Genomic DNA, 282629 nt, shown 5'->3' on the forward strand with positions numbered 1-282629 from the left:
CTAAAATATCTTACTTTAGAAATAAATAACAGTCATTGTTATTTTAATTTGTAATTATACATTCCTTCGTAGTTTTATTTATGCTAATGCAATAAATATGCTAGTATATATACTACTAAATATTGTTCATTTCATTATTGTTAAGTGATGGTTCATTTTTGTTGTAAAAAATGTATAGGCCTATATACAGCCGCTCTGGAGAAAACAGTGATACCATCGTCCAGCTCAGTTCAGTTCTCATATAATGGTGTCAATGCAGGCAGATCAGTAATATTGTTGAATATTAAGTGTCCCCGACTAAGTAAGCCAAAAGACAAAGGCGACAAAGGTGACAGTGGCATGGAACCAAAACTCAATCAGGTGACAGAATGGAGAAAATAAACTTTCAAGATTATTTTGGCAAGTAAGAATCAAACAATTAACAAAAACAGAATTTATGTTCACATTAGATGCATCTATACCGACATCCACAGCCAAATGTCGACCTGTCAACAAAACCAGCAGCATGTCACGTGAGAACGGCAGCGCTCAGACAATGCATTCCAACAAGACGTAACGTCAAAGACACACAGCTGGAGAGAGCTATACCTCTGTGGTCAATCTAAGACAGGCTACTCTAGAGGGGGTGTCCATGAAAAAGACCCTTCTCTACTGTAATCAGCTCTCTCACACCTCAAATGAATCTGCTCCTGATCCTGTTTACTCTTTGTGTGTTTGCTTGTTTGTTGGTTTGTTTGTTTGCTATAATGCCTGTCGATGCCTTGCATTGTGAAGGCAGACAGCAGCTAGACGACGCTCCACATGGACCACCCTTGGAGTTGGCTGAGGAATGCTGATGCTAGACTGAATTATACTTAGATCATGGTAGTTTATATGCATTTATGCTTGATCAGAAGCAGAGTTCTGGAATGGAAAGAAACTTATGTTTATCAGCAGATAATATTAATTGCATACACTGAGTAACTCACAGATCCCATACTTAAAGATAATCTGACAGACATATTTTATTGATTGCAATAGAGCAGGTTATTTCACTGATGTTTAATATTTGGGCCATAGTTATTTCTGATATCTGATGACAAAGTTTATTAAACAGAATACAATGAAAACAGCACAATTTGACGACAGACAGGTGTACTTTATTGACTCCTGAGAGGAAATTCAGGAATTAAGAAATAATTAAATAATTAAGCAATCAATTAATATTTAAAGCTGCAGTCTGTAACTTTTTTGTGTTCATAATGTACAAAATGTATATAATTAGCGAGTACCCTGAATCATTACAGTACACCTATAATAAGTGTTTATATTGGGACTATTTTACAATGTTCTTCTGCAAGACGCATTCAGTTCTGTTTATTAACCTCTCGAGCACCAATAGTTTCGGACCAAGCGGCAAGCTTCCGGTCCCTAGATTGAAGCCAACACGGAAGTGACTTAAACTGCAATTCATCGATTGGCCAATAGAGACAGGCTCCAAAAAAGAGTCAATCCCATAGACCCCCCATGTTAAAATGGCAACTTTTAGCTTTACAGAAAAAATGTGTTTACAGCCTGGTATAACTAATGATCTTTGCTACGGAAGTGAATCAATCAATCAAAACTAACTCTAGCTGGACAATAACTTTATTCTAGAGCTGCTGTAAAGCCAAAACATTCTCTGTTATTGTAATTTCCTATTATCACTGTAAAGCTGCTTTGAAACAATCTATATTGTTAAAAGCGCTTTATAAATAAAGGGGACTTGACTTGACTTGACTTGACTTGGAACAAAAAGTGATTTTGGTCTATATAGCTAATTTTGCCCTTCATGACAACTGTGAGGAGGGGTGATTTTTTTATAACTCCTCCGTTTACATTATATTAATATAATTTCTGCATTAATTTAGGGCGTGGCCACTTGAGTGACAGGTGGATTGCCGCTGCTGTCACTACTAGTCGCTTGTCTGCTGTCTGTTAGCGTCACGTCACCTCAGCTAATCCAGCCTCTTTGCCCATTTTCAGTTATCCGCCCACTTTGGGCTTCAAAAATGCTCTTCAGAAGTTCAGAAACCTACGGGTCATGTCACGAACACAACGTCCATTGTTATATACAGTCTATGTTTCGGACTGCAGCTTTAAGCAATTAAGCAATAATTAAACTATTGTTAATTAATAATTTAGTAACATAAAATGTACCACTGTGGCTGCGTCCGAAATCGCATGCTCTCTTGAGTATAGACACTTATTTTGAATAAGAACTTACTTTGCGACTGCTAAAAGAGTATGTTCTATATAATATGAGTGTGTGTAGTAGGCTATGTAATCTGGACGTACTATATTCACCATGTTGTCATTATCATGTGACTTACGTCGCATCACTGCCATTCACAAACCCTCTCCCGTGCGGCCTCATGGGATAGCAAAGTGTCAATTGTATGCACACTTCAGAATCTCAGCAGAAGTAGGTCGGTGAATTCAGACAGACTTATTTTGTCACATACTGTTTTTTCTTTCTATATAGTAGGGAATTATACAATTTCGGATGCAGCTGGTTTTAACATAGGGTGAGTTGTAACACCATCAGTTAAGCTTATGAGAAATGAGTTACAGGGGTGAAAGAACTATCATACAGTACATAACCACCTCCATCAACGATCATTAGTTATTAACTTAGGGACCACTACAACACCACAACACCGTTCTAACAGAAAACCCTTAAGTTCTCTCTGCGCAAACTTTAAAAACACGAACCTGTGAGAATGCTGATGGCGTGCACATGTGTATTATGTGTTTAGTCTATAGGTTTGCGCGTTTGAATATATATGTGCGCAGGCGTGTAGTCCTTCCCTACAAATCAACCCTCAACATACTACTTGTCTGGCCTTAAAATTTAGAATACAGAATTTTTATCACTTCCGCTTAGCCACGCGAACCAGAATTATCCCAACAACATTTTATCTGTACAGAGGTAAAGGGAAGGGAAGGAGGCCTTCACAGGGGAGAGACTAGTTGACACTTCAGGACTGCGTTGTCGTCGCGCCCAGGCGCAGGTCCTTCATCAGATCTGGATACGGCCTGGATCCGGCGGACTGCGGTAAACCTTGGGATAAACAGAGAGACTAATATTAGCGTAGACGCCATTCTTCTTATGATGTAACGAGTACATCAAGATTTATGAGAAGTGTTCCCCGTTCCGACTGACCTAATCTATGCAGCCTAACATTGAATTATAGAAGTTTATAATGTGTTATGTGAATGCTAGGTCAAAGAGATGTGTCTTTAGTCTAGCTTTGAACTGACAGAGTGTGTCTGCTTCCCGGGCAACGGTAGGAAGACTGTTCCAGAGTTTTGGTGCTAAATAGGAAAAGGATCTACCGCCAGCAGTCGATTTTGATATTCTAGGTATTATCAACTGGCCGGAATTTTGAGATCGCAATAGACGTGAAGGACTATAATACGTTAAGAGCTCGCTCAAGTACTGCGGAGATAAACCATTTAGTGCTTTGTAAGTAATCAGCAATATTTTAAAATTTATATGATGTTCAATAGGGAGCCAGTGCAGTTTTGACAGAACTGGGCTAATATGGTCATACTTCCTGGTTCTGGTAAGAACTCGAGCTGCTGCGTTTTGAACTAGCTGTAATTTGTTTATTAAGCGTGCAGGGCAACCACCCAGTAGAGCATTACAATAATCTAGCCTTGATGTCATAAACGCATTAATTAATTGTTCCACATTTGTCATTGAGAGCATATGACATAATTTAGATATATTTTTAAGATGGAAAAATGCGGTTTTACAGATAGTAGACACGTGACTTTCAAATGAAAGATTGGTATCAAAGAGCACACCCAGGTTCCTAACCGACGACGAAGACTTAACAGAGCAGCCATCGAGTGTTAGACAGTATTCTAGATTATTACGTGAGGAAGTTTTTTGTCCAATAATTAAAATCTTTGGTTTTTTCAGAGTTAAGTAGTAGGAAATTACTAGTCATGCAATTTTTTATATTAGCTATGCATTCCGTTAATTTTGTGAATTGGTAAGTTTCGTCAGGGCGTGAAGAAATATAGAGCTGAGTATCATCAGCATAACAGTGAAAACTAATGCCATGCTTCCTAATGATATCTCCTAAGGGTAGCATGTACAGAGTGAACAGCAACGGTCCTAGTACTGAGCCTTGTGGTACGCCATACTGAACTTTTTGATTGATAAGACATCTCTTAATTTACTGCTACAAACTGATAACGGTCAGATAAGTATGATTTAAACCATGCTAATGCAATTCCACTAATGCCAACATAATTTTCGAGTCTATTTAAAAGAATGTTGTGGTCAATAGTGTCAAATGCAGCACTAAGATCGAGTAACACTAATAGAGAGATACAACCACGATCGGATGATAAGAGCAAATCATTTGTGACTCTAATGAGTGCTGTCTCAGTACTATGGTGCGGTCTAAATCCTGACTGGAAATCCTCGCAGATATCATTTCTTTCTAAAAAGGAACATAATTGTGAGGATAATGCCTTCTCTAGTATCTTTGACAGAAAAGGTAGATTCGAGATCGGCCTGTAATTGACTAATTCTGTAGGATCAAGTAGTGTTTTTTTAACAAGCGGTTTAATCATAGCCAGCTTAAAGGTTTTTGGTACGTACCCTAATGACAAAGATGAATTAATGATATTAAGAAGAGGATCTATGACCTCTGGAAGCATCTCTTTCAGTAGCTTAGTCGGTATAGGGTCTAACATACATGTTGTCGATTTAGATGATTTAACGAGTTTAGAAAATTCTTCCTCTCCTATAGCAATGAATGAATGGAATTTCATTGCTATTGGATAGTGATAATAAATGTTGAAATTAATTGTTATTTTATGTGTTTTAAAGCTGTTATGTTTGACATTTAAAAGAGTTTCCGCTATGCTGAAGTTTACCATTGTGTTGAAGAGTAGAGTTTGTTAGGTTAAAGGACAAGTTTGGTATTTTACACTTAAAGTCCTCTTTACAGATCGTTTCTGATGAAATAGAACGATTAAGATTAAATTTTGGACAAATGCTGCTGTCCCGAGAATTTTAGGTTTCTTTCGCTTCCCCCCCCCCACCAGTAGACTGGTTGTATAGGTGCACTGAAACAGTCCTTCCTAAAACACATTAAACTTTCGTTTACAAAGACGTGAAACTCAACGAGTGGTCAGGGGTGTTCACTGGTATGCTCACACAAAAATCGCTGCAAAAGATGCTTTCCAACAGGTGTTTTACCATTCGTTGTAAAACTGTGGACCTATTTTTCCAAACGTCTCACTCCCGTACATTCTTCCGTTGAGAGCTTGAATAATAGACACTCCAGCCCAGTTGGTGGCGATAATGCACCTTTGCAAGCAAACCACTGGCATTTCATTGTTTGCGATCCGCCGTAAAAAAAACATGAAGTAGAAGAAGAAAACAATCCCATTTCCATTTCTGGCGGCGGAGTAATACCCATAGACAGTATGGTAATACCGTACATCACAGCACATCCAATGCAAGTCAATGGAGTTGGACAAAAACTACGATAAAACCTGTTGGAAAGCATCTTTTGCAGCGATTTTTGTGTGAGCATACCAGTGAACACCCCTGACCACTCGGTGAGTTTCATGTCTTTGTAAACGAAAGTTTAATGCGTTTTAGGAAGGACTGTTCCAGTGCACCTATACAACCAGTCTACTGGTGGGGGGGAAAGCGAAAGAAACCTAAAATTCTCGGGACAGCAGCATGTGTCCAAATTTTAATCTTAACCGTTCTATTTCATCAGAAACGACCTGTAAACAGGGCTTTAAGTGTAAAATACCGAACTTGTCCTTTAAGTTGTGGGTGGCTACATGATGGTATACATTCATCATACGAGCAATGACAGATAATATCTTGTTCATTATATTTGCATGTTAAGTAAGTTACACTGAGCTTGTTTTATGCTAGCTGCTAATTTTAACTCATTTTTTCATTTAAGCTGAATTGGGTTCAGGGCACTCATGGGGCATCGTCACTTATTAATGACGCAAAGAAAACAATTTTAATACAGAAATAATATCCAACAAAAATGTTTTTACATGTTAGTATTATCATATGACATCCCCTCCAGCCAATAAAATTAAAATCTTTGTGCCATATACTTGATATTTTTGGCAACAAGAAAGTGAATGAGACATTAGCACACATGCTGTTAGGTCACATGCTGTCAAGGCACCACAGGTGAGTTCATTTTAGAGTAAAATATATCATTGTATATCCAAGTTTCTAAAGTTTTTGGTCATTTTTCATGCACACTTTGAAAAATCAACAACTCAAAGACCAAAACATCTGTGCATCATGCATAAATGACAAAGTCCTTTTAGGGGATACATATTTTCTGTACCTTTTCCAGAGAGTCCACTTCTTGGCAACCTAAAAAAAAGGGCAAAGGTCAGATGTAGAAAAAACAAATTTGGAACATGATTTTAGCCTTAAACTAGCTGTGCATTTTCTAGACCCATAGAGGGTTAAGATTATTTAAAACTTTTTTTAATAATCTACTTACAAATTTGTGTTTATGCTATTGTCAGTTGAACATGATTTCATTAGAAGTTCAGAATGCAAACTGCTGTGTTAAATATTTTTTGAGTCAAACATTTGTTTTTAGAGTGTATTGTGCAATAATTTGATTTGTGATCATCTTAATGAATATTAAATGAAAGAAACTGCACTAGACAGAACTAATCTAAATCAGCAGGTTATCTTGTTTTAATTTGACCAAAAAATCTGACTGTTCAACCTAAAATTTTGCACTCCAGGAATTCCTCAATTAAAGTGTCTTTGATCATGGGAACTATTTGAACATATAGTGTTGTTTTTTGGGTTCTTTTACATCACTAGCCCTAATGTACATTTGTGGGTCATATACATGTCCTGTATGCTTACTATGGTGCACAATGTACCTAAACTTGCATTACTCTGGTAAGCTTTTAATTTTCCATCTGCTATGTAAGAAAAAGTTACCTAAATGTTAAAAACAGTGTTCATGTTCATATTTGTATGTAATTTGCAAGTATAGCAAGTTGTCATTTAGCTGATGTTCTAAAGTTCATGACATTATTCCTAGTCCGCATGATGCAGATAGAGGTTAGATGCAGATTAAGCACGGATCACTCCAATGATAGTCTTCTTTTTTTTCATGACAACTCAGCCTTCCAAACAACATTAGCTTTTTCACATTGAGGGTTATGCCTAATATTTATTTTACTTGTTTATGGGCATCTGCATTAATAATCTTAAATGAAACCGGAGCCAAAAATCAGACAGAGGGAGAAGGTATAGAATTGCAACAATACAAAGTCCGGATTCGCTAATGATAGGCATATACACCACAAAGACGCACTGCCCACAAAAAGATTTCTCTGAATTCTATGAGCAGAATGCCCTCTAGTGGCGAGAAAATGAAATGAGGTCTGCCCAACCCTTCCAAAAGAATAGATGATGGTTAGGTTGCAGAAAAACGAGTTTGGTTGTATTCCTCTGGGGTTAAACTATATCCATATATTTTGTAATCATTAGCTTTATCAACCGCATAAATTATAGATATGATATATATGGTGCATTGCATCACTTTCAAATGATCAAATTACAGTAAAACGTTTTTTTTTAAGAGTTCATGCACACATGATCACGAATAATTAAAAAATTATATAATTTTATTATATGTTATAATATATATGTAATCATTTTAAAAGATTACTACAAGATCTCAACTCTACATTTCCATAAGAATCATTGCACATATGCTAACATAACCAGCACACATATGCCTTCATGTGATGCCATTAATCAAGATGAATGGGCTGTGATTTAACCAGCACACATATGCAAATGTGTTATCATGTTGTCTTATAATTGACTGAATGAGCTTTTAATCCCTCAATGGTATCTATAACAAATGTGTCTAGAAAGATCTTAGGTAATGCAGATGAGAATGAATAAGACCTCCAGGCTCCCCTTTAACTCTGCTTCCCCTTCTGGAGCAGCATCTGGAGTTCATTAACCCATATTTACACAATATGTGCATTTAAGCACGTTTTGATCTCTACGTTTTCCCTCAATCTTTCCAGCATTTAATGGACTGCCAAGCCTTACATCTAGACTGAGGCTGAATCTACAGCAATAAATCTTTCCCCACGACCGCAAATGCAGAGCTCTGCTTCTCAGTGCTTCATGGTTTGTGTGGCATTGGATGGGTGTACTTTTCCTAAAGGACTGGTCAAAGCAGCGCTGTCTGGGGCCGTGCCAAGCCCTGTGGCTGGAGTCTGCATGGTAAAGATGGTATATTCCGGGCTTTATGGAAAGTGAGACCACATGTGTGTGTGTTCCTGTGCAGTAAAAATGAAGTGAACATTCAAACATTCATGATGACTGTGAGCAGGTTGGGATGAATGATGATGATATAACCAGGGGTATCGATGGGCCTTTTTAAATGGCGAAACTGCTGTGCATGTTGTGATTTTATCTTTAAAAAAATGGTACAAAAGCTGTCCCTGTGGCAGTACCCTTTCGAAAGGTACATGTTTATACCTTAAATACCCCCTAAGCACATATTAGTACCTTAAAGGTATCCTACATGTGTACCTAAAGTTTACATATTAGTACCTCAATGGTGTATTATTAGGCTACCTTTTAAAAGGGTTTGGCCCCTGTGACAGATTTTGTACCTTTTTTTTTAAGGATCATCACCAAACTATCTCTCTGACCTTCTGAGTGCAAATACACCTGTTAGATGTCTGAGGTCATCTGAGCAGAAATTATTGACTGACTTCAGATCTAGGCTAAAGTTGAGGGGTCACAGTGCCTTTTTCATTGCTGAGCCAAAACTGTGGAATAGTCTTCCGGTTTCCTCTGAGTAATTTCAAAACATCTTTTGGGAAGGCTAATATCTGCTCAAAGAGTCCAAGTTAGAACCTCTCATAAGTGTTTTGATTTTTCCTCTTTGCATTCCATTGTGTTTTAATTTATATGCACTTTCCAATGTTTTGATGTCTATTTTAGTTTAACTGTAGCTACAGCACAGCGGTCAACTACTATTACTTTATACTAGGGCTGTCAAACGATTAATCGCGAATAAATAAATAAGTGCACAAAATAAAAGTTTGTGTTTACATTATTTATGTCTGTGTACGGAGTATAATTATTTTCTATATATAAATACACACACATGCATATATATATTTAAGAAAATGTGTTATTTATATATAAAATATTTATATATAATATAAATTATATATAATATAAATATATATACACAGTATATACATGCAAATATTTCTTAAATATATACATGCATGTGTGTGTATTTATATATAGAAAATAATTATACACCGTACACACACATGTATTATGTAAAAACAAACTTTTATTTTGGATGCGATTAATCGCGATTAATCGTTTGACAGCCCTACTTTATACATACCATTTGTTCCCTTTCGAATGGGAACTCACACTGCATCCTCTAGAGGACACTATGGGGGAATGCCTCAGGCATGACCGGTGTCTTAAAGGGGTTATCGGATGCCCATTTTCCACAAGTTGGTATGATTTTTTTGGGGTCTTCATGTAAAGTTTGTAACATACTTTGGTTAAAATTCCTCAATGGTTGTGTAAAACAACACCCTTTTTACACCCGTTTTGGTGCATTTCTCTTTAAATGATAATGAGCAACTGCTTACCCCACCCCTCTCTTCCATGGGGGTGTTGACACAAGACACATAAAGTGCTGCCTTGGCGGACAGTATACAAATGGCTGAGGACGGAAATATGTTAATACGGGACAGTCCGTCAGTGGTACTGGGCGGAGCATGAGCAATTTGACACAGGCCCGGACTGGCCATCGGGAGCACCGGGGGAATTCCCGGTGGCCTGGCGACTATTTTGGCCTGCTGCCAGCCAGCGTTTTATTTTATTTTATTTTTTTAATTATTATTATTTTTTATATACTACTACATTTACCAGTGATCATTTTCGAATTTGTCATTCAATAAAATTATTATTATAAAATAAAATCATGAATCTGTTAGTCTTGACTGGCAAGGCTACGATTCGACTTTAAGCCTCAGCCAAACGGTTAAACAGAAAATGCGAGCATCACCCGATGATGGAGAGAAAACAGCCAGGTGGAGCAGAGAGGGAAAGGACAACGAAAAAGAAAGCACTCAGAGAACAAGCATCAAAATGTTGCAAAATTAATGACCTGTTCAGGGCTTCAAGTGCAGGTCAGTTTCATCTGTAAATACTGTACTTTTTTCTTCGTTAACTTAGTATTGAAACGCTATAGCAAATGTAAGCGGTATAGCGCCCCTATTACTATCGTCATTCAAAATACTGTAAGGAGATTAATATTATTTAGTGGAAAGTTACACTAGTAATTTAGCAGACAAATATGAACATTTATGTGGTACTGGGAGCAGGGAGACAGGAGTGATAGTGCAGACATCAACAAAAAATAATGCAATAACATTTTATTAGACAATTTAGAAAATTGTCTGCCCATTTTTTTTTAATCAAATGAAGGTGGAGGAGACAGTCAACCTAGCTCTAGCTGTGGTGCAATGATCACACATTCAGCCAGGGAGTGAGATGTCATGTAGAAGCAAAATAAGATTATTATTAATTTTTTTTAATTTTTTTTTACATATTGTATGAAATATAGTGTTGCTAAATGTTGGAAATTTAAGTAATTTTAAGATAAAAACAACATTTTGTCATAAATATAATACTTAGATTTTTTACTAAAATAAATGTAGATTCTGGGCAAACAAATTGTAATAAGGTGGTTGTTTTACACCAAGGTGGAGACAGTTCTGTTTGTAACATGAGGCCAGAACAAGTGACAGGTGAAGAAGAGACAGGTACAAGAAAAACACACACACTTTATACATACATACATAACACTAGTACTCCACTTTATTTAGTGTATGAGGCTGATGATATGGGTGGAAGGGAGAGACAGAGAGATATTAGGGTAAATGAAAAGAAGGAAAAGGGAAGTGAGGATACCGTTCAAGAGAAAGCCTTTAATTATTTTACACGGCCCCAGCCTAAGGATTTAGACCAATAAATGTAATTTAGGAAAAAACAGGGTTGTCCGTGTTTCTAAATTTTATTTGGGTGCATAGGATGGCCTGGATGAGTGTAGGATTTCCCGGCCTGAAATTGTGTCCCAGTCCGGCCCTGATTTGACATCATATTGCTCAGAAAATCCGAACGGCTTGATAATTTAGTGTTTAGTGTTTAGACTTTTTGAGGATTAAAAAAAAGGAGTGAATGTTTTTTTTCCATTGTATGGTGGTTGTGTCCACACACTGCAAAGACACATTTATATGCAAACACCATATAAAAGTGAATTTTGCATGACCCCTTTAAGCACTTCTCTAAACATGACAATTGCATTGACCGGTAACAGCCTATGGCGTCATTACCGGTGTGACTGTGAGTATAAAAAGGCGCCTGAGGAACACGTTGTCCTCTTCTTTGTCTTCAGGGATTTGCGTTTGTTGTGACAGATTTCAGTTTGTAGCAGTAAATAAAGAGATCACAAGTTCAGTATAGAGTACCACAGGGCTCAGTACTAGGACCGTTGATGTTCACTCTGTACATGCTACCCTTGGGAGATATAATTAGGAAGCATTGGATTAGCTTTTTCTTTGTGCCATTACAAAACTTACCAATTCACAAACTTAACGGAATAAAAAAGTGGATGACTAGTAATTTCCTACTACTTAATTCTGAAAAAAACAGAGATTCTAATTATTGGACCAAAAACCTCTGTATGTAATAACCTAGAACAGGGGTTCCCAAACTTTTTAGCCCACGACCCCCATGATAAATGCGCTGCTGCCCCGCGAATGCCTCTGCCTCTGGCTCAGCACCAGCCAACGCGTCAGAGCACATTTGAATTTCATGTCATGCACTGACCGTTCTAATCACATCGGTGTGATCGTACGCTCCAGGGACCAGCCTAGACTGATCACGTGTGATCACGTGTGATCGTACATGCGAAAGGGTTAAATTAATTGCAACAAAAATATATAGGGCCTATATATTTTTTCCACTTTTTTTTATAGAAATCATCTCCTGGGTGTGCTCTTTGATACCAATCTTTCATTTGAAAGTGCACCAGTTTCACCTTCGGAGTTGTTCGGCACATCCGTTGAGGCGGTGGTCGGAAAATTTAAGGAGGGAAGGTGCCTTAGCATCTTTTAAACATTCATACCACGCAGTCCATGCACAAACCAGTGTGGAGACCTGGCCCCTCTCAGTTTGCGGATCAGAGACAGGGCCAGAAAGCAGGTGTGGCTACCCGTGGCTCTCCTCCTCCAAGGAGTAGGTCACAAAGGAGGCGCGAGTCGAGGAAGAAAATACGAGAGCTCATCCAGTGGATCACTTCCCGCGGTCAGCACTCCGGAGCTGGTAGGGGTAAATAACATCCACCCTCCTTCACTGTTCGAAGACTATAACATCTCTTTCATCCTCCTGCCCCCCTCCCCCTGTTGGTGTGACAGTGTTTTAGCTAGGTGGGGTGAGAGATGAAAGATTGTCTCTGACATAGAGTGTAGTTAGGCCTCCTCTCGGTTTAGAGAGACGTTTTTGCTGAGGCTTCCACTTTTTGAGCTCTGTTTAGCGAGTGTGGTTGAGCACAGTAGGCCTTCCCTCGCTCTTGAGGGTCGTTAAGCAGAGTACTTTGCTCCCAAGAGCTCTGTTCGACGGTTATATCAAGTTGATTGGCTCTGTGAGCCTCATTGATAAGCTGTTCTCCCTCACTTTAGAGGGTAGTTAGGCAGAGTATTCCGCTCCCTAGAGTTCTGTACACTTACAGTAACAAGTTGTTAGGCTCTCTGCGAGCCTCCTTGATGTATAGATCCTGGAGAGCCTTCTCTGGGCAAAATGAAAATGAGTAGAGGCTCTACATTCCAGGACTGTTGTCTCTAGGTTCTGGTGTGAAGTGCCATTGTCTCTAAAAATGCAATCCCTTCTCATTGGGGTCCTCTATGAGAATGCTAAATCTAGAGATTCTGCTTAGGCAGACAGGTCATAGGCTTTTTCTGCCAAGATAGTGGAACTAGTGCTTATGTCACAAAGGCATGCAATCCCCTCAGCATGGTGGAGTGGGTATTTGTTCACCATAGTGTCCTCTTGGATGCAGTGCAAGTTCCCATTCAAAAGGGAATGTCTCAGGTTACGCATGTAAACATGGTTCAATGAGAAGGGGAATGAGACACTGCGTCCTCTAGAGGACACGATGGGGAATAGCTCAGACATGATCGATGTCTGAAGCACGTGTCTAAATGCAAGTATCTGGGATGCCTGCTATGTCTCCTTCAAACAAAATGGATGACTTGTTTCTCAGGCACCCTTTTGTACTTAAAGTCGCACCAGTAATGACGTCATAGGCTGTCGCTGGCCAGGGCAATTGTCACATTTAGATACATGCTTCAGACATCGGTCATGCCGGAGCCATTCCCATAGTGTCCTCTAGAGGATGCAGTGTCTCATTCCCCTTCTCAGGGAACCATAGTTCCCTTTCGAAAGGGAACTCTACACTACGTCAGAATGACGCTATGGGGAACGCCTCAGGCGTGACAGGTGTCTGAAATCAAATATCATCTCACAGCAATCATGCTGACCGGCGACAGCCCGTGAATCATTAGCGTGAATGATTAACGTGCAACCTGCAAGTATAAAAGGGCGCCTTGCAAACATGACAAACATCTTTTCGTCTTCAGGGACTGTTTTTGTCTGTAATTAAAAACGTCTACTCCAGCAAGGAAATGAAACGCACGTCCAAGGCAAGTCCTAAGAAATTTGTCAAATGTGTTGACCCGTGCCCAAGATATTTGTCGCCGGGTGACACTCACGAGATGTGCGTGTACTGTCTGGGTGAAGAGCACGCACGGGATGCTCTCGAGGGAGCATCCTGTGCAAACTGTGAGTGTTTTCCTATGAGAACGCTCCGCTCTCGTCTGGCTCTCTTCTCGAGGGGAGAGAGTTCAGCATCTGGTCCTCGCGGATCGGGTCCCGCTCGTGCCGAGGCAGAGCGGCGACGCGCTTCATGGGGCTCCCAGATGGAGCTCGCTGACAGTCTCGAGAGGGTTGTTCACCTCTCGGACGAGTCATCGGCTGACGAGAGTGAGCTGCAGGTGGATGACGGAGAAGATTCTCCTACTGATACTGCAGCGAGTGCTCTTCAGGCTGGGCAAGAGATGGCTGAGGAGGATGAATCAGATCCTCAACCTCGTCAGCCATCCTGCCCCATGTACGCTGAGTTGGTGGAAGTTATGGAGCGCGCCACTGACAAGCTTCAGTTGCCATGGCGGCGCGCTCAGGGAGAGATCGCTCGCGGCCGGTTAGACGATCGATTTCTCCCTGAACATAGACCACCAGCTCAACGGAGCCTCCCATTCCTTCCGGATCTTCATTCTGAGATCGAGAGGGCATGGGAGAAACCATACTCGGCCCGTATTCATCGACATCAGCGGGGTAATTTCGCTGATGTTGAGGGGATCGGGGAGTATGGTTATGTGTCGATGCCGCCCATTGACGAGACGTTTGCGAACTATCTCGTATCTGGGTGGGCGTCGACACTAAAAGCTCCGACTCTGCCATCCAAGCCTCTTAAAGTCACGGCTCGCTTGAATGGCAGAGCGTACATGGCAGCAGGTCAGGCTGGTGCTGCCCTTCACACCATGGCAGTGCTCCAAGCCTACCAAGCTGATCTGCTGCGGGATCTCGACCAGGGGACGCTGTCCCCTGAGGCGGTCGCTGAGTTGCGCCGGACCACAGATTTGTCTCTCCGGGCCACTAAACAGACTGCTGCCGCGATCGGCCGGTCGATGGCGGCGATGGTGGCCACGGAGAGGCATCTGTGGCTCAACTTGGCTGATATCGGGGAGAAGGAAAAGGCCCTTCTCCTTGATTCACCAGTTTCGCCCACTAAACTTTTCGGCACCTCCGTTGAGGCGGTGGTTGGAAAGTTTAGGGAGGCGAAGGCGCGCTCAGCCGCATTTAAAACTTGTATACTGCTGAGATCCGGGCCCCGGCCCAGGCAGGCGGGAGGACCTGGTCTGTCTTGGTCCGAGGACCATAGACAGGGCCAGAGGTCTAGTGTTGCCTCTCGTGCGCCCCCTCCAGGGAGGAGTAGGACGCAGAGAAGGCGAGCCTCCCGCAAGAAGAGGGACTTAAGGGAGGTCATTCAGCGCAAGCGGAGCAGCGCTCAGCGGAAGTAAGGGTATGACCTCCCTGGAGGGCTTTTTCTACCGGCCCTCTCCCTCTTCTTTACTCCCCAGGCGTTTGCGTTACACCAGTCCTGGGGTTGGGCCTATGATGAGAACTATGTTCTGATGGCCCGCCGTAGCAACTGGTTGATGTGAGTGCCTCTTTTAGGCATGTAAAAGTGGTGGACCCCAGGTTCGTTGAGACCTTTCTGGTGAAGTCTTCACTCCGCACGCCGCAGGTGAACTTTTTTGGTTTTTGGAGAATTTGTGTGTATAACTAACACTTATTTGTATCTCTCTACAGAAGCCTTGTTCCCTGTATAGACCTAGGGGTCATTCTTAGAATAAAAAGGTAAAGTATGGAGACTTCAGGGCCCTGAAGCCTCCCCAGTCGGTGGCTGGAACGATCTAACGAGAAGCTCAAGGAAAATTGGCTTCCGTTTTGAGTATGTGATGGCCTTCCGGTCATAACATTTTTTATGCGTGGTGGGCCGCCGCTCATTTCTGTTTAGCCTCAGGGCTATTAGCCACCCAGGGGTAGAGTAGTTGGTCTTCCTAAAAAAAAAAAAAAAGGCTTTTTTGTTTTAGGTTTAGACTGACGCTGGCGCTTTAGATAGATCTTATGTCTTACCTATCGGTTTGTGACATTGATATCCTGAGTACTTCGCTTCCCTGAGCTCTGTAAGGTGTCAGTAGGTTGAGTGTTTCACAGCCTCTCAATCAAGTTGGCTTTGGCTCCTCTGAGCCCTCAGGTAGATCTATGCTTATGGGTCGGCCCTAACCCGGGCCGCCTCTGTAGCTGGCCTAGGCTATGTTTGGGATGTTGGAGGCGTTCTGCTAAGTATAGCTGCCGCATTCATTATGTGTTAGGCTTCCTCCCCTAGATTTCAGCCTCCTCCCTTAAATGGGAGTTGTTGGCCAAGGCCCGCCCCTTTCACTGCATTCAGGGGTGATAGAGTAATGCAGGGTGGTAGTTGAGGTATGATCCTTCAGGCGGGTCAGGCTGTCTTTCGCTCTGCGATGTGATAGTTTGCCAGACCCTGCCGAACAGAGCTACTTGTTTTTAGGCCTCTAGAGCTGGCTCCACTCAGCCCGTTGAGCTGAACCGCTCGAACGATGGGTGAAAGTTGGTTGGCTTGCAAGCAAGCCCCGCTTCCCCAGGCTGGGCACAGGACAAATCCCTGTCACCCTTTGGAGCCACTTGCAGGCCCGCTCCCTGTCTAACATTTCAGGGGCATATGGTGTTACTCCCCCACTAAACGCGGGGTAGTTTTGAGTAATCCATTCTCAGCTCTGTATTATCTACCTCACACCACGATGGCTCCGGTTGAGCAGGGAGTTCTAACTACATTTCATTCCGGTATTTGAACTCCGCTCCCTTGAAGCCAGGGCATTGCCATGAGCTGACGCCCATGCATTTATTAGGTAGGCCCTTGAAATGGGGCCTCCACTAGGCAGAGTGGCGTATGTTGTACTCCCCTGCTATGAGGGTATTGCTTTTTGCTGAGTACACTGCCTTTGGCAATGTGATTAGGTGCCAGGATGCTGTAAGCGCTGTAGTAACAGTTTTCTGCCTTGAAGGCTGCACAGTTAGGTAGTAGGCCCCAGCAGGCCTCCTTGACCGGGTAGCCCCTAAGATAGGGCTCCTAGGCCAGCTCACCTTCGTTGGTTGGCCCTGGTAGTTCGGGCAGAAGACTCACTACCGAGTAGTAGGTCTTAACAGGCCTCCTCGAAGGTGGGTCACAACATTGTGGAGCATACACTAGGTCAAAACTTTAGGAAAGTTTTTTATTAGTATGGTTCCAGCAGTGTTCATTAAAGTAGCAGAAAGACTCGCTATCAGCTAGTAGGCTCGACCGGGCCTCCCTGTTAGGCGAGTCCCCAGCAGCAGTACACATCCAGCTGATTAGACCGTTTCAGGAAGTAGGCCTCTTCAGGCCTCCCTGAAGATGGGCTCCCACATTTTTTGTGGGGATCAGGTAGTAGGCTTTACTAGGCCTCCCTGAGGGCTGAATCCCTCATACTGTGGTACTAAGTGGCCCTGAGGTTGAACTATCAGGTAGTAGGCCTCATAAGGCCTCCCTGAAGGCAAAGCCCCATAGACAGTCAACTGGACTGCCAGTCTGGCCCACTGTCAGCTGTGGTTTTCAGGTAGTAGGCCTCTCCAGGCCTCCCTGAAAGTAAGCTCCTTCATGTCATGGTTCTCTGGTAGTAGGCCTCACCAGGCTTCCCTGGAGTTGAGTTCCATCATACTTTGAGTTTCCACTTAATGTGGTTTTTCTTGAGCTCCCACGTTCTGTGGTTATCAGATAGTAGGCTTCACCAGGCCTCTCTGAAGAAGAGCTCCCACATACTGTGGTTGTCAGGTAGTAGGCCTCTCCAGGCCTCTCTGAAAGTGAGCTTCCACGTTCTGTGGTTATCAGATAGTAGGCTCCATCAGGCCTCTCTGAAGGTGAGCTCCCACATACTGTGGTTGTCAGGTAGTAGGCCTCTCCAGGCCTCTCTGAAAGTGAGCTTCCACGTTCTGTGGTTATCAGATAGTAGGCTCCATCAGGCCTCTCTGAAGGTGAGCTCCCACATACTGTGGTTGTCAGGTAGTAGGCCTCTCCAGGCCTCTCTGAAAGTGAGCTTCCACGTTCTGTGGTTATCAGATAGTAGGCTTCACCAGGCCTCTCTGAAGGAGAGCTCCCACATACTGTGGTTGTCAGGTAGTAGGCCTCTCCAGGCCTCTCTGTAAGTGAACTCCCATGCACTGTGGTTATCAGGTAGTAGGCCTCACTAGGCCTCCCTTAAATTGAGCTCCCACGTTTTGTGGTTGTCATGTAGCAGGCCTCTCTAGGCCTCTTTGTAAGTGAACTCCCATGCACTGTGGTTATCAGGTAGTAGGCCTCACTAGGCCTCCCTGAAGTCAAGCTCCCACATACTGTGGTTGTCATGTAGTAGGCCTTACCAGGCCTCCCTGGAGGGTTAGCTCCCACTTACTGTGCGTTTCCACTTAGCATGGTCTTTAAGGTAGTAGGCCTCTTCAGGCCTTCCTGAAAGTGAGCTCTCACGTTTTGTGGTTATCAGATAGTAGGCTTCACCAGGCCTCTCTGAAAGTGAGCTCCCACGTACTGTGGTTGTCAGGTAGTAAAGCCTCTCCAGGTCTCCCTGAGAGTAGTTTCACAGTGGTGCTGGGTTTTGTAAGCTAGTGGCCGCTTACTTTCAGTTTAGCAGACCTTATCAGGCAGCTACCGAAGGTGAGCTTGCGCCCTGGCTCGACTCAAGTTTTTATTCTCTGCTACGGGTTCCCTTCTGGAACCTCTTTATCCTGCTACAGCCTGGTTGCCTACCAGGTAGATCTATGCTCCCCTCACTGAGGGTCAGTATGAGTATGTGGTCTCCTGAGTCTGGTCAGTCGGTCGTAGGTCTCTCATGGGGCCTCCCAGTTAGATCAGTCCTTAGGCCCTCACAGGCCTCCTTAGTGTTTTGAAACACAAACACTGGGTTGATCCGTGGATCGAGTAGAGAAACTCCCCTCGCTGGCAAGGGTTGTAAAGCACTATGCTGAGTCATACTCTCCAGGATATCCCGTCTCTGAGATCCGGTCCGAGTGGTTTACTGCCTGCTTCGCAGTCCCTCGGGTTGGATGCCTTCCTAAAGGCAAGTGTCCAGAGGCTCTGTCTTCGGACAGACAGGAAGTGGCCAGACTGTAGTGTCTTATATGGTGACACCAGGTCAGGCCTGCCTGGTGGCATTTCAGGTGGCACGTTCCCCTGAATAGTGACTGGCTGGGGTTCCCTCAGGTTCCCTAGCCACATTCCCTAGAAGGGACCCCTTCTAAGAAGTTGAAGTTGTGGTCCTAGGCCCTTGAGCAGGCCCAGGTAGACCTTTCACTCAACTATGTTTATGGAGGTTTTCTGTGGTGTCATTTAGCTTGGGCTATGACCGTAGGGAGTGCTGTCACTGACAGCTCAGTGTGACCTGGGGGTGAGTGGTACTAGAGTTCATTTGAATTACCGGTTCTGACAGTTGTCACTGCCTTTTGGCATGCACTCCCCTTAGCATGGTGGCATTGGTATATCGTTCCCCATAGCGTCATTCTGACGTAGTGTAGAGTTCCCTTTCGAAAGGGAACGTCTCAGGTTACGACTGTAACCTACTGTATGTTCCCTGAGAACAGGGAACGAGACACTACGTCTTCCTGCCATGCCTCGGGGTCTGCCTGCAACAGTCCCTTCAGACGATAGGATGTTTGTCATGTTTGCAAGGCGCCCTTTTATACTTGCAGGTTGCACGTTAATCATTCACGCTAATGATTCACGGGCTGTCGCCGGTCAGCATGATTGCTGTGAGATGATATTTGATTTCAGACACCTGTCACGCCTGAGGCGTTCCCCATAGCGTCATTCTGACGTAGTGTCTCGTTCCCTGTTCTCAGGGAACATAGGTTACAGTCGTAACCTGAGACGTTACATGCGTAACCTGAGACGATATGACGATATGATTTATCAGTGGTTTAGAATCAGAATTAGTGAATCAGAATTAGTGATTTGTGAATTAATTAATATAATTGGTCCTTCAGGTTTATAAAGACGTTTGCGATTCAATTTGATTCATCCGGACAGGTCAGTTCACTCACGCATTGAATCGTTTGTAGCGGTTTCACACACCCCAGACAGCAACATAGTGTTGGCCCAGATCCGGCCCACATCTGGGCCATGTGGAATCCACGTATACCAGATGTGGGCTGGCACTTTGTTGTTGTCTGGGAGCGTAACGGGACACTTTAAGACAGAAAGCAAAACTAGCGCTGGATTAGGTGATATTTACTTACAAAACTCAAAATGTATTATATCGGTTGTGTGTCTGCGATGAAGCAGCTCTTTATTGAGCGTGCAGCTTCTGAAGTAATAACATGCTCTGTACTGCAGGTAAAGTCAGTATTTATATCCACATATCAAAAACTGTATCTAAAAAAAGGAGTATCAAAATATGTGGAAAGGTTTTTTTTTTTTTTTTTTTTTTTTTTTTATGAGGGCTTGTGGCCCAGTACTTATGAAAGGCTAGAAATGCTCTCTTGGAGTACAGGCAGGTACTGGACCTACTGATTTTCATATAAAGTGTCACATTCACCTTCATGCCATTCCAAACCTGTTTGCCTTTTTTCTTTATCCACAAAAGAAGATATTTTGAAGAATGTTTGTAACCAGACAGTTTTGGTTGCCATTGAGCATTGTATTGTAAAAAAAAAAAAACAATGAGACATTTCTTGAAATATCTTTATGTTCCATGGAAGAAGAAAAAAAAAAAAAAATTGTCAACACAAGCATTGTTATTTTACTGTTTTTGAGTCTTTATCAATAAATAAAAAGGTCTAGTTTTATGTTAGCTCATATTATTCTGAGAATGATTGTCTTATTTCCGATCTCAGGCCTGTTGGTCCCTTATCTAAACCAGTTTATGATAAAACCAAATGTATCCTTGGTTTGCAAGGTCTGGTCATGAAATAAAATTTATCTGCCCCGTTTTCCTGTCTCTCGAAGATGAACACTTATCAGTCAGCCATGTGGCACGCCGCACATCTTTAAGCCATTTGCGGAGAGAGGAGATAAAGAAGCTCATTCAGGGTCCCTTCATCTCAGGGGAAGTGGATGAGACTCACTCTTAAGAGACTGACTGACAGCAGACCTCTGTGCGCGCTGTCTTCAGTACGCTTTAGTTCTGACTCTTTTAACATGTTTTGATAGATCTTAAATACCTGCATATCGCTGCTGAACCATTCAAGATTTTTAATTAAAGAAATAGTTGACCCAAAAATTCTCATCCTGTAATTCATGCAATTCCAAAAAAGGTCATTCAATAATAGCCAGTGGGATTCAGTTTGCTTAGACAACAATGTTTTTCTATACAGAGGTTTGGAACCACATGGAGTAAATTTTATTTTATTTATTTATTTGTTTGTTTGTGGTGAACTATCCCTTCAAATCCTTGCAAAATATCTCTGTATATTACACTACTGTTCAGAAGTTTGGGGTCTCTTATGCTCAGCAATGCTGCATTTATTTGATAAAAAATAATAATAGTGAAAACCGTTTTTGCTGCATCTTTTTAGGATTATTTGATAAATAGAAAGTCCAATCAGAAATGTTCAATCTTTTGTAACATTATAAATGTCTTTACTGCCACTTTTGAACAATCTAATGCATCCTTGCTGAATACGAGTATTAATTTCTTTCTTTCTTTAAAAAGAATCTTATTGACCACAAGCTTTTGAACGGTAGTATATGTTCAATATTTGTATTTATTTTCTCATAGTTTAATCAGCATGGCATTATGGATTTCGCGCAATATAAACTCAGTCCCTTTAGTAAAATCTAAATAAGCGTTACAGATCTTTATTGGAAAGGGTTTCGTGCTTGCAGCTTGTTCAATGAACCATAAACAATTGCATGTGCTTCTTAAGATACTAATCGTTAACAGGCGGTAGACAATTAAGGTCACAGTTCCAGTAACTTAGGACTGCAGATGTAGCAAATGTCCATAACGTAAGACGCCAGACGTGTTCGAGAACTTGCAGTGACTTGGTGTAAGATCTCACAGCAAGAACGGGCAAATCTGTCTCAGTCCATGAAGATGAGATGCACTGTAGTGCTTAAATCAGCCGATGGAAACACCAGAGCCTGACTGCTACTTGCGACATTGACCCCCACTCCGTTCTGGGACTCATTATTCCATTTCTGTTTAGCAAATGTCTTTGAAACTGGTTTATGTCTCAGTTGTTGAATATTGTTATGCCCATAGTACATACACGGTAATACATTTGCTGGAAATAAAAGCAGTTGAAAGTGAGAGGACGTTTCTTTTTTTGTTGAGTTTATGTGCTAATCTCTGAGTAACATGAAGACATACCAGCACATTTAAATATGAAAGTAAACTAAGCCAGTCCTCTTCTGTTTCATAAATGTGAGTGTTGTGAGGAAAGCCACAGTGCCTGATCTCAGCGGGTACATAACTGCATCCAGCTGCTGTTGACTGGAGCTGATTTGTGGTGTCTTATACTGTGGAGAACTGCTATGGAGGACGGACACACTGATAAAGGCTGGCCCGCACTAAAAGATTTTTAAAATCTTGTCAGATTTACCAAATGTGAGAGACCACAAACATGACGATAACAATAAAAAAAATAAAAATTCATTCCACGTTTGTGGAGTGCTGCGATGTGATCAAGACAGCACACCATACACTAACAGTGTCCCTTCACAAACAACCAGAGTCCCGACTGTGAACAAGGGAAATCTGGCAAAATCTCTTGCCTTCAAACGTGACTTTAGACTAGAGTAAACAAACATGGTGGAGGAAAGGCAAGAAGAAATGGTGATAATAGAGTTTAGACTGTTTTTTACAGAAAATTCTCAGAAAAAAAGAATAAAGTTTGGATGATGTTGTGTTATGCCTCCGACAGCTCGCTTTCTGATTGGGTATCTTTTCGTTCCACCAGTGTGCACACGTTTGTCCTCTGGGTTCCCCCTACACAACAGGATTTCTCATCATAAATATTCAACATGTTGGGTATTTACGCTTTGAAATAAGTTCTTCCCCAACGTTCTCCTGAGTAGTTTCAGTCACTCTTAACACACCTCACACCACAGGGAAATCTGATTAGATAATCTGTAGAACCATCAAGATAATCGGGATTTTACCTAGGATTGTTGGAATGGGAGACTTGGGCACGAAATCGGCCCGATTATCTTGAAGTGTGTGGGTGCCTTAAAGTCGATAAATGTATCCCTTAAAACTCATCTTTGATCACCAAAATAATATATTTTTTTCCCCTTGAAATAAAATGATTCATGCCTTAAAATAGCTTGAATGTAACTCGTGTATTTTAAGCTATTTTAAGGCATGAATCATTTTATTTTGCATACGCGTACCTTTTGCATACCTTGCCTCATTTAGCATAAAACATACCAAATTCTATGAATATGCTAATTATCCCCACCTCCACTCACTCACACAGCTCAGAGATCCACTGGTTGACGATCACACGTTGATCTGATTGGTTATAAGGGGGTTTTGACATCAGAAACACCAGCGATTTCAAAGTGTGTCTTTGGTTCACTGCAGTTTTAAGGAGAAAACAATGCATTTGCACATGGTTTGTCTTAAAGCATATTAAAAACAACACATAGAGGTATAAACACCATTACAAACTTGATTATCACCACAGGGGGGACTTTAAGATCACCAACACAGAAGCAGAGACCACCCCCCAAAAAACAGGCTCCTTAATAAAGTGTAAAAACAGTGATGCCATGATGTTTAAACGTGTGCCCTGGTTAAGGCTGGTAAATGTGGTCGGAGATAAGCTAATCTTTTCATTGAACACAGTTCTGTCATGAAACTCTAGATGGCGCAGGCTGATCGGTCCTTAACTTAACTGCTTGCTATCACATTGTTCTCTATAGGGCACCGCTGATTTGTACTCCAGTAGCATATTTTTTATATATACATATTATTCAGAAACCCTTCACCTTCCCCAGCTCCACCTACAGCATATAGATCGTCTACAGATCTGGTAATACATTTATGTACAGCAGCAACATGTGTTACTTGCTCACCGTAGAGTGTCGTGTATTTATTGGCAATAGCAAGTCCCATACTAGATCTATTCCACAAAGACCAAATATATCAACATTGTCATACACATTACCATGCCAAACACTGATGACAGAAATGTATTTCTATAAATACATACACTTCTTATAAAAAAAGTGGTGCTAGCCCACAGTTGCCAGGGTATTAAAATGAAGTTGCTAATATATTCTAAATGGTTTTAGTGGGTTGCTACATGGTTGTTTGGCACAACTCCAAAGAAGTAAGGGTCATGGAGACGTGATTTTAAAAATGCTGTGCTTCTGTGAGGAGTGGCGCAATGGTCAAAGACGTCCATTTAGCAAATGTTTAAACAGAAAAATAAAACAATTGAAAAGCAATGAAATAAAGCACAAAAATGTGTTAGGCCAGTGCTCTCACTTGAATTAGGCTATACTTGAACACAACAACATGCAAAGTGGACATTGCATCGCTAGAAACTAATAACTGAATGCAATTACGCTGAGAACTCACAGCTAGAATCACGTAATTATGTTTAAGTATTTATGGCCTTATGCTTTGTTCACACATGGCAGTTTACTGGTAATGTTATAACTCTTCATCCCTGCAAATTTCCAGAACTGTTTTACCCGTATTTCTCAAAAGGTCTTGTTCACACAAGATCTGTAAACAGAAATTTTGCAGAAAGAACTAACTGTGTGAAGCTGAGCCTCGTTTCTCCCAAGTTTTGTTTCTCCATTCTGTCACCTGATTATGTTTTGGTTCCTTGCTTTTGGCTTGCTTAGTTGGGGACACTTCATATTCAACAATATTACTGATCTGCCAGCATTGACACAAATATATGAGAACTGAACTGAGCTGGACGATGACATCACTGTTTTCTCCAGAGTGGCTGTATAGATGAAGTGAACTAAATTAATAACTTTTTTTTACAACAAAATGAAACATCACTGAACTTACTTAAGCTGGACTATGACTTTGTTGCATTATTTTCCTGTTATCTCTGTAAAGCTGCTTTGAAACAATCATTATTGTAAAAAGCGCTGTATAAATAAAGGTGACTTGACTTGACAGCTTATGATATTCTGGTCCTTAGACATGATATGACCCAGGTCCCTCAAATATTCGTCCACAGTATTTTCCCACCAATTTATGACCTGCCGAGGCTATTTGTAAAATCAATCTCTCCTTGGGCAAATCCAAAACCTTAAAACTGAAAAATCACCCCACACTCATGGAGTGTTTTTTTTTTTTTTTTATTGAATCAGGACGTACTAAAATATACAGAACACTGACACTTGCCAATCCAGCGGCAACATAGAGGTGCAATGATTTAGAGAAATCCTCGATTCTTTTCTCCCAGATTTCAATGTGAATGGAACAGCTTTCATTTCATGGACGGTGAAAAGAAACTGCATAGAAATGGCTTATTTTACCCTGATATTCGTTCATTCTAGCTAGGGTGTTTGTGTGTGTGTGTGTGTGCGTGTATAGAGGAATGTGGGTACAATGTACTGCCCACTTTCAGAAACCCAATTTATCCAGCTTTATTTTAATGTTGTAGGTAGTATTTACAACAAAAAGTCCAAAAATATTTTTTCCGATTTTCCAGTTCTGGGATTCATAGTTAGAAAGGTTCATTCTTTGGTACAGCACATACCACAACAAAAAAGAAAAAAAAGAAAAGAAAAAAAGATAACTCTGTTCATCTTCTTTCTCTAATAAAAGTTGTTAGCAGTTATTTTCAATACATAACTTGTTTTTGTATTAAAAAGAGCTTTGCTAATAGGTCATAAAGCTTTCTCACAGTAGGCGTTTGACCAACACATCTCTCTGCACTGCTTAGCTGTTATTAGACTTTAAGACTGCAGTATGAGGAATAAATAAAAAGAATGGCTCTGTAAAGAATGCAGCTGAGGACCACAGCTCTAAAACGATGTAAGAACAATTGTCACGACAGACACAAATGTCTTTGATCCGAGGAAGATAATATCTCCCATTCCATCTGACAGATTCAATTCAGACATTTATTCAGAGTTTATAAACACACTGTAGCTTAAGTGTAGTTCTCGTTTTATCCGCCAATCCTCTGGGTTCTTGAAGAATGGTGTGCTGTCATCTCACATAATTCATTTAATTGTACCAGCTGCAGTGGTTGTATTGTTTAGTGCAACAACAAAAAAACGACCCTTTTGAAATCATTCAATCTGCCGTAAAACGTATGTTGTAAAATGAATTAGAAAATAATATAACAGAAATTAAAAAATGCATGTTCCAGTTTGATGCATTCAAAATGAAAGGCTGTGAACGACCACATCGCTCTCTCTGTTACTATCCTCTGTATGATTGTAACGTGAGTTTCTGACATAGTGAACACACACCTCGATAAGAAACAAACATAACAGCACCTTTTGGAAAAGAACAGTCATCAGGACTTCTGAATGCACTTCCAACGAATACTTCCACGCTCTGAAACAGGATCCACAGTTTCCATGACTCTCGCTGACATCCCGAGAGTGCTCAACCTCGCTGGCCTCGAGACAGTTTGCTCTCCTCATCGTCCGCTTCAGATTGCTGATGTGTTTCAGTCTCCATAGCGACACACCATTAACAGGTTGCTGTCTTCAAATGACCCCGTTCTTAGTTCAGCTCGTATGGCCACTAGGGGTCCTCGTCCATATCGTCCAGGTTTGGAGCCATGATGAAGTGCTTAGGGTACATCAGACTGTGCTCGAAAGCGTACTTTTCCCAGCGTGCGTCATCGCTTTCGTGAGTGATGTAGCGCTCCCCTCTGCGCGTCTCAAACTCTCGCAGATCAAGCCACGTCTGGTAGTCCTGGGACAGCACAGACATGGACAGGTTGAGGTATAAAGCTATAATAAAACATTCAGAGAAGGGATTTTACAGGTCTCTAGGCTCCTTACCTGTAGCCATGGATGACTGAGAGTCTTATCCACACTGTAACGCTTCCTCATCTTCACTTGGAGAAGATTGTTGATCAGATCTGTAGCTATGGAGTTCAAATACATGATAAGGATGTTACAAAATTACAGATCTGGGTCGCATTTACCAAAAGAGTTATCTGAACACATGACAAAAAAGTGTGCTGTTAGTATACTTCTTTTCAATTAAAAATAAGACCGTACGCTTTCAGTCTAGTTTTATGTACATATCAGAGATATACTTATAAGAGTTATAAGAAAGAGTTATAATTATAGAAAAATTATAGAAAGTAAGACAAGAATACTTGGCATATACTGACAGTTACACAGAAAATATATTTGGCCTACTTGAAATGTATAAATTACCCTAGTAAAGCCTGAAATATGGAAAAATAGTCCATAGAAAAATCAATATATAAAAAAAGATTAAATGCTGATAGCCTGTAATGTAAATAAATTAGATCTTTATAGCAGTATAACAGACCACTTACATAAAATGCATATAAATATCAGTTGCCATTCTATGTCTGCTAATAATATTTATTAAGTCTTATTAAGATGATATTTAAATGTTTCGTTTTATGATCAAAGCTCTGTAGTTTTTATTGAGAGATGAAGAAATAAACGTTCCTCAAAAGCCTGATGGATCATATTTGATCCTCAAATTTGAACAAGATTTTCCTAAAAAATAATGCATGGATAATCAAGTAAACCAGGTTGCTTCAGTGTTTATTTTGAAATATTACTAACAATATAAAGGTTAATCTTACGTTTACTTTATAAAATTGATTAAAGATTTCACAGCAAAAAGAAGGTGAAGGTGGAGGTTTGTACAATTAAACTAAAAGACCTTTTACTTGCTAAAAACGTATAAACTATAATCAGTCGACAGAAGGCATGTGGTAGATTGTGTGCAAAAGGTTTTTTCTTCTGCTCACCAAGGCTGCATTTATTTGATAAATAGCCTACAGTAGAAACAACAATATTGTGAAATATTGTGTAATACCGTGAAATTTAAATGTAATTAATTAATACATTTAAAATATAAAATGCAATTTACTCCTGAGATGCAAAGCTGAAATTTCACTTGATCCTTCAGAAATCATTGATGCTAATATGCTGCTCAATAAACCTTTCTTATTATTCAGAGTTTCCCCAGGTTTGATCACCCCAAATTTAAGACTTTTTTTAAGACCTTTTTAAGACCACTTTAATGAAAATTAAGACCTACATCGCACCCATTATGCAGTCGTAAAACACCAGATCAAATCCCAATAATGACTATTACTAACAAATGTTTTAATTAAAAATACATTTATTGTAAAAAAAACTCATTCAACAATACACTGCAAAGTGATGTTTTTGGTAAATAAAGAAATACTCCAAGAAATTAGACGTTCTCTGACGTTACGCTAAACGCTGTTGAATTTTCACATTGTTGTTTTTTCCCCCATTTGACTTTGAATAAATAGGCTAGTATAATGAAATTTAAGACCTTTGTTTAAAAAACTAAGACTTGGACAACGGAATTTAAGACTTTTTAAGGCCTTAATTTAGGAACATGACATTTAAGACCTTTTTAAGACTTTTAAGACCCCGCGGCTACCCTGTTATTATCAATGTTGAAAACAGTTGTGCTGCTTAATATTTTTGCGGAAACCGTAATCCTTTTTTTTAACATTATTTGATGAATAGAAAATTCAGAACAGCATTTATTGGATATATAAATCTTTTTCAACATCACAAATGTCTTAATGTCACTTTTATCAAATTAATAAAGCCTTGCACAATAAAATTGAATTACTGACCCCCAAAATTTGGAACGGAAACAAATATAAGCTGTACAGAGGGTTTCTTCACACACAATTCAACATTAAATCCAACTAATGTAATGATGAATTTAAGTATAATTGCTCCCACAAAAATAAACCAAGCTATAAAACTAAATTCGTAATGATGTGAAATGTAGAGACAGAGAAATGACATTTATAGAGTTGTAGAGGAGTAGGACAGACTGAAATTGGGAGAGGCTGGTATAATCTCTCAGGTCTCGGGCGGAAAGAACTATTCTAAACACACATGGGGGTGGACAGTCTGCTCGCTGTCTGACACACATCTAGACATCTCCCTCTTTCTACTGCGGCGGAAGATAGAAATCACGCAGTAATAGCACAGACATATTCAAATGAAAAACACCTTAGTCGTTTGTAAAACAAAGTCATACATTATTGCCTTTAAGACCAGTTTATATTTGGTTGCAACTGCAACTATTGTAGCAAAAACATGGTGGTGCTGCGAAAACAATTCATTTTTTAGAAAGTAGCTGTGTATGAGTTCAGGTAAACCAGTAAAGCAGGGAACTTACCATCTGCAGAGATCTCTTTCCAGGGTGTTGAAGGGTACATGAACGCTGCGTTCTGGATTTGATCATTAATATCCTCGTCCTCATTAAAGGGGAAGGTGCCACTCAAACTGACGTAGATAATGACTCCCACTGACCACATATCGAGGGAACGGTTGTAGCCTTTGCTGCGCAGCACCTCCGGGGCCAAGTACGCTGGTGTTCCCACCACTGAGCGCCGGAAAGATTTCTCCCCGATGATCCGAGCAAACCCAAAGTCACACAGTTTTACCTGGAACATGAGAGCAAGCGGTCATGTGTTGTTACAGGGAATTTCAAATTTGGATTACCAGATGTGACCCAAAGCATTTACTCAAACGAGAAGTTAATACTTCAATATAAATATAATATTTTGCAAATTAAGTGGTAAAATATGTATTGCAATCACGTCGCTTCATTAAATTGAGGTTAAACCACTGGAGTCACATGGATACAGTACATTCATGTAAATCAATATTTACTATATAGCAAATATCAGTGATTATTTATATTGCTGCAAAACGTAACTATATTATCACCCAGCTCTTTATATAAAGTATGTTCAGAACTTTATCTGCAGTCATACAGTATACTCACTTAAAGCGATATATGCTATAGCAAATCTCAACAGCTTGGTTGTTTGTGTAGTCCCAAAATGAAACTATATTATCGTCTAGCTCTAATCTGCTAAATGTGACTATAAGGCATGAAGATAATTATAAGCATTAGCATCATGATTTTCTGTAAAGCAGCTAGGAAACAATGTGTATTGTGAAAAGTGCTTTACAAATAATTTTGACTTCACTTTAAACCCCCCAGAGGTTCACCAACTCCTCTTAGGTGTTATTATATAGTAATTCCTCAAGGATAGCATGGTTTATTCACTGCTGTTTACCTGAGGAAACGGCTCCGCAGACGCCAACAGCACATTTTCTGGCTTCAGGTCACAGTGAACAATGTTCTTGAAATGGAGATGTCGCAAAGCCACAAGGATCTATGACAGTAAAGCAGTCACTTAATTCCATGCATTCATCAACTGGATGGTGTTTCTAAAGCTTTAACTGGCCATCAATGTAATATCCACTTTAGATGTCAAGAAAAACCTTTGATTTGTTTCTGATTATCATCAACAGAAACTTTGAAACACTGTCATGTTGCTCTATCTGATTGAATAAATCAGAGAATTTCTAGATGAGCAGCTAAAAGTTTCATATATGACAGTTTGACATATGACAAGTTTTCTAGCTTTCTGGACTGACATTGCAGGTAATGCCAGTAACACACAGTAACAATTCATAACATCTCATCCCATGGATATTACACTTACAATCATAGTACTGTTCAAGATGTAGATTCGATTTTTTTCAACACAACAGAAGCAGAGAAACAGTGACAACATGACTGGTTGATGGGTGGTTAGAGAGATGGTTGGTAAATTCTTGTTTAAGATTCATGCTGTGCTAGAAAACCGTTAGTTCAACACAGTAAAAGGCAAAACAGGCAAGAGGAAATATAAAAATGTTTGATTAAGATTAAGTACCCAAAACAAAACGCATGTCCATTATCCATTAATGACTTTATCCCATCTCATATTACATTACATTTAAAAGTTTGGGGTCAATTGCATTTTCATTTTATTTAAAGAAAGTAATACCTTTATTCAGCAAGAGGCTACAAGTTGATCAAAAGTGACAGTTGCATTTTTACAAATAAAAAATAATCATATTTTTTTCTATTCTTAAAATAAATCCTGAAAAAATGTTTCACTGTTTCCACAAAAATATTCAACTGTTTTCAGTAATAATAAGAAATGTTTCTTGAGCAGGCAATCAGAATATTAGAATGATTTCTGAAGGATCATGTGACACTAAAGACTGGAGTAATGATGCTGAAAATTCAGCTTTGATCACAGGAATAAATTGTATTTCAAAATATATTACAATGAAAACAGTTATTTTAAATTGTTATAATATTCGAATAGTTTTTACTGTATTTTTAAGCAAGTAAATGCAGCCTAGATGAGCAAGAAGCAGCATTTTTCAAAAACATTAACAGATCTTTCTGACCCCAAACTTTAGAAAGTAGTGTATGAATGCTTTATTTGATAGGATGACACAGTTGGGTTGTACAGGGAATAAAATAGACAACAATAGCAACAACAATGTTCATTCCTTTCAATGTTTAAACCAAAGCAAAGTCACTGACTATCAGGGTGAAATCACAATCATTCAATGTTTCCATTTACTTTCATAGAAGCACTGGCTCCTGACACCGCAGACAGAAGCATCTTAACCACATGGCAGCAGCTCTGGGGCTTTAGATCCATGGCTAATGGATGAGCTCCCGCGGCCCCCAGGGGCCCCACTGCTCTAATCAACCCACAGACTCGCCGCTCTAATTTAGCTCTAGATGACATCCAGATTACTGCCTCATCTAAACAAAATGCACTTCAGAATAGAAAAACGGAGAAATTTGATTTGAAGGGATAGGAGGAGAAGGAAAGTATCTGCAAACCTGTGTGACCAGAAACTTGGTGTTGCGCTCTGGAAGTTTGCTCTTCTCACTGGACAGGATCATCTCCAGCATGTCACCATGGAGTTTCTCCATGACAACAAACACTCGTTCTGGAGTCTCAAACATACGCTCCAGGTTTACAATACCAGGATGGTGCAAATTCTACAAGAAAAGAACAACCACGTCAAATACATTAAAGAGAACAGCTCTCTCCACCAAAATGTATTAAGGAAGTCAGTAACATTTTTGCAGTGGTGTCCACATCCACGACTCTTATCTTGCCATAATCACGTTAAAAAGACTGATTACCTGTAGGATGGCAACCTCGTTTCTCAGCTGGCTCTCCTGTTTGGTGGGAAATCTCATTTTGTCTATTACTTTGATGGCCACATCTCTGCCTGTTTTTCTATGTTTCCCTTGAAACAGAATAGAAAATCATTAGAAACACAGCACAAACACATTTAAGGAAAAGATTTAACAAAAAATGCTTTTAGGTTTTAAGTTATAAAACAACAGATCGTTCAAAATTGAGACGAAATGTATTTGGTGTGTACAGTGTATATTATAAATAGTACATGTAAGGGGACACTGTATATAAGCCCTACATAAGAAACCCAGATAGAGCAAACTTGTAAGATCCTGAAAGGAGACCGGATAATAATCCAGCTACTTATCAAATAGATTAGCATGAAATGATTTTATAAGAGTTTATATTGTAAGATTTATAATGAGAGAAATTATTTTAGAATGTCAGAAGAATAATATACTGTAAGATATGGGAAATAAGCAGATATATGGTCAGTAATATAATTTAACAGTCATTATTCTTAAATATTTGAAAACTGACCCATCAGAATCAAGTAATCCATTGTGCAGTGCAGGTTTTATTAATATTTTTAATTAGTTTTAATTTTTCTATTTTCAGTTTTCCTTTTAATTTTTTTTAAAAACTTTTTTTAAACTAATCGTAAAGGAGAAATGTTAACCCTGGTGCTGGGTTTTATATATAAAGAATACTTCATTTTCCTCTGTACCTCCATAAACGATGCCAAACTGTCCAGAGCCCAACACTTCATCAGCAAATATCTGATAGATTGAGCTGATGTCCTAAAGACAAAGCAAACAAAGTTGAAGATTGACAAATATTAAAATCAACTATAATTTTACCAGTACATTCAATCCAATAACAATTTCTCAGTCTAAATATTGATAACCCTAAATTTTTTCTCTCAACATTTCATAGTTTTCTTGTGGTGTGACTTGACCGTGGCCATGACCGAACAAGCAGAAGTGTGTATAATAAGGGATGTAATTGTGAAATATTGTCAGTAAACACAGTCAAAACTCACCACATTTTCCTGGATTTGACTGTTAGCTACAGAAATGCTGATGGACAGTTCCTCTGCAAATGCACACGCACACACACACAAAACAAAATACAGACATTTGGATTAGCCTTGACATTTCTTAATAGGTAATATGATTTCAAATGTGTATGTGGGAAAATGTGAAGCAGAAAAATATTTAATTTTAATTAGTATCACATTCAACACATGCAACAAATTGTAATGTAACATTTATCAATTTGATTGCCGAGACATATTTTCCACCATCCTTTTTCTGTTTGCCTGTGCAAAATGTGAGAATAATTTAAGCAAATCCTATCTGAAGTATATAATAAATTCACATTACTAGAATGACAAGAAGGGTGAGCTAGACATAGTAATTGTAAAGGTGTTTTTTTTTCTGATTATTTTTTGGGTTGGATTTGCACAGGCTTCGCTTGTCTTCAGACAAGCTCTTAATTAAGAATGCCATTCATCTCTGGGCTGAAATCTCCTCTGAATACTGAATTAAAAGTGTGTTTGTTTCATAACTAAACAGCTTTCATTAATCCAGACCTGTCAAACCTCTTTAATCTTCTGTCTCTCAACACAATTAAATGAAGGTGCATCAGGATATTAAAGACTAAAGCTCAGCCGTTTACTCTCCAGAATAGAGCTGCAAATCTGCCTGAGAGTCACAACTCAACCAATCAGATTAAAGGCACAGTACATTTCTGTTTTTGTTTCGCTTGCTCTTCTTCTTTTCTGTTGTCTTGGGCTTTATACGGACACCTATCAATGTAGATGCACGAATTTTGTTCATTAACTGCTGCCACGTTTTAAAAAAAAATCCATTTCATACAAAACTAAATAAAAATTGCATCCTTGAGTCTTCATGAATCATAATCTGTGGTGTGGAAGCCACACTTGTCTCAGTTTGTACCATTGCTTCATCAATGACCGCTTGTTTGAACATTTAAGATTGCCAAACGTATGAATGAATGAAGCAAGCATTTATATAGTGCTTTCATATGTAAAACTGTACACCCAAAGTACATTACAAAGGCCTTCATCACATGTGAATGTACAGCATTTTAATCATAAATATGTAGCAATTAAGGTAACACTATTACACTACCGTTCAAAAGTTTGGGGTTGGTAAGATTTGTTAATGTTTTTGAAATAAGTCTCTTATGCTCAGCAAGGCTGCCATTAAATACAGTAAATATAGTGAAATATTCTTACAATTTAAAATAACTGTTTTCTATTTTAAAATATTTTAAAATGTTATTTATTCCTGTGATCAAAGCTTAATTTTCAGCATCATTACTCCAGTCTTCAGTGTCACATGATCCTTCAGAAATCATTCTAATATGCGGATTTAGTGCTAAATAAACATTTCTCATTAATATCAATGTAATATCAAAGCTGCTTTTTTTTCAGGATTTTTTGACAAATAGAACATTTAAAAGAACAGACTTAATTAAAAATAGTCACTTTTGATCAGTTTAATGCATCTTTGCTGAACAAAAGTATGAATGTCTTTCAAAAACAAAACACCTTGAACTGTATATTAAATAATGCATTAATGGACACAAGAGATATCTACTGATTTTTTATTTGCCACTTTTATCTTTGTTGGTGTGTAATAGTGCTTTGACAAACAACTGAGAATAATGCCTGCACCAAGATGTTAAACCGAACCTTTTTATTAAAGGAATAGTTCACCAAAAAAATGAAGCCATCCTAGGTGTATAAGACTTTTTTCTTTCAGCCGAACACAATCGTTATATCAAAAAATATCCTGGGTCTTCCCAGCTTTGTAATGACATTTTGTAAGATTTTTGTAAGAAAAATATCCCCATTTAAAACTTTGTAAATTATAATCACTTGGCTTCCAGCAACGGCTGTACACACATTCACTCTGACCCGACATATGCGTAGGACATATGAAGTAGGCGTAGCGTAAGCTTAGCTGAGAACTGAAGAACGCAGAAGTGGAGTAAAACAAAACGCCGGTCACGAATTAGAAGTCATGTTAAACATGTTAAAGTTACTGTTTTTCTAAAAAAATAAATTTCATTTGTCATAAAGTGCCAAAATATACAATGACAGCTTAAATTTTGGTCTCTTCCTCACAAAAAGCTATTGTACGACTTGAAACATACACTTAAAAAAAAAAAATTTTTTCAAGTTGTACATTTTATAAGAAAACACCATTTCAGCCATGTTTACTCCAAAATTTCACGTTTAATCCATTGTGTTACTTGCCGTATCTTTGCAATAACTTGTGTAATTCACTAGCAATTTCTGAGTGAAAATCGTTTCAAAGTAAATCCTGCACCTAATTTTTCAGAGACTTTTTTTTTTTTTTTGTCCTTTTTGGAGCTTGGTGGTAGAAGCTGGCAACCACTTTAACTTATGGAAAAGAACAGTATGAACACTTCACATGTTTTTGAAGACTTAACTACTCACTGTGATCTTTATTCTGTCCCGCAGCGGCGCCCACGCTGGGCTGTGGTGTTACTGGAACGGGCATCAGGGCCTGGCGGATGGCCCTCTCCCAGCTCTGGGCCACCTCCAGCCCCACGCCTCCAGCCGCCAGCGCAGGGTTGTGTATGTGGAGGTGGGGGCCGCCGGTGTTCTCTCCAACGTAGTACACCATGGTGGCTGTGATGACCTCAAAGCAGTGTGGATTGCCTCCCAGGGCTAAACTACTGAAGTCACGCGCAACCTCCACCTGCAAGATCTCTGACAGGGGAATCTCCTGCGGGTCAGACAATGAGTCAGAAATTCAGACGCTGACTCACTGACAGTTAGATAAGACTGTTTAAACAATTAAACAACCTTGGATTTTGCTCTTTGAGTCTGGAGATGAGTCATTAAATTAGTCCATGTGATGCTGAATAAAAATCTCCAGTCTAGTTTGAAGAAATCTCCAGTCTAGTTTGAAGTTTGGCTTGAAAATTTCATTAATTCTATGGTGTCTCGCTGATGAAATCTAAAGAGTCCATGTAGTTCCTCCAAGTTCAAACAGATCTTCCTTATCACGTCAAAAAAAGCACCATCTACAAACGCAGATAAAGGTTGCCATCTAGAGTTAAGCGTCAATCTTCATTGACGATGCAAAGCCTAATGTGCCAAGTCTGATAAAGACAGTCTCTTAAGAGTCCACCTTCTGCTCAGCCCCCAAACTTGCTCTCAGAAAAACAGTAGCTGTGGCCAATCAGAGTGAATGCTGCGCCTGCGGTCTTCTCTGAATATGAGATGAAGTGCTTGTGGTTTGGTGGGTGAATCATGTGACCCAACCCTATGAAGAGCCCCATGATTACAGGGCCGAGCAGCAGAAGCGCGTGTGTATACGTGTATGAGTGTGTAGGCAAGTCTTACTCTAGCCACTGATACATTATGAAGGAGATGGCCACACTTATGGGGGTGGGCTGCGGTTATCCCAAGAAAGGCCTGAAACCCCCTTACCCAAAAACCAAAAGTAGAGGGCTTCAATCTTCAAAAGAGAACACTATGATTTCCAAATGTGCAAATCTGACTGGTTCTGTTAAGTTATAGATGGAAGTCAAATGCATGATCATGTCTCGCGCTGTACTTTAAGTTATAAGGTTTAAAGCATAAGGTTGTTTTGAGGATCATATACCGTACTCGTTTTGCTGAGAAGTAAGTGCTTCTTTACCTCACAATCAATTTAGCTGAGGAAAATTGTACAACAAAGCCAAATGAGAGCCTTTGTTACCAAATTGATCAAGTTACTCTTTAGGATAATGTACAATAGTGCTTCAATAATGGTGAATCTCTCTTATTTTGCCAAGAGTGTGGATTAATGTCAAAACTTAAAAGAAGTAGTATCTCTTAGGATTTAAGACCCGAGCAGAGCGCCAAGATGATAATAAAGTGGTGTGTAAAACAGTCTTAAACACACCCTGAAGTCTCACACAGGGCGGTGAGGTTTCCAAGACTTCAGTTTTACAGCTGGGAATACAGGAACAATCACAGAAACACACAAGGTCTTAAAAAAAAACTTTTTTTTTTCTTTTTTTTCCCAAATCTATGGCAATAAGACCTTTACATCCACAGATGTGCGCACATTAAAGAAGACGTAACCAAAGCACAATTCCCAGGGGTAGTCATTACACTCGGTTCTGAAGTTTGAGGTTGGTACGATTTTTTTGTTTTTGAAAGAAATCTGCATTTTTTGATCAAAGGCAAAGCTGAATTTTAAGCATCAATACTCCAGTCTTCAGTGTCACATGATACATTAGTAATCATTCTAAAATGATGGTTACTGTTGTGCTGCATTATAAATTATAGATTTATTTGTCAGCATTCTTCGATTAATAGAAAGTTTGGATCCACTTTAAATTAAGTGTCTTTAACTATAAAGTGTGTACTAATATTTAAAAAAAATATAATTTGATACAGTGCACTTATTGTGTACATACATGTTGTTGTTTTTTTAAATTGTACTTTTATTTTAAAAATACCTGCATGTAACTACATCAGTATTTCATTTCTGTAATTACTGTTGACCTTAACCCAACCCTAATTACCCATACCACCAAACCTGTCCCTAACCATACCCGTATCCCACCTCAATAGCAGCAAGGGTTTTGCAATACAACATGAATTCAACATATAATGTATATACCAAAATGTTTTTCAACTTCCAAAGTAGATAGTAGTTAAAGAATATAAAGTTGGACTGGAAGTTTAAAATAACAGCATTCATTTTTTTTTTAATCATTTTAATGGATCCTTACTGAATAAAAGTATTATTAAAAGAAATTCTCACCAGTAGTGCGTTTAAAATATTTTAAGTTGTCCACTTATATTAAAATTCATCTGAAACACGCATTCTGAGCATATACAACCTATACTCACTATACTAATATCTAGCCACACAACTAACTACACATATATCAATGCACATTTAACATCTTATATTATCATACTCAGTATGTGGAGTTCTTTTTTGTTCATTTTTGTGAAGTTAACTTTTTATTGTTAATTTTTTTGGAATCCAAACTAAAACATGCATAAAGGCTATTTAGTAAAAAATATTTTCCAAAGTTGTAAATAATAATAATAAAAAAAAGAGTATTGGGGTATTTTCAACAAGAAAATATTGTATTAGTCTTAAAAATGTAATGTTTAATTAAAAAAATTACTTGCTGTTTCTTTGTCATTTTGGAGAAATGTACTAGCAATTCCGAGTGAAAATTGTACAGTAAGAAAAGAAATAAGAAAATACTACATTCGTTTTTTTCAGTGTATTTACCTAATTAAATTGCAGACTTATAAGGTTTAATAATAACATTTGGTCAACTCAGCATTCCAGTTTACTTAAAAGTGAACATACAGCCTTTAAAATGCTAAGGAGCATTAAATGATCTACCACCATACTTGCTGTACTACTAGAATGTACAAACACATACTGTATAATACAATACAGAAATGCAGTGATGCCATTCAAGTCTCAGAATAAAAGTTATTATATTGGTTTGTTCAATACAGAAGTAAAATATAGCAATAACCATATCACTACACAGTGTATTTGATGCATGTCCTGTCTCTTTCTAAATGGCTTTTGGCTGCACTGAAGCAGAGGAGGAGGAGGGGGTATTCTGTGGTACTTACCAGAGACCTCAGTGGTATTTATGAGAGGGGAAAATACTACTGCCTTTAGCTGTCTGCAATGCTCTAGATGAGCAATTAATTATAATGTTCTGACATTACAAAGATCAAAGATGAACTACAGCATAATCAGTTTCGTTAGAAGTATATGAGCAATATTATAATTTCCAGTGACATTCTAAAGGTTGTTCTCAATAACATTAAAATATACAAAAAATTCAAAAATTTCAACCAACAGAGAATATAATTTATACATGAACCCCGACAATTATAACACACATTTTTTTTGTAATCAAAGTAGTTTAGTTAAATATGAGTAAAACTCTTACTTTGTAATATTTGGCTCCTGAGTCATTCTGAAACAGAGTCAGACTCTTGCTGTCCAGTCTCCAGTAGTGTCTCTTTCTCTGAGGACAAAACAGATTTAACTGACTTCAAAACTAAGCAAACAATACAGTACATTTACTCTAATACAAATTAATTTGACCTACAAGACGATGGTATAAGGTTTATGCTACTTATAATGTGTAACTGCAGATAGGACATTTGCGGGTGGAACAGGTGGGACATGTTCCCACCGCTTTTTGCCAGGGTCAATATTGTCCATACCACTTTCTGAAAACTATACTAGGGTGGATTAGAACCCAGAACCTCTGAAATGCTTAACACAAATTCTACCACCAATCCATCAGAGCACACTAATATTCATTGTGAATCTATGTATTTATTCACTGACATGAAGAATCTCGGAACTAACAATATATTTTATTATAGTAGATGTAAGAATGAAACTTGTTAAAATGGTCTTCTATGTTGATAAAGTAAACTCAATGTACTAGAAATAGATTTTTGGGCATGGTATTTTTTTTTTCCTTCTTTTTACACATATCTGACATATCTGATAAAGCATTGCATGAGCAACCAGCTGAGCTACTGAAAAATGCGATAAGATTAGATGCGATAAGATTCCAGCGACAAACACTAGAAGCGATGCGACTGCAAGATGCGTCAAAATCAATCAAAACCCACAGCCAATCAGAACAGCGTGTGGGCAGAGTCTTGACGGCACTCACAAGAAAATGGATAAGTACATAATCAAATTCACAAATATTATACCATTTAAACATTATTAAAAATACATAGGCTACTGAGTTACTAAAACAATCTTTGTCAAAGAATACACTTGTTTGTTCACAGTTTGAATGTTCTTGTTTCCATTTGTTTAATTTCAAGATCTGAGGTGAATTATCCATTGTTGCTTTTACAGCTACAAAGCTGGAGCGCTAAATGATATTTAAAGTCACATTACATTCTTTTAACATTAAATAAAGCACATAAAGAGTACCTGAGATTATCATTGCCATACTTTGTGTTTGTTGTTTCAGCGCGACATCGCAGAAAAATAGAAACCGTTTCTAAAACAGAATCGTCGCGTGTCGCCGTCGCGGCTGGTTAGGACAAAAACTCTGATTAACATGGAAAAGAGACCTTTTATCGCGCGTCGCGTGTAGTTAGGACCCGGTGTAACACTAACTAGCAGTTTCAGTTAGTTATTCATCCAGTTATACAGTTATGCCCATAGCAGATGCTTTCTTATTAAAGTGCATTCATCACATAAAAAAACAAAACAGCAGTTTTACATGTAAATATGGAATCAAATCTTACAAGATTGTCTCGGCTGGTGTAGTGCACCATCCATCCTTCTTTGACCATAGTGGAGCTCCTCCGTTTGGTGTGTTTGATGGACTGAACTACACGCATCAGTGGGATATTGGTGCTGGTCGAGGGGCTTCAAAGAGACACGAAAAAACATCAGATCTATTGCGTGAATGTGGATCAGTGATCAAGAAAAACTCAGAACTTTGGTAAATTCGCATATTCTCACATTAATTGGTTAAGGAAGGACTTTGATATGGAAATCTTGTAAACATTTTAGGATTATGTATGTAATCCTGGTTCCCTGACAAGGTAATGAGACGCTGCATCAGTTGCTGATGCTATGGGTATGTGTACCACTGAACCCGGTGTCAGAGGCATGTGTAAAATGACGTCAATCTTAAAATCAGCCTCAGCTAAGTCCACAGCCGAAGCAGGTGACAGATGAAGTGTGAAGTCGCTCTCAGCAACTCTACATATCATCATACCGGCCACTAACACCCCAGCTTAAGGGAACAGCGTACCGAAGGAAGCGTTCAAGGCATATTCATCAGTTCTCTATCTGTCCATTCTAAATGAACTGGAGAGGGCAACAGAGAATATAGATCGCTAACCACAATAAAGTCCATCCAGCTCTGCAAAAGGCCCCACTCTGACCTTCATTTAGCCTGTAATGGGCATCAACCCATCTTCTTTGCAAGTTTCTCCTCCTTTTTTTAACAAAAAAAGATATACTCCACAAACGACCATTTGTAGAGGTCGAGAGCCTGAGCAGGATGAGCCAGATCAGGCGAGGAATGAACTTCCTTAACTCCTCTATTAACTTCACCACCGTCTCAATGGCAGTGCCGAAAAGTCCAGAGGTTGTCAAGGAGGATGGTCTAATCACACCCCTAAATGCTCGACAAGTGCACAGTTCCTTGACTGCCTCAGGGGACAACCCCACACCCTGGTCAAGGTCTTCAAGAAGGCCTTCAAGGCATGCCTTGCCCACCAGCCGCAATGTTGTCTGACGTGGCTTAGAGAGCAAGACGGGACGGGGGCTAGCTAGGTTCTCTTCAACCCGGGGCATCCTCACATATCCCTGCATGCATAGTCCCTCCGCATTTGAATAATTAATCTGTGCAGAGGTAATTACACAAGCTGAATAAGGATTCTTCCATGAACCAGTCACCTCAGTGTGCAGGTCCAGGAGAAATGGAAGGCTCACTGGAGAGGGCCAACCGGCTACAAGCGATTCCTGCGTCACACCAGACCAGTTTAAACTTAATCTGGCCATATCATGGGTCATAAGCTCCACCAATTTGTAATATCCATCTCTACTTACTCCACATGTAGTTCCCTGGAACTAGATGCGAGTAAAGCCCCTTTCACACAGAGATTCCGAAAAAAACACGGATTAAGTGACCCGGGATTTGACCCGGGTTCGTTTGATTTTGGTTCATTCACACTGCCAGTGATTTTCCGGAATCAGAGAGTGCTTTCACACACAACCCGTAAAAGTCCCGTAAAGACGCGTGACATCGATGTGACTTGTAATGTCTCAGCAGCGTCTTAAGAGCTGCGATTTCTCTCTTGAGAAACCACGCTTGTGCCTTTTTTTCTCTGATTCGATCATAAACTTACACATTACATACCGTTTCACAGCTGGTGAACGATCCCGGCTTCAGCGTCATCATTACAACACGGCATTATTACGGCTTTTGTTCACACAGCGCGCGTTCCAGCCTGAACACGGCAATGTTACTAGGTCCCCGATCCCGGCATCAATCCCGGGTCGTGTTTGCGTTCACACAGAAGGCACTCTGGCAATTTGCCGGCAATTTCCCGGGTTCAAAGCGCTGTGTGAAAGGGGCTTAACATGCTCTCAGCCAATGATAAGGCATGAGTGCGTTGGAGCTAGCAGAGAAGCCAGAGAAAGGCCTTTTTGATTATAGAATTTTCAGTTTTGGGTAAACTATTCCTTTATGCTTTAACTCCAACCTTCACAAGATATTTATTGTCCAAAGCATATACCTGATGGTCTTCACAGGTTCTTCATCTTTCTCACGGTCCATGAAGGGGGAGTCCATAAAGAAGATCTTGTCTTCTGGAGTGGTAGGTTCCTCTGAATCATCCAGACCCCGACTGCTATCGCTGTTCACATCACTGCTGTCTACTTCCATCGTGGTATCAGAGTCAGGACCAGGGCTGGCCGGCTCTGAAAGAACATACAGTAGACTTATGTGATGATTTTTAATGTTAGCACATTGTTTCTCATTTTAATTGGATGTGGCTGAAATGACCATACCTCCATTGAAGACTCCAAGGCAGTCTTTTGGGACCTTTGAAGCACACCGCTTATGGCAATTGAATTTACAGTCTGTTGAAGAAAACATTTTGTGGTTATTTTTTCCCCTACATTTGACTAGAAATATCTTATTTATTGGAAAGAGTGAAGGAAGACAGCGATACACACCTTTACACTGCATGCCCTGGCGAAAAAGCCCTTTTAGCAGCCGTTTGCAGTACTGGCAGATGGTGGGACGGGTGTAGTTGTGAATCACAAAGGTGTGAGGAACCTTCACACGCCCCAGCACCATCTTCTCCATCCAGATTGGCCGACCGCTCCACGATGGCATCCGCTTACCTGGCTCCTGAAGGAGGCGCTGCTGCAGTGGAGAGCAATGGAGGAAAAAGTAAGATTCAGAAAAGAATAAAAGTGCAATTCACATACTGTTCACAGTGCACATACACATACTGCATACCAAAGACTAATATAAGCAGTACGTTATGACGAACATACTGTACACTCCGGTTCAAAAGAAAATATTATATTATTATTTATTTATTTATTTTTTAAATAAATTAAATAAAGCTTTTATTCATCAAGGATGCATTAAATTGACCAAAAGTCATAGTAAAGTCTTTCACATTGTAGCATTTTTTTCTTTTAAATAAATAAATACTGTTCTTTTGAACTTTCTATTCATCAAAGAATGCTAAAAAAAAAAGTTTCACAGTTTCCACAAAAATATTAAGCAGCACAACTGTTTTCAACAATGATAATACAAAAAAAATTCTTGAGCAGCAAATCAGCATATTAGAATGATTTCTGAAGGATCATGTGACATGGAGTAATGATGCTGAAAAATTTAGCTTTGATCACAGGAATAAATAACATTGTAACAGAAAACCGTTATTTTAAACTAATAATATTTCACAATATTACTGTTTTTATTGTATTTTTGATCAAATACTAAATGTAGCCTTGGTGAGCAGAAGAGACAACTTTCAAAAACATTAAAGAAACTGAAACCTTTGAAGTGGCATTTTTTTAGAGTGCTGCAGCAATTTGTCTAGATGCATGTGAAAGAGTGGAAATTATCTTTACTGATTTGCTTTTCACATATTACAGTAACAACATGCTGGAATGGCAGCTCAGATTCATTACTGCAAATAAATAGAGAACTGAAATCTTCATTGCGGTCATCTCAAGAATGTTTCGAAACTGACCACTTAGTTAAAATAAAACCTGTTCAACCATAGACGATTTTACAAACATAGATGATTTTTGAGACTGACCAACAACAAAGTGAGAAATCAGAAACTCTTGATCTGATTTGCCTTAATTCTATTTTTTTTTTTTTTTTTTTTTTAATATCTTTTGTTTTCTATGCATTCATGCACTTGTGTGGAAAAAGTTTCATTAGGTCTGAACTGCAACCAGCCTGATTTTGTTATATTTCACAATGTACCCATGCTTTAAATACAGCTGCTAGCTTTGGCGGGGACAGCAAATACAGTGCCAGGCCTCAAGAGTTGTTTATTTGAAATAAAATGAGCATAAAATTAAAAGGGAAAATAAAGTGTTCAAAGGGGATATTGTGAGACAACTAAAAGGGACATAATGTCCTTGCCATATTTGGGTTTCGGCTAATGCAAGGCCATCGCTTTATCACATGCATATCTTTTAACCCATATGTGTCACATTCACCGTCTGTCATCGTCCTGTCTGCACTACAGTTCCCAGAATCCTCCTTGTTTCCACACCTGAACTCACTCCCTTCATTACCCGCCTGTTCATCATCATCATCTGCATCACCTGTCTTGTGTTCATCTATCTGTGTGTATTTAAGTTCCTGGTTTTCACTCTTCACTTGTCGGTCAATGTTTAATGTTAGGTTTATCTTTGTTCTGAGTGCAAGCTCCCTTTTTGTTTGTATTTGTTTATATTTAGAATTAAAATCTTGGAATTCATCATCCTCGTGTTCGTCTCCTACATCATCCACCCAGGAAGCCTGACAATATGTCACAAAAATTGAACTAGCATTATGAATTAATGATGGGTGAAATCATAACAAGTATTTGGATACCTATCCCACATTTAAACAGTATGTATTCCACTTCATAAAATATCAAACCAAGTTGTATCTACAAGTAATCATACTAGACATTTTCTAACTAACTCAATATTCCTCACTAATAATTTTTTTGTTAAAATGTGGTCAATTTTAAAAAGCTGGTGTCAGGTGTCAGTTCCCCTAAGGTTTACACAGGTAACATGTAATATTTTATATTATAAATTAAATATAATAAATGTATATTTCATATTTTTATTAATAATTTATAGGGGTGTAACAATATATCATGTCAAAATATTTCGCAATACAAAAATGCAACAATATGTATCGTGGATTGTAACAATATGTATTGTGTATAGTTCACCCAAAATAAAAATGACTGTTTTCAATTCAAGCTTACAGAGTTTTAGTACTACATTAACTACTATATATAATGTTGAATATAATGTATAATAATGCAATGGCGGAATATTTGTGGGTCCTGATAATGCCAAATGTCTGATGTTAACAGTAAAAAGTGGCCTACATTATTTTAAATATATATCTAGTCAGTGCAAGCATATTCGTCTAAAATAATTCTGTATTTTCAGCTTCAGAATCATGAATATTTTTACTCTGGTGTCACCATTGTCTTGTGCATTGGGTTCAATGCATCAAATCCAGGCCTATACATTTACACCCACAATGCAATACCTAAATTTAGCATTTTACCATATGTCTTGGAGTATCGCAATAATATCGTATCGTGAGTTCAGTATCGTGATATGTATCGAATTGTGACAAGAGGGTATCGTTACACCCCTAATCATTTATAATAACCCTAAAAAAATGCCACTTTTGATTTTGATTCCTTGTAGAGTGCTATGGAAAGATTCCTAGATGATTTTGAATTTTCAAAATAAATAAATAGTAAGTAAGCCAGATCTTTCCTCACCTCTTCCAGGCCCACGACAGCATGCTCGGCTGGTGCAGGACGGGGAACAGACAGCGAAGGTCCGGGCAGAGACTGATTGGAAAGGCGTCTTTTCCTTACACCGCTACAGTTGTTAGGGATCTTAAAGGCGCATCTCTTGTGATAGTTCAGGCCACATCCTAAAAATCCACAAGTAAAGCTTTAGTGTTTAGGATTAGAGTCAGAAGAAAGCATGAGATTTGGCTTAAAACAAGATCAGGAATAGGATTAGGGTTCGGGTATAAGGTAAAGAAGATCGAGAATAAGGTTTAAGGACTAAAGATAAGATTACACAGACACACACAAGGCTAATTTCATCAGACCTCCAGCAGGGGGCTCCGCTTCTCTTTTCAAACTTAAAGACCTGTGGCCAGATCCTCCTGAGAAACCAAATGAATCTCCAGAGGACTGGGTGGGGATTTTAGATCTAAACTTCATGAGTCTGAAGAGTAAAGTGTTTTAGCATGCCTCTACATATGAACAGCTTGTATCCATCAGTGCGGCTTCTTACAACTGGAGCCCATAATCTTCATGCAGCTTTTGAATGTCACATCCAGCGCTTGGCAGAAACACTGGGTTCCATTCAAACAGCCCCTGATTTCAGCTTCAAAGACTGATGGCAGCACTGACACATCACACCGCGTGCCTGAATCCATCAGAGATCTTTAAAGCAGACTCAATAAGAACACTCTGAACCAGAAGAATCCTTTGATTCAGGTCACTTGTTCTTTTGTTGCTGTCTTTTGAACCATTCAATAGTTCGTTATGTAATTTTCATCAACTCAAACTGAAATTATTTTAATTGAAAAGTGCAAAATGCAAAATGACAAAAAATGTAACCGGCAAAAAGCATTAATCATCCAATTGCTGCTAAAACAGCTTTCCCTCTTCTTTGGGTAGTTTTCCACAAGTTGGAATATGAATGCAGGGATTCACTCCCATTCAGACACAAGAGCATCGGGGAGATCAGTCACCTAGAATAGATCACTCGGCAAACAAAGATTGGATTACATAAATCCTTTCTAAATTTTTCTTCTTTTCATAACAATGGTAGTAATAATTTGTGAGAGCTTCGATTGTGCTACGATTAGCTACTTACCCCTAGCTGGTTTTTACTGAACACCTGTTTTTTATTGAGTTAATTATATTCTGTAAAGTGATTATTATCAATAATAAAGCTGCAGTCACACTAGACTTTGCAGTATATTGACTTCAATTCATACGAACATGGACATGGGAGACTGAAAACAAGATGTTTCACGTAAAAACCCAGATAGAATTCAAGCTAAATCAAAGAACAAACTGGTTTCAAACAAAATCAGGCCAAAACAAAGCTCATTTTGGGAATTCTAAGCAGCGTGAAAAAAAAAAAAAACATGAACATAGCTTTAAAAAATATATACAACCAATATGTGTTTTCCCGTGTATTATTGTATATTTTTGAAGCATTGAAAAAAGGTTTTAAAAACTCAATGAGATTCTGAGTTTGTTTTAGTAAACAGCAAGTTGATATAAACATGCAAAAAAATATGATATAATTTGTTTTGTTGGCTTTTTGATAGTGTAAAGAAAACAGTTTTCCAGAAACCTGGAAACATCTTGTAACAAACAAATTTAACATGGATTTGCATATCATCCACCACTCCATCCACATGTATTTATATCAAATATATGTATATGTTCGAATGTTTGTATTATACCCGTATTGTTCCGAATGGGTCGTCTCATATTCAGGGTCTAGACTTTCACATATCAATAATACACCCGCAACAATAGGGAGCACCAAATACGTGTAAGAAATACGGTGTAACGGAGCTTGTCCACTGGTGCGGAGCACAGCGAGCGTTTTCAATTCAGCTTAGCTCAACTTCAATAGGACTTAACTGAAAATGCTCGATCCGCTCCGCTCGCTTTGCGCCAGTGGACACGCACTGTAAAGCCTTGATTAAAGAATGATGTGGTGCAATGGATTAGCATTACGCCACAGAACAAGTCTTGCTCAGCACTTTCCCTCCGACTTCAGGGAGAAACTGCTGTCTTTTCAGCTTTATGTGATTGGCCTAAGGAAAAAACATTCATATCCCCTGGATCAGATAGGTAATGCGGATCAAACACCTGTGTTTTCTGACATGCCAGCATTCGTCACTGAACATAAAAAAGGTGAGAAATCAGTCATTGTGAAATCTATTGGAAATGAGAACTAGGTTATTTTTATGGTATGCCATAAAGTGTTTAGTTTTGTGATTGTTGGTTCTTTTTACAAATGTTAAATATGAATTAAATTTATTTAATGTTTGAGATTTATATTTTATATATATAGATTTTTCCATTAGCATTGTTCCTGAAGTCCATGTAAAATGTCTGGCCAGTAAGTAAGGAATAATTGACGACAGGCCGTTGAATTATTAGAAAAATAATGCACACCTGAGGTGGTAATGCGGTCACGACGCGAAGCGGAGATGTGTCCTGTAGTATAAAATAAAATAATTTACTAGCCAATGGCGAATCAAGCTTCAGTGTGTCCGTAGAGGTTTGTTATGTTACCCATGGTGGCGATATACTGTATACTAGGATCAAAATTATTATTGGCACACCTGCCAAAGTAAGTAAATTAAGAAAATATATTTACAAAATTAATAATAATAATACTATAACCTTTTTAATGCACAGATGGGGCATGAATACAGTATACACTCAGTAATAACAATTGTGGGACATGATGTGTCAAGTGCATGAACAATTGTTGAGATTGTTAATCCTTGTGCAATGATTGTTAATCCTTGTGCAATGATTGTCATGGACTGTTATAGACTGTTGACAGAGATATTAGTTTAGTCATAACTGCAGCATTCTACACACAATAATACTAAAATCATTACTTAAATTCACATGCTTAAACAATGATGAAAACCATTGGAGCAAATATTTATTTAGAATATAAATGTTTTTATATGACTGCTACCTTCACATTTGAGGCCCTGCCGGACGAGTCCCCACAGCATCTCTCCACAGTAGTCACAGAACGTGGGCGCTTTGTAGGAGTGGACGTAAAGAGCATGAGGTCGGATCTGGAAATCTTCCACTGTAGCTTGAGCTGGAATCAAAATGCAACTTAAAGGACAACTCAGGCAAAGAATGGATGATTCAAAAATCATCTGGACAAAATAATACAACTGGACAAAATAATACAAATGAAAAAGAAAAAAAAAAGAAAAAGAAAAAAAGAACAAAATGACAAAACATTAGTCAGCATTAGCAGCATATAATTAAAAGTCTAGCAGTCATAATGTTTCATAACATTCCAAAGAACAATGAAACTACTTGTTTTATGTGCTTTTTAACAACTGGTTCAACCTTCTTTCTAACTTTTTTTTTAGTCAGCGGTCTATGGACCAATGGGAGATGAGCAGTTTGATCTCCTGAGGGCAAAATCATAGACACAACTACACAAGGCTGTCCTTTAGTTTGACTCAAGGTAAGTGATTAACTGATGTGACTCAGAATGGAATGAATTAATTTATATAATTCATGATGAGGTATGATTCAGAGGATGAAAGAATTGAATATCACTTCATGTGTGTAATGAGAAAGTGAACATGTAAGCCTGTGGAACAACAAATGTGTTTCTACAGTTCCTGTTGAATAGTTTGTGGTTTTATCTTAATATGCCACTACTCTAACTGTGAATCACACACTGACTGTACTGGCAATGCAGTATTACTGTTTTTGGCAGAGCCTGAGGTTTAGTCTGATACACACAAACCATTAGCACTTTCTTGTCAGTCGTTCGGTAAGAAAGCATCTGCCAAGGACATAAAATGCACTCCTAAAATGAAAGTATAAGGTCTGGAAACATTTGCTGCTTGGCAAACAACATGCAATCTCTTGTTTCTGATAAAACCACACAGTATATCTAATGGGGAGAAAGAAACAGTGTCCTAGATTTCTGTCACAGGTGGATGGTATTCCTCAAAATTGTGAGCAACTAAAAAGCAAAGCTTGTTCTCCATTGTTGAAAACTATAAATACACACCCAGTTTATTTACATGACAGAGTTCCTAAATTGTTTCCTCATTTTGTGACATAATTAGACTTGACAGTAAATAATGACAGGGGAATTTTGGGGTAGCTTTTTAAAATCCCATCCCTAATAAAATAACAAGCCACAAAAAACAACAAAAAAACCCAAATCAGCACACTTTCAAAAACCAACACTGGTCCAATATCATGGCTCTAAAGTACTCTTCTTTAGAAGACATGTCAGATCAACTCACTCCCATTCCATCAAAATCACTACCAAGTGGATTTGGTGCTATATTAGATTGTTACATACTAGTTTGTGGATTGCTGGATGTCACGCTGACCTTGCTGAATGTTTCACTCTTACAAGGCGCCTTTCCACTACAAACACACAGAAGTGGCATAGAAAACATAAAACTGCCTTTAAGCAAACCTTGAATTGCCTGAAAAAGTGAATAGCATGCTTGAAAGTTGATGGTTCGTTCTTCTTCAAAGTCAATAGAATGTGAGTTGTAAGAATGCCACAGTAGCTATATTTCCATCCACCTATTTTTCTGCGAATTTGGGGAAAGCATTTTTTTTTCCGATAAGAAGACATGCACATCAACTATGATCGAAACACATTTACAGAATAAATCCCTCAAAAAAAAAAAAAAAAAAAAAAAATAGCTGAAGCCAAAAATCTCCCCCACAACTGTATTCGCCACATGTGGCCACCCTATACAGAGCAATGGCAATGCATTTTTCTGTAGAAACTGGGGCACGATGGCAAGCCTTACCCAGGGACCAATTTCATTGCATAGCATCTCAAATGTTGGTTTAGTCATTCTGAAATGCCTGAGCCAAAGTCTGTCATCAAATTCCATTTTTTATTTAGATATTTTGGGCCCTATTTTAACGATCTGAAACGCAAGTGTCAAGCGCAAAGCGCAAGTAACTTTGTGGGCGGGTCTTGGGTGCTGTTGCTATTTTCCCGGCGGGATAAATGACTCTTGCTCCCGGCGCAAATCTAAAAGGGGTTGGTCTGAAGTAGCTTCATTATTCATAGGTGTGGTTTGGGCGTAACGTGAAATAAACCAATCAGTGCGTCATCTCACAATCCCTTTAAGAGCAGACGCGCTTTTTCTATGGCGGATTCCTATTATAACAGCGGATTTGCCAGACGCACGCCAGCAGCGGTTCACAGCCGAGGAGACCGACGTTCTTGTCAGGGCCGTAAAACACAGAGAAGTGACATTGGGGATGGAGAAACACACCCAAATTAACTTTGGTTAAACAGGCGTATGATAATTTGGGTTAATGTGTAAGCTAGATGTATGCTTTTATAATAAAATATCTATCTATCTATCTATCTATCTATCTATCTATCTATCTATCTATCTATCTATCGTAATAATGTATGATTTACAAAAATGAAAACTGCTGCTTCTGTGTAGATGAGAGAATTAAGATGCGCGTTGTGCACACGCTACATTGATTATGGCCAAGCATGCGCCCTTAAAATCGCATAATGAACAACGCGCAACTGACTTTAGACTAGGTTTTTTCTGGTCAGTGGCGCAATTGTTTTATGGAACAGTAAAATAGCACCAGGGATTGTTTGCGCCGGAACACGCCTCCTTTTGAACCGCCCAGGAAGCGCAAGTTCATTCCCTAGTTTAGCGACGTGCTTCTGTGGAGGGAAAAGCGCGCTTTGCGGGGGTGCAAAATAGGAATGATACATGCGTTGGTGTACAAAGTCAATTGCGCTGGGTGCAAGATAGGGTCCCATGTGTCAATTTCCCAGAAAGTGCAGATTTTGTTCTTTTGAAGACATGGGAAGAAAACTGCGTTTTGTTCACAAATGTTTTATGTGAAACTCCAATTTTGCTTATAACTTAAATTCGCAACTTTGGATGGAAGCATAGCTAATGTCATGACAACTAGGGATGCGCAAAATACATATTTTCAAAATCAACTAGCCAGTGGGTTGCCTAAAGACGGCTAGGTCCTAATGAAGCCCTGTATAATTATTTCTTAGGTGACATTTACTTACTATTTGTTCTTGCGTTGAATTTGTTGGTGGTCAACACAAAACTCTCTAGAAAATCTGAAGTTTTTACAAAGTGTATCTTCCAAATAGTTTATTTTTTAAATTAGTTAAGAATGATAATTTCCCCAGGTTTCTTTCAAACATAATATGCTTCTCTTGGTAACATCTAATTAATAACTAGAAAATAAAAAATAAAGTCAAAAACATTATTAAACATGAATATATAGAAATTTATATCACGATTCAATTCGAACCACTTAAGATATTTTGAAACGATTCGGAATGATTTCCAAATAAATTTTTGGAACTACAACACTAGAAAAAACAATAAAGAGTTGTGTTTTTACATTGAAATCTCTATTATTTCTTGTCAGGCACTAAAAATATATTTCAAATATGTGAAATTACTAACTCATATTTTGTTAAAAAGAAGTTCCTCTCTCTGTGTTAGGGGTCAATTTGACCCACATATTGTTATGTTGAAAATTAGCTGCACAGACACAACATAAAAACATTTTTTTGCAACATATACATATACAATTTACTAGGTGTAAACTGCCCTTTTTTTTTTTTTTTTAGCCTGTAGGATTCTCATACTTCTTTTCAGTGATGCAACAAACTAGTAACTGAGATCCAGAAAACTATCAACCAAAAATTTCTCTTCACAGCGAATTTTCCTTAGATGATTTAGAGGACGCATTTCAGTATTCAATTTCATAAGTTTAATGCATGCATTTCATAATCAATCTTTGATGAGCAACAAAGTTTTTACCTGACTCTTTGCTATCTTTCAAAGTGTTGATTTTTGGTTAATTGCATTAAAACCAATGGGGGTCAATTTGACCCCGAACACAACTGTACAAATGTTTTTACAGCCTTTGCAAAACACATCTGGGTCAAAACTTTGCATGCACATTTCTGACCCTAAATGGCCACACAAAAAAAAAAAAAAAAAAAAAAATTAACCAGTGTTTCAAGGAGTTTAAAAATCAAATGTGGGTTGACCCACAACACAAGTAGGTTGTTGAAAGAGTATGCGTAATAGATTAGCATATTGTGACTGAAAATATACTAAACCAATAATTAAAATATCAATTAAGTCTCATGTACAGGGAATAATGAACATCTTTAAATTAAGTATGGTGACATTTATTTACTGTTATAAGCGGAATAATGCACAGTCAGCTGGTCATTATTGCAGACAGGTGCACATCAAATATTCAAGAATACACCCATATTTGCGACCTATCCCTTATGATAAGGCCAAAGTTTAGGATGGAGTTGATGCATATACTGTATTTTAAGCATATTTTATTTCGCCGCAAAGTTCAAATTGGCGGAAGAATGCAGATGTTCCAGAAGTGTTATGGAACTAAAGGTCTTGAAAATCATTTAGATCTGAAATTTTTTTAATGTCAATCTTTTTTTGTACATTGATGTACATTCATTTCACTGTTTGTCTCCATTAGAAGGCCACATATTCAAATGTGTTTTTTGACCATGGCCTTCTCTGATGTTAGGATACAAACCAAAGGAACAAAGAATCTAAAACTTGAACAAATCAAACTGGGTAACAAGTACGAAAAAAAAAAGAGTGCATTCCTTTTTGAACATCAAAGAGAGAAAGTAGAACATTTGAGCTTGCAGTGAATCACATGGCAGGCAGCAGTCCAGAGCACTGGAACACAGGCTCATAATGAGGCATTCATGAAGACAATATACACATTATGACAAATGAGGATCCTGGCATCTCAAAACTCATCTATTAGCCTTCAGGCAAAATATCCAAACACGGTTAATAAACTCTAAACTCTTACTCTAGAAACAATACATGCAGTCTTTTAGAATTCCTTTAAAGTCCTCCTCAGAAACAGTTTCAGGAGCTCCTCAAATAAAGTGTGATCTGTTCAATGCTGAACTTGAAATCGAACCAAAACACACAGCTAACAGTTTGAAACTCCACTTGAATACACAGCACAAATAAGGACAACAATATCTACTACAGCAGATCCTGTCGACACACTATCTCAGACAAAAGCTCACAGTGATAGGCGTCCTGCTGTTCACTGAACCAGAGCTGCTCTGCACAAACCCCGTTTCTTCTCAGCAGAAGCACGACCATCACCTACTGCAACAAAAACAAGCTTTTGCCTTTGAGCTGACCGCCAACAAAAAGATGCAGAGTGTTTTATTAGCACAGCCGATGGATGCAGGGAGGAGAAAGACAAGACAATATTGAGGGGCAGTGTGTGAAAGCATATTCAGTTGTTTTGACTAAACCAGAGATTATCAACTAACGGACCGTGGTCTAGATCTGGACCCAAGACTGGTCCCATCCAAATCATTTCTCATAATTGTCATAATATTAAACTATGTTTCAATGAGGCACAGAATACCAGAATCAGAACGAGCTTTATTGGCAAGTATGTTCGTCGCACACACAAGGAATTTGTTTTGGTGACAGAAGAAGCTTCCAGTACACAGAGACAACAACAGCACACATACAGTAAAATAATATATATATATATAATCATTGCACAGTGGGTAGAACATTTAACTGTTCAAGAGGTTGATTGCCTGGGGGAGATTGCCTTTTCAGTTCAAAGAGAAAGTGACTTGAATGTGAGGGATCCCAAGTGATTTCTGAGCCCTTTTTCTCATTCTGGATGTAAACAGATCTTGGAGGGTGGGCAGGGGAGCACCAATAATCCTCACAGCAGTCCAAAACATCTTCTGTAGTCTTCTGATGTCTGATTTTGTAGCTGAGCCAAACCAGATAGTTATAGAAGTGCAAAGGACAGACTCAATGACTGTAGAGTAGAACTGCATCAGCAGCACCTGTGGCAGGTTGAACTCCTTCAGCTGTGAAGGAAGTACAGTCTCTGCTGGGCCTTTTTTGCAATAGAGCAAATATGATTGTCCCCCTTCAAGTCCTGAGAGATGGTGGTGCCCAGGAACCTAAATGACTGTTCATGATGGTGAGTGAGGGTAATGCTGGGGTGTTTGTCCTCTAGTCCACAATCATCCCCACTGTTTTGAGCACGTTCATCTCCAGGTTGTTATGACTGCACCAGACAGCCAGCTGTTCAACTTCCTGCCTGTATGCAGACTCGTCACCATTGTGAATGAGGTCGATGATGGTAGTGTTGTCTGCAAACTTCAGACGTTTGACAGGGAGAAGTGCAGTGGGGAGAGAACGCACCCCTGGGGGGCGCCAGTGCTGATTGTACAGGTGTTGGATTTGAATTTCCCCTTTCTCACTAGCTGTTGCCTATCTGTCAGAAAGCTGGTGATCCACTGACAAATAGAGCTAGGAACAGTGAGCTGAGTTAACTTAGGCTAGAGGTGTGCTGGGATGATGGAGTTGAAGGCCGAGCTGAACATCATCTGTCGAGATGTTGCAGGACGTAGTGCACTACCATGTTTACCATATCATCATCCACAGACCTCTTTGCTTGATAAGCAAACCGCAGGGGGTCCAGCAAGGGTCCTGTGATGTCCTTCAGGTAGGCCAACTCTGATATTGGAGCGATTGAAGCAGGAAGGGACTTCGCACAGCTCCAGTAATCTGTTGAAAATCTGCGAGAAGATGAAGGCCAACTGGACAGCACAGGTTTTTAGACCGGCTGGTGAGACACCGTCTGGGCCTAGTGCTTTCCATGTCTTCTGTTTCCTGAAGACCAGACACACATCCTCTTCACTAATTTGAAGAGCAGGAGGGGGAAAGAAAAGAGTGGGGTTTGCTGGAGGTGTTGTTGGTTGTGCAGAGAGACCATCAGAGTGGGTGTGAGACTGGGATTTTCAAATCTGCAGTAGAAATCATTCAGGTCGTCCGCCAATTGTTGATTCCCTACAGAATTGAGGGATGGTGTCTCGTAGATTGTGATGTCTTTCAGGCCTTTCCACACTGACGCATGGTCCTTGGCTGAAAACCTATTTTCCAGCTTTTTAGAGCCACTTGAATCTCTTTATCAGTGTGTTGTTGGCCTTTTGTCCCTATTCCTGCAGGTATAGGCATATGCATCTTTTTTGACCTGACGAAGCTGTCTGAGTTTCACTAAGAACCATGGTTTGTCGTTGTTGTATATTAAATAAGTCCTGTAAAGAATGCACATATCCTCACAGAAAGTGATGTATGATGTGACAGAATCTGTGAGCTCATCCAAATCAGTGGCAGCAGTTTCAAAATCACTCCAATCAGTGCACTCGAAGCAGGCTTGTAAATCTCGCTCTGCTTCATTAGTCCATCTTTTAACAGTCCTTATTACAGGTTTAGCTGATTTCAGTTTCTGCCTGTAGGTCTGTATAAGATGAACCAGACAATGATCAGAGAGTCCTAAAGCTGTTCTAGGGACAGAGTGATATGTATCCTTTACTGTGGTGTAGCAGTGGTCCAAAATATTTTTGTCTCTGGTAGGGCAGGTAATGTGTTGTCTGTATTTTGGCAGTTCGAGGGTGAGCTTTGCTTGATTAAAGTCACCAAGAATAACAGTAAGAGTGTTGGGTGTTGCTGCTCAGTGTCTGTGATCTGATCAACCAGCTGTTGCAGCACTGCACTCACGCGTGCTTGCGCTGGAATGTAAACACTTACGAGAATGAACGAGCGAACTCCCGCGGAGAATAGAAGGGTTTACAGATAACGAAGAGCGCTTTTAGATCAGGATAACACATCTTAAACACTGTCACATCTGTACACCACATTTCAGTGATGTGGAAACATGTCCCACCGCCACGCGATTTCCCCACTGATTCTGCGTCGCGATCCGCTCTGGACAGCTGGAAGCCAGCAGATGTAACGAACTCTCCGGAATGGCTCCATTCAGCCACGTTTCTGTGAAACACAGAGTAGCAGACTTTGAAAAGTCCTTACTTGTTGGAGAAGTTCATCCGTCTGTTGGGTAGAGAGCGGAGATTCGCCGGATGGATAAAAGGCAGCGCAGTTTTAAAGCCGCGCTGTCTGAGCTTGACTAGCGTGCCAGCTCGTTTCCCATGCTTGCGTGTCTTAAAGTGCTTGAGCATCACTGCTGCTCCTCCAACTTCAACATTCAACAAAACGTAGGAAAAATCAAAAACCAGTAGAAGATTGGGTGGTGTGTTCTGCCGAATGTTCAGTGGTTCATCCCTGGTGAAACTGATTGTATAAGAAAAACAAAAATCAGGACAAACTAACAAATAAACGAACTAAAATGGCCATACACGCCTTAAATCTTCACTACTCTGATGATAACGCCATAGTGTAAAGACAGCTTAAGAGTTATTTTTTGTCCATTTGGCAATTATTAAGACTCAAAGGAGAAATTGTCAATCTAATCCTGCATATTTTTAATCAAAAAGTCGTTTTATCTATTTTCTTTTTCAATAATTTATGACTCTATACTGGACAAAGCAGCAGTCACAAGCTGCTTTTCCACCGTCGGAACAGGAACAGTTCCTGTTATATTTCCACTTGAGCTTGGTTCAATACAGCACAATTACAAATCATTCTCTGACGGGAATTCTCAGCACGGTTGTCTAACTGTCAGGAAAACTCTCATGAATAATAATCTGAGTTCTGGGAGACCGCATTGGGATTGGAATCAGTCATGCATATTGTGTTGATTTCCAGTGCTGTTTGCCACTGAGGAGTGAGGAGGATGTGAGGAGCAGGTGTGCTGAACAGCTCCCATGTGAACAGACCACTGACAGGAAGATCAGTTTTATATAGCAAGCCTACACAGGATGCACAAAGCATTCTGCACAGGAACAGAGATGAGCTCAAACACTCAGTGGTGGAGACCTACTGTACTAAGTGAAAGCAGAACTTGATAGACCTGGTTGCAACATATTTAAATGTATCTGACAAAGTCACTTGTTCTTGTCTTGTAAACAGAACCCTGTGAGCCAACATGATTGACCATAAATCTTTTAACACATGGCTCTGTACACTGAGCATGTCGTAAAATTAGAAAACCGATTGTGATAGGTGGTCTTATGGGAATTGGTCTGCCTGTGTTAACAGGCATTTGAAGGGAAACCACCTGAAGTTCACATTGACTAGATTAACATGGGCCCCTCCATCTGGCACACATGTGCCACAACCGAATACAATCTAATCACAGAGTTAAACTTATCTGCTCTGAGAGATGTGAGCAATATATGGCCATCAGTGTAACTGCAAAGCTATAAATCATTGCATAATTGAGTGAAGATAACCTGTTCTGGCTACACTACAAATTGGTAAAAAAAAAAAAAAAAACCTAAGGAAGCTACTGTAAGTATCTGGTTCTTCATGTGTGATTGCCACTTTTGCTATAGAGATATGATTTCAAAAGTTTTTTTTTTTTTTAATTCCCAGAACCTGTTTGTTATACACTCTATACAAAGAGCCCAAAAAAGAAGACAAAATAAGCGTATTAGCTTGTTAATATCTCCCCAGCACTGATATACACACTACAGTTCAAAAATTTGTTTAGCATTTTTTTTTTATAGGAGAAATCTCTTAAGACTATAGAAGCTTGTTTTCTCAACAGAAAAAATAAAAAGCAAATGCAAGTTTTTAACCTCACAAATCTGACTTTTATTCTCACAATTGCAAGTTTATATATCATAATTAAGACATTATATCTTAGAATTGTGAAAAATAACTTAGAAAGAGAGAAAAAAAATAATAATAACTTAGAAAGAGAGAAAAAAAATAATAATCCAAAAAGGTAACTGCAACTTTATCTCACAATTCAGAGTGAGATAAAGTTGCAATGAGATAAAGAGTTTTTATTGAGGTTATAAACTTGCAATTGCAAGGAAAAAAAAGTCACAATTGTGAGATATAAAAATTCTCAGTATCATTACTCCAGTCTTCAGTGTCACATGATTCTTCAGAAATCATTTTAATATGCTGATTTGATGCTCAAGAAATATTTCTTTTTATTATCAATGTTGAAAAGAGTTGTGCTGCTTAATATTTTTTGTGGAGATCAATTCATCTTTGATGAAAAGAAAGTTCAAAAGAACAGTTTTTATTTTGAAACAGAAATCTTTTGTATTGTAAATGTCTTTACTGTTTATTTTGCGTTTTTGCTGAATAAAAGTATTAATTTCTTTAAAGAAAATAACAACAACAACAACAACAACAACATTGTGCTGATCCCAAACTTTTGAACAGAGGTGTATGATAGATGAAATACATAAGAATGTTATACATGAAATTTATGAGAATGGTAAAGCTGGTGTTAATTTAAAGTGATACTTTTTGCTAATACAATGCATATTATTAAAGGCACAGCTAGCACAACTCACCAGACAGGACGACCTCAATAAGATCTCCCTCATGGATATCCTCTGCCGACATTAGCCGCTGGAGGATGTTGTCTGAGTTCAGATCATGGCGGAAGAGCAAGATCTTATCGTACAAGCCAAAGAATCCACATTCTGGGAACTGAGGAGGGGAGGATGGGATATGTTATTAATAATCAAATCAAACATCAAAGGAGCTTCTTTTCTTCATCAGAACTTTGCCTTTTATATTGTAAACTTTTGAGAAGATATATCTATCTATCTATCTATCTATCTATCTATCTATCTATCTATCTATCTATCTATCTATCTATCTATCTATCTATATAGAGAGTGTTGATATAAAAAGACTAGCATATGAAGTAGCATTTGTATGTTGCTATGGAAAATTGTGGAATATTAGCACTCATTACATAATATCTGAGTACTCAACGCCACCCACAACCAGTAAGAATCAGGTATTCAAGAGATGTGCGATGAATCCTAATACCCTAGAGCCAAAGACAATATGACAAGAGAGAGAGAGAGACACAGAAAGGAACATCCAGGCCCTGTTTTTCAGCAATGGCTCCCCTCTAAGGAGATTACTAAAGCTGGGAGGCATGCAGAGCAGAGCGCCTGGAATATTAGCCCTGCAAAGGGAAGGTCTGTAAAACATCTGTTGAAATCAAGCCCACAGTGATGAGTCACACTACTGTTCTCCACTTCCTCCACCACAGCTCTTCTCCAAATGGAAGAAATGCCAAACACTAAAAAAGAAAACTATTTGCAAGATAGAAAGGACTCATTAACCTTGCTTTTTTTAAGCATTTTTTTTGGCCTCAAGAGGCGCACTAGCGACTGATGCTAGAGGCCGTGGTCTTTAGCCTCTTTGTTAATGCTCACGCCTCTCATGCTGGTGAGGCCGGTTCAAATCCAGCTCGGAGCGTGTGCGAGTACAGGACCAGTTACATCTAAATTCATCCATAAAGACAGAGTGAAATATTTGCACACACAGCAAGCAGTGTCTCTACAAATCAAATACACAGTAAAATGATTTTTCAAAGTTGTACATAAAACAAAGAGTTTTTAGAAGCAAATACTATTTCAGACTTTCTTCTCCAAAATGTAATGTTTAATTCAATATGTTACTTCCTGTTACTTTGCAAGTATTTGTTCAAATTTACTAGCAATTTCTGAGTGAAAATTGTTAAATCCTATTTTCTTTTTCAAGAATTCGAGCAATTAACCTGATATATTAGATGACACTAGTTAAGTTTAGAGGAAAGGATAAACATTCCAAAGTGGAATAGTCACACAGTCAGAGTGGTGAGAAGTCCTGTCAGGAAATGGTGATCACAGCCAATTCTGAGGTATTTCCTCTTATCAAGAATCACCAAACACCCTCCCATTGAGAATATTTCACACTGATATGTCTCTGGTGTACTCCGGAATCTCTGGGATCTACATCAGGTCTTCTTTAAAGCTAAAGGATTTTAGAGAAAGAATAATTGAATATGTCAAGTCAAGTCAAGCTGTATTTGTGTCATAACGTACATGCAGCGCTTTTCACAATCCACATTGTTTCAAAGCAGCTTTACAGCAAAATCATCATGATGTTAATGATGATTGATGTTTATATCTTTATGCCTTATAGTGGCATTCAGCAGATTAGAGCCAAGCGATAATATTTTGCAACACTGCAAGCAATCAAACAGTTGAGATAGTATATCTTGTCATACACTTGAGGATAAAGATGGACATCATTTTATATCTAACTTTATATAAAAAGCTGGGTGATAATATAGATACATTTTGCGACTGTATAAAAAAATCAGGCAGTTGAAATTTGTAATATATAGTATATTGCTTTACATTAATGTACTGTAGCCTATGTTTAGGAACAGGGTTGGACATCATATATAGCTCACTTTATATATTTATACCTCAAATTATGTGAACTGAAGGATGATAAGATAAACAAACAAATAAATAAATAAAATACCACAGACTACACCGAAGGCGAAAATACCATATAGGGTCAGTGTACCTTCGGATAATTTGTTTTCTAGTTATTGTCTTCAAAACAAGTAAACCAAGAAACTGCTCATTTATCACATATTCCACCCTTCTCGTGATCATAAAAAACAAATCTCATGTCGTGTTTTCTTAGTTTTATTTTTGTTTTCATCACACTTTGTGTATATATACCATATATAAATACAATAAAACCAAAAATGGATAAACAGCTTGAATATTTGATCTTTACATGTGGGCGGGAATGAAAAGCCCCTTTCCTGCTGAATGGTCAACCAAAGATCAAACCATGCCGTCATCAGTTCTTCCTCAGTTCCACGTAACAGAATAATAGTCATCCGCTGCTACAGTTGGACAGCGCGCAGCGAATGCATTAAGGCTACATTGTAGTGAAACGCAAACCAGTATCAATTTAAGTTTAAATACACAACAGAACTTTTATTTTAGACAATACTCTAACTTTCTGACAAGGGATTAAGTAGAAATTATATGACAGATATAAAAATATATACATGACATTATTTCATATCAATGGTCACAGTTTTGTTAGAGACCATATATTTTGAGTTTATTCCATAAAGAAGTTTATACAAATACAGACTACCATATGTCATTATCCCACTGGCACATTACACATCTACACATGCTATTTGTTCCTCAAAGCAGTAGGCTACTGTTGTTTCAGTGATTGATTTTATTGAATTGTGAATTTAAAGTCATGATTTGATGAAGAAAATGAACCTGTTTGAGATGCAAATTTTAATTAACACACATATAATAATGTGCATGACTTAGAAGGCTGGGGGTCTGCATGGGCTTAAGTCATTGTTTGACACATTTTACACCTATCTCTACAAATGACCTCAACTAGAACAACATGTCTCATTATATGAAGTTACATTAACATAAACTACACACAATGTGAGGCTGTGGTTCCTAGAAAAATGAATATGCAGCACGCTCAGCCTAACACTTTGAAATGTAAAGATAGAGATGAAGATTATTTTTTTAAATGTATAGCCATCTATCACTGTCAGAAAATCACTTTTTCATAACAGGCAATATACAGTATGCCCCCTAAAACTGATTTTTATTATCTTATTAAATATGTATGAAATCTTTAATGTTAAATTCTTAAATTTAACCAATTAAATTAGAATAATATGACATATAGGCTGTTACCAATTAAATCAGGATTTGCACTGCAGGGGTGACAAAGATGCTGCATCTGAAGTTGCTTTTAGATGTATTATTTACACAGTTTAATGATGCTCAAGGGGCAGTAAATGCATTTTCACAGCAACTACAATTGCATAATACAATGAGATTCATGTTTTAAAAATAACATTTTGAGTACAGAAATATAAAAAAACATTGAATGACAAAATCAAATATTTATGAAAGTAATATCGCCAGTAAGTGCGGCAAGTCATTGTATGAATGATTGTGTCATTTATTCAACCGATTCTTTCAAAACGCTGATTCATTCAGGTATAAAAATCAAGTGTCTGTATATATTAATGGATCGTTGAATCACACACTCAACCGATTCTTTCAAAGACTCATTCAGGTATTCATTAAGGAACTAAACACCACTCTATGCTGCCACACAAATTTGAAGAGCTGGTCATTTAAATAAAACAGGCAGTGTGCCAAAGAAGTAGACTAATAGGTAATGTGGGAGCAGATGCAAGGTACATTCATATTTCTGAAATAAATACCTATAGGCTAATAGGCTATTAGTAATAGCCTATTTCTCTGGTACGCAGAAAAAAGCTCTGTCTGCAGTCACAGTACGCTTTGTGTCAAACCTTTCTTTAGTCTGGTTGTTTGATGAGAAAGAGATGCAATGTAGTTACAAAAAACGCTTTGATGATCCGTACAACTGTATACAGTGGATGACCACTATTCTGTTGTGCAGAACTGACGAAGAACTGATGACGGCACGGTTTGATCTTTCATTGAGCAATCAGCGGAAGGGGGCGTTTCATTCCCGCCCACATGTAGAGATCGAATTTTCAATCGGATCGGTTTTATTTTATTTACATTTGGTGCATTCGAACAAAGTGTGATAAGAAATAAAAATAAGAAAAAACGACATGAGGTTCATTTTTTATGTTCATGAGAAGGATCGAATATGTGATAAATTACCATTTTTTTCGAAGATACATGGATCATAGAGACTAAAGGGTGGGCTCTTTCGACTTGGTCCAGCAACCACCCAAAACACCCTATAGCTGCATAACAACACCATGGCATTTAGGGTAGTATAAAGGTATAATAACCGAATTTTAGAATAAAGAAATAGGACATTGCGATTGGTATTTTTTATTTTTTTTCTAGTAAATGTAGGACAGACAGAAGAAATCTTCGTAAAGAGGAACCGTTATGCTTTTTTACATTTTCAACTTTCTTTAGTGTGTAATGTTTCTGTTTGAGCATGAAAAAGGCCTGCAAAGTTATAAAGCACAAAGTCCCTCCAGCGGGAATTATTCTCTATATCAGTGCGCTCTGTTTCTGAACTCCCTGAAATCCTCCATTGTAGTCTTGAGTTTTCTTGCAGGAATGAAAAATGTCACATCATTTAAATGATTCCTGCACAATACATATACAAAAAAGGGGCGGGGCCTGGTTGAGTTGCGTTGATAGTGTGTTGAATCACATTAGTAGTGCGTTTCCGAAATGCACTTGAACCGGATGACCAATCACAACACACTGGTTCAGCCAACCAATCAGAGCACATTGTGCTTTTCGGAAGGAGGGGCTTCATAGAGACAGGAAATAAATAGGGCTGCATTTACAAAACTATTATTTGGTAACTTTATTGTAGAGACCATTGGTGGAAATAGTTCTACGATCTACTTAAGCTTACGAAGCTTTTTGCAGCCCAGAGCATTATTGCAGACTGGAAAGAGAGGTGCTGTAACAATGTAAAATATGTGAAAAATAAGATTTTAAAAATAATTTATTGAACATTCAAGCATGAAAACCTATTCTAGAAAAAAATCAAGGACATAATATGACCTCTTTAACACTTTTAATGTCAAAAGAGAAGTACAGTAGTCAACATTTGAAGTGGATCAAAACCTTTCATCAAAGTTATACATGAATTTTGAACAATACCCGTTCTTGTCTTAGGACAACTCTGATGAACTTTTTTGATCCACTTCAAATGTTGACTACTGTATATCTGTTCAGTTTAATACCAGCATTCTGTGTCTAACATATTTTCATGGATATTGTCTCTCGGTCTAGCAGGAAACTTCCCCCTTTTTTTTTTTTGAGGGGGGAGTTTGCTAGCTCTGAGGAAATGTTTCTGAAGCCTTTCACAACAGGCCAAATGGAAAAATTGGATATCAGAAACAAGGGGATGAAAGATGGTGGATAGGAAGAGAGGGGGAGACATGAATAGATGGGTGAGGATCAAAGATGCCCCTTGGTGAAGGGTCTGGATGGGGTTACGCCTCACTGAAAAAAAATCCATCTGACACAGCTGCTTCCCGGCTGGGTCCCGACACACAATGCACCTAAAACAATACTGCCCATAATGCCAGGGCCAATGAAACTCACGGCCACTGTTTTTGGCATTGCCCCAATGTCACCTGTGGGCAGAAACCCTGTCTGGCTTTGGAAAAGCTGTGTACTGACTCCAGACCAGGGTCCCACAATTACTCAACACAATGAATTCACCTAAACACACTATCAAGAAACTAACATATCAGAAAGACTATCAGCTGAAATCATGAAAGACAGGCAAAAATAAAAATAAGAGTGAACTGTTGATTTATTGTTAGTCCACAACATGTCATGAAGAGATGGATGTACACATAAAATGGAAAACAATCACCAACCAATGTGCTGGCAAAACAGCCACATCGTGAGCCAATTTTTTTTCTAATTAGCATACCATCATATAACTGTAGTATGAAAATGTTCTATATTGTGTCAATGCTGCTAATATCGTGCACAGAACTTCACTTGATCAGATGCTTTCTTAACTGCTGTTTGAAAGGAGAGCGTATAACCCTAACACTCAAAATAATTAATTGGTTTGAGTAGGACAAACTTAAATTAAACTAATTAGTTCAGTCAAATTAACTTATGAGTATTTAGCACTTTCTTTTTTCTTTCAAGTTCACAGAAATTATATATTTGAAGTAAACTGAGCTGTTTCATTGTTTTGAGTTTTATGAAATTATTTCTTTTAATTTAGACAAACTTAAGTTTAACTGAAACTGCTGAGATTTCTGTTTCCCAGCATGCTTTGCCCATGACACTTGAAAGGGAGAGTAAATGCTAAAATTAAGTGTAATATAATGTTTGTTTGTTTTTTTGTGGAAGATTAATGTTAAGTGGTAAATTTGGTAGTGATTAATGTTTTGTTATGCTAATTTAGAAAAAGAAATCTGTTAATGTTGGTTTTATTATAGTTACCATGATGGTGACAAGTGGTGCATGCGGCTTGGTTTTAGAGCAAGTATCTTTTGCTGCAAAAAAAAATATTGCTGCACTCATACAGCAAGTGCTATAACATGCCATTGTTAACATGTTAGCAAATTAGCAATTTAACATGTATTGAACTAGCTTGTTATAGCTAAGTTTATACTAACAATATGTTCACATCGATGTTACATGAAAATTTTAAGTTAAATTTATGAATTAGTGTACTCAAATATTTCAAGCTAAGTACCAAATAAAAATCTGGCAGATATGCTTAAACTTTGAATTTCTTAACTTTAAATTTTAGTTTTGCCAACTTATTCGGATTTATAGTGTGCAGCACATATTTACATATTCATCTTCTGTCTTTGAAAATGGGGCAGATTGTGGAAAACAAAGTACACCTTGGCCATAATGCAATGCGCTCGACCTGCCCTTCCATGTGATAAATAATAAAGTATCATTAAAAATGTAGAATGTTTATTTATTCTCTGACTCATTATTCGATCAAACTGCTGAGCGTTAAACATTTTTACACAAAATCAGGTTAAAAATGTAAACGTATTTATTTATGAGATGATAGATCTCTTCAGGTATTTAAAAATATATATAGTAATGAGTGAGTCAAGGAAGGAATGAAATGTTGTGGATATTTATTTTTTAAGGTCAATAGTGTATAGAACAATTTATCAGCCAAGTGGATAAATTGGCCAATTTATGGCCATTCGAAAGCATTATATTGATTATACTGAACAGTCATCCTGGTTTCTAGACATTGGTATTGGCATCAAACACTGAAAAGCCCATATAGGCTATACACTGAGTGCATTGCATTGCATAATAGATACTAGATCCTGCAGAAATAGCAGGAGTAAAATCAATGGCGATATGCTATCCCGAACATAGCCATTAGTTTCATAATACCTTTTCACTCCTTAAACGACATTAAAATAACTAATCTGCAAAATGCAGCTGAAATCCATAAAATGGCTTGGTCATGTTGAAACCAGCATAATTCCATGCAGCCAGGCTTGCTTTATCCATTAATGTACAAGAAACATGAAAGCCTTAGTCTTTCTGTTGAATTATATAAGCTCATTTCACACAGCTGGACACTGGACCTAATCTGCATCCCATTTCATCCACATACAGTATATGAGCATCCCACGGCTGTCTGAATGCCTCTTTTTTTTAAGCTGGAGTTGTCTGTACAACATACATACAGACACCAACAGAAGATCATTTGTTAACTCTCTGCTGGATGCTGACAAAGACAGTCATACTGTAGGTTCAATTCCCAGGAATGCATGAACTGATAAACACTGAAGGTGTCAGCCAGATGCATATGTAGTATATTAAACAATTGCAGCTTTTAACTTATGTCATACTGCAGAAGTTTTACAGGCTGCTCCTGACATGCATCCTTCCTGAGAGAAGAGTCACTGAGAGCTTTCCTCTCTGCTCTGTGCCCAAGTCTGGACCTGGACCCTTCAACTTCCACCGGCTGGCACGGCCCACACACTTTCCACCCTACATTTCCCATTGACCGCAGCGAGCCAGACCACTGCCATAGAGATACAAAGAAGCTGCAAATGTTGCCCATACCAAGACAAAAAATTCGTAAAAAGTAAGGAATGGATGCACGGAAAATTTGCCCGCCGAAAATAACATTTTCGGGTTTTGGCTGAAAGAGAATTGCTTGTATTTTTTAAATTTAGATTCAATAAAATTATTGAATTTAATTAAAAAAGTTTAATATTAATACACTTATACTAACTAACTAACTAACTAACTAACTAACTAACTAACTAACTAATTAACTAACTAACTAACTAACTAACTAACTAACTAACTAACTAACTAACTAACTAAATAAATAAATAAATAAATAAATAAAGTAATAATTATAGGGAAAAAAAGTTATTTTCGGTTTCGGTTTTCAGCCAAGTACATCCAGAATTTTCGGTTTCAGTTTCAGCCCAGAATTTTCATTTCGTTGCATCCCTAGTAAAAACAGAATAAATATGCTCTGGTTACTGACTTGCATGAAGGGAAAGAATTGTCTTACTTATGCTGTGTGTGTGTGTGTTGTTTATAAAGCTGATTTATAGATGCAGACCCACTCATAAGCACTGTGCAAGTCATGGGATTTAATAATTTAAGTCTCAAGCCATTTGTTGGTTGATTGTCCCAGACAGTGCAAACACTGCAGTGCTTTCAAAACAAGATGTTTGAGCAGCCTAACATGTCAACTTCTGAACTTCTGACCAATAGCATGAGTTTGGGGCAGGACTAAAGTCCCTTTAAGGCAAGTCCTTTCGCTCTTGGCTGTCTTGGCAATGTCTCCTGGCAGGCATAAGGTGCCTGATCAGCAATTACATCTGACAAAAATGGTATAATTTTGCTTCTCTAGCCTAATTCAAATCAGAATAAAAAACTGTACTTTTTGGGTTGGGCCACATGCTATCGAACCAACAATAGGTAATTTAGTGACATTACTTAGGTGTTGCTAGCTGGTGAAAAAACAGTGTTACTAGTAGACAGAATCTGGCTTGTACAGTCAGGTTTTATGACTCCAAAAACTTGGTTAAAGGAATAGTTCACCCAAAAATTTAAATAAAATTATTTATTGAGTGTTATATTGTTCCAAACTCAAATTACATTCTTTCTTTCACTTCACACAAAAGAGAAAAATGTACCTTTTTCTGTGTAATTACAATCATAAGTTATAATAAAAAAAATAAAATAAAAAAATAAAAAAAACAAGCCCCAAAACTGGTCTGGGGAGTTTTCCATACTACAACGTAACTCAATGATTAACTAGTACAATGCATCATTAGAGAAATGAACTAGCTATTAACTAGCTAATCTGCTTCTCGAAATAATAGTAACAATGTCGCACATTCGTCATTTGAACCATGCTGGTTCAACAGTATAAAACTGTCGTTGTCATGTAGGTCAAACTATGTTTCAACCCAGATAACAAATACATGTTCATCATGAAAACATCAGTTTTCTGAACTTTCAAAACATAATTTTTTTTTTACTTTTTTTTGTTTTGTTAGGCAAATGTTACTTTTGAAATGTTCTCTGGGTTTTCTGAAACATTTGAAAAACAGCAGTTTGAGAACAGCAGTCTGAGAACACTATTAAAGACGTATTAACGTTAGTGGAAAGATGTTTGCTCATAGCGTTGGCTACTTTTCTGAGAACGTTTTACGTTCATATTTTGCTAATGATGTTTTTGAATACATGAATACAGCTGATCTGAGCTGCAAGCAGAGAGCAGTGGGAACGGAGCGAGGTCAGTGTGCATAGCTCCTCCATGAGCGAGTGCCTCATGGAGGAGCTACAGATAGATAAAAAGAGGAGTGACGACAGTGAAGGATGAGAGAGGACCAGGCCTGGACTATTTACGTTGTGTTTTATGTTTTATTATGTTTATATGCAGCAGTCGTCCATGAGGGGCTGCTGCTTTACTTTCGTTTTGTGTTTATTTTATGATAATTAAGTTGTTGAAAGTTTGCTGGTTCCCACCTCCCGCCACCTCCTTCCCTGATCCTTTAACATTGCTACAATCTGGTTCTCGAGTTCCAAGCCATGACTCTGTCGCAGCCGTTAACAACTTTAAGGGAATATTGTCATTGGATATGGTATGGAGGCACATTTTAGTCTGTTTCCTGCACAAAGATATTGTCTGAAATCAGAAGACTTGGAATACATTGCATGGGACACTTTTATGATGCTTCTATGTTGCATTTGCATTCTTTTTGAAACTTGAAGACTTCAGTCCCTGTTCAATATTAATGTCAGCAGTCTTCAATATTTAATCCTTTTGCTTTTTTATAGAAATAAAAACCATTTATTCAGTTGGACACCGGACTCTACAATTAAAAACTTAAAAGTGTCTACTCTGCTCCAAGCAGAGTCACAGCAGGAGTCAGATTTCACTTATCAGGTGAAGAGAGTAAAGAAAAGAGATGACTGACATGACGATGGCGGAGGATTTGGTGCGCAACAGATCCTGAGCGTCACTGACAAATATCTTATGTACTGTCACTCTCTATAGAATACATATGACCGCAAGTAAAAAGAGAGCGCACATTCAAAAGTGATTTCAATACCCCTTAAATCATTTTTTCATTTTTATTGAGGTGTTTATGTAAATAGTTCTTATGTTCAGTAAAACACTTATGACTTATTTGGAAAGATTTTTTGGACTTTTGATAAAAAGGCTACCTTTGGTTCCAAATGCCATAACTTTTGATTGCTTTGAGAAATCAACACAAAATGCCCAGATGCAGTTGACAGCACACACAAACAAAGATCTGCTGCGAGGAGATGCGGCTCTGTGATGGGCAACATTGCAATTCTGACGAGAAAAAAAACAGGTACTATGTGAACATTCTGTCCTTTTTAGGGTCGCATCTTCCTGTTTTTGCTTCGTTTACATTTCTTTGGTCCGTCTTTCGTTTATATATCATTCGAACTGCACCAGTTTGGTTGGAAGTGGACCATCTTTTCAGCGGTCTCGGACCACTTGTTTGATGTGCACCAAGGTTCAGATGGCAGTGCTCACACTTATTGAGCCGCACTAATAGAGCAAGCACAGCAGGGTTCTTTTTAATCGAACCAAGCATGCCAAGTGTGAACACACCCTTAGAAAACAGTCTAACAATGCGGTTCATGGATTCTCGTCCATGGAATGCACAACTTCTGGTATTTTACCGGTTACTCGACATTGGTAAATTGAAAATTGGTAAATAAGTATTCAGATTTAAACGAGCAATCGTGACAGCCCAACTTGTTTTGTTGTTGTTGGTGTTTGTAGAGTTACATGTCCTTATTTTTAAGTACGTCACTTAGACATGATATCATTAAAAATGCCTTCAGGGTGTAAAGGGTTAAAACTCATACCTGGCTAGCCACATAAACTGTACATTCCTAGTTCTTCAGCCCCCGCTTGTTGTTAATGAGACTGACTCAAATGAGACATTCAGCAGATACTTGTTCACAAACTAGATGCATCAATCATTCATGAAGGCAGCATTCCAGTTCATTCTGTTTGGTTATTAAAGATGACACTAAACATTCTGTGAAAGGTTTATTCATTCAGGTCCAAACAAAAATGATATGCTCCTCCACATCCTGAACTTCAATGCTATTTTCTTGTTCAGTTTTTAAAGGCAGAAAAGCAGTCAAATGCAGTTTTGGAAGCAAGATTTTTGAAAGGGTGTTCAGGTGTTCACGAGTTTACACCAAAGATCCAGGCAAGACAAGATTAAACATGTAATTACCAGCAAAATAATTGCCTAAAACATTCTAAAATCTGGCAGTTTAATGCGACATATAAGCTATGTATCGTTTCTTTTGCAACGACTCTATTATTTTTCCAGTTATAGACCAGCGCGCTCAAGCACTGACTAGAAATCAGCGCTGACAAGAATCAGCATTCACGCGCTCAAAAATGTGTTTCGTGCTGACAACAATAAGGTGGTGGCTAGAATCACGCAGCGGAGGAATGGAAAGTTGACAAGCCATTAAAAAAGTTGACTTAAGAACCAATATATTTTCAAATATTTTCAATAAATCATGTTCCCATTCACTACGGTTTAAAATTAATTAAACTAAATTATATTTATAAGGTAAAACTAACATTTTTAGGCATTAACTAATGCCTAATGCCAAAATATTTTCTTTGTTCACCAAGTAATTTACTGCTCATGCATTATTGTTAACTCGCAAGACTGTAAGGAGAAAATGACAATTTGATGGATAATTTAAATATATTCTGTAATCACATTTTGGTAATGTATTAATTCTGCCGTCACATCTGAGCGTGAAACGCTGCTTGGATAGTTTCAAGATAGTTAAAAATAATTAATAATACAAAAATAATTTAATTGTTCATATGTGTTTATTCTTGTTAAAAGATTATAGGCAATCGCTTGGACTTGCATGCCATTCAGGCACACTACGGCTCTGCAACCCGCAGTAAAGAAATTAGCAGAAAAACATCAAGCACAGGGCTCACACTAATTTTCAAATCAATGTTGAAAGTTCAAATTCGAAAGTTCAAATAAATCATTCTGCTTTTTCCCTGTTAATATTCTCAGTTGAAAATAATTTATAAGAAAGCTTCTTGTTTGCTGACTGGCTGTTCGCGGTACAGCTGCTGTTAATTAAAATTTGAATGTCAAATCTGTAACCGTTGCATTTCGTTAAAGGTACACTGTGTCGTTTTTTTTTTTTTATAAGCTAAAATCAATGTCTTTATTCATAAATATGTCCTCGTTGGTGTAAAATAACCTCTGCCAATGATCTGACTTTTCCTCGTAAGCGAATTATTTCTTATCTTTATTTACATTGAACGGCTAAGTCCAAGGAGGCTTCCATGTCGTTCCGACGATACCCCGTTCTTGGCTTATTATGACCGAGTCGTTGAATCAGTGAGTTGTTCTTCACTCAAGAGCAGCAGCAAATGAATCAGTCCAATTCGCAAATACATTTTTCAGTGTTATTTGTGAACCAGTTCAGCAGGTAAATTGGAAAGAATCAACTCATTCCCAAATCGGACATGTTGCAATTTCATGTTGCAATTTCATCAGCGATATGTTTTTTATGGAATATACTGGAGTAAAAAGCATGATATTATGCTTTGGAATATAGTGAAAGGTAAAGATTTCCAAAATAAAAATACTCTGATAAAGTACAGATGCTTACAATGTACTTTTAATTTTTTTTATAAGATTGGTCTCTGCTCACATGCTTGGTATATTAAAAAAAGAAGAAAAAAAAAGTGTGCAGAAAACTTCTTTGACGTTCTGAGGGAGTTTGGTTCATGATTCATGTTAAAGGAACATTGGTCCCACTTTATATTAAGGGTGTTCACACCGGTTCAAATAAAACAAACTCTGGTGCGATTGCTTTGTTATTTGGTTAAGTTGAATAAGTGTGAACGCTGCCATCAGAACCCTGGTGCGCACCAAACAAGCGGGCCAAGACCACTGAAAAGATGGGTCTTGGTCCACTTTCAAACGAACTCTAATGTGGTCTGAATGAAATATGCCAAACGCAAAACGGGCCAAAGACAGTAAACGAACCAAAATCAGGACACAATGTCACAAGATGCGACTCTAAAAAGGTATAGTATTTTTAAACTATTTTTTGCCACATAAAACACAAATGTAGTTTTTCTCCATTTTTAAAATCCTATATGGTTAATATTTCACTAGTTTGCATACTTGAAGTATCAGTAAATTTACATTTAAGTATTTTAAAGTTTAATGTTTTGATAGTAATATTATGTGGCGGTAATAAAATAAAATAAAACGTATTATTTACTGACTAGTGCTGGCTAGAATAAATATATAGTTCATCAAACAGTACTTTTTACTTTTAATACTTAAGTATGTTTTAAAAAAATACTTTTGTACTTGTAGTCCCTATTTTAATAGGGCATCTATACTTTTCCTTAAATGCCTGACTTGTGTACTTCGTCCACCACTGGCATAAAGTTAGACTTTTCTCAATTTTGCTGCGTCACTGAACATGCCCTCATACCACCAATGGCCTCGGGTCGCTTAGTCACTGCAAAGCACTGTCATTGTGAACGCCCTTTCAGAGAGGACCAGATTGTGTCTGAGCTTCTGAAGGCCTTTTAAACTTCCTTGTAGTGTGATTATCAGCTGTGCAGATCACAGGCAGGAAACACAAACACCTCATAACAGAGTTGAATCAATCTGTGCCATCTACTCTCGTCGATAAAGTTAGCAGCATGTTTCAGGACTCTGAGAAAAGTGAGGCCTCCATATGGTTTTCATTGTATGAACCTGCCACTATTAACATAATAGGAGGAAATCTCCATTTTTTGTGCACTAACAGTGGCTCCATTGTTGTGTCTCCGTGATATGTGGGTATTTTTCTGTTAGAAGTTGTTGTTGTCTTTGGTTCTGAGCCGCAAAAAGACATTAATGGAACAAAAATCTTGACAGCGGTCTTTCTTTTTGGGCAGAAAGAGTACAAACGTGACAGTGTCACACCATCTGTATGAGATTTCAAACTATAGCATCATAGCATGGTGTAAATTTGAGATGTACGCAACATTTATCTGCCAATGACACAGGCCACAGATAAGATGACTGCATATGCAAACCATGACAACAATTTTAATGGGTAAAAAATTAACATGCTGCTTTGTTGGTAATGGTATCTGGAGGAAAACATCAAAACAAGTCTGAATCCAATGTTCACATAAAATTCTGTCTGTTTTTAGATGTCTTAATGTGATACATTTTTGAGGGCAGCATTGCCTATAAAATTTCATAATCGCAAGTGGCTCCGGTGGTTGGGAAAAAATTAAAAAAGGTGACAGAATTTTTGGTGACACTTTAATTAGCCTAAAGCTTTTATGTATAAAGCGTTATAAAGGTATTCATAATGTACATTATAATTCATTATATCTTTTCATAAATAATTGTAACCAAAGTTAAAGTGCCCTCTGAATTTGGTTGTTTGTTAAGTGTTTTAATGCATTATATTTTCTAAAGGTGGAAAAATGAATAGATAAGTATTTTAATGTATCATAACTGTGGTTACAATTATTCATGAGACCATAAAATGCATTATAAGGATTATTACAAGACATAATTAATGCATTAAAAATACTGTTATAATGCGTTATATATAAAGGCTTTAAAAAAAAGGTTTAGGCCCTAGTGTTTAATTCTATTTAGACCAAGAAATTATAAATGGCATTACATGTGCACTTGAGTATCTCTAAAAGCTTGGAATTGGATAATACGTGAAAGAGAAAAATGGCCTGAAATGATGACATTATATCATGAAAGCACTTTTAGCTTATTTAGCTTAAAGCAGTTTCCCCAAATGGGGGGTTGTGAGGGAACTGCAGGGGGTTTGTGATTTGATGAAAAGCTAATAATGATTTAATGCATTATAATATTATAAATATATTTCTGTCTTCATTTTTTATAATTAGAGTTAAAATTATCATTATTATTTATACTTTTTCATATTTTTTGCTGTTTTTGTCGCTGTTGTTAAATACTTAAATAATAAATCAAAATCTCAGGGAGTACTTCAAGAAAATATTAGCTATATTTCAAGAGTCTGGCTGACAAATAAGGATTGGGAATCCCTGGCTTAAATCATGCATCTCAAATAATATCATATTCCAAAACCTGTGATCTGCTTAGCTGGCCATCAAGTGCATGGCACCCATTGAAGTTCTGCAATATATGGTGCCTTAGAAGCTGTTTTAACTGGTTTCTGGCTCCAAATACAAACAAAAGAAAAAACAGTCAAGTCATTAATTGGCATGCATTTCCCTTCTTTTTCAGACACACATAGTATGTACTTAAAAATGTAAACATCCCAATGTGTCAAAGTTCACAAAATGTCCTATATGTATGCTGGATGCAAAGACATGTCATTTCATCAGAGCATCTTTCAGAGGCGTTTGGACTTGAGATTCCTCTGGAGAACATCCAAAGGAAAGAGTTGATCATATTTTCCATTCTGTAACTGGCCATGACTTTGTGAAGGGTTGAGCTTTTCTGAATTCTTGACACACATTCTAGAGGATCGCAGAACTTAGAGAATAGTCTCGGACTTCTATCATTGCCATCAGGACGTAAAACAACAAACGCATGGCAGTAGAAGCTTAGTTTTATGGATGTGCAAACTAACATATTTTTTCTTTCTGCTAAGCCGAAAATGGGATTTTTATTTTGACAGTGCTGAGAACACCAGCGGATGAGCTCTATTTTACATTTCTATTAGTTTCTTCATTATAGCAATGTCTCTTTCAAGGAAAGTCTGTTCACTCGGCAGCCATATTTGCAACGTCTTCAGGCAGCCATTTCGGGCATCCAAGACCAAGTCCTATCTATTTGAATGGGGGAATCCTGAAATCTCAAAAACTGCTGGCCAAACTCACAATGACATAACATTTCAAATCAGCAAACAATCTGACATGAACTGTCTCATAAATGTTGTTTCTTATGCTCAAATAGCTTTAAAAAAATGTATTTTTCAGGCCAGACCAGTCAATACGCATGTGCAGTCCTAAGCGTGAGTCTCAGGTTTCTATGGGAACCGGAGCTTCTAACGGCAGCTGCAGTGATGCAATGACTTTCCCAATCAGTGATTGGCTCTTTTATTTAGAAGGTGGGACGTATTCAACCATATTGCAGAATTGTGTTGCTGTTTCTCCCATTCGTAAGTAATAGGAGTGAGCAGTCTTTCTAAAGTCTTTGATTATAGGTTGCATCACTTCGGGTTTAGGCAAGGTCTTTTGTATGTGTTTCGTTAAAGCTGCAGTCCATAGTTTTTCCTCTTTGTCCACATCTCTGTTCGAAATCTGCAATTGCAGTTATTCGCGTAATTATCAACTTTACGAGGGTTGTGCCTCGGCACGGCACAGCACGGATGCATCCAATGTTTTGAGGAGAATGTGCGGCTGTCAGTCGGTGTGGATACTGGCATTCGCAATCACAGATTCTACTTTTTGGAAGTACGACCAACATAAGAATTTTCACCGGAAAATGTTGTCTGAACAAGTAAGTAACATCCACTTTTGTTCTGAGCAACTAAGGGCAAAAAAGCATTGCAGTAAATCGCGCTGATTAAATCAAACGATCGCTTCTATCACGTCAAACCGTGCAAATTATACTTTGTTCTCAAATTGTTAATGTTAACAACATCAGCATTGCGTGACTACATTTAATGCCCTTCCAATATTATCCTTGTTTTCACATTGGCCGGTTGCAGTCTCTTTTTTTCTGTAGCCACTCCGAAGTCCGAACGAAGTCTTTAGCATTTTACAACGGGTGAATCTCCAGTTGTCACTGGTGATTGTAGTTTGAACCTTTCTGGATCTGCCATCAAATTGATAAGTTTAATTATATCAAGTGCTGTGAGAAAAGGCTATAAATCTCCACCTCCAACATCCTCACACGCAATATAGCTTACAAGCTGGGACATCTTCTTTATGTGTACAGATGTGACGTAATGACGCTGTAACGGTCACCAGCTGGAGTGCCCTTGAAAGCCACCAGAGGGCACTCCACACCAGACTATTGTCACTCTCACAAACTACATTTCCCAGAACTCACTGCCCGGACTCATCATCACTGATTGCATTCACCTGTATCTCATTACCTTGTTAGTTTCAGCCTATATATTCCATGTTCACTCATTCACTCGCTGCAAAGTTCTGTATGTTGTTGCACTGCACTTCTGAGCGTTTTCCCTGGTTTTCATGTCGCTTGGTTTTTTGGATTTCTTGCCTGTTCCGTGGATTACTCTTGTGCCTTTGACCCCTGCCTGTTTTGTTTGTTTGTTTGGACTGCCTTCCTGTGCTTGACCCTCTGCTTGTGTTGGATTACGATTCTGGATAACCCTTTTAATAAACTGCATTTGGATCCTCTACCTTCGTGTCTCGGAGCAGTTTAGTGACAGAAAACTTCGCCACACCAAGATCCAGCAGCGACGCCAATCATGGATACAGCAGTACAAATCCTGCGTCTCCGTCAGGGGAATTGGCCGATTGAGAGGTATGTTGAAGAGTTTATTGAACTGGCACATCTCACCTCAATGAACACAGAATGCCTTATGATCTTTTTTCAGGGAGGACTATCTGAACCGCTCAGTTCATTCATGCCCATGGACTTTAGAGCACTATATTGATCTGGCCCTTTTGTTGAGCGGCTCATCGTTTACTGTGGGCGGGGTAGAGGAGGAGCTCCGTGAACCCACAGTATCCCCTCAGCCTGAGCCAGTGTCTCCGGACAAGATGGCCGTCGTGCCAGTGTCTCCGGACAAGATGATCGCCGCCGCCGATCCAGAGTCTGTTCACGTCACGTCTGCCGAGCCAGTATCTCCGGACAAGATGGCTGCCGCCGAGCCAGTGTCTCCGGACAAGATGGCCACCACCGAGCCAGTGCCTCCAGAACCTGAGCCCTCAGCAGAGATGGCCGTCGCCACGCCTGAACCTGAGCCCTCAGCAGAGATGGCCGTCGCCACGCCTGAACCTGAGCCCTCAGCAGAGATGGCCGCCGACACGCCTGAACCTGAATCCTCAGCAGAGATGGCCGCCGACACCTGAACCTGAACCCTCAGCAGAGATGGCCGCTGCCACGGTGTCTGTTCCTGTGCCTGAGCCGGCATCTGTTCCTGTGCCCTGGCCGCCTGAAGGGTCGTCTCCGCCCTGGTCGCCTGCACTGCCTGCTCCGCCCTGGACTCACTGCCCGGACTCATCATCACTGATTGCATTCACCTGTATCTCATTACCTTGTTAGTTTCAGCCTATTTATTCCATGTTCACTCATTCACTCACTGCGAAGTTTTGTATGTTGTTGCACTGCACTTCTGAGCGTTTTCCCTGGTTTTCATGTATCTTGTTTTTTTGGATTTCTTGCCTGTTCCATGGATTACTCTTGTGCCTTTGACCCCTGCCTGTTTTGTTTGTTTGTTTGGACTGCCTTCCAGTGCTTGACCCTCTGCTTGTGTTGGATTACGATTCTGGATAACCCTTTTAATAAACTGCATTTGGATCCTCTACCTTCGTGTCTCAGAGCAGTTTTGTGACAGATGCAAAGACATGCTCGAATTTCCCGCAGAAATCCACCAGTACCACTTAAATTAAAAACATTATTACAAGCTTACCGTTTTGAATCGAGCTAAGGCAAGCAGATAGTTTTGAACACTGCCTTGCTATGTACTTGCTTATTTTGGATGATTTTTAACCCAAAAAAGTTGCGTAGTGCAGCTTTAAATTCAGAGCCGTTTTACTCAAGATATCTTCAGAGGAAAGAGAAAAAATGAGCATTTGTTTTTTCTTATCAAATAAAAAACACCAACAATAAAGATAACTAGCTAGGTTAGCTGATTACTTAAAAGTCCATAGATATCGCTGTCAGTTTGGACTGCAATTAACACTTTCTTCAAAAAGCGGATGCAAGCCTGTTTTCCTGTTTGTTCATGTGATGTTCGGCATAAAGTCTATTAAGCAAACAAAATAAACGGTATACATGGTATTATAACGTTAACTTTTCTATTATTTGTAATAGAAAGGCAAACGCTAAAACACTAAAACATTTTCACTTACCATCAGAATTCAGCAAATACACATTCATATAATTTGAACAAGTCTTTGAATTTCTAAAACATTTAATTTTAGAAACCTTGCAAACTGGTGAAGTTTTGCATATATTTCTAACAATTTCTTTATTTGTAAATGCATGAATGCTATAATAGTATTAGAGATCTTTTGTTTTTACAGAATTCATTTTTATTTTTTTCTTGTAATTCATTATTAAATGATTTATTTCTAATTATGTAAAATAACTATACATTTTGCCAATTATTATGCATTTATAACCCTAACCCCCTGGTATAATGCCCCTTTTTACAATATGTAGGCTAAAACAAGTCTCTGTTGTCCCCAGAGTGTGTATGTGAAGTCTTAGCTCAAAATACCCCACAGATAATTTTTTTACAGCATGTTAAAATTGTCCCTTTTTGAGGGTCAGTAAAAACACGTCGTTTTGTGTGTGTCCCTTTAAATGCAAATGAGCTGCTGCTCCCGGCACAGAGGGCGGAGCTTCAAGAGCTTGTGTGTGTGTGTGTTAGCTGCTCTGATTACCTCACACAGACAAGCACTAATATGTCAGAAACTGTTCAGCCTTTTATGTTTAAACTGGAGTTGGGCAATGATGGAGAGACTCAGGAAGAAGTGACATGTAGAATGTGACAGGACGTTTCTGAATGGTTAGTTAATGAACTGATGTTGAGTTAACTATCTTCAATTAGCATATTCTGTCATAACAATCTATAAAATCGCTTGTGTGGGAACTGTTGTAAGATTCCTACAGTGACATGCTATTGCATTTGTGTTACGTACTGTATTGCATGTGAAAAGAAGGAAGCGACTGCTTGAGTAGACTCCCAAATGTGCTCTCCTACAACAACTCTTCCTCTTCTCATTGGACAGCCTGTTCCTGGGGGCGGGGTTTGTGTAAATTTCCGGGTTACTGATGTCACTAACCCAGGAGGAATGCTGTGTAGTCCCTACCAGCCATTTGTTGTAGTCCTTAAAAAACGATTTCTTTAAAAGTAAATATCTTCCTTTGCTTTGAACTTTGAGCGTTGGAACTTTGCAGATGTTGTTTATGCTCAAACAGCAACATTACACACTAACTAAAGTTAGAAAAGTGAAATCATAATCAACCATTCCTTTAAAATAAAAAATAGTGTGATATCACACATATCTGCTTTACATTGGCCACCCTTCTCCCTAAGATATTGGCATCGGCCATCAAAAAAAATATTCTTAAAATACTTATCTGTATGCGTGTTTCTGGACTGGTGTTGCAAATAATGAGAGCATTTTCATTTTTGGTGAACTATTGCTTTAAAGGTGCTCTAGGTAACTTTTTAACTTTAACTGAACAGCTTCGGAGTCAGTGGAATGGTTATATTACTTATTTCGGGTTGAATGGTGGTGGTTTCGCACCCCCCTGGTGCCCGAGAGCGGAAAAAACTCACTTGCAACTTTGGGACGCGGGTCGGTGTCAGGAAGTATCGCGTGATATCAGGTCTCGCGATGTAACGAATTGCTTGACGGCACTGCACACGTACACGCCCCTATTCAAGCACCGGCGGGCTAGCTATAAGCAAAGGGCAACGATAGATTGAGTTATGGCTGAGGCTGAGCCTGTAAAAAAGAAGCAGAAAGCTAGGAAATCTTTGTCGGAGGACCAACGAAAGAGGAAACGGGAGACTGACCGAGCAAGAAGTCAGACTCGAGTAAATATATCGGACCGGCTTTTTCAGAATGGTGAGAACTGAGAGAAACAGAAGCCTGCAAAACGGATGCTGATCCTGCTGTTGCACTTGTAAGTTAAGTATCTTTGGAATAAACTGTGTTTAATATTTAAATTTCAAGTAATTGTGACCTCAGGATGTTTGCTATTGTCTGTAAAGTTTTTTTATTATGATCGCTGTCTGTTACGGGCTTACTAGTACGCTAGATACTATAACTTTGATGTTAGGCATTGTCATTAGCAAACACGTTTGATTTCTGTAGTTGTTTGGCAGTTCCTCTGTCGGTTTTATTTGTGTAACTTACACTTTTATTTTATGTCACTAAGTCAACGCGTCTGATAGTAGGCAATATCAGACGCGCAAAATGTTGCACATATCATGATCGAGCTAGAAAAAACGTTCTGATGTTTTCTTAGACAAGCAAAGGTAAACCATCATTCTACCAGATGAACTTATAGACCTTGCTAATATAACTTTAGACAAATATTAGCCTCCGATATATATATTTTTTTTATGCTCATGCCCATTCTCCCAAAAACAAACAAACAAACAAACACGAAAGCAGTAGTTCGCCTCGTTCATATCGTTCGTTCCCGGTAAAAAATACTAGTATGCATGACAACACAATAAATAAAAAAATCGCCATCAGTTGGAAAGAAAGTATTGCTTTACTTGCCTCGGTAGACATAACTGGTTTTGAAATAGCCAGTTCCTCTGCTCAGCTAGGTTGACAGATGATCAGCTGGGTTGCTCGTGGCGAGGGGGGAGGGACAGCAGTTCATTTTTACGACAGAGTGTTTGAAAGCATTATACTACCAGACACTAGGGGGAGCTCGTAGAGAAAAAACACTCAGACTTGCATAGTGTCCCTTTAAAACATCATGAAATTGCTACTTATGCCTATAGGATTTACTGGCTAGTAAGAAACACAAGCATATAAAGTTGCATTTCACTCCATATTTACATCCACATCACACATCATGCAACACACAACTAAACATACTGACTCCAATGTCCCGCTGGGACCTGTTCTCACACACACACACACACACACACACACACACACACACACTGGGCTGATCCATCACCTCTGAGTCTTCTACCGCTACATCAGGGGAGAACAGCCGAAAGTGAAAGAACAGATGGAGGAGATTTTGAGAGGTAGCAAATACAAATGAGAACCACGGTCCTGATTTTCTGCATTTTTGCATTTTATACTAAATGTCATCAGATTTTAAACCAGAATCACTGAATGCACAGTGCACACTTAATGTTTCAAGCATTTGTTAAAGAAAACTATAAAACACCCAGTGCCCCCATGTGAAGTAAGTCAGTCAATAACATGCTGCACCACTTTCAGAAGCGAAAACTGCAAGCAAACACTTCCTGTAATGTTGGCTCCCTCCTCCAAGCAAAACTGCTTCAGCTCATGTGACATCTGCAGGCTTTCAAGCATGAACTCCATGTTTCAGGTAAAAAGCCGGGCCTTTATAAAAACTTTTTAGAAAAACTGTTTCTGTTGTTCAACCATTCTGAGATTTGCTTGCATGTTTTGCTGCATGACACACCTGTGATACAGATAACTGAACAATTCTCTGATTCAGAGAAGATTCCTTCAATAGGCACTTTCACACAAAGACTTTCCCAGAAAACTAACAGCTCTAAACAGCTCAAAATGAATTCAATCTGATTGTAATCAATGTCTAAACTGGAAGTAGTTTCAGTTACCAATGAAACAGAAACCAGTAGTCAATGATAATAAAAAAAAAATGTAGGGTGGGAATTCCCCTCCAGAAGCACAGCTGGCACCCACTTTAGAGGGGGCTTTGTGACTGGTACATTTCTTTTTCCAAATTAGGGCTCAATGTTAAGGATTTTTTCTAGCCAGTTATTCATATTTTTACTTGCCCTGCCAAAATTAGAGATGCACCAATTCGATATTCAGTATCAGAATCGGATTCAATACTGCGGTTTTTGTACAAATTACTACATTTTTTATTTTATGCTGGCTGGCTGATCCAGAGTGATGAGGCTTGAAGAGCAGTTTAGTAGCATTTAACAGAAACCAAGAAACAAAGATAATCCAGATAACAAACGAAGATACAATCCAGTTAGCAATGTTGACACAAGACAAGACAAAGCTAATTGAGGGGCTGTTTACACGACACCATTTTCAACTAAAAACGTAGAACTTTTTATTCGTTTTGGCTGGTCATTTACACGACAACAGCGTTTTGTGTGCCTGAAAACGTAAACTTTTGAAAACGGGTTTCAAAGTACAAGTTTTTGAAAACGGCCTCTGTGTAAACAATACACAGTTTTAAGCATATTGTTGTCGTGTAAACGCACCCTGAGTATAAATACACAGTGGCAATGAGGGACAGGTGACACTCTAATCAATATTATCAAGCCCTATTCGGACGGGATTAACTTTACAAGGGTAGATGGAGTAATGTAATTGTACCACAGGACGTCTGTAATATTAATGGCCAATTCGCACAGGATAAAATATCTCAGTAAAACTAGCAGAAGTGGGAGGAGTAACTCGATTTGCGCATCGCCGTCACCCTCCTGTCGTCATGTGTGTATTACGTTGCTTCCTGATATCACATGCACAAACACATATAACCTATATTTATATATATATAAAACAGTTATGTCTGGTCGAACGATGTATTAATTAACTTTAGATTGGATTGTGTTGGTAATAGGCACTTACCCAACTAAAAGTTGTTTCGTGCCTCTAACAAGTGCTTTCGATCTTCTTTCTGTTGAAACACTTGAGTTTTGCCACAGACTCGTCCCAGCATCTAGAACGCAACTGAATGCTTTTTCAAGCGTCTCCATACTTGAAGAACCGCGGGAAACTACTTTTAAAAGGGAAATGACGAAATATTTACATACATATTTACAGCGGGTCTATTCGCATGGGACTAGTATTACCTGAGGACATTTTTCCAGACCTTTTTACTGAAGGTAAAAGTCGCCGTAATCTTTACTGACATTGTCTGTAATGATTACTGAGATGCACATTCGGACGGGACTAAAATCACAGAGAAGCTCTGGTAATTATTACTTACCATGTTAAACTAGTCCCGTCCGAATAGGGCTTTAGACAATGAAACCATGAATGACCAAGGCAATTATACAAAACAAATTCAAATTCTGCTGTAAAGCAGCTCTAAAAGACAAATGTCATTTTTCAGCTCAAGTCAGTTCAGTGTTGGTTCAATGACTGTGTAAAGTTCATCAATTATGAAATGAGTTCAATTCTGCCATAAGCAGCTCTACAGAAGACAAGAGTGTCATTATTTAGGCTAGCTCAACTAGGGTCAATTTTTATTCAATTCAGTTCAATAACAAAGCGATTCAATGATTATGTAAATAAGGTTTTTATCTGAGAATCATCTGAAAAGCCAGAAAGTGCGATGTCGCCCTAAAATGTCTCAATTCAAATGTTCTTGGCAATTAATAAAACATATTATGTCCATCCGTCATAAAAAGTTCCAAGCATAAACTATTTCCTGAGCTCCCTACAATATATATTACAAAATAAATCAAGAACTTAATAAATGGGATAAATGGGATTGAAGAGGTTTGCTCATGTCCTGTAAACATATTCCTTATGGTTTGATCACAAAAATGGTCTACTGACAATAACATAGTGATGAAGACCTGAGGGTTGTTCCATAAAAGACGCTTAGAAAAACGGGGATTAAACTCCAAAACCGGACTTGAATGAGCCTAACAAATAAGTTGGGGCTAAAGTGGTTCCATAAAAGGTAATTGAAGTTCACGCAATCTCACTAATTTGATCCAGGTTTATCAAGTCTAGATAATGTGCACGCGTTTTTGAAGCAGCCCTAGGTCGATCGTGGATCAAATCGATCCACCATCAAACAGCGTATATTTTGTGCTGTTTTATGCGTTTGTGATATGTTTTTTTCCCCCTCAGTGCAAAACTTACATTTTACAGTTATATTCTCCATCTGTAAATGTTAGAAAGTCATGCAAATGTATCCATTTTGCTGCTAATCTTCATATTGAATGAGCGCTGCTGCTCGCCAAATGAGCGCAATAATTCTGACTAAAATATACATTTTGCTTGGAAAATTAATATGCGATATTTTATAACACTAGAAATATCTTCTAATTATAATAATTTATGTTCAAGATGAAAATTATCAGAGAATTCTTATAATAATTTATCTTTAGGATGTTGGATAAGTTACAGTGAACTTCTAGCGAACAGAAGTACTTCAGTGAACAGAAGTAGCCTAATTCAGGGAAGTTTATTTTAAGAAACTAAATATATAAAGATACAAAATATAGTTTTGGGTATAGGACCTATGCTACTTAATAAAGATGATGTATACTTATTTAGAATGCTGAGAATTACAGCTTTTAATGCAATACTTTTTTGGAGAAAGCAAGAATCCCCAGTTTTAAATAAGTAGATTTAGTTTCTAAAGTACATTATGGAGAGGATAACATGAAATTAAGAGCAAATGTATACATTTTGAAAAGATATGTGCAACTCTAAAATCAAAGAATATTCCATAAAATAAAGGAATATATATTAGCCTACATTAACTACATTTTTATATAACCCTCCCTCCCTTTTATTTCTAGTTATTTGTTATTTTTTTTATACATTTTTATTAATATTTATTTATTGTTTTTTGTCTTTTCCCCCTTAAATCATATGTAAAGTGTGTAACTATGTACTTTTTGGTTATTGTTCTAATCATGTGTTTTTTAGGCTATGTGTTGGTGGGTATTATCACAAAACAAAAAAAAGTAGAGGGAAAAATAAATAATAAATGAATATTTATTGGGGGAAAATATGATGTCTTTAAATGAACTGTCCATTTGTATAATTGTGTTAAATGTGTTTGAATTGAAAGCCACAATAAAGTACATAATATATATATATGCTAAAATATTTGTTATTTGGGCATTAGATGTGACTTATTTAGAATCTTAAACCTACAAGTGTATTTTTATGATAGCAATAACTGTAAAGGGACTATTGTAATGGGATAAATCAAATGTAGGCTAATATACTGTCAATTACTAAGCTCAGATTCATCTTACCAGTTAAAATTTATACTGTGCTTTTGTAATTATTTATTTTTAATTTTGTGTGAAATCAGAAATCCAGAAATCACAATATATGATTTTTTAACTATTTATTTGTATGATCCAGCTGCAAATAAGTATTTGAACACCTGTCTATCAGCTAGAATTCTGACCCTCAAAGACCTGTTAGTCTGCCTTTAAAATGTCCACCTCCACTCCATTTATTATCCTAAATTAGATGCACCTGTTTGAGGTCGTTAGCTGCATAAAGACACCTGTCCACCCCATACAATCAGTAAGACTCCAACTACTAACATGGCCAAGACCAAAGAGCTGTCCAAAGACACTAGAGACAAAATTGTACACCTCCACAAGGCTGGAAAGGGCTACGGGGAAATTGCCAAGCAGCTTGGTGAAAAAAGGTCCACTGTTGGAGCAATCATTAGAAAATGGAAGAAGCTAAACATGACTGTCAATCTCCCTCGGACTGGGGCTCCATGCAAGATCTCACCTCGTGGGGTCTCAATGATCCTTAGGAAGGTGAGAAATCAGCCCAGAACTACACGGGAGGAGCTGGTCAATGACCTGAAAAGAGCTGGGACCACCGTTTCCAAGGTTACTGTTGGTAATACACTAAGACGTCATGGTTTGAAATCATGCATGGCACGGAAGGTTCCCCTGCTTAAACCAGCACATGTCAAGGCCCGTCTTAAGTTTGCCAATGACCATTTGGATGATCCAGAGGAGTCATGGGAGAAAGTCATGTGGTCAGATGAGACCAAAATAGAACTTTTTGGTCATAATTCCACTAAACGTGTTTGGAGGAATAGAATAGAATAGAATAGAATAGAATAGAATGAGGCATTTATATAGCGCTTTCATATGTACTACTGTACACCCAAAGCGCTTTACAATCATATCAGGGGTCTCTCCTCAACCACCACCAGTGTGCAGCATCCACTTGGATGATGCGACGGCAGCCACAGTACAACGGCGCCAGTGCGCTCACCACACACCAGCTATAGGTGGAGAGAGGAGAGAGAGTGATAGAGCCAATTCAATGTAAGGGGATTATTAGGAGGCCATGATTGGTAAGGGCCAATGTGTGGAATGTGGCCAGGACACCGGGGTTACACCCCTACTCTTTACGAGAAAAGGAGGAAGAAGAATGATGAGTACCATCCCAAGAACACCATCCCTACTGTGAAGCATGGAGGTGGTAGCATCATGCTTTGGGGGTGTTTTTCTGCACATGGGACAGGGCGACTGCACTGTATTAAGGAGAGGATGACCGGGGCCATGTATTGCGAGATTTTGGGGAACAACCTCCTTCCCTCAGTTAGAGCATTGACGATGGGTCGAGGCTGGGTCTTCCAACATGACAATGACCCGAAGCACACAGCCAGGATAACCAAGGAGTGGCTCTGTAAGAAGCATATCAAGGTTCTGGCGTGGCCTAGCCAGTCTCCAGACCTAAACCCAATAGAGAATCTTTGGAGGGAGCTCAAACTCCGTGTTTCTCAGTGACAGCCCAGAAACCTGACTGATCTAGAGAAGATCTGTGTGGAGGAGTGGGCCAAAATCCCTCCTGCAGTGTGTGCCAAAATCCCTCCTGCAGTGTGTGCAAACCTGGTGAAAAACTACAGGAAACGTTTGACCTCTGTAATTGCAAACAAATGCTACTGTACCAAATATTAACATTGATTTTCTCAGGTGTTCAAATACTTATTTGCAGCTGTATCATACAAATAAATAGTTAAAAAATCATACATTGTGATTTCTGGATTTTTTTTTTTAGATTATGTCTCTCACAGTGGACATGCACCTACGATGACAATTTCAGACCCCTCCATGATTTCTAAGTGGGAGAACTTGCAAAATAGCAGGGTGTTCAAATACTTATTTTCCTCACTGTATATACTGTAGTGTCTAATTTATAATTGTAGCCTTATTTAAGTTGATTTTCTGTATACTGTGTATTTATTTTTGGACTAATAGTGGTTAATAAATTCCAATAATAGTATGAGAGAGTGTCAGTGGTAATATCATTGTGTTCTTGTCGGTCAGTGTTAGAGGATCTGTGTAACAGATGTGGCTTAGCCTGACAGTTAGCCTGCCCTGGACCAGGCTAGTTTCCCAGCATAAGTTGCCAGGGTAACTGAGTTTGAACTATTTTAAGTTTGCTTTATGAAACAGAATCCACCGACAATAAGTCTGACTAACCAAAATAAGCCTGGCTTGTATTCTAATCTTGTTTTATGGAACAACCCTCAGCTCCTTTCAAACCAACTTGAACCAGATGCAAATTCCAGATTGCACAAGACTCCTACTGAAATTTTCGATTTTACAGTCGAAAATAGAGGAAACAACCGTAAATGTGACTGCACCTTCACACCAGGGTCAGAAATTAACCTTTCCATTAAGGGGCAATATTTGCCCCCAGGAACTTTTTTTTGTTTGGGCCATTTTTATAATTACCTTATTAAATGTATGTTCTGTCTTTTATGTCAAATACTTATATTTAATGTGTTATTTTAATCAACCAAAATACTATAGATTATTACGAATCGAATAAGATTATCAACATCAACAAAAGCCCGTCTCTTTACACCATGTCCTAACTACACGCAACACAAGATAAAAGGTCTCTTTTCCATGTTAATCAGAGTTTTAGTCCTAACCAGCCGCGACGGCGACACGCGACGATTCTATTTTAGAAACGGTTTCTATTTTTATGCGATGTCGCGCTGGAACTTCAAACACAAAGTGTGGCAAAGATAATCTCAGGTACTGTTTATGTGCTTTATTTAATGTTAAAAGCATGTAATGTGACTTTAAATATCATTTAGTGCTCCAGCTTTGTAGCTGTAAAAGCAGCAATGGATAATTCACCTCAGATCTTGAAATTAGACAAATGGAAACAAGAATGTGTAAACTGTGAACAAGTGTATTCTTTAACAAATATTGTTTTAGTAACTCTGTATGTATTTTTAATAATGTTTAAATGGTATAATGTTTGTGAATTTGATTATGTACTTATCCATGTTCTTGCGAGTGCCATCAAGATTCTCTGGTGCTGTGCACTTGCCGCGAGACTCCGCCCACACGCTGTTCTGATTGGCTGTGGGTTTTGATTGATTTTGACGCATCTCGCAGTCGCGTCGCTTCTGGTGTGGACAGACAAATTGCTTGTTGCTAGAATCTTATCGCATCGCGTCTGGTTAGGACACGGTGTTACACTGCAAAGGTGGATAAGAAGCTGCATCTGACATGGCATTTATGTTTATTTACACAGACTGTTTAATGCTGTTCAAATGTGGCATATATATTTACACAACAATAGCCTAATTATTACAAAATTACATACAGGAACTCAAAACAAGGTCCAGCAGCAAGGTTATGACAAAATTTCATTATTGATGAACTGATGGTCGGTTAATGCTTTTGATACTGTAATTAAAAAATTATAATAATTTATGTCCGGGGAAACGGCACATCATATTCTGGACATATTCTTATTCTTATTCAGTCATTTTCTTGACAAAACAAGCTAAGAACCATTTATGAATTAGGCCTAGTTTATTGCTTTTAACACATTTGAAAATCAAGATTTCACTTTTTATTTTTATAGACTATTTTAGTAGCATGAAAAGCAAAATGGTTTTGGTCATGACTTCAGTCTAGCAAGAGTTCTCTACTCTCGCAAAAAAAAAAAAAAAAAAAAAAAATTCACTGAAAGTGTTTAGCCTACAATGTGAAATGAATCTCTTACATCATATCTGCACTTTGTTAATAATCCACAAGAGTGTAACATTCAAAAAGAGAACTAAAAGTAAAGCCACAATCAACCCTTTTCATGCCGTCATTGATCTAGTTTAATTGTGCAAGGTCATTTAATGTCCCCTTGATTTTAATGATTTTAATATTTTGTTAATTTTAGTGGCATTTTTGCACAGTTATTTTCAGACCTTGCTTTACATGAATTAGGCCTGTTTGCAATAATCAGAATAAGGGTGTGATTGTAAATGGAGATATTTGAACATGATTACAAAGGAAAGTCAAAAGATCACATTTCCTTAATTCCACTGAAGTACCCAAGATACCCTTTGGAAAATTCTCTCATCACGCTGGCATAACATGAATCATCAGCTTTTCATGCCAAGTTCATGCCAACTTGAGTGCATGCTATCATTAAAGCAAAAAGGGGACATGCCGAATAAAAAAAGAAATACTGAAATTCATTAACTATTTTAATGTGGATGTTTCCAGGAACTGTATAACAGCCTGGCCAGTAGATGAAAAATGGTTTCTTCCATAGGAGAGAGCAGATGTGTGCTTGCTATATGGGCCACTGGGGTTGGGCTGGGGGAAATTTATTTCCTGCCCATTTTGCAGTTAGTTTTGGCCAGTGGGAACACAGCATACTCCAATTTCCAAGTGCACCCTCTATTTAACTATTTTTTTCACTATTTGAGTTCTTTTGCAGTCCATGTCCAGGTCTCTGTCACCATGGTAACGCCGTGATATTGTCAACTAACCTCCAAAGAACTTATAATGATTAAGTGACTCAAAAAACACGAGACAGATTTCCCTTTTTTTCCCTGTCAGCTGTTGGTGTTATATATCTGCAAGGATTTTCCATGGAAATTAAAATGACCAGATGTGTTTAAAACTATTAGACTAAGAACCAAATAAACATTGCACCAGTAAAGTACGCAAACACTTAAAAAGTAACCATTTTACATAAAAGACGTTCAGCAAAGTCAACTTGAAACAGCATGGCAACGATATGAATTTGCAATTTGCATGAATTTGATTTCTGTAACGCAATGTATTTACAAGTGAAACAAAAATTAGGCTAATAGTCAGAGGAAAAAAGTAGGTCAGGATTTATTGGATTGCGAAAAGACAACGACGTTCCCCTCTGGAAACATATCAAACACACACTTTTGAGGTTTTTTTTTTACCAGGACATTAACGTCAATTTTATTTCTTCTTCAATATCTATCATTATTTGAATGATGACTGGGTCACTGACAGGGTTATAGGGATAGTTCACCCAAAAACAAAAATTCTTATTTTCTCTTTAGTTAATCTTCGTAACACAAATTAAAGATATTTTTTAATGAAACCTGAGAGAGCCTATACATTACCATGCCAAACACTCCAAGAGTTGTCATGTTAGAACTATATTATGATATGTAGCCTATACAGTTATCATGAAATATAATTACTCATATCATTTTTGGTCATATTCACCCCTAATCAACTGTATGGTTTTACTCATTTACTAGTGAACAAGCTCATGAATATTACTGACCAAAATCAAACTAGATGCCCCCACATATTCTAATGACATAATCTATTTATTTTTTTTAAAGAATTTGCCAAAAAGTCTGCGCATTTTCTTCCCCTGAGCTTGCTTTATCATTCTCTGATAGGAGAAGTCGGACTGTTAAATTCTGGGCCAAAGAACACTGTAAACTCACTATTTTATACTGTGAAGCAGAGCAGAGAACTGCAACCCACAATCCACCAGCTGTCCAGCAGCCCAAAATTTTAAATGCAGTTCAAATCAATAGACTGTCCCTGAAACGAGAGCAGCAGTTGAAAGAAATGACCTAATTCACACTAGGTCAGTTTGAGATGTTTGATTTGACATCAGGCCTCAGGAATGTGAGGAACGCTGATTGCATGCCGGTGTTAGAGCGATGAACTCTTGTTTTACGATGCCTCCCTCTGTGACTGCAGACAAGAGCCTGGGTGACACCAAAACAGGAAGTGCCTTGCTATCAGATGTTTATTGCACAAGTCATTCTGAACTACCCGTCCATCAGCTCAGGAAACAAAAGGACCACAGCAGTGCAGAAGCATGAACAGTGACCTTTGTGTAGAATTAGTCAAAGTCATAATGAGTCCACTGATTGGTAATGAGAGTATAGGGTGACAGTGAAGCGGAGCACAGATCACCGTATTCCTACATAATTCATAAGTGATCCTATTGCTCATCCCTCTCCATAGAGAGCCAAGTAGTGTGTTTTTTTGCATTCAGGAGCAGAATCTCATGTGGTATCAAGTGCCCTTCTCATCTAAAACTACAGATCTAAAAATGAATACCCAGCAGATTTTTTGAAGAGTTGATGAAATGTTTTGGTCTGAACACAATAGCCTTTCACTTGTCCCAAATACATTTTTCTGATTCTGGGCCATTCATTTCAGAAATCGCACATAATGCAGTGGTTTCCAAACTATTTAAAGTGTCGTACCCCCTGAGGCATTTAACATCCTTCTCTTTACCTTTACCATTAAAGGAGACATATCATGCTTTTAAATCGTTCCTTTTTACATATAAATCATACATTTGTGGTCTATATAAAGCGGAACTGCAATGCTTGGGTCTGAATTCCTCATTATTATAGCTCCACAGGCCCCTTTTCTACCCCTTTTCTGATGTGCGTCTGAGAGCAACTCGTTTTGGTGCGGTCTTTTTAAATGCAAATGAGACACGTCATACCCCGCCCCCTCTCCAGGTTGTAGAGGTGACACTCGGTTAAACTCCACCCCGTTCGGCCATTTTTGTAGTTTGATAGCAGAGATACGATTATCTAGCGGCACAGAAACTTTTGGACATCCAAGATTTGTGTCAACACAGAAAACATTTCATCACTGGATAGTTTTTTCGTTTTATTAAAGTGTTGTTTTATGTCAGCTTAATGCCCGGAACGCTTTTCAGAAAAGATAAGGCAACTTATTTAGTACAATTCACACAGTAATTCAGGAAAAAATATCTCCGAATGCTCCACATGAAACTTTGGTCTTCCGACCTTTTACCACCGTGTCGATTTATTTTGATTAATATGTGCGAGGGAGAGAGAGCAAGACAGTGCCTAGTTTGGAGACGGTGAAGTCTTGTTTACACTTTCGCCTGGCTCGGAATAGAGAGAGATCGCGCGCGCGACCGGGTCTCTCTCTCTGCTCCTTCTTTCAGTTAAACATGCGCCCTGTCACAAGCGCGGCAGTTCATCTACATTACTCACCGATCAAATAAGACTTTGGCGGGACAAAAAAAACGCTTTGGCGGGCGCTAAAACAAGTTCAATGCAGGAAAAACCCTGTTGTTGCTGAAGTAACGTTAGTTATCCTTGAAGTGCTTCGCGTTCGCGCACACAAAAATGACTTTATGGGTACATTTCCGTTAAAAATCAACCAGGCACTTCGAAGAGGTTCTGATGCTGGGAGACGGTGTAATGAAGCGTGTGGGTTACTACATCCAACAACCGAACATTTTGACTTACCCTCTCGTAAGTTCTGCATCTTTGAGCTTGGACTACAAAATCGTAGCGACTAGCAAGAAATAAAAATGGCGGATTGCTCGAAGTGTTGAGCCGGTAGTCGATGTCCTTATTTGGCAGTTCCGCTGCAAATACTGTGACGTAATTGTTCACAAAACATCATAGAAAATAGAAAAATCGGAACAGGTTGAAAAATAAGGCCAAAACAGAATATAAAGATATCAACGAAACACCTGAAGAGACTAATTTCAAATTTTCTATACTTCTAAACACTAAAAATATACAACAAAATGCATTTAAGGGCTAAAAAAATGGATTTAGCATGATATGTCCCCTTTAAGGGACAATATGCCCCCTTAAATTGATTTCAAAGTGCATTAAACACCTTTGCAAAATAAATGTTTTAAATAAATGAAAATGTTCAATAGAGAAAAATGATACAAAAAAAAATGTTTTTTTGTAAAAACAAAGTGATACTTTTAAATATTAATCTAAAACCACCAGTAGGTGGCAGTAAGTCACAGTCTTAATGAGTGAGCCATCAAGTCATTCATTCATTCATTCAATAATGAAGCAAGTGGCTGAATGGGTCATTGAATCGATTCATTCAAAGCCGCAGATTCGTTCACAAACACAGCTGTGTGTTGCAGTTCTGCTGTGGCTTTCGTTGGAACTATTATTTTGTTGCAAAATAGAGCAAACAATGCTGTATTTAAAATAAACAATATTTAATATTATCCTTTTGTTTGTTGAACTGTTGTATAAAAATAAATGTCACATTTGCAATCGTGTGGATATATTTGGGAAAAATATTTGGGGAAGCCTGATTTTTCTAACTGCCCGTATGCAGGTTGCACATACATGGATAACGAATTTAATTTAGTCTACAATGTGCCAGCAGTGCCCCTGGGCCGTTGATTCAAAAGGTAGTCAAAGAAAAAACGGAATAAATGGAAGATTCAGAAATGCGTCCAAGCGACAACATCAATGGATAGCTACGTGGATGAGAGATTGTGCAAGGAGGTTAGAAAATACCATTTGATCAACCAGAGGCGATTCTAGGATTTCAATATTAGGGGGCTCAGCCCCCAAAGAGGGTATGATTCAAAAATATTAAATATGTTGTTTGTATGCTATAATAGGAAGGAACAATACATACAATACATACTGTTGCCTTTGGCTTGCTCAGTTGGGGATACTTAATTTAATCAATCAATCAACAATACTATTGATCAGCATTACTAAACGTGGACGTTTTACACTAGAAACAAACACTGATGTACTATTTTATTTAATACTGTGAAGCTGCTTTGATACAATCTGCATTGTGAAAAGCGCTATATAAATAAAGTTGACTTGACTTGACTTGACAATAGGTTCAACAGTACCTATCAAGTCAACCCCTGAATATTAATTTTATTTCAAATTATTTTTAACTGACCAGATCATATTCATTAATATTCATTTAGAATATAGACAAACCAATACTGTAATTGTCTATATATAATTTTAAATATGTCCTATATTAAACCATTAATTTTTTGTTTTTCATTCACAAAAAAATAACAGCACATAAATCTATCAATTTGCCACTTCTATAATTCAAAGTGACATCAAAAACTACAAATCCCAAATGTCCCAATCAGCAGCTGGGTCATTATTTAGTAGAATAGAATAACTCCACATGATGTTTCTCTGCATCTGTCATTCACTCTGAAAGGCAGTTTAAATAAGTGCATTGACTGAGTGCTGTCTGTCACTGCACTGTAAAATATATATATATATATATATATATTTTCATGATTTATCATAACTTTTCACAAATCTTTAGGCAAATAAATGTTGTTCAGATAAAAAAAACTTCAGAAAATTTCACAAAAATTCTTTATATCATGCAAATCTTACTTTTTAATTTGCTATTGCGAGTTTATATGACACAATTGACGCAAGTCAGAATTGCAAGATAAAAAGTTGAAATTACTTTTTTATTTTTTATTCAGTGGTGAAAACAAGCTTCTATAATCTTGTATCGCTCAACATCACATTATGTAAACTGCATTTATAACAAAGAATTGCACAGATGCAGATATCATAACTATCGACCATGCAACTATCTACCATACCACTATAAATGCACACACCCTGTCCTTCTGATGCTGAGGACTGAAGAACACGATGAATAACAGTGACTAAAAGACGGGGAGGAGCTGAAGCCGGCCGCCGTTTTTATGAGTTTTAAAGGAAGCGATGACAAATTTGAGTTCAGACAATAGAACTTAACACATTTTGTTTAGGGGGGCTGAAGCCCGTCTGTACATGTGTACACGTCAAATGGAGTATGCTTTGAAAGTCTATGCGCACTGTGTGAAAAATTAAGTATATTTTGGGCTTAATGGAAGAACTACAAACCAGGCGTTTAAGGCTGGTCTTTTCTGCTAGAGAGATTAAGTCCTTTTGGAATGATTTTGTGCTTTTTAACTCTGCAGATCGTTTCCATGCACAAACAGTTCAATCAATCAACATTTATTTCTATAGCACATTTAAAAACAACACAAGTTGACTAAAGTGCTTTACACTCGCAAAATTACCAAAACAGATACACATAGACCTAAGACACAATACTAATCCCTATTCAGTCTAAGGACAGTTCTATGCAAGAGTAGTGATGTGTTTTCAACATAGATTTAAAACATTCAAATGAGTCACAGGATCTAATATAGAGGGAGGCAATTCCAGAGGAGTGGCGCTGCCACTGAGAAGGCACAATCTCCTTTAGTTTTAAACTGTTAAACTTTAATGTTGTTTATATGTCTATAGTGTTTTTAATATGCTTTAAGACAAACTGTGTTTCATGTTTGAAATTGCTGGTGTTTCTGACGTCACAAACTACCTTGTAACCAATCAGATCATGTAATCGTCAACGAGTGGATCTCTGAGCTGGTGTGAGTGAGTGGAGGCGGGGCTAATTTTGCATAGTCATAGAACCGCGTATAATAAATGAGTTACATTCAAGCTATTTTAAGGGGAAAAAAACTTTTAAATATGTCATTTTGGTGATCAAAGATTAAGGGATAAAATTGACTACAGGGGGACTTTAAAAGGAAACTCTGAGACGATTTTAAAGGTCTAGTAGCACAATGAAATTACACAATAAAGGATGGTTAGAATAAAAAAATAAAAACACAATAGGTGCCCTTTAATGATTTAAGTATCATTTTGGCCGCAAATGTCCTGACCAGACTTGAATATTACTATAAGAAGTTGGAATGGACAGCACATCTGCCTTGCTGTATTTGTGAATAAATGTATTGTGTAAAGGCTTCCATGAGTGTCCTCCATTCGTGTAAATAATAGCCACCAGAGACTGAGTTCATCCAAAAGCATATCTAATGAGGCATCAGCATATAAAACACTTTCCTGTCTGCTCCCTGTTGACTGTGGCAGCGTTACGTTCTGCTGAGTGCTAGAATTCATGCTTTCCCAAGTCAGGTCAAATTCCTCCAGCAGAGCACTGGGGAGGCTGAGTGACTGTATTAGTAACAGCACACAGTGTGTGTGTGTGTGTGTGTGTGTGTGTGTGTGTGTGTGTGTGTGTGTGTGTGTGTGTGTGTGTGTGTGTGTGTGTGTGTGTGTGTGTGTGTGTGTGTGTGTGTGTGTGTGTGAGAGAGAGAGAGAGTAAAGATGGCCAGGATGATGGGAGAAACCAGAGTCATATTTTCCACCGATATCAAAGCCATATGATCCTGCACAACTGGATCTCAGCAGATGGCGTTTGCTGTTCATCCCTTGGGTTTGGAGAGAGTGATGCAGAACAGCTCTGAAAAACGTTCCTGGCCTGCATTCTCTTCAACGTTTCCAAGATTGTATCAGAAAATGGATTTATTGTTGTAGAGACCAAGGTGCAAATTAACAGAAATCTAGGCCTACACCTAGGGAACAACATAAATACAACAACCTTCTCTTGGTTTCATTTATTGTTCTGCTTACTGAAACATTGACACATACCTTGAATATGAAGTCCAAGTTTTAGACTCCTAACTATGCTGATAAAAGCTGATGCTGCCTTCGAGTAATATCTGAATGACTGCTTAAAAAAAAAAAAAAATCAATTAAAAATGAAAAACTTTACCATTAATATTTTTTTTATTTTTTGTTTTTATGCACTCATTGTCATGCTATTTTGTGAAAATAGTACTTTATCAGAGAACATTTACAATATACACTACCAGTCAAAAGTTTGGAATAATTAAGATTTTTTTCTTTTATGATTTTGATGAAAATGAAAGTGTCTTGTACTCACCAAGCCTGCTGGAAATTCTGCTTTGCCATTACAGGAATAAATTCGATTTTAACATAAAACAGCTATTTTAAATTGTAATAATATTTCACAATATTACTGTTTTTACTTGTATTTTTATCAAACAAAGGCAGCCTTGGTGAGAAAAAGAGACTTCTTTTAAAAACGTAAAAAAAATCGGAATTATTCCATACTTTTGACCGGTAGTGTAATACAACTTCTCATATTAGGGATGCCGTGGAAAAGCCATAAAATGAACAGAAACCATTACTTTAAAATCTGATAACATGAACAACACTGACACAGCAGTGAAAAAGCAGTGTTAATGTGAAATAATCCTGCTTTAATTTCATTTCATGTAAAAAGCTTATGATGATTGGATGATATATTGGCAGTACCAAGGTTGCACAGTTACAGCACTACCTGTGTGTGTGTGGTAGAGAAATTCAAACAAACGTGCAAACATGCACAATAGCATAAATAAATAAATAAATAAATCACTCATTCAAATGAATCACAAAATCAAATCATTCAGCTTAATTTTGTATTTGCGTTTCCTAGATGCACACTAGTGTGCAAAAAAAAAAACCTCTAAAAATCTTTCCTTCAGAACTCTTAAGCATTTCAGTGAGTAAAAATGTTTATATATATATATATTAGGGGTGTAACGGTACGTGTATTCGTACCGAACCGTTTCGGTACAGGGCTTTCGGTTCGGTGCACGTGTGTACCGAATGACTGAATGCAATATTTTGTGTGCGGAACATAGGTACATTTTCGTGTTTCCACACGAACATATTAAGTGGCGGAAGTCTCCGCGTTCAGCGCAAATCCCGCCCTGCAGCTGATTCTAATGTTTTTTCCTATTAGACATTCTCTGGTTTTACCCGTGTTTTACCCGTCGTCACTGTAACAATGAAATAGACTGCAGGGCGAAAAAAAGCTTTTCTGCTTCGTGTGCGCCGCCGCACTCTCCGTTCCGTGGTGTGTGTGTGTGTGTGTCGGCCCGCTGCGCTCTCTGCTCAATGTTCGAGTCCGTGTTTGCGCTGCGCGTTCTGCTCTGTGGTTAACGGCCCAAACACTCCAATCATGTACCGATCACGCACTGGAAAAGCAAAGTCCGCTCAAATAAGGTGAAATTTCTCAGTAGTAACTTAGATTTCTGTTTGCTGAGCTGGTATAGTCATGCTGGCAACAATGGTAAAATGACCTGCTCTGATCACATGCTCTGGTAATATTAGCTTTGTACTATAGCTTTGGACTATATTTTATTTTGATAATTATTAAAAAAGTGAAAAAAAAAATCGTAAATTGATTGTTGATTGATTATTGAAAAATAATAATACATTAATATATTTGTTTAATATTATTTTAATATAGGGCTATTTTCTGTTCCTGCACTGTAATCATAGTTATTTATTTATATTTTTCATTATATTTTATTATGTGATATTGGTTTGAGACTGAGAGTATTTTATTTAGTGGAGAACTTTGCAGCAGTATTTTATTTCTTATTCTTTTTTTATTTTATATCTATTTTATTATATTTTATTAAAAAGTGTTTAAAAAAGTGTAAACAACTTGTTAAAAAAAGTTTATAGTAATAAACAACCTGCAGTTTAATGTTTGCATTTCTTTCCCTTACTGTACCGAAAATAAACCGAACCGTGACTTTAAAACCGAGGTACGTACCGAACCGTGATTTTTGTGTACCGTTACACCCCTAATATATATATATATATATATATATATATATTAACCAAGTTATTAGAGCTTAGATGTGACGTAATAATGCTACCAAAATGAAGAGCAAGCCGTGTATTCATACAATATTTAGAATTTGTTAAGTTATTCCTAATAGTGCAAACAAACTTAAAATATTTTTGGCCCAGTGTGTCCAGAGTTTTTGATTTTGGTCAAGAATTCTCATACAATTTTGCGTTAAGTGGAATTTGGTAGGGGTGTCAACTACAAAAAAAAGAGTGAAAGCACAACTGCACCCTCACAAGTGATCGAGACTGTTTTCAGGTCAGATGTTTGCTCAGAATGCCTGTACTAGGACTTTGTCCAACATTCTTTTGCCTTTATGCCAACATCTTACAAGATTCCATAAAATATCAGTGCAGTATTTTCCCCTCTGAATAATTACTTTGCAGCACCTATGAACTTCATAAATAACAGTAGCAGCAGCAGCAGCAGCAGCAGTGCACTGGCCTGAAGGAATGTGAACTTGACCCCTGGAAACTTCACTGGACAGACTGTACCAAGCCAGATGAAGCATGTCATTAACACACTGTGCTGCTCTTATGTGGTATATTGACATGTGGCATATATTCAGTGGCTTTTACCAGAGTGTAATGGCACAAATACTGTTATTCACAGGTCACCTGACCGTATAGATGCTCTCAGAACAAGAGCATGATTTGATGCCACTGCTTTCACGCTTCAAATGGCTATCTTTTATTTACACAGTTTTTAAGCGTAGGTGGAAAAGCCAAAGCCTGAGATTTAGGTTTAAAACTGCCCAAACAAGCCAGTCTGACTAAAAGTGTAAAAAAAAACAAAAAATAAAAACTTCTCCTACAGCTTTTAAAGTCTTTAAATTCTAATATTTTTTAATAGAATATTGCAGTATTTATTATGATTGATCCATTCATATATTTATTTTATTCTTGTGGCCTCTTAATCTTTAATCAAAATAACTCTTGCAGCAACATCTTTTCTGTGATGACGTGTTTACTCACACGAGGCCGGGACAACCTGTCACTCACACGATCGACCAATAGAAAACTTTCCAATCAATTCCCCATGGACAGGATCAAGTCCCGCCCTACATTTTTTCTTGTTTGAGAAGCCGTTTCACACTATACATCACAATAGGGAAGAAAAGACTAAAGCAACTTCTGTTTCATGTGGCTTTAAAGTGCCCCAATTATGCTATTTTAAAGGCTCCTAATGTTGTTTTGGAGTCTCCTACAACAGGTTTACATGCATCAAAGTTCAATAAACACTTTCAGAATTGAAATTACATGAACTTCAGCTCCGTCTGGAGACTTCCTAAAGCTCAGCGATTGTTCACACTGTAAAGACAGTAACGATAGCGTCGATTTTACCATATCAATGCGAGCGTGAGTCCGATGATGAAACATTGGAAGAACTGTTATTCAACCCGAACCTCCATCGCAAGGATGACTTGAGCGGGACGTTTCTCAGAGATACTCTACTCAGTTTGATGTATAGAGTTTTCTGTTTTCAGTTGAAAACGGTGTTGTGTGTTAATAACTAAGTTAATAACTAGGCCTAATGATTTTTACAATAGAAATTAATCAATCAAAAACCTAATTAAGCTGCACAATGACTTTTTTTCTAGAGCTGCTGTACAACCAAGACAGTCTTTGTTGCATTAATTTCCAATTATCACTAAAAAGCTGCTTTGAAACAATCTGTATTGTTAAAAGCGCTATATAAATGAAGGTGACTTGACTTGACATTATGAGATGTTGCAACTGTAATTCCTCACCCTCAAGCAATCCTAGGTGTATGACTCGCTTCTTTCAGCCAAACACAGTCAGAGTTATATTAAAAAATATCCTGGCTCTTCCAAGCTTTATAAAGGGAGTGAAAGGTAAAAAAAAAAAATACAACCCAGAAAAGCGCATTCATCCATCATAAAAGTAATCTATATGCTCCAGCGGGTTAATAAAAGCCATCTGAAGCAAGAAAAATATCTTGCTTCATATAATATATGTAAGAAAAATATCCATATTTATAACTTTAGAAACTGTAATCACTGGCTTCTGGTAACAGCCAAGCGCAGACAATAGAGCAAAACAAAACACCGGTCACGAATTAGAGTTTGTTACTTCCTACGTCATACGCCGGAAATAAACTCTCTTGTGAATGCACGGATCGCATTACCGTAAGCTAGTGATTTACAGTATATTACCTTTTTAACCCCCTGGAGATGTATGGACTAGGCTACTTTTACAATGGATGGATGCACTTTTTTGGGCTTAAATTTTTTTTATGCCTTTCACTCCAATTATAAAGCTGGGAAGAGCCAGGCATTTTTTAATATAACTCTGATTGTGTTTGGCTGAAAGAAGCAAGTCATACACCTAGGATTGCTTGAGGGTGAGTAAATTATGGGATCATTTTAATTTTTGGGTGAACTAACCCTTTAACAAGTGTATGTCCACAACAAACCAATATATTTCTACTAGGGCTGTCAAACGATTAATCGCGATTAATCGCATCCAAAATAAAAGTTTGTTTTTACATAATATATGCGTGTGTATGATGTATAATTATTTTCTATATATAAATACACACACATGTATGTATATATTTAAGAAATATTTGCATGTATATACTGTGTATATATATTTATATTATATATAAATATTTTATATATAAATAACAAATTTTTCTTAAATATATATGCATGTGTGTGTATTTATATATAGAAAATAATTATACTCCATACACACACATATATTATGTAAACACAAACTTTTATTTTGGATGCGATTAATCGAGCCCTAATTTCTACATATAATCATGTATACTTCTAATTTATTGTGGTGCACACATCATTAACTGTATCAATAGCAGCACATACTTTAGCCGAGCACTAACGTTAATGACTGATGTAACATTAAAGTTTGTAAAACAAATCTTGCTCCATCCTTCATCATTCCTCAAAATAGTAAGAACAACAGACAATCTGCATTTATGGGCGCAATTTTAAGTTAAAGTGGCCCACAGCTGATTAGCTGTTATCCGGAGACCTACACAATATAAAACACAAATTGGGTGTAACGATACATCGATATGGATCGATGCATCGTATCGTTAGATGTTATATCGATGCATCGATTCCACATGTAAAATATCGATATACACCTTTATTTTGACACTCTCCACATTCTCACGTAACATCCTTCCACAAAAGCGCACATTTTCGTTTACTCACCAACGATACTGTCTGCCGGTGTGTCTTTATAACGTTAATCTCCTCATCTGAAATAGACGCCTGACAAGACTGACTGAACCCTAAACAAGTTTTTTCACAAAAGCCGGTATTGTCCGCTGTCAAGGCATCGCGAGTTCATGTTTTACAGCAGAAACAGACAAGCAGTCGCACCCTTGTTGTTGAACACAACACGATAAGTCCGTTTTAGCGACTCAGCGCGCAGTATTCAGGTCAGATGTCACTTTGAAAAGACATGCTGGCTAAGAGGAGTTTCGTCAAAGCTGACTAAGTGATTGAGGATGGATAATTTCAATGAACTTGATGAACCCGTGATATCTTCTTCGGGGCGTAAAAGGAAAATAAAAGCTGAAACATTTTCACAGAACCTTACTAAAGCAGCTCGTTTAGTGGTGAGGGAAAAGCTCACTGTATTACGTGTACTTTAATCACAACAACAAAGTTTGTCAGGCGTCTATGTCAGCTGAGGAGATTAACGTTACAAAGATTAACCGAGTGTTGTAGCCTATTATTTATCATAGCAATTACTTGGTTTTGTTTGACTCAGAAAGATGAAATGTGAATGTATCTGCTCTGCTAAAAAAAAAAAAAAAACTTTTAACATATTAAAGCATACTTTCAATTAACTTTAATTTTGTAATTTACCTGTATTTAAGTTATTATTATTATTATTAATCAAAACAACCCAGCTGCAGTTTGATTGATATTACTTGGAATGCACAATAATAATAAAAAACATGATTTATGAAAATGAACAAGAACGGAGTACTTGCAAATGACCTCTTCTGTTGTAAATGTCCCAATTGGGAGAGGGTGTGCAATTTTCAAAGAGTTTATTTAAACGTTCATGTTATATATTTTGGTCGCATTTGTGAATTAATAAAAACGTTGCTGGTTCTATCTAAATATCGATTAATCGATAGATATAGCCCTGAATCGAATCGAATCGTAATCGTAATCGTATCGCAGAATTTTTTGAGGTATCGGCAAATATCGTATCGCTGGCTGAGAGAATCGATATCATATCGTATCGTATCGTGATGAACTGTCCGATTTACACCCCTAACACAAAACTACATGTTTTGAACACCCGGTAGAAAATATATACATCAATAATTAATCATATTTACAGATTGTGATTCTGAGGGTTGGTCTAATTGGTGGCTACTGACCCATCTTTAATGGATAAGTATTTTGTAAATCTCATTTAGACGCCATGGAAATTTGAGAAGCAATCATCAAAAGATTATACTGCTGTTGTATCGCTGTGGTCATTATAACCACTGACTCTTCACATCCTCATACTTTGGAAGTGTTTACAAAGATAGTTTACTTTCGCAATGCAGAAAACAGTGTCCTCTCGACATGTAGGCTACACAACACCAGCTACAGTGTTTGAGGGCAGGCCAGAGTAGACCTTGTTCACGGGCAGCCATAGCCACGGGAACATATTTTATCAGGGGGGTGCTGGGGGCGGGGCTTAATGGGGCGTGGCTTGATATTGCAGGGTGGTGCTGCTAGAGCATTTTAAACAAAATCCTAATATTAAAAAGCCCAAACAAAAAGATGAACATACAAATGAATGAGGACAGAGTTATGTGAGAACGCTCAGAACTCATGATAAATTTTAAAAACACAGCACAAAAATCTGCATCTTAACTTATGATAGACGCTCAGGAGTTGGTTCACACAGAATGCATAATTTTTTAAAGCGAAAACGCAAGACGCCCAACGCGGGGAGTGGAACGGGGGAAAACGCAAGGTCTCGAGGCGCGTTTTCGTTTAACTTATTTTAAATTGAGTGCAGCGTTTTGAGAACGCTGTGTGTCATGCGCGAGACGCGATCGCAACAGTTAAACACAGCTAGTGCGTTCACGCTGAAAAACAATGGAAAAGTAGCAGAGTGGAATGGAAAAACACGTTCTGTGTGAACAACCCCTAATGCCAAAGAATGCTTTAATCAAGACATCTACATTTAATCTTTTCACCGACGTCTGAGTGAACATGCATTAAATGAGTGTCAAATGAGTTCTTTAGATGCTGGTCCTCAACCAGTCACGTCACTCACTTCCATGCGAGATCTGCTTTTGCCTTTTGATATATTAATTTCTTCATAAAAAGAGTCATAAAACCATATTCGACAACATATAGAAACGAAATAATATTTAGATTAATTTTATAAAGGTAGAAGGTGTTCTTAAAAAACATGTTGAAAAACCGTAGGTGGGCATTATGCAAATGTGTTACATATCATGGAAGCGAGACTGGATTCCTGACGACTCGTATGTTCAGAGTTGATTCTTTCTTTTGGGAGAGTAGAACTATATTTATTGTGCACGTTCGACCGTTTAGCATTTACATTCACAGACAGCTAAACACATTTGGCACAGTCCTTCAGCCTGTTCTGACACAAAGTGTTGATCAGTCTAATGTTTTTTTTTTTTTTGTTTGTTTTCATTTCTGACCAAATTAAAATGACTCAGGCCAGAATAGACCTTCTAGATTTTCTGAATCATGTGATATATATATATATATATATATATATATATATATATATATATAAATAATTGTATTTACAATTTCAATATATATATAATGTTTTTTTTTTTTTGTTTGTTTTTTTTCAATATGAAAATGCACCTTAATGAACTGATAAGAATGTAAAATGTATACCTTGAAATGCAATGTAAGTCGCTTTGGAAAAAAGCATCTGTCAAATGCATAAATGTAAATGTACATGTTTTAAATATGCACCTAGCCTAACTGTTGGACACACAAAAACAAACAAAAAATAAATAAATTATATATATACACGTGTGTGTGCGTGTGTGTGTGTGTGTGTATATGTATATATATACATAGGCCTATATATCTTTTTTTTTTCATCATATTTAATGTCAATGATGACATCTTTGAAGAAAGAGCATGTTTACACAATGTGTGACATTATTTCAAGAAACGCTTAAAACTTCTTGGTTACTGTCTGATTGAAAAAGTGTGTTTCCGTTCTAACAGATTTTTACACGCATGCACTTATCAGCCTCATGCATCACACAGACACTGAGACACACAATCTCATGACACACATCATAGGGTAAAGATGTGCTTGTACTATCCAAAACTCAGTTTGAGAGTCACTGTGTTCTATTGGTCCACATCATAATAGTGTTTCCAAAACACTAGACCTCTGTTTGAAATATCAATATTAAATTGATCAACAATAACACATGCATGCCTATATGTAACTATAACATCACAACAATTGAAGACATTTAATGCAAACAACACTAAAACATATTATAGGTCAATGACAAATAAGACCTTTTAAATCTAATCAACTATCAACACTTAACGTCAGTCAGTCTCTCTCTCTCTCATCTCTCTCTCTCTGTCTCTCTCTCTCTCGTCTAAACTACTTAGAATTGTCCTAGAAACCACTAACACACCATGGAAATGGCCTAGCAACACCCTAGCAACCACACAGCTTTCAACATTCAAGTCTCTCTTCAAACTACTACTAAAGTAACCATTTCATTCCAGTAAGATGTTTACTGTAATACTACGTAATAATACTATTACGACTGAGGATAAAAATTCCCAGCCATTGCCCAAACCATCTGACCAGCGGATATGTGCTGCACAACACACACATCCCACCTCATCTGCCGTGTTTGTGGATCAAAGCAGATTTAGATGAGATTGAATGAAAATGTGTTCTTTAATCAATCACTAATGCTCCTCATGCTCATCCACCTAAATCAACTTCCTGACGATTACAGGAATAAACTCACATCAGTCAATTAGTCTCAACCTTTTAGAAAAATTAAGAGAATTCAATTTCATAAATAATCATGTGCTCGAAATATTAAGCAAGAACACAGTAGGCTATGTGTAGGGATTTGATAGGGACACTCTTTCAAATGATGTTGTGATGTGTGACCAGGCAAGATTCAGTACGACTCTTGATGAAAGTGAGAGATCATCACACAAATAAAACGTTGTTACCTTTTGATCGACTATGGAGCAGACCAAATCCTTGACAGAATTGATTGACAGATCGTGAGGCTCCAGGGTGACCATCTCCCTGGTGAGTCCGATCTGAAGGAGGAAGGACACTCCTCCGTGAAGGGAGCTGGTGGGGCTCGGGACACTGTGATTCCCATTGGAGAGGCGGACGTAGAGTGGCACCGGAGGGCTGGGGGATGGAGAGGGGGTCGGGGGGGCAGTCTGATGCTGAGAGTGGACGAAGGGTTTAGGTAAGGTCAGAGGAGAGGTGCTACTACTGGCAGACATTAGTTACCTCCACAGGTTGAGAGTAAACTGTGTAAAACGGACAAGCTTGGAAACCGTGGCCGATATCCGATGAGGGAACAGGTTGTGTTTCTAATCAAACACAATGTTATTCTGTCCTAAGGCAGGTGAACAGAACTGGCACAGTCATGTGCAACCCGTGGTGTACGAGGCAGCAGAATTGGAGCAAGGAATGAGGTGCCTATTTTTCACTACGTCGCCCTCTCATATATGAATATAGCATATTCATGGCCGTCTGTGCATTATCCAGCACATGTTGAATTGATAGTGTCACTCCACGGCTGAGCGATCAGGATGCCAGCATGATGCTTGACAAAGTGCTTTCCGTAGTAATCCAGCTCCTCATATCTGTTCGAAACAAAAAAAGATTAATTTCAGTCTTTCTTCCACAAGTCACTGACTGGGACCTACAGACCTCATTCATTCGGCCATTATCTATAAGAATAGCAAGTTATTGAATATCCAGATCAGAGTGTAAATTCAAACTCCTTGTTTTCTGGAGGAGTTTTGCACATTTTTGTCTTTTGCTATGAAGAACTCCAGCTCACATCTGGAAACACATCTGGAGACCCTCCCACTCTAGATCGCATAACTGGCACAAGACCACAAATACCAGCAAAACAAGTTATACAATGTCTTTGTTCGAGCTTTATCACCATGCATCATTAACAACTGATTCTCAAGACGAAATAAACACACTGAACAGAGGAGGGAAAGAGAGGAACACATACCTTTAATGCTGGAAAGGCGTTTCCCTGACAAGTGAAGAGATTAAGCTTACTATCAATGGAAAACGAGGACTTGAAAGCTTCGGGGTTTCTTTTTTAAAGCTTCTGGTGTTTCATTTAGCCAGTTAACCATCGCTCGGTTACGGGCTCCGTTACATGAGCTCGATTTGAAAACTTTCTAACCTCTTCTCATGTCACATTACACGCGTCTTAATATGCGCTCTCCATCTCCGCGGGCAAATAACGAACGCCGCACAGACAGAGAAAGTAAAGGCTGAAGGAAATGGCAGGTCTGTCGAGCTGAAGAAGTGAAGTTGAGCTTCAAAAGTGCAGAAATGTTTTTCTTTCTCTCACTGGCGTACGCGCATGTCTCTCACGCGCAGTTTCCGTTATGTGAGTATTCCGCGTGTGCGCGCCCTCTAGCGGCGTCATTCCACGGCCTCTATGACGCAATAAAGCATTATAGAGTCCTGAATGATACATTGTAGCGCCGGCCTTTATCTGTGATTGTCCACAAAGCTCAAGCTGTTCTTGCTCATCATAATTATAGCATTGATCACAAATATATTACTATTATGTAAACGGAAGGGTTTAGTAGTTCATTGAAATATAAAAAATGAGGGAGGGTGTGTGTGTGTGTGTGTGTGTGTGTGTGTGGGGTGGGGGCGGAGGGGGGTTAATGCATTAATCCATTCATGCATTAAATTTCTAAGAATTTCAATACACATTAACTAATGACCTGTATAGTCATATACCTGTATGACTGTACTGTATAATATTTGTAATGATGTAATGAAAGCTACAATTGAGTAGTTATTATAGCTAAAAGTTTACATACACTTAATATGTGACCCTGGACCACAAAACCAGTCATAAGTGTTTGTTTTTTTTGTTTGTTTTTTTTTTTACTTGAGATTTATACATCATCTGAAAGCTGAATATATAAGCTTTCCATTGATGTATGGTTTGTTAGGACAATATTTGGCCGATACAACTATTTGAAAATCTGGAATCTGAGGGTGCAAAAAAAAAGAAACATTGAGAAAATCGCCTTTAAAGTTTTCCATTTATGTTTACGATTGTGCTGCATCCACTCACAAAAATATATTTTTTATATATTTAAGGTTGGAAATTTACAAAATATCTTCATGGAACATGATCTTTACTTTATATCCTAATGATTTTGACCCATACAATGTATTGTTGGCTATTTCCACAAATATACCCGTGCGACTTGTGACTGGTTTTGTGATCCAGGGTCACATATATTAATATAACATTTAGTATATTCCGCAACTGCAAGGTGTATGTAAATTCCTTATCACAATTATATTATAAATTATCACTACAGGTGTACTGTATAAAATGTACCATGGGGTGATAACTATAATGAATATTTATTTGAGAACCTAATTAAAAATCAAAGGTGCAGAGTAAACTTACTAGAATCATTATAAATGGAGAAATCAGTCTGATTATATTACACACATTAAAAGTGCACTGAAACACAAAATGCAGGGGAGTGATGAGGTGCAATAAAAAAATCGAACCAATTATAGCATAAATGAAATAAATAGACAAAGTGAAAATCATTAGAACTTTATTGCTTTTGTTCATGAAAGAGTCAGTATTGAGGGAAAGAGTGGTCTATGTTCTTGGCCCAGGCCATCAATCCTCCACTGATGTCCTTCACCGTGATCTGCTCAGTTTCAAGGCCAGACATGTTCTCCAGGAGCTGAACTGCCTTCTGGGAGTCATTGCCAAGTTTGCACACCACAAACACTACAAGACAATAAAGGTAAACACACAGATAAAGTTAGCTGATTCACTCTATTCAAGCTCATTTACTCCAATCATACAAATAATCTTCTTTTACCATATATATATATATATATATATATATATATATATATATATATATATATATATATATATATATATATATATATTTATTTATTAGGGCTGTGAAATGATTAATCGCATCCAAAATAAAAGTTTGTGTTCACGTAATATATGTGTGTGTACTGTCCATAATTATTTTGTATATATTTAAATACACACACATGCATGTATATATTTAAGAAATATTTGCTTAAATATACTGTATATATATTATATATAATTTGTATTATAAATAAATATAAATATTTTATATATAAATAACACATTTTTCTTAAATATTTACATGCATGTGTGTGTATTTATATATACAAAATAATTATGCACAGTACACACACATATATTATGTGAACACAAACTTTTATTTTGGATGCGATTAATCGCGATTAATCATTTCACAGCCCTAATATATATATATAAGTAAGCTTATCACAGCAATCATACGGCACACAAAGAAGCTTCTTTTACCAAATAATATATATATACCAAATTATGTATTATCAAACTTGTGTGTGTGTAAGTAAACAGATAAATATAAATAATAAATACATACATACATAGATAAACTGGAAAAAAATATATATATACATTTTTGAAGTATCTTATGCTCACAAAGGATGCATTTATGTGATGAAAACATGTGCATGTAAACTCCTCATCACAATTATAGTATAAATGATCACTACAGAAGTACTATATAAATTTTACCATGGGACAATAATAACTATAATGAATATTTATGAATATGTAAAAAAATATATTTTACAATGTAATTGGCTGAAAATTTAAAAAGAAAATTTAAAAAATGAATTTATTTGAAATTTAAATATTTTGTAACATTATGAATAGCTTTAATATCACTTCTGATCAATGTATTGTGTACTTGCTGGATAAGGGTTATTTCTTTCTTCAATTCTATTCTTCTATTTCTTCTTATAACCTTTTCCTTGAGATGTTGGTGTGGAATATTCCAGTAATATAGTTTCATAATTTTAGGCTGTTTCTTGTCTTAGGCAGTTAGCATCTATCTCAAGTGAAATCAAGGCTTACCCAATTAGTTTAAATAGATTAACATCTCATTAAAAAATCTAAATATACAAGTCTAAAACATACTTGATTATTCACCACGAGGCCAGCTGTTTCTGATGACTTTCTTGAGAAAACTTAGATTACGCCTCCTCTGTGCTCAGGATACTCAGCACATCTAATATGTGATGGCATTTGGCATTCAGACGAGCGATTATTGTGGATAAAGATAGGATCATTATGTATGGCTCAACACCATCAATGTTCATGCCTGCGCATAGTGATGTTTAGTGTTTCTGCACCACGTTTATTTGAGCAGAAAGAACTGAGGTGCAGGAGAAGGGAGTGTTAAACATTGATCACAAAAAACGGCATATAACAAAAAAAGATTCTTACCTGGGACTTGAGATTTGGTCTGTTGTTTGAGATTACTAATTGTATCTTTTAAAAGTGTGATGTGCTCAGCCTTTTTATCCTCTAAACTAGCGAGTGGAATGTCTGTCATGCAAGATAAGAAAATTAAACTGAAGGAATTAACTTGATTTTTACTAAATCTCACACTAAATATGAAGAATGAAGAAACGTCAGCAGCAGTGAGACAAGTGTTAGTGCCTCCAAACCAGAGCACGAGAAATGAACAAGTGTTTATTCTGACCTGTAATGCTGCCTGAATCATAATCATACACTGTTCGCTCGTTGGCCAGAGGAGAACTGAGCGACTGAGCCTGGGTTCTCCCAAAGTTTTTTCTCCAATCTGTCACTGATGGAGTTCTGGTTCCTTGCCACTGTCGCCTTTTTCACCTTTGTTGCCTTTGGCTTTTGGCTTGCTCAGTTGGGGACATTTAATTTAACATTTTTAATTTCATATTCAACAATATTATTGATCTGCCTGCATTGACACCATTATATGAGAACTGAACTGAGCTGGAGGATGACATCACAGTTTTCTCATATAAATTAACTAAATGAATATATTTTTTACAACAAAATGAAACATCACTGAACTTATTTAAGCTGGACTGTGACGCTATTTTCTTCTGGAAACAAACTTTGTTGCATTATTTTCCTGTTATCTCTGTAAAGCTGCTTTGGAACAATCTGTATTGTAAAAAGCGCTATATAAATAAAGATGACTCGACTTGACTTTATGCCAAGCGACTAAATGTTCTATTTGGTCACCTGGGGCCTGATGTATAAACATTGCTAATCTAAATGAATCTAAATGTGTATATCAAATGGAAAACAGAGTTTAAAATCATTTAGTTTGCTTCATTACTTCACTGATTTTAAAAAGGTAGACTGAGATGGCGAACAGGAACATGGTTTGTTTAACACATTATTAGATGTTTGATTACATAGCCAAGCAAAAGACTAATCATATTGTGTAATCATACGTTGTGAGCGATACAACTGTGCAGCGTTTACTTCAGTAAAGTGGATCCATCGAGTGAATCTGAGCTGGTGTGAGTGAGTGGAGGCGGGGCTAATTTGCATATTCATGGATCCACATATACTAATTGAAGCAAGGGTATAGAGTTATATTCAAGTTATTTTAAGGCATGAAGGATTTTTTTCACAGAAAAAAAACCTGTAAAATATGTCATTTTGGTGATAAAAAATGAGTTTTACAATTATTGACAACTGTAGTGTAGCTGACGAGAGTAGATATTATGAAAAAAAATTTAAACAACAAAAAGTTAATCCACTACAACATTAATCATAAAGGTAATTTAGTTTCTGTTGTATATTTTAATGAAGCAAATGTCCAATACTAAACTGTTAAAGAGAGATCATGGGAAAGGATACTGATTGAGGTTGACAGATGGCAAATGTCCACCTCTACTTTGGGTCGAACGTCAAGGAGGAGATGAGGGGTTGAGCTGTCCAAAATGGCTCTATACTCCTGCAATGAAAGACAAATATTATATATGTGCAATATTTGGGGAAGGAAGCTGCACAGAAATGCAAGATGACAGATCAGATCTGCTTTATATAATGACCAGCTACACACTTCCACAATGCTCAGTAATGAACTGGCTAACATAGAGCAGTTCTGCTAAAGATATAATCTAAACTACCAAATGGAAATTTAAACACCCCTTATTACATTCCTCCGCATGCCCAGAATTATGACAAATCACTGTACTACCTGCACAGAGACTCTCTGTTCTTTGGTTAGAAGGTTCAGTCTCCGACACTGTAAATGAAATAAAACAGAAATAACAGAATAAATCAGCACTGGTTTTCATCACACAACGTTTAAACCAAAACCACCACAAATAAATGCTGATGTAGGCCATGTCTGATCAGGTGACCTTAAACCTTTTTGGTTTTGGAGTTGATTTTTGACTGAATGTATTTGCCATGGCTGAAAGGAGTTTTCTTTCCCTAAGTTTAATAATACAGTTACACTGAATGTGTATGAATTGAATAACTGCGTGCTTTTCAAAGCTCAAGAGAAGCATGTCTCTGCAAAACACACTCTCCATAATGAGTGTGTGACAGTGACACCTTGTGGACGTTTAACCACAGCTGATTAGTTTGCATAATTGACACACACACAAGGATGACTATAGGAAGGAAAGTGTGAGATTTCCTCATGCTCAGACCTTATCCGTAGCAGCAGAGCCACAGAACTGCTCATAGTCCTGGAGCTCAGTGAGCGTGGGCTTCTCTCCACACACCACACACTCGATCTGCCTGGCCCGCAGACGTATGGACCGGAAACGCCCCTCCTGGCCATCAAACATCAGCAGCTGCTGCTCAAATGAGGCTGAACAGACCAGTTAAGGAGTTCCTTCATTATGTTCTGCCTACAGTTTGGTAATAAGTGAGCTTAAAAGCATAATTGTTTCAGTTTAGGATGTCATTAAGGGTAGAAAGGATACATCCTTGACCGGACGCAATTTTCAGAACTTCTAATGCTTGAAGGCAACCCATTATACCAGGCACTGCAAGTATCAAAACAAGTCACTTCACAGTCATATCCACAATGCAGAACACTGCAACATGAACTTATAATTATGGGATTATGGGATTGTTACAGAAGAAGAATTCATATTCACTTTTTTTAAAAATCGTTTTTTTTTAGGTAAGATCTGCAGTAAAAAATAAACTGTATTGTTGTTTTAGACAAGCAAAGAACTTAGGATTCAGTTAAGACACTCATGCTCAAAACATGTTCATCTTTCTTTAGTGTGTAATGTTGCTGTTTGAGGATGAAAAAGCTCTGAAAGTGACAAAGCACAAAGTTATTAAGAGTTATTCTCAATATCAGTGTCACTGTAGTCTTGAGTTTTCTTCCAGGAACGTAAATGTCACCTCATTTAAATGATTCCTGCACAAGGCATATACAAAAAAGGGGAGGGGCCTGGTTGAGTTGAGTTAGTAGTGTGTTGAATCTCATTAGTAGTGTGATTCCGAAATACACTCGAAACTAGGAACGCAGGAAACTAAAAGCGTTACTGACAGACTGGGAAGAGAGGAGATGCAATAATGTAAAATATGTGAAAATAAGGAATTTTTTTCATGCATGAATACCTATTCTAGTAGAGCCCAAAAACAAAATCAAGACTTTGTAAAAAGGGCATAGGTCCTCTTTAAATTGAACAAACCACTACAGAAGACTGAAACTATCTACAAAACAAAGTTTGTACAATAAGCAAGTAGTTCTGGCTGAAATAAATACAGAACACTGTGGATAAGAATGATGAGAAGAAGATGATGATGATGAAGAGGAAGAAGCTATGGAGTATAATCAGGTCAAGTAGAGTCAGACTGACCCACTCCCAGAACGCCTCCATCAGAGCAGTTGGTGACAGTCTCAGGAGGAGGTGGAGAGGGGAACAAACACCGGTAACATGGTCCTCCTCTGTAGTTGTACACCGTAAGCTACAAGAGAAAACATTGAAATAATCAAAATCTCCCAATTAACTCAAAAAACACACTACATACTGCATATACAGTGAGGAAAATAAGTATTTGAACACCCTGCTATTTTGCAAGTTCTCCCACTTAGAAATCATGGAGGGGTCTGAAATTGTCATCGTAGGTGCATGTCCACTGTGAGAGACATAATCTAAAAAAAAAAATCCAGAAATCACAATATATGATTTTTTAACTATTTATTTGTATGATACAGCTGCAAATAAGTATTTGAACACCTGAGAAAATCAATGTTAATATTTGGTACAGTAGCCTTTGTTTGCAATTACAGAGGTCAAACATTTCCTGTAGTTTTTCACCAGGTTTGCACACACTGCAGGAGGGATTTTGGCCCACTCCTCCACACAGATCTTCTCTAGATCAGTCAGGTTTCTGGGCTGTCGCTGAGAAACGCGGAGTTTGAGCTCCCTCCAAAGATTCTCTATTGGGTTTAGGTCTGGAGACTGGCTAGGCCACGCCAGAACCTTGATATGCTTCTTACAGAGCCACTCCTTGGTTATCCTGGCTGTGTGCTTTGGGTCATTGTCATGATGGAAGACCCAGCCTCGACCCATCTTCAATGCTCTAACTGAGGGAAGGAGGTTGTTCCCCAAAATCTTGCAATACATGGCCCCGGTCATCCTCTCCTTAATACAGTGCAGTCGCCCTGTCCCATGTGCAGAAAAACAGCCCCAAAGCATGATGCTACCACCTCCATGCTTCACAGTAGGGATGGTGTTCTTGGAATGGTACTCATCATTCTTCTTCCTCCAAACACGTTTAGTGGAATTATGACCAAAAAGTTATATTTTGGTCTCATCTGACCACATGACTTTCTCCCATGACTCCTCTGGATCATCCAAATGGTCATTGGCAAACTTAAGACAGGCCTTGACATGTGCTGGTTTAAGCAGGGGAACCTTTCGTGCCATGCATGATTTCAAACCATGACGTCTTAGTGTATTACCAACAGTAACCTTGGAAACGGTGGTCCCAGCTCTTTTCAGGTCATTGACCAGCTCCTCCCGTGTAGTTCTGGGCTGATTTCTCACCTTTCTTAGGATCATTGAGACCCCATGAGGTGAGATCTTGCATGGAGCCCCAGTCCGAGGGAGATTGACAGTCATGTTTAGCTTCTTCCATTTTCTAATGATTGCTCCAACAGTGGACCTTTTTTCACCAAGCTGCTTGGCAATTTCCCCGTAGCCCTTTCCAGCCTTGTGGAGGTGTACAATTTTGTCTCTAGTGTCTTTGGACAGCTCTTTGGTCTTGGCCATGTTAGTAGTTGGATTCTTACTGATTGTATGGGGTGGACAGGTGTCTTTATGCAGCTAACGACCTCAAACAGGTGCATCTAATTTAGGATAATAAATGGAGTGGAGGTGGACATTTTAAAGGCAGACTAACAGGTCTTTGAGGGTCAGAATTCTAGCTGATAGACAGGTGTTCAAATACTTATTTGCAGCTGTATCATACAAATAAATAGTTAAAAAATCATATATTGTGATTTCTGGATTTTTTTTTTTTAGATTATGTCTCTCACAGTGGACATGCACCTACGATGACAATTTCAGACCCCTCCATGATTTCCAAGTGGGAGAACTTGCAAAATAGCAGGGTGTTCAAATACTTATTTTCCTCACTGTATACTCTCGTTCAAAGGTTTGGGGTCAGTAAGATTTTTTTTTTCTTTTTTGAAAGAAATTCATACTTTTATTCAGAAAGGCTGCATTAAATCAAAAGTGACAGTGTTATTCAAAACAATTCACACTGAAATTAGGTAGCAAAAAATAAAATAAAAAGTCTTCCAAATAACAATAAAAAAGCTGCCCCTTTATTCTTGTGAAAAGTCAGTGGATGAACAATTGTGTCTGTGGTTAAAAAGGTATTATAAATGCACCATAAACGCTTTCATGCACTATATTCCTGGTTTTCTAAAGACAAACAGGAACTTAATTTTAGGAACAGACAGTATATTAGGATGTTAAACTTAAGTTAAAATGGAAACTCTTCACTTCACTGTATTGGGAGACAATCAAGATTGCAGTATTGGTATCTGTGTTACACATACACTAAAATTCATTTCTTTCAGCATTCTTGTACTTTCTTTCTCTCAACTTTTTTTCTTCTGCGCAACACAAATAAAGATATTTGAAAGAATGTTGATGTCAAAAAAGCATAGCATCCCATTGACTTCCAGTATAGATAAATATACAAATATACAGTATATATATTTTCATTTTTGTCTGACTGTCCCTTTAAAGGCACACTATGCAGTTTCCGTTTTTCTCCGAGTCGCTGTGGAGTACTTGTATTTATCGTTACTGTCGTAAATACCACTCACGCAGAGCCGTCTCTGCACTCTTCCAACCGCGCTTTCTTCGTTTCCTTCGTCGACTCTGCCATGATTCACGTCTGAAATGCGTGCTAGTGTCTTCCATAGAGGCTGCTTCATATGTTGTTGATGCATGTGACGTCGTGCCATAAAAGCAAGTCGTGATTCTCGCGAGATTTCTGCTTTGCTATCGGGATGATTCGCCCTACGAGTTTGTTTACCATCAAAATGATTTCCAAGCTGTTATTTTAAGGTATACTCTTGCAGAATGTGCCTTTAAATGAATGTGTAAAAGAATCCAAATACTTGCGACCACTGTAAATAAAGACTTCAAATATCAATGTACAGCTCACTGTCTGCAGGTTTGATTGAGATATTGAATAGATGAGCTCACCTGTCCTTCCATTCGTAGAGCACTCGCTGACACTAAAGGCTTGCCGGCCAGGACACAGGCATCGTTCACGAGGTACCGTGTAGGAACGTTGTCTGAACAGTCTGCCACAATGTCATACATGAAGATGCAAAGTCAAGGAGACAAATAAATGGGTTTTGCACTGTACAGAACTGTGGAAAAGCTCAAGATTAACTTTCATGAGTGGATATTGTTGAATGAGTTGAATGGCGTTCTCTCTGGAGAGCTGGAGGTGATAGGGAACACACTGAACTGTGGAGTTCAACCTGGAAGAGATCACAAGCAGTCAACTCTCCGTCGTTCAGTCGTTCACCTGTGCTGGTTTCGTGAGGTAGGATGGTACCTGCTGATGGCCTGGGCAGCAGACAGGGCTTTAGGCTGACCTTGAGTCACTTCTGAATGAAGCACCTGTCGGTGCAAGTTACTCAGTTCCACCACATCATAGTCCAACAGGCCCAAACGTCCTGAAAACACAAACTACATTAAAAACTTCCAACTAGTGCTATAGAACAATTACAGCTGTGTCTTCATGCAAGTGTTTGCTTTGGGACACAAACTAAAATGAGATTTGAAAGTTTTCACGGGACCCATTATGAAGAGCGGATTCAGTCTTCATCTCTTCTACTTTAGCATTTACTGTAGACTGGTAACTATGGTAACTTCTGTTTTGTGTGCATTTCTCTTAAATTAAAAAGTTAATTAAAAAATTAGACTCTCTCTAACTATTACAGCTGAATATGTTTGTTATACACTACCGTTTTTACACTACAAATTTCCCGGTCAGTAAGATTTTTTTTAATGCTTTTGAAAGAAGTCTCTTCTGCTCTCCAAGGCTGCATTTATTTGATCTAAAAACAGTAATATTGTTGTATATTATTATAATTTAAAAGCAGTTGTGCTGCTTATTATTATTTTTGTGGTATCATTATTTTCAGGATTATTTGATGAATAGAAAGTTCAAAAGAACAGCATTTATTTGAAATAGAAATCTTTTGTAACAATGTAAAAGTTTGCATGTTTTTGATCCATTTAATGCATCATATAGTATTATTATTATTTTTACTATATTATTATTATTATTTACTTGGTAGTGTATATATAATTTAAACTATATAAACTATAAGGTTTAATTTGTTAACATTGGTTTATTTAGTTAACATGAATTAATAATATTACAACAGCACTTATTAGTCTTACTCAATGGTAATTACAACATTTACTAATGCATTTTTAAAATCAAAAGTTGTGTTTGTTAATTTGTTAAAGTCCCCCTGCGGTGAAAATCAAGTTTTTAATGTTGTTTATATGTCTGTGTGGTGTTTTTAATATGCTTTAAGACAAACCATGTGCAAACTCATAAAACAACACCATTGCTGAGTATTTTCTCCTTAAAACTGCAGTGAACCAAAGACAGTCTCAAAAGCACGGTTTGAAATCACTTTCTGACGTCAAAAACTACCTTGTAACCAATGATTCAACCACATGAGCATCTACACTACCAAAGCAATAACTCTGGAAGTGGTAGAATGTGGACATAAGCTCAAAATGTTTTAGGCCCTGTTTACACCTGGTTTTAAGATGCGTTTTGGTCGATCACAAGTAGACAAGGGAGACACATACCCCTTTAAACCTGGTGTTTTAATCCATCCCGGAGAAGGCGGTCTTTTGTGGCTGTTTAAACGCATTTTTCATTTTTGACTGCCTCTGGAAGTGGCCATTTTAGACCCCGTTTACATCTGCATTTAGCGTCGTCCACTTGTGATCGGATTGACAAAAATGCTTCTTAAAGGGACAGTTCACCCAAAAGTGAAAATTAGCCCATGATTTACTCAACCTCAATCCATCCTAGGTGTATATGACATTCTTCTTTCAGACGAATACAATCGGAGTTATATTAAAAAATGTCCTGACTCTTCCAAGCTTTATAATGGCAGTGAATGGCCGTATATTTTTTGATGTCCATCAAAGTGAATCCATTCATCATAAAAGTGCTCCACGCGGCTCTGGCGGATTAATAAAGGCCTACTGAAGTGAAGCGATTTGTTAGTGTAAGAAAAATATCCATATTTAAAACATTATCGACTAAAATAACTAGCTTTCGGCAGACGGCCGTACGACTCGATTTACGGCGAAAGAGTGACCCTTGACCTTGACGCACAACGTAATGACGACCACAGAAGCACAGAGGATAGAGCAAAACAAAACACCAGTCACGAATTGGAAGTCTAAAACGACAATTTTTTAAAGAGAAATGTCGGAGGAACTTGAATGTTGCCGAGCCCTGTTTGCTTGAACCGCGAGAGGCGTCTAAACTTACATCCTATGTCATACATGCGTCACTGGTTACTGTTGTGGTGTAAGTCGACTTGCGTAGTATGCGTACGGTCGTCTGCCGGAGGCTAGTTATTAAAGCTACACTGTGTAACTTTTTTAGTTGATTCTTAGCAAAAAACACTTAGTTCTTTCAAAAATATATGTGCTCATTAATGTATATTTACTTCTTTCAAGTAATAAAGTATTCTCTTAAGTTTATAATCTGCCATTGAAAGTACATACGGGTGAGGGGTTCGTATGCCGGTCGCCATGTTGCCCCTCCATCTTGAAACTACATTAGCCAAAGAGGGACATGCCTGTAAATTCAAGCTTCGCCTTTTGCGTTTTTCACTCAGTGACACCGTGACGAATGCGAGGGGGAGATTACTCGCGAGCTCGCGAGTGCCGGCAGATTTGAAAGATAGTGTGGTGTGTGTGTGTGTGTGTGTGTGTGTGTGTGCGTGCGTACGTGCGTACTCACATTTGAAAGAGAGAATTAAAACGTCAACGCGACAGACAAATCAGCAAGACCAAAGTCAATATTGGAGTAACTTTTCCCAGATGGAAAGAGCTCATGAGGAGAAAAGATTTTAAAACGGACGCCGAGGTTGCCTGCTTTCTTTTCGACAGGTAATTCAGCCTGTTGTAATTCATTTGTGTAAATTCAAAGTTTTATAGTTGCTTGTCTAACCATAGCATGGTTGTGCATAACGCCAGAACGACCTCTAGTATAACTTCATCCTCGCGTCAATGGTGAAAAAGTATTGTTTACCTTGTAACATAAATCTGTGCTGCGACGGATCACAGGTAATGAATAGTTTTAAAGGCGCAATTTTTTAAGCTATATATAAAAAAGGACACTGTACGTTTTAGTTATTTTTAATTGCTTTTACTTTGTACACATTATAACGTTAGCCTAATCTGATTATGTTGGGATAGCCGATTCCAAGGGTGACGTTTACCTCCTGACATCTGTCCTGTAGTTTTATTCATTTTAGACATATTGTTTATTATTGTCATGGACGATGTGATAACTGGAAGCCATGTTAATATTGGAATAATACGGCCACCGTAGGAGTTAAAACGCTCTCGGAATTGAGAGGAACAGAAACTAATTTTCACTGGGTAGTCATATACAATTTCACCGCTAGATGGGGGTAAAAATCACACAGTGTAGCTTTAAGTTATTAAGTCGATAAAGTTTTAAAGTTTTAAATATGGATATTTTTCTTACACGAACGCATCACTTCACTTCAGAAGGCCTTTGTCAACCCCCCGGAGCTGTTGAGCACTTTTATCATGGATTGATGCACTTTTATGGACTTCAAAACAGAAACGGCCATTCACTGCCATTATAAAGCTTGGAAGGGCCAGGACATTTTTTAATATAACTCCAATTGTGTTTGTCTGAAAGAAGAATGTCATATACACCTAGGATGACTTGAGGATGAATAAATCATGGGGTAAATTTCATTTTTGGGTGAACAATCCCTTTAATACCAGTTGTCAACAGGACCTTACTTGTACAGATAAACTCCTATACTTAACAGCATTAAGAACATAGTAAACACACATGGTCACTTTACCTATTCCAGCTGCAGCCAGATACTGCGCAAGAGGACAACCTAAACCTCCACATCCCACAACCAGAACAGATACATTACTTATGGCAACCTGGCCTGTGGAGAAAAGAAGATTTTTTTATGAAAAGAAAAGAAAAGAAAAGGATTACATTATAAAGGTTAAAGTCAAAATATTGTTTAACCTTTAACACCAAGTTCTGGTAGGATAAGCTGCCTGCTGTATCTCATGATGTCATCATTGCTCAGCTTTACATTTGATTTCAGTGGTGAAAGATTGGTAACCTTCTCCTGTAACTCTGTTAATGTTGAGTTTCCCTGAAAAAAAGGGGCGAGAAGCCCTTTCAGTTTTCAGACAAGAAAATGCTCAGCTCTTATATATTATATATATTCTTATACAGTATATTTCACCATAATTATCTGTCATATGACACTGGTGCCTTTCAAAAGATTATTCTGTCCAACAATTAATAAATGATTTGAGCTGTTCTATCAGTCCATGCCTTTAAATCTTTATCATCAGAAAAATAATTGTAATAGAATTTAAGTGTCTGACCTAACCTAAACCTTAAAATACATTTTTGATACGGTTTTCACTCCATACAAAAACACATATAAATTGGCATTAAATATTCGTTGTTAAAATCATTACATGCATAACGGTACAGAATCACACAAAGGCTTTGTTATCTGAATATTTGCAGAGTTAACAGAATAACTATTGCAGACCTTTTCCATTTGATGAAGTTTCTTCTTCAAAGCTGCAATCTCTCTCTCTCTTTCCAAGAGCTGTGTCTTCAAACTTAAAATGGTATCATCCATCACGAACAATCACCTCGATATCAAATTATTATTAAGAAGCAGTTATTATGTCGAGCAATTATGTAGAAATCACACTGCACGGGACTTCCGGGTTTCCGCGCGTGTGTGACCACGTGTAGCGCACGTAACACGTGATTACAACAGATCCATATACGCGCTCCCCAGAGATTAATGTAGATATATAACCCACTCAATGTTATTACATTTATTTTGAAAAGACTACTGAGTATTAAAGGGATAGAAAAATCTGAAACATTAAGTAACACGAGGGTCCAGCTGAACAAAAGTTACTAAGATAACAATAGCTCTTTTATAGCTGTATTTTGCTTCAGGCGAACTGTCCTATAACTGCAGTTGTTTATGGGTGAAAATCCCCTGCTAAATGGACATGTCACCAGATCACTGCCATTAGTTTTAACATCACTAATATGCAGTTTAGAGTTTTCGTATTGTTTGTAATTTAATATGTATGGTAGGCTACTAAAATAAACAAAAGTTAAGCTTTGAATTATTTTACTTTGCTTTATTGTGGCGTAGAAATGCGCCAGTTTATAATATTATCTTTATAATTCTTTATTTTTTTATTTTAAAATGTTTTTTTATCTTCAAATATTGTTGGTAACCAGACAGCTGACGGTACCTGACTTCCATAGTAGGATAAAATACTATGGAAATAGTCAATGGGTGCCGTTACTGTCTGGTTACCAACATTCTTTAAGATATATCCTGTGTTCTACAGAAGAAAGAAACTCATAGATGTTTGGAACAACTTGAGGCCCGGGTGAGTAAGTGATGACAGTATTTTCATTTTTGGGTGAACTATAAATGGAACCTGTAATATACAGAACCCATTAGTACAAAGAAAACAATTCAATATTATATCAATTGTTTTTTTATTTAAGAACAGGGAAAGAATGAACAAAACAAAACTCCAGCGTTCGACAACAGCTGGCTCTTTGTGCCGAATCGAAGTGGTAACTCATGAATATTAATAAAGCCACGTTGACGTCGGTTGGTTGCCTTTGGTTAATATTCATGAGCTAAGCCTTCAACACGCCAGCAATGTCTGTCTTTCAGCCAATCAGTTTGCCGAGCGTCACGGAACGTTATTAATATTCATAAGCAAGGCGTTCGCCATAGTAGGGTTTGTAAAGTGTTCTCTCACATGATCGGAGTTGTGTGGAGTGTGTATGTGTGTGTGTGTGTGTGTGAGAGAGCGTCGTGAGGACAGAACTGAGGAGATGAGATGGCCGAACGACGCTGGACCGCGAGACTGTTGGCTTTCATTGGCATCATAGCGACCCTGACGAGCTGCGACACTGTTCCCTGGCAGGAGGAGAAGGTAGCAATCTTTACACAACGGATGCTTGGTTCCTTTTAAGAGAATTGGCATAGAATAGATACCTAAACAATGTTGAGTTAGAATTATGAATTCTATGTATTTTTCTCATGAAGGGAGGGTGTTTTCCTTAGGGAATATCTGTCTGTTTTTAATGCATACCAAAAAGAAAAACTGTTTTATTCATGCATTCGTTTTTTGTTGTTGCATGTCTTCTTTTTAATTTCAAATATCCAATAGAATCGTGAGAGTGATCACTTAAACTGACTGAGGAAAGTAAGGTTCATTTGCTTCATGGCTTTACAAGATCTGGTCACTTGCATCTTTAGACTTCAGTTCATGTTGCTCAGTCTGTCTCCCATTGTCTAGTTGCTATGGGAGTAAGATCCCCATCATTGATCCATCAGCAGGATATCTTAATATAGACTTTCAAACTCTTTTGAATTAATTCTGATCAGTATTTGGGGAAATGTTCTTTGAATGATGCTTCTGTTGCACTATTGCTTTTGAGCATGTGATCAGATCATTGAAAAGGGCAAATTATACAGTGGAATATAATCTTTTATAATCTTATTTTCCTCACCTTGACACATGCTTTTTTGTATAAAACATATCTGATCTGCCAGATGTCTTTTACTTCTGTGTTGTTCATAACAAGCTACTTTCATTAAGTGGCTCAAATAAAACATAAAGAATCAATAATCGCAGCACAAGAATAATTGGACTTTGAGACCAAACAAAACGAAATGTCATCAGAAGATCAATATCGTGTTTAAAGCAGATGTAGTTTAATTAGGTGTTTCTATCCATCTTAACATTATTATTCAAGAAAGATCATATAATCAGAAGCCTTTCAGACTCTGTGAATGTCCTCCAGCTGTGCCGACTCATTTCAGAACCCTTCTGTTGCCATGTATAGTGTAGTTTAAACACATAATTATCCTCTAGACATATGCAGTGTATAATTTATCCTACAAACAAGACTATACTAGTTTGGTTGCAACATAACCATTAAGCAAGAGTATTATCATCATGTTTTTTTTGTTTTTTTCTGACTGTAATGGGAGTCACTGAATTAGGTTGTATTGTAAGTTGGGCTTTTTTTTTTTCTTCAGCTTTGTAGATTGAGAAAGAGTAGACTTTTTAATATATGATTCATTATTAATAAAGAACATTCTAGATTCATTTCATGGAAGATGTCTCAACCACCTTAAAGGGTACAGCCCAACAAGTCATCTTTTACTCACCCTCATGTCATCCCAGATGTATATGACTTTCTTTCTTAAGGTGAACACAAATAAAGATTTTTAGAAAAAGAATCCATATAATGCAAGAGAATGTTGATGCTTCAAAAAACACATACAGCCATCATGATGGTCATCCATATGATCCCTATGTCTTTTGAAACAAAATGATAGTTGTATGTTTGAAATTGAAAAATTCTAATATTTTAAACTTTTAACTGTAAACCATCGCTTCTGGCCAACTGCACACATTCACAAGAAATTTCGAGTTTATGCATGACATAAATGTTAGCATGTTGTGAAGCTACCACAATTGAAGTGACACAGAAGCGCACAGAGGACGTCACTAGTTGCACAAGCTTTAAAATGTTAAAAAGATCTACTTTACTTTTGTTTTTGAGGAAAATGAAGAAGAAAATGTTTCATTCATTGTAAGCCAATGAGATTTTATAGTTTGTCATGCATACATTTAAGAATTCAAATTAGAATAAGTGGAGGTATTCATTTTGGCATTTGAAGTACATGCGAAAATTGGTTTCCCCACACTACTTATTCCACTCTGCCCATTGTCTTCCATTGTTCAAACAAACTGTACATATATAGCCTAGTTGTCTGCACATTTAACTGGTATAAGAGAAAGTTTTACAGCCAGGGCTCTCAATCGATTATAACATTTAATGACACATTGTTGTAATAGTTAATGCATTAACACTAAATAATTAAAACTACACAATTGGTCTTATGTAGTTTTTAGGTTCATCCGTTTGCATGTATGGGATTTATTGCAGCAGAGCTCCTTAATAACAATTGTTATGTCAAATTACATAAATGTGTTAGTTAGCCTAGTTAGCTCCGGTCTTTAAATGTGATTGGCAGAGCAATGTCTTTACCGTTTAATCCTGTGAAGTAGTAGTAGGGATTTTACGCCAGTAGGTGGCAGCAAGTGACTTTATGAATGAGTCATTGAATGATTCACTCAGCCGATTTCTTCAAAATACTGTGCTCAGGGATGCAGCGGTTCGTTCTGCTTTGGAACTATTTTGGCAATGCAAAAGTATATCAATAAAAGAAGTTACTTTACGCTTACTGAAGTGTTATAAAAGCAATATCAGACTCAAAATTATGCTGTTGCTCCGAATATCAGCACGACTATGATTACTTGCAGCCGAATCACTGCTGTGCTGATATTCGGAACAACAGTAGGTATGTTAACTTTACATGGACTAATTTCCATCAATCCGAAGGAATCCAATTTGACTTCAGATTCGGATATTTCTGTTGATTTCAATGAACCCTAAATGTTGCAATCTAATTGACATTTTCATTTTCATGTGCATTTGTGTATTCTAAAAAAAACTTCAGCGCATGTGTTGTTCCCCAGTCACAGCATTAAGAACTAAAGAAAGCCACCGCTATAATATCAGTGGAGCTACAGTGAGTATAATTCTCGTTTTGTCTTGATGACATACCTAAAAGGAAAGCTGACAAATATGTTGGAAGAGCTTGATTGAGGTGTTTACATGAAGGCTTTTCAATCCGGATGAGCCATCAATCCAATTACTAACAAATTATAGGTGTCTGTAAACGTAGCTAGTGTGATGTTGCTTAAATATATTAGATTGTGTCTGATTTTTTTTAAGACAGAGGATGTTTGCATTAAATACTATTTACTCCTATTTTACTGCTAACTATTTATTAAGTGTAAATAGTTGTTAGATACAGATACTTTGCATCTCAGTGTTGTCACCATTATGTTCGGTTACATTTAGTTCATGGACTTTTAGTTTGTTTTCATTCCTCACATTTGTTTCCTTGTCTGTGTTTCCCGCCACTGATCTGTCACCATGGATACTAATCACGTTCATCACAACTGCTGGTCTTTTAGTTAATCGCCACTGTGTTCTTGCCTGTGTTCTGTCTAGTGTCCGGTATTGTTTGTTTGTGTCTTGCCCGCTGGCTATGTTTCTGAGTTATTTATTAAACAAACTTGTTACCTTTCAATCATCTCCGTCTTCCTTGGATCTAATTGTGACAAGTGTATTGTAGTACGTTATAAAATAGTATGCAATAATAACATATTCAGTGTATATGATTACATTGATTGAAATCATAAATGAATGCTGTCTTATTAGAACATTACTTGTCCCTGTCCCTAAAGCCCTCTCCTACACCTACCCCTAACCTAACCCTACCCGCTAAACACTCTATTCCCACTATTAATTTGGCACTTTTTTTTTATTTTATTTTTTATCGCCTCTCTGAGCTTATATGCAAAGGGAAAAAAGAATGAGTTCAGTCGGCCTCGTCAAAAGCTAACGCCACCAGCTTTACACTCTACTACGCCACTGACCCTGTTATTGGGTTTCTTTTGTAATTCTGTCTCAACCTGACACTCCCCATTTTTCCATGTATTACAATGTGCTGTTGAGAGAGGCTTGTCAGCTGTAAAAGAGAGGGAAGATTGCATATGTACAGATAATCTTGAAGAATACAGTGAATGCAGTGTTGTAGTCGAGACCAGCTCATTTGAGTCCAAGTCAAGACCGAGACCAGAAGAGGGTTGAGTCGAGACCGAGACCACATGCTCCCAAGTCCATGGCAATACAGAGACCATGAAAATATGGTCTTGGACCATATTTCAATTATCTTGGTCTTGTCATGGACTCTGGAACGATTTTCAAATACTATTCGGACATACCACTCTTTTGGCGTACTGTTTTTCACAAACTATACTGTAGGGAAGTAATCGATTTCGGATGCAGTGTGTATCTTAAAAAACAGTCTGACAAAATACTCTTCTAGTCTGAAACTTCACTCAGACTCGAATATGTTGGTCTCAACCACAACACTGCTCAAAAGTATGAATGCACACAACACAGAAACAGTGAAAGTGGATACACATCACAAGCTCATATGGATGAAGATTAATGAGCAGCATCTGCAGAAACCCACTGTGTAATAAATAAATGAATACAATTTGTAATTCATTTTCTCTTCAGCTAAAACATGTAGCAACCACACTGAACTCCAGTGAACTGAGCAGTGTCATATCTAATACCGATCTGGACCGAATGTGGCAGAAAGACCTGAAGACTATGCTTGTTGTGCGGTACCCTGGTTCAACTGGAAGCCAACACGTTCGGGAGGTCAGTATGTGTGTGTGAGTGTGTGTCTGAAAGCTCATGTTTAAATGTGACAGTGTAATCAGTGTGCGAGTTTCTCTCTCTTCAGCATATTAAATCAACCCTCGGCTCGATGAACGCAGGGTGGGAAGTGACAGAGGACGCCTTCTATTCTCATACTCCTTACGGCCAACTTCCCTTTACCAACATAATTGCTACTCTCAACCCTGCTGCAAAACGTCAGTTGGTGCTGGCCTGCCACTTTGACTCCAAATACTACCCACCACAATGGGACGGCCGTGAGTTTCTCGGAGCAACGGATTCTGCTGTCCCCTGCTCAATGATTTTGGAATTGGCGAGAGCCCAAGATGACGAACTAAAGACCCTGAAGGTATGGCAATGTACACAAAAAATAGGGATGGGTCACTATGGTTGAACAACTGACTAGTCGATTAGTAAGGTCATCATCTAATGTATATCTAGATTTTTTGTTTTAATCATTTTTTAGCAAATAAGGTTTGGTGTCAGCAAAAAACACTGTCACTTGTTTTTATAGACCCCTTTTCAGTAAGTAATCATTGTGATGTTTTTTTGTGGGCGGAGCTTAGGTGGAGGCAAAACAATTCCCCTGGCTAGCAAGTTTTGATAGCTTGTTTTTTAACAATGACTAGAGAAAATCTCATTTTATCTTAATATGTAAAGTCACTCACTGTCAAGGACCGCAATTGTTATTTAAAAAAGTTTACTTTAACAGACAGAACCAGATTGGCCGACCCGTACACACTCACTCAATGGATGGACGATCTGACAGGATTAGCTCCGGTTAAGTGGCCTGACATCTACACCTACCTGATAGAGAAAATGAGCGTAAAGAGAAACTGAGGGCGTATAAATCTTTAGATGCTTATAACTATTTGCTGAATGGTCACGTACACGACTTGTGTGGTACGATTACAGTACAATTTTAAAGATGTGTATATTTTCTAGAAATAAAAACTCCAGATACAGCTAATTAATTTTTGACCTTTATGTACTTTATTATGCTTTTGTGGTAGATTTTCCCGTACGCACCTGACTTAAGTTTACCTGGCATCTCCAGTCGACACCCAAGCGTCTACAGTCGACACTTAGTAATATTTATACTCTAGCACTGCGTCTACAGTCTTCAAGTCGGACATCATCTCGTCCCTTTTTACACTAGTACTCGAGAATAAGATCTCTAGTGTCCTATAACCTTCTGCGCAGCAATAACTAAACAGACTCCAGACAATGCCTTCAAATATACTTTAATCACGGCCAGAGGATCTCAGACCTATTTCAGAGAGAATCCCACCAGCAAAAAGAATACAACAGTTTTTAATAGAATAGGAGCATGGCAAAGGTGACATGATTCATCACATCATTTTCCTACTCATCATTTTCGATTGGTTCTTATTCAGCAAACCCTTCTGTTACTAAGTAATGAGTTATTCAAAGTCATGAGTTTATATATTTAAACATTTGTCTAGTTTCACTTCCCCTTTTGTTATATTCGGACATGATTCAGACACACTAATTGACTTTGAAAAAAGTGTTTGGAAACATTTCAGGATTCAAAAGCATATAATTGTTACTCCTGTAAGAAAAATAAATGTTAGTGATGATTAATTAAAAAATCCATCACACTTTCTTAACAGGTTCTTCAAAAAGTTTAGTCACAATCAATCACAACAATGTATATACAATCACAGATGATACACAAATATTCACAATAGTTTAGAAAACATTATGTGAAAAAAATTCAAATTGGAGCCTGTACTCGATTCTGGCACCCAACAACACAACAAGATGACATTTGAAGCTCCTTTTGTAGCCGAATTTGTGCTGGTTTGTATTGGCTTCCTCCAGTTTTCCCCTTTTTTGCTCATTGGTTGGAAATACGTCTCTATCTACATTTTTGCAAAACTTCAAAAATGTTCCTATACATACAATTCACTTTAGTTCCTTGCATTGTTGCTTCAGCATATGCTTTTTATCTTACATTTGCTTCTGTTAACTCTATTGGTTTGATAGGTGGAACGTTATTTTGCTGTATAACGCTATAGAGCATTAACCTTTTAGCGCCACTCACGGGACATTTTATTTCCGACCTGCTGTGATAGGGTTGTTTTCAGTGGTTCAGTAAAGAACTGTCTTTGACAGTGGGTAGCTTATTGCTTTATTTTGTGCCAACTTATTTGGTTCCATATTAATTCGATTGGAATTCATGGGAATTCAATTTATTCATTTACATATTAAATGGTTTTTCATTTGTGTGTATTCTGTAGTGTCACAAGTAGATGGCAGTATGTATATGTTTTTTCCCTCACAGGACTCTGGGTCAGATCTGTCTCTGCAGCTGTTCTTCTTTGATGGAGAGGAGGCTCTGTATCAGTGGACCTCTGAAGACTCTCTGTACGGATCTCGTCACCTAGCCCACAAAATGGCGACGACACCACATCCACCAGAAGCCACCAACACCAGCCAGCTCGACGGCATTGTACAGTTCTCTCATAAACAATGATTAATACAAAGAAAAGTTGACATACAGCCAAACTTACATTCCTCCATGGATTACAAAATGAGAGATTTTGATATTTAGCTTGTACAAATACAAAAAGTACCATTAAAGTGGTCCATTTGACTTATGTGATTTTCTTATGAGATTTCCTAAACTTTGTGTGAGGAACAGAACAATATTTAAGTTGTTATTCATTGATAAATTGTACATTCATACATTCATACTTATATATATATATATATATATATATATATATATATAAAACTGGAAAATCACATATTGTGAATGTACGGCTAAAGATAATGAATGCAAGCAAACAACAAAACTGCTTAAAGTCCTTAATTCATTCAATTTCTCCCCAGGATCTGTTTGTTCTACTGGACTTGATTGGAGGTCCTAATCCTCGCTTTGGTAATCAGTTCTCTAGCACGACCCGATGGCTTTCCAAACTTCAAAAAATTGGTTAGTAACTTTTCTGCTCCGTTTTCTTGAGTCACATCTTTTCTCCCTTTCTTTTCCTCTGTTCTTTTCTTTTTGTTTTTTCTTTCTTTTCCTCTGAGACATTTAGTTAGGTTTGGTTATGGATGACAATAAGTCTAAACAAATGTCCATATGAAAGTAATTGATGCAAATACTTTAATGATTCAGTTCACATATTCCTCATATATGCGAGTCAGTGAATCATTCATTCAGTTGTTGTTGTTTTTTGTTGTTTTTTAACCAAAAACACTGATTCATTTAAAAACTAAACACTGCTGCAATGTGTTGCTTTTGTGCAGTTGATTTTCATTTGCTTTCATTCAGAGCTATTTTCATTAGCATACCCTTGTGGAAAAAGTACATTTTAGCATACTTTTAAAAAGAAATATGAAATATACTTATGTGCAAACTTATAGACACTATCTGACACTTATTTGAATTTACATGTATATAATGGATTCAATTTAAATTAAATGCAGTTATATTAAATGCAGACCCACCTAAACGACCCACCTTATTATGTGTAATTTCATATTGACTTGGAGGGTACTGCCGATGTACTGACCATTAGTTATGCTAACTGAAATCTACTTTTATGTCATTTTTATTAAAATTTGTGTTTAAATATACTTGTAATTACACATTTGTAATGATGAAGTTGCAATTTAGTACATTGAAAAATATATTTACTATTTAATAATTACATAGTGCACTTCTTTGAAGCACGATTAAACATACTGATTTAAAATATACTTAATGGTAAAAAAATGTATTTGACATTATTTCATGTTTCATGTCACAAAAGTACACTCTCTTTAAGTGCACTTAAGTGGCTTTTTTATTCCAGTAATATTTTATAGTAGAGTGTACTTTGAAGTGTGCTTCATTTTATGGAATGTGCACTTATAGTGTACTTTGAAGTAATATATCTATTACTTCAAAGTACACTATAAGTGCACATTCCATACAATGAAGCACACTCACAAGGGGAGCAAAATATACTGTAACTGGTAATATTATATATAATTTCTTAGTTACTCACTATACACCACTAGGTGTCAGTATAATCAAAGGTGGCTGCCATATTGACAAGCACAACATAGACAAAAACACTACTGAATGCACCTTTAACCTTTATAAAATAATAAATGTTATACTCCAAATGAGCTGATATTGAGAGGAAAACTCTTTACTGTTGTCTAGAGCGTCGGCTGCATGCGCTCGGTCACCTACAGAATCACCCTAATGAGGTTCAGTACTTCTGGCCTGGCCTACATGTGGGTCTAATTCTGGATGACCACATACCATTTCTCAACCAAGGTAAAAGACTTCCTGAGATTAATATGAATGTTTATATAAAAAGGTATTTAAGCCTTATGTATGTATTCCTCTGCAGGCGCTGCGATTTTGCATGCAAGACAAAATATTTTGTTGATCCTGGAACAACATTTCTGTCTCAAAATTTTGTCCTAATCTTATCCCTACCCCTAAACCCAACCCTACCCATAACTTAGCCTAAAATCAGAGGCAAATGAGAGGTGAATAACACTGATGTAGAAGCACATAACCCTTGTTGTAAGCCTAAACTTGACATAAACTGTGAACTTGTCCCTCATATCTGAGTGGTTGATGGAAATGTTGTTCCAGGATCAATAAAGATGTTGAGGTTGTACTTGGTGAAATCACGTTCACCATTTCTCTGCCCTCGCAGGGGTCCGGATTCTTCATCTCATTACGACTCCTTTCCCTGCGGTGTGGCACACTTTTGATGACAATGAGGATAACTTGGATCGTACCTCCATCGGCAATCTCAACAAGATCCTGCAGGTGTTTGTTCTTGAGTACCTCAACAAGAAAAGTCAGAACCCTATTGCTGAAAGCACTTAATCTTTCCAAACTAGACCATCAGTCATTTGTCAATGACATTTCTCTGACAAGCATTGCGAGTTAGCCAGTTTCACATATTCCAGGTTGTTTTTTGACAATTTATTTGTCACACAATCAGTAAGTTCTTCTGTAGTATGTGAGTTCCAACCAGATGCACATTACTACAACTGCGGTTGCAAATGTCTTCGGACTGAAGACATTTAGGGCCAGATTTACTAAACAGGGCAAATTAGCGTGAGAGCGCAATTCCAAAACAGCGCTGATGGGAGTGGAAAGTTCTGCGCGTGATCTACAGACGACGCACAAATTAAAGAACAGACACTCCTGGATCATTTCCATAATGACCAACGCAATCTACCAAGAGCAGCGCAAATCAGCGTCTGGTTTAAGACATGCTTATTTTGGGCAGTACTGTAAATAATGGAGCAAATACAGGTAAATTGACTAGCGCAAACATTAGTAAATCACCTTGCATGATTCATTTAAATCAGGGTTCACCAATCTCGGTCCTGGAGGGCCGCTGTCCTGCAGAGTTTAGCTCCAACCAGCTCTAACACACCTGTTTGAAAGTTTCTAGTATGCCTAGTGCAGGGGTGCCCAACCCTGCTCCTGCCGATCGACTGTCCTGCACAGTTCATCTCCAACACTAATCAAACACACCTGAAGCAACCAATTAAGGTCTTCAGGATCACTTGAAAATTAAAGGCAGGTGTGTTTGATTAGGGTTGGAGATGAACTGTGCAGGACAGTCGATCGGCAGGAGCAGGATTGGGCACCCCTGGCCTAGTGAGACCTTGATTAGCTGGTTCAGGTGTGTTTAATTGAGGTTGGAGCTAAACTCTGCAGGACAGTGGCCCTTCAGGACCGAGATTGGTGAACCCTGATTTAAATACTCTCCTCCCATAAATACTGCGTCTGAAAGGGAAACTCCTTCAAATGCATATACAATAAGGTCAGCCACAAAAATAACCCTGTCCACATCTTTTCAGGACAAATTTTTCACTACGTGTCCTTAGTAGATGCTGACAGTAGTTTTTTAAGCCAAAAGAGTGTTTGTTAGTAAATCTGGCTCTTGATTCAGGATCTGACTTGGTATACAGGGTTCACTGTGTTTTTTTTCTTTTGTCACCTGTTTATGCCCCTGTCCCTGTTTAACAGAAGACCAGGACATGACGGCAAAACGAAATACTTACAAATATTGGTACTAAATATATCTTATTTTTGCTGGTTACATGCACAAATAATAGAATTTATTGTAGCCTTATACTGTGTAGCCTTTTTGACTTAAGTGTAAATTGTTTTATGAATCAACAAACATAAAGTGTAAAAAGAATCACAGTGTTTCATGATGCCTGTGTGATTCTGCGAGCTGCTGCTATTGTCATGTGTCCAGGTGTCAATGTGTTCCTCACTGTCCAGTGAGATCTGAAATGTTACTTTAAACATGTATCCATTTTAAATAGCTGATTATAAAGCAAAACAGCGAATAAACAGTTTACAAAGCAGTGGTAAAACCATTCTTGGCTTCTGAGTGTTCATTCATAGCTTTAGTTTCAGTACAGATTAGTTGAGGATTTGTGGAGGGTTACATTCTTGCATTTATGTAAATCTTAAAGCTTTTAAAGGGTTAGTTCACCATAAAATGAAATTTCTGTCATCAGTACTCACCCTCATGTCGTTCCAAACGCGTTAGATCTTCGTTCATCTTTGCAACACAAATTAAGATTATATTAAGTGTATTAAGATTTTGGAATAAAGTTATTTTGGGGGGGGGGGGGGTTGCGCACAAAAAGTATTTGTGTCGCTTCATAACATTAAGGTTGAACCACTGTAGTCACATGGACTATTTTACCAATGTCTTTACTATCTTTACTGGTCCTTGAAAGTCGCAGTGATGTTGCAGTCTATGTGGAGTCAGAAACCTCTCGGATTTCATCAAAAATACATGTTCTAAAGATGGTCGAAGTTCTTACGGGTTTGGAACGACATGAGGGGGAGTAATTAATGACAGAAATTTCATTTTAGGCTGAATTAACCCTTTAATAGATTTTTGTCCTAAAATTGTATCGTTAAAGCATACAGTATATTACTCAACAGTATTACATCTTCATAGAGAAAAACAATTTAATGAAATGTTGCCTTTAAATAAGTTTAATTTGATGAAAAATATGTTGATTTTAGCTAGAAAAATAAAATAAACTGGAATATCACTATTTAAAAAAACAAAAAAAAACAATAGCACATAAAATTACTAAAAATGTAACTACAATGAAAAATAAAAACTCGAAAAAAAATTGAAATATTAATAAACACTATGATAGCAGTGTATAACTAATTCTAAAATAACACTGATCTTGAGCAAGTTGATTTATGTTCACTTCCAGTTCTGATCTGTTTTTAGGGAAGGACTGATTGTAATTATTTTGAATGTTTTAGTGGTTCATTTAGAAGGAAGTGTGTGTCTCCATCTGAAAACGTCTGTAAGCAGGAAGCTCTATGTTTGTCTATAAACAGTAGCATAGACTGGTTTCATCCCCCCTAGAACTGGGTGTTCCCATGCAATAAGAACTTACAGACCACATGATCATGATGCTGCCATGAATTCCAGTGTCAAAAGTCCCCTGATTTATTGCAATCTCACACATAAATATGGGTTTTCGTGCACTGGGTGTATTTCTGGTATATTCATTTAAAAAATCTAGTCACTGCAGTGAGGTACAATTAAAAATGTACTTGAGAAGTACCATACTTCCACAAGTTTACAATGTTCAGTCCAGTGTTATTTTAGTATTAATCATATACTGCTATAGTATTTATTAATATTTTAAAGTAACTTTTTATTTTAATTTAAATTTTTAGTAATTTTTTTTATGAGATTTTGTCATTTTTATTCGTTTTTTTATATATATATTTCTAATTAGCTTTATTTTCATTTATTTTTAATAATTTATTTGTATTTTAGTTTTAGTATTTTTAGTACTTTAGCTTAAACTAATTGTATTACTGCCAAGACAACATTTCAAATTTTCATTAAATTTTTTAAAGCTTAATTTTTTTTCATCTCATTTTTGTTTCATCAACATTTCATTGCATTACATAACAACATATAAAACTAAGGGTCATCTACAATTGAAGCTATGGCTTTTTTCAGACCTAACTACTTTTCTGAGATATACAGTATATATATATATATATATATATATATATATATATATATATATATACAGTATATATTATATTATACATACCTGAAGTAATACATCAAAATCATTCTTTGTAATTAGTATGGACCCATTTTAACTAACTAAACACTGCATCAGGAAGTTGATGCTATGGGAACGCTCTTGCGTGACTGCATCTGAAGCACGTGGGAAATTAACGTATTGTTCCGAATATAAGACAATCACTCTTTTTCCAAGATGTACCTTTTGGAAAAAGGCCTTTTGATGAAAATGAAGAGAATGCTTTTATTTGAAAATAATTTTCATACTGCACATTTTTCAAAGTTTAATTTTTGTATTGAAAGTATATATAGTAAATAGTATAAAATGTACTATATATAGTTAAAGTAATAAAAGTAAATACTGGTAAAATGTAGGCTACCAACAATCACATTTAAAACAAATACCACAAAAATAACCTGTAGCCCATCGCTGCTGACACACAAGGACCCTGAGCTATCTTAAATGACTTTACAGAGTGGTGTAAATCATCTTTTATTAACATTAACGGGGCAAAAACTAAAGAAATGTTGATCGATTTTTAGAAAGAACACCCCACCCTTTCTTCTACTCTTATTAATGATCAAGCTATAGAAGTGGTGAAGCAATATAAATACCTTGGTATTATAATCGATGACAAACTCACCTTTGAGCCACAAGTCGACGCTGTCTGTAAGAAATCACATCAACGCATGTTTTTTATCGTAAACTTCGCAATTTTAATGTTGATAATACCTTTATGAGGATGTTTTATTGTTGTTTTATTGAATCCATCCTTTCTTTTGCTCTTGTGAGTTGGTTTGGGCCCCTTACACTTAAAAACAAGAATAGGCTGCAATTTATAGTTAATGTGTGTGGCAAAATTTCCAACAACTCTCTGACAGACTTAAATTCTGTATATGAGACAAGGATCCTCAAGAAGGCAAATTCAGTCCTGGCTGACCCAAGTCACCCCTTGAACAGCTGTTTCATTTTGTTGCCGTCGGGCCGCAGATTCAGTCTGCCTAAATGCAGGACAAACAGACATAACAACTCTTTTGTTCCTGCTGCTATAGGCTGTTTAAATAAGTCAATGTGAGTTGTGGACTTCTATGTAGTATGTATTTATTTTTTTATTTTTTTACCTGATTGTATGGTTGCTGTTTGTATAATTTGTGTGTTACTTATGTCACATGCTGCTGCACTACGAATTACCCCTCGGGGATAATAAAGACTCCTTGAACTTGAATCATTTGACATGAATCACTGAGTTAGGTTTACTTTATTAATTATGGCTGTACTGTCCTTGTACAGCATAATATTTTTAGCCTTTTCAATGAAATCCATATGATCAAATCAATGAAAAAAAAAAAAACTTAAAAAAAAACGTTTTTATGTAGGCACACACAGACATCAGGGTTCACTGTGTTTTTTTTCTTTTGTCACCTGTTTATGCCCCTGTCCCTGTTTAACAGAAGACCAGGACATGACGGCAAAACGAAATACTTACAAATATTGGTACTAAATATATCTTATTTTTGCTGGTTACATGCACAAATAATAGAATTTATTGTAGCCTTATACTGTGTAGCCTTTTTGACTTAAGTGTAAATTGTTTTATGAATCAACAAACATAAAGTGTAAAAAGAATCACAGTGTTTCATGATGCCTGTGTGATTCTGCGAGCTGCTGCTATTGTCATGTGTCCAGGTGTCAATGTGTTCCTCACTGTCCAGTGAGATCTGAAATGTTACTTTAAACATGTATCCATTTTAAATAGCTGATTATAAAGCAAAACAGCGAATAAACAGTTTACAAAGCAGTGGTAAAACCATTCTTGGCTTCTGAGTGTTCATTCATAGCTTTAGTTTCAGTACAGATTAGTTGAGGATTTGTGGAGGGTTACATTCTTGCATTTATGTAAATCTTAAAGCTTTTAAAGGGTTAGTTCACCATAAAATGAAATTTCTGTCATCAGTACTCACCCTCATGTCGTTCCAAACGCGTTAGATCTTCGTTCATCTTTGCAACACAAATTAAGATTATATTAAGTGTATTAAGATTTTGGAATAAAGTTATTTTGGGGGGGGGGGGGGGGGTTGCGCACAAAAAGTATTTGTGTCGCTTCATAACATTAAGGTTGAACCACTGTAGTCACATGGACTATTTTACCAATGTCTTTACTATCTTTACTGGTCCTTGAAAGTCGCAGTGATGTTGCAGTCTATGTGGAGTCAGAAACCTCTCGGATTTCATCAAAAATACATGTTCTAAAGATGGTCGAAGTTCTTACGGGTTTGGAACGACATGAGGGGGAGTAATTAATGACAGAAATTTCATTTTAGGCTGAATTAACCCTTTAATAGATTTTTGTCCTAAAATTGTATCGTTAAAGCATACAGTATATTACTCAACAGTATTACATCTTCATAGAGAAAAACAATTTAATGAAATGTTGCCTTTAAATAAGTTTAATTTGATGAAAAATATGTTGATTTTAGCTAGAAAAATAAAATAAACTGGAATATCACTATTTAAAAAAACAAAAAAAAACAATAGCACATAAAATTACTAAAAATGTAACTACAATGAAAAATAAAAACTCGAAAAAAAATTGAAATATTAATAAACACTATGATAGCAGTGTATAACTAATTCTAAAATAACACTGATCTTGAGCAAGTTGATTTATGTTCACTTCCAGTTCTGATCTGTTTTTAGGGAAGGACTGATTGTAATTATTTTGAATGTTTTAGTGGTTCATTTAGAAGGAAGTGTGTGTCTCCATCTGAAAACGTCTGTAAGCAGGAAGCTCTATGTTTGTCTATAAACAGTAGCATAGACTGGTTTCATCCCCCCTAGAACTGGGTGTTCCCATGCAATAAGAACTTACAGACCACATGATCATGATGCTGCCATGAATTCCAGTGTCAAAAGTCCCCTGATTTATTGCAATCTCACACATAAATATGGGTTTTCGTGCACTGGGTGTATTTCTGGTATATTCATTTAAAAAATCTAGTCACTGCAGTGAGGTACAATTAAAAATGTACTTGAGAAGTACCATACTTCCACAAGTTTACAATGTTCAGTCCAGTGTTATTTTAGTATTAATCATATACTGCTATAGTATTTATTAATATTTTAAAGTAACTTTTTATTTTAATTTAAATTTTTAGTAATTTTTTTTATGAGATTTTGTCATTTTTATTCGTTTTTTTATATATATATTTCTAATTAGCTTTATTTTCATTTATTTTTAATAATTTATTTGTATTTTAGTTTTAGTATTTTTAGTACTTTAGCTTAAATTAATTGTATTACTGCCAAGACAACATTTCAAATTTTCATTAAATTTTTTAAAGCTTAATTTTTTTTCATCTCATTTTTGTTTCATCAACATTTCATTGCATTACATAACAACATATAAAACTAAGGGTCATCTACAATTGAAGCTATGGCTTTTTTCAGACCTAACTACTTTTCTGAGATATACAGTATATATATATATATATATATATATATATATATATATATATATATACAGTATATATTATATTATACATACCTGAAGTAATACATCAAAATCATTCTTTGTAATTAGTATGGACCCATTTTAACTAACTAAACACTGCATCAGGAAGTTGATGCTATGGGAACGCTCTTGCGTGACTGCATCTGAAGCACGTGGGAAATTAACGTATTGTTCCGAATATAAGACAATCACTCTTTTTCCAAGATGTACCTTTTGGAAAAAGGCCTTTTGATGAAAATGAAGAGAATGCTTTTATTTGAAAATAATTTTCATACTGCACATTTTTCAAAGTTTAATTTTTGTATTGAAAGTATATATAGTAAATAGTATAAAATGTACTATATATAGTTAAAGTAATAAAAGTAAATACTGGTAAAATGTAGGCTACCAACAATCACATTTAAAACAAATACATTTACATTTACATTTACATTTATTCATTTAGCAGACGCTTTTATCCAAAGCGACTTACAAATGAGAACAATAGAAGCAGTTAAACTAGCAGTAGGACAACAAAATGCAAGTGCTATGACCCTTCTCAGTTTAAATAAACGCATTTTTTTTTTTTTTTTTTTTTTTTTTTTTTTTTTTTTTTTTTTAATAGAACAGAATAGAGTAGTAGAGAGAAAGTGTTAGTATTACTGGATCAAGTGCTGTCGAAAAAGAAGTGTCTTCAGCCGTTTCTTAAAAGTGGCTATGGACTCAGCCGCTCTGGTTGAGTTCGGCAGATCATTCCACCAGCAGGGAACAGTCATGGTAAAGGTCCGAGAAAGAGATTTTGTGCCTCTTTGAGATGGCACCACAAGACGCCGTTCACTTGCAGAGCGCAAGTTCCTGGAAGGCACATAAGTCTGAAGTAAAGAGTTAAAGTAAAAGGGAGCAGAACCAGTGGTTGTTCTGTAGGCAAACGTCAGTGACTTGAATTTGATGCGAGCGGCAACTGGCAACCAGTGCAGTTTTGTGAGGAGAGGAGTGACATGTGCCCTTTTCGGCTCGTTAAAGACCACTCTAGCTGCGGCGTTCTGGATCAGTTGCAGAGGTTTGACTGTGCAAGCTGGAAGACCAGCCAGGAGAGCGTTGCAATAGTCAAGTCTGGATAAAACAAGCGCTTGGACAAGGAGTTGAGTAGCATGTTCTGATAGGAAGGGTCTGATCCTCCTAATGTTGTACAAGGCAAATCTACATGACCGGGCAGTTCTTGCAATGTGGTCTGTGAAGTTCAATTGATCATCAATTACCACACCAAGGTTCCTGGCTGATCTAGATGGAGTTATGGATGACGAGTCTAGCTGAATGGTGAAGTTGTGGTGAAGTGTTGGGTTGGCCGGGACCACGAGTAGCTCTGTCTTCGCAAGGTTTAGTTGAAGGTGGTGGTCCTTCATCCAGCCAGAAATGTCTGTCAGGCAGGCTGAGATACGATCAGCTACCGTCGGATCGTCGGGCTGGAATGAGAGGTAGAGTTGTGTGTCATCAGCGTAGCAGTGATAGGAAAAACCATGTTTCTGAATCACAGATCCTAGTGATGTCATGTAGATGGAGAAGAGAAGTGGTCCAAGCACTGAGCCCTGAGGCACTCCAGTAGCTAGATGTTGTGTCTTAGACACCTCACCCCTCCACGAAACCCTAAAGGACCTACCTGAGAGGTATGACTTGAACCATTGGAGTGCGGTTCCCGAGATGCCCTTCGTCTTTAGGATTGACAGGAGGATCTGGTGGTTAACTGTGTCAAAGGCAGCAGACAGATCCAGCAGGATGAGAACTGAGGATTTGGAGGCTGCTCTTGCCAGTCTCAGAGCTTCAATTACTGAGAGCAGGGCCGTCTCAGTTGAGTGTCCGCTTTTGAAACCAGATTGATTGTTGTCCAAGAGGTTGTTCTGTGTAAGGAAGGAAGAGATCTGGTTGAAAACAACTCGCTCAAGTGTTTTCGCGACGAATGGAAGGAGAGATACTGGTCTGTAATTCTCCAGATGTGCTGGATTTAGAGTGGGTTTCTTAAGCAGTGGGGTTACACGAGCCTGCTTAAATGCTGTGGGAAAGGTACCAGTGTGAAGAGAGGTGTTTATGATGTGTGTGAGTGTGGGTACAACTGAGGATGAAATGGCTTGAAGTAGGTTAGTGGGAATAGGATCAAGCGGACAGGTGGTAGGGCGATTGGAAAGGAGGAGATTGGAGACTTCTGTCTCTGAGAGTAGAGAGAAGGAGGGTAGAGAGTGCGTGTTAGCTGGAAAAGTGTGTGTGTCAATTTGTGGATTGCTAAATTGGCCGCTGATGGAGGTTGTTTTATTTATAAAGAATGTAGCAAAATCGTCAGCATTTAGTGTTGATGAAGGAGGAGGAGGAGGAGGGTTGAGAAGAGAGGAGAAGGTTTTGAAAAGCATGCGAGAGTCTGAAGAATTGTTAATTTTGTTGTGATAGTAAGTCATTTTAGCAGTAGAGATATTATCAGAGAAGGAAGAGAGGAGGGACTGATAAAGACCAAGATCAGTAGGATCTTTTGATTTGCGCCACTTCCTCTCTGCACCCCTAAGTTTCGAACGATGTTCCCGGAGAACATCAGATAACCAGGGGGCAGAGGGTGTGGTGCGGGCTGGCCTGGAGGAAAGGGGGCAGAAGGTGTCCAAGCAGGATGTTAAAGTGGAGAAAAGATTATCAGTTGCACTGTTAGTATCTAGTGTTGAAAGCTGATCAGGTGGAGGAAGTGTGGATGAGACCAGAGAGGATAGACGAGAGGGTGAGAGTGAGCGTAGGTTTCGCCGAAAAGTGACCTGTGGAGGAGTGTGTGTTGTGTTCCGTGGCAGGTTGATGTTGAGAGTGAGGAGGAAGTGATCTGAGGTGTGCAGTGGAGTGACCAGTGTATGGTCAGTGGAGCAGTAGCGTGTGTAGATAAGGTCCAATATATTACCTGATCTGTGAGTAGTCGCAGTAGATACTCGCTTGAGGTCAAATGAGGCAAGCAGAGTGTGGAAATCAGCAGCCTGAGGTTTTTCTAGGTGGATACCACAAAATACCACAAAAATAACCTGTAGCCCATCGCTGCTGACACACAAGGACCCTGAGCTATCTTAAATGACTTTACAGAGTGGTGTAAATCATCTTTTATTAACATTAACGGGGCAAAAACTAAAGAAATGTTGATCGATTTTTAGAAAGAACACCCCACCCTTTCTTCTACTCTTATTAATGATCAAGCTATAGAAGTGGTGAAGCAATATAAATACCTTGGTATTATAATCGATGACAAACTCACCTTTGAGCCACAAGTCGACGCTGTCTGTAAGAAATCACATCAACGCATGTTTTTTATCGTAAACTTCGCAATTTTAATGTTGATAATACCTTTATGAGGATGTTTTATTGTTGTTTTATTGAATCCATCCTTTCTTTTGCTCTTGTGAGTTGGTTTGGGCCCCTTACACTTAAAAACAAGAATAGGCTGCAATTTATAGTTAATGTGTGTGGCAAAATTTCCAACAACTCTCTGACAGACTTAAATTCTGTATATGAGACAAGGATCCTCAAGAAGGCAAATTCAGTCCTGGCTGACCCAAGTCACCCCTTGAACAGCTGTTTCATTTTGTTGCCGTCGGGCCGCAGATTCAGTCTGCCTAAATGCAGGACAAACAGACATAACAACTCTTTTGTTCCTGCTGCTATAGGCTGTTTAAATAAGTCAATGTGAGTTGTGGACTTCTATGTAGTATGTATTTATTTTTTTATTTTTTTACCTGATTGTATGGTTGCTGTTTGTATAATTTGTGTGTTACTTATGTCACATGCTGCTGCACTACGAATTACCCCTCGGGGATAATAAAGACTCCTTGAACTTGAATCATTTGACATGAATCACTGAGTTAGGTTTACTTTATTAATTATGGCTGTACTGTCCTTGTACAGCATAATATTTTTAGCCTTTTCAATGAAATCCATATGATCAAATCAATGAAAAAAAAAAAAACTTAAAAAAAAACGTTTTTATGTAGGCACACACAGACATCAAGAATTCGCGTATGAATCTCAGCAATGGTGACAAACAGATCACCTCTGATCATAAGCTCATTATTTATTCATGCAGCAATGTATGATGGGAACCATGAATGAGTTTTGATTGGTGGCACCCAGAATGCACTGCAACATGCTTTATAATTGTCACCATTGTTGAGATTCACAGGCTGATTATTGATGTCTGTGTGTCTAAAAACTAAATCAAAACAAAAAATATATATATATTTTTTTGTATATGAGACACGTTTAAGAAATCTTTGGATTACATTGTAAAAGTTCAAAATATTATGCTGTACAAGGACAGAGCTGCTATAATTAATAAAGTAAACCTAACTCTATATGAGTTCAGTGATTCAGGTTAAATGATTGTGAAATAATGATTATGTTAAAACATAACCAACACCATCAGTTCACCTTTTCTCTTTGTTCATCTGGCTGTTATAACTCAGGTACAGCAGCCAAACAAAATCTAAAGTCAATGATTTAAGGGTCAAGAGCCCAACTAAAACAAATACTGATCACCATAATGGTGACTTAAAATTACGGTTTTCTCCTTCAGTGATTCTGCTTGTTAACACCAGGTGTCTTCAATGTTGCCAATAAAAAAAAAAATTGTTTAAAGGGGGGGTGAAATGCTCATTTTCACTCAATCTCCTGTTAATCTTGAGTACCTATAGAGTAGTATTGCATCCTTCATATCTCCAAAAAGTCTTTAGTTTTATTATATTTATAAAAGAAAGATAGGCTGTACCGAGTCTTTCCGGAAAAAACCGAGCGGCTAGAGGCGGGCCGTGTGGGCGGTGTGCTAAAGCAGTGCTAACCGAGCTAACAACACAGAGAGACATTTGAAGCAGTTTCTTACTCACCGAACCTTTATCATTGTGACTGCTCGATCCTTAAGCATTAGACGATCTGCAAATCCGTCGATCTGGGCTTTGTTTATAAAACAATCATCGTCGAAATGCAGGGAACAAACAGTCTACACAACTCCATTTATGCTCAGGAAAAACAAACTCCATCCACGGGTCCCTTAACGCTGGGTTCTTTGGGAATCTGTGCAGGGTTGTCTTGCCCTGGCAACCAAAAACACACTCCTTTGTGACATTGGCTTCCCAAAAGCCGGGCAGGGCGCTTTGATGGCGAACTGCTTTCGCTCTCTTGCTCTGGTCTACGGTTGCGCGCGCGCCCGCGATCTTACCGGAGAAGTGCCCTTAGCACCCATATAAGGAAATTCCGCTACATCAGACGTCACACATGCCCATACTCGAAAAAAACTTTCCGAAACTTGTGACAAACCGGAAGGACAATTTTTGGCACAAAAATACTCCTTCAAACGTACAATTTAATTTTTGAAACTTTGTCCATGTTTAGCATGGGAATCCAACTCTTTAACAGTGTAAAAAACTCAGTATGCATGAAATAGCATTTCACCCCCCCTTTAAAAACAATTGTTGTAAATTTTACTCATTTTAAATGGTTAACTTTTAAGGAATTAATTTGATTAATTATTACTCAATTCTAATTTGTTAAATTTAATTAATAATATTGCTTGTAATCTGTTGCTACAATTTTATTGATTACATATAGCGTATTCTTTTTAGGCTCTCCATCTCATTGTGAAAGCCATGTATTCTACCAAAATTTCTGGGTACCATCTTACGTTTTAAAATCGCGTACGGGGGAAGTTTGGTCCCGTCAGCAAGGCATGCAAACATGACAGTCACATGGCTCTTAGACGGCAAGCTTTTCTGTGACTGTTTGCATTTTTAAGACTGTCTTTTTGAGCTCGCGATATTCTAACATTACTGATTTTCTGGGCACACTTGTTTCACACGTATTTGGCACCACCAATTGTCGTGGGGGTATTATTGACATGTAAACGTTCAGACCCAGAATATAAGACAAACCAGTTTTTTCAGATGTATTTCTAAGAAAGAAAAAAAACATTGTCTTACATTTGGAACAATACATTACTCCAATCTCATTCACGAAACGTAGTCCATTGCCAGATGACGGCGCACCAGGAAGCTATAAAGGACACCCGGACCAAACACCGTCAGCTACTGTGTCTTCAGTAAGTGCTCTGTGTGAATAGTTTGTCTAATTTGGTGTTGTTTGTCCCTTATATTATCTTGAAGAGAACAACATAAGCAGAGTGTTGCTACTCGAACCCCCCCTCAGAGAGACTGGGAGTCGAGGCAGAATTCCCAGCCAAAGTTCTCCCAGGGGCGGACGGATCTGAGGACCATCATCCTCTCGATGAAGGCTTCAGTCCTGTTGTCGCTAAGCTCAGGACTTCGAGGGCAGGCACCTCTGAAGAGAAGTGGCCCACATCTAGTTTTAGTGTGCCCACTTCTCCTCACTGCCCTCGGGAGGCCGGTCCGCCAACCTCACCACCTTTGGTGTTTCGGGGCGCAGCGGTTTCCAATGAGTTTTTGGCCCAGTCTCCACCCGGGAATGTTGCAGAACTGGAGAAGTATGTTCGGTTGTCCCCTGCCGGCAAGTCATTCCAGGGTACCTGGCATATACTGATTCCTCTTTCAGACTATTTGGCAGCATGGCAACTTCTGCCAAATGTGTCTCCATGGGTTTTGCAAATGATAGAAGCAGAGTGTCTCCTACTGTCTCGCCCACCCTCCGAGAGACTAGGGGTTGAGGCGGCACTCGCAGCTGAAGCCTTCTCAGGGGCAGATGGATCTAAGGACTGTCACCCTCTCAAGGAAGGCTTCTTGCAAAAAGGACAGACCCCAAGAAGAGTGGCAAGATTTTAGTGTGGCAACTTCTTTTCAGTGCCTTCGTGAGGCTAACCCCGCCACCTCTGGTGTTTCCATTCGATCTAGCCTGGCCACCTTGCACCTTCGCAAAATGCATGAATGCAATCAATTACATTTATGACTGATTTATTAGGTCAGTCTAGAAAGATGGCGGTTCAGCATCAAAGTGTCACCCTCGCTCACATAGATGCTTGGAGTTAAACTAAACTCCAAGAAGAACTTTCTCCATTACACTTTTAGGAGTGATATGGGACTTGACTATGATGTAGGCACAGATGTGTCTTATGCTCATATCAATTCAATTCTTCAATTCAAAATATCAGACTAAGCTAAGCCATCACGGTAAAGCAGTTTTAGAGACTGTTGGGAGTGGGACATGAGACCATTTCAGTGGTGACATAAGACCATGGGGTTTTCCCTAAGGGGCAACCCATTTCGCATCATCTGGGTTACGTGCAGATGCCTTTACACCCTAGAGATGTGGAAGAAACCTTGGTTCTTGGCCCAGGTTTCTGTGCTGGAGGCCCCTGTCTGTGGCGATGTCACCATCCTTTATTGCATTTAAATTCCTTGGAGATGATGGCTATATTTCTAGCACTGAGATACATGCTATCGGTTCTCAAAGGTTTCCATGTCCCTGTCCACTCAGACAACACATTGGTATTCATAAATCGCAAGGGGGGTCTGCGGTCTTGCACTCTCTGCAGATTGGCACACCAGATACTCCTCTGGGCCCAGGACAAACTACTCTCAGCGAGGGCAGTTTATATCCCTGGGCACCTGACTCAGGGAGCAGACATCCTTTCGAGGCAGGGGCTATGGCCTAGGGAAGTGTTCGCATCAGAGGAGACGTATCTGGTTCTCCCACATGAATCCAGTTCCATTGGGGCTGGATGCCATGGTTCGGCCGTGACCGAGGCTACACCTGTACTCTTTTCCCCTGATCGCTCTGCTCATGGGAGTTCTAGAGAGGGTTTGGCCGCTGTGGGGGATCAACTCATGAACTCTGGTCTCTCAACTGAGGTTGTTGAGATCATCCTTAACTGAATGCATTAAAGCAGAAACTCTTAATTTTTGGTGCAGAAAGCGCACCAAAGTCAACTGCCTAGTTGGTTCAGTGCTGAAGTTCCTTCAGGATCGCCTTTGTGCTGGGTTTAACCGCATAAAGATGCAATCTGCGTAAGAGGTACAGTCTCTGTTGTAGACGAGTGCAAACCCATTCAGTGTGTGTTTTCCATGTAAGTGAGCTGTCTATTTAAACACCCTGTGTACACGTGTAAGTCTGCGTTTGAGTAATGTGTTGGTCATGCATAACCACTTCTCAAACTAGGAAAGAAAATAGGATGGGACTTAATTTTTTCCATGGGGAATTGATTGGATGGTTGTGGTTTGCTGCTGGTCAGTCTGATGTGAGTGCGTTAGTAAACACTTCAAGAGGGAGGGAAATTTATTCTGACTAAGATTATGAGGCACATGAATTTTTAAAACATAATGATGTGCAGAGATATAAAGCGTTAATAAATAGTGTAATATTCCATAAAAAATAAGAATTGGCTATTTTGATTTCATGGTGACTTTAAAGACACCTAAGTTGGACAATTAATTTAAATTAAATTGTGTCTTAATACAATAAGTATTGTAATACTTTTAAAGAAAAAGTTAAAGTAAAAAGTGAGTTCCTGCCTCCACAAACATTTGATGGAAGGTTTTTTTTTTTTTTTTTTTCTGAATATTTTGTACTGCTTTAAAGTTTGTATGCAATTTTTATCTAACGAGTTCAACAATTAAATAAGCTTGGTACTTTACAAAGGAATCTCCCAAATAAATTCCTTTGGTCTGATCACTTTAATGATGTCATACCTGTGACTCATGCATTCCTAATTTAAAACCTAACGATTAACTGAAAGGATATATTGCCTATTTATAAAAACAAACTCTGGAGACATAGGAATAACAGTGGGCCTCCTCGGCAGTAGCAGACCTCCCTGCTGCTCCTCCTCCGTTCGGATGAGGGGAGGATCACTCACTGAAATCTGATACATGTGCTTCCTCGTGAGTTTATCCCGATTCCCGATCGCTCAGTCCATGTGAGAGAATCGGCTGGTTCAAATGGAGATATCTTGCGAGCCGTGCTTACTACTGGATTTCTAGAGGACAGACTGAAAGAATGATCTCATTTCACAGTGCCGATCACACACTGGTGCTTCACGTAGTTTATTATTAATCTCCAGCTCTTGAGAAGGACTCTACCGGCTGGACCCAAAATTTAAAGCGATGGATCCAGTAACGAGGTGGACACCAAAACAGGTTGTTGACTGGATGAGAGGTGAGTTTAATAATATGTATGCTGGTGGTCGTTTAATTTTAAATGGTCTCTCTTTCTAGATAGCCAATGTTAGAATCTAGGACGTGTGCATTGTTTACCTGTAGTACTTTCGACGAAACCAAGATCAGTGTGTCAGCAATGTTCGAGCACCAACAAAACAAACTCCTATGTTTAAAGAAACTCATGGTTCTATCGCGTGGCAGAAAAAAACAAATACATTTATTGAAATAACATCCCGCTGTACTGCGCGTTTTTGATTGTTATGCACGCATGCTATGCTGGAGTATTTTACTCCCACAGTTCTTATTGTTTTAGACAGACTTATCAAACCGTTCATCTTTTTTCCAGGAGATAATTATACCCTGCCATTTGTGTAAATGATTGACACATAAAAGCCTATTCTTCAGTGTTGAGAACTTGTTCATGTGTAGCTGTGAATTACAGGAGAATTGGAATTGAAATGAATGCCTTGTCAAATTCAAATCTGATCAGTCGTGAATTCGAGTCGAGTACCAGTCGTGTTATTTGTCCATGTGTAATCATGAAAGATTAATGTAATAATAATAATTGTGTGAAGTAATAATAATGTAAGATTCAAATGTGAATTGGACCACCTGTCCTTGCATGAATTGGAGTAAAAATCCACTTATAAAGTTTATTGTCTGTTAGGGTCAATTTGGAATCTGTGTGGACAGTTGATGTGACACATTCAAATATTTAAGTATAGCCTATCTGAAATTAAATGGTAAATTATAATGTATATTTGTATTTTAAATTCCCAGCTTTCTTAATGTCTCAAATCATCGTGCAATTTTAAGAGAAATGCAACACTCTCATATAACTACTAATACTGTTTTGGTGAATTGGTTGCAAATTTATTTGTATGCTACATCACACTTAGTATGCTTACATCAAACTGAAGGTCATGTTGGGTTGAGGTGTGGACTCTCTTTTTTATGTTTTTCTTAAAATGTTTTGTTGTTTGTACTAATCAAATTGCACAAATTCATGAGAATGTTCTCATGAGATCGGGTTGGAAATATGGAAATATAGCCGTCCCAAGTTTTGAATAGTTCAAAAAATCTCTTTCAGTGAATAATAGTAATAATAATATAATTATTATTTTGTTGATCTCCAATTAAAAGTTTGACACATGCTCTAGATAAGATTTAAGAGGGGGAGAGGGGGAGGGGAAGGGGGGTCCTTAAATAAAACATGTTTAGATTTTTAGATAGGCATTTTTTTTTCTGGCACATCTTTTTGAATTTTACTTGGCATATATATATATATATATATATATATATATATATATATGTATGTATTTATTTGTTTGCCTCTCAAACTACTTAATAACAATACTGGAGCATTACTTTATCATTAATGTTACTGTCCTACTTATATTAATGACTTAATTTGAGGGACACATAACAGTTAATTGTGTCCTTTATCTGACAGTACTGACTCAGCATCCTGGAGTTATAACTTGCTAAAGACACAATGGTGACAGTTAAAGGATCAACCGTTGCAGGGTTTGAACCAACAACAATTAGTTACCAGGTGTGTTTAACTGCTATGCCACATGACTCTGAAATAAATGTAAATAGACTTTGAGCACATACAATGATATAGTGTAAACGGTACTACTACATTGCAAACATACAGAAAAAAAAAAAAGAACAAGAGCATCAGTTCTCTGTTGAATGAAATGCCTAAGGCTTTAAAGGTTTGTAGTGGTTCACGTGGGGGCTCTTGTTTCTCAGAGCTGCTTCATTTATAAATTATTAGATTTCTTTGTGATCACGAGAGTCAGTTGCATTAAATAAATAAAAAATTCAGGGAAAAGTAGCCTACCTTCTCACACATTCTTGCAAACAAACATGCATGAACAGACAGTAAAAGTTTAATGGCAAGTCTTTTTTGCTTGTTTGGAGTATATTCATGGAATGCTATGCAAAAACTGCAGTGAATAATTTTTACACTTACAAAATTGAGTTTCATTCCGCCCCTTCTACTCCCACACTTGCTGAGGGACAGCTGGGTGCCTTACATTCTTTTTCAAAACTTCAGAAGCATCCAAAAAAATTCTCAAAGTTCTCAAACTATTGGAGATGAATGAGTTTACAAAACCTAAATAAAGTAAAAGTACTCGATGAGCTGAATTAAAAAACCTGATCCATTTTGTTTTATTTGTGAATATTTTTTTTTCAATAATATTTTTTTTTTTGTAATCCAGTTTAGCTAATTCATTGCAATGATTCTACTCAAAGCAATTAACCTACAAATTGGGCATCGCCGCTTTTCTTGCAATTTTATGCACAAGGAGAGCTATAAAGTATAATGTATAGCCTAATACTTATAATATTTAAAGTATTGAGTCATATTGACTTGATTTATTGACTTTTGAAGATTGGAAGGTCCAAACCCCATTCATTTAATTGCATGAAAAAACATCCATCAGAAATTCTGTTTTGAAATTTTCGAAATGTTTGACATGACGTGGGTGTGTAAATGAGAACAGACTTCAAATTTTTTAGGAACTAGTCCTAACTAGTCGTTCAAGGTCTACTCTACACTGATTTTGACCAGTTATCCAAGATGCTGATTATTGTATTGTATTGTCCCAAACTAGGGCTGTGTATTGTCAACAAAGTCACAATACGATATGTATTGTGAGGCCACGATATGATGGATATCAAGAAATTTCACCTCAGCAGAATTGATTATAACAGCTGTTATTAAACACTGCACAGGGCCATTGCAAACTATAGGAAGAGCAGGCAGTTCCCCTCCTCATTATGAAGAGCACTGTAACAATATAGTTAATGGCGTAGGTTTCATATTAACATTGGGCAATCCCCACCAGATAATTAATAATAATAATAATAATTAAATTTAGATACATAAGCTTTCTTCACTGTAGCTCACGCACACACATTCAGACAGTCACTCACACAGATCGTGCTGCACACACACAGAAACATTCAGCTACACAGAAACTTCTCAACGCGGCCACTTTTATCACTAAAATAGCTTCACAACTGAACTCAACAAGGAGTTGGTAACATCACTGTTTTTGAAGCAATTAAAGTCACTGCTTTACGGTTAATAGAGAAACGCTGTTACAGAATGAGGGAATTCATTCATGCACAATCTCTCTCTCTTTCTCAGGCCTATAAATGAACACAGATTTGATGTATCACACTTTTCTGTGAATAGAATATCAAACTGGAGATCGCTAAACTGTAAGCTTACCAGTGTTTTCAGAAAGCCAGTGCTTGCACATGGTTGCCAGGTTGAGAAAAACAAGTAAAACACTTAGCTGATATTTCGGTATTGCGCAAGTTTGAATCTCTGATTACGTCTCTTAATATCAGGCAACCCCAGTTCTAGCCTTTATATTCTATTCTATTCATTAATTTCAGCTCCTCTCAGTTTTAAACTCGTATCGACAAGTAGTACAGTATGTTACGATACATTGTTGTATCGATGTATCAGACACAGCCCTATCCCTAACCTTACCCTTTTCCCACCTCAATAGCAGCAAATATGCTAAATGCTAAACGTAGAAAATGTTTTTATGTTTTTTGTTTTTCTGTTGTAGCAGAAATGCAATCATGTGACTGCATAAACTTCTAAAAGTTTCTGAACCATATGTTTGTATTGTGTGTTGTTGTTTTTATGGATATCATTACTAAAGGGGAACTTCTGACAATGATCTCGTTGTCAAAAAAGCCTCTGTGTGGTAAAATGTTTGTGGATTTCCACCAAGGCATGACATCTAATAGATGTGTCAGTCATATTTTTTAACAGTTAAGATACTTCAACCTGGTCATGGTTGAATTTATTTCATATTTTCTTTGCTGTAAGTATGATTACTTTTTCACAGACTACACAGTTATCATGCTAACCATGCAACAACACATCACTCTACAGTAACTATTTCAAATGTTGCCAGGTCTGTAAGCTTGAACGACAACAATAGGCCTATATTAGTTGAAGAAAATGTTGTTCCAGGGCTACCTGTGATGAGGAGACATTGAACCAACAAGTGTACCTTTTCCATAGGTTCTGTTAATTATATTGATGTTTTAATCCAATGGTTTCCATCCATGTAACCACAACACCATATGTCAACCCTTAGATCTTGTTATCGCCATATGGCATCTTCATGAGATTCTCATAAATATTTAATGGAGACTCTCTGTTGAAGTTTAAATGGAAGAGGTGCCTGGTATTTCCTGTTCTCTTCTTTAATTTTATGGGACTGCATTTTTGTAGCGTGCAGTATAGAAGTGTTTTGTTTTTCTTAAAGACAATGCAGAGTTGCAGACACAAGTAATATAATACAAAATTGTATGGAATGGATCTTTTCTGAGACATTTCAGTGCACTCTACATTTCCACAAGAGACCTTTGATCCCACTTTGACAATCCGTTGATATTTGCATGAATCCATGCTCCGTTTATAAGAGCACTGAGGTGACAAGGCGTGATCCTGCTGGCTTTTGCATTCAGAACTGAGCAACCCAATGTAAATCTCCCAGATCACAGTAGCTTAGTAGAGCCAGAATAAGAGCAGTGATCTCTACAAACACATAGCTTAACTCAACGTGGGAAATGCAACCTCAGGTAGCACATCACACACAGTTCACTGCCCCTCCATGAGTGCTTAGCCAGGCAGAAAGTTGGACGGGACACTGTGGGCTCGTTGCTGCAAAAGGCCTAATCCTCAGGAACAAAGGGAATGCCTATTAAAAACACACACAAGTTCGTCAATGAAAGGCATAGAAATAAGCTCTAGGCAAAGTTAGATTTTGATGATCATCTTATGTTCTTGTTTAGAGAATATCTTTATTTTGTGGAAACCAGGTGTTCATGAACATGTCATTAATTATTCACCCTCATGTCATTCCAAATCCTATAAGACTTTTGTTCATCTTTGAAACACAAATTAAGATATTTTAAGGAAACCCGAGAGATTTCAGTCCTTCCATTCTACCAAAGCTTTGGGTTTCACTTTATTTTGATAGTCCCTTTAACACATTCTGTTGACTATAAGTAATGTTGCACCTACATGTCTTCTAACTCTCATTAGAGTATTAGTAGAGTATTAGTAGACTGGTAGGGGTTCGGGTTAGAATAAGTTGACATGTAGTTGCAAAGTTACTTATAGTCAGTAGAAAGTCTGTTGGAGGAGCATCACAATAAAGGGTTAGCAGATATTATGCCGACAGTTTACTAATACTGTAATGAGAGTTAGTAGGCATGTAGTTGCAAAGTTACTTATAGTCAACAGAATGTTCAAAAGGGACTATCAAAATAAAGTGTTACCAAACTTTGAATCCATATTAATCTATCAGTTTTATCCAAGACACTGTCATTTTATATGAAAACCTTTAAATTAGGATTTCATGTAAACATTGATAAAAGCACACTATTAATATGCTAAGAGAAGCTTGACTTGTGAGAACAAACCTAATTGGTTCTTGGACATTAAGCAAGCACATTTGAGCTTCCACAAGAACTAATGTGGCTTGTTCTTGCATTTCTATAGTTAGAATGGTTGCCTCTAAAGAGTTGCACAGTGCCAGTTCTCCTTGAAGAGGAGTTTGCATGTGCACAGCTATAGAACAATAGCAGTGAAAACAGCAGTTAAGAAAGCATCTGATCATAGTGATATGGATATGTTTGTACAAGCTCTGCAATTCGACACTCCAGTCAGTCACGTTAATTTATATAGCACTTTATACAATAGATTGCTTTAAACCATCATCTTTAGCATTAAAGTGTCAGTGTCTCATTCATTTCGAATTACTATAATTACTACTATTATTGCTACTGCTGCTATATACTAACGTCTGATCTCGACAGACTGAACAGAAGAAAAGAACCTGGAAAGATTTCCACATCAAAGAAGGCGGAGCCACAGAGCCACACCTACATATTACGTAATCACTACGGACCAATGGTAGTTCAAAGGTGATTACCAGCTTGAGTAAACTTTTCCGGAAAGTTTTCTTTGCTGTTTCAAACTCCCAGATCAAACTCAAAACGAACTTTGTTTCATCCTGATTTTTTTTTTTCGAAAGGACGTGTCACTAGTTCATTCCTCGATTTTTTACTTTTCCTCAGCAAGTCACACAATTTGTGGTATCATTCATGTCTGTAGCACAGATGGCATGAGCAATAGAAATAGAATGCAAAAGTGTATGTTCATAAATATTAAATTAGTAGATTATAACAATTATATTAGTATAATTATACTAATATAACAATTATACTAATCTGAGAACAGTTTTTTATTATTATTATTATTTTTTTTTTTAGTTCAGTTCGGATTTACAGTGCTTATGTTCCTCTGGTGTGTTTCCACAGCTCGCAATAACACAAAAGAATTGGGCCTCCTATTGCACAGTGTAAAGGTCACATTATAATACCCCTCATCCAGCACCTACAATTGGGTAAACAGAGGAAGGGTGTTACTGCATGCACAGACAAAGAGCCTGAACTATATCAGGGCATCATGGGAAATCCTGCTCTCGCCTTCTCTAAAAAACATACCTTTATTTATAGGGTCTTTGTTCATTGCACACTTTCATATAATCATTCTAACGCCAGGATCATGACATGGTTAAAATTGATTTGCTTTTTATTTAAACAGCTTTTATTAAGGAACAATCAACATGCATATTGCAGAAAGACCAGTCCAACATGTCATTTTCACAATAAATGCATGTAGATGCTTGACATCAGTCTCCTGTGCGTCAGTCAGAGGGATTTGTGTTTGTGTGAGATCTGAGAGTAAACAGCATCACAGGGTTTAGTCATTGACTGAGAACAGGTTGGTGCATGTGACTCATCTACATCAGTAACTTTCACATGCTTTGAAAGACATCAGCCATAATATCATTTGTCCCTTCTCTCAGTATTCATTCAGGATCTATTCAGACTTCCATACCGTATTGATTTACTGTATTTTCATACTTAAGTACAAGGAGTTAACTTCACAACTTCAGTGAAATTGAATATGTCCCCAGAGTGCTTTATTTATGCACTACAATTGATTAGTAAATGAAGACATCTTTCCTTTGTTACATTGTTGTGTCTAAAGACATTTTTGTGTCATTTTTTTCATGGGAGAGAGCTAAAATAACAGACATATGTTAAACTTACAGCACTTAAAGCACTTAAAGAGGACCATATGCTTTTTTACATTTTCAACATTCTTCTGTGTGTAATGTTTGCGTCTGAGCATGAAAAAGGCCTGCAAAGTTACAAAGCCCAAAGTCCCTCCAAATGGAGTTTTTCTCTATATCAGTGCACACACTGTTTCTGAACTCCCTGAAACGCCTTCTTTGCAGTCTTGAGTTTTTAGTTTTTTTTTTGTTTTGTTTTTTGGTTTTCCTCTGTATTTGGGGAAACGAACACGTCACAATATTCCTCATTTAAATAATTCCCGCCCAAGGCATATGCAAAGTAGAGGGGGTGAGGCCTGGTTGTGTTGCATTAGTAGTGTGTTGAAACTCGCAGTTCTGGTAAGGGGTGGGAGATTTCCCCAACACGCTTGAAGTGGTTGACCAATCACAACACACTGTGCTTTTCAGAAGGAAGGGCATCATAGAGTCTGGAATTAAACAGGGTGCGTTTCCCAAACAATGACATAACTCGCTGCTTTACTACCATAGTACGATGCATCGTTGAAGAAATCAACTAGCTAGTCACGACTGTTTCCCAAAACTGTATTGTCGCAAATTGGTCATCAACCACTTTGGTTAATGAATTCACACATATGGTGGAATAATAACTACTTTTAATGAATCTGTCTGAGATCGAATTAACGCTTGATATTTTGCTATAAATTATGGACATGGCATCTGAGGTCTAATTCTCATTTTTCTCAGTTATTTTGCTTTATTTCCAGATTCAGTCTCAAGCTCTTTCTTACGTAGTAGAGCATGCTCGCATATGCACACTCTTCAAAAACGACGCTTTAAATCTCTTGAGAAGCTAAAAGACGTAAATTACATTTGTGTGTATTCTAAATAAAATATATAGATTGTACTGAATGTCATCTTGCTTATTTGGCTCAAGATAAGGATAGATTGTACTGAATGTCATCTTGCTTATTTGGCTCAAGATAAGGATTCATTGAGTCCACATGTCATGCAAACAAGAAACTCTGCTTCTAACCACAGCTCGAGAGCTGTCGTTCCAACCACACAACTTTGCGATGCTGTTTGCGGATGTTCGTTGAAACTCTGGTTTCGGAAAACACTGAGTCGTCGAACTATGATGATAAAGACGGAACTTGCGAACAGTTGGCTAACGATGCTTTTGGGAAAACGCACACCAGAGCGTTACTGACAGACTGGGAAGACAGGTGCTACAACACTGTAAAATATGGGAAAAATAATGTTGTTGTTTTTTTACATTCAAGCATGAAAATAGTGGTGTCAAATCGATTAATCGCATCTAACATAAAAGTTTGTTTACATAATATATATGTGTGTGTATATATACCGTATATAGTATACTGTATGTCTGTGTTTGTTATACAAAAATAATAATAATAAATGTAAGAATATATATACACGCATATATTATGTAAACACAAACTTTTATGTTAGATGTGATTAATCATTTTGACAGCACTGCATTACAAATAATTCTAGTAGAGCCCAAAAACAAAATCAAGACTTTGTGAAAGTCCAGAGCATTGCCTCTTTAATTAGCACACACACATATATATATAAATAAAATTACTAAAAAAAAGATTTTATTTTGGTCATATTGCCCACCCCTAGTGACCTTTTTATAAATCAGTGTGATGTGTCTAAGAAGAAAGAAAATGCTGCTGGCAAAACTGTAGAGCTGTAGCGTGAGAAAACTGTGATGATCCATCTACATTCAAACCATTTTAATAAAAACAAATTTAAAAAATTGTTACAAAAATATTTGTAAGGGGAATATGAAATATGAAATATGCTGAAAATGGAAACCGGCAATCTGGGAAGGTTAATAATGAAATTTTGAAGTCTGTATTTTGTTAAAGCACTTGATGAATTCTCCTTTATTTTGTTAGCTACACATTTCCTGTGGATCGAGTTTGCAGAAGGTCAACAAATGGACATTCAGTTATGACGTGTCCCATCCTGGTATCTTGGGCAGATAGTACCAAGCATAGGTGACAGGCTTTACTTTTTAGCTGGTTATGACATGAGCTGAGAGATTGAATATAACTTTCCATTGACAGGGATGATAACCAATCTCATGCAAACATGTTTTTAATGTGGTATACTTCGTGTCCTAAATTATTATTTTTTTTTTTTTATTTTTTTTTTTTTTTTTTTTTTTGCAGTACTCAACAATACAAAACACTTTTTTAAAACACATATTACACTGAATATCATTTAATATGTTATTATTAAAAGTACTTAAATACTGTGGAGTGGAGTCACTACAGCTATAGGCTACAGCTGTTGTTTTGGGCTTGTAGTAGTAACACAAATTTTTGATGTACAATAACTGTTATGACACGCTAATTAATTTTGTTTTGCTAAATACAACTAAACAGAAGTGCAGAGCATCCTACAGGAAGTCTCTCGCCATAATGTCGTCGCCCATGGATTAGCACAAAGAAATTTAAGTATTCCTTTAAGATTCATTACTGCGTCTTGGCCCCTTTCAGCAGGAAGATCTACAACACATTCCTCTCTCCTCTGAGGAAAGGTTTAGGTTGTCTTCTGTCTCTGATTACAGCCTATATTGGATCTGTTTGCAACAAGCAAGTTGAAATATGATGCAGGAATCTCATAATTACAATCTTTTCCATTGGTCCAGTGCATGTTTTATGCTAAAATAAGGGTGTGATAAAGTAGTTGTTAAGATATGGGAAGGTTTGTCCCAGTAATTATGGTTTGGCAGAAGATGATGTGGCAGAGTTTGGTAAGGGTAGATCCAGTCACAGATGCCTTTTTGTTTTCAAAGCTGCTTCTGATTACAGGTCTCTCAGACTGACTTTCATCCCCTAGTGTCTGCACTGTTCAGCCACAACAATTACTGTATAAGGAGTTAATGAGGAGATTTTGGCAAGTGTGAGGTCCCTGAGCGGCTCTTACAGGCCTGTCTATGAATGGCTGGCAGGCAGAAACCTAGTTTCTGTGTGCAGACAAGTGGAATGTGTGAAACCACCTGCATTGTATTATTATGTTAATTCATAGAATAATTTTTAAAGAAGTGATGAATTGAAATCAGGAAATACTGTTCTCAAAATGGAAGTGGTTAGCATAGAAATACAGCCAAATGCAAAGCCTTTCAAAGTATACTCCATTTGAACGCATGCACAATGGACGTTGTGTCCGTGACGTCACCCGTAGGTTTCTGAAGAGCATTTTTGATGCCCAAAGCGGGCGGAGTCGGCCGTCGCCATCTTGGCAGTGCGTCACAGAGCGCCACTCCCGGATAACTGAAAATGGGCAAAGAGGCTGGATTAGCTGAGGTGACGTGACGCTAACAGACAGCAGACAAGCGACTAGTAGTGACAGCAGCGGCAATCCACCTGTCACTCAAGTGGCCACGCCCTTAATTATGCAGAACTTTAAGGCTTTATATAATTTAGATGGATGAGTTATAAAAAAAATTCACCCCCCTCACAGGCAAAATTAGCCATATAGATCAAAACAACTTTTTGTACCAGGCTGTAAATATTTTATTTCTGCTGTAAAGTTGGGCATTTTAACATGGGGAGTTTATGGGATTGACTCTCATTTGGAGCCTGTCTCTAGCGGCCAGTCGATGAATTGCAGTTTAAGTCACTTCCGTGTTGGATTCAAGAGAGAGACCGGAAGCTTGCCGCTTGTTAGTGATCGACATTATTCTTGCGCGAAGAAGAAAGCGACACCGTAAACAACAATGGAGGACATGCAGCAGATCTTGTTCTTGCTTCTTGGCATGTGGCTGTTTGTCACAAGAAGACGACAAGCTTTGTTTGAGCAAAGGCTGTATAGGCTGCAAGGAAAAAATGTGCAAGTGACGATTCTCTGTCAACCAATCAGCGTTCTGCTGTGAGTCTAGCTCCAGCCTTTAGGTACCGGACTACTGTGCAAGGTACCCCAACGGAAGGGTCCCCAAAAAAAGTGGTATGGTGTGGTTAGGGATTTTGGTAACATTCACAACTTCTGACAATCGAAACGGAAATAATTGCGTACCATACCGTACAGTACTTTACTGTAACACTCGGTGGAAACAAGCCATTAAAGTTACGAGAATTTCTTTACCCATAACACAAATTTTTGGCACCTGGGGATCTCTAGTTGTTGCTTCCAGAGTTGATTGTTGTTGTTCCATTTCATCAGTTTTTTTAGACTTTGAAACAACAGGATGGACAGGCTTGCACCCTTGTGGACCTTGTGGGATCAGTTCAGAAAAATTCAAGGCACGTGGACGAATTGAGTGTATTGGATGTGCATACTATGCTGATGAGAAAATGTATAACATGCACTGTACAAAGAGTGTTGCTAATGAATCACTTTCCAGTGAGGATCTATTTCCAAGCCAGGCTCATTGAAAAAAAAATTCTGTGGCAACAATTATACAAAATAATATTCGCCGCTTGCACATTCTGCAACACATTCATAGTGAAATGAATCTGATGAACATGAATCTGGCATTGTTTTTTACATTGCTTGTTGTCAGGATCATACCAGTTCGGAAATAAAATGTCCGGTGTGTGGCGCTGAAAGGTTCATGCTCTATTGCATTTGAAAATAATGTACCACCTACACTAAACCCTCCCCTAAACCTAGTGTAAACAAAAGCAAACATGAGATAAAAAGCATTTGCTGAAGCAACCATGCCATTTTAGGTCGCTTCTGTAAGTCTTTGATCTCTTTTATTGTGACTCATGTTTCACGAAACTCGTATCCAAGCGCTCTGCATCACAAGTGCAATGCTGCATCAGGTGAGTTACGGAGCAAGTTCACTACATAAATATGGTGCTGATTATGTGATGCAAATGTCAAAATGTATTAGTTTTCAAGTCATGCACTATAGAATGGTCGAAGTGTTTTGAGGTCATAACATAATATTAAGCAAGGAACTGCATGAAAATATGTATTTATTAACACATATGTGGATTCTTTAACTCACTGACCCACAACTAGCCCTCCTCCTTGTCAGTTAATCCTGAGAGAGGTGATGTTTGTAACCTCAGAAAACCTGTCCGTTTGTCCTTAAGGTCTTTTTTGTCCGCCCTGTCTTTTCATCTAAAATGACAAACATTAGCGCAAAAGCCCCAGAGCATCTTCTTTATGCCTGTCATTCTAAAAGCTTTCTGTCTCTTTATCTCTCATTTCAAGAATGAGGGGTTTAAAAAACCTATCCAATTGCCTTTCTTTTCTGTTGGGATTTGGATTTTTGGGAATTTGCAAATCAGATTAACAGTATTGATTGTTATATGAGCTGCTGTATTCCAATCAATACAAGTGACTATTTGTTAGATCAATTCTCCATGCCAGGAATATTGGATCCAGTCTCTTTACCAAATCCCGTCAGAAGATATCCATTTTTCTAATATTAGCAAATAGTAAATAGGACACCAAATCTTTTTTCAGTGTAAAAGTCTTCCATCATCCTGAGAGGTTGATGAGGTAATGATGATTATAAAAAATTAGCAGGGTTTATTGAATAATCCTGTACTGAGAATTTCTAGGTCCTTCCATTTTTCAGGAGGAAACTAGTCTTGACAAGTAAAACCACACAGCACTTGCCTGTTTTATTTGATTTATTATTTTTTTTACACTAAGCATATCTCTGCTGTGCTCGGTTTACTCATTTGGTTGTTGCGTCTAATGAGAGGTTTTGCACACAAAGGATTTTTTTCTAATTATTGCCTTCACAATAACAAATGTCTATCGAGATAGCATCACAAAGGGTCAGCGCCCCAAAACAATGGCCATTCCTTCATTCCCCTCGGGTTTACTGGAAATCTCAATAGAACGAGAGAGAGAGTTCCAGTGGCAGTGGCTATTGTACATTCTGCGTATGAAAGCACAGAGTTTGTGTGGAGAGGGAGGTCACACTCCCACTGGGAGGCCCTTCATTCTGGATGGTGGAAGGGCTTTCTCTCTCATGTAATCAAACCCCTGAGAACCCCAGCCTGTGTGAGCGAGTTTTACACCATGAGACTCTCAGAGAAGGGTTGGCTCTGGGGGCACATCCCGTCAGAACAGATGTGCAGGTTTAAATTTCAGAGCACAAGGTGTTGGGTTTATCAGTGATCACATCAAAGTCTCTTAGCAAGAACGAGATTGGCAAAAACATGACTTTAGACCGATCCAACTGTGTAATTATCCTATTTTGACCAGAAACATGATACTTTAACAAGACTCAGACAAAAGAAACATTTGGGGGAAAAACATGGTGTAGTTGAGGTACGTGGTTTTTAGTAAAGGGCTAAGGCAAAAAAAACCACCCATGCCCTCATTTGTTCTGGAGTGTGATTCTCACCACGATTATGATTACAGAAATGTTTCTGTTTTTTTTTTTTTTTAAGTCATAACTTTTCTGGTTCTGGTGCACCGTGCGGGCCAAGCAATGGAAGCATATCCTTTAATAGTAGAGCTCTGTGATTTCTGTGACACAGAAAACATGGATGGAAACACAGAATCCAGTCATAAAAAAATGGAATTGACTGTGTTATGTGGAATGCTGAATGATTAATAAATCAAAAGTAGCGCTGTACAATTAATATCGGACTCGGATTTTGGCGTGTTCGCACCGCAGGAAGTAGGGTCTAAACCAGCAGTATAGGAACTACCCGTGACGTTAATATACGCTGATTGGCCGAACGCACGCGAAACACCAGCAACCACCATTTTTAAAAAAGCTGTGTAAATACAGATTTTAGCCTATATATTTACTCCACAAACTAACTCTACGAACATGGAAAACAGTGATAGATGGGCCTCTTAACCTTTACGCTGAGGAGAAAATCCAGCTTTGAGGGGACCAAGTCAAACATAATTATGTATTTCTGCTCTGCTAGCAACACTGGACATCAACCACACGGCATACGCTAATACCTTTTCATATGTCAACTTTCCATGTATAACAGTTCTATCTGATAACATGTTAGATAGATCGTAAACCAAGGGCGTAGATTTGGTTTGAACATTGGGGGGGGTTGAAGTTTGGGTATGCCTCCTGATATTGTGATCATGGTATAAATATTGGGGGGGTTGTAATGCATAGATTTAAATATTGGGGGGGTTACCCCCCCATCCCCCCCCCCCCACAAACTACACCCCTGTCGTAAACGAATGAAATCGGAGAATGCAAGCACGGTGTGCTCAGGCTCTGGTGTTCTCAGTGGCGTCAAAATAAAGGTCCGCCATACCGTCAGAATAAAAGTCACAACAACAAGCGTGTCTTACGTCATTTTCCTACTGAGTTCCAGAGTTCCTACTGGCGGTGCAGAAAAATTTTCCTATAGGAACCATTAGTTCTTGGGGAACCACCCTGGTGGCTAGTTCCTAGAACTACCCAATGTGAAAGCCTCTATGGCACATGTGTCAAACTCACGCAAAGTCATTACTGGCACGCCACATTATTTTATATGGCCCGCGAGAGTATGGGTGTCTTAAAATTAGGGATGCAACGAAATTTAGGCTGCCGAAAATTTTCGGGACGAAAATAACATTTTCGGTTTTTGCCCGAAAGATACTAAAAACCCGCCGCGCCCCTCCGTGTTCGGCGATGGTTTGACTGTGGCCAGAGAATGTCTAATATGAAGAGAATTGGCACTCTCTGGTTACTTCCGGTTTCTGGACTGGCTGCAGTAACACGTCTCTGTCCATGCGGGGGCGCTCGCAGGTGAGTGCAGAATGAATGGAGGTCTATGGAGCTATACCCATCAAAATCCACTTTTCTCAGGATATAATTATTTGTCTAGTAATTTGAATGTTGTATTCGAAAGGAGATGCAAAGAAATTACACATTGCTGGGTGTTAGATTTTATAGAGTCACTTATTTGCTTTAAAAAGTCTTTTAAAATGTCAATGACGTCATACACATCGTACGACCAGAGATACTGCTTTACGCCAATCCTTCAGTCACTTTGGTGCTTTCGCGCTCGGCACTTTCTTTTCTCTCGAGGCATCGACAACACAGCTGACACAGGTAAATACACGTGCTAGAAGAGTTTTTGTTTTGTTTGTTTCTGGTCCCGCTTCGGATGCCACGATGCCATCAAGCGGTATCTCTGGTCGTAATCAGTCCTTCACTGACCAATCAGCGTTCATTAGCAGAATGCTAGCGTGTTATGGGCAACAACAAATCAACCTGTAAGAAATCGAAAGGACGTAAGTACTCGTTCATTCAATTTTCGACCTATAACCCATGTTGAACTTGCAAAACCTACAATAAAATGTGAGATTTCTCAACGGCAATCAGGTGAAAGAGACAAATTTAGCCGTCTAGCCCCATAGACGCCCATTCAGTCTGCACTCGCCCGCGATCACCTCCAGTGGAATTCTAATGGAACTGCAACCAAGATCGTGCGCGTGTGTGTGTGTGTGTGTGTGTGTGTGTGTTTGTGTTGCGAGCTCTTCTCACGCTCACCAGAAAGGCAAAGTCCTCTAAAAAAACGTGCCGACATTAAATTTCTCTGGACTTGTTTCTTTTTGCAATAGCTCTACTGTGCTGTAACATGGTGTGTATAGCCGTGCTGGGCAACACTGCTAAAATTACACGAATCACGATCCTCTCGTTCACTGGTCCTCTCCCTGCTCTGCTCATGCTCTGATAAAAAATAGCTTTGTAGGACTATACTTTATTTTGACAATTGGTCAAAAAATAGACTGCATAGAACTGATTGAAGAATAATATATTGATATTTTATATTATTTTAATATAGGTACCAGTATTAGCCTTTTCACCATTTGTATCACTCCGCTTGTCTGTGTTTGCGCCACTTGCATCATTAAGCCAGTAGGTGGCGACAAGTGACTGTCTTTATGAGTGAACAATTGAACTTTAAACTGATTAGTGCCAAAAACATTGATTAACTCAGGAAAGAAACAAGTTGCTGAAACCAATCTTTAATGCTAATATATACATTTGCCTCTGGACGCAAACAGATTGCACTGGTTTTTGATTGAAATGTAACATCTATGCAAAATAATCCTTGAAAGATTTCTCATTTAAGGCCATTCCTGTTTGGAATATGTGATTGTGTATTGTCAACAATAAGCAGAAACATTCTGCATTTCCATTTTCTAGTGTGTATCATTCATTGCAACATTTATCCTCATTCTCATGTTTAAGAATCTGTTATCTTGACAAATAATTTATGCTACTGCCCACTGACATGCTTTTAAAGCTATTGTTATCCAAATGTTTTGGCCTTTAAACACCTTAAAATGCACATATGTAGGTCCGAGAAATCCAAATTTTATCGGGGGAGCATGTCCCTGAATACGCATGACTGTGTGGTAATGTGTGCTGGTGTGGCTACAGTGCCAAGGCTGAATTTTTGAGCCAGTTTGCCCCTGCATATATACAATATACATTATTCTCTGTATCAAATCATTATTACCCAGCTCCTGATGTTTAGGGCTCATCCCCTGATGTTTTTAAAACCTAGAAACACCCCTGCAAATGCATATACAATATTTGTAACTTAAATAAGTAACAATCAAATAAAGAGACAATATATTAACATTTTAAAAGTCTTACAGTTACAACCGGCCCTTTGAGGGCAGCCATAATGCTGAAGTGGCCCTCAGTGAAAATGAGTTTGACACCCCTGCCCTATGGTAACACAGCTTGTTTTATTTACTAGCTAGGACCTATACATACTCTTAACATGAGAATAAACTGCACAAGTCAATGAAAGCACGCAGCTCTGAATAACCATTAGTGCTACCACTGTGCATCAAGCGCACACAAGTCTGTTTGAAAGTTAATGTTTAAATTCTGGTAACACTTTAGTTTAGGGTCCAATTCTCACTATCAAGTTGCTTTTTAGCATTAATATGGATATTGGCTGTTTAATAGTACTTATAAAGCACATATTAATGCCTTATTCTGCATGACCATATTTAACATCCCTTAACCCTACCCAATGCCTACTTAACTACCTTACTAACTATTAATAAACTGTAATTAGGAGTTTATTAAGGCAAAAGTCGTAGTTAATAGTTAATTATGTGTGACCTACATTCTTCAAAGATATTCAATATATAAGATATTAGTATATATGCCTGGTGTCACAGACAAGACTTAAACCTAGTCCGAGACTAAAATGCATGTTTGAGCTGTCTTAACTTGAAGCAACTTGCACAGACATATCTTAAAATATGTCACTGCCATTGTTTTGTCTCAAGATGCTCGCCAGTAATGTTGTTGTTGTTTTTTTTCTTAGGCATGTTTCTAAAGGCTGTCAATGTCTAATTTAACTAAGGCCTAATCCTGACTTAATCTATAGGCCCTGTCTGTGAAACCAGGCTCTAGAGTCCTATCAAACATTCCACATACATTACAATGACGGTGATGTGCAAACTCTTTTCATGCGTCACTTTGTGAGTTTTCTGATCAGATAGCGCTCAGATCGTAAAAACATCAGGTGCTTTCACATTCCAGACAAAACTGGAAAAAATGTTGAAGGCACATAGGCTATGTAAATTTTACTCCTCTCAAAATGGTAAAAAAAAAAAACTGCAACACTCATCACCACAGATCAACACGTAATTTGCCACAAATAAAACTGAAGGTTTTGTCGCATCCTGAAGTTCAACACACAGTCGTCTTCATTCAGACTAGTGAGACATTTAATTTGCATATAGCGCAGGAGTTGAAGAACAGATATTCGTTTTGTGTTGACACATTTATGTGGCCAAGTGTAAATGGAACAGTTCTAACAGATAGCTATCAGATCAGTAAAAACATTGGAAATTTGTTATTCAAAGTCTAATATAAACCTGAAAACAAACCAACAAAAGGATTTTGACCAATTTAAAACAAATTGGCACAGTGGTTAACTCTGAAACTTAAATGTGTCACTTGCGACCCCTAGACTAGTGTCTGTGAGTATTAAATTGCAAAAATAATACTGCCATTTAAACACGTAGTCTGCATGTTTTGTGTGTCTGTGAATGAGCAGCATAAGTTTGTCTGCCTCACACGCAGTGAGCTTTTTTCAGCTTCTTCTGTCTAACTACATGAGGTCACAGACACATAAACATTCTCATTATACATCTTTATTAAATCATAAATCACAGAATCAACACTACTGTACATTGCATGTGCCCATCACCAGGTAGGAATTCATACATAGTTTAGATAGGTTAGGTGTTGATTTTTCTGTAAAATTACTTTATTAAATTTGCAAAAATGTTATTTTATAAAATATATAACTTTTTGATGTTAAGGTTCTATTAAAATCATTTGACAAAAAGTAATAAAGACAGAAATCAAACAGACACACAGAACATGCAGACTTCAAAATTAAATAGCAGTATTTTTGCACTTTAGTGTTCACAGACACTATTCCATATTGCTTATGCTACTTTTGATTTATTCATCCAAAATTAAAAAGTAAACTCCACTTTTATGATTCTACGATTCTGAATTAATAATGCACTTTTACATAGAGGCAAAATGAAGCAAAACTAACCCCTTAAAATATATTGATTATAGAACAAGAAGAACAACCTCCCAGCTCTAGGATTTGTCTTTGCTGCGCTCAGGTTTAACTGTTGAAATAACAGTGTTGAGTTACATGCATTTTAGGATGGATCATCAGTTATGTTAGTAACAGCTTTTATAATGACGTGACTTCATTCTTTGAGGAAATTTCACTCTCTCTTTGTTCACCTAACGCTCTATTTTGTATTTTATTTTCTATTAATGAAATTCTTTTGAGGTCTATGGGTGTATATAAATGTACAATGTACACTCTGGTATTATAGGTCTGCATTGTAGAGATCATACCATATTTTTACCACTCTTAAGTGAATGTAATCAGGTAGAAACTGAATGTGTAGAAATCTGTACATATCACATTCCTTACAGTGAAATGCAGCCTACTAGACCTGCTATTGTATGTAATGTAGTTAGACAAGTACAAGAACCATTCTTAATTTGTAATTTAGCTTCTTTGTTCTTTATTAATGTAGATGTGTTTGCTTAATTGACTGTGCCATTTTTTATTTCTTTCATTTGTTAATATTTACCTTTTTTATTTTAAAAGTGTTTGCTGTGAAATTTCATTGGTATTGGCATCATCAAGCCTGGAACGCTCAACGCTGACAGTTCATGTCTGTTGTCATTGTTAACTCTGATGACAAAGAAGTGTGCTTAATTGTATTGAATATCCACTTGTATTGTGCTTCCAGTCTTAAAAGTATATTTAAAGAAAACTGCCCTTACAGATAATATAATATTACTGAAATACTTGAGAGTACAATTTCATGACTGTTTCTTAACATCTTCCATTACGCAGCACTTTGTATGTTGTTAGGATGAAAAAAAGTTTTGAAAGTTACATTAACAGCGCTCGTCAATGTCAAAATGATTGAGATGGCCAATCAGATGTTGTCAAAGTAGGCAAGGTTTACTGTTCACAGAAGCAGAGCGTGAATTCCAGCGTGAAGCGTCAGTTTAATGTTGAAAGAGTGAGGTAAGAAATAGAGAAACATTTAAACCATGTCATCTTTTATATATATATGTATATATATATATATATATATATATATATATATATATATATATATATATATATATATTACAGCATTAACATTTGTTAATGCTACTTACAGTTTCATGTTTGTTCACAGTGCATTAACTTTTGATCTTACAAATGTATTAGCACATGTTAAGATTAACATTAACTAAGATTAATAAATACTGTAGAAGTATTGTTCATTGTTAGATCATGTTAACAAAATCACACGTTAACACTTGTAAAGTTACAGTTTAAAGTAATTTTTTTATGAAGTGCAACTTCATTATTACAAAAGTATATTTTAATTGATCATAAATGCTTCTCATTCAGCAGCATGTTTTAACCATATTTCAAAGTAATTATGAAACGACATGTAAATGTACTGAAGTCCTACTTAATTGTGTCAAAAAATGCTCTAAAGTCCAACTATATACAGTACCAGTCAAAAGTTTGGAAACGTTACTATTTTTAATGTTTTTGAAAGAAGTCTCTTATGCTCATCAAGCCTGCAGTTAAAAACAAACAAAAACAAAAAACAGTAATATTATGAAATATTATTACAATTTAAAATAATGGTTCTCTTTTTTAATATATTTTAAAATGTAATTTATTTTTGTGATGCAAGGCTGAATTTTCATCAGCAAGTACTCCAGTCTTTGGTGTCTTATGATCCTTCAGAAATCATTCTAATATGATGATTTGATACTCAGTTATTATCTATGATGGAAACAGTTGTGCTGTTTAATATATTTTTTTGGAATACTTTTTTCAGGATTCATTGATGAGTAAAACGTTAACAGCATTTATTCATAAAAACAGCATTTATTCAAAATAAAAACATTTCTAACAATATAAATCGTTACCATCACCTTTTATCAATTTAACGCATCCTTGTTGAATTAAAGTACTAATTTCTTAAAAAAAAAAAGTTATTGTTCCCAAACTTTTGAACGGTAGGGTATATTGTTACAAAAGATTTCTATTCTAAATAAATACAGTTCTTTTTAACTTTTTATTCATCAAATAATCCTGAAAAAAGTATCTCAGGTTATAAAAAAAATATTAAGCAGCACAACTGTTTCCAACATTGATCATAAATCAGCATATTAGAATGATTTCTGAAGGATCATAAGACACCAAAGACTGGAGTACTTGCTGATGAAAATTCAGCTTTGCATAACAAAAATAAATTACATTTTAAAGTATATTAAAAAAGAGAACCATTATTTTAAATTGTAATAATATTTCATAATATTCCTGTTTTTTTTGTGTTTTTGTTTTTTTTTTTACTGCAGGCTTGATGAGCATAAGAGACTTCTTTCAAAAACATTAAAAATAGTAATGTTTCCAAACTTTTGACTGGTACTATATATATATATATATATATATATATATATTATATGTGACCCTGGATCACAAAACCAGTCATAAGTCACACGGGTATATTTGTGGCAATAGCCAACAGTATACATTGTATGGTTTAAAATGATCGATTTTTCTTTTATGCCAAAAATAATTAGGATATAAAGTAAAGATCATGTTCCATGAAGATATTTTGTAGATTTCCTACTGTAAATAAATGGACAACTTTAAAGGTGATTTTCTCAATGTTTTGATTTTTTTGCACCCTCAGATTCCAGATTTTCAATAGTTGTTGGCCAAATATTGTCCTATCTTAACAAACCAAAGTGTCTGAAAACATTTACAAGTATATTCTTTTCAAAGTATATTATTTCCGCAATGAGTTCTCATTTTAGAAGTATAGGCCTACTTTTTTTTCTTTTTTTACAAGGGAACATTCACTGATATAGCAGAGCCTCAACTTTGTTTGAGATTTCCAGAGATAAATGAAGGTGGACTGTGTATTGAATATTAAGGTCAGTGATTTTGTCTGGGCTGTCAAGCCGTTGAGTCCGAGGGCATCGGGCCAGACCTTTGCAGCTGCTCTCTCTGTAGTGCCTTTGACTGGGTGAACAGTGAACACCCTTCCCCCTCTCGTCCCACAGGAACATCCTTCACCGTCCTTCACTGGTGCTGCAGCCCGGGTGACTGAGGGCTTTGTGTGTCCGTGGGGGGTGTTGGATGCTCTTGTCAACATGTCAAGAATCAGACATAAGCTCCTTTGCTAAGTCAGCAAATCCTACTTGTAACCGAATTTCATGTGATTTACATCAAAAGGAAACGGAAGCAGGAAATACACCAACATTTCCAAACAGATCTACGCGTAAAGAAACTGAACAAGGCATTACGAAGCCCTGAAGAATCCAGCTAAACCAGTCTGCTGACATTAGTTTCCTTTGAACTGTTAGTAGGCTTGCTGCAATTAGGTGACCATTTGCAAAAACAACAAACTGTCAATTGCTTAACCAGCTTGACACACATACACACATGTATAAACTCTAGCAGGTGGAAACAACGTGATGTTTATAGTCTGAAAGCTCTATACACACCTGTTGCAGTGTCAATGAAGGAAGCCTGTTTCTAGAGAAAACCTTATGTTTCTAGATACCTTATGTAGCTATCTATCTTACTTTAGAAGTCTCTTGTACTCACCAAGGTTGCATTTATATGATCAGCAATACAGTAAAAATTTCAAACAAACAAATGACTTCATAATTATATGAAAGGCGTCAGTGATAGTTTTCATTTCGCCTTAAGAAGCCGTTCTCGTACTGTGTGACGACAGCGCACCCTTCCCAGCCGCTCCAGCAACAGACGCAACCCGGAAAAACTATCTGTGTGGATTTTTGCCGATAACCCATTGTTCCAGCAATCGGTTATCAGTGCCTATTAATCGGCAAAACTGGTCAATTGGTTGACCTCTAATGATAAGTTTTTTTGGGGGGGTTTTATGTATAAAAAGCATTTAAACATTAAATATTTTTAACATTATGTTTCTACTGTCGCTTTTGATCGATTTAATGCCTCCTTTCTGAAGATTTTTAATATTTCTTTCAAAAGACTTTTTCTTGACCCCAAATTTGTTTTTTCAACTCTGAAAAGGTTTAACAGTGCGTTCAAGTTTTACAGGTTTTATCACTGTTCCCCCATTACTTTTTTTAGCAGTCCTTACAGCCCATAACAGTACTTAAAGGTAACAGTACTTAAAGGTACAAAAATCTTACAGTACTGTGTAAGATTTTTGAATCAAAATATTCAAAAACCACTAGAACAATGTTATATATTTTATTGACTTGTGTACTTACATTATCCCAAATGTTTCTAAGAAAGTTTAAATCCAGAGAAATAAGCAGTTTTAACCAGGACACGGACCGTGTCCGTGCGTCGCCTATCAATCCAGAGAAATAAGCAGTTTTAACCAGGACACGGACCGTGTCCGTGCGTCGCCTATCAATGACATCATCCCTGCGTTACCCTTGATTTCCGGTTATACTGTATTTTGTAGTGAAAGATTTTGTATTTGCAGTCATCATATTCATTTACATTGTGACTGTGTATCAAATGTAAGAAGTAAACGGTATCTGAAGTTCAAAAGACTGCATCTGTGGACACAATTTATTTGAATCAACTGGATCCGGTCTCAAATATCCTAATTTGGTGAGTGAAACTTATCAGCTCTCTAAAAGAACATCTTCTGAAAAGAATAATAGTAGACCAGTAAAGATTTGTAGTGTAGTCACACATACTGTGTATTGTTGAGAATTTTAGGCTTGGGCCTTTTTCATGAGTCTGTAGGAACTTTGTAAATGATTTAGTTAATTCTCCTGAAACAGTAGGAGCTATAGAAATAAGTTTTATAGCTTGGCCCTGTTCTCTTGAGTCTCTAAGAATCAATTAAGAAAGAGGTTTGGTCCGTTCTCATGGGATTGTAGGAGCTATTGAAATAAAGTATAAGTTTGGTCCTTTCTCTGGAGTCTGTAGGAATTGTTAAAGAAACAATTTAGTCCGTTCGTCCAGAGATTGCAGAAACTGTATAAGGTTTGGGACTGATGTTGCTGCAAGAATTGGATTGGGAATTCTTGACTGGGTGCTAATTCAGTAGCCAATATAAGATTAAAATGTTTGGGACTGATGTTGATGCAAGAATTGGTAATTCTTGACTGGGTGCTAATTCAGTAACCAATATTTTAGTTTTGAATTAAACATTCTAATTGTGTTAGAAATTAGACGTTTATTTGCCTTCTGATGAAAGATGCAGAAAGATCTAAAGTATATTGTCTAAGGGACAAATTTGAACCAAGGTAATTCAGCCTTCTGAGTTAGGACTCAGAAAGAACTGAACAAGTCTTATCAGTCGGGAGTATTTCAGAAATGAAACAAGGAAACTTAGTCTGAAAGTGAATGTTTTGTTTTGAATGTAGGATTGAAAACTAAGCTGAGTTAGTAAATTAATGATTTGTCTGTGTAACTGAAATGGTCAGTTCTCAGACTGCCGAGAATTTAAATCCGAATAAGCACCTTTAACGGCTCTAACACCTTTTGTTTTGTTTCCACACCTCTGAGGGCACTCCTCCTGTACTTGCCATGGCTGAGTCTGCACTAAAAAATGGTAATGGCCCTGAACTGAGGCCAACAACAGAAAGACATGGAACAGAACCTCCAAATGTTACCATTGATCAGATGATGGACAATCTGAATGCATATTTGGGCAAAAGGCTGGGATTAAGGAAGTGCCATGATGACACGTGCCAGAAGTACGGCATCAAGCACTCAGAGAGTGGACTATGGGCCTTGCCGGACATTAAAAGGGCTTATGGAAAGATGCAGCGCTTAAGGACAAACACCAACAGAAATGGCTTGTCTGTGATTTTGGTAAAACAAATTCTACAGCATCGACAGAAGTGTGAGATTGACAAATCACAGCGTGAGTACAATGCAGAGAAAGCAAAGGTTCGAGCACTGGCTGAACAATTGCAGAATGAGAAGAAGGACAAAGAAAGTCTCTTAAATGATAATGACAAGCTGTTAAAGTTGCTATCCACACAACTGGAATCAAAAGACGGTTCTGGACGAAAAAATCCCATAAAATCTAGCAGCAAGATAGAAAAAGAGTCACTCTATCAACAACGTCGTTATCTGCTAGAGGAAAGTGACAGCAGCTCGACCGGGAGCCCTGATGACAGTGATGTTGAATCTGAGACACATGCTCATATCACCAAGAAAAACAAAAAGGTTAGACTCGCTCCTGTAATTGTCAAGAAGAGAAGGACTGAAATTGAAGTTGACAATGAGGAGGAGTATGAGGAGGAAGGCGAAAGACGAACCCGCATCGTAAAAAAAACTATTAAGAAATATGTTCCACATAGAACATACCAACCAGCTTCTCCAGAGCAAGTTGACAAATGGTCAAAAGAATTGCCAGACGTGTACAAGCAAACAAGGAAAGCTTGGCAATTTCTTCAACGCTTACAGAAAATCTACAATTTACATCCAGTAGATGGTGTGATGATTGTTAATGTGAACTTAAGGGACAATGACCAAAAGAGGCTAACTGAAAGTGTTGAAAACAGGGTAGGCGAGTCTCAAGAAAACATTGAGGCTGGATGGGAAGCTCTACGAACATTCTGGTTTGAACTGAAACCAGCAGAGGTTAATTGGGCTAGAATTACCTCATGCATGCAGAAGACTGGAGAAAGTGTTGCAGAGTTCGAAGAACGCTTCACACAAATTTGGTTGGAACACGCTGGTTTAAATGACAGCGAGGATCTTGACAAGAACACTAGCATGCCTCTGAAAACTGCTTTTGTAAATGGACTGAAACCTGAAGTTTCAAAAGCCCTCAAAATCCAATATGATGACTGGGACAGTGTTGGAAAATCTTTTAATCAGATTGTTGAGTGGTCAGCAAAGATTGAAAGAACACATGAAGTCAAACTAAGAGCATTGCGATCAAAGACAGTGTCATACAACAACAGGACAGTGTAGAATGAGCATAAAGAAAATGAAGATAATAGACAGTCAAAAACTCAAAGAAGATGCAGGTTTTGCAACGAAGAAGGACACTGGGTTTGTGATTGCAAGCTGAGGTTAAAACATCAAAGCGATGACGAGGACAACCTGTTGAGGAGGTTTCAGCAGTTGACAGATTCTGCTAAATGCTGTTGAGCCGCAGGGAAACTGAAGAGCCTCTCTCTGCAGCACCAACTAGTGACATCTCATCAGACAACTGATGGAATCCATGTGTATGCAAAAATGACAAATGAAGATACCACCCCAAAGTTAAAAGCATACACAGAAGTCTCAACAACTGAAACCAAAGACGATGTCCTAGTAGAAGGTGCTGTTATACAAGCCGTAAAGGAGAGAGGTGCACATACAGCGGCATTAAGACAACTTCAGCAAGTTTTGCCATGTAAACTGATTCAAAATGAAGCATCCAGAAAACAAATGCATTCAGTAACGGAAGCTAAAACAAAACTGCATAATGACAAGCAATGCAGTAAGGATGACCACAAGGAAATTGGACTATGCCCTTTTGAACATGTCACAGGCCGGCCCATGTCCAATGAAAACCTAACATCTGACAGCCCTGGCCAAACTGATGAAAGACTCAGCCTGGTAGGACACAATGCCAAGAATCAATTTTCACCATTAGAATCCAGGAGGGAAAGCCTTCATGAGCTCATGGTAACTGATGAAGCAGTTAAGGTGCAGAGAAAAGATGAGTGGGCCATTGGGATTTGAAACATCTGCCTAGAAGATGAGGGATAGACGGCAGTAGTGTTTATCAGAGTCCAGATATGGCGGGACTAGGGTTTTTAGGCTCTAGCTTGTCGCCTGAGGACGAAGACATAAACCTACAGCCACTGATACACACAGTAGTGTCCTGCCAATATTAAATAGGGACAGCTTTTCAGGCAGTTATGAACTATGTGTTTAAAATATTTTTCTTGGCAAGATACGTTCCCCGTTTCTCTTTTGTGTGATTGCAGGTGTTCCAGCGTTCCAGAGGATGAGCAAAGACATCCAACGTTTAGACTGCACTGGCCGCCTAGATGAAAACTCATGAATATACACAGAACACAACACAATCTGCCATTTCCAAAAGATCACAACTCCAAAATAAAAGCTTCCAGAGGATTCAAGCATTCAAGAGGATGCAAAGTTTCACCATGAACTCTTATACTGTAATTTTAAGAAGGAACCTGTATACAGCATGTGTACATGATATCTATTTGTTTTATGTTCTTTATTCATGATTTATTGTAACTTTTATTGCAAGGAACCTGCATACAGCATGTGTACATGATATCTATTTGTTTTATGTTCTTTATTTTTTTTTTATGTGATCAAATATGATCAAAGGAGGGATTGAAAGATTTAGTATTTTCAGTCATCAGATTCATTTACATTGTGACTGTGTATCAGATGTAATCCACTCTGTCTGTGTCTGCAAAGGTGTGTGCCAAATGGCCCATACAGATGAATGGCCCATTCAGATGTATGGCCCATAGAAACTGATTGGTGTGAATGAATAAAAAGAATCAGCATTGCTCAGAGTAGATTAGCAAGTTAGATCGATCTCCTGTGGGAGGTCCTAACAGGTTTCTATTGTTTGTAGCCCATAGGCTATGTCTTCATGTACAAAGTTCTGTCTCACAAACAGAACTTCGGGTTAAGATTGTTGAAGGGCGACATGCTAACATCGCTGCTGAAGGACTGCTACACTACAAACCTTCAATAAATTCTTCTCCCCACAAGAACTCTGGTCAAGCTTACTTATTTTATGTATTGGAGAAATCTAATACATTGGCGAGCCACCCAAACCACTGCTCGGCCAAATACACCAAAATCTAACTGTAGAAACCATGGAAACACCAAAGACGCTTTAATATATTATGTGTTTTGTTAGACAGATGAGCAACTGTTTCGATACATTCATCGACAGAAAACTAATCATTGTTAAATAGCTCAACACAATTAGTCCTTTTGTTTAAATCTCGTTTTCTTGATTTACCGCGAGTATCATTTTTACCATGCCTAATATTGATCTAGCTCACTGCAGTGTGCAAAAAGTGTCTAATATAGTAGCCATCGAGAAGCATATAGTATCATTATAACAACTTTTAACACACTCAAATGTATCTAATATGATAAAACAGTGCTGCGTTACCCCACATACGCAACGTTTACACAACACCAATTTTAACAAAAAACCGAAAACTTTTTATGCATTTTGACTGTTCATTTACATGACAACAGTGTTTTTGGGGCCTGAAAACATAAGCTTTTGAAAACGGGTTTCAAAGTGCAAGTTTTTGAAAACGATACTGTTATTGTCTCCTTGTAAACAACAAAAACGCAAATTTGTGAAAGCGGTGACGTCATGCACATATGTATTATGTGTTCAGTCGGGTAATGTTTCTTAACAAAGTGACTTCGCCAACTACAGCAGAATACAGCGTTTTTTAAATTCGTGTGAACGGGGATCGCTTTGACAGCGTTGTTGCTTGTGCACAACTTTTTTGTACATGGTTGACATGTAAACGTATCCTTAGTTTGATCAAAGTTGAGGCCAAAAAAGCCTGAAATTATATAACAGAAGTTATAATTTTAGGATTTCTTAAATTTGGGGAGCGCAGAAACAGGAATCGAGGTACGGTCTATGGTTATTATGCTTAAAAGGGAAATGATGGAATTAAATTAACGTAAGCACTGCTTTCAAAGTGAAAATACGGCGCTGTTGCTTGTTCTACAGGCTTGTGTTTTTTTAGAGCAGTGTTTCAAGTAAAAGAATCTGCGATACATGGCTTATTTTGTGTGGGTTTGTTCTGTATGGATACACAGTATTAATTTAATTTGTGCAAGTTGTAAAGGTCTTAAAAAGTCTTAGGCTAAATTTGACAGTTCTGAAGAATGCAGAGACCCTGCTGCTTTCAGAAAACCATTTGTAGGCTGGTTCTCTAAAAAGTGTGTAAAAGTGTGGCACTATCAGTATCTGTTTGTTTGTGATGCAGAAATGTTTCTAAAAAATTTTTTCTTTCTTTTTCCTCTTCTTCTTGTGAAGGTCTGGATGACAGCCTACAACAGTATGTGCACAACTTTGAGAGAGAGAAGATTAATGGAGAGCAGCTACTGAAGATCTCCCATCAGGACCTTGAGGAACTGGCTGTTTCCCGCATTGGCCATCAGGAACTGGTTTTAGAGGCCGTAGATCTCCTCTGTGCTCTGGTTAGTCTTATTCACGTTTGTTGTGCTTCTAAATTGTGACCTATTTATTACATACTGTGTGTGTGTATATATATATATATATACACTGTATATACATTTGCACTCGTGATATCGCTTATCTATATCACATTATATAAATAATAGACAAAAATCATGAATTTTTGAGGTATTTTAACTGCATTCTATAGGATTCATCATGCAGTGAACTGTTGCCCTGTTTCATGTTCATCACCAATCAACTGTATGAAATGGAAGATGACCTACGTAGGTCTGGGGCGGGGCGGGTGCATTAACTGTGTTAAATCTTTTTATTTTTCCATAAGTAATTAATTAAATGTATGCCTTAAATCGACAGCCCTAAAATATTCAGTATTTATATTGGCTAATGTGATTGATTGAATGCAATTCTTTCATTACTATATTCACTAAAGGCCTTTCCCGGCCTACAAATATTGATTAGTCAGTAGTATTATTGTCTCCCATTCTTCTATTAATTTAAAAGAAATTGGTAGTTAGTCACATGACATGACAGAAAACAGCTTAAAGGGAGCTTTTAAAAACAGCTTTAGTTCAACCAAAAATGAAAATGTTGTCATCATTTACTCACCCTCAAGTTGTTCCAAAACCTGTATGAGTTTCTTCCTTCTGTTGAACACAAAAGAAGATATTTTGAAGAATGCTGGTAACCAGACAGTTTACGGTAGCCATTGACTTCCATGTTTTGTTGATTACCAACATTCTTTAAAATACCTTTGTTTGTGTTCAACAGAAGAAATAAACTCTGTTTAGAACAACTTGAGGTTGAGTAAGTGATTACAGGAATTCAAGATTTAAGGATTCAGGAAAAATATGCAATGTGCACTGGCTTTGGAATAATAATGTTGTTTACCACACAGAACAGTATGATTTTAAAAAAAGTAAACCAGGAAATCATTACTTGCGGAATGACTACGGCTCAGAAAGACTTTGGTTTCTGTGGATGCGTGTTCTGTGGGGAAGGAAATTCAAGGACCTGATATAAACACATGGAAATACTTAGGTAGAGTGTCTTGGTGGCTTTGACTGATGGTCATGCCAGTGCTTGTAAAAGATACCGTACATCGCAGTGTCCAGCACTGGAAGCTATAATTGTGCCCAGACCCCTAGCATCAAACGCAGACAATGGCCACAAATCTATTTTGGGTTCCCCATTTTTTCTTAGTGCGAAAAACTTTCTAATAATCTAAATGGAATCTTTTTCCACTTTTAATAGCCTTTTGTTGCAATGAGAAGATTCCATTGATGTTAAAGGTTCTTCTAGAAACACAGATGCCAATAAAGGACCACAGAATGCCTGATTGACCAATTATAATCAAGCATCCCAGAGAGCCATGTAATAAATCCTCAGATAAAATAGTGCACTAATATACAGACAGAATCTCAGGTATTTCCTAAAATGTCAATTAACACATTTTGTGAAATGCATCATTGCCTAAGAAGGATTAATGATTTAGAATGAGACTCATAATGATTTTTCCAGATCATCTCCCCAAACCTTATACTGTACATCTGTTTTGTCCCTAAATCACAGCAGCGTCCTCGATGGAAAGAGTCTCCTATTGTCTCATAGCACTGGAAATGATATTAAAGGCACTCAGGCCAAGTATTGGATGCAGAAAGTGCTATGTGTTAGTGTTAGCAGTGCTCCAGATCTCTCCCTGATGGAGTGTCCTTAAGTCTATTTCATGCTGAACAGGAAACACATTCCCACCTCCATCTGTGAGAGCGTCTATGAAATTTGCCCTGATGGAGCAAACCAATCTCTCATTTCTTCAAGCCATATCAGGTGTAGTTAACCCCATCATTTAATAAATATAAACCCTCAAAGCGCATTGGGGAGTTATAACACGGTCTCATTTCAGGACTTATATCATTTCTGATCATTCAATTGTCTGGAACGAATATTAATGTGTGTACCAGTGAACATACTCATGAATTGGCAATGTGAGCAGTTTAAAATGCTAAGACTGCAGTGATGCCATTACCATCGGTCAGAAGGCAATACTGTTATCCTTTTGGAGTATTAGACTTTCTGGAAATGTCACACTCAAGTCTTTACAATCAGGGCAACTATTTAAGCTGCTATTTGAAACCTGTTTCAAAGCCTCTGAGATTCACAGGATAGTTATTAAATGCACATTTTTATTACGATTCGTTATTAAACTGCTAATTAAAAGTTTGGAATAATTACGATTTTTTTGTTTTTGAAAGTAGTCTCTTATGCTCACCATAGCTGCATTTATTTGATCAAAAATACAGTAAAAACAGTAATGTTGTGCAATATTATTACAATTAAAAAACTTTTTTCTATTTAAATATATTTAAAAATGTCATTTATTCCTGTGATCAAAGCTGAATATTCAGCATCATTATTCCACTATTACCATTACTCCAAAACTGTTTTTGTTGCTTAATATTTTGTGGAATTTTTGTATGATACACTATGATAATAGTGATAATAGTTAATAATAGTAGTATAATAATAGTATAATAGTATAATAATGGTTTCTTTTATGTCATGCATTAAATTGATCAAAAGTGACAGTAAATACATTTATAATCTTACAAAAGATTTATATTGTTTTGGACATTCTGTTCATCAAAGTATCCTAAAAAGATTTTATCACGGTTTCCACAAAAACTTTACATTGATCAGAAACATTAAAAATAATTATTATAAATTGATTATTCTAAACTTTTGACTGGTAGTATACTAGCTTGTTGCTACTATTATATAATAGTTCACCTAATATAGATCATCATTTACTATCAACATTTATTAGTGAAAGCAGGCAGAGACCAGTGGTTGTCCAGAGCTATAATAGCACTGTAATGCCCGGTTTCACACAAGGCTTAAATCTAGTCCCAGACTAAAATGCATGTTTGAGTCTTAACTGAAAGTAACTTGCACTGAAATGTTAAAATATGTCAGTGCCATTGTTTTTTTCTCAAGATGCACATCAGAAATGTTTTTTTTTTTTTCTTCTAAGGCACATTTATAAAAGCTACTTAAATGTCCTAATTTAACTAAGGCCTAATCCTGGCTTAATCTAAGCCCTGTGTGTGAAACTAGCCCTACATGTCGTTAAAGGGATACTTCACCGATTAGCATTAAGCTTTGTATCAGTAGAAACCCGGTAGTATTTTCGAATGACCGTGCTTCCCTCCCTCATGTCCCCCTGAGACGAGAGATTACTACTAGTAGCCTAGTTGTATCATTTCTTCCGATACTGCCCTCTGTTATCGGTAGGCGTGGCTAAGGAGTGGCTTCATAGGGCAGCGAAGCAAGTGCATTCTGGGAGTTGTTGTCTTTCATCCACATGAGCCAAAAATAAATTTTCTGGCTTTTCTCAGTCTAGAAGGCAGCAACTTCTAAAATAATTTCACATTTCTACTAGCCTGACAAGCCAGACCCACATCAAGATGTTGGGTCTGGCAACACACCATTGGCAGGGCTCAGTCCGAGGGTCGGGATAAACGGTTGTCTTTCAAATTCCCTTAAAAGCTTAACTCCAAGTCCTCCAGAGTCGCGGCCAAAGCCGATTCGAAAGACCGCTGTTCGCCAGCAGCAGCAATGTTATTTGTTTTCAAGTAACAGGGAATTCACACGGAACCGTCGCAACTCTGCCATAATTGTTAAGCCCGCCCACCGACTCTATACACGATGTGATTGGCCTGACTAGAGTTTGGTTTTTCCAGCTCGCAAGCCAACGGAGAGTTGCTAGACGACTCTGGCTGCAAAATTAAATTTGCTGCCGCTAGGGTGCGTCTAGATTTCTAGGCTACATTTCTACTACATAAATGACCCAATTTAAATACACATTCATCTTTCCAGCGGTGAAATATCCCTTTAAAGGAGAAGCCATATGACCCAAATTGGTTATTTATTCTTTAACATCTTTCAAAAAGCCTTGCTTTAGTTTTTACATCCATAATGATGGGATGCAAGACATGTGAACCAATTACATTTGATGTTATTGACATCAAACCTGGCACTTTCTGAGTTGCTGCTACATATGAATGTGCAAGCAAAATTGATCACAAACTGGTTTGCAATTTGATGAGGGTGAGGAAACGATGATATAATTTTTATTTATGGGTGAAATATCCTTTCTAGACCATAGCAGATCAAACTGAAGTACTTTTTTTTTCTTTCAGAGATGAGCAGTTTTGGCTTAGATGCAGTACTTTTGCAAACTGAGATTTGCCAGACCAGGAGGAATGCTCTTGTCCTTTCCAAGATTTTAAAAGCAGAGCACGGGGGATGCCAGGTTTAGCAGCTAAATCAAGCAGCACACATTTTGCCAAACAATTTTTAGAGTCTAAATAGGGCTGTGACATTTTAAGCAGTCCAATTGCTTTACATCATGTAACAGTTGAGCATGGGGTGTTGAATTTAATACACTAAGAATGATGCCTTCTAAGTGTGGATTAAATTTCAATGTATGTAATACAGTCTCTTTGCTTTTTGCTGCATCTGCTGAACAAGCCTACATTCATTGCATTCCAGAAGTGGATAGAAATTGTCTACTAAATACATAGTATTGGGCATATCAAGCATCAAGTTTTTATTTACAACTCAAGCAAGTGTTTTAAATCCATGGCGTAAAAGGACACCATAAAAAACAGAAGTGAAATGTAAACTTGTTAGGTCGTGTAATGTGCAAATCTAATTGGTGTGGATTGCAACCCAAAGAATCTTTCACTGCTGATGAAGCAATTGGATTAATAGCTCTCTCGGTCAATGCCATGCAAGAATCACCAACTCTTTAAACTAAAATGTAATAAATAGTGAATAAAAAATGACTATTTATACTATCTGGATAAAGAAGGCAAATGTGTTTCTAGTATAGCTGCTTACTAAATGCATTTGGACCAGGAGAATATGGATTTGAAGTCATCTTCAACAGTACTCAACAGATAAATCAGCTAAATACTTGTGTTGGGAAGATGGTGATGAAGCTGGTCAATGTGTCAGACTTAGACCGCTTCTTTGTGCCTTGCTGTTTTTTCAGCATCTCACACCATGAGCACTGCATTTAAAACAGAATGTCAAGTGAAAAAGCTTTCAAAAACATCTCTCTGTGTTCTGTTTCATTCTGTCAGTTGTGTTGTGTCAACTGGTTTTGAATGTATGATCACATTCTGTGTACCTAATCCTCAACAGTGTTGCACTTCCACATGTAGTCCTCGACTCTTATCCCGGCGAACTATAAGGCATCACCCAATATGCCATTGTAACCAATCACAGTAATGAAAATGAAAAGGTTTGGTCACATGCCCATACCTGTATAGCTGAAAGCATATGCGTTCAGCCGAATATAAACCCTTTCAAAGTATACTCCGTTTGATAGCATGCGCGAAAACACAAGCGCTCGACACATGCGCACTAGAAAGCTTTACCTTTGTCCAGTGTCTTTGCTATTTCTCTCCATAAACAATAAAAATGACTTTGTACTCGTTTAAACTGGAGTTGCATGTATCTCTTAATTCCCCTCACACAAGTTGTGGACACCAATGTGGACATCTTTTTTTTTTTGTTGTCTCCGTTTCTTTTCAAATGTAACACAAAGGCCAGTGTTGCCGCCTTGTGGATAAACTAATTACTACAACAACAACAACAACAACAACCAGTGTACATTCAGCAGGGCTGCACGATTTAGGAAAAAATCTAATATGCATGGCTGTCTTATCTTCATCATGTTCATACATTAAAGCATCAAACTTTCATTTTGAGAAAAAAAAAACGCAGGAAAAAATTCTCTTTTGTTGATAAGCGCTTCTCATTACAAATATGGGAAGATGATTCACAGAGGCAGAGATGGAGTTCATGTGGAGCAGCGTTTACTGTGAACCAAGCCTCTCTGAGACGCTGAAAACAGTGAGCTGCTTCACTCTGAAACACGCAGCGCATACATTTAATTAAATGGCAGCCTTTGTGTTTTTATAATCGCACATTTTATTTTGATTAACATGCGGTTAGAAAAATCATGCTGTGTGTGTACGGTAAGCATGTACTATACTGATGACGATATTTACATCATGCACACTGTGCGCATGTCCTAGCATACGCATAAAAAAACAAGTATACTTTGGGCTTTACGGTAATATGTAATTTTGTCCTTCTTCCTCAGAACTATGGTGTGGAAACGGATAACTTGAAGAATCTGGTGCTGAAGATGAGAGCTGTGACCAACAGCCTTCACAATGCAACATCAGAACGCAGGAAGAGTCCAACGTATGAAAGCAACACATCTAGCAAGCTCCCAAATGAATTCCTCTCCTCTGTGGTTGAACTTATTGGAGCAGCCAAAAGCCTCCTGGCATGGCTGGACAGGTACAAACATCCCTAGTCATAATTTCTTTACATATTATTTATGTTGCTTATTTCTATTTCTATTGCTCCTTTCTTTATGTATGGAGGCATTCATTGGGAATTTAAGCATGTAATAGTTTGCGCACTGATGATTTATAAGGAGCTTTTACTCTGAAGAAACTGATGGTAAACCTCATATAATTCACTGCAGAGTCTGAACTTAGACTTGCATGAGCAGCACTTACAGATTTTTCCAGACAGGGCAGACAGTTGTAACCAGATACAATCCTCCTTTCTTTCCTTACCAGTCTGTGCACAGCTAACCACATCTTTCCTATGAAGGGTGAGATTTTTGTGAAGCTTTGTTCAAAATGCCAGTTAGCTGCCTTGCTATATCCTCCCTACATAGGCAACATCCTTACTGAAGTGGACCCTGATAAGTGACTGATTTACAACACTCTACATACATTGCAAAGAATGTGTTTCACTCAGAAATTGCTAGTAAATTTCACAAATAATTATGGAATTTTGAAGTAGGAATGCTGAAATAGTATAATCTCTGTTTTATTACCTTAAAAAAAAGTAATAGTTTTACAGTGCAGCTACTCCAGAAACCACAAAAATGTTCCTTTCACGGTTCCAATAGACATGATCCACTCATAAATGCATATAGGCCAATACAGATTGTTTCAAAGCAGCTTTACAGTGATAACAGGAAAATAATGCAACAAAGTTTGTTTCGGTTGTACAGGAGATCTAGAAGAAAATAGCGTCATAGTCCAGCTTAAGTAAGTTCAGTGATGGTTCATTTCTGTTGTAAAAAAAGTTATTAATTTAGGTAATTTATTATATAGCAGCTCTGGAGAAAACAGTGATGTCATCATCCAGCTCAGTTCAGTTCTGCAGGCAGATCAATATTATTGTTCAATATTATGTGTCCCCATCTAAGCAAGTCAAAAGCCAAAGGCGGCAAGGAACCAAAATTGCGGCTGTTTTCCCACCTTAAAGTTAAAAGAGTCAATTGTGTTTTTCATAGAAGCGTGGCTCAACACGGCTGTAGTGCATTAAGAGTTCATTTGGTGTGCAGATGCAAAATGCCGCAGAAATGGAATTCAATCAACAGACAAAATGTATCATTGCTTATTTTCCATTTCGACAGACAGTTAACAGAGTCAGGGTCTCCATTCAAGTAAATAGTTGTAGTACTTGCATGACTAGAAAGTGTGGCCCAAGGCGATATAAATATGGCCTCAGAGTGAGCTGACTTGTCTTAAAGGATTTTTTTTTTTTTTTTTGGTTTGACGTAGCATGTCGTTAAACTAACTAAGATACTAAACATAAAATAAATTGAACATTTGAATTTAATGTAATTACTTATCCGCTGTCTTTATTTATTTATTTATTGTCGCGACATATTCTGACAAAAAGAGAAAAATTCCCAACACTGAAATTATGCTTGATATGAGAATAGAATATAGAATTAGTTTAGTCTAGTTTCATTCTAGTAGTTCATCCACCAACAACAAAAAAAAAAAGTCCAACACCAAAAAGGATTTGAATATTTGTTTCTTTCTGAAAAAATATTTAAGAAAGAATTCATGCAAGCGTTTTAACAAAAATACAAGCTTTATAATTCTGCTTTTAAACCCTTGAAGTGCAAGGCCTTGTTTACTTTGATTTTCAAGTGCCTTGCTGTAACCACAATGTTGTGTGGATATTATGACACAAAAGAACATTCCTTTAAAGTCAAAGCCACTGGTACTATTATTATGATGTTTTAACCACAGAAATTCAGTGATATTTTCTCAAGTTATATGGTGTCATTCTTCTGAACTGTCTGGATAAAAGAAATGGAAACTGTTTGACTGCACTTAATGGAGCTGACATGGTAATGTGTTTAATCCCAGCTCCAGTTTTTATGACCACCGATTCAGAAAATCCAGACACACAGTGATGGAAATAAAGTTCTTTGCTATTGTACGGCCACATCAGAAAATCCCATGCAAGAAGTTTGTTGTCCTGTGCTTTTACACAGTGTGACATTTGTTGTAAAGTCTTTAACCTTAACTTCCTCTGTCTGCAGAACTCCATTGACGGGAATCAGTGATTTCACCAGCACCAAGAATAAGATCATCCAGTTGTGTCTGGAACTGACCACTACAGTTCAACAGGTCAGTATGGCTTTTTAGGACAGACACACATGTTCATTTTTTAAGCTCTCATGCATTTCACAGTGGGGGATTTATAGCTGAAAAGCTGAAGTCTGAAAGTCTGAAGCTAGTTATCTGACCATGTGCTGTCTTGCTGTGTTTGCTTTGGGGGATTTACTTCAGACAGAAATAAGCAGACCCCCCAACACATCAGTCACAGCTTCTGAGTTTACAGTTTCTTTAACACAAGCCAGGATGCTCTTTAACATGGCTGCCAACATTCCTTCATGTTATCTTCCTTGCTTGTGGTTGCCTTCTGCAAGAGCGCTTTCATAGATGCCATAATCAGAGATACTTCAAGATGGATATTGGTTTGATAAGTACATACTCTCTCCTGTCTCGTTCTTCCTTGGCTAGTATTCATGTTTAGATTGTTTAATAGTATGTTTCAAAATGAAGTTTGAGTTTTTGACATTGGCAGATTGATCAGTACCAGTTTTCAATGTAGAAATTCCAAATTTCTTTCATGAATTTGTTTTGGTGTTTTCACACAGTAGGATGTCTTTTAAGAATTTGAGAGACTTTTAACATTATGACAGCCCTGCATAGATTTTTGTTTGTGAAATGAACTATTCTGTGGAAGCTGTGGAGTGACTACATGGTTTGGGTTTGATCTATTGGCTGACTATGTAGAACCCTATCATTTCAGCGATGTGGAAAACGTGGTCAGAATTGTGGAATCGTGTCTCTGTGTGAATTAATGGTTTTGTCTACTACGTACTCAAGCACGTGATGCTCGTTGTGTTTTTAGTGTCTGCCATCGCACTATATGAGGACATGAACACATGAACTTCATGTCCAGAGCTGCTTGGAGAGTCACTTCACCAGCATTTTACCATTTAATTTGATGAAACCATCATTATATACATGCACAAACCTAAAGGTCTTCACGGGTAACCCGTCAAAATAAAAGTTTGGTTTAACTCAAAGAAATTGTGACAGAAATATATTACTATTGTACAGTACCTCTCAAAATAATAATGATAATACAATTATTAAAACATAATATTTTAAAGGAATAATCACACAATTTGTCTTCCATGTTTTCATTTTTTTACCACTTTGTTTTGTGAATTTAGTTGATAAGACATGTTTTTTGATTATTAAAGTTGAATTAAACCATTAAAATGGAATCCAGAAAAAAATACAATGGAAAAACAGAATTCAGAAAAAATAAAATGGAATTTGAGAAAAAATGAAACCCATTTCTTAGGGTCCTAAGAATACATTTTTTGCTAAACTTTCAATTGTTGTTATATTGCATAAGTTTCATGATTTTAATTAATTAGACATGCTAAAATTTAATTTAACAATTAAAACGCCTTACAGAAGAATTAAAATTGAAAAAAAAAAAGAAAAAAAAAGGTATTTGTACATAAATATATAAATAAAACGGATTTTATAGTGCACTTTCACTTTCTGTGAAAGTGAGGATACTTATATTTATTTTTAATTTATACTACGGGGCAGTTGAATGCTTGATTCTGGTTGTTTGAAGAACGCAGCTAAAGTAGTTCCAGGCAGGTCTTCTTGACCGCATTACAGTTCCTTATCACTTCGACAATTTTTTTTTTTTACATTTCCACTGGTTCTAACAGCCTACAACAGCAAAAGAACCAAAACCCATGATCACTTTGAACAAGCAAATAAATATATAACAAAAAATATGAAAAACATTACATTTAATTTCATACAAAACAAACACACACTTACACACATACATGGACGCATACACATGAACAGACACTTGCGCAACTTTATGACTTTATTACAACTGAAAACTACAGAACATTTCTCAGTTGTGAGGTAGGAACGTCGCTGTTCTTCAAGCAGTTAAACGTACAGCTTCACTATTAGTGAAGCGCTGTTGCCGAATACTGTTGAGAGATGCACAGACTCAGGTAATTCACACATACTCAATCTCTCTCCATTACATGGTAACCATAGTATAAATGGAATTGACTCCGGGCTGTTAAATTATTAGAAAAGTAATGCACACTCAAGGTGTAACTCCACTTCAGTTGGTGGCTGTAGTATATTTTTTGATTAATTCAATGGCCCATTGTTAATTATTCCTTACTTGACACTTGTGCCTAGTTTAAAAACACACTAAAATAGTTTTACTGTGGATCAGTAACTGAGCGCATATGATTGATAAGGAATGAGTTAAGGAAAGAGAGTGGTTGAGAGAGAGACATAATCAACCAAGAGTTTCTATAGAGAGTAAAGTGGAGCCAGTAGGGATCTCACCTAGATCAAAATGGTCAGAAACAGCATGGGTGTTTTCAACAGGGGCTCAAGAGTGTCTGGTACTCTCTGTCACAGCTTTTCTTAATCGTTTTGACACATTTCTCCAGACTCAGGTCACTGTTCTCAAAACAATTAGGCTAACACAGTGGTCTGAACAATTTGTTATTCTCCTAAACAGGTTGTACATTTTCCTTCATTTCACAAGTTTGTGTGCCCATATAATCGTAAGTGGTAAACAGATTTGGCTTGCTGTCTGCTATAGAGGGGTTCAGAGAGGATATTCTACTCGAGCTCCGATTGCCCCCCTATTATACAGGCAAAATATGGTACAAAAGGAGGAGAAGGGGAGGAGGAGGGATGCAGAAAGAACTAATAACAGGAAGTGGTTTTTGGTATTAATAAGAAGATTAGATGGGCGTACTCCTCCCGAAATAATGTTAATAACTTCACTTCATGCTAATTACAAATCACATGCATCATTTTCTCAAAACACTGTAAACAAAGTTCTCAGATATTTTCACAGTAGTTCATACAACCAACCAAAACTTTAATATATCAGGAACAAACAATTGCAGCTCTTTTTATTGGTTTTACAAAAATCACAATAATTTGTGCACCATTTTTCCAAATACAACAAACAAAACTCTTGTTATTTGTAAAATTCTACACACAACACAGTAATAAGGAAATGCAAATTTCCCAGTTGTTTACACAGCTATCTCAATTACAAAAAGTATAAAAGGGGGGGAAAAAATAAGAAGAATGGGAAAAGGAAGATGAGGAAGATAATTATTATTACAAATAATTATATACATAAAATATGTAGTAACTTTTCCCCCCATGATCCATGACCAGATGTAAATGAGAGGCAAGATCTATAAAGTTCATTGAGTCTATGATTGCAGTACAATTATTTATTTATTTATTTATTTATTTATTTATTTTATTTAGTTTTTTGAGGTGAAAACTCATCATTATACAACTAAACTCGTCAATCTTTGAAGAACACGATTAAAGAACACGAAAAACACGTATTTTCATTCCTGTATTTGTGTCTCTACAGCTAAAAGTATCATCAAATCAACAGAGAACACACTTTTGTAGTTTTGATGTTAGTATTTATTACTTGAATGAAATGCAGTGCTTCATTATGCAGTGAATACTGAACTGTTTTGCCAACATAAGAGTGTGTTTAGTTTTCTGTGTTCATTATTTTGAGAGCAACAACATTCATTTGGAGAAATGTGTCAAATCGATTGAGAAAAACTGTGATGTTGAGTTTCCAGCCCAGTCAGGAGTTTAATGATGTGGGAAAACGGTTTTAAAACATTAAAAACGGTAAACTTCTTGAGATCACGGCTGCTTCCTTTTCAGTTTACCATCCATTTCAGCTCAGTATGTGAAATCTTAGATATCAAAATGCTTATTACGTACCATTCTCTATGGCATACTTTTGTAACCTTTTACAACCTCTTATTTGTTTTATTTATATATGTATTTATTTTTCTTTTACAGATTTACCAGATTTCGATTGTACATTTTTTGTAAGGATCAGTGGCTTAGACTAGGTGGGCCACTGTTGGAGGTGGGGGGTGGAGGGTCAGGTTTTTATGTCTCGTGAAGAATCTGGGCAATATGTGAGTGACCTTCTTTATATAAAACCAATTTAAAAAAGTTGATCACAAAAAAAAAGCCTTTATTGAAGGTTTATTCCCCTTCTACCCTTAATGCACCATATGCTAGTTTTCCTTGTCTTGTCTTGTCTCTCTCTTCCTCACACTGGTGTATTCCCACAATGTGTTGTGTAATTATCTTGTCTCGGAGTGGACATGGAGATGTGATTCAAGGCTGAAAGCTGTTTTTTTGAGGCTGGAGGTCATTCACTGTTGCTCTGTAATTATACAACATTCCTGAATCTGAACTTTTTGTTTTTATTATTCACAGTGGTTTTAAACATGCTCTGCAATTTTTCTTTATTTTTCTGCACAGGACTGCACTGTGTATGACATGGAAGAGAAGGTTTTGGATGTTGTAAGTATCTTTTGCATTTCCATTATTCATTTTCATATATAAAGTTATTTGTTATTTCTTTCACTTGTGTAAATGGCGATAATGTGTCTCGTTTTAGTTAGTTTTATGTTTCTCAGATCTTTCTTCAGATGTTTCTTATGTTTCTCAGTCTCATTACCTTTTATCCTTGATCATTACCTGTAACACAGAAATTCTGTCTCAACCCCCAATAAACACCCCAAACACAAATACTGGGGCAAAGATGATTTAAAAAAAACAAACAAAAAAAAAAAATGTATGTATATATGCACACACACATACAGGGTACATCTCGGTTTCCACAAAATAACATAGATAAGTTTAGTTTAGTTTATTTATTTTTTTATAAAGCACATTTCTACTGCCTCAAGTGCAGCCCAAAGTGCTGTACAAAGCCATTGATAAAACCAAACACAGAGAATACAAAACGGAGTTATTCCATAACCTAGGACCGGCTATCGGAAAGGCGCAATCACCTTTTTCGCTTGAGTCGGGACCGCGGTACCTGGAGCAATAATTTATCTGCCGATCTCAGATTCTTTACTGGCTGGTGCGGAATAATAAGATCTGACAGATAGGAGTGTGCAAGACCATTTCAAATTTGATAAATTATTAACAGGGCCTTGAGGTCGATCCGAAATCTGATAGGTAGCCATTGAAGAGATGTTAGAATCGGGGTGATTCTGTCCCTCTTTCTCACACCGGTCAATAGTCTAGCAGCGGCATTTTGAACCAGCTGCAATCGATTCACCAATGACTGAGAGAGTCCTAAATACACCACATTACAATAGTCCAGACTGGATGATATAAAAGCATGGATGATCGTCTCCAAATCTCTAAATGAGAGCATAGGTTTAATTTTAGCTAAGTAGTAGAAACTAGTTTTCACCACAGCACTAACTTGTTTTGCAAAATTCAACTATATACCCAGATTTTTTGCGCATGGGTGAACATTTCTGGAGAGTGGCCCCAAGTAGCTAGAGATAAGTGGCGAAGAGCTAAGATGGCCAAAAACAACAACATCAGTTTTGCTCTCATTTAAGTGGAGAAAATTCTTAGCCATCCAGCATTTTACATCATCGAGACACTTAACAAGGTTGGAACAGGACTTATCAAGTGGATGTAATGGGACATACAATTGAGTGTCGTCAGCATAACAGTGTATAACATAGAAGGGGGGATCTCCTCAACCACCACCAATGTGCAGCATCACCTGGATGATGCCACGTCAGCCATACTGCGCCAGAACGCCCACCTCACACCAGCTATAACAAAATGAATATAACAAAATTTTATAACAAAATGATACAATTATTCTTCTGATTATTATTATTCTGAATCTGATCCAGACGTAGTCTTTGACAAAAACATGATTTTCTCAGCTTTTTGCTCAAAATGTTGCTTTTTTATGAAACTTACACACATTCAAGTGTTGATGAACACATGTATTTTTGTATTATAGTATAGAATTTTGTATTATTTTTTTGTCTAAAAGCAGAGGGACTTGCTCAAGTGCAGTGAAATGTGAACACATGCATATGTGTTCACACATGTCATACATGCATATTGGGAAGGGTGAAGGAAGTGTAGAATTGACATGCAAGCACACGCTCTTGCATTAAGTCTAGGCATAATAGGTTGACAAAATCACACACAAAGCTTGAATGGGTTGAGTCCTGTATTTCTTCCCTGTCAAGCATCTGCGGAAGAAAGAAAGGGAGCCCATTCATGAGAAGTTGATAGTATAATTGGGCTGTCTGCAATACAAGACAAATATACACTAGGTCAAAAGTTTGGAATAATTTAGAAATTAAAAACAAAAAAGTTTGGATTTTTTTTTATTTATTTATTTTTTTTTACATTGAAACATTAATATTGTTAAATATTGTTACAATTTAAAATAATTGTTTTAAATGTAAGTTATTCCTGTGATGCCAAAGCTGAATTTTCAGTATTACTCCAGTCTTAAGTTCACATGAAACAGTTATTGTTATTGTTGAAAAAAGTGGTAACTTAAAAATGGTAACATATAAAATATATGCTTTTTGTCAAAAATATTATTTAACATCACTGAACCAACCTATACATAAACCTAAACATATCAATTTATACCAGCTAAATTAATTTGCATAGGTTAAATCATGTAGAAATAGCTCTTTACTATATTAAGGTTACACTTGTCACAGTTTACCATTCAAAAGTTTGGGGTAAAGAAGAGTTTATAAAAAATGAACACTGTTATTTAGAAAGGATGTATTCAATTGATCAAATTTGTCAATAAAGACATTTATAAAGTTACAAAATATTTCTATTTAAAACAAATACTGTTTTATTGAACTTTCATCAAAGTATCTTGAAAAAATATGTCACGGTTTCCACAAAAATATTAAGAAGCAAAATCTTTTCAAGATTGATGATAATAGAAGCCATTATTACTAATAATTAGTGATCACCAATAGTAACTGCATATTTCAGCATAGTAACAACAAATCAGCATATTATAATGATTTCTGAAGGATCATGTGACACTGAAGACTGGAGTAATGATGCTATTGCCATCACAGGAATACATTACATTTAAAAATATATTAAAATAGAGAACACAATATTACTGTTTTTACTGTATTTTTGATCAAATAAATGCAGCCTTGGTGAGAATAAGAGACTTCTTAATTATTCCAAACTTTTGACCGGCAGTGTAGATTATTTGTATCTTACGTTATGTTGTACTCTAGCTATATTTATATGGAAAGGATAAAGTGATACTCGACAGGACATTCAACTCTTCAAATTGCAACCTAGGTTAAATTTTGAAACAATTCCAACAGCGACTTATTAATAAATCAAATGAAACCATGTTGTTTAATGCTGTTCTCTCCAGTGTTTCATCCAGAATGTACTGTTCAGTTTGTTGACACTCCTGTCCTTGTGCACTGAGCGGAAAATTAAATCAAAGCTCGGATAGCATTCACTGTGTTTATGCATGGCCTGTGGTTTATTTATGTGCTTGGCTTGGCTGGATTCATGTGGAATTTTAAAGTATATCTGTTTTTCTAGGCACGGATTAAAGATTGCATTAGATTAAATTAAAATAAGTGTTTATATCATTGTTACAATCAACATGTTAGTCCATTTAGACTCTGGAAAACAAAAATGCACAGAAAACATCCTGAGTGACAGAATTTGAAGATGACTAATTCATGCAGGACTATTTTTCTAAACACTCTGTTCTCCTGAATTACAGTCAAAGGTGTTGAACGGTATTTGTGACCAGACTGTGAGAACCACGTCTGATCCTCTCATGAGCCAGTCAGCATGTCTGGAGGAAGTTCAGCTGACCAACATCAAACCAGGAGAGGGATTGGTGAGAATTATTACTTACTTATAATCATTATTTATATTCATAATGTTTTCATGTTATTCCTAAAAAGGACATCTCAAACCAGGTCATAACGACAAAAATTAAAATTCCCTCAACATTTACTCACACCCATGCCATTCAAACACAAAAGGAGAACATTTAAAGAAAGTATTAGGGTTGTGCATTTTAGCCAGTTTTCCTTTCAAGTACTCAATAGATCAATAAAAAGAGTACTCAATTTGAACTAAAACATATTTATGTATAATATATTATATATCATCATTTTATTTTTCTTTATGAGAAACATCTAAAAGGAATATGATCGTTTAAAATGAAGTACGTTTTTAAATAGTTCAATAATATATACTGGTAAATTTCATTAAATTCAATCAAACTAATAATTCTAGATTATCTAATAAGATTATCCAGATATATATTCAAAACATAATATTACAAATTCTCTATATCCACACAAAATGACACAAATCCATAAGTGAACTTGAACTGTTGCATTCTAGTCAAATACATACATATAACTTAAACAACTTAAAGGGATAGTTTACCAAAAAATGAAAATTCTGGAAAACTATGGAAGGCCGATCAACTGTCACAAATCACAAATAAAATGTTATTACTATATCGTTCTCATTATAATGTCATGTATATGACAGATTTGCTCTGTACATCTTGCACTTAAATATATTTTCATTATCAAAGTGATTCCAGGCATCACTGAACTTTCGAAGCCATAGTTTCACTTTAGTTTTCTGGTCTGGGACAGCATGTCGTCCCAACACTATCAATAAATAAAATTATGAATTCAGAAGTCTTTGATTATAGTTATGTGGACTGCTTTTATGACTCTTTTTAATGGTGCTTTTGCATCATTTGATGTATTGCATGGAAAAATTATTCAGTTTTTTCCATGTAACAAAAAAAAAAAAAAAAAAATGCACCTGCACAATTAAACTAAGACTATTACGGCTGTTCCAATTAGAGTGAAATGTGAAAATAAAATGAAAAGTGTTGATTTTAACGTTTTTGCACTGTGGAGCATTCTAACCAATCACACACATTTCTATTGAGCTCATGAATGCAATAGCCAATCAGAGGGATTCAGATTAGTTACCGCTGAAAATGTTGAACTTTTTGGTGTTTTTTTTATTGCTGGTCCAAGATGGTCTACCAGCATAACCGAGATGGTGTTCCTGGTCGACTTTGTCCCTGACGGTACAAATGACAAGTAAAACCAGTTGTCGTCAGAAAATGAAACTAGCGCACAGAATATGAATCAGACTTCTATTTTCTCTGTATGTTTGCAGGATCCTGTCTGCCAACTGTATATAGTGCTGTTCTCTCTCTATTTCTGTTGTTTTTCATGTTTTCTCTCCCTGTCTTCCTGTTGCTCAGGGCATGTACATCAAATCCACCTACGATGGGCTTCACGTCATCACTGGCACCACTGAACATGTGAGTAAGGGCTCTGATGACATAAGCATTTGATTCATCTCTATTCGCTTTTTGATGCCAATGGCTGAGATAAATGTAGCCTCTGTGTGCACGTAATGTTCAGTCTAAATGAACAAACTCAGAAATAGATGGGGCTTCTTTTAGATTGCAGACTGAACAGTGTTTGTTAGGGCTCCAGGTGGTACACAGGAATTGTACTTTCTCAGTAAAAATGTTGCCATACATGTCATTTTTAATTAGATTGCATTCCTGGGAATGCATGAACTGATTTTGTAAAATCTATATCTTGAATGCAATACAAGCCACTTTAATCTTAGTCTTCTATATGCATAAATGTCATTTCAGAGGTTTGTGAACAATTTTCAACATGTCCATGGATTCTTAAAGTATTTAGATTAAATTCACAAAATATAAAGCTGTTAATTTTTTTTAAATAGCATAGAAGAAAAGATGGGAGATGCTTCTGTTATTTGGATAGTGTTATCAATATATTTATCGATTCAGATTCTGTACCGTCTCTGCAAAGAAAAGATGGTTGTATGGATTTACATGCTAGCCGTCATTGAAGATCACAAGTATTGAGCATGATGATGTTTAAGGGTTAGTTCACCCAAAAATGAATATTCTGTCATTAATTGCACTCGTGTCGTTCCAAACCCGTAAGAATTTCATTCATCTTCGGAACACAAATGAAGATCTTTTAGATCATAGAATATGAGATTATTCTGTCCCTCCATTGACATTGACGCAACTACCACTTTGACACTTCAGAAAGTTCATAAAGAGATTGTAAAACTGATCCATACGAATTGAGGAGTTTAGTCCACATTTTCATGAATTTTTATTTTTGGGTGAACTGTCGCTTTAATTTAAAAAAAAAAAAATATTATTTTTTTTTTTCATTGTCTTTAACATGCACATCCCCTGACTTTTTGTGACCTGTTTAATAACAGACATTCTTGACAATGTCAAAATTGCACAACGCTTCTGCTCCGAAGCTAAATTCCCACTGCTCAAGTGATGATTCATGCACCCCAATTGATGACTAATTTCAGATTGTTAATCACACTGACATTTGCTTTATTGTCATGGTATCGTTTATTTTTATTACAAAACAACAAAAGCTTGACTGAGTCAAACCTGTTCTCAAAACCTTTTGGATAATTCATTAAAAACAACAGCTCATACAAGTCATTTGTACACAGGTGTGTTGTTTGTTTTTGCGTGCAGCCCTTGAACAGCGCTGAAAACACAGCTGTAATGTGTGGTGCATCTAGTGTTCATTTTGTCAGCTATTATTTTTTTTATTTTTTTTTTATAAATGTAGTTTTTATCACATTTAGTCAACCTTGTCCTGTTTTTGTTTGGTCAAGTTTTAGTCGGGGCTATGGATTGCATCTTGTTCACAACAATTGCAAATGGTTTTGACAGAATGTGAATATTTAAAGTAAAACAAATACTTATAGAATGTCCCCTCTAGTCTCCAGCAGATTTGACACACAAGATCCACGCTGGAGATGAGGTCATCCAGGTCAACCAGCAGACAGTGGTGAGCATTTCTTTATTCGCACAGGTTTTTTGTATTGCACATGGTATTTTCTATTAAAATAAACCCTTTTTGTTTTTCATCTATACTTGTTTAGTACTGAATGAAATGCGCGTTTACGTAATTTCTCTCCACCCCGTCTGCAATATTGGATCAATTTCTTCACGATTAGTCGTATTTGTGCAGACTCATGTTCAGAAGTGCGTTCTCTGCAGGACTGTGCCATGATTGTGCCTATGATCATCTGAAAAGCCTGAGCAGAATTCTTTTCAGTAGTTCTTAAGGGCTTGTGCTTGTTTGCTCCAGGTGGGCTGGCAGCTGAAGAACCTGGTGGCCAAGCTGAGAGAGGACCCTAAACGTGTAGTTCTTATTTTAAAGAAAAGACCCACAGGAACCTCAGGATTTACCCCAGCGCCTCTCAAAAACATGCGCTGGAAACCGCCCGTGCCTCAGGTGTGTCATTCATAACGCATTAACAATCATCAACTCTCACATGAACATAGAAGTGAACTGAATTGTGTTTTCTGATGGAAGAAAACATGCATGAAATATTCATTTTATACTATATGACCAAATATACACTTCTGGTCAAAAAGGTCAATGTTTTTTTTTTTTTTTTTAAGTCTCTTATGCTCACAAAGACTGCCTTTATTTGATAAAAAATACAGTAAAAACAGTAATATTGTGAAATATTATTACAATTTAAAGGAACTGCTTTCTATTTGAATATACTTTAAAACGTAATGTATTGTGAACAACACCGATCTTCAGTGTCACATGATCCTTCAGAAATCATTCTAATCATTAAAGGGCTCTAGTTACATCAAGGGTATGTCAGCAATATTATTTGAACAAAGTGCTGTGGTTTATTATGGAGGCCCGCACATGACATGCAGGGAAAAAATTTTTATATCATGGCCTTGTTTTACTAAATCGTTCACTTAAATTAGTTAAATCAAAACAAGGGAATGAAGTAGTTCAACGTGGCCATGATTTACTAAACTGAGGAAACAAATTAATGCATTTTGCGAATGATTTCTTAATTCATAGCCATGATTTAACTAAAACAAGTGAATGAATTAGTAAATTGTGGGCACGCTATATATTTTTTGTTTGCATGTCATGTGCGGGGCTCCGTAGTTTATAAATCTTTAAATCAAATAAAAGAATTGTGTGTATGTGACATGTTTCGGTTTATACAGTGGTCCCAAAAAGATTTTGGAGTCACACTTAAATGTCTAATATTGTTTGAACAGATGATCTATTGTTGTATCATTTGAAAAATTATAATTAATCATTATATTATACTGTAACTGTATACATATAATCAATTTATTTAACATCACATTAAGTATTTTGTTTGAACAAATGTTGCTACATTGATATATCAGTTAATTATTTGTTACACCATTTAGTGATGTCTTGATAAAATGTGCCTTTTAATTTGTGAAGAGATGTTTTACAAAAGATTTTCCTCATGTTCTACAGAGCTCCACCTCTCCCAGTAAGAGTCAGTCACCAGACGAATCTGCCAAACTGTGCAGTAGAAAGGACAAGCCTGCCATACTGGACCTGTACATCCCTCCACCTCCCTCAGTGCCTTACACTCCACGGTGAGCCTGAAGCCAAAACCTCCGTCAATGTTCCCTTGTAACATGTAGCATTCAAATACCTTGTGAATATCATGGTGTTTTGATTATAGTAAACATTCCAGGGGCCAGTTGCATAAACTTAGCCACTATGTTAAGACTGTGCCTTAAAGGGTTAGTTCACCCAAAAATGAAAATTCTGTCAGTAATTACTCACCCTCATGTTGTTCCAACCGCGTAAGACCTTCGTTCATCTTCGCAACACAAATTAATATATTTTTGATGAAATCTGAGCCATGTCTCACTCCTCCGTAGGCTGCTATGTGACCGAAACTTGCTGGCCCAGAAAAGTTATTAAAGAGATCGTTAATATAGTCCAAGTGACTCCAGTGGCTCGATCTTAAGTTTATAAAGCGACGAGAATACTTTTTGTGCGCAAAAACAAACAAAAATAACGACTTTATTCCACTTTTCATTTCCTTCTCTCTGGGCCTCGTAGTGTTTTTGCGCTGCGCGTCTGTGTTGCACGTCATCACGCATCACACACATGACCGACGTCGGCCAATAGTGAGCCTACGTGGTGACGTGTAACACAGACGCGCTGCGCAAAAACACTACGAGGCCCAGAGAGAAGGAAATGAAAAGTGGAATAAAGTCGTTATTTTTGTTTGTTTTTGCGCACAAAAAGTATTCTCGTCGCTTTATAAACTTAAGATCGAGCCACTGGAGTCACTTGGACTATATTAACAATCTCTTTAATAACTTTTCTGGGCCAGCAAGTTTCGGTCACATAGCAGCCTACGGAGGAGTGAGACATGGCTCAGATTTCATCAAAAATATATTAATTTGTGTTCCGAAGATGAACGAAGGTCTTACGCGGTTGGAACAACATGAGGGTGAGTAATTACTGACAGAATTTTCATTTTTGGGTGAACTAACCCTTTAAGAACTAATTTAACCGCTAGAAATTAGTCAAGAGGTAACCCGTCTTTCTTTTCTGATTCAAATGAGACCGATCTACCTTTTTATGTAACTGACTTTAAAAAGTAAGCAACAGTCTTGAAGAAAAAAAATAGATTGCTAACTTTTAAGACTAGACTAAGCAGTTTATGCAACCGGCCCCAGAGTATAATGGTATTTAGGGCTGTCACTAACGATAATTTTAGTAATCAAGTAATCGGTTGATTATTTTGAAGATTAATCGAGTAATAGGTATTTTTTTTAATAGGTATAGGTTTTTATTACAACCCCAAAAAATAAAAATAAATATCCAGTGAACAATAGCCTTTAAAATTACTTAAAATACATATACATATATAAAATGACTTAATATATAAAATGACACAAGGCCTTCTTCGTTGTAAAACAAATATTCAACAATATTATTGATCTGTCTGCATTGACACCATTATATGAGAACTGAATATATAAACTAAATTAATAACTTTTTTACAACAAAAATGAACCATCACTGAACTTAAACTAGACTGTGACGCAATTTTCTTCTAGAAACAAACTTTGTTGCATTATTTTCCTGTTATCACTGTAAAGCTGCTTTGAAACAATATGTATTGCAAAAAGCGTGGTATAAATAAAGGTGACTTTACTTGACAAATAATTGGTTCAAATAAAATATCAAAAGCAAATAATCATATGGTTTCATTGAACAAGACTGTTAAAATGCTTGTATTATGTAATATTACACTGTAATATTAGTCAACCTTGTCTTGTTTTTGTTTAGTCAAGTTTTAGTCGACTTTCTGTACACCTAAAGACTTTGAAAAGATTTAGAAAAGACTTTATAAGATTATCAGCTCACATCTAAAGACTTGGGGTTCACAGTTTTTAGTCTCAGACTAAAGATTTTACAAACATTGAATCTTGTAGTGACACTATTTACAAGACTACAACTAGATTATATTAGCTTTTTATTCCCACCAAATTCCTCCTATCATGCTCAGCAGTGATTTAACAAAAATGGAGGAGAAGCAGCTAAAGTTAGATATCATAATGTATCACATTATGTTGCATGATCCAAAATATTTCTGAAGGTAGGCCTACAGTGGTGGTATATAAGATAAGATCTCTCCTTCACACATTTGGGGTGAAGGAGTCTATCGCTAAAGGAGCTGCTCAGTGCAGTGATGGTGTTCTGCAGGGGGTGGGAGTCACTGTCCAAATTATGTGATTATCATCATTAAATAATAATTAAAATAATAATAATATTAATAATAAATGATCATTATTATTAAATTATATAAAGGCAACCATACAGTCATGTGAAAAAAAATAGGACACCACGAAAGCCTGTCTATTTTTCAACATATGGACATGTAATAACAATTTGAACAATACTGAAGGACCCAGTGATTTAACTAAACTATTTAAAAATAAGGAAGGCCTTTTTAAGACTCTCTGTGAAATGTAATTTTAAAAGAATGCAATTTTTGAGGAGGAATAAATTAGGACAAATAATAAATTTGAGGGTACATAACCCCCATATATTTCCCCCACACTGCTTATGAGTGTGGAAAAGGATTTAAAAAGATATCAAAGGACTTTGACATCAGCCATTCCACAATTTAATGGTGATTTGTTTGATGGTATTGTTTAATTACAATAAATCACTTTCTTTTCCAGGAATGAAAAAAAATTCAAATTAGACATTGTTATGTGAACATTTCTTAATAAAGAGTTGACTATTTAATGGGATGACCTAACTTTTTCACATGACTGTATATGGGGGTTATGAATCTATATCATTATATGATGAGAACAATAGTTTGAACTAAATATCTTGAAAGGGTATAATTTTAAATGCTGTGTTGAAATTATGAACAAGTGTTTCACAGTGAATATTCGAGGGTACATAATACAAGAAAAGATACATATCTACTATAGAATACAGAGAATGGACAATACTCACAGCAAGGATAGCGAATTTATTGGTTGTTGATTGTTTTACGTCACTATGACTACGCTAAGACTTGCGATAATATCAAACATGTTTGATATGAAAGACTAGAGAAAGACGGGCATAAATCGGGTCGCCGACTGCAGATTATCACCTCACATTTAAAGATCGAGACGACGGGAGCGCGCCGAGACTCCAGTAAGATTCCTAAAAAATGCCGGTCTTTAGTCTGGGACTGTGAAAATCCTTTGGTGTACGCCCAGCATAATGTCTGAGCATTTTAGTCTAGTTTTAGTCAATGAAAACGTAGTCACATTTTTCGTCATGCTGCATAATGGTTAAACCGGTAATAAAGATTATTTAAACTGGTAATAAACAAAAGTTACACTTTACAGCAGGAATGAGCAACGTCGGCCCCTGAGTGCCGCTGTCCTGCAGAGTTTAGCCCCAACCCTATTAAAAACTCTCCTGCATGAGGATTTCTAGTAATCCTGAACACCTCCATTAACTTGTTCAGGTGTGTTTGATGAGGGTTGAGCTGAAGGTGTGTATACGCTAGGGGTGTCCCCGACTATGGATTTTCATAGTCGAATCAGAATCGTCAAGTCTTGCCTATAGTCGACTAATAGTCGAATCATGTGTATGGGGGTGAGGCTGGGGGCGGGGCTTTAACATTTCAAAGCCGCGATGTACAGAAAATCATACAAAGATATAGAAGAAAATGTATAAAAACATTTTGGATCAGTAAAACTAAGAAATAACATACATAACTCCAGAAAGGCCACACTGCAGACAGGATTTGCATTTCACACTGTGCGAGCAGGCTCTAAGTACAGCACAACATCGGTGCACCGAAAAAATAAACAATTAATTTACTAAATTAAATTAGAACAGAATATACCTTTCTAATAAATAAAAATACAAAACGAAATAAATCAGAATCAAGTCACAAGATGAGCAAATATGTGCAAAATGCCTAAAGTGCAGGGGAACATATATTCAAAACACAAGCCACAAATAGTTAGATTAGATAACCCTGACAGATCAATAAATAAAATTAAAATAAGTAAATTATTAAAATAACGATAGTAGCCAGAATTTTCAACTTTGTCTTTTTAACTTGCAGAAACAACAATAAATGCTAAACTGGAGTGGCAGTCTTTTTATCTAAAAATGTTCACAGCATCCAAAAATCAAATTAGAACCGGCTGAAAAGTTTTGAAATCACTTGTACCCTACCTGATCGAGAGAAAAAATCCAGTCTGTCTGTGTCCGTTGGAGTCTTTTGTGCGCGCGGATAAAATACATTCTAAAACACTTAACGTGAAAAAACATTTAACGACTTAATCTCCTAAAATAGTTCAATTAAAATATCAAATTATGTAAAGAAAACGCTTTACTATAGGAGGAACGCATTGCGTTCATATTCTGGGTTCATCTGCTTATCTGCACATAGTATGGTTTCTTAAAGTGTGTACTGTGTACATGCACTAAGCCACGTTAAAGTGCCTTTTAAGCGTTTTAAAAGATTTTTCACATTAAGCATTTTAGAATGTCCCATGGAAAACCAACTTGTTAACGTTGGCCGGCAGAAGTGCGATCATGGTTTTCCTGATGCTAAATCCAGTCTTGGAGAATACCCTTTCTGATGGTGTAGGCTACATTCACACTTTAGATTTTCTTATCCCAGACATTGTTAAAGATTTAAATCCTTGCCGCAAAGACGCTCCTCTGTCGGTCACGGATTGAAAGTGAAACTTAAATCTGTCACGGGTTGTTTGGATTTATTCACGCACGTTAAAAAATATTTATTAAAAGCTTCTTTCTTTGCACATTTTTATATAGGCTACAGCATTATCATAATAGGCTGAATATTAACGTATTGACAGAAAACTGGTAGTTCTATGTGAAATCAGACATTGAGCGCCCTTCATATAGCCAAAGTGGCATGATCCTCGTTTCATAACACTTCTGCGAAGATTCGACCGTGAGATCGGTTGTCGAATCAGGCTCCTTCAATCGAAGCATCGAATCTTCGACTATTCGGGGTCACCCCTAGTATACGCCATGTCTTAATTACCGTAAATATTCTGACTTGTAAAAAGTATTCATGTGATCGTAGAACTTAATTTGCATAGAAAAGTAATTTTCAGAGAGCTAAGCCTTATTTTGGAGTTTATAATGCAAGAGAAACATTTAAATCTGAATCCAAGGATGTGAACAGCTCCCAAGTACAGCGTCATGTGTTGTCATCTCTTATTTACTGTAATTACGACATGGCGTGAACGCAGCATAAACTCTTCAGGACAGTGGCCCTCCAGGACCGAAGTTGCCTATCCCTGCATTACAGCATGATCAAATCCTTGTTTAAAATTGGCCAAACAACATTTAATTCAAATGTCCAACTAATCTTGAATATTCTTTACGATAGAAATGCTACGGCCACTGTAATTTCTTGAACAAGAACATGTGGACACCAAAACATGTAAACTTAGAGAGAGGGTTTAACTTTTATTTTGAAATTGCAATGAACAACAGTTCACATATTTAGAAACATTAATGTATTTTCCTGGGTTGGCAGAGGTTTATAAATGATTTACGTTACAAATATGGTGGAATGGCTCACGTTGCTTTCCCAGATGAATATTACAAACAACCCAAACTCACAGCATATGCAGAGATGGAGTTTAACCGAGTTGCTGAGACGTGCTTCACACACATAAATGATAACATGGCAATACTTCACTATGAAACACAAAGCGCGTCAGACTTTATATGCGTTCGCAAATGCACTTCATGACTGTGAATGGAGCCGCTCTGAGAATAATGAAAGCGTTGCGCTTCACTCTGAAAACCACAGTGCATATATTTATTTAATTGAATCACAGCCTTTGTGATTTCACAATAGCACAATGCTATATTAGAATTCTTAAATGGTTTTAAATATATTATGCAGTCTTAGAAAACGGTCTAATAATGTGGTTCATGGATTCTCATCTGTGGAATGTGCCATTTCCAGTATTTTGCCGGTTAATCGGCACAAGTGAGGATTTTTTTTTTTTTAAATCAAGTATACTTGACGATTCTCGATTCATGTATACTTGACGAACTCACGATTCCTCAGTTAAATTTGAGTATGCTCGAATTTAACCAAGGAATCATGACAGCCCTAAAGAAATCAGATTCCATCACTTGGTACCAATGCATTACTTTTCTGTAGATTTCTGACTTTTCCAGGCTCTGTATTTCTGAAATCAGAGTAAATACATTATTTAATTGTTCCTGCTGATTAAATAAACGTTTGTCCGCTGTTATAGGGAAGTACGGAATGGCTCATACAGCAGCGTCAGTGCCAGACCTAAAGGCTCCGAGTCCCCAAACTCTTTCCTGGACCTGGAAAGCCACCGGCGCTTCACAATTGCAGACTATGACAAAATGTCTGTTCACCCGGTTGAGGTCAACGTGCAGATGCGTCCAAGAGGAAGATCCTCATCACATGGTCAGTATTTCAGATTTGCAGTAAACCATTGTTTTATGATTTTCATCATTGTCAAATATCAAATTTTATTTATATAGCACCATATAAGGTGCTGACCAAGGTGCTTTATTGGACTAAGACACAGCACTACTTCATCACACTGTATTATAATATACTGAGAAGTTAACTTAAAATCACTAGAGTGGATGCTGTTCTAATAGATAATGGGAATGGGATCATTGCAGTGTATCTTAAATTAAAGAATTCCATTGGCATGCCAGGTCCTCTTGTATGTTTTCATTGAGTGTGACTGTAATTGTCTGTTTTTCATGAATATACACACAGGTAAACAGCGACCTCTGTCTATGCCAGTGGATACAAGTTTGAGCGTGGCAGACCTGTATGCGAAGCCCTGGACTCAAGGACGGAAAGGTACAGAACACCTTCACAAACGTGCCACATTAACTAATCCAGTTAAGCCACTTCACAGGCCTCTGTCACAGACACAGAGAATTTGATAATGGAGAATTTTTTTTAATGGAGAACTTGTGTTCACACTTGGCAGGTTTGGTTGAATTAAAACGAACTCTGGTGCAATTGCTCTGTTAGTGCGGTTCATTTAAATAAGTCTGAACGCTGCCATCCGAACCTAAAAACAGGATGTGATGTCACAAGATAAGAACCTAAAAAGGACCGAATGCTCAAGCATACCTGGTTCTTCTCATCATAGGAGCGATGTTGCCCATTACTGTTCGGTACAGGCATCAGAATTGCGTCTTCTTGCAGCAGATCTTCATTTGTGTGTGTTTAATGGAGGAATTCATGGTGCTGGTTTGATTCCTTTACACATTTTATAAGTTCTTAGCTGGTAAAAAGATGACAAATGAGACAAATGGGACAAAGAGAACCAAGAAAAAAAAGAACCACCAGAAGCAAACTACAAGTGTGAACACACCATAAGAATCAATATTATTGTTGCTCCAAAAACTAATTTATACTTGTCCCATCAGTTTGTAAAAAACAAGAAAAACGGTGCACAATAATGTTCTTATATCTTAGTGTATATAACACTTATACATTTAACGTGTTCTAACCCCAAAATCCAAAATTATAATCTTTTAACTTTGTATAGTGACTATATAAAGCCAGTAACCTTCACATGATATGCAGTATGCAAGGATACCAAGAAGGCACATGATGAAACTGTGCAAAGTAACATAGCATAATGTTCCTGTAGCTCAACTTGTAGCACATGCCATTGCTACATTCACGCCATGTTATAATTACCGTAAATAAAGCTCTGTATGCTTTCGAATCGTGCTCGCGGTACTTTGATGTACCGATACACCAATCGGTCTGCACAGCACCGCTTCAAGTCCAACACATCTTAAATCTGCAGTGGTCAGGTGGCACAGCGGCCAAGTCGTAGCTCTCAGAAAATTACGAGTTTACACGTTGTAATTACAAGTTCTACAAGTACGTGAAGGCTTTTTACAGTTTACATTACGGTAATTACTACATGGCATGAATGTACCTAGAAAACACTAGACTGGGTAAACCCAGCCTGATCTGCCAGCGATTTGATATCACCCTGCAGCTCAGGCTGGAAACCTGTACATTTATCTCTGCTGCTTCCTTTACAAATATGCGGGGACCAATCACAAACTGGCTTATCCACCTGGCGCGCTATTGGCGGGTTTAATCCAATCCAATTCCAGAGCCGTTACGGCTCTGTCCAATTACTTTTAACCTCTCGATGATGCTCAATGGCTTCTTTTTAGCAAACAAATCGCTTTGAGTGGGTGTAAATACCACTAACTTTCATGTTTTTTTTTTGTTTTTTTGCATAACCTGCAAAAAACGCTCGATTCCATTGCTGCTTCTGCAAACCACTGATCAACACGTTTGGTTACACATTTCCTGTCGCGTCGCTCTGTAAAGTATGTCACCCGGATCGTTTGTCTGATTGGTTGAAGGAATATCCAATTGCGTACATTTGAGTCATTTGAACTATGCCCGTTGATCACGCCTCTTTTGCAGTAGAAAATACAGAGCAGACTCCCCAGACTAATGTTCAGTCTTAAAAGATTGATCTTGTTCTGGTGATAGCCAGACTAAGAAAACACTGGAATAATGAGCAAAAGCTAACCGATACAGCTTAATAGCTTAAGTACTAAAACTGAAGAAGGCTTAAATACACAAAAGGTAAAAAGATAATTAACAAGACACAGGTAAAACATATGAAGGCTAATCTAACACCATAGCAACTAATACATACCTACAACACATAGACTGTAACCAGGGGTTAAAGTGGGCCGGAACGGTCCGGAACTGCGTTCCGGCACCTCAGATAAATTAATAAATAAATAGATTCAAATCAAATCGTTCTCATCAAATTCAATTATTCTCATCATTCATCAAATCAAAACTGAATATCACCGCCTGGCCCCGCCTTCACAAACACGCTTCCCGACGTTATGTTCTCATGGTTCTCCTGTCTGGTTTGAGTGCATCTGCACCGGCTCACGCCTCCCCTCCCCGCTGAACGCCAGCGATTACTAATGCGTGAAATGCACTCACGGTGGTTGAGCGCGGTAAAGTTAGTTTTAGGTTCGATATTCGCCGGACATTTGTTTTCCCTTGTAATATATTTTATTATTTATTATTATATTATATATTATATTTATACCGGAGAATGCTTTGACGCATTTCCACAGCACATGATGCGTAAGGGAACGTCTGCCAATTCCACCAACTGCGTTATAGTCCAGTCATTTTAAGCCAAAATTGCAACAGAAGCAAAGTCAACTGATTTTGTATCCTCAATATGTCCTGAGTAAGGAAAAAAAAGCCCCGAAGAATCCCATTAGGGGAAAGTTTAGAAAAAGACCCAAATATAGCCTATTCATACACCTATTCATTCTTTTACTTATGTGAATAGGGTAAAAAAAATTTAACCTTTAGATATCACCATGAAAATTACTGAGTTGATTACTTACATCAAGACACAAAAAATGTATTACAAGTTTTTTGAAATTGTTTGTTAACATGGACAAAAGGTGCACAATCTAATTACGTATGTGCTAATTTGCATAAATACCACAACAGGTCTAAACATTGGTTATAGCCAGGTGAAAATGTCTTGTTTAATCTTGTTAACAGTAAAATACTTGATGTTAAGGTCTGAATGGAACCCATTTAGGCTACCCATGAACATTAATACATAGAGGCAGGAAGAAGTACTTTAGAAACCAGCCTTTATTAATTTTTAAGAGATGGGGTTTGGGGCTGGGCCCGTGGGACTGTTTCTGGGGGACGAGTCTGAGGGAAGAACAGGAGACAATGGTAAGGAGAATGCAGAAGACTGAATCTTCTGCAAGTGAATCCCCAGAAACAGTCCCACGGACCCAGCCCCAAACCCCATCTCTGCAAAAATAATTAATAAAGGCTGGTTTAAAGTACTTCTTCCTGCCTCTATGTATTAATGTTCATGGGTAGCATAAAACTTGTCTCAGAAAATGATTCATAAAACATATAAATATCAGTTGAGGCTATGTATACTTTCTTCACTGACACAGACGAAAATGAAAAGACTAGAATTAGGGCAGAAGGAGACTGAGAGAAAAAGAAAGATGAAGATGAGGAGAGAGCAGGTATTGACAAATAATCTAATGACAAAGTTTTAAAGCTATTTCTTTTTTTTTTTTTTAAATTGGCCTTCAAAAGCCCTAAATTGCACATATGTTGGTCAGAGAAATCCAAATTTTCTCGGGGGAGCATGCCCCCGAACCCCCCTAACTACCTCACATTTCAGTCAGTTTTGGACTTGGCATTTTTATGTTTAAATTTACATTGTGAAAAACAAGGTTGTGTTCCATATCGTGGTGTTCAGCAATTTTAACATAGTATCGTCATCATATCAGTGTAGATGTAGATGGACCAAAAACATTAAAAGTATTAAATAAGTATTGTAATACTTGGTGCCACAGTGACAATCTTGTCCCAAAAAGTATTGCTATACCACGATACTCAATATGTTGTCCCACGGTGAGTAATTTTTCCCTGTTGCACCTACACAAAATTTGAGGGTTCCCCCACCTGTCAAATCCCACTTTAACCACTGACTGTAACATCTGTTAGCTGCTTAAGAAAAACATCTACAAAATATGTATATTGATTTTTTTTTTTTAACCAGCAAGATGCATTCAATTGTTCAAAAGTGACAGTAAAAGCTTTTATATTGTTACAAAACAATCTTAATAAATGCTGTTCTTTGGAACTTTCTATAGTTGTTTCTTAGTCATTTCTACTGTATATTTATAAAATAAATGCAGCCTTTGTGAGCGTAAGAGACTTCTTTCAAAAACTTAAAAAATCATACTAACCCCACATTTTGATTTTCATAGTGCATATGAAAACCACTTTTCATAAAAGCAAATCTCTGCTCACAGGAATCTATAACCAAGATTGCAAGAAAAATATCCCCACTGCAAATAGTGGATTACACATTTGCAGATAAAATAGTAAACATTTTTACATACCATGATTGTTGAAACATGAATTTGCTTTAAAACATCTGTAAATGACATGGATTTTTTTAATCTTCTGTTGCAGGTGAAGATCTTCCGTACAGATACCTTAGCAACGAGCGAATACCAACTATCGCTGAGGAGGCCTCGGGCCCGGGCTCGTCGTACAAGTTCACAGCCGAAAGACCCGCTTACGGGATGGACTACTCGCGGAACAGCCGATTCCTTGGCAGTGCAGATCTACACAACAGCGCCACCATTCCTTATCAGGAGGACTTAGTCAAAAAGACCCCCATGACGTCCTCCCCCAAACGGCCTCCCGCGGAGCCCTCGCTACTGGTCAGTTGGATCACACGGCTTAAGCTATTGACTCACTAATGCCAGCTTGCCCTTCTCCCTTTGTCCAGCTGTGTGCGGTGACTCTTTTCTCATGTCCTTTTTCATGCTTTCTCTCTCCTTTTCTCGGGATATTTCTTTGTGCCTCTTATTTGCCTATATTGCTACTTGACTAGATTGCCTTAATGTGTCTAAAACGACTAGAATTTAACCTCAGAAATGTATGTTTGGAAACACGTGTGGGGGGAAATGAGATACATTATCTCTGGTCTGCTCAGTTGTCTTTTCAGAAAAATGTACTTGTATGCCACAGTATTAATTTGTATATGATGCCATTTGAAAATGTATATCTACCTCAGCTATTTCCACAGTGGTATCTATGAAATTCAAAGTGTTTATGTAACAGTGGTACTTTTACATAGTTTAAGATTGGTAAAAATTAATCTGAAAAGAAAAGAAAAAGTGCTTTCCAGTCATTTTTTCCAGTTCTGCTAAACCCACATGTTTTTCCAAACAGTTTAGTCAACTAATATCTAATCAGAGAAACAAATGCATCATGTTGTTTCTCTTGTCTTTTTGCTTTGGATGTGTAACCTTCAATAGATGTAATTGGAGGGTTGAGCAACCTTTTTTCCCCCAAAGTTTCTATGAGTTTCATCATGGTTAAATTGTGTTTTCTCCTTTATGTGTTAGGAGTATGAGTTGTGAGTAAATTATTTTGAGAGATTTCTTTTTATTATTACCATTACATTAAACCAAAGTAAAAATCGGTTTTTGATCTTTTTTGAATTTGTGGTGTTGTGCCTTGCTTTTGTGGAACATAACATGGGTATGCTATATTGACAGTATTTTATTTTATTTTTTCAAATGCTTATTGCATGTTGAAAAAGTTTTTTGTAAAAACGTTTTTCTTATTTTTCATTAAAATTCTGATGTCATTTACTCACCCTGTGTCATTAGAAATCTGTATTATTTTCTTTCTTCCATGGTAAACAAAAATGAATGTTTTGCAGGTTGTTTAAACTTTTCTGTACCACAAAAGTGCTCCGAAAATCCACAAGCTTTGGCTTTAGAAGACATGGAATATGACAATATTTTTTGAAAAGCTCAGACATTATTTAAAAAAAAAAAATCTCCTTTTGTGTTCCACTGAATAAAGAAAATAATAAGGTTAATAATAACATTTTGAATTAAAAGGATAGTTTTTCAACCAAAAATAAAAATTCTGTCATCATTGACTCACCCTCAAGTTGTTCCAAACATGTATGAATTTCTTTCTTCTGCTGAACACAAAAGAAGATATTTTGAAGAATATGGGTAATCAAACAGTTGATGGACCCGATTGACTTCCATAGTATTTTTTATTTATTTTTTCAAACTATAAAAAATAGTGAATCAGGGTGAATCAGTTATGACAGCTGTCCTAGCTTGTCGCTGTAAAATGATGCTTTTTAGCAATGCAGATATTAAATTGTATTTGCTGAGGAAAAATAGCACAGCTTTAAAAAATAGAGAAAGAATCAGCCAAATAAAACAAAACTTTTATAAACACAATATAAATCACAATTTTTTTCAGCGGTAATTGTTTTTCTGAATGCTGAGTTTTATATCAGTATTTTGCCATATCTGGATCATGCACTATTAACTATCCAATCTATTGTTATTCACAAGTTTTAAACCACATTTACATGTTGTACCACATTAGTTGCTTCTGCCCATTAAAGCTGCTATTCCAGATATTTTTGTTTTGTCTTCATTGAATTATTTAGTTGTCTTCATTTCTTTTTTAATTGCATCATTTGTCTGTTACGTCATTAATACTTTGACATTTACTACAGATTTAACTCCATAATAAAAGAAGATCTAAGCAGTGTCAACGTCGGTTGCAAATAAATACGAGAAACGGATCTAATCACAGCAGTTTAAAGATTTATTAATAACAAAACTCAAAACAAAACACACTTGACTGAAACCTCGAACAGAATAACCATATAAACCTGACGAGAACAGGACAATGAACTGAAAGAAACTTTAAATACAAACAAACCAATCAACGAAATGAATGACAGGTGTACATGATAATTAAATCAACAAGAAACCATAGAAACGAACTAAAAACTAGGAAAGGGAACTAAAACATGTGACAAACCCACCCAAAACAAACACAGATTACCCGTAACAAGCAGAAGGTTTTTCATTAGTGACGTATGATGTAATATAGTATTGTAAAGATTTATGAAATCAGCCAAAATGATGTTCCTGACAAAACACATAACGCATTTTTTGTGACATTTGTTCAAGACTTACAACTTCATGCACACTTTCTCTGCTCCTTTCCTTTTACATTAAGGTTTTACAGTCTGTCTAACTTTTTGTTCTCTGCCTTTATCTATCAATCAAAATTACCCTAATATTTTCACCTAATAATTCATTCATACTGACCTTTTCAATTTTCCCATATTTTCCCTTTTTCACAAAACTAAAACTGCTTGTTGGCAAAACACTCAATGAAATGTACTTTTATTGAAGAAATGCATTGATGCACAATCAATTTCCTCTAGCTTTGCATGGAATGTGAATTCACTCTTTGAATTATTATATTATATGTTATGTTATATATTATATTATATTATATTATGCACAAATAAATATGAGGCATGTTTTGTGAGTGATGCATGTGAATATCACACTTTTTGCCTAGAACCTTGTCTTAAACTTGTTTTAATCTGATATATATATACACACATAATGTATATGTATAAATATATACATAATTAGTCAGCAAAAAACTGTAACATCCGCTTCTACAAGAACTCATTGTTCAGCAAAAATTGAATGTTTAAAATGTTGAAAAGTTGTAAATGCACAGAAAAGTCAGTAATGATCAGTGGCCTTGTCCATGTTGAAGCATATATTAACTGTTCTTTATGTCCTGCCACAGGATCCTGAGTGGGTCTCCAACAACGCATTCATCAACAGGTGGGTGCAGAACTAAATGAGCATTGTCTATCCCAGCTTCACAGTCACTGTGAGCCAGAACAAAATCGCAGGAAGAATCTTAGCTCAAATAGTGTATGCTGAGTTATCAGCTCTTCCTGTCAGGATGCGAGATGCTCTTTGGCCTTGCTGCTCCGTCATGTATATTTTTAGCATGCAATAGTGTGGTGACATGGTTTCAATTCCCCATTCCCCACTGAAAGAAAGAGACAACCCCAAGATATGGAACAGTAACCATTATATGTGAAGGTTGATTATTAGACATTTTCTCAGACAGTATATGATATCTTTTTCATAATTTAAAATTGTCTCTAGGCCAAATATACCAACCCAGGATAAAACCCAGTAGTACAATGTTAAACACTATACAATAAAATCATTGAACTTACCTTAGATAAATGGATGCAAGTAAAAATTCATTGAATTAAACATTTTAAGCAGCAAACAATATTTTGAGTTCTGTTGACGTAAAAATGTTGATCGTGACAGCAACTTAATATTGTGTGTATTTGTGAAGTTTCTGAGTTAACTGAGTGATTTATTTTTTTTAAAAGAAAATAAGTTGTAACTTATTTAGAAATTGTCTCGATAACTTTGAAAATTGGGCAGTGGATTTTTAGTTCCCAGCATGCTTCGCATTGGACTGGATAAGGGGAGTAAATGTTGTTTTTTAGTACAGGGAAAGGCCTGTTAGTGTTTAATGCGGTTTTGTATGACATTTAGGTTGGCTTGTTTTTGCAGTTATTGTGCTGAAGAGTAGTGCTCAAGGTTAGGTTGTGGGTGATTACATGAAGGTAATCCAGGTATTCAGATAGACCATACTAACTGTAGTAATGCCACTTATAGTAATATTTTTCTTGTTCATAATTTATCAAGCATATGCTAGGTAATTTAGATTGAAATAGATAAGAATAGTTGGCTTTAAGGCTACCACTTAATAGTTATGTTCAATTTAACATTTATTAATACATTTTTGACGTTACATTATTGAACGTATATCATCATACGTTATTGAACCAACATGAGCAAACAAACAATTGTGTTTATTAACATTAACAAAATTGATATATATATATATATATATATATATATATATATATATATATATATGGCAGGTGGTGCTGGGGAAGGTGGAGAGCTAGGAAAGTTCCCATGGCATGCTGCACTGAATTGTGCTAGTTTTGGACAGAAATAAATAGGTTACATAGATAAAACAAACAGATTGATTGGCCAAAGTGGTCATTGATCACACTGTTCATTGTTAGTTCATGATAGATGATACATTAACTAATGTTAATGAATGGGACAATATTGTTACAAATATTTCTCTGTCATAAATTGTTCTTGGATGCAAAGCAAACACAGTGATCTAATGCTTGGTTAAAAAAAAAAAACATATTTTGACAAGGAATGATATTGGGATAGTTCAGTTTGAAAATAAAAAAAAGGGGTGAGGTACAAATTGTTGGTCAGATTTTCCTAATGGTGTGATTTTCCTAATTAGAGATGGTTAATCCTTTCATTGTTTCTGCTGTTTAATAAGCTTTTTGTGAAACCATAAAACCATTATAGACTTTTAATACTTTCAGTCATTTATCGCTAGTTTGTGTCTATTAATCACACCCCTGACCCATACATAAATACAGGGGATTTCAATATCATTGAAGCTATGAGAATTTGAAGTAGCACCTAAGTAAAAGGAAATGCAGTGGTTTCAATGTGCATTTTTAAAAGTCAAACTCTTAAAAACGCTGCATTCGTGGTGTGAGATACTGAAAAAACAGCGAGACACAATGCAATCATAAGTGAGATGCATGTCCGCATATTAGAAATAAAGCAGACACAATGCAAGAATGTGTGATGGACCCCAAGGTAAAATAACTCAATATGGTAATTAAAAAAACTTCTAAAGCTACTTGTAATATCTAGTCAATTATTTATTCTGCCACATAAGATAATGCCTTTGAATTATATGTAATCAATTGTTGCACTTATGTAACCTATATAGCCTATGTAAAGCAATAGATAGTTTGAAAAGGCTTGCATAATGCATGAATCTCTAGAAAACAGAGAAGAGACAACCATATAGATGAAGTTCATAAATATATGATTGACTCTTCTCTATCTCTTGTCTCTGCAAGACTGAAATTGTATGTATTTTATGTTTATAATGAGAATGTGCTCTGAGTCGGTCTTGGAGTTCATTGAATAAATCTGTTTACACAGACACAAAAGATAATCTCATAAACCAAACATACGAAAATATATGAGGTTAAGGAAACTTTATGAGCAAATGGATTTCATACACCAAGTGATTTTTACTTGACGGCTCTCTTCAGACATAGAGTTTATTTTGCCATGCCTGTTCCTGTATTAAATCCCTCATCGTCTCCCCAGCAGGTACAGCAACAGTGCCATGCGATCCTGGTCGTTCTCTCAAGCGGTAAGAACCACATCTGCACATGCTTCTCTTTTTAGTGCAACCTTAGCAGTTTGCCAGAATCTGTTTAGTTTGCAGATAGAAAGCTGAAAATCTGTGCAGACAAGTGAATTATTTTGACTTCCTCTTATGTGGGAATATCTGAACACTACAGCTTTCAAAATATTTGTATCTGGGTTTATATTAAACATGTCCAAACTCACTCAGGCTAATATAAACTCATGCAGTCATGGTATTCCAAATATCCACACACAATGCATGTTTATCCAAACTGTGCATACAAAACACAGTGTAGGACAGCCATTATTATTTCATTTTCATTCTCCAACCCATATTTTATCTTGAACCTACAAAGTGAACTTTCATTTTTCTGAACTCTGACAGATATTCATCTGTTGTACATTCACACTTAAAAATAAAGGGTTTTTTTGCAGTGATGTCATAGAAGAACATTTTGGTTCCCCAAAGAACCTTTCAGTGGACAGTTCAGTATTTCTTGGTGTGAAGGATATTTTAATAATCTAAATAATCTCTTTCCTCTACAAAGAACATTTTGTGCAATGGAAAAATTCTGTGAACGCAGAAATGAGTGAACCGCTATTGATGAAGTATGATATGATATGTTTGTGTGTGTTCTCAGTGTCTTTCCTGACAAGCCTGACACACTGCAAGCAGAGAGAATGTATAGCCTAACTTATTTCTGCTTGCCTTCATAAGAAATGGACTCCTACTTTCTTTAGAAAATTTGCAGTACATTCTTCGGTAAATAGATATAAGTACTATATTAATTATCTGCTGGGTGCAGTGATTTCACCAAGTAGCCAACAACATGTTACTGGATCAACATCTTTGTTAATCCTGGAACAACATTCCAATCAACCAATCAGATTTAAGGGAAGATTACAGTTTATGTCAAGTTTAGGCTTACAACCAGGGTTAGGGTTAGTTATTCACCTCTCATTTCCCTCTGATTTTAGGGGTAAGTTATGGGTAGGGTTAGGTTTAGGGATAGGGATATGGTTAGGACTAAATCTTCGGACAGGAATGTTGTTCCAGGATCAACAAAATATGTTGATCCAGGAACATGTCTTACTTGGCAAAATCACGGTGACCCAAGCAATATCCATTTTGGCACCTTCTCCTTCATAGCCGTTCCCTAATCCCCTTTCACACAGAGCGTTGATCTCAGAAAATTGCCATTATATTGCTATAGTACCTTTTGAGTGAATGCAAACACATCCCGGGATTGATAACAGGATCGATCCCGGGATGGGGACCTAGTAACATTGCTGAGATCAGTCCCGGAGCACGCCCTGTGTGAACAAAAGGCAGGACCATGGCGTAAGGGGTGTGTTGTTGTGATGGCGCTGAAGCTGAGATTGTTCGGCAGCTTAGTTGAACGGTACGCGATGCACTAGTTTATGATCGAATCAGAAGAGAAGAGAGAAATCACAGATCATACGCAAACTTAAGATGCAGCAGAGACATTACACATCATATTCTGATGTCAAGTGTCTTTACGGGATCTTTACGTGATGTGTGTGAACGCACGCACAGATTCCAGAAAATCACTGGCAGTGTGGGAGCAGTCAAACTCTGGTTCAAACTGAGCAATCAAGTGTGAACCAAGTGTGAAAGCACCCTTAGACTACTAGAGTTAAGGGCTAGGTTTTTCTATATTTGTCAGAATATCAAATGTATTTTGAGTGTGAATGTGTGTATATTTCTCCAAAGTTCTTAAAGAGGGCATATAAAGTAAACAAGGCTTTTTCTACAATGACTTATGGCCATGCTGGTGCCAGCCTCCTATTGAATACTCAGTGAGAAACACTGTTGTAGAAGCAGCTCTTGCTTTGAGAAACAGTACAGAGAGAGAGAGAGAGAGAGAGAGAGAGAGAGAGAGAGAGAGAGAGAGAGAGAGAGAGAGAGAGAGAGAGAGAGAGAGAGAGAGAGAGAGAGAGAGAGAGAGAGAGCGAGCAGAAGAATGGACCCTCTGTGTCGGGCAGCGACATGGCTTTCCCTCAGGGGGATATTTATTTAAGTGGTGTGACAATCATCTGAACAGAACATTGTGAGACATTATCCTCTGAGTTAATCCCATGAAGTCAAAGACAGCAGAGATAGGGGTTTCTCAATCACATGGACACCATTTCAGCTGAGACATAAATGTTAATAATTACAAAAACACTGAAAAATGGGCTTTGTGGGAGAATGAAATTTGGTTGTAAACATTCCACATTTCACCAATATCTTTCAAAGCACAGACAATATCACAATATTATTGGTAATATTGTGTCCCTGGTAAATTAATAATAATCTGAACCTCTGCAGTTTACGGACTTGGTGAACCTCTAGTGGTTAGTTCTGGTAACTGAACTCTTCAATTCAGCTAAATTGATGTTGGATGTGAAAATATTTTATTTGCTTCATTAAATTGTATATTCTATGATTATTAAAATCTATAGCCATTTACTCTGTGCCATATAAGCATACACATTTTTTTTTTGTTATCAATACCTAATCACTACACACTATAACATAACGTAAACACTAGACAAGGGACTAAGGAAAACTCGGGGCTTAAATATACAAGGAGGCTAATCAACAGAACTAGAGACAGGTGCATTTTTGAAGCAGCAAAGTGGTAGTTGCGTATGTCAATGGAGGGACAGAATAATCTCATATTTCATCTAAAAGATCTTCATTTCTGTTCTGAAGATGAACAAAAGTTTTACTGGCTTGGAATAACATAAGGGTGAGTAATTAATGACAGAATTTTCATTTTTGGGTGAACTAACCCTTGTCAATGGTAACTATATAATGAAGGTAGATTTTAACAAAGAGGTTGAACTGTGTTCTCAAGGCAAGTTGACAAATTTGTTTTAATATGGTTTAATTTTATACTGTTTCATAACATGCATACATAATCATACACAACAAGGATTTAGCCATGCGTGTTTCAAATAATATTCAAGTTACATTTATTTAAATATTTTATTGCTGGATATATATCTGACTCACTGAACCCTTTCCACACTGTTTCTACCTTTTTTTTTGCAACATAATCAACCTTTCTCATATATATATATTAGTATATATTTATGACATTGTTATAATTATTTGTTATAGTTTGGCCAATTTCTCTTTTCTGACTGGTTGATTTACCTATTATTATTTATTATTTGTATCTACTTATTATTTATTTCCTCTGTTGGCAAGATGTGGGTTTTTGTTGTTGGAGCCAGTAGGAATGCAAAGACTTTACTTCTGAAGACCCTGAAGATCTGGAAATAAACAGTCACTGTTTATGTTTTTGCTGTTTGTTCAGTTTGCTTAAGTTTTGCCAAGGCAAAACAGTTGTTGAACATTCAGTTTGAAATTGTAAAATGGTATTGGCTTGGTAATGGTTTTGCACTTGAGAGAGTAAATGTTGAAATTGTCTATTTTTGTGTTTTTAGGCAAGATGAATGAATGAGGGAACTTATTAATGATTAATGGTCTGTTAAGTGCAAATTAAAAGAGTTTCTGTTGTTGAAGTTTTAGGGTTACCATGTGTAGATGAAGATCATGATAGGCATTGCTTTTTTCAACGAACAATTACTGCACTCATATCAACACAGTAAACAAAGTCTGTGTTCTCGCATTTTTGCAATGTGTTCTTGGTTGTTACATAAGGTGATGAATGATTTTCACATGTCATACTAATGTGCACTCATGTGAACAATGCAAATAATTACATAATCAGCTTTCATGTGATTGTGTTTACTGCCCTTATTTGTGTATAGAATAAGAAGTGGAGAATGTTTTGAAATGTTTCTTGCGCAAGCAGAAGTTCTTTTTTTCTCTAAAGTGATCCGGCTGTGTGCTCACCTCTTTATATTAATCGTGGTGGGAGGACAGTTACATGTCATTTCAGAGTGTCAGGACGGTCAGACACTCCATCTGGTCGAGTCTGGTGAACGGGTAAAACAGATAATGTATTAATATATTATATACTGTAACAGTATTATTGTCAACTGCAGGCTCGAGAGCTTAAAATGTCTCTTCTAAATGATCTCATCTAAACATCTAAATAATTACTTTGATTTTTTAGATATAGACAAATAGACAGCAGATTTTGACACTTGAATCATATAGTGTCACTATGCGTGTTCTATGGCAGCAAACCTTCATTTTTGGATAATTATCAGGTGTGAAACATGTCTAAAACCTAATGATATATTTGAATGTGAAGAAAATGCTCTTTCAAGTTGTCTGCTCTTCTGTTATACCTTAAAGAGGAACTTGTGAAGTTTGAGGAAATTGAGCAATAGGTTTCATTTTGCTTGCATGTTTTTCCACCCTCGGTTCTACTCTTTTTCATTTTTATTCTTTATTGTGAATCATTTTTTTCAGGTTGATAAAGGAGAGATCATTTGCTTATTAATGAATTAATATTTATAATGTTGTGACATTCTGTGACAGTTTTTCATGTCAGATTTTTAAATGATGTTAGGTCTTTTAGTGGCCATATATTGATGTAGCTTTCCTAACGGATGTGCACAATTTGTATTACATATCAGTTAAGTATTGCCATTTTCATTGTGCCAATGTGCTTTTCTATATCAGCTCAGAACATTTTAAGCACAATTAAGTCCTGTGACAATGCTACACGATGCAGATCCCACATCAATCTACACTCCATACACCATAATGACAAAGCAAAATCCATTTTTGTAAAATTGCATTTTTTATTATAAAGAAAGACATCACATTAAACACATCACTAAAAATATGAGAACTGAAAATATCACATTGACATAAGTATTCAGACACTTTGCTATGACACCTAGAATTCATCTCAGGTGCATTACATTTCTCTAGATCATCTAGTTGTTTTTACACTTTGACGGGAGTTCATCTGTGGCAAACCAAATGATTGGACAATATCTGGATAGACACACACCTGGAAATATCAAGCCTAGCATCAGTTCTGGCAGGTCACGTTAGTCAAGCTCGCATCAGCTGACTCTCAGCTGATCCACGTCTACCTATAGGAATGGAACCATATCGCCAATCCAAACTGTATGCTAATTGTCAATAGTATTTGACTATAGTGACCTGACAGAAATAAGGTCTAACAGCTGAAAATACATCAAAGTATAAACTAAACCATGTGGTCAACGAAACTGCCTGCAGAGCTCAGAGACAGGATTGTGTCGAGTCGAGACATAGATCTAGGGAAAGATACAAAGAATTCTGCTGCATTAAAGGTTCCCAAGAGCACAGTGGCCTCCACAAATAAATTTGGCACAACAAAGATTCTTCCTAAAGCTGGCTGTCTGGCCAAACTGAGCAAACTGGGAAGATGGGCCTTGGTAAGAGAAGCTTGCAGTCCACAGATCTTGGTTTTATGGCAGAGTGGCCAGATGGAAGCCACTCCTCGATGAAGAGGCATGACAGCCCACTTGGAATTTGCTAAAAAGCACCTAAAGGACTCTCAGGCCATGTCCACAATAATATGTTTTCATCTGAAGTCAAGTCAAGTCACATTTATTTATATAGCGCTTTTTACAATACATATTGTTTCAAAGCAGCTTTACAGAGATAGCAGGTAAATAATACAAAACAAGTTTGTTTCCACACTGTAAAAATGAATACGCTATATCTAATCAATAAAATTGTGGCAACATTTTAACCAATATTATGAATTAAATTTAACAAATTAGAATTGAGTAATAATTAATCAAATTAATTCCTTCAAAGTTAACCATTTAAAATGAGTAAAATTTACAACAAGTTTTTTTAAACAAATTTTTTTTATTGCCAACATTGAAGACACCTGATGTTAACAAGCAGAATCACTGAAGGAGAAAAAAACGTAATTTAAAGTCACCATTATGGTGATCAGTGTTTGTTTTAGTTGGGCTCTTGACCTTAAATCACTGACTTTAGATTTTGTTTGGCTGCTGTACCTGAGTTATAACAGCCAGATGAACGACGAGAAAAGGGGATCTGATGGTGTTGGTTGTGTTTTAACATAATCATTATTTCACAATCATTTAACCTGAATCACTGAACTCATATAGAGCCCAAATTCTGAGTTAGGTTTACTTTATTAATTATGGCAGCACTGTCCTTGTACAGCACAATATTTTTAGCCTTTTCAATGAAATCCATATGATCAAATAAAAAAAAATGTATGTAGGCACACACAGACATCAAGAATTCACGTATGAATCTCAGCAATGGTGACAAACAGATCAACTCTGATCATAATCTCATTATTTATTCACGCCGCAATGTATGATGGGAGCCATGAATGAGTTTTGATTGGTGGCACCCAGAATGCACTGCAACATGCTTTATAATTGTCACCATTGTTGAGATTCACAGGCTGATTATTGATGTCTGTGTGTCTAAAAACTAAAAAAAAAAAAAAAAAAAAAAATTTGTGTATGAGACACGTTTAAGAAACCTTTGGATTACATTGTAAAAGTTCAAAATATTATGCTGTGCAAGAACAGTGCTGTTATAATTAATAAAGTAAACCTAAATTGGTAAATTAGGTTCCCAAGTAAATTGGGATCTATATGAGTTCAGTGATTCAGGTTAAATGATTGTGAAATAATGATTATGTTAAAACATAACCAACACCATCAGTTCACCTTTTCTCTTTGTTCATCTGGCTGTTATAACTCAGGTACAGCAGCCAAACAAAATCTAAAGTAAATGATTTAAGGGTCAAGAGCCCAACTAAAACTAACACTGATACCATAATGGTGACTTAAAATTACGGTTTTCTCCTTCAGTGATTCTGCTTGTTAACATCAGGTGTCTTCAATGTTGGCAATAAAAAATAATTTGTTTAAAAAAAACTTGTTGTAAATTTTACTCATTTTAAATGGTTAACTTTTAAGGAATTAATTTGATTAATTATTGCTCAATTCTAATTTGTTAAATTTAATTAATAATATTGCTTGTAATCTGTTGTCACAATTTTATTGATTAGATCAGCCCGGTCTCACCCCAAAACGTCACATACTGATGCGTCTTGACCAAACGGCAATATACGACGAAAAGGGTACCCCTAAAACGTCCATATGAGACGAAGACATAAGCGCACCAGCAGCGCCTCTTAGCGGTACCCTAACGCATACCTAAACCTACCCATAACCCGAATAGTCACATACGGACGTTTTAGGGGTACCCTTTTCGTCGTATATTGCCGTTTGGTCAAGACGCGTCAGTATGTGACGTTTGGGGGTGAGACTGTGTTGATTAGATATAGCGTATTCATTTTTACAGTGATGGCCAGAATTTTGATATTGTAATAGACGTGAAGGATTATAATGCGTTAAGAGCTCGCTCAAGTACTGGGGAGCTAAATCATTTAGTACCTTGTAAGTAATCAGCAATATTTTAAAATGTATACGATGTTCAGGGAGCCAATGCAGTGTTGACAGAACCTAATATGGTCATAATTCCTGGTTCTGGTATAAGAACTCTAGCTGCTATGTTTTGGACCAGATGTAGTTTGTTTATTATGCGTGCAGGGCAACCACCCATAAGAGCATTACAATAATCTAGCCTTGAGGTCATGAACGCATGAACTAACTGTTACACATTTTTCATTGAAAGCATATGTCATAATTTAGATATATTTTTAAGATGGAAGAATGCGGTTTTACAGATGCTAGACACGTGACTTTCAAATTAAAGATTGGTATCAAAGAGCACACCCAGGATCCTAACCGACGACGAAGACTTAACAGAGCAGCCATCAAGTGTTAGACGGTATTCTAGGTTAGTACGTGCAGAGGTTTTTGGTCGAATTATTAGAAACTCTGTTTTTTTCAGAATTAAGTCATATAAAATTACTAGTCATCCAAATTTTTATATCAGATATGCATTCCGTTAATTTCTTGAATTGGCAAGTTTCGTCGGGGCACGAAGAGATATAGAGCTGAGTATCATCACACTGTTAACCCTTTCTGTAAAAAAAGGCCAAATTCTGACAATATCATACCAGTTTCCATTAAAACAGTAATATACTGTAGAAAACAAAAATAGCCTACAGGAATATACTGTAAATTAACAGCGCTCAAAATCGACACTCAGAGGCTGTTTTCCCAATCACACTCTATACCCTCATTCACTATTCCCTACATTAGTTCACTAATACAGTCTCCTTGACAACAGTGAATGAAAAGAAGTGAGTGAATTGAGAAACTGATGAACATATCTTGGATATGTCTGATTCTTTGATCACATCCAGTATAAAAGCTTTGAATTTATGGGTATTTAATATTTATCGTATATCTGTTAATCTACAACATTAACTCCAACAATGTTTCTATAAACATTTATTATGAAGGATATTGAAATCATATAGTGCAGTAAAACATTTTGAACTCATCATTTATTTGGACACAGACATCAACATCAACAATCAGCATATGAATCTCAATAATGGTGACAATCAAAACTTTCATGTCGCAATGCATGCTGGGTTCCAGGATAGTATAAAACTCCCAGCATGCACTGCAGTATGAATACATTTTTTTTTTTTTTTTTGCCACCATTGTTGAGAGACGTGCTGATTTGTGATATCTCTGTGCTCCTGTAAGACAGTGTAGTTCTGTTTATTTGATTTTGCATGAGGTGTTAAAAATAGTTGTCACTGTAAATCATTGCTGTAGTTTCACAGTAGTGGTAATATAACAGTTTTGATACAGAATTAAACTCTGAATGAGATTAATGTTAATATTATTAATGAAAAATGTTAAAAAAGTCAAGGGTCAGGAGCCCTACTAAAGCAAACACTGATCTCTATAATGGTAATTTCAGAGCAAACATTTTCAATGAAACATCTCAATAACAACTTCTGTAGATGTATGACAGAAATAAAATCATACTGGTAATAATAAGTGTCATAATGTGTAATGGCTGGAAGTCAGTTGTATTTCTTGTGTTTCTCTATTTTCTCTTCGTGTGTTCCTCTTTCCTTCTGTGATTATGCTTGTTAACAGCAGGTGTTAATCACTAATGCTCAACAATCACTTATTTCACTTATTCACTTATTATTCAACATATTCACTTAATTATCTCACTGCAGCACTGCGTCAATGTTACTTTTTACTCTTTGTAGTGTGGATTTTCCTGTGGGGTTGAAAGGGTTAACAGTGTAAGATGAAAAGACACACCCACAAAATGTATTTTTACAGTAATAAACTGTAAGTTATAAAACAGGTATATACTGGCAACACTGTGGGTGTAGGTCACCATTGTGCTGAAGAGTAGAGCCTGTGCTTCAGTCCAGGAGAAGATCTACAAACATTGATGATATGCTGCATGTTGCTATTTAACAGGCGGTGACTGTGTAGTTGCTGGTCCAGTGGAAATCTTTTTATGTTCAATAGTTTTTTAGTGGTCTCAAATGAAATAAGTTCACAGTAATACTTTGCTCACATTATTTGTGCTTTATAAATTTTAGTTAATACATTTAAATGACAGTTGGTCAATTTAAAGCAGTCGGTTTCTGCAAGTGAAATTAGTTAGCTCGAGTTTTAATTTAGTGCATTTTTACAGTAACATACTGTAGATTACAGTAAAGAACTGTACAGTTAACAGTATATTACTGGCAACAGTGTTGCCAGTATTTTACTGTAAAAAAAACCTGGTAAGGTCTAACAGTGCAGCATAACAGTGAAAACTAATCCCATGCTTCCTAATGATGCTGTATCTCCCAAGGGTAGCATGTACAGAGGGAACATCAACGGTCCTAGTACTGAGCCTTGTGGTACTCCATACTGAACTTGTGATCGACAAGTATGATTTAAACCATGCTAATGCAATTCCACTAATGCCAACATCATTTTCAAGTCTATTTAAAAGAATGTTGTGGTCAATAGTATCAAATGCAGCACTAAGATCAAGTAACACTAATAGAGAGATACAACCACAAGCATAAGAGCAAATCATTTGTAACTCTACTGAGAGCAGTCTCAGTACTATGGTACGGTATAAATCCTGACTGGAAGTCCTCGCAGATACCATTTCTTTCTAAAAAAAAGGAACATGTGAGGATACTGCTTTTTCTAGTATTTTTGACAAAAATGGTAGATTTGAGATTGGCCTGTAATTGACTAAGGATCAAGTTACGTCTTTTTAATAAGAGGTTTAATAATAGCCAGCTTAAAAGTTTTCGATACATATCCTAGTGACAAAGATGAATTAATGATATTAAGAAAAGGATCTATGACCTCTGGAACCATATCTTTCAATAGCTTAGTCGGTATAGGGTCTAACATACATGTTGTTGATTTAGATGATTTAACGAATTTAGACAATTCTTCCTTTCCTATTGCAACGAATGTATGGAATTGTCTGATGCGATACTGTAGTAGATGGTTGCATAGTTATAATTTTCACTCTAATATTATCAATCTTGTAAGTAAAGAACTGCATAAAGTCATTACTGCTATGCTCTTTGGAAACTTCAGAAGTAAAAGCTTTATTTCTTGTTAATTTAGCCACTGTGTCAAATAAATACCTAGGGTTGTGTTTGTTTTCTTCTAAGAGAGTCGAAAAATAAGCAGATCTAGCCATTGTTAAGGCTTTTCTGTACGCAATTGTGCTCTCTCTCCACAAAATTCGAAAAACGTCTAGTTTTGTTTTCTTCCAGTTGCGCTCCATTTTTCTGGCTGCTCTCTTAAGGGCCCGAGTGTGCTCGTTGTACCATGGCGTTGGACTATTTTCTATTTCTTTTCAGAATTTCAACAGCATTAACATTTATTCCATGTGATCTAAAGTATGATTATGACAATGAGTGGGTTCTGACACATGTTGTCTAAGTCCAATAGAGTTCAGAATGTCTCTAAATCCCAATACGTCTTTTTTGTTATCTACATGTATATTAAAATCACCAACAATAAGGACTTTATCTGCAGCCAGTACTAACTCTGATAAAAAATCTGCAAATTCTTTGATAAAGTCTGTATGGTGCCCTGGTGGCCTGTATACAGTAGCCAGCACAAATTTCAAGCACGATTTATCATTTACACTAGATAGTGTTACATTAAGCACCAACACTTCAGAAGAATTATATTTTAAACTAGACTTCTCAGTAATTCTGAAGATATTACTATAGATTACAGCAACACCACCCCCTTTTCCTTTCAGATGTGGCTCATTTTTATAACAGTAATCTTGGGGGGTGGACTCATTTAAAGTAATGTAATCGTCTGGTTTCTGTCAAACACAGCACATCTAGGTTATAATCTGTAATCATATCATTAACAATAAGTGCTTTTGAAGTAAGGGATTGATTATTCAGAAACCCGAGATTTATCATTTGTTCATCTGTATTATTTTTTTTTATTATTATTTGTTGAACATCAATAAAAAAATTTACCCTTAAATGGGTTTGGGAGTTTTTTGTATTTCCTAATTCGGGGAACAAACACAGTCTCTAAATGATGATATCTACAGTAGGTGAAAGAGGCTCTATGTGATGGGATTTATCTGACCAGTGACGTGAGACAGCTAGCAGACGGTTGGTTTAGCCAGTCTGTCTGCTTCTTGAGCTGAGCCCCAAATCGTCATGTTTGAGCTCTAAGACTCTGTGCCAAATGACTAGAGAGAAGGGCAAAACTATCCCAGGAGGGATGAATACCATCTCTTTTCAACAGGTCGGGTCTGCCCCAAAAACCTTTCCAATTGTCTATGAACCCTATATTATTTTGCGGACACCACTTAGACAGCCAGCCATTGAGTGAGGACAGTCTACTAAGTATCTCATCACTCCAGCATACAGGAAGGGGTCCAGAGCAAATTACAGTGTCTGACATTGTACTTGTGAGTTCACACACCTCTTTAACGTTAATTTTAGTGATCTCCGAGTGGCAAAGTCGAACATCATTAGTGCCAACTTGAATAATAATCTTAGAGAATTTACGATTAGCATTAGCCAGCACTTTTAAATTTGCTTTGATGTCAGGCGCTCTGGCTCCCGGCAAACATGTGACTATGGTGGCTGGTGTCCTGTTTAATGTCGTAATCAGAACGGAAGAGCAGTGTTTTGTTCTGCGACTACAGCGTCTCAAGGTCACCCAGTTGCCCTGCTGCACGGGCTCTACAGCCGGAACCGAACAATGTACAGAGTTCACTAAGCTAGTCGGATCCAAAGCAGTATCTAAAGCCCTTGCATTCTTACTATCCTTGATTAAAGTTTGGATGTGTGTCTCTAGTTCTGAAATCTTCTCCGTCAGCCTGACTATCTCCCTGCATTTATCACATGTGAAGCCCTCAACGCTGACAGAGAAGGCTATACTATACATGTGACACGGAGTGCAAGTGACTTACCACAGTAGTTTGATAGACTTGTAAAAGGGGCGAGCGTGCAAGAGAGAAAAAGATGGCAAGCACGGATGGCAGGTTAACAGGCTAGCAAGATACTAGCGTGTTGTGCTAGCGATAACGATTTAGATAAAAGCTAGTGATGTCAGATTAATGTGATAGGCAATATTAGACAATATCTAATATATGTTTGATGAGTAAGTTATATGTAGCAATATAAACAACAAGGATTGATAATAAATAGAGATTGAAAGCAGAAAGCTATATGGAGCTTACAGACGCAAACTAGCAGCAAAGCAGACAGGAGCAATCGATCCCCGAAGGGTTCGAAAAAAAACACACATCTTTTTCTCTCCATTTTGGCCTTCCATCCACACTTAAGATGACGTTTTTTTCCTCCAGAAAAAAAAACAAGCTATTTTTAAAACAGTGACGCATGATGAGTCATATGGTGCATATTTAATACAGTATGTATGTTTATACTGCTATTGTGCCTGTTATGTGCTATTCACTTTCACACTGTTGCTAAAGATGTTACGTTGTGCATTCTTCATATTGCAGTCCTGCAAAGATGACAGAAAATTCACTTGCATTTGCTGTCCTGTGGCAAACATATTATGGTGACTGAGTGCGACCTTGACACATCAGTGAATCGTGAGACAGTTTGCAAATAAAATGATCCTGCCAGAAGAATAGCATGAGAACTTTATTATGTCTGTTCCATCTGTATAATCCAAGTAAGCATTTAGGAGAGTGTTTTGAAATGAAAACGCTGTTTTCAAATGTGTATGGAATCTGGAATAATGTGGACAAAGCCTCGGACTGTGACAAACAAGGTTCTCTGTCATGTCTAGGTAACTAGGCACTGCTTGTCACCTGCAAAATATCTGGACTGATCATGAAGGAAAGGTGAATGAAAACCTGGGTCAGAGGGCTCAGGAATTCAGACTGGGCGGAAGGTTTACCTTCCAATAGCCAAGACAATGCGAGAGTGATTTAGAGACAAACTTGAGTGGCCCATTTAAACTCAATGAACATCTCTGAATATCTCCACCAACAGTCCCCATCCCATCTGACAGAGCTTGAAAAGATCTGCAGAGAAAATTGTCTGAAAATACCCAAATCCAGATGTGCAAAGCATCACAATCTGCTGTGGATTTTTTAAAAGCATTTTAGTATAAGGCTGCCACATAACAAAATAGCAAAAAATTAATTGGATGCTATAGATATAGTCTGAATACTTTCTGAATGCACTGTTGCACTTCATTTTAAAGTATGTGCAGTGTACTTACCCAATAAAGTACTGAGTAATATGAGGTAAATACTTGGACTTAAAATGGGTTAAGGTTAGGTTTAGGGATTCAGGTTTAGTTATTAGCAGTTATTGTAATGACTTTAGTAAATACATAGTATGTACATGCCGAACTGGACTGTAAAATAAAGTGCTATCGAGGGCCCTGACTGAAACTGACCCTAATGATCACCGAATGTGTCTGCTTTGGTCTCTTCCCAGGCATCTTTCCCCATTTCTCTGGCTCCCCATATTGCTGCTGATGAGTACAATCCGGTAATTCTTGTGAATCCATCACCCAATACATTCATATTTTTGTCTGCATTGTGATAGTGTGGAAGTGCCAGAAATCATGATTACATGATTGTGGTCATTATAATATCAAAATATTTAATATGCATTTGTCTTCAGGTGTCTCTCAGACAGAAGGCAAAAAAGAAGAATTGTGGAGGTATGTGTTGCACAAACAAACAACTCAAAGTTGTGATCAAATATGATGTGTTTTTTTGTTTTTTGTTTTTTTTTTCCTGTGTCACCATTTCTGTTTTATTGTGGCATTTAAACATTTGTTCTAATAGGCAGTCTAAGAATGAGCAGAAGGAGAGTTTCAGTAAAAGTTCTGGAGCCAGTGGACTATCAGGGCTGGCTCTATAGGAAAAAAGAGGGGAAGGGATTTCTGGGTATTAAGTGGAAAAAGTATTGGTTTGTGCTAAAGAAAACCTCTCTCTACTGGTACACAAATCAAGTGGTGAGTATCTGAATGCCATTTATGTGCCTACATCTTATCATGATATTGTTTTTTCTATTAATTGGATATTATTTATAAAGGTCAGCACAACATATTTTCTTAGATATTTTAGCATTGATCTTGGTAAAAAAGAAAAAAAAAAGTATATACAGTTTCATGTTAGATGATGAAAATAGGATTTAAATGTAATCGTTTTTTCTCTGCCTTGATAATAATGAAAAAAGGGATATGTTACAAAAACCTTTTGTTTTGTGTTTTTTTTCCCAGGCTGAAAAAGCAGAAGGCTTCATAAATTTGACTGATTTTGTAATTGACAGAGCAATGGAATGTAAGAAAAAATAGTAAGTGGCATTGTCATTTCTGTTAATTTTCTCTTTAATTGCTAAAAAAAAATAGTTTTCCAAATGAAAGGGCCTTCAGTTAGAATATAACATGGTTATTTCCTCTACTGTTTTTTTTTTTTTTTTTTTTTTTCATTATCATGATGATTATAAAATATCTTCAATTGAACAACCCTTCACACTGTTTTTTGTGTTTCTCACAGTGCGATCAAAGCTTGCCATCCCAAAGTCATGATGTTTTACTTTGCAGCTGACAGCAACGAGGACATGAACTTGTAAGCCCATTGACACATCAGTTTGAAGAAAAAACATATTCTTTTTAGTAACATCCATGGTTGTATTTACAGTAGTTACAGTAATGTTTTGTATAAACTACTGATATAGATAGTTAAGTCATGTCAAGTCATTAGGCCCGGATGGCACCCATAAGTGACCCTGCGGTACCCCATACTCCCTTTTTGCCCCCCACAAAACACCCTGGGGAATATGGTCTTAAGCCTTCTCCAAGTCCAAAAAACACATTTAGTGTTAATAAGCAAACTTCCATGCCCCCTCCAGGATCCTTGCTGGGGTAAAATGCTGATCCATGGTTATATCACCAGGTGAGGTTAGCAAATTCCCTACCCGACTTATAACTGCCTGCATGAGGCAATGCTTCCCTCAACTAAGCCATTTGATACAAACTCTTTGAGGCCGAAAAAAAGTCCTTCTCCATGGATTCTCATTGGGTTGCTGTCAGATTAACAACCTTTCAGTCACAGCTCCGAGCAGCCTATCCCGCAATGGAAGTTTTAAACAGAACCCACTCAGACTCTGTATCTGCATCCTTCCTTGGGATGAAGGAATAACATAACATAACATAACGTAAAGTCAAGTCAAGACAAGTCACCTTCATTTATATAGCGCTTTTAACAATATGGACTGTTTCAAAGCAGCTTTACAGTGATAATAGGAAATTAAAGTAACAGAGATTATTTTGGCTTTACAGCAGCTCTAGAATAAAGTTATTGTCCAGCTAAAGTTAGTTTTGATCGATTCAATTCCGTTGCAAAGATCATTAGTTATTAATTTAGGGGCCGCTTACACGACAATGTTCTAACATAAAACACTTAATGCGCTCTGGCCCGCTCATTCGCAGAATTATTTATCACTTCCGAGTAGCCATGTGAACCGGAACTATTTTGACAAAATTTTATCTGTACAGAGGTAAAGGGAAGCAGAAGGGGGCCTTCACAGGGGAGAGACTAGTTGAAACTTCAGGACTGCGTTGTCGTCGTGTCCAGGCGTGATCCTTCATCAGATCTGGATACGGCCTGGATCCGGCGGAATGCGGTAAACCTCAGGATAATCAGAGAGACTAATATTAGCGTAGACGCCATTCTTCTTATGATGTAACGAGTACATCAAGATTTATGGGGAGTGTTCATGGTTCCGGCTGACCTAATCTATGCAGCCTAACATTGAATTATATAAGTTTATAATGTGTTATGTATATGCTAGGTCAAAGAGATGTGTTTTTAGTCTAGATTTGAACTGACAGAGTGTGTCTGCTTCCCGGACAATGTTAGGAAGACTGTTCCAGAGTTTTGGTGCTAAATTGGAAAAGGATCTACCGCCAGCAGTCGATTTTGATATTCTAGGTATTTTCAACTGGCCGGAATTTTGAGATTGCAATAGACGTGAAGGACTATAATACGTTAAGAGCTCGCTCAAGTACTGGGGTGCTAAACCATTTAGTGCTTTGTAAGTAATCAGCAATATTTTTAAATTTATATGATGTTTAATAGGGAGCCAATGCAGTGTTGATAGAACCAGGCTAATATGGTCATACTTCCTGGTTCTAGTAAGAACTCTAGCTGCTGCGTTTTGGACCAGCTGTAGTTTGTTTATTGAGCGTGCAGGGCAACCACCCAGTAGAGCATTACAATAATCTAGCCTTGATGTCATGAACGCATTAACTAATTGTTCCGCATTTGTCATTGATAGCAGATGACGTAATTTAGATATATTTTTAAGATGGAAGAATGCGGTTTTACAGATACTAGAAACGTGACTTTCAAATGAAACACCATAGTATTAAGACAGCTCTCATTAGAGTCACAAATGATTTGCAATTATCATCTGATCGTGATTGTATCCTCGATCTTAGTGCTGCATTTGATACTATTGACCACAACATTCTTTTAAATAGACTCAGATACCATTTTTTTTCTAAAAAGGAACATAGTTGTGAGGATACTGCCTTTTCTAGTATCTTTGACAGAAAATGTAGATTCACGATCAGCCTGTAATTGACTAATTCTGTAGGATCAAGTTGCATTTTTTTAACAAGCAGTTTAATCATAGCCAGCTTAAAAGTTTTTGGTCCGTATCCTAGAGACAAAGATGAATTAATGATATTAAGATGAGGATCTATGACCTCTGGAAGCATCTCTTTCAATAGCTTAGTCGTTATAGGGTCTAACATACATGTTGTCGATTTAGATGATTTAACGAGTTTAGACAATTCTTCCTCTCCTATAGCAATGAATGAATCAAATTTTTCCTCAGGGAGACTACAATGCACTGTCTGATGCGATACTGTAATAGATGGTTGCATAGTTATATTTTCTCCCTGATATTATCAATCTTGTAAGTAAAGAAGTGCATAAAGTCATTACTGCTGTGCTGCTTGGAAACGTCTGGGGTTGAAGCTTTATATTTCGTTAATTTAGCCACCGTTTCAAATAAATAAGCAGATCTAGCTGTTTTTAAGGCCTCTCTGTACGCAATCGTGCTGTCTTTCCATGAAATGCGAAAAAGCTCTTGGTTTGTTTTCTTCCAGTTGCGCTCCATTTTTCTGGCTGCTCTCTTAAGGGCCCGAGTGTGCTCGTTGTACCACGGCGTTGGACTATTTTCTTTAATCTTCTTTAAGCACAAAGGAGCAACTGTGTCTAAAGTGCTGGAAAATAGAGAGTCAAAAGTTTCTGTCGCATTATCAAGTTCTTCTAAGCTATCTTGGATGCTGAGGAGATGAAACTGATCAGGAATGTTATTAATAAAGCAATCTTTAGTAGCAGACGTATAGGTCTAACATATTTGTAACACGGAGTCGGCTTTGAAGCCTTGGCTAAATGAAGTATACACAAGACTAGCTAATGATCTGAGATGTCATCGCTCTGCTGCAGAATTTCAACGGCGTCAACATTGATTCCATGTGATAATATTAGATCTAGATTATGATTACGACAATGAGTAGGTCCTGACACGTGTTGTCTAACTCCAATATAGTTCAGAATGTCTTTAAATGCCAATCCCAATGCATCTTTTTCGTTATCTATATGTATATTAAAATCACCAACATTTAGGACTTTTTAGCAGCCATTTCTAACTCTGATAGAAAATTAGCAAATTCTTTGATAAAGTCTGTATGGTGCCCTGGTGGCCTGTATACAGTAGCCAGCACAAATCTCAAATGTGATTTATCATTTACACTAGATAGTGTTACATTAAGCACCAATACTTCAAAAGAATTATATTTGAAACAAGACTTCTCAGTAATTCTGAAGATATTACTATAAATTACAGCAACATCTCCCCCTTTGCCTTTCAGACGAGGCTCATGTTTATAACAATAATCTTGGGGGTGGACTCTTATTTAAAGTAATGTAATCGTCTGGTTTCTGTCAAACACAGCACATCCAGGTTATAATCTGTGAACATATCATTAACAATAAGTGCTTTTGAAGTAAGGGATCGAATATTCAGCAACCCAAGCTTTATCATTTGTTCATCTATATTATATCTGTTTTTTATTTGTTGAACATCAATGAAATTTTTACCCTTAAATGAGTTTGGGAGTTTTTTGTATTTCCTAATCTGGGGAACAGACACAGTCTATATATGATGATATCTAGGTGAAAGAGGCTCTATGTGATGGGATTTATCTGACCTCAGTGACGTGAGACAGCTAGCAGAAGGTCGGTTTAGCCAGTCTGTCTGCTTTCTGACCTGAGCCCCAATTCATGTGTAAACAGAACACAGTCAGAGTCTTTCACGCACGTGAAACCATGGCGCAGAGTCAGGGAATTTGTTTCTCACCCTGGGTGACTCTATAGTCCAAACTCTATCCAGGAGTTTGGCTCCAGCGCCCGAGCTGTGTGGAGGTGAGGCCAACTATATCTAGCTGGTGCCACAGTATCTTGTATGTGTGGGCCCCCCTCAGCATCTCCGTGCAGGTGGTGAGCCCACAAGGAAAAGGCCCCACCTTATTCTTTCGGGCTGAGCCTGACTGGGCCAGAGCCTGGCCATCAGGTGCTCACCTGTGAGCTCCTCTCCCAGACCTGGCTCCAGGAGAGGGCCCTGGTGTCCTTCTACCTGTCATGGTCTTTCACTCTTTTATCAAATCACTTTCAAATCACATATTAATGTTTCTATAGGGGACGTACTGAATCACTCTTTGTCTGGCCTCTCACCTGGGACCAATTTGCCAAGGGAGACCCTACCAGGAGCTGAAGCTACTCTCATTCATTTTGCGTGTTTGGGTTTGCTGACATTGGGTTGGCTGACCTGTCTTTGGTATTTGTTTGCATGTGTGACATGGTTAAAGGTAAAGGAAGATGAATGAGGTTAAAACTGAAGGAAACTTGAATGAATTTATAAAAAGAATTGTGTTAGACAGTAATTAATCACTTGTATAAACATTCATTTTGACAGTCCTGTGTCATTGTTGGTAACTTGTTATGTTTTGTTATTTCAGATGGTTAAATAAACTTGGTCTGGCATCTATTCAGTATGAACCCACAGAGGGTCATACAGCTGGTAAGTTGTAAGTGTACTAGTGTTACAAGCATTCCTTAGAATTTTTTGCCATCTTTGTTTTTCTACTGCACAGAATGCTACAGTGAGGCCAGTGATCACGAGGAGTCCACTGACACACCTCCTCCACCCTATTCTGAGCACCACACTAAAGCTGTAGAAATTGTGAATAGTCCATCAGCTTCTGCACACCAGGCAAGTTCACAGTTGCACAATATATGTGTCCTTGACCTCCTGCCAAAGATTAATACATTATCTACAAACTTCAAATTTCACTGTTTTCACATTGTCTGCATTCACACAGCATAAGTATATGGTCAACAGTTTAAAGGTGTTAAATTAACACTGAATTTAAACCTTGATTGGACTTGGTCAATAAATAATGCCATGTCACTTTTGATAAGTCTTGTGTAATAAAATTTGCCATCTTTAATATTTACTTTATTCACCATCACTGTGTCACGTATCCAGTCACCACACCAGCTCTGTCATCTCTACCACATTACACTTCCTAGCATCCCTCATGTTTCCCTCCTGCACACCATCAGCCATCACCTAATTACATCAGCACCTGCACCTCATCATCAGCACTCCCTAAAAAGAGACACTTCTCCTGCACTCCCTTGTCTGGTCTCGTCTATACGTACACCTTAAGGCCGATTACATGTCGTGTCTGTCGTTCATAAATACCAGTTGAGATGTATTTTGTCATGTCGCCGGAAATAGTGATCAGTGTCACAACGTGTGGTGAGCCAGGGTCCTTACCAGTGCCCAAATTCGTGTACATGACATACTGATTCACGAGCTAGGGAGCTTATTGAGACGAACATATGGTGATTCTCATTTCTAAATTTGTGCACCCTTGTTTCCTTTCCTCGCATCTCAGCTCCACCCCCCTTAGGGTGCTAGGCAGGATGCACGGAAAGAAATGAGGACAAAGGTATCGAAGGAAAGGTTATGGGTTCTTCTCATTTCTTATTTGTGCATCCTCATTTCCGTCCCCCGCTTCCTTTTCTCGCATCTCAGCTCCACCCCCTTAATGATGCTGAAAATTCAGCTTTGAGCACAGGAATAAATTACATTTTAAAATAAATTAAAGTCCACCTGTGGTGAAAATCAAGCTTTTAATGTTGTTTAAATGTCTATGTGGTGTTTTTAATATGCTTTAAGACAACCCATGTGCAAATTCATGTCAACACCATTGCTGAGCACTTTCTCCTTAAAACTGCAGTGAACCAAAGAGAGTTAAGAAACTCTCCTACCATCACAAGCTGGTCTCGCATCTCAGCTCCACCCCCTTAGCATGCGAGGGAAGGATACACCTGTATTTCCTACACCTGTATTCCTGACTCCTCAGGAAGCTTCCTTGCTCCTCATTCCTCACTTCTTCATGGTCGAATTACAGAATAGAGATGTCAAGATGGCTGAGTTTAATCGGTTTCTGGGTCACAGTCTGGAGGATGTAGGAGCGAAGAAACGAGGAAGCATTAAGGCTGATTTATACTTCTGCGTCGAACCTATGCCGTAGCCTCTGCACTGTAGGCTACGCATCGGTTTTCATTTATACCTCTGCATTGTTGTCCACACTGATGTGCAATTACACATGGAGATGGAGCATGTGAAACCCTAGTGAAGGGTCCTAGCAGACCAATCACAGCGCTTGCAGTCCGCATAGAATTGACGCGTTGTTACATTTTTGGAGAGGTGCACGTCAGGGTACGCCGTGTAAGTTCGATGCAGAAGTATAAATTGTGCTTTAATTTGAGTATTGAGAAGCAACCACAGAGCTTAGCTATAGCCTAATTAAACACACCTGAAATCTCTAGGATCTTTAGGGTCACCAAAATCTTCTAGGCAGGTGTGTTGGAGCTAAACTCTGCAGTACAGTGGCCCTCCAGTAGCAGGACTGGACACCCTTGATATAGAAGAACTACATTTGAAGACAATTGCACCAGACATATATTATAATAGAGAATGCCATTGTCCCTCACTCTGATGTATCTTTCCCATTTAGGAAAGCCTTCCTCCTCCATATTCCTCCCCTGTTCCTAGTGAAACCACTGGAACCCTATCCTCCCCCGTCAGTACGATGACCTCCCACAGCTCTGCCTCCTCTCTGGCTAAGCATAGACGATCTTGGCTAGACCTTGTCTCACAGGCAACACCTACTGCTGGGGAAACAGTGGTCTGCTCTGCTGTGGTCCATACAATGAACCCCACAATAAAGGAAACCTCACAATGCAGTGAAATCACTGCTACGTCTCAAGGCTCCTTTGAATGCTCATCAAGAACAACACCTATGGCAATATCCACAGAGCCAGGGGAACCAGAACCGCTGCTGACCTCAAATGACACCAGACCTGAAAGTAAGCAAGTTGGAGAACCAATTAAACATCATAAACAGATTTATGATAGGAAATGACATTGTTCAGCCAGTGACATGACTACTGATCAATTTGGAGGATATTAGAAATGCTTGTTATTATCAAAAATGAAAACTTTCATAGAAGTTCGATTGCTTAGGTTTAAACATAACTCTTATGAGTTATGTTTTATTTAACTCGCTATAAAAGTTATATTTGTTTTAATAGCTCTAGATGGACAGGAAGGAACTAATGATGAGATGAAAAAATTGTACTTGCATTTGAAAAGAGCAAGCCTGTCTCCAACGGGCGAGCGGAAACCATCATCAAAATGGGAATTACGAACCTCCTTTATAAAGCGTTGCAAAAACCAGATGCTCAATGAGAAGATACATCTCATCAGAACCCTCAACAGCACTCTAAAGGTTAGATGTTCAGATAAACCTTTTCTAACATATGAAAAAGTTTCTTCCTCAAATCTTTCAATTTTGTCTGTAAGTATTAAGGCCTATTTACATCAACTGTGAAATAAGTTTTGGGAAAAAATAGTACCACGCGTGTGTACTAAGCATGGGGTCGCATTATATTTCGTGATTTGATTACCTTGACCTGATCTGTACAGCAGTATTATCATCCATCTAACATTACACATTACACACTAAGACAACAAACTCCAACAAACACAGTTGTTGGGTGAATGGGTTAACCCAGTACGAAGTACGTTCCAGTACGAAGCAGCAAAAATTAATTTTAACATTGATACTATTATTAATAATTGAGCAACAATAATAATTGAGCACCAATTTAAGATATTAGAATTATTTCTGAAGGATCATGTGACACTGATACTGGAGTAATGATGCTGAAAATTCAGCTTTGATCACAGGAATAAATTACATTTTAAAATAAATTAAAGTCCACCTGTGGTGAAAATCAAGCTTTTAATGTTGTTTAAATGTCTATGTGGTGTTTTTAAGATGCTTTAAGACAACCCATGTGCAAATTCATGTCAACACCATTGCTGAGCACTTTCTCCTTAAAACTGCAGTGAACCAAAGAGAGTTAAGAAACTCCACTACTGTCACAAGCTGGTAACCAACCCTTTCAATGTGTGGAGCGGGGCTTTTCCTATCATTATTTTTAAGGATGCAGATTTTTAGAAGGTAGCATACTCTGACAGGGTTTGTGTAACATTAGCAACACTGCAATTAGCAATTAGCTGTTGATAACGTAGTCAAGCCAAAGGCTAATCATATCAATTAATGTTATGTGTCGACTTTTATTCAAATTCTGAATGGATCATATATAGCCTATAAAGCACACAAAGACAGCTCCCTTTATAACAGGGGTGTCCAAACATGGGCCATTGTCCTGCAGAGTTGGGTTCCAACTTGCCTCAACACACCTGCCTGGAAGTTCCTAGTATGCCTAGTAAGACCTTGATTAGCTGGTTCAGGTGTGTTTATTTGGGGTTGGAACTAAATTCTGCTGGACAATGGCCCTCCAGGAGCAGGATTGGACACCCTTGCTTTATAATCACTACAAAGCTGTCACTCATCTCAGTTCGCAATCTTACAAAATTTTGTAATAATTAATGAAGTTGTCTACGCACAATGAATCTCTTATTTACATCGTGTCTACACTTAATGTGAGGATTCGCGAGCATGCAGACTCCATCGAAAAACTGGAGTCAGCGTTTTGACCGGACAGTGGATTCTGACCAAATTAAACACCCCTGATTGGTCACTGTGTTCAACAAACATGTATGTGATTGGTTACATTGCTCACTGTTGCAAAAACACATACTGTTGTAAATAGAGACATTTGATGTTCTCCAGAGTGGAAACACAAATATACACTGGTGCGTTTACCAAATCTGTTTCATATGATATTGTTATAGTCTCAACTGAGGGTGCTCTTGCTTTCATTTGATGGTGCTTAGCCTTGGCACCCCCGTAGAACCGGGCCTGCCTGTATAATTTGCTCTTCCTCTTTTTTTTACTGAATCATTTTCTGGTTCAAACATATATGGCTGAATTAAATCAATATTTCCACTTGTCATTGTGTGGCATTTACTACAGTTGACCGAGTGGATCAGGTCTTCCAAGTTGGTGTGATAGAGTGGAGGCGGGGACTAATTAGCATTTTCATATTCATATTCCGTGTATACCGAATGAAGTGAGGGTGTAGAGTTACATTCAAGCTATTATAAGGTATGAAGAAAGTATGAAGAATATGTTTTTTATATTAAAAAAACATTTAAATGTGTAATTTTGATTATCAAAGATGAGTTTTAAGGGATAAAAGTATTGACTACAGGGGACTTTAAAATAGAAAACTTTTAAATTGTAATAATATTTCACAATATTACTGTATTTTTATCAAATAAAATGCAACTTTGGTCGTAATTATTCCAGACTTTTAACCGGGAGTGAATATAAATGGAAAAATATGAGGTTATGCATATTATAATACAAAATACAACATATGATGTATCAGCTAATTACAAAAATGTTATAAAAAGAAAGCATTGGAATTTGTAATTATTCCTTCAGAATGTAGTGTTAAGAATTCAGTGTTTGCATTTCTTATGCACCATGATGCAATTTGAGAAATATTTTTGAGCATGGGACAAATATAAGATCACGGTAACACTTTACAATAAGGTTCATTAGTTAACTACATTAGTTAACATTAACTAATAATGAACTGCACTTATACAGCATTTGTTCATCTTTGTTAATGTTAATTTCAACATTTACTAATACTTTATTAAAATCTTGTTAACATTAGTTAATGCACTGTGAACTAACATGAACAAACAATGAACAGCTTTATTTTTATTAACTAACATTAACAAAGATTAACAAAAACAGTATTGCTCATTGTTAGTTCATGTTAGTTAATACATTTACTAATGTTTAATAAAGGAACCTTATTGTAAAGTGTTACCAAGATCACTGTTGCAGGAATAAACCTCTGTCTGCCTTTATATTTAAGGAGTGATTATTTGGACATATGGCAATTATATTCATTCATGTTTATTATATATGAACATATATATATAAGTGCAACTATTTGTATACATCATGTTCAGGCTTGTGCTAAAAAAGGGGGTATGCAAAGACAACAACAGCTCCATCTTCAGGACCAGTAGAGATTTTTGCTGGTTCTTTCATTTCTTTTCCAATTAAACTTGATCTGAATAGGTTTTATTTAAAAATGTATGCTTGGTGTGAACAGGCCTTTAGAGTGAAAAAAGTTCAGTTGCTGACACCATATCTTTGCTGTTTATGGAGCTGTCTTATGCGTTAGTTTCTACAGTTTTTACTGAAAATTAATCAGATATCATTTGAAATTTGAGGTTACTGACACTTGGCAGAACTATGTCAATTCCTAAATCTACCAGCAGAGTTGGATGGATAAAGCATATTTTATCAAATGAAATTAATATAATTTTGTGTTCATCCAATTTGCTATCATATCATAAGTTATTTTTAACAAAAAAAAAAAATTGTCTTTGATTTAGGCTAAAGAAGCAGATCTACTGACTTTGGAGCAGGTACTGGCTGACTCCACTCTCACTGCAAGTAAATTCAGGGAGTGGAAAGAGACCAACACTCTTCTGCTGCAGGACATTATTTTAAACCACCCCCTACAGACTGAACCCCTGAACACCCCTAGTGCCTCAGCTGTGCCTCCCTCAACATAACCGTCTCCCATTTCTTTCACTTGCCATCATTTTTCTATTTATTTTTTACTGATGTCAAATCAGCCTGTTACAAATGTAAAGCTGTTGTAAAATCCTTGTTGTTTCTAAACCTTTTCCAAACCTGTAATGTCTCACTGATGTTAAGATACATTTTTTTAAATAATTTTAGATGTCATGGAAAACCAAACCATGTTCAGTCAAAAAGTTATTTTTATTGCTGATATTTGTAGTCTGCATTCATTGCAAACAAGGAGTTAACCTGGTAGTAATTTAAAGTGCTTATCATGCAGTCTGTATAGTTTGTCTTTATTCTTTTCTTTTTTCTTATTGTAAATACATCTGTTTAGATATATTTATTGATTAAAAATATGATGCCAAAGTTTTAGTAAGCAGTTTCATATTTCCGAATGCTGTTCAGCATAAATAATTTCGTACATCCACATTATTGTGTTATTGTCACGACTGTTGAATAACCAAATCTCGTGTTTTTTAAAAAGTAATTTAAAATATCTATTTCTGTAAATGAAAAATTGTTTGATAATTCACAGCTTATTCAGAACAGGGTGTATACATTTTCACATTTCTTTTTTTAGTGCTTTTCACAATGCATATTTTTTCAAAGTAGCTTTACAGATAAATGCATGTTTCTACATTACAATTTAGAGTGATCTGTTATCAGAGGTGACTGTGTCCAAGTTATGTATTTCAGAAATGTGTATATACAAATCACGCAGTTAGCTAAAAATGTATTAATTTAAACAATGTATTACAGTTTTTTACAATCACTTTGCTACTATTTTCAGAACCTTGATGTCATTTTTCAAAACTCTAGACACAAAACTCAAAACGGTTATCACTTGTAACACAGGCTGTCTAATGTTCAAAACATTGCATTGTGCATTCACATCTTTAAAGAAATCTTACACTTGCACAATCATTGGTTCAAAAAACAAATTTACTGTGAAATACTATTGAAACATAACTATAGATCACCCACACACAAGCAACCGATAGTTTCACTGTGTCATTGTTCGTACAATCATTAAATATTGTAGAACAAAATAGGTGATACAGGTTTCATTATGGTACTACATGTACAGTAAATACATCTCTGTAAAAGTACTGCAGTAGTAGAGAGAACGTCTCGGTTACGGATGTAACCCTCGTTCCCTGAGTGGGAACGGAGACGTTACGTCGGATGACGACGATTGGGGTTTCGCCTAGAAGCCTATCACCTTCGAGTATATAAAACAAGCCAATGGCAATGAAATGCCATGGGTCTGCGGAATTTGCATAGCGTAACTCCGCCCGCCGCAGGGGGTATATAAGGAAGTACGCTGCACAAATGCAGATATGTCTTCGCTGAGGAGCCGAGACTGGCCCCAGGCGTTTTTCAGCGGTACAGCGGAAGTGGCAGGAAGACGTAACGTCTCCGTTCCCACTCAGGGAACGAGGGTTACATCCGTAACCGAGACGTTCCCTTTCGTGGTCACTCCGAGTTACGTCGGATGACGACGATTGGGGTTCCAGTCTAATCACGCCACCTCGGCTGTCTTCCAGTGCCCTGCGTAAGTCTGAGCTCCCTGTTGTGAGACTAGCACGAACGAAGGAGTCCTACTTAACACAGGGATACCAAGGTACACTGGGAAGCATATCTCCAGAGAGAAATATGCAATTATGCCCAGCCATTAATGGGGGGGACTTAGAATACACATATGACCCAGAGGGCTGCATATGGAAAATCACTGGGGTGTCCAGCCGCAGGTGGAATTTTAAACCCCAGGGGTGGCAAGGTGGCTTGCCAAGGGAAAGACACACGCTCACAAGGAGACTTACAGTGGAATACACATGTGGGGGTCGCCCAGAGGGGGAACCATGCACATGGAGGCACCTAGTCAAGCGCAAAAGCTGTGTTATGGAAATTGGCATAACTCAGGCGATGACGTAACCAGTGCTGGAGGAACTCAGAGCTTATCAGACTTACCTGAGAAGATGATCGCACGTATCCCGTCCGTGGAGAGGAATGGCGAGCAAGCGAAGACACCTGAGCAGAATCTAGCACCGGCTGGTTGAAGCGAGTACATGAGAAGAAACTGGCTCTACTCGGAGATTATAGAATCTCGCGAATGTGTTGGGTGTCGCCCAGCCTGCAGCTCTACAAATGTCTGTTAGCGAGGCGCCATGCGCTAGAGCCCAAGAGGAAGCCACACTACGTGTGGAGTGGGCTTTCACACCAAGGGGGCACGGACGACCTTGCTGCTGGTATGCCAAAGCAATGGTATCCACTATCCAGTGAGATAACCTCTGCTTTGAGAGAGCCTTTCCCTTCAGCTTCCCACCATGACAGACAAAGAGCTGGTCTGAGGTCCTGAAACACCGCGTTCTGTCTACGTAAGCACGGAGGGCGCGTACTGGACAGAGCAGTGCCAAGGCTGGGTCTGCCTCCTCCAAGGGCAGCGCTTGCAGGTTCACTACCTGGTCTCGAAAGGGTGTGGTAGGAACCTTGGGCACGTATCCAAGCCGGGGTCTCAGGATCACGTGAGAGTTAGCCGGCCCGAATTCCAGGCACGCTTCGTCAACCGAAAATGCCTGCAGGTCCCCTACCCTCTTGATGGAGGCCAATGCAACCAGGAGCGCTGTCTTCATTGACAGGAACTTAAGCTCCACTGACTGTAAAGGCTCAAATGGAGCACTCTGCAGGGCAGTTAGAACCACTGAGAGGTCCCAAGAGGGTACGAGGGGAGGACGAGGAGGATTTAGTCTCCTCGCTCCCCTCAGGAACCTGACGATCAGGTCGTGCTTTCCCAGAGACTTACCATCAACTGCTTCGTGATGTGCGGCAATGGCGGCAACATACACTTTCAGGGTGGAGGGAGACAGCCTTCGCTCCAACCCTTCTTGCAGGAAGGAAAGCACGACACTGATCGGGCATTTCGTGGGTTCTTGATGTTTAGAAGAACACCAGTTGACGAAGAGGTTCCACTTCAACGCATAGGCATGTCTCGTGGACGATGCTCTAGCGGAAGTGATGGTAGCCACCACCGCAGGTGGTAGGGTACTCAAACCTGCCTCGTCCCGTCCAGGAGCCACACGTGGAGGTTCCAAAGATCGGGACGAGGGTGCCATAAGGTGCCCCGTCCCTGAGAAAGGAGGTCCTTCCTCAGAGGAATTGGCCAGGGAGGTGCTGTCGCGAGGAGTACTAGTTCGGAGAACCAGGTCCGGTTGGGCCAATACGGGGCAACCAAAATGACCTGCTCCTCGTCCTCCCTGATCTTGCGCAAGGTCTGCGCAAGAAGGCTCACTGGGGGAAACGCATACTTGCGTAGACCCCGCGGCCAGCTGTGCGCCAGTGCATCCGTGCCGAGCGTGCCCTCGGTCAGGGAATAAAACAGGTCGCAATGGGACGAGTCGTGGGAGGCAAACAGGTCTACCTGTGCGTCGCCGAACTGATCCCAAATCAGCTGGACCGTCTGGGGATGGAGTCGCCATTCTCCAGCGAGAGGCCGAACTCGAGACAGCTCGTCGGCCGCCTGGTTCAGGTGTCCCGGGATATAAATGGCTCGAAGCGACCTCAGATGCTTCTGACTCCATATGAGGAGGTGGCGAGCGAGTTGCGACATACGGCGGGAGCGTAGACCACCCTGATGGTTGATGTACGCTACTGTTGCGGTATTGTCTGATCGGACTAGTACGTGCTGGCCCCTGAGCAGCGCATGGAAGCGGTGCAGGGCGAGACGTACAGCCAGCAACTCGAGGCAATTGACATGCCAAAGGCGCTAGGGTCCTGTCCAGGAGCCCGCGGCAGCATGACCATTGCACATGGCGCCCCAGCCCGTGTTGGAGGCATCTGTTGATACAACAACATGCCGGGAAACTCGTTCTAAGGGCACTCCGGCCCGTAGAAAATTGAGGTTCGCCCACGGAGTGAAGGTCTGACGGCAGGCTGGAGTCACTGGGACTCGGAGCGTGCCGTGTTGCCATGCCCACCTCGGGACTCGATCGCGAAGCCAAAGCTGAAGCGGTCTCATATGAAGCAATCCCAGCGGCGTTACTGCGGCTGCGGATGCCATATGCCCCAGGAGCCTCTGAAATAGTTTCAGTGGAACCGCACTCTTGCCCTCGAATTGGCGAAGACAAGTCAGCAGTGACTGCACGCGCTCGCTCGTAAGCTGCGCGCACATGGCGACCGAGTCGATCTCCATACCGAGAAAAGAGATCCTCTGCACGGGGCAGAGTTTGCTCTTCTCCCAGTTGACCCGAAGGCCCAGACGAACTAGGTGCTGAAGCACTAGGTCCCTGTGTTCGCAAACCTGGTCTCGAGAGTGAGCTAGGATTAGCCAGTCGTCGAGATAGTTCAGGATGCGAACCCCGTGTTCCCGGAGGGGAACAAGGGCTGCCTCGACGACCTTCGTGAAGACGCGAGGAGACAGGGCTAGCCCGAAAGGGAGAACCGCGTACTGGTATGCCTGCCCCTCGAAAGCAAACCGTAGAAACGGTCTGTGTCGAGGTAAAATGGAGACATGGAAGTAGGCGTCCTTCAGGTCGATCGCTGCAAACCAATCCTGCGGCCGCACACACTGGAGGATGTGTTTGGCCGTTAGCATCTTGAACGGCAGCCTGTGAAGGGAGCGGTTCAAGACGCGCAGGTCGAGGATTGGCCGTAACCCACCGGACTTCTTGGGTACAATGAAGTAAGGGCTGTAGAAGCCGGACTTCATTTCGGCTGGAGGGACAATCTCGATCGCACCCTTCGCCAGCAGGGTGGCGACCTCCGCTCTCATGACAGGGGCATTGCCACCGACCATAGTGAAGCGGACTCCCCTGAAGCGGGGAGGAGATCGCGCGAACTGAATCGCGTAGCCGAGCCTGATGGTTCTCGCGACCCAGCGGGACAGTCTGGGAAGCTCTAGCCAGGCCTCCAGAAAGTGCACCAGCGGGGTCATACGAACCACAGACGTACCGTCGGTGGGGCAGCGAGGCGGAATGACCGGCACCGGCGAGGGTGGCATAGCGGCCCTGTGCGGGGGCACGGTCATTAACCGCGTCCTGCCAGAGGAGGCCAGGGGAGGGCGCGCGTCCCACGGGGGCGTGCTCTGGCAGGGGACTGGCGACAGAGGGGGATGAGAGGAGCGTGGCCCGTGGGCGGCGCGTGCTGTCATCCCGCACCTCTGGGACAGAGGAGGGCGGCAGTGGCGGGACCCGAGGGTGGCGCGCACTGTGGCCCTCGAGCTCTGTGGGCTCAGGACTGGGGAATTCGATTCTGTCTTTAACCACATTAGGGTGCTGCCCGTCGTGGGACGAGCAGCGGGGAGTGGAGAACAAAAGATTCTCCCCCGGCCCTCCACCGGGGGAAGGAGTGGCCCTGCTACCACCTCCTGGACAGAAAGGAAAGCCAATCCTGAGCTGCCCATCTCAGGAGCGCCGCTTGGCCTGGCGTTTAGCGGGCGGCGGGGCTGGAGAGGGCTGTGGCGCCTTCCTGCGGCTTCCTCCACGACGCGGCCCAGATGAAGGCTGCTGCTGGGGCCGTGTGGGAGGGGCGGGAGCCGCAGGAGGGCGCCCTCGGTGGCGAGCAGGCTGAGGATTCTGTACCGGTGGCTTAGCAGCAACAGCACGCCGGGGCAGAATGTGCTTGATCGCCTCAGTCTGCTTCTGGGCAGTCGAGAACTGTTGGGCAAAATCCTCGACTGCACCGCCGAAAAGGCCGGCCTGGGATATGGGAGCGTCAAGCAGACGAGTCCGCTCGGGCTCACGCATATCAGCCAGGTTCAGCCAGAGATGTCTCTCCTGGACCACAGCTGTGGACATCACCAAACCCAGGGAGCGCGCGGTCACCTTCGTCGCCCGGAGAGCGAGGTCGGTGGCGGCGCGCAGCTCATCAAAGAGCCCTGGGTCTGTCCTACCCTCGTGCATGTCACGGAGCATCTTGGCCTGGTAAACCTGCAAGATGGCCATGGCATGCAGAGAAGCAGCTGCCTGTCCCGCCGCTCTGTAAGACTTCGCCACCATAGTAGACGAGAATCTACAGGCTTTGGACGGGTGCTTTGGATCGCCACGTGATGAAGCGCCTGCCGGACACAGCTGCATCGCGACAGAACGTTCAACCGTGGGAATCCCAGTGTACCCACAAGCATCAGCTCTATCGAGGGGAGGAAAGGCGGAGAAAGCCGACGAACGATCGCGGGAAGACATGGGAGCCTTCCAGGACCGCGTGACTTCCTCATGCACTTCCGGGAAGAATGGTATTGGGGTTGGGCGGCGACGAGTGTCAGCGGCCGCTCCCAAAAACCAATCATCCAGCCGCGAGCGCACTGGATCAGGTGGCGGGGACCACTCAATACCAATGGCCGCGGCTGCCCGGGAAAGCATGGCGGTCAGCTCGGGATCAGACTCGGACAATGCTGGCACGCCCGAGGGCGGCAACACAGCCGAATCCTCACTTCCCGAGGACTCGCGCCCACCTTGTGATGCCGCGATCGACATGGTATCTTCCTCTGGAGCTCCAAACGAGACGCGCTGGGGCTCCGAAGAGGGACCAGCGGTCTCAGTTTGTACACTCGCGGGTACCGATGCTGAAGAGGGGTGTGTGGACCGTGGACGTGTCGGCGGTATGTCCCACACAGTCACCCTCAGGTCACCCCGGCCACCAGCCGAAGTACTAGCCCTCTCGGAGTCAGTAGATCGGGGTGTGGGTAGGGGGACTCTCGCTCTGACGAGTTCATTGAGTCTCGACCGCAGCATGGAGATGGTCATATTCCCACAATGGGAACATGAGTCATCCACGAACGCTGCTTTAGCGTGATCAACGCCCAAACACGCCAAGCAGAGATCGTGCCCATCAGAGAAAAATATCTCGCGACCGCAACCAGAAGTGCACGGGTGAGGCATCTTTAAAAAGACGTGCCACGTGCAATGCTCTTTTTGTGAGAGGATAAACTCCGCGGATGCTGAAGCGAACAGGGAGAAACACACTAACTGTCAGATCACTGAACAGATCAGCAGTGAAGTGAGCACTCGCTGAAATCGCCGTCACACCAACACCGGAGAGTTCGCTCGTCTCGAAGGTAAGAGAAGACTAACTCAGAATATTTGGCTTACAGGAGTGGAGAAGTTCTCGGCTCCGAAGCGAAAACATATCTGCATTTGTGCAGCGTACTTCCTTATATACCCCCTGCGGCGGGCGGAGTTACGCTATGCAAATTCCGCAGACCCATGGCATTTCATTGCCATTGGCTCGTTTTATATACTCGAAGGTGATAGGCTTCTAGGCGAAACCCCAATCGTCGTCATCCGACGTAACTCGGAGTGACCACGAAAGGGAACACTACAGACACAGTGGAATCATTGAACAAAGTTTGTAATATATTGATGCAAAACACTACAGTACAACCACAGCATAGGTTTATTTGAATCAAAGCAAAAATAATTAGCTATGAAATAGAAAAGAAAAGACAGTACTGTAAAACATCAGATGCAGTGTTCCTCAACTTGCTTGCTTGTACTGTAAGAAACAGAACAGGAGTGATTATCTATACAGTGCAGTACTGTCAATACTGTAAATAGTCTGAAAAGGTGGTACAGTATTTGGGACCATACACTGTCAGAAATAGGGGTACAGTAGGAGTCCATTTCTGTTCCCCAAGGTACAATCTACACTAACGTACCCCATAGGGCTTATTTACAGTATTGGACCTCAAGGTACATATATGTAGCTTTTTGAGTGTCAAAAAGCATTAAAAGGTACATATATGTACCGTTTCTTTTAAAGGTTAAGGTACAATATTGTACCCTTGAGGGTACAGCCCCAGTGACAAGCCATTGTACCCCTAAAGGTACAATTATGTACTTTATTTTCTGAGAGTGTAGACACAGTGTCTGATGAAGCATTATGATAAAATATTAGGCTACATCCATGGATATTGTAGTCTAATTGGTTCATGCTCCACGCTAATTGGTGACAATAAATCTCGTTATCTTGAAACTTTCATGATTTACAGTAAACATGGAAGATTGTTTGTCTGTTTCCATACAACTATGCATTAAGAGTAATGCAACAGTTACTTATCATTTTGAGCAGTTGTATCAATTGATAGTTAGATCATTGTAAGGAAATGAATAGACACTCATTTGAAATGTAATGTGTGAATTGTCTTTTGAAATAGTAGTAATTTGATGTTAAGTTGTGTCATATTGAACAGGTGATTTTTGTTGAATGAACAAATGATCTAAGTTTTATGTGTATTTTATCCAAGCAATTGAGAAAAGGGTTAGAGTTTTGAAAAATGTGCATTTTGATCATTGGTTGTGAGTTTTGTGTCTAGAGTTGTGAAAAATGACATCAAGGTTCTGAAAATAGTAACAAAGTGATTGTAAAAAACTGTAATTTAAGGCAGAAACAATGAGATCATTTAAGTAATATATGAATACATGTTTGTTAGCAAATGGTTAGGATATATAGACAAATGTAGCATTGGTGCATGATGATTCAGAGTTTGCATCATCTGAAGTCTTCGCAGGAGTTGGAGCCATCTTTTCACAGGTGTTGGGACATCTGAAGTCTTCATGAGAGGCTGGATTCAAACTGGAGCTGATTTACTCTTTCGTTACCTCAGGATGGGCATAATGGGCAAAATAACTAGTCTAGCATAGCTGCTTTTTATAACATTAAGCAAAGATAATCATGTGCATTTAATCTGATATGACTGGAGTACAAGGTTATGAGATGCATGATGTCAATGCTTGGCTAAGAGTCTTTAATCTAGATTTAGACTGGAGAGTGAGTCTGAGCCCCGAACATTATCAGGAAGGCTATTCCAGAGTTAATGAGCCAAATGCAAAAACGATCTCCCTCCTTTAGTGGACTTAGATATCGTAGGTACCAGAAGCCCTAAGTTTTGTGATCTTAAAGAGCATGATGCATGCATGTAGGGCGATAGAAGTTTGGTTAAATACACAAGAGCTAAACCATTTAGGGCCTTATAGGTCAGTAGCAATACTTTGTAATTGATACAGAACTTAATAGGTAACCAGTGTGGATGATACAATTGGTGTTATGTGATCATATTTTATTGACCTGGTAACTCTAGCAGCTGCATTTTGGACTAACTGTAGCTTGTTTCTTGAGGATGCAGGACAACCAGCTTGTATTGCATTACAGTAATCTAGTCTAGAGGTGATGAATGCATGAACTAACTTTTTTGCATCAGAAACAGATAACAAGTTCCGTAGCTTAGCAATGGTTCACGCAAACCGGAATTATCCCGACAACTTTTTATTTGTACTGAGGTAAAGGGAAGGGAAGGAGGCCTTCACAGGGGAGGGAACGGTTGACACTTCAGGACTGCGTTGTCATCATGTCCAGGTGCAGGTCCTTCGTCAGGTCTGGATACGGCCTTCTAAACTTGTTAAATCTAAATCCACAACATGTATGTTAGACCCTATACTGACTAAGCTATTGAAAGAGATGCTTCCAGAGGTCATAGATCCTCTTCTTAATATCATTAATTCATCTTTGTCTTTTAAGTTGACTATGTATAAACCGCTTGTTAAAAAAACGTAAACTTGATCCTACAGAATTAGTCAATTACAGGCCGATCTCGAATCTATCTTTTCTGTCAAAGATACGACAAAAGGCAGTATCTTCACAACTATGTTCCTTTTTAGAAATAAATGGTATCTGAGAGGATTTCCAGTCAGGATTTAGACCGTACCATAGTACTGAGACAGCTCTCATTAGAGTCACAAAAGATTTGCTCTTATCATCCGATCGTGGTTGTATCTCTCTATTAGTGTTCCTCGATCTTAGTGCTGCATTTGATATTATTGACCACAACATTCTTTTAAATAGACCCGAAAATGATGTTGGCATTAGTGGAATTGCATTAGCATGGTTTAAATCATAGTTATCTGACCGTTATCAGTTTGTAGCAGTAAATGTAGAGATGTCTTATCGATCACAAGTTCAGTATGGCGTACCACAAGGCTCAATACTAGGACCATTGCTGCTCACTCTGTACATACCCTTGGGAGATATCATTAGAAAGCATGGCATTAGTTTTCACTGTTATGCTGATAATATTCATTTCTTCACGCCCTGACGAAACTCACCAATTCACAAAATTAACGAAATGCATAGCTAATATAAAAAATTGGATGACTAGTAATTTCCTACTACTTAACTCTGAAAAAACAGAGATTCTAATTATTGGACAAAAAACTTCCTCACGTAATAACCTAGAATACCGTCTAACACTTGATGGCTGCTCTGTTAAGTCTTCGTCGTCGGTTAGGAACCTGGGTGTGCTATTTGATTCCAATCTTTCATTTGAAAGTCACGTGTCTAGTATCTGTAAAACCGCATTCTTCCATCTTAAAACTATCTAAATTACGTCATATGCCCTCAATGACAAATGCGGAACAATTAGTTAATGCGTTCATGACATCAAGGCTAGATTATTGTAATGCTCTTATGGGTGGTTGCCCTGCACGCTCAATAAACAAACTACAGCTGGTCCAAAACGCAGCAGCTCGAGTTCTTACTAGAACCAGGAAGTATGACCATATTAGACCTGTTCTGTCAACACTGCATTGGCTCCTTATTAAACATTGTATAAATTTTAAAATATTGCTGATTACTTACAAAGCACTTGAGCGAGCTCTTAACGCATTATAGTCCCTCACGTCTATTGCAGTCTCAAAATTCTGGCCAGTTGATAATACCTAGAATAACCACATCGACTGCTGGCAGTAGATCCTTTTCCTATTTAGCACCAAAACTTTGGAACAGTTTTCCTAACATTGTCCAGGAAGCAGACACACTCTGTCAGTTGAAATCTAGACTAAAAACACATCTCTTTGATCTAGCATACACATAACACATTATAAACTTCTATAATTCAATGTTAGGCTGCATAGATTAGGTCAGCTGGAAATATATATTTTTCCCATAAATCCTGATGTACTCGTTACATCATAAGAAGGATGGCGTCTACGCTAATATTAGTCTCTCTGTTTATCCCAAGGTTTACCGCATTCTGCCGGATCCAGGCCGTATCCAGATCTGATGAAGGACATGCGACTGGACACGACGACAACGCAGTCCTGAAGTGTCAACTAGTCTCTCAAAACTAATCAAAACTAACTTTAGCTGGACAATAACTTTATTCTAAAGCTGCTGTAAAGCCAAAATAATCTGTTACTTTAATTTCCTTTTATATCACTGTAAATCTGCTTTGAAACAGTCCATATTGTTAAAAGCGCTAAATGAAGGTGACTTGAATAAACAACCTGCACAATGTTTATTCAATACCTCTCAATGTTCCAATTTTTATATGTAACATTTAGATTATGGAGTAAAAAATTTGATTATTGAGTTTACCGTGTTAATGTATTGCTGTTCAGTGACCTTGACCGTTGTCACTGCGGTCTCAAACAGTAGCCTACTGTAGATGCAAAACAAGGAACAGAGACAATCAATATTCATAGAGATTTTTCAGAAATATATTTTTATGTATATTAATTTCATCATAAGTTCATGATTATCTTATATATTTCTATAGAGATTTACCTTCACAGGAAGACAGATACTGTACCTTGTTCGAGACTAAAGACAGCGCTACTGTGTTGTGACGTCATGTTTAGAATGATCAGTTACAGATCAATTAACATTCCTAATTGATCAAACAATGCTTTTTTTTTTTTTTTTTTTTAAGAAACCATGTACATTATATATGAAAATCTGTAATAATTAATTCATATAAAAAATGGTGGCCTTGATTATTTAGATTTTTTCTAAAATAACACCTTCAAAATTAACTGGTTAAAATAGTTTTTGAAAAACACTACTTCTGTGTGGAATATGATGTCTAAAATAGTTTTCAAGGGGCTTATTGCTTTTATTGATCAGCTTTGTGGTCTTTCATTCTTGTTAATGTGCGGTAACAAACTGTAAAAACTTCCTGTCAGCTTTTCACAGGCAAGCATTTTCGGTGTGTACGTTAATTTACAACCATAATTATATCTGGAATAATTGCAATTTTGTATAAGCAATAAGCATGAGAGTATATTTTTGAAAACCTGGTTTGACGGGAATCCTCTTGGTGGGGCAGTTGTGGGGCAGGGGTATTTAATGATTTAAGATTAATTTCTTTCACATTTTAATTTCCCAGAATCCCCCGAAGAGTTTCCCTCTGAATTGGTGCTCTCTCTCCTGGTGTGGTTTCTTTATGTAGAGTTCATACTCTACACGTTTCTTTATTACGTCCAGTTGACACTTTCTGTGGTTTGACAAGCAAAAACAATAATAAGCCTATACATTCTCTATTTTAAAACGAAGAAAGTTAGCAAACCATATGTCATTTCCTATTGGTCTAGGTTTACTGGAAGTATTCATTGGAGAAAGGTTTGGTTGTTACCTAATAAATATCTCATTACAAATAAGATCAAGGATATTTCATTTAAGATATTGCACAAATTTTACCCTGCTAAGAATTTTCTATCCAAGTTTAACCAAGACATAGATGTAAACTGCACATTTTGTTCATTGCAAACAGAATTTGCACCTCTTATTTTCTGACATTGTCAATAAAGAGGTTATGGTGGTTTCCACCATAACCTCTGAAAATGAAAAATTGTTGTGCAAGAAATAACATATTTATTATTATTATTATTATTATTATTATTATGAAAAGAGTCTGGAAAGTGAGGCACATTATTAATCTTTACAAACCGCTTTTTTGTGGTAATGAAATAATTAGAGAACTACATAGTTACTATTATGGAGAGCACAAACAAAAAAGCTGTTAAAACTGTTGCTTTATTTAATACATTTAAGATTTTGTGAAATAGCAAGGTCTTCTATTATTTTATTTATTTGCATTATTATTTAGAATTTTTATTTATTTATTTATTTATTTATTTATTTATTTTCTTGTAGTTCTATATAGCCTATGCCTTTTTATATTTTTATTTGTACACCCTTGGCAGAATTGTTGTTCAAGCATTCATGATATTTAAAAAAAAAAAAAATCAATTAACATTCCTGTAGTGTCCACTGTTCTAAAAAAAAAAAAAAAAAAAAACCTCTCTAATAAATTACAAAGCACGCTGACAGAAAACCGTCAATGCTGATTTAAAAAAAGTAAGAAAACCTTTGATTTGATTTGATTTTTATTATTTATTTGTTATTTACTTTATAAAGGTTTAATCCAAACACGGGAGGGCAGCATAGCATCACTTACTGCACTCATTGTTGAAAAAAAATATATATATGGAAGACTCAAAAAAATTGCATACTCATACTCATACAGTCTCTTAATAACAGTACGAGTTCAAGATAAAACGCGTGCAAATAAATGAATTAATTATTAAAAATAATAACTAATTACATTGACTCATATTTAATTAGACTGTAATATATTCATGTCTGGCAACTAACACATTTGTTTACAATATCACTATAACAATTAAGGTAATCATTTCCACTCACAGTGCCTCACTGTAACCTTAACTTTTGCCGTTATCTTTCTTTCTTTCTTTCTTTCTTTCTTTCTTTCTTAAAAGATAAAAGGACGAGTCGACTTTTTTTTTCTTCTTAGTTACACAACGTTATGGAACAAATGCTGTGAACTGAGTTCAAAGTTAAAGCGAGAATGTTTTGGTTTTTTAAAAAAAACCTGGGCTTTCTCTTCAGCTGCAGCTCGGGACGTGTGTCAATGCGGTCCGTCATGTGTAGGGGTGCTGCTTCTGCTGCTGCTGGTGTTCTTCTTTAAATATATCAGCTGAGACTCTCGCTTACGGCCATACCACCCTGAACACACCCGATCTCGTCCGATCTCGGAAGCTAAGCAGGGTCGGGTCTGGTTAGTACTTGGATGGGAGACCGCCTGAATACCAGGTGCTGTAAGCTTTTGCTTCATCTTTATGGAATTAATTTTGATCCAATAATAATGAACGTAACTTTTCAAGAAACTAATGAAAATATAAATTGAAACTGAATAAAATATATTTGAAACTGAAAAAGAATAAATCGCAGGCAAATTTTTTTGACTTTGTTTTTAATACACTGCATGTTTTGCTAACTATTTCTCATATTTCGTTCCCTGATCTGAACTTACAAATGTGCTTCCAGAGTTTTCATTTACGCTTCTGAAGTTTTCGCTTACGCTTCTGGAGTTTTCGTTTACGCTCCCAGAGTTTTCGTTTGCTGTTCTGACACATTTCTCTCGTGGGGGCGGGGCTAGTAGCAGTGTGCTCTCATTGGCTACTGAGTTTTTGATTGACAGCTTCTTCACCTGGAAGTGAAGACGTCAGTGCTGTGTGTGCTTATGTGTGGATGGAGAAAATTCCGATGTATCTTCTATCCGATCTGCTATCCGATGTATTTGAACAGTAGTTCAAATTTTATATTTTGAACCTATTTCTAGACATGAGACCTTGAACTTTAAATTTCTGGACTAATTTCTCTTACAATCCTTCTGATGTTTCATCAGCCATACGGTAGTTCAAATTTGACCTATTGAACATTTCTATAACGAAAGTGTCCTCGATCTTGATCGTTCTATACATACTCATAGGCTTGTTCTGATGTTTCATCATTGAGACAGAAGTCCATTATTGACCTACTGAACATATTTCTGGCAAAAGAATCATTAAAGTTTAACTTACTGTTCCTTCTCCTAGACTATTTTTGATTTTACATCCACCATACAGTACTCCATATTTGACCAAGAGAACATATTTCTGGCCAAAGAGTCATCAAAAAGGGTATGTTTATATGTGTTCTCATGGACTACTTTTGATGTTACATCAACCATATTGTTAGTCCAAATTTGACCCATTGAACATATATCTGGCCAATAGAGACCTGGAACTTTAATTATCTATACTGACTATCTCCTTCTGATATTTCATCAGCCAGGCTATTGTCCATATTTGACAATTGAACATATTTCTGGCTGGAAGAGTCCTTGATCTTTCTATACTTACTCATAGATCTTACTCATTTCAGATAGTACTTCGGCCAAAAAATTATCCATAATTGACTACTAATCTCATTTCTGGGCGATGGGTTTATGAACTTGATTTCTCTATACATATTAATTGACTCCTTCTGATGTTAGCAGAGCAATACAGTATTGTATTGTATCAATATGACCTATTAAACCTATTTCTGACCAAAGAGTCTATGAACATTTTTCTATACATACTCATTGACTCCCGATTTTACAAGAGCAATATAGTATTTCAAAATTTGACCAATTGAACATATTTCTGGCCAAAGAGACCTTGATCTTATTCTTTTTATACATGCTCCTTATGATGTTTCACCAGTCAGATAATTGTCCACAATTGACCTACTGAACATTTTTCTGCCCGAAGAGTCCATGAACTTGAACTTTCTATACATAATCATTGACTTCTTCTGATGTTTCATCAGCCATGCTGCAGTCCATATTTGACCTACTGAATATATTTCTGGCAAAAGAGTCCTCGATCTTGAACTTTCTATACATGCTCATTGACTCCTTCTGATGTTTCACAAGCAGACAATAGTCCATAATTGACCCTCTGAACATATTTCTAGTAAAATAGTCCTCTGTCTTAAACTTTCTATAGATTCTCAGTGACTCCTTAGTGTAACCCAGACGTTTTTCCTTATTCTCCTTACTAGCGGTTCCACCCTGTGTTCGCGTTGTCGTGAGACTTCGTGAAGCATCGCGAGACTTGACAGAGTGTTGCGTCACTTTCCTTTAAATACGGCCGCGCGCTGTTGTTTGGTATGTGTGTGCGCGAGCCGGTGTGTTGAGCTGCTGCAGGTAGGCGTTTAGCCTTTCAAACATTTAATTAATTAAACTGCTGGTTTAACTATTATGTATGCCAACCTTTTAGATTGCCTCTACCTTTTCAAATGACTGCTGTTGAGTGACTTGATACAGGAACTGGTGAGTTTGTCACTGTTTGTTATACGGTGCTAAAAGTGTGTTGTATGTGTATATGGTTTTGTTAGCCGGTGCTGGTGCTGGCTGTACTTTGATCATACTGAGTCTGACTATATTTTGTGCCTATTTAAATGAGCAATACATTAATTAATCTTAATATTGTTGTTGAATATTGAATTATGAAGTCAACTACTCTTTGATTCTGAAATGTATTTTGAAGCTATTTATTGATATTTGTCTATTTATAAGAGTACTCTTGCTGATTGTTAAATTATTTATATTGCTATATGCAGTATTTATATTGAATCATGTACATAATGAAACAAACGAACTGAGATTGATTATGATAATATGATGACTTTATTATATTATGACTATGGTGATATAGTTGTGATGCTTGGAACCTGAGTGATGTATTAATTGGTCCTGTTTTGTACAGGCCAGGTTCTGTGCATTGATGGCGAGCCACTAGGCCCAAACCTGATGCTTCGGAGTGCATGCATCTACCGGTGTGGTAGGAGGCACTGCAGCTGCTAATTTTGACACTTGCGCGCACACACACTCTGAGACATTTTCACACACCTACACATTGGTAATGATCTTATGAACTGCTCCATCATGGACTCCTTGGACTCTGCCTGTCTCGAGGGCTGTGTGTTGTGAACCACTGCGACTTCACGCACCTTTTTATGATTGAGAGAATTCTGAGATTGTTGTATGCTCATTAATAACTTTGAACGGAATACTTCTTATGTGCACATGTAAATATTGTAAATACTTGTTGTCCTATATGTAATATAACTCACAATTGCACTGCAACCTTGATTCTGTGTATCATTAAACTTCACCTTTTCCTCCCTGAGCCAAACTAGAATCTTCTGATACTGATCTACTATTTTATATATAATTGCAGCAAGTTATATATGCTACATAACTTTGGCGAGCCAGCCAGGAGGATTTGGTGAGTTTAATGTGCATTTGAGTTATTCATTTGGGTTTATTGCAGTTCAGTAAGAACAATGGATGTGTTTTTGAAACGTGGTATCAAATTTCCAAATGCTGTGCTGTTAGAGGGCATAACAGGACCAGAAAGTAATGAAGTTATTGAGTTTCTAAGCCAATATGGTTCAGTCAGTAAGATTGAGGAAATTTCTGAGACCGAATCTGAGTATGATGGTGTGCTTGTTGTTGAATTTACTAGCGGTGCAGCTTTGGAAGCGCTGCGTCCCATTTTGCCGCACACCTGGATCTCGGCTAAAAAGACCCATACATGTTGTATTTCTGAGCTATCTTCTGTTTGTACAGATCACTTTGCTAAAGCTAAAACTATGTTATATTTGTCTGATTTGCAGAATTTAGCCAAATTAACTGGGGTGGATTACACCGAAGTGCTCAAAACAACGATGTCTCAGATTGGACTTTCGGTCTCCGAGCTCTGCCCTGTGCCTCATGTGGAAGATCCACCAGTCACTGAGTCCGCCATGCTGCCAGAGCCGTCAATGAAGCCATCAACTCAGTCTCCATCAGCCATTCCTGTCCCCCTCGTGAACACTGCTACTCCCAGGTCTGTAGCTGAGCCCCGCATTGATCCATCTAATCCTATGCAGCCGGGGATGAGACATTCCACTTCCAGCATTGATGTCCATCCACCTGAGGTTCAGCGCTATGTAGTAGAGCACATTGTGAAGAATGAGGAGAGTGCAGCACATCACCAGAGGATCAGGGTTTTCTCAGGTTGGCATCCCAGACCCACTCATGAGGCTGACTATGACACCTGGCGATCAGGAGTGGAACTGCTGTTGAAGGATCCATCTGTGTCTGATCTCCATCGTTCTAGGAGGATAGTGGAGAGCCTCCTTCCTCCAGCAGCAGACATGGTCAAGCAATTGAGTTCCAGCACATTGCCCACAGTGTAGACACTCTTGACTCTGCATATGCTACTGTTCAAGATGGGGATGAACTGTTTGCTAGATTCATGGACACATTTCAGGATACTGGTGAGAAACCATCTGCCTACTTCCAACGGCTCCAGGTTGTCCTGAATTCTGCCATGAAAAGGGGAGGAGTGATGGAGTCTGAATCAAACCGCCATTTGTTGAACCAGTTTTGTCGTGGATGCTGGGACAATTCTTTGTTTGCTGAGCTAAACAAAACGAGCTAAAACAAAAAGACTTGTCCACCCACTTTTGTTGAGCTGCTGCTCCTCTTGCGTACTGAAGAGGACCGAGAGGCAGCAAAAGCACATCGAATGAAGCAATATCTGGGGTCTACACGGCAGAAAGCTACATCTCATGCCCAGTTTGCTCGCGTTAACCCTGAAGATGGGGGTGCAGTTACCGCTTTGATTAACATCACCCAGCAACTAGCTCAACTAGCTGACGTCCAGCGACAGTTAGCCATGCTAACGGCCAGCCAGTCAAAGACCAACTCTATCCCCAAGACTTCCACCTATAGTAAGCCACATGCCAGGGCCACTAATCAGCAGCCTCGTCGCTCCACACCTACTTCGGCAAAACCTGGTTATTGCTTTCGGTGTGGTGAGGATGGCCACATTCGTCCCCAGTGTGAGAATGAACCCAATTCTACTCTGGTTGCTCGTAAAAAGAAACAGTTCACTAGCAACCAACAAAATGCTTCCAACTCCGTCCATTTAAACTGAGTCCGGTTCCTGTTGTGGGACAGACAGGGGCCAGAGGGGACCAAATCTGTCCCAAGGAAAAGAAGATTGTCAAGTGTGCAGAAATGTCACAGCCCAAGATAAAGAATGCAACCATACAACTTCCAAAGGGCCTGGTGGGCTCCAAATGTTCTGCAGTCGTCCAGATTGCTGGACAGAACTACCACTGCCTTTTGGATACAGGCTCGCAGGTCACTACGATTCCAGTCTCTTTTTACAACCAGAGTCTCAGCGATCACCCTGTGAAGCCACTTTACGACTTACTCCAGGTAGAGGGTGCCGCCGGTCAGTCAGTGCCATACTTGGGGTATGTAGAGATGACCATAGGTTTTCACAAAGAGTTCGTGGGAGAAGAATTTGATGTGCCGACTCTTGCTTTGGTTGTACCCGATGGTCATCCTGAGGGTTCTTCAATTGTGCTTATTGGCATGAATACTCTGGAGCCTTTATATGAGCGATACACCAGCAGTGACATCTCTAATTTTCAACCTACGGCCCAAGGGTACTGTGCAGTTCTAAAGCTCTTACAACTGAAGCACCAACAAAGCCAGCTGGGTCGAGCAGGATCCGTGAAGTTGTTGAGTCAGACACCAGTCCTGATTCCTTCTGGTCAGACCATTGTCCTAGAAGGCTCTGCCAGAATAGACAATCCAACTACAGTTCCATGGGCTCTGATTGAACACCCCCTATCACCTCTTCCTGGTGGGCTATGCGTCCAGAGTTGTATCACACTTCCAACTCATGCTCCCTACAAGGTTCCTGTTCTCGTTATGAACGAGTCTGAACAAGATGTTCTCATTCCACCAATGACAGTAGTTGCTGATATTGGTACATCACCTACCATCCTGGCCCAGCATACCGTAAACACTTCTCCAGTCCAAGCAGGTCCCCAAAGAAGCACTTTGGAGTTAAACTTTGGAGAATCGCCTATCCCACCTGAATGGAAAGAGCGAGTAACATCCAAGCTCAATCAAATACCTGAAGTGTTTTCTTACCACGACCTTGATTTCGGCTTTACGGACCAGGTAAAACACCATATCAAGCTTCACGATGAAACTTCTTTCAAGCTTCGAGCCAGGCCTATCCTTCCCCGCGACATTGAAGCTGTCCGAAGCCATTTGCGGGATCTGCTTGAAGCTGACATCATTCGGCAGTCAGAGTCACCATTTGCCTCCCCAATTGTGGTGGTCCGGAAACGGAATGGTGATGTTAGGTTGTGCATCGACTATCGTAAATTTAAATTTACAAACTGTGAAAGATGCCTATGCCCTGCCGAACCTTGAAGAGTCGTTTTCAGCATTAACGGGCTCCAGATGGTTCACGGTTCTGGATCTAAAGTCTGGATGTTATCAGCACACCGCTGGGTTTCTGGGAATGGAATCTGATGCCACAAGGCGTTACGAATGCTCCAAGTACATTCCAGAGACTTATGGAGAAGTGTATGGGGGATTTAAATCTCAAGGAAGCCCTTGTATTTCTAGATGACATCATTATCTTCTCTGACACTTTAGAGGAACATGAGAAGCGCTTACTCCGAGTACTTAACCGCCTGAAGGAATTCGGCTTGAAGCTGTCCCCTAAAAAATGTTAATTTTTCCAGTCCAGTGTACGTTATCTTGGACATGTTTTGTCTGAAAAGGGTGTTGAAACGGACCCTGAAAAAATATCTGCTCTCAAATCCTGGCCAGTCCCCCGAAATCTTAAAGAGCTACGGTCCTTCCTAGGGTTTGCAGGATACTATCGAAGGTTCATCAAAGATTACGCCACCATAGTAAAACCTCTCAAAGTCCTTACTAGAGGCTATGCACCCATCCGTCAGTCTAGCAAAGATAAAAGTCCTGCTGGAAAGTTCCTGGACCCAAAGCAGTCCTTTGGGGAGAGATGGACGTCTGATTGTCAAGCTGCTTTTGACACAGTGATTTCTAAGTTAACATCTGCTCCTGTCCTTGGGTTCGCCAATCCGAAGTTGCCCTACATCCTTCACACAGATGCTAGCATAATCGGATTGGGAGCCGTTCTATACCAAGAACAGGATGATCAACTCCGGGTAATTGCCTATGCCAGCCGAGGCCTATCTCAGTGTGAGTCTCGATATCCGGCACACAAACTTGAGTTTCTGGCCTTAAAATGGAGTGTTACAGAGAAATTACATGATTATCTTTATGGTGCTAACTTTACAGTTGTTACAGACAACAATCCTCTTACATGCGTTTTGACCTCAGCAAAATTGGACACCACAAGCCACCGGTGGCTAGCTGCGTTGTCAACGTATTCCTTCAAGATGCAGTACCGTGCTGGCAAACACAACTTTGATGCCGATGCTCTGTCCAGACGTTACCATGAAGTGCCAGATAAGGCTACAAGCTGTGAAGAATGGGAAGTTGTGAACCGCCTAGCAGGGCAACTGTGTGACCCCGGTGACGCTGCAGAAATCTCCCCCGACATTGTGGTTGCTATATGTCAGAGCAGTCTTGTCAGATCATGCTGTCCTGCTGACTGCACTCGACTTGATGTGACATTAGTTGAGTCTCTTTCTGTCCATGCTAATATTATTCCTGACTGTTTTGCTGAGGAAGAGTCACATGGCCTTCCTGTCATTTCCCCTTTGAACCACGCTGACTTGAAAGAAGAGCAGCGTGCCGATCCAGCAATTCGAGAGGTCATTTACCAGCTTGAGACGGGAGAAAAGGAAGATGGAATTTTATATAGTTGGAAGATGGAATTTTATATAGGAGAAGACAGGACGAAGATAAACTTGTCCTTCAGCTTGTTCTGCCTCCAAGGTTGCTTTCTACTGTGCTGAAGAGTCTTCATAGTGACATGGCATGGCAAAAATGGCAGCTAACGTTGAGAACTTCATCAAAACCTGTGGTCGGTGTATAAGACGTAAGACTCCTCCTGAAAAGCAATACCAAGAACATCTTAGTGCTTACTGATCACTTCACCAAATTTGCAGTCGCTATTCCAACTGCAAACCAGAAGGCTAAAACTGTGGCGAAGTGTCTGTGGAATGACTTTATGGTTTGCTACGGCATTCCAGAACGCCTACATTCTGACCAAGGCCCAGACTTTGAGTCTAAACTGATTAAAGAGCTCTGCGATGTAGCTGGCATCAAGAAAACTCGGACTACTCCATACCATCCCAGGGGCAACCCTGTCGAGCGCTTTAACCGGACGCTGTTAAACATGCTGGGAACTCTCGAGAGCAAGCAGAAGGCTAAGTGGAGGGAATACATTAAACCTCTTGTCCATGCGTATAACTGCACGCGGAATGAGGTCACAGGGTTCACACCTTATGAACTCCTGTTTGGACGATCACCACGGCTCCCGGTTGACTTAGCTTTCGGGTTGCCAGTCCGTGACTCTTTATCTTCCTCGCACTTCCAGTATGTGAAGGACTTAAGATCACGTCTTGAGGAGAGCTATAAGCTTACATGCCAGAATGCTCAGAAGTCAGCTAAAAGGAACAAGAGTCGGTTCGATCAACGTGTAAAACCTGCAAGCTTGGATGTTGGGGACAGAGTCCTTGTTCGGAACGTCAGAATTCGAGGAAAACACAAGCTAGAAGACAAGTGGGAACAAGAGGTGTATGTGGTTGTGAAGCGTGCTGGGGATCTTCCAGTTTACATTGTGAGACCAGAGACCAGGGAGGGACCTAATCGCACGCTCCATCGTGATCTGCTCTTGCCCTGTGGCTTCCTATCGGCTTCTGTTATAGAGGATTTTCCAGAAGATCTTACTGTTCAAAAACCCCATACTCGTAGCCAGAGTTGCAACTGTACTGACCAAGCTGACATCTTTGAAGATGAGGATACAGAGGATGCTGAACTTACCATCCTTGGGAGTTTTCCTCAGTCCCCAATGAAGTTCAGTGTGGAAAGAATGAGTGGAGGTGAACATGACCCAACGACCCGTGACATTGTGGGGTCCGCCGTACCGACAGCCCCAAGTGACACTGAATTTGTACCACCTTTTCCACAAAGCCCTGCAAGAAGACCTTCAATTGCAACCCATTTACCTGACATTGAAGAGTCCTGGCCAACCATTGGTGAAGATCCGTCTATGTTCAGCTGCGAGGTAGAAACTCCTGTGGAAGAGGCTGAGTTGGAAGAGCTTGGATATTCTCTACTTGATCCGATAGATGAACATGTTACGAGAGAGATGGAGCTACCTGTGGGAGGAGAATTGGAAATTCCTGTGGAAGAGATAACTGTCAATGTGTCTGAAGCTGAAATGCTTCTGGAGCCCGAGGCTGAAGCTCGTGAGCCGGTCCAATCTGAGTTTTTTTTTTTTTATATAGCGCTTTTAACAATGTAGATTGTCTCAAAGCAGCTTTACAGAGATAAATGTATAATTTAACGTAAGATTGTTTTGGCTTTATAGCGGTTCTTTAATAAAGTTATTTTCCAGCTAAAGTTGGTTTTGATTGATTCGCTTCCGTCGCAACGATCATTTGTTATTAAATTAGGGCCGTCAAGACGACACCATTCTCTCTACACAGACTTTAAACGCGATCCTGTAAGAAACGCTGATGGCGTTCAGATGCGCATTTAAGAACGGGTTCAATAGTTATGTGCTTTTGAATATATGTGTGCAGGTTTGGAATTCCCTACAAACCAAGCCTAAACAAATTACTGGTGTTTCCTTATAGTTTTGATTCAGAATTTTATTTTATTTTATCAATTCGGGGTAGATACGCAAATTGAGTTTCCCGACGACGCTTTATCTGTAGAGTGGGAAAGGGATCCTCCATAGGGAGAGACTAGTTGGCACTTCAGCACTGCGTTGACATCGGGTCCAGGCGAAGGTCCTTCGTCAGATCTGGAAACGGCCTGGATCCGGCAGGCTGCGGGAAAACCTTGGGATAAACAAAGACACTAAAATTAGCGTAGATGCCATTCTTCTCATGATGTAACAAGTACATCAGGATTTATGGGAAGTGTTCCCGGTTCCAGCTGACCTAATCTATGCAGCCTAATATTGAATTATAGAAGTCTATAATGTATTATGTGAATGCTATGTCAAAGAGATGTGTCTTTAATCTAGATTTGAACTGACAGAGTGTGTCTGCTTCCCGGACAATGTTAGGAAGACTGTTCCAAAGTTTTGGTGCTAAATAGGAAAAGGATCTACCGCCAGCAGTCGATTTTGATATTCTAGGTATTATCAACTGGCCGGAATTTTGAGATCGCAATAGACGTGAAGGAGTGTAATGCGTTAAGAGCTCGCTCAAGTACTGCGGAGCTAAACCATTTAGTGCTTTGTAAGTAATCAGCAATATTTTAAAATTGATGCGATGTTTAATAGGGAGCCAGTGCAGTTTTGACAGAACTGGGCTAATATGGTCATACTTCCTGGTTCTGGTAAGAACTCGAGCTGCTGCGTTTTGAACTAGCTGTAGTTTGTTTATTAAGCGTGCAGGGCAACCACCCAGTAGAGCATTACAATAATCTAGCCTTGATGTCATGAAAGCATGAACTAATTGTTCCGCATTTGTCAATGAGAGCATATGACGTAATTTAGATATATTTTTAAGATGGAAAAATGCGGTTTTACAGATACTAGACACGTGACTTTCAAATGAAAGATTGGTATCAAAGAGCACACCCAGGTTCCTAACCGACGACGAAGACATAACAGAGCAGCCATCAAGTGTTAGACAGTATTCTAAGTTATTACGTGAGGAAGTTTTTTGTCCAATAATTAGAATCTCTGTTTTTTCAGAATTTAGAAGTAGGAAATTACGAGTCATCCAATTTTTTATATCACCTATGCATTCTGTTAATTTAGTGAATTGGTAAGTTTTGTTAGGTTTTGAAGAAATATAGAGCTGAGTATTGTCGGCATAACAGTGGAAGCTAATTCCATGTTTCCTAATGATATCTCCTAATGGTAGCATGTACAGAGTGAACAGCAGCGGTCCTAGTACTGAGCCTTGTGGTACACCATACTGAACTTGTGATCGATAAGACATCTCTTCATTTACTGCTACAAACTGATAACGGTCAGATAAGTATGATTTAAACCATGCTAGTGCAATTCCACTAATGAGTCATCTGTGGGTCTCGCTGCTCATAGTTCTGCTACTGCCCCCAGTGATATAGTGGGATCTGATGTACTACCCAGACGTTCAGGTCGGCAGCGTCAACCCCTTCAACGACTTCAATATGCAGTATTGGGCAACCCGTTAATTTCAGTCGTTCAAACACTTTTTCATAGCTTGTCTAATGTTTACAGAGGCCCTTAGTCACGCCGCTGCAGCAGACTCTGTCCCTAAACTGTAATAGCTTGCTTCTGCAGTTTCTATGCAACGGGAACGTGCATGATTTAAAGGGGGAGGGTGTAACCCAGACGTTTTTCCTTATTCTCCTTATTCGCAGTTATATATGTGTGTCTGTGTTTGCGTTGTCGCAAGACTTCGTGAAGCATCGCGAGACTTGACAGAGTGTTGCGTCACTTTCCTTTAAATACGGCCGTGCGCTGTTGTTTGGTATGTGTGTGCGCGAGGCGGTGTGTTGAGCTGCTGCAGGTAGGCATTTAGCCGTTCAAACATTTTATTAATTAAACTGCTGGTTTAACTATTATGAATGCCAACCTTTTAGATTGCCTCTACCTTTTCAAATGACTGGTGTTGAGTGACTTGATACAGGAACTGGTGAGTTTGTCACTGTTTGTTATACGGTGCTAAAAGTGTGTTGTATGTGTATATGGTTTTGTTAGCCGGTGTTGGCGCTGGCTGTACTTTGATCATACTGAGTCTGACTATATATATACATTTTGTGCCTATTTAAATGAGCAATACATTAATTGATCTTAATATTGTTGTTGAATATTGAATTATGAAGTCAACTACTCTTTGATTCTGAAATGTATTTTGAAGCTATTTATTGATATTTGTCTATTTATAAGAGTACTCTTGCTGATTGTTAAATTATTTATATTGCTATATGCAGTACTTATATTGAATCATGTACATGATGAAACAAACGAACTGAGATTGATTATGATAATATGATGACTTTATTATATTATGATTATGGTGATATAGTTGTGATGCTTGGAACCAGAGTGATGTATTACCAGGTTCTGTGCATTGATGGCGAGCCACTAGGCCCAAACCTGATGCTTCGGAGTGCATGCATCTACCGGTGTGGTAGGAGGCACTGTAGCTGCTAATTTTGACACTTGCGCGCACACACACTCTGAGACATTTTCACACACCTACACATTGGTAATGATCTTATGAACTGCTCCATCATGGACTCCTTGGACTCTGCCTGTCTCGAGGGCTGTGTGTTGTGAACCACTGCGGCTTCACGCACCTTTTTATGATTGAGAGAATTCTGAGATTGTTGTATGCTCATTAATAACTTTGAACTGAATACTTCTTATAGGACAACAAGTATTTACAATATTTACATGTGCACATATGTAATACAACTCACAATTGCACTGCAACCTTGACTCTGTGTATCACTAACTTCACCTTTTCCTCCCTGAGCCAAACTAGAATCTACTGATACTGATCTACTATTTTATCTATAATTGCAGCAAGTTATATATGCTACATAACTTTGGCGAGCCAGCCAGGAGTATTTGGTGAGTTTAATGTGCATTTGAGTTATTCATTTGGGTTTATTGCAGTTCAGTAAGAACAATGGATGTGTTTTTGAAACGTGGTATCAAATTTCCAAATGCTGTGCTGTTGGAGGGCATAACAGGACCAGAAAGTAATGAAGTTATTGAGTTTCTAAGCCAATATGGTATTATATGGTAACATATTACTGACCGAAGAATCCTTCATCTTGAACTTTCTATTTATACTTATTATAGACTCTTTCAGATAGTACATTGGACAGACAATTGTCCATAGTGACTATTGAAATTTTTTTCTGGCCAACGAGTCTACGTACTTGAACTTTCTATGGATGCTCATTGACTCCTTTTAGTGTTACATCAGCCAGAGAGTAGTCCATAATTTACCTACTGAAAATATTTCTGGTAAGAGTCCTCGATTTTGAACTTTCTATACATGCTCATTGACTCCTTATGATGATTCTTCAGACAGACAATTGTCCATAATTGACCCACTGAACATATTTCTACCCGAAGAGTCTTTGAACTTGAACTTTCTGTTCATAATCGTTGACTTCTGATGTTTCATCAGCCAGACAGCAGTCCATATTTGACCTACTGAACATATTTCAAAAGAGTCTTAGATCTTGAACTTTTTAAACATACTCAGACTCTTTCTGGTGTTTCATCAACCATGCAGTAGTTCTGATTTGACATAAATTAACATATTTCTGACCGAAGAGTCCTCGATCTTGAACTTTCTACAACAATTGTAGATAGACGTCTTAGCGGCCCCTAATTTAATAACAAATGATCATTGCGACGGAAGCAAATCAATCAAAACTAACTTTAGATGGAAATAACTAGGGCTGGACCTGAATATTCGAATATTCGAATAATCGTTCGGTGGGGTGGTATTCGATTTGAAAATTTGACATTCGAATATTCGTTTTTTGTTTTTTTTGCACACCTGGGATCCCCCGCGAAACGGTTCCCATTCGCGCTTGAATAAGGCCGGCGACTCACTGGCTGCATGGCGTGTCCGTTTTTATTATTTGGGCTCCCATGTTAACAGGTTGGAGTTTGCACACTGCCTGCGTGAGACATGCATCTCAGGCGCGGCTCGAGCCACGCGGAAAACGCGCATGGTAGAAATAGAACCGACGCCTAGTGTTCCAGCAATGGGAGTGTTCTCTAGCTAGAGCGCAGAACAGCGGAGTTTGTATGGACCGAAGTGCATGCCTGAGCTTGTGTTTTGGGTTAAGCTGCGTTGCTTTGACATTGTGGAAAATAGAATAATAGAAACAAAATGTATTAGCCTTTTTACCCGTTATTATCAATCTAAATTAATCTCGTTTTTAATTTAACTTAATTTCGTTTTTCTTTATTTAAATTTCGTTTTTCTTTATTTAAATTTCGTTTTTTCTTTATTTAAATTTCGTTTTTTCTTTATTTAAATTTTGTTTTTCTTTATTTAAATTTCGTTGTTTTTTTTATTTAAATCTACCCTTTACTGTGTCAGTAATTTGTTAGTCAGAAAAATATAAGACTACCTTAAAAGTATTGCTTAATTTAACAGACCTGTGTGTGTGCGTTTTATATCACTAGTGCAGTGTCCGTTTTCGGAGAATATAAGCCCTGCACGCGTGAGGTGCGCCGCTTCCCGCTCGCGCTGTTCTGTAGTTTACTAAAAGTTTAAATTCTGAATGTGTCACGTCTCGCGTGTCAATCTATATTGCACCAAATGGCAACACTGCACTCCCGTGTGAAGTCGATTGGATGAACGGTTCTTGAAATAATAATAATGCAAACGGACAGACAGACACACAGAGATTCCTGCCTTTATTAGAGAGACGAATGTGTTCAGCCCCCTCTCTCCGAAGCTTCGAATATTCGATGTTCATTACTACCGAAGCTTCGAAGCTCAAAAAATGGTATTCGGACCAGCCCTAGAAATAACTTAACTCTGCTGTAAAGCCGAAACAATCTCTGTTACCTTAAATTATACGCTTATCTCTGTAAAGCTGCTTTGAGACAATCTACATTGTTAAAAGCGCTATATAAATGAAGTGACTTGACTTGACTTGATATTGACTATTGAACACATTTCTGGCCAACGAGTCTGTGAACTTGAATTTTCTATACATGCTCATTGACTCCTTCCGATGTTTCATCAAGCAGACAATAGTCAATAATTGACCTTCTGAACATACCAGAACTAACTCAGTCCCATGTTCAATAAAGTGTTGTTTAACGTGCATTTAAGAATAACATATAGGCTGTGCACTTCTTGCATTGCACACCAGAACTAATTCTTCCCATGTTCATTAAAGAGATGACATATGTGTTGTTGCATTGCATTGCACAAACAATCTAACGTTGTGCATTGAAGAATATTATGATATTCTTCAATGTACAACGTTAGATTGTTTGTGTTAATAGGCTATGCACATCTTTCATTGCATTGCATTAAACACCAGAACTAACTCATTCCCATGTTCATTAAAGAGATAACATGTGTTGCTGCATTACATTGCACAAATGATCTAACGTTGTGCATTGAAGAATAACATAGGCTATGCACTTCTTGCATTGCAATGCATTGAACAAACGACCTAACATGGTGCACTGAAGAATAACATACAGGCTATGTACTTCTTGCATTGCATTGCACACCAGAACTAACTCAATCCCATGTTCACTAAAGAGATAACGTGTGTTGTTGCATTGCATTGCACAAACGATCTAACGTTGTGCATTCCCATACAGAAAAAATATATATTGAAATATATTTTAATGTGTCAAAAATATACACTCACCTAAAAGGATTATTAGGAACACCTGTTCAATTTCTCATTAATGCAATTATCTAATCAACCAATCACATGGCAGTTGCTTCAATGCATTTAGTGGTGTGGTCCTGGTCAAGACAATCTCCTGAACTCCAAACTGAATGTCAGAATGGGAAAGAAAGGTGATTTAAGCAATTTTGAGCGTGGCATGGTTGTTGGTGCCAGACGGGCCGGTCTGAGTATTTCACAATCTGCTCAGTTACTGGGATTTTCACGCACAACCATTTCTAGGGTTTACAAAGAATGGTGTGAAAAGGGAAAAACATCCAGTATGCGGCCGACTGATTCAAGCTGATAGAAGAGCAAATTTGACTGAAATAACCACTCGTTACAACCGAGGTATGCAGCAAAGCATTTGTGAAGCCACAACACGCACAACCTTGAGGCGGATGGGCTACAACAGCAGAAGACCCCACCGGGTACCACTCATCTTCACTACAAATAGGAAAAAGAGGCTACAATTTGCATGAGCTCACCAAAATTGGACAGTTGAAGACTGGAAAAATGTTGCCTGGTCTGATGAGTCTCGATTTCTGTTGAGACATTCAGATGGTAGAGTCAGAATTTGGCGTAAACAGAATGAGAACATGGATCCATCATGCCTTGTTACCACTGTGCAGGCTGGTGGTGGTGGTGGTGCAATGGTGTGGGGGATGTTTTCTTGGCACACTTTAGGCCCCTTAGTGCCAATTGGGAATTAGTGCAAATCGTTTAAATGCCACGGCCTTGAGCATTGTTTCTAACCATGTCCATCCCTTTATGACCACCATGTTCCCATCCTCTGATGGCTACTTCCAGCAGGATAATGCACCATGTCACAAAGCTCGAATCATTTCAAATTGGTTTCTTGAACATGACAATAAGTTCAATGTACTAAAATGGCCCCCACAGTCACCAGATCTCAACCCAATGGAGCATCTTTGGGATGTGTTGGAACGGGAGCTTCGTGCCCTGGATGTGCATCCCACAAATCTCCATCAACTGCAAGATGCTATCCTATCAATATGGGCCAACATTTCTAAAGAATGCTTTCAGCACCTTGTTGAATCAATGCCACATAGAATTGAGGCAGTTCTGAAGGCGAAAGGGGGTCAAACACAGTATTAGTATGGTGTTCCTAATAATCCTTCCAAATACATTGAAATATATTTGCATTGTTGTTCACTTATATTTATCATTTTGAAATATATTCTGAAATATAACAAAAATATATGATGTTAAGTGTGAAATATTTTTACATTTATAACATGTAATGTAAAATATATGACAAAATATATGGTCATAAAATGTTTAGCTTGCTAAAGAAGGGTCGAAAATGTATTTTGATCATAGTAATTCCTCTACCTTTTCCCCTATACACAACAGTAGGCTACCATATTTCACTACTGTATTATGACACACAGCTATAATAAATTCTGTACTTACATTTAAATGACTGCAATGTAAAATGACAGATAGTTGCTTTCCTAGGACTATTAGGCCATATTAGGTGGCACATACCTAACACTAAGTGCAATTATTAGATTTATTGTTGTGTTTTATTGACATCTTTCCTGAAGTCATTTAAATATCGAAAATATGCACAATATTTATGATGCAAATATAACAGTGACTCTCCAACAGTGAAGTACACTTAAACAATAGATAGAACTAAGTGTCTAACACTGCATACACACACTATTAAATAACTGTATTCAATTCTGTAAAAATAATTCAAATAATAGTATTTCATATACAATATATACATTTATTGTACATTTATATACAATATATACATTTTTTGTACATTTATGTACAATATATACATTTACAATATATATCTTGATTAGATTTAAAATGAAATAAATAAAAATGTAAAAAATAAATTGAAAATGTGTTGTTTGTTTGTGAAAATGTTAACTTTTTAAATTTCAAAAGATATTTCAAATTAAACAATTTGCAAAAGTTAAAACATATATGAACATATATGTTGTTAGTAAATATATTGAGATATAAATATATTCACATATTTAACTAAAATATATTTTTGGGCTAATTTCGAATATTTGCATATATTCCAAAAATATATATTTCAAAATATATTCTGAAAATATATTTAAAATATATTTATTTTGTGTATGGGTTGGAGAATAATATATAGGCTATGCACTTCTTGCATTGCATTGCATTGCACACCAGAACTATCTCAATCCCATGTTCAATAAAAGAGATAACGTGTGTTGTTGCATTGCATTGCACAAAAGATCTACGTTGTGCATTGAAGAATAACATAGGCTATGCACTTCTTGCATTGCATTGCACACCAGGGGCCTGTTTCAATAAGGAGGTTCAACCAACTCTGAGTTAAAACTTGAACTCTGAGTTGACTTACCCTGAGATGGGAAACTCTGAGTTTTCGGTTACAGAACAGCTGAAATGAGTTAGTTCAATCAACTCTGAGTTGACCTACTCTGAGTTTAGCGCGTGCACCACAACTATAAAAAGCCATTATCAATGGAGCGCAGATATTATGAGTCACCATGGCAACAGCGCCAGGCACAAAGAGGTCTTCATATTTCTCACCAGCAGAGAATATGGAGAGTACGAACATTATTATTATTTTTTAAATATCGGCTGCAGCAGCGAAGGACAGAGTTAGCTAGGGAGAAAATAGTTGCTCGAGTCAATGCGTAAGTTTACATTTTAATTACTGTTATACAGTGATGGGTGTAATTAATTACCAAGTAATCTAAATACTGTAATTGAATAAAGGGATTACTCTTAATTCTTCTGTAATTTAAAGTTAAATCTGATGTAATTGCATTAGACTATAGAACAATTCTGTATATTTAACATACATTTTAAAAGGTATATTTTTAATGTAACCTTCTCCCTTTACACACTTTGGTCAATTCAAGAAAAATTCATGCAATTGTATATTGTTTATTTGAAAGCATTAAAAGTGCAGTTTCTTGTCTCTCCTTGTATTGTTCAAGTGGTTGAGGTTGATATGGGATTTAGTAATTAGCAATAATTAGACCAATACTTTATAAAGATAGTCATTATTACATTAATCTAATTACACTGTTGAAGATGTCATTTGTAGTTAGTAATACAAGTAACTTACCCAACTGTTATAATATCTGAGGTGAAACTGGAAGAACAGTATGTTATTCAACCTAATTTTAATTTTCATGTAGGGGCAATCCTGCAGGCATTAGAAGAACATGGCAGCAGCTGAAAATTAAATATAAAAACATAATTCACTCAGGTAAGGCTTGAGCATATCATGGGTGTAGGCTACCTGACTTTACAAACATTTGACATATTAAATAACTAAATAGCATCCAGTGTCTAGCAGTGCAGCAGCATTTTTGGCTGAGGGAATTCCTGGACGGACTTCAGAGCCAGTCACTCCCGAAGATCCAAGGGCCTTCATAAAATGTAAGAGGTTTACATGTTATTTTTTATATAGGCTATTTTTGATATTTCCATTTATTTTACTTTGGGTTGAGTTTTTTGTTGGTCCCAACAGATTCTGATGAGGAGAGGCCTACAGAGGTAATGTTAATATTATGTGTCTACACATCAAACAATCTACACATTCAGATTATTTCACATTTTATGTGGAGTAGCCTATAGAATATAAGTTTAAATCTAAGTATAAACAGGTATTCTTATCTCTCCCCCTGCCCCCAGAGTGTGGAAGAACAGCAGGAGGACGGTCCATCAACTTCTGTTGCACAGATGAACACAGTTCAGTGATTTTCAGTAAATGCCACAGTTTAATTCTGTAGAATTTGTTTAGAACTACATTATGTAACTCTAATCTACTACTGTATTTTCAGTTGCCAGTTAAGGAGTTATATAGACTTAGTCTTATTAATAAAAAAAAAAATAAAAAAAACAACAGTAAAAATAGCAATCTTTTATTTATTAATAAAAGATTAATTTTATTAATAAAAATTTACTTAAAGAATGAATGAGGTGTTTAAACACCGCTTCCTCTTTAAAAAATGGGAGGAGACCGAAAGAAACTCTGGGTTTACCAAAGAAAACCTGCTCCCGACCAGGTTAGGTTCACAGAGTAAGTTACCATGGTAACTGACTCTGAGTATAAGTTACCTCTCTTTCAGAAACGGGCTTGACTTACTCTGCTTTCTCAGGTTTAACATACCTCCCATTCTAAAACAGAAAACTCAGAGTTTCCCTCATTTCAGGGTTAACATACTCAGAGTTTTCACTTAAAGGACAAGTTCGGTATTTTACACTTAAAGCCCTGTTTACAGATCGTTTCTGATGAAACAGAACGGTTATGATTAAAATTTGGACACATGCTGCTGTCCCGAGAATTTTAGGTTTATTTCGCTTCTCCCCCCCACCTACACAATGGCAGTCTATGTGCACTGGAACAATCCTTCCTAAAATGCATTAAACTTTCGTTTACAAAGACGTGAAACTCACCGAGTGGTCAGGGGTGTTCACTGATATGCTCACACAAAAATCGCTGCAGAAGATGCTTTCCAACAGGTTTTATCGTAGTTTTTGTCCAACTCCATTGATTTGTATTGAATGTGCTGTGTGAGGTACGGTATTACTCCGCCGCTTCTTCTTCTGCTTCTTCTGTGTATTCAATGAAATGCCAGTGGTTTGCTTGCAATTGGCAAAGGTGCATTATCGCCACCAACTGGGCTGGAGTGTCTATTATTCAAGCTCTCAACGGAAGAATGTTCGGGTGTGAGACGTTTGGAAAAATAGATCCACAGTTTTACAACGAATGGTAAAACACCTGTTGGAAAGCATATTTTGCAGCGATTTTTGTGTGAGCATATCATTGAACACCCCTGACCACTCAGTGAGTTTCATCTCTTTGTAAACGAAAGTTTAATGCGTTTTAGGAAGGATTGTTCCAGTGCACATAGACTGCCATTGTGTAGGTGGGGGGGAGAAGCGAAATAAACCTAAAATTCTCGGGACAGCAGCATGTGTCCAAATTTTAATCATAACCGTTCTATTTCATCAGAAACGATCTGTAAACAGGGCTTTAAGTGTAAAATACCGAACTTACCCTTTAAACAACGGTGAATGATAATAAACAGAGATTCAAAACAGAAATATATACGAGGCTTACAGACGCAAACCAACTTAGCAGCTCAGCAGTATCAGCAGGGCAGACAGGAGCAGAGGGTCTAGGGGGGTTAAACTCCCACTCCTCACTGTGAAGTTAATTAGGTTTGGTACTTGTCTGGATGAAGATAAACTATTGAGCAAATCTTTAAAATTTGTTAAAAACCAGAAAGCCCTTAAACTGATGTCTCTTTTGGATATGTATAAATTTAATTAAAAAGCCCCTTTTGATTTTATTTTTCATTGAATTTAATTTTGTATTTATTTTATTTTATTATTTGTTCATTTGTTTTATTGTGATTTTTCTGTTTTGTTACTAGCTATGCTCAACCCAAGGCTGAACAATTGCTGTAATATTCAGAGATTTGATTATGTACTTTGTTTGTTTGTGTTTTGGAAGAAAAAAAAAAAAAAAATCAAACAAAAAAATGTTTTCACTGTTATACGGTAGGGGGCGCTATTACGCATCTTCTGAAAGAGTACAGAATCTCGAGATCAAAACACAGGTGAAGAAGAAGAAGCAGCAGAAAGCGATAGAATGTTTGCTTATGCAATAATCATACATTAAACTGCATATAAATCAAAACAGCCGAACGTAACTGAATGAAATGATGAACCCATGAATAACAAACGACTGTGAAGCTTTGGGGGTGTTGATGGACTCGATCTACTCCATCTCTGTTTTGATCATCATACTGAATCCGATCTGGACGTATTCTTTGACAAAAATACGATTTTCTCAGCTTAAAAAAAAAAGTTGCTTTTTTTAAAATCCCCTCAATGAAATCCACTTTATGCAGGGTGATCAGGAGAAAATTGAGTGAAACTGCTAGATCTGCTTATTTTTCAATCCTCTTAGAAGAAAACAAATACAACCCTAGGTATTTATTTGAAAAAGTGGCTAAATTAACAAGAAATAAAGCTCAAACCCCAGATGTTACCAAACAGCACAGCAGTAATGACTTTATGAACTTCTTTACTTACAAGATTGATAATATTAGAGAGAAAATTATAACTATGCAACCGTCTACTACAGTATCAGACAGTACAGGCCAATCTCAAATCTACCTTTTCTGTAAAAGATACTAGAAAAGGCAGTTCTTTTTCTGTGGTATCTGCAAGGATTTCCAGTTAGGATTTAGTCCGTACCAAAGTTTCTGAGACTGCTCTCCTTAGAGTCACAAATGATTTTCTCTTGTCATCCGTTCGTGGTTGTATCTCTCTATCATTGTTACTCAATCTTAGTGCTGCATTTGACACTATTGACCACAACATTCTCTTGAATAGACTCGAAAATTATGTTGGCATTAGTGGAATTGCATTGGCATGGTTCAAATCATACTTATCTAAACATTATCAGTTTGTAGCAGTAAATGAAGAGATGTCATATCGATCACAAGTTCAGTATGGAGTAACACAAGGCTCAGTACTAGGACCATTGGTGTTCACTCTGTACATGCTACCCTTGGAGATATCATTAGGAAGCATGGCATTAGTTTTCACTGTTATTGTTCTATTTAAGTAGTCATTTAATTTTGGTTTTATTTAATTGGTTAAGATGCATCATGTGATGCATCATTGGGCCCTGGATGGTCGGTTCTCGCCGCACTCGGGGTGGCTTGGCAAACAGCAAAAGATGGGTACTCATTTGAATATTTGAGCAGTGCACTTTGAGTTGATTGATTCTCTTGATGTATCCACCTTTATCAATGCCCTCCGACGCTTCTTTGCCATAAGGGGTCCAGCAAAACAAATTAGATCAGACTGTGGCACAAATTTCAAGGGTGCTTGTAAGGAGCTGGGAATGCTTGCAGAGGAGTCTAGTTTTAGGAGCTACTTGAATGAGGAAGGATGTCGTTGGATCTTTAATCCCCCTCATGCATCCAAATTGGGAGGAGCTTGGGAGCGACTTATCGGAGTTGCACGTCGCATAGTAGACTCCATGCTGCTTCAAAACAGTCACTCTCATCTCAGAGTGTTTCTGCAAGTTTCTGCAATTATGAATGCAAGACCACTTGCAGCGATCTCAAGTGACCCAAATTTCAGCCACTCTTTTGACTCAGAAAGTTAATGTCTTGTCTCCTTATACATTGTATTGCACTCTTATACATTGTAATATGGTATCAGTCAAATTACCTATTGTTATTTGGAGGTATTACGGTTCGAATGTGATGCCATGATGTTGTTACATGTTTACGTTGTAAAATGTTTTAAAGTCCGCGTGAACCGGAAGTTGCAAACGACTTTTCTCCAGTGTTGTGACGTATTTCCCAGTGAAAAGGAATATTGAACAGAGGGCAGGGTTTTACTCTAGCGCTCCTCCTCTCCATCTCTGCTCATAACAGACTAACGGTTTGAGGGGAGTGGTTAAGCGTTTCCCAACCCAAGCTGTCAAACCTACATCATCAGAGAAGGAACGCCATTCCAGACCGGAAGTAACTTTTCAGACTTTGATTAAAGATTACGACGTTAAACAATTTTTTTCTGTGTATTAACTTGCACGGATTAATTTTTCACCACAAGACTAGTAATATGCGTTAACAAAGTAAATAGGGTCAATTTTGATTTCAGTTGGACTTTAAAATGGTTTCCTGGCGTTTTAGAGAAGTATGCGATATACCGCAAACCTACCAGGATGCCATAACATCAACCAAATCAAGGCAATGGAAGAATGCCGTGGACAAAGAAATGCAATCACTGGAAAAAACAAGACCTTCACACTCACTCAGTTGCCACCAGGAAAACAACTAGTTGGGGGAAAATGGGTTTACACACTTAGAGGGACATTTATAGATCTGAAAAACACAAGGCAAGATTCGTTGCAAAAGGCTACAGTCAGAAACAAGGGACCGACTATGATGAAACATTCTCACCCACAGTTGATATGACAAGTGTGAGAGTGGTTATGCAGAAGGCGGCACAAGAAAATCTAATTTTGCCATGAGATGGATGTTGAGGCAGCTTATTTGCATGCACCAATTGATCACAAAATGTATATGGAACAACCGGAGGGTTATGAGCGAAAATCGGAAACAGATGAAAAGCTGGTATGCAAGTTATAGAAATCTATGGTCTTAAACAATCAGGAAGAAACTGGAATGCTGTGTTACATGTATGTTTGAGAATGGTTTTACACAAAACCCGGCTGATAACTGTGTGTATACAAAAGAAAAGCATGATAAGAAAATAATCCTGATAGTATGGGTTGATGATCTAATCATAGCAGCAAACAGTGAAATTGTTCTGGAAAGTGTAAAGCTAATGGGAAGGTTGAAACATTTCCTGAGAGGGTCTAGACAAAATGTCAAAAAGAATACGGTAATATTTTAGGTTTTATGGCATTGAACTTAAGTTTGTGGTTTAAAAAAATAATAATAATAAATTGTCATAAGAGTTATTATTGAGAATTACCAGAGGTTTAGACGTTTGTTAATACACAGTTAATACAAAATAAATACTTAATAAAAAATAGATACTTAAATAAAAAAGTATTAACTTTTACTTTACTCTTTTATTAACTCTTTGAAACTTCTGAAAACAAACTGTCACAAAACATATTAAAATTGAAGTCTATTTTCATCACAGAAGTCTCCCCACCCAACATAGTATATTTTCTCATAAAGACCAATACCATCTCTCATCAGATCTTAGAGCAGAGCGCGCGTGCTCCATCTTTGCCTATGAAGCTGGAACGTTACCGGCCCTGTCCCAATTGGCACCCTAAGCACTCGTTCCAGCATATTCTGAAGATGGAAAGTATATGTTTGCAACCCTTACAACCAAGTGAGTCTTCTTCAAGCGATGGAAGAGGCTTGTGGAGAAGTTGAGGAAAAAAGGATGGATCTAGCATTCAGAGCTTTTTTTCCCACGATGCTGTGATGTTGATGAAATTCTTTGACCAGATGTAAATGAGAGGCAAGATCTATAAAGTTCATTGATTCAATTATTGCAGTAAATATATTTATTTTTAGGCCGAAAACTCATTGTTATACAACTAAACTCGTCATTAAAGTACTTTGAAGAGCACGATTAAAGAGTATGAAAAACATGTATTTTCATTCATCTTTTTGTGTATATATAGCTGAATTTGTTATCAAATCAACAGAGAACACATTTCAAGTTTTGATGTTACTATTCATTCTTGATAAATGCATTACCACAATAAAATGCAGTGCTTCATTATGCAGTGAATACTGAAATATTTTGCCAATAAAAGAGTGTGTTTAGTGTGCTGTGTTAATTGTTTTGAGAGCAACTACATTCATTTGGGAAAATGTGTCAAATCGATTGAGAAAAACTGTAAAAGTGCTATATAAGTTAAGGTGACTTGACTTGACTAGTTTGAGAAAATGTCCAATTTCATTCAGCACCGGTACAAGAGTGGTTTGAGCATCACCCACATTCCAGTACACTGTTTATCTTGATAACAGGAATGATTATTCTGTTCAGTTGAATCCCGCTGACAAATCAAGTTTGCCTGTAGTAGCTACTGTCTGCTTACGTCACATTTGAACTGAATTGAGCGCGAAAGAAATCAATCCCACAATGCAATGCCTTTACAGTATGATACTGTATTACGAATTTATCGGGATGAAAACAGAAATGTGCTGTATATTTACAGATGTTCTGTAAAATATACAGCCTAATACTGTGTTATGGAAATACAGTACAATTCTGTAAGAAATTCGCGGTAAATTTACAGTAAAGGGTTACAGTGTATGGTGTTCCTTCCAGCATATTCTCCTCTTGGAGATGAAAAGTATTACCCTTACAACCAAGTAAGTCTTCTTCAAGTGATGGAAGAGGCCTGTGGAGAAGTTGAAGAAAATATGGATCCAGCATTCACTCCTTTTTTCCCCCCACAATCTATGACTCTTGAAAATGCTGTGATGTTGATAAAATTCTTTGACCATGACCAGATGTAAATGAGAGGCAAGATCTATTAAAGGTTGTATCAGTGATTTCAGGCCCAAACATAAATGATCACATTCATCTAATCTAATAAGTTGTGAGGTTTTCGCGTGCAGCCGTCATAGGCAGCCGTGCACGAGCGCAAAACCTCACAACACCCACCCCGTCGGTGATTGGTTGGAACACTATTTATTTTGGTTTTGAGTGGTGGTGAAACCAACTGTTTTTGTGTGCAGATCTCAGAGCCTAGGCTGCCTACAGAGACGCGTTTTTTTGACGACCTGCTTATGGGGCGGGCAGCTAGCGGATCGTTAGGAAAGATTAGATGACTGTGATCATTTATGTTTGGGCCTGAAATCGCTGATACAACCTTTAAGTCTATTGATTCAATGATTGCAGTACATTTATTTATTTATTTTATTTAATTTTTTTGGGCAAAAACGATCCCGGTTACTTAACTGTAACCTTGTTCCCTGAGAAAGCGAAATGAGATGCTGCGCTGCTCAGCGCATTGGGAACGTCTTTAGTCGTGACCAGCTGTGAATATTGTGTGTAACACGTCGATAGAATTGACCCGGAGGTAATATAGCCTCGGTCGATTGCGCGCACCCACAACACGAGGCTATAAATAGATGAGCCACAGGTGCATCGTCAGGATATTTTGTCTGAAGAGCAGTCCTGGGACATTCAGCACCCTCAGACATTAGCTTGTGATGTTGACTCAAGGACATGAGAGCCCGGAGTGACATGAACATCCAAACTATAAAATCTTATGAATGTGTGCGGAGAGGACCAACCTGCCGCATCACAAACCTGTTGTAGGGGGGCACCTCTTGCCAAAGCACTAGAAAAGGCGACCCCCCTGGTGGAGTGAGCCCTAAGACCTGTAGGCGAAGCCTGACCGCGCGCCTCATAAGCAAGAGCAATAGCATCCCTGACCCAATGAGACATGGTCTGCTTGGTGGCAGCTGCTCCTCTGTTACTACCACCATAACAGACGAAGAGTTGCTCTGACTTATGTCACTGGCTAGTGCGGTGGATGTAAGCCTGAAGAGCACGGACTGGACACAGTCTATGAGATTTCTCCTGCTCCGGCGTTGTGAACGGTGGAGGACAGAAGGCTTCTAGAATGACCGGATGTACAGCCGAAAATGGAACCTTAGGCAGGTAATCAGGATGAGGATGCAAAATCACTTTCACCATTCCTGGGGCAAAGTCTAAGCAGGATGGAGAGATAGACAGAGCCTGCATATCCCCAATTCTCTTCAAGGAAGTTATTGCCATGAGAAAAAAAAATTTTAGAGTCAGAAGTTTATCAGACGCTGATTCTAAAGGTTCAAAGGGGGTTTCAACCAGACCCTCGAGAACTATAGCTAAGTCCCATGAAGGGATCTTGGTTTTTACTGGAGGCCTCAGTCGCCTGGCCCCACGAAGGAAGCGAGAGAGCAGAGGGTGTCTCCCGAGTGGCGCCCCGTCTACCAAGGCGTGGCAAGCCGAAAGAGCGGCCACATAAACCTTAAGAGTTGCAGGGCGTGTGCCTGTTGATAATTTCTCTTGCATGAAGTCCAGAACTGAAGCAACCTGGCAGTTGACTGGATCTACATTGTGTACAACACACCATCTTTCAAAAACACCCCATTTACTGGCATAACTTTGTCTAGTGGAGGAAGCCCTAGCACTTAGAATGGTCTCAATAATGGCATGCGAAAGCCCAGTGTCCCTCAGTTGGTTCCCATCAGGGGCCAAACATGAAGATTCCACAGGTCGGGCCTGGGATGGAATATCGTGCCCTCCGCCTGAGACAGAAGGTCCCTCCTCTCCGGAATCGTCCACGGCAAGCCGTCGAGGAGAGATATTATCTCCGAGAACCACACTCTGTTCGGCCAACGTGGCGCTATCAGCAAGAGGCAAGACCCTTGTTGGCGAACTCTGGCTAGAACTCCCGGGAGCAGAGAAACTGGAGGAAACGCATACAGGCGCATCTTGGGCCATGTGTGCGCCATCGCATCCAGACCCAGGGGGGCTGGGTGACTCAGAGAGAAGTAGAGGGGACATTGTGCTGTCTGTTTGTGAGGCGAAGAGGTCCACCTCCGCTTTGTAAAATTTGGTCCAAATCTGTTTCACTACTTCCGGGTGGAGTCTCCACTCCCCTGTCGGTAGTGTCTGTCTGGACAGTAAATCTGCTCCCACATTCAAATGCCCTGGAATGTATACTGCCCTGAGTGACAGGAACTTGTCCTGGGCCCAGAGAAAAATCTGCCTCGCTATTCTGTTCAGATTGCGTGAGCGCAGACATCCCTGGTGATTTATATAAGAGACTGCTGCTGTGTTGTCCACCCGCACCAGGACATGACAGCCCCTCAATTGATGGAAAAAATATTTCAGAGCCAGAAATATGGCCATCAGCTCAAGGCAATTGATGTGCCAATCGAGCTGATGACCCTCCCATTCTCCTTAAGCTGGACGGCCATCTAAGACCGCTCCCCAGCCCATCAGGGAGGCATCCGTCGTTAGCAGTCTGCGACGACATGGCGCCCCTAGAGTGTGACCCAAGGCGAGGAACCGGGGTCTGAGCCACAGAGATAGTGTACGAAGCCCGCGGCGCGTCACTTTTATTTGCCTTTGAGGATTGGCTCTTGGATGAAATCCTCTGGCTTTTAGCCACAACTGAAACGGTCTCATGTGCAACAGCCCCAGAGGAATCACCGTGGAAGCTGACGCCATGAAGCCTAACATTTTTTGGTACTGACTAACAGTGCGTTCTTGGCCTAGCCTGACTTTGCTCATGGTCTGCCGAATGGTCTCGATTCGAGCGGGAGACAGTTGTGCCCGCATCGTGATCGAATCCCAAACGATCCCGAGATAAGTCGTTCTCTGGGCAGGAGAAAGAACACTTTTCTTGGTGTTGAGTCTCAACCCTAGAGAAACTAGATGAGCTAACACGATGTCAAAATGCGAATGCCCTGGAGTCGTAATGGAGCCAGTGCTGCATCCATGCATTTTGTGTATGTGCGGGGTGACAAGGCTAGGCCGAATGGAAGAACCCGAAATTGGTACGATTCGCCCCCGAAAGCGAACCTCAGGAATTTCCTGTGTTGTGGCAATATTTCTATGTGAAAATATGCGTCCTTCAGATCGATCGTGACGAACCAATCGTGATGTTGAATTTGCATCACGACCGTCTTGACGGTTAACATCTTGAACTTGAGCGCTTTGACTGTACGGTTTAAGCCTCGAAGATCTAAGATTGGACGCACCCCCCCATCCTTTTTGGGAACCAGGAAGTATCTGCTGTAATAGCCCGACTCTTTCTCTGGAAGAGGAACATGTTCTATGGCCTCTTTGCTCAGAAGAGTTTGCAGCTCTTGTGACAGTACGTGCATCAGCTCCGGTTTCACGGAAGTGAAAACCACGCCGCTGAAACGCGGAGGACGACGAATAAATTGGATTCTATCCTATCTGTACTGTGCTTAATACCCACGCAGAAACGCCTGGCAGAAGTTTCCACGCTGCCAGACTTTCTGAGAGTGGTATCAATTTTAATACTTCCTCTTGAGGGGATGTTAGATGTTCCGTGTCCTGAAAGACGGCAGGAAACAACGGAACATCAAACACTTCGCTGGAAACCGCTGCCCCCCGAAGCACGAGAGGTGGCGGGGATGGAGAGGTTTTGTGAGGGTAATGGGGAAGGGGCGAAAAGATCTTGAAAGCGCCCCATCCCGCGGGGGGCTACCCCCACCAGATTGGGCGCCGGACCATCAGGACTTTTTCTTCCTATTGATAATGGTCCTGAGGTCTGCTCTGGGAGGCTGCTGAGTGCGGCAAGACTGTCCCCAGTCTCTTTGAGGGGGAGCGCGACTTGCCACACTCTGCTTTTTCTCCTCCCTGGCTTTTGAAGGACCGGGGCGGGGAG

The 282629-nt window shown here is 38.0% G+C and overlaps 4 protein-coding genes across 9 annotated transcripts; 2 read left to right on the top strand and 2 right to left on the bottom strand.

The window, feature by feature from the left end:
* Positions 1 to 6378: 6378 nt before the first annotated feature.
* On the bottom strand, positions 6379 to 107346 carry prkd3 (protein kinase D3). Of its 4 annotated transcripts, XR_013819328.1 has the most exons (20): positions 106936 to 107327; positions 105899 to 106552; positions 58930 to 59068; positions 48565 to 48696; positions 45585 to 45742; positions 42766 to 42958; positions 42598 to 42669; positions 42324 to 42507; positions 40317 to 40440; positions 38981 to 39058; positions 35481 to 35772; positions 33030 to 33082; positions 32715 to 32787; positions 31990 to 32096; positions 31681 to 31842; positions 30062 to 30160; positions 29152 to 29419; positions 26769 to 26854; positions 26253 to 26679; positions 6379 to 6403 (listed from the first exon to the last, which is right to left on the bottom strand). XR_013819328.1 is itself a non-coding variant. In XM_079852403.1 (19 exons), exons 2-19 carry the CDS (start codon positions 106184 to 106186, stop codon positions 26506 to 26508), a joined length of 2682 nt encoding a protein of 893 aa, XP_079708529.1. In that variant the 5' UTR covers positions 106187 to 106552; positions 106936 to 107346; the 3' UTR covers positions 25377 to 26505. The 4 variants fall into 4 exon arrangements, 3 of the variants coding, with proteins under 3 accessions (XP_079708529.1, XP_079708530.1, XP_079708531.1); XM_079852403.1 differs by lacking the exon at positions 6379 to 6403 and having other exon boundaries at positions 25377 to 26679; positions 106936 to 107346; XM_079852404.1 differs by lacking the exon at positions 6379 to 6403 and having other exon boundaries at positions 25377 to 26679; positions 42766 to 42955; positions 106936 to 107307.
* Positions 107347 to 108516: 1170 nt separating this feature from the next.
* Positions 108517 to 121375, bottom strand: mocs3 (molybdenum cofactor synthesis 3). The gene is made up of 13 exons (XM_079853813.1): positions 121151 to 121375; positions 120607 to 120739; positions 120428 to 120520; positions 116872 to 116992; positions 116720 to 116794; positions 116511 to 116628; positions 113640 to 113748; positions 112746 to 112808; positions 112467 to 112630; positions 112007 to 112054; positions 111664 to 111760; positions 110254 to 110355; positions 108517 to 108714 (listed from the first exon to the last, which is right to left on the bottom strand). Exons 1-13 carry the CDS (start codon positions 121241 to 121243, stop codon positions 108557 to 108559), a joined length of 1374 nt encoding a protein of 457 aa, XP_079709939.1. The 5' UTR covers positions 121244 to 121375; the 3' UTR covers positions 108517 to 108556.
* Positions 121376 to 122379: 1004 nt separating this feature from the next.
* qpct (glutaminyl-peptide cyclotransferase) lies at positions 122380 to 133364 on the top strand. The gene is made up of 8 exons (XM_079854099.1): positions 122380 to 122585; positions 126826 to 126972; positions 127058 to 127339; positions 129299 to 129466; positions 129850 to 129949; positions 131171 to 131287; positions 131679 to 132346; positions 132717 to 133364. The coding sequence occupies exons 1-7, from the start codon at positions 122490 to 122492 to the stop codon at positions 131852 to 131854; spliced, it is 1086 nt and encodes a 361-aa protein (XP_079710225.1). The 5' UTR covers positions 122380 to 122489; the 3' UTR covers positions 131855 to 132346; positions 132717 to 133364.
* A 13961-nt stretch (positions 133365 to 147325) lies between these two features.
* On the top strand, positions 147326 to 240101 carry LOC307147568 (connector enhancer of kinase suppressor of ras 3-like). Of its 3 annotated transcripts, none has more exons than XM_079852395.1 (25): positions 147326 to 147691; positions 176382 to 176545; positions 182719 to 182921; positions 184984 to 185071; positions 189350 to 189391; positions 192654 to 192773; positions 194181 to 194240; positions 195721 to 195789; positions 196093 to 196239; positions 197275 to 197399; positions 203607 to 203788; positions 204113 to 204199; positions 208382 to 208635; positions 211574 to 211611; positions 214027 to 214072; positions 227922 to 227975; positions 228111 to 228150; positions 228278 to 228447; positions 228715 to 228788; positions 228992 to 229063; positions 233527 to 233588; positions 233662 to 233780; positions 235600 to 235951; positions 236177 to 236373; positions 239478 to 240101. In XM_079852395.1, exons 1-25 carry the CDS (start codon positions 147640 to 147642, stop codon positions 239658 to 239660), a joined length of 3000 nt encoding a protein of 999 aa, XP_079708521.1. In that variant the 5' UTR covers positions 147326 to 147639; the 3' UTR covers positions 239661 to 240101. The 3 variants fall into 3 exon arrangements, with proteins under 3 accessions (XP_079708521.1, XP_079708522.1, XP_079708523.1); XM_079852396.1 differs by having other exon boundaries at positions 214030 to 214072; XM_079852397.1 differs by lacking the exon at positions 236177 to 236373 and having other exon boundaries at positions 239478 to 240044.
* The last annotated feature ends 42528 nt before the right edge of the window (positions 240102 to 282629 follow it).

This window comes from Squalius cephalus (genome assembly GCF_949319135.1).
Source record: "Squalius cephalus genome assembly, chromosome: 20".
Classification (NCBI taxonomy): Eukaryota; Metazoa; Chordata; class Actinopteri; order Cypriniformes; family Leuciscidae; genus Squalius; species Squalius cephalus.

Coding starts and splice junctions, on each gene's coding strand:
- prkd3 (XM_079852403.1), bottom strand. CDS start 106,186: ATGTCTGCCAGTAGTAGCACCTCTCCTCTGACCTTACCTAAACCCTTC. Junction 31,843..31,989: donor ACGAGGTTGCCATCCTACAG/GTAATCAGTCTT, acceptor CTTTTCTTGTAG/AATTTGCACCATCCTGGTAT. Junction 30,161..31,680: donor CCAAGTTTCTGGTCACACAG/GTTTGCAGATAC, acceptor TTACTGTCATAG/ATCCTTGTGGCTTTGCGACA.
- mocs3 (XM_079853813.1), bottom strand. CDS start 121,243: ATGGATGATACCATTTTAAGTTTGAAGACACAGCTCTTGGAAAGAGAG. Junction 116,993..120,427: donor TCTGGCTGCAGCTGGAATAG/GTAAAGTGACCA, acceptor TTGTGTTTTCAG/GACGTTTGGGCCTGTTGGAC. Junction 113,749..116,510: donor CTCTACGAATGGAAGGACAG/GTGAGCTCATCT, acceptor TTTCTCTTGTAG/CTTACGGTGTACAACTACAG.
- LOC307147568 (XM_079852395.1), top strand. CDS start 147,640: ATGGATCCAGTAACGAGGTGGACACCAAAACAGGTTGTTGACTGGATG. Junction 195,790..196,092: donor AGGTCAACCAGCAGACAGTG/GTGAGCATTTCT, acceptor TGTTTGCTCCAG/GTGGGCTGGCAGCTGAAGAA. Junction 203,789..204,112: donor AGGAAGATCCTCATCACATG/GTCAGTATTTCA, acceptor ATATACACACAG/GTAAACAGCGACCTCTGTCT.
- qpct (XM_079854099.1), top strand. CDS start 122,490: ATGGCCGAACGACGCTGGACCGCGAGACTGTTGGCTTTCATTGGCATC. Junction 127,340..129,298: donor ACGAACTAAAGACCCTGAAG/GTATGGCAATGT, acceptor TTTCCCTCACAG/GACTCTGGGTCAGATCTGTC. Junction 129,467..129,849: donor CCAGCCAGCTCGACGGCATT/GTACAGTTCTCT, acceptor ATTTCTCCCCAG/GATCTGTTTGTTCTACTGGA.